Source organism: Ammospiza caudacuta, chromosome 4 (assembly GCF_027887145.1).
Source record: "Ammospiza caudacuta isolate bAmmCau1 chromosome 4, bAmmCau1.pri, whole genome shotgun sequence".
Classification (NCBI taxonomy): Eukaryota; Metazoa; Chordata; class Aves; order Passeriformes; family Passerellidae; genus Ammospiza; species Ammospiza caudacuta.
This window is the reverse complement of record NC_080596.1, coordinates 77,469,689-77,758,046: the sequence shown is the minus strand read 5'-3', so window position 1 is coordinate 77,758,046 and position 288,358 is coordinate 77,469,689. Positions and strand designations below refer to the sequence as shown.

The following is a 288,358-nucleotide window of genomic DNA, read 5'->3' as shown; positions in this document are numbered from 1 at the left end:
GTTGATCAAGTCATGTGTGTATTTGTCCTAGACACTTATTTGCAACAGGTTTTGTTTACATGTAATCTCTTAATGGTCCTTTCTGATAATACAGTAGCTAGTTTAATGTCACACAGATACTCTGTGGATACAGGTTATGTGCTCAGACTGTATCTGCCTTTAAACTGGAGGGGTTTTGGTGAAGCTCTGTCAGACGCGAGTAGCCAGAGCTAAAGGGGTTGCTTGATGGAACAGATGGCCAAGCAACCATCATGTCAGAGAAAACAGCATGCACTCGTGTATTCTTAGTTTAACACAAGAGGGAGCATGTCTAATCTTTAACCTTTAAATATTGCGACTTCAGAGAGAAAGCTTCAAGTGTTGAGTGTCAACTAATTTGTGTTCAAGGCTCCATGTGCAAATATTGATACAACCTATGTATATTGCTGGCATGTTCTCAGCTTTGGGCTGCAGCTGTGGGTTTATAGTGTAAATGTTGGCATGATAAATGTGGGGGTGAGAGCTAAGCTAATGATCTTTTGATGTTGTTAAAATGTGTGGTTTCCTGCTAAATTAAACACAATATTTATGGCTATTGTTATTCCTGGGTATGGTCATTAATATACTAAAGTTGTACTTTTTTTCTTAAATATTAGGTTAATATATGTCTTCTGCTTAACCTACCATACAAACTTATAAAGTCGAGTCTTAATTTAATTAAATTTAGTTTAACTGCCTATATACCTTTGCATTTAGAGTTCTTATAAATCCTACTACTTTATTCTTCAATAGGAAGTATGAAGTTGGATCTACTAAGAAGTTTTGTACTGTATCTTCTTTATTTTTGACTTGTCCCCTGGTGTCATAAAAGGAAGATGAAAAATCAGCTTCCATTTTGTGTTGCTTCCTTGTCCAGTTGAATCATAATGTGTTAATGTTTGTCCTCGTTCAGTGTCTTGTTATTGTGAATTAGCAATTGGTTTAACTTAAGCAGCGTGCAGAGAATATTCCAAACCTTTAGGAGAACTTCACTCATTTGTTTCCAGTAGCCTTCCACTTTGCTCCAGATTAACGATCAGAGAAAAACATCAGCCTGCCATTGAACACTGCATGCAAATGATGTATCTTTCAGGAGCATAAACACTCTGTGTGTTAGTTGGTGGAGCAGAGCAGAACCCTCAGTGCTCTGCTTTCATACACTGAAGAAAACTGCTGTGGATGGAGATTTCCCCACACTTGCTTCTCTTTCCTCTCCGTGGCCATCGTAACCCCAGTGCCAGGTGGCAGAACTGGGTGTGTGTGTGTCACCATCACTTGTGGTATTTGCAGACCAGACTGGCCTGAGGCAGGAATGTGCAGCCTGTGCCGGTTCAGGGGGGAAGGAGCACAGGTTGTACCACTGTTATAGAGTTCTCTTCCTCCGAGCAGGTGGGTGTGGTGGTATTGTCCATTATCGTGGATTCTCCACGTTTCTTGGCTATTCCATATCAACCAAGACTTATGCTTTGGTTTTCCTGCCCAGCAGGCTTAGGCTGCTGCCCAGACTTTACGATAAAGCTGTATTTTTACTTTAAAAGAAAGTAGCAATATGCCTGTATAGTTCATGGTTTGAGTTTTTTTCCTTCATTTTGTTATTGTAACTTTAAACATAACTGAAAAGTGTCAGTGTAAATGGGTTGTGTAAAAAGTGTTATTTCTGTATCTGAGTAAAAACCCAACAAACAAAAGAAAAAGCCCCCACCACCAAAACCCTGCTATTAACAACACCAGCAGCTGTTGCCCTGATGTGTCACTGTTTAGAGTGTAGTTGTAAAGTAGTAAATACAGATCAAACACTTTGTTTCCTTATTTTAACATGATTATAAGGACCCTTTCCTTATCCAGGGAAAATGCACATGGCCTCAGCAGTTTGGGTTACCAAGTTCCCATAATGAATTGGGGTTGAGACCTCAGTAGAGGCTGTGCTGGGTCATCTGTGGGAGCATTTTCATATCTCTGCTAAGTCTGGCACCTTTCAGGCAATGTGTGTGCAGAACTTAGAAATTATCCCATGTTTATGCAAACCGGGTTTCGATGTTAAGGTATGTTTTATATTGCTTTTATTAAAAAAAAAAAGGAGGGGGCATTCACAATGTAGGTCAAATTCTTGTGAAACCTCTTTAAAAACAAAAGACTTGTATTTGCATAAAAAAAGGCATGTGGGACTGCCTGAGAAGTGCACAGAGTCCTGTAACTTTCTGAATGGTTTAAATGGGTGATTTAAAATGCAAAGAGAAAGGGGTTTACCTGCGATATTTTTGGCCATAAGCATTTTTTCTTTTTTTTTTTTTCCTTTCTGAATTGCAGCCCCCTGAAAATGGGGGGGTTTAGAAAGAAAGTGCTGACACAGCCTTGACTACAGAGCAGTGCCCTGCTTGGTGCTGCAATAATTGTCCAGGCAGTGTTTTCTGCTTCCCTGCCATTTTGCTTTACATTGCTCCAACCCATTCCATTTTTAACTTTCCCAAAGTTTGGTATTATTGCGAGCCCCCGGCGTGCGTGCAGCCGCCGGAGCAGCGAGGCTGGCAGAGTAGCATGGACTTGTTAATCTCAGCCTGATCTTGTCAGCAACAGCAGAGCAGAGGGAGAGAGAGACGCACACAACTCCGGCTGGGGCAGCGCTCCTAAGGTTCGTCTCGTGTTTTTCATGCCTCAATCGCGTTTCCCTGGGCGAGTGGCGGCGGCGCGGAGCGCGGCGGGGCCGGGGCTCGGCCGCGGTGTTCGTGAGGGGAGGCTCCGGCTGCGAGCCGGCCGCCGTGTGTGTGTCTGTGTGTGTGTCTGTCTGTGTGCGTGTGCTACGGCCGCCGAAGGAGAGCAAACCCTGTTGGTTCTCCATGCAAATGACCGCTTTGCTTGTAACAAAAGCCTTGATGTTGGGCTTGGAAAAATGATCTGACAGTGTAACAACCCCAGGCCACTTTCGCCATGTTTTTGTTTATTCATGTTTCATTCCGTTTTCCGTAGCTATCTCGCAGATGTTTCCAATTTCACTGTTTGTTGTCGGCTTGTTTTCTTTTTTTTTTTTTTTTCCCCTCTCTCTCTGTTTTACACCGTCGAGCCTTTTTGGAGTTAGCAAGAAAACGCGTGAAAGAATGTTAAGAAAACAGAGAGGTGTTGCAGATGTTTATACTTTAGTTCTTGCGTTGCGCCTGGCCATTCTGGCACAGGCATTCGGTGCATATGAAGGAACGTAAGCAGCATCTGTTTTACCCACCGAGCTGCTGCTTCCGAAATGTGCCCATTGTAACTTGAATATTTACATAAACACATGAAGCGAGCACGTTCCCGGTGCAGTGTGGCAGGTCGAGATTCTCATTTGTTTGCTACTGCTTTTGAAGGGGGCAGGAAGGGGGGAATCCAAAAGAGCAAGGAAAGGAATATCTGTGACACATCATGTATGCTCCGAGATAAACTCCTGCCATCTCGGAGTGCCTTTAAATATTTGAACAGCTTCCGTGAAGTCAAATAAAATTGGTTACCATGAGAAACAAAAAAGTCTAATAGAATAGTTGAGCATACTAATGAAAATCTGAATGTATCATTGTTTTAGAATCATTCAAAGAACTGGATTAGACAGAAAGCCTTGTCAATAACGTAACATTTAAACATTTTTGCTTCTGAGATCCTGGAAAACAGCAGTACACAGTACAGAAATAGCAGAGGTGGATGGTATGTTATCTTACAGCCGCATAAATTGAAATGTAATCGTCTACTAACGATATTAAAATCAGTCTGGTTGTAGAATTTTATGCTTGATGAACGTATCGAGGCATACACAAATAAAATCTGAAATCCTAAAGGACAATGATTCAATGTCCAGAGCCAGTGGTTAAATCAGATGTGGTAACTATGGTGAGAGGTAAAGTTACTTAGCTTCCCACAGACCATGCATATGTGGGTTTCTTTTCGTATAATGGAGATTAAGGAGAAAAGGATTAGAAAATCTAAAGAGAAATTTTGAGTAGGAGACCTGTAGCCTTGCTCTGGGAATTAACACTGTGGAGGCTTTTAAAAGAGAGGCAGGGTAGAAGTAAACACTCTCTTGTAATATATATTGATGATAATTCTAGAAAGGAGTCTTTCTGCTTGGGAATATCAACAGCTCATGCATACAGGAACAAAATCAATCCTCTGCATATTAAAATAATCCTCCTACTCCAACAAAACAAAAGCAGAACCCTGCATAGATTTTCACATTATGAAGTGACAGCACAAAATCAGGTAAAGAGTGAATGAATTTTAGGTTTTTGTAGAATGAAGCAGTATTGATTTATTTGGATTGCTTCGCATTCCTATTTTTAAGCATGTCTATGATATGTGTTTAGGATTTTTTTTTAAACTTCAAAAATGGTGGTCATAGGAAATAAAATCAGAGCTTAATGTTCTAGCTGGTAAATATTGGGGGAGTTTGGACTGCAGCCAGAGAGACTTGGACCACATTTCTGATTTTCCTTGAGTTGGGAGGCTTCAGTGTTATCCTGAGCTTCTCTGGGAAGAACTTGAGATTATGCTGATCAGCTCCAAGGGGCATGGGAAGGATTGCCATGCTTGCACATAAAACTCTGGTGTTCTGAGAGAGCCACCAGAGATGCTAATTAGTGATTAGCAATTTGAAAGCTTAGGAAACAGGGGAGAGGTCAGGTTCAATTTCCAGCATAGAGGGAACAGTTCCCTCTAACAGGGAAAAGTACATTTGCTGTGGGAGTGCAGAGACATCTGGGGAACATGAGGTGTGTTCAGCTTTCTAGGAATAGGTGCTGAAGTGTACTGGGGTTTTGGCAATGCATTACACACATCTTTAATGAAATCCTGTAAAGTTTTGGGTTTCCACTCCTGCCTGCCCCCACTGAGGCTGTAAAACACTTGTTTTATGAGAAGCTGGCAGGGGAACTGCTGGTTGAACACAGCCTAGAAGCGCAGTGTTACGAGTTTTAAGGTGTTTTTGGATTTGCTAGGAAATACTTTGAGCTTTTTGTGGGTCATAATCCCTCAGTTTCCCTTATCAGCTGCTGTGAGAGGGTGTTATCAGGTACCTGTTCAGGAGACTGGCTTCACTGTCACTGAGAAACACTGCTGGTTAAACCCATGAATGGAATGTGTGCTTCTGGACTTCAGGCCAAATCATAAAAAATAGACCCAACAACAGTGAAATTCGTATATGTTACAAATTGTTTTCACTATAGGAATGGTCAACAAATTTTATTCATTTTTCTGTTTAAATTGTCACTTCTTCAAAAGTATTAAAAGTTCACTAATTGTATCCTCTGCTAATAAGGAGCAAGAGGAGGAAAAAGTATTGAATTGCTGTTATCAGTGGACAATATTTTGCTTTTTTCTTCATGTTGGAGTTGACATTTATGGAATGGTACATCGTTATTGTATTAATAATGGATTATTATTTCTCAGGGAAATTTTTATTTATGTAGAGATTGCTATTTTAGATTGAAGCAGAAAGCTTCCATATCTAGAGCAAAACTCAGATATAGCTATTGATGTGTAACAATTAATTTCCTTTTCAGTGTGTTCTGAAATTGTTTTATCATCTTCCTTTATTAGGATGTTTTATATTTAAGAACAACCAACCTAAAACTTCAGGCACAGGATGCTGTATAACCTAATGGATAGGAATAGTGCAATTGGAAGAAATAGTATTTTTCTTTCTTTGCTATTGGATTAGGGCAGATCAATTCACCTTTCTGTTTCTGTTTTCCATCTACAAAACAGGTGTAATGGTAATTCCTTCAATACCTACTGATGAAATTTTCAGATAAGCAATATTTTTTCTTACAGCAGCACACATGTTGGATACTGACATATTTGCATCAAAAGCCCTAAAACATTAAAAAATAATTAAAATACCAGTGATTTGATAATAAAATGTTGCCAGAAAAAAGTCATAGTGCTGATGAGGCTTTTTCAGACACTTGTGACTAAGTGTTTTGTAGGGTAGCTGAATATCTGGCTGGTCAGTGCCTTGAGAGTGAGAATTGACAGATTATACATCTCGTTTAAATCTTGAACAAAAGGCAGCACTGACAGAAGCAGAGGACAGTGTCTCAGGCTGCATCAAGGGAAATGCAGGTTGGGTATTAGGAGGAAGTGTTTTCCACAAAGAGTGATAAGGTTCTGGGATGGGGAGGCGGTGCAGTCCCCGTGCCTGGTGTGTTTAACAAAGCCGGGATGTGGCACTGGGGGCCAGGCTTTGGCTGAGCTGCTGCGGCTGGCCTGGGCTCGATGCTCTTTAGGTTCTCTGCCAGCCCAGGGATTCTGGGGTTCTGTGAAAAGATGGGCTGCTATTTCTCTAATCTGATCAGTTTAATCAATTGACAGAGAAGAGCATTTACATCTAAAACTTGACAAAATTTAGGGGATTATAGTTTGAAGTGCACCTTAAGTTTCCACAATTTCCTTCACGTGTGTCCCTGCTTCAGTTATCTACTCATATCTTTGTCTTTGTAGACAGCAGAGTCAGTATTTTGTTACTGAAAATGATCACTTGCTGCGGTTTGGTTTGGGGTACTGGGGTTTTTTTATATAATTGCAATAGTCCCTAACACTAAGTATATTTAAAAAATATACTTCTATTTTTCTGTTTACAGGACAGAATTTTTTTCTAAAAAGAACTCTAATATTAAAAGCCAATTTTTCCAACAGTACTCCCTTTGAAAGGAGTATTTTTCTTCATGTGCAGAACAAGACAATATAGCTTAGTTTGTAAAATTTGTTTATACAATGGTATTTTCTGAGTACACAGTGCCTGGAATATGTCTTAGCACATAAAAAATAGAATAAATAAAAGCTTTTGTATCCAAACAGCTTCTGTTTATATTTCTCAGTAAGAGGTGTGTGTGTGGAGAAGGATCCTTGTAGCTTTGAGAAACTGAGTGTATGCTTTGTCTTGTAAATTATGTCATTTGTTATCTTGGTAAATCTTAGAGCAGCAACTACATGACAGTTTCCCTTTAGAACAGTAAAGATCAGGTGGTGATTCTGTGGAAATTATTCCAACTTATGCTGTGTTCTTGAGCAATTTCTCTACCTTTCTCAGGTATCTGTAGAGGAAGGTTAACCAGGGATAATGTTGTGATCTGGTAATGCCTGTGCAAACTGAATCCCATTGTTTTGCAAGGAGATAATGACGGTTTGAAAGCTTTTGCATGCCTTTATTTTTGGTAGATCTTTCATAAATTCCATGCTTTGCTTACTGATATGCCTCCAGAAAGAGTATGGTGTGACATTTTCTCATATCCTCTTTTAAACTGTAAAATGTATGTGTATCTTTTGTGGTGCTTTGTTTATGCTGTGCTGTGACAGACGAGTAGAGATAAAAACATGCTATACTTAAGAACACTTAGAATAATATATTCTTTAAATAACAACTTCTAAGATTGTTTTTTCTTTCATCCTTAATCTCTGCAGTGAGGGAGTGGTATCAGGGAGTGATTGTCATTCTGACTTTTTCATATTAGTGATGTCAGTTTGATCTAATGCAGTTCCTCTGTCATTCCTCAAGCCCTCTAGTACAAATAGATACAAAAACCATCCATGATATTGTGAGTTGAGAGGTGACCAGTGGAGTCCAGACTGTGAGAAGCAGGCAAAGAGATGTGTTACATTTAAATTGTTGTGCACAGGTTGATGTGTTTCCTCAATGTTGGCACAGAAATGAAAGAAAAGATCCTGTTTACTTTTAAGGTCAAAGTGTCTGGGAAGGATTCACTCGAGAAACAATTGCCATTTCCTATTTTACTCTATGACTGTGGGACAGGAAATGGATTTTGCAGATTTTTGCCTCCTGGGAAGGCAGCTTAAATAAAGTAAAGATTATGGTAGAGTCATTGGGCCATAAAAGTTAAGCAGATAAAATTATTTAATCTGTTGGGGATAGAATGTATTACTTTCAGCCCTATATTGTTAGACTGCTGAAGATGTCAAAACCAGGATGTGTTCATCCCTGTTGGAGCAATTAAAAATGTAACTTTTCTGATCCTTGTAGGACTATATCAAAATCAACACCCTTGCATCCTGCCCGTGTGTCAAGGTTTCTGCACCTTATTGATACTTAATTTGAATCAGACTGAATTAAATCTATGTCACACTGCTTTTAATTTGAACATCTCTGCCCACCGAATTAAGGGAGAACTTAACCTGTGGAAATGCTTAAAGCTTTTTAGAAAGGATTGTCTGCTCCTGCTTGGCTGGGGGCAGCAGTATAAACCTAGAGAGGACAAGAAGTTAGCAGCAGAGTGCACAAGTTGAAGGCATAGACGGTTTCAAGTTTCTAATTAGCATTGCACACCCAGGTGAGTAGATGCATAGATAAGTATGGCAGGTATTTCCAGCAGTCTCTAATGTCATTCTGAGTTTTGTATACTTGCACTTGGTTTTGTTCTGGATTTGACTACATCTTTACTCTGTTCCGCATTGTTGTTTCAGTGTTTGTAGTTGATTGATAGTGTTTTGTCTTGCAGTAATGTGTCCTAAATGCATATACATAATTTTCTTTTTCTGATTTAGAGCCCATTGCCAGTTTCTCTGCCAAGTGCTAGTCACAAATTTCTTAGAACTGCCAGTAAGATTTTCTGTTCTTTTGGATGTGTTTCTAGATAGAGCAATGACAGAATTGGGTGAGGAAAGGCACAGCAGTCTGGTCTTGAGCTGGTTTGTAGGTTGAGGTTGTTCAGATCCTCTTGGGAGAGAGGGCCAGTCTGTTAGCAAGCCTGAAGATGTAAGTGGGTGTTTTCTGTAGAGGTCTACAGGATAAAAAGCCAGACTGACCCTTCTCCTGACATATGGGCAGCATGTTCTAATGAGAATGATGAGTACAGTCTGGGAAGTTCCTCAGTGTGTTTATGATTGCTTCTGCCTCAATAAACAACTCCTTGCCAGCTCTTTTCTGTCCCGGGGCTTTGACTTTGTGGGCAATTTCCGTCTGCATAATATCCATGAGTCAGAGTATTGTCAGCTGGAGTACCTCAAATTATATGAAAGGACATAGAGTACAAAATATTTTCTAGTGTTTTGAGAAGAGATGATGACATTCTGACAATTGGAAGATAAGGCTGAAATGTGCAGGGCACCATGCTGTGCATTTCTGATGGATGTTTTGGGAGCAATATCCTCAGCTGGAGACATTTTTGGGAAGCCACTTCTCTGGTTGATACCATTTTCACAATGCTATTTACAGGGAATTCTGACAATGTCATAATTGGAAATTAATGTTTGATAAGAAGTCATTTGCACCTGGAACAGTAACTTTTTTAATACCTGATGTCAATATTCCAATGCTTCCTTAGAGTACCTCTCCTTCATGATCTGTTTAATAGCTTTGTGTTATAAAAAGTGAAGGCTTTTGTGTAGAATCTCAACTGTTGACTTTCAGATTAAGATGACTTTGTATCCTGAAAGGGGTTGTCATAATTTGGCTTTAAATTGTAATTCCTAAAACACGTTACCATTTACCATCCAGTAGTTGCACTTTGATGATCTTTGTGGGTCTCTTCCAGCTCCGGATATTGAATAATTCTGTTATCTTTCTTATCACAAATGTTCACAGTGGGCTTTTTTTAGGGTGCAGGCAGTAATTTCTACAAGTGTGCTCACTGTAGTTTCAATCTTCTTTCCTAAATTCATAATTGGTGTAAAATTGGTCACAGTTTGCAGTGACCAGGTTTGTATAGCTCTGGAAGAAATCTGTCTGTGTTGCAGTTTAGGAAGCCAATGTATATCTGAAGATGCTCAGAGGGCTTTCTGTGCACCCATGGTTACTTATTGTGACTATAGAAAGTCTTTTATGTTAGTAGGCTGTTACCCAATGCTAATTAAAAATGACAGTCACTGTTGTTGCAAATCGTAACCATTGACTATGCAGTAAAAACATGTGAAAAAGCCTATTAACTGCAAAATGGCTAAAAAATATGCAGTGTGGATATTAATTTGCCCCATCATCCTGAGAAGTTTGCCTACAGTAAAGAATCTATCCAGTATTTTTCTCTTAAATTAGGGTTTTTTTTGTTATAATCAGTCTTTGCATGTGTTTTAGAGCCTTGAAATTAAAGATGTGATATAAACACTAGGTATTAAAAGGATCAGATAATTTTAATGTGATTTTTAAGAGGTATTTGTAGAGTTCTAGCTTTGACTTGCTGCACTTTGATAGCAAAAATGTTACATATTTCATCAGCTTGAGACTGCAGTAAAATTTTAATTTAGAAATAGTGTTATGCCCAGCTACTTGTTAAAATAATCCTGTGGTTTCAGTGCCATGAAAGTTTTACACAGTTTGCAGTGTGGTTCAGTATTTTTTCAGATTGGTGTTCACATTGATGTCAGGACTGACAGTAAAATTGGGTCTCATAAAAAGTAGGATAAGACAGCAGATTATATTCAGTATTATGTTTTTTTTAGTTGTTCAGCATTGATACATGCCTCTGGATAGGACAGTTAACTTGAGATTAAATTAAAACTAAATTCAGTTCAAATTTTAAGTGAAATAAAATACTGGCACATTAGCTATCACTGTGTAAGAAAGAAATTGTCTTTTATTATGTGTGTGCTGAGTCTCTAAGGAAGAATATTGTTCTTTCATAAAGCCATTATGAGTAATGGAACTGGTGTCTGTACAAAATGAGTCTATATGGGGTTTTAACAAAGCAGTGATGTATCAAAGAAGGTGCTTTCCAGCAGTATTTTCTTGTCAAATGCAGTGCATCTCTTAGGCTTTATGGGTGCAGCTTGTCAGCAGAATAAACAAACATCCTGTCACTGTTTCGTTATGCTACCAAAATAAATAACATGACATTCAGCCAAAAGTCTCTTGCACTGTCCAAGCCAAACATGCACAGCAGTTGGCAGTCTCATGTCCCAGAGCACTCTGTGATGGAGGTTTCCCTCCTCAGCACTGACCCTAAAGTGCTGGGGAAGGTTGTGCTGAACAAACCTCAGGGGGAATTCCTGCTGCAGTTCTATGGGAAGAGAATTTGTCATGTTGCCAATTGCAAAACACAGATCCAACAAGAATCTGAATTTTGAACTGACAAGCCAAAAGCTTCCATTGTTTGAATTTTCAGAGATCCTGGTACAATCCAAAAAAAGGGTCTTGAAAGTTTTCTGTGTTCAGAAATGTGTGGTGGAACTCTGTGGGAGATTAGGCAGCCTGGTTATAGTCCCTTACTAAACCAAGTTATAGACCAGTTTCATATTGGACACTGTGTCAGTATAGAGTAGAAAAAAAGTGTATCCTGAGGATTGTGCCAGAGCATGAGACAGGAAACACAAGATGGATCACACTGGCAGTAGTTACAGAACTGGGAGAGTGACCAGAAAGTTCTCTGCAAGCCTGACCTGCGGTGCTGGTGGATGCTGGTGCTGCTTGAGCAAACAGTAAAATTGCAGTGATGTGCTGAGCTGGTTGTAGCGAAAGGATTTTGTGGGCTCTGAGGGACTAAGAGGCTGCAGGTAAGGTGATAATACACAGTGGTCTCAGAAATATCTACCATTCTTTCTGTCATACTGATGGGAAAGAAGGCTCAGATTCATCAATGTCTCTGTATCCTGCTCAAAAAAATCCAGCTGAAATGGATTTTTCTTTTCCTTCAGAGAAAAAGTGTCCTACAGCAAGTTCTGTAGTCACCTGATGATCTAGATAGGAGTTTTCTTCTTTTCCAGAGAAAATATCTGGGATCTTTTCACCAAGTGCACTTAATGCTTAAACCACAAAATTTACAGTCTTCATCTTCTCCTTTGTGTGGTGTGAGGATGGATTATTTGCCAAGACCTAATACCTATTCCAGCAGAGCAAAAAATTCACTGAACTTGGAAATAAAATCATGCATTCAAATAGCTAGAGTTGACACAACCCACATCCTCTCCAGTGAGAAGCCTTCCCTATTCATTCTTTGCCTTGCTTTTCCCTTAATAGTGATGGTTCCTTGGTACCTTGTAAATCCCTTACCTGGGGAGGATTTGACAGAGTGAACTCAGATTGCAAGAGGGAGTGTGAAATTGCCACCTTATTTTTGTGGCTGCTGTTTGTCAAAGCAGGTATGATTCCATGTAACTGTTCTTTTTGACTGGGGATTTGCTATTGCAAGATCTGAAATAAACTACTAATCATTTGTATTTGCTCATTTTTGCTTTTCAAACTCAAGGTACTGTATGTCACAGGGTACTGTTTCTCTAAACACAGAAATGCTTCCTGATGTAGGCTGTTTGGAGATGTGTGTATTATAAGATCAATAAGGTCATAAAGCATTTTAGACACATTTAGGTCATGTAATGAGAGATGTTACAACAGGTGTGTCACAATCAGGTGTTTAAAAAAATTGGAGTTGACTCAAACTTCTTAAAAAATATTCATTTGGGATGTGTGGGGTGAGGTGATAGCAAGAAGACTGAACATAAGTATCTTCGTTACTTCATATATGAAAGTATATAAAAGAGAGGTGCTGTCAGATTTCAGTTCTCTGTGTTTCAAAGTGTGGCACTTCATTGTAGGCTTGTGCATCCTTGAGAGTCAGGTTAAGAGTTATGCTGTGATATTCAAATTATTAAGCAACTTTCTGCTTCAAGTGTTTGAATGAGCTCAGGAGAAAGAATTTGTTCCCTCCTCTACCTCGTTTTGGGGGATAAGGCTCACATGTGATTTTATAACATTTGAACAGCTGTTACATTTAGTTCCAAGTCCAGATAATTTTTAGGAAGATTGGTTATGGGCATGCACTTTAGGCAGAGGTATACTTCTGTGGGAGGTGTGCTTTTTTGGTGAGGAATTGATTCTGGAAATACTTAGATTTTTCTTTGGTTACTAAAAAGAAAAGAAATCAGATGAACCCTAGGGTGTTCCAGAAATTTTTGTTAAAACAAGACTCTGATATCTCAGGGCTTGTGTCTCCTGGGTGAAGTGGCTGCTGCTTTTATGAGTTACAGATCTCCATACTTCAAGGCAGCAGAAAGAAAATGTGTGATTTAAAGACAGCACAGAAACTTTTATTGCTCTAGATTCAATTTTTCGTATAAAACTATTGTTGTATCTGATGCTGATCAAGTCATAGGTTAAGGTGATGGTCACATTCATCCAGTGATTGTAGCTCTGAGAGTTTGATGTGGCTTTAATGGATTTGGATTATGGTTGATAAGCTGCAAAGATGACGTGGACCTGAAAGGTAAGGCAATAACCAGCACCTCTGTCTTGTGTCTTAGTCAGCTTTACAGCACAGCCAAACCCTGCCAAGCAATGTAAAACCTTGTTAACATCTGTTGGGTATTAAAACAAATCACTGCTACTGTAATGCCTTGTTCCTCCTAAAGCTGAATATTGTTTCCTCCTTCCACTTCCATTGGAATCACCAGGGATAATCTTGGCGATACAGAAATGTGCTGCCACTCATGGTATGGCCAAGCAATTAGCAGGACAAGATTAGGATAATGCCTTTAGGATTCCTTTGTATGCCTTTTTGGTTTGTGTGCTAGATTTTTTGTTCATTGCTTCTTGTTCTTTGTATAAGTTGCATTCTGAAATTGTCTGTTAGTGTTTAAAAATAAGAGATTGAATATTTGTGAGAAATCAACAAATAATAGTCTGTCTGACATAAAGTCCTTTTCTGAGCTAGAACAAGCAGTAATGTTATTTAGAGACTGAATTTTCAATGTTGAAGACCTAAAGTTTGGAAATAATCTAAAACCAAAAAATTTCGCTTTTGCTCTAAAGAAGCTTTGTGACTTTTTCTATTTCTCTGTGATGGATTGCTGGAAGAATCATCTTGGAAAAACAACAGCTGCTTTCAGTTTTTATTTGGGTCAGATGCTTTTGTAATGTAGCGTGTTTAATATTGAGACAGAAATGAATGTGTAATTATAGAAATGCCTTTCTGTGAAGTGCCACGAAGCGATAGAGGCAGCGAGGGCAATGTGTGAGCTGCACACCAGTCATGTGTTGTGGTCCTGGAGCAGCAGAGGTGGTGACAAAACTGTTCCTGGCTATTTGTTTTCCATCAATGTGAGAGCTGTAGGAAAAGGGAAGGCAGACAATCCAATAAGAAGGTATGTGCCAGTGTGATACTCAAATGAGAAAAAGCATCTGGTTTGTCAGTTTGCTCATGATTTTATCTGAGAAAGTTACTGATAAAATTGTGATGTGTTGCTTCTCCTGTAGTGGTACTGAGGTTGGCTACAATATTGAGACCAAAGAAACCCTTTAATTTCTCACATTCAGCTTTTTAAAATGTTTGTTTGATGTGAGGCTGTTCTAGGATTCTTTCCAGATTTTTTTGTTTGTTTCACAGTACTTCATTTTATGGTCTATTTCATTGCAAGATATGCAATTCTACTAAATTATATTAATTTTTAAATTGTATTAAATTGTCATGTGGACTTAAGTCTTGGAAAACCCAACTTGCAATGAAGAAGGAAAGAACTAATTAAAGTTTAATCTGAAGAGAAGGTTGCTAAAGGTCAGTGTAACAGCTTTTAGGTGTGCAAGAAGTATTTGTAGGGTCATGGTGGAAGAGCACAAGAAATACTGAACTTGGATCAAAGCAAGAGTCAGGCAGGTTGAACTTTATTACCATCCTACCAGAAGATACTTCTTTTTTTAAGCATAATGGTGCAGAAACTCTGGGGTCCTCTGCCTGGAAATCCTGCCCAGTGTCTGTTACCTAATCTCCTGTTCAGACAACTCTGTGTGGATTGAGGGAAGGTGATCTGGGCCAGGGAAAGGAGCAGCCCAGGTGACCTCTTGAGCTCTCCCTCCCAGTTACCTTTTCTGTGAACCTAAGAATAGAATAGCACAACTATGAGAAGTTTCAGTACCTCTCACTTTTTTTTTTTATTGTGCTTTTTATTGAAGGGATATAACTCTGTCTGCATGTTTTATTTGTTTTTTAGCATAGGTGTTCTGGGGCAGTGAACTATTGGCAATGACTACGTATTTAACCAATTTCCAGTGTGAAGCTATGAGTGCTGTGAGTATCAGTTAAAGATTCAATCCGTCCATTAATTAAAGTGCTCTTCAGCACTTCCTAGTGTGTGCAAGGACATGGGTAGGCATTTGTTTGGGAGCACCAGTCAATGAGTTCATGTGATCTGTGCTTTGGTTTTCATCCCTTTTCTAAAAATCTCTCTTCAGAGTGTGCCAGCTTTCCCTATTTTATAGTTTGGCTTATAAGATATGAGATGCAGCTCTGGAACATTTTCATCCTGTGATTTTATTTTTTTAAAAATCTGATGTGGCCTGCTATTTTATGAACTCTCTGAGTGTGTTTGTGTAAATGCTTATTCAGCCCTCATGGGTTTATTCATGACTGTATTGCTGAAGCATTTGGGAGTTCATTATTGTCCATAGTTCCACATGAATTAAGTTGTTTTCTGAGAAAGTAGAGTTTTAAAAGAATTTTCTTCTTGATTTCCAGAGCTGTTTGGCCAGCTGTTGTGCTATTGTGCAGTTGCTGCTTGGGCAGTGCAAGCCCAGCATTTGCAGCCCTTCTCCTTCTGCCCAGGCACTGATTCAGATGCTGAGTTTCCTGAATTTCCAGCACAGGTGGGTGGGAATTGGGCTGCACTCTCATTGTTTGCACCTTCATGGAGTCCTCTTCTGGAGACCCCCTTCTCCCCTCCCATCCCTCCAAATAAGAGATTTAATGAGAAAACCTTGATGTCCTCCCAGCACAGGCTCAGTCACACCAAACAAATGAGCCTAACGAGCCTCTTGAGGAGAATGGTGTATTTACTGTTCCACCTGGAACCTGTGCCCACAAATGGGATGATTAGATTTATGTGTTTGTCCTTAAGGGCAATTCTGTCTACGATTTCAGGGCTGATGGAATTTTTTTTTGCTATCTCACATGTCTGGCCAGACAATTCAAAGTTAAGCTGGAGAAACAGTAACTTTTCTTTTATTCTCATGGCCAGAGTGTTTAGTGAGATTTAATTAATCTGGATCTTGAGAGTTCCACCTGGAGAAACAGTGGGATAAAATTGGTCAAATGAATTCTTAATTAGAGCACATACCCACTAATGACTGTATTTTTTAATTTAAGGTTTTATCTACTGCAAATTTGTACTCAAAGGACCTTAATTTTTTTTTTTTCTTTTACAGCTGATTTGTTTTAGTAGTGTCTGCATGGAACTGCATCCCCTTGCTATTTTAAGGGAAAAAAAATCAAACTTTTGATGTGGAAATACTTAAATGTTGTTAGACTGTGCAATTTGAACTGTTCATTAATCCACAGGTTTAAGAAGACTGTTTCCCAGACTGTTTTCAATGGCTGATTGACAGATAAATTCTTGAGCTTTACCATAGGACTGAATATTTTTTATACTTTCAAACCTGATTCTTTTTGTCTGCCTCTTTCTCAGTGTAAAATTCTTGAAACTTCCTTTTGGATGATTTAAGAAGTGTCTGCTTTGTGCTGCTGAAGCAGCCCATGGAAACATGGCAGTGCTTCGTGTGGTTCTGAAACCAAGAGCAAGGCTGTTGGAATGTGCCATGAGGGCCCAGCAAGGACTGAGATTTGTTTGGTTGGTCCTAAATTAAACCTGATTTATGCCCACAGAGGCTACCAAAGCTTCTCTCTTTACCCCCTTCTTATTTTCAAATGTCTGTAGAAGAAAGTATGCTTCTGGATATTGAGACAGGTGGAACCACTTAGCCAAGGAACCATAAAAAATAAATTAATAGAATATCTGGTATCTTCCCCTAGAATCATGTGGGTTTTCATTGCTGGAAAAGTCTGGTCAAGTTCAGAAATGAATCTGGGCTTTTAATCCTGTGTTGTGTTGAGGGTGAGTGTGTCCTATTGTTCTCTGGATTGCCTTGAGTGGTGCTGTTGCTTGAAAAGGGAGTTTTCATTGACCCCTCTGTACAATGCTGTACATTTCTTTTGGGCCTGTTCCAGAAAATGGCTCTATGCTGTAGTAGTAAATTTGTGATATTTATTAAAAAATTAGAAAATAAAGCATGTAAATAACACTGTATCTGTCTATGCAGAAATTCTCATGCTACTTTTGAAGTTGTTTGATTCACAAGAAGATTCATGTTCAGCTATCAGAATGATTTCTGAAAATATCCCCTGTAGAAAGAATTGATATTAACTTTAACCATCATGGGCAGGTGATATTACACTGTTGTTCACTTTTCTGTTACTTTTTATGCTGCAGCTGAACCTCTCTAGTATGCCAAAAATAAACAACTAATATCTATGTAACACCTCAGTCTTAAATTATAGCTTATATGGTTTTACTTTTATTCTAGAGAAGTTGGAACAGAATTTGCAGACTGTTCTGTAAATGTGCTTGCACATTGTAATTTAAAATAATGAGTATCTCCTTGTGCTATTAACATTACTTAAAAATTTACATTTCTTGTTTTTCATTCTCAGTGTGTACATTGATACAGGAAAATTGCAGGGCCAGGGATGCTGATTCTCAGAAAAGTTTATTAAGTTTTCCTTTCGGCAATTAAAATTTCTCTAATTCCCGAGAGCTCTAAATTCAGGTTTGAAAATACATTTTAGTAAATATATTTTCATGGGGTTTTTGAGTAAATCAGGAGTATTTTAAAGAGTATACTAGAACTTTTTTGTAGTTTTAAGTATTTGTAGTGTGCAAGTATTTGACACTAGGAACCCTAAGAATTAGTTGTTTTTAAAGACAAAAGGAAAGCAGGAAGGTAACAAAATGCTTTAATTTGTCTTGAACTTTTCTCTCACTTTGAAATATTTCGAAATGGTGACGCTTCTCTATGAGAATTACACATTTTTTTTGCTAAAAATGAATTGAGAAAATAAACTTCAGGTATTTGAAAATGAGAAATAGATTTGCAGAACCTCTGATCTTTTAATCTTTCAGTTGGGAGTCAGCTCAGCACAACCAGGATGGAGAAGTTAAATAAACCAACTTGTCAAACTTTGCAGTACACTTGCTGCTTTCTGGAAATACCTAGAGTATATGAAAAGCACTTGGGTGTTTAGTTCTGTAAAAGCTGGCTAACAAGTTGTGTGTTTCACAATTGATTTTATTTGCAATACTTAAGTTACTGTTTGATTGCTCGTTATTTTAATTACAGCCAGTAAAGCGACAACAAACTGCCAAAAATGATACAGACTTGAATAGTGTTTATTGATTGCCAGGCATGAGCAGAGGAGCTGATCTGATTTGCAATACCAAAGGTGGAACAAAGAGATGGAAAGAGCAGAATAGAATTCTTTCCAGTATTTCAAACAAACATCTTTTGTTTGTAATATAGCTCAGTCAGGGATTTAGCTGTTTAAAAAAAGTACATGAAAAAGGCTCAATTTGATTTAAAAAGAAGCTTTGCAATTTTCTCATTAATGTCATTTTAATATTGTTGGAACATGCAGTTTGTGACTAACAAATCCATCAAATGTATTAGCCAAGTGTTAATTTTATACTAGTGTGGGATGTTGCAAATAGAAAAATAAAGGAAAGATGGAAAATAAAGGCAACGTAAAAATTGGCATTAAAATGAAATTGCATGTAGCATTAAAAATCTCTACAATATTTTCAAGAATTCCATAGAGAAAGTTTTACTCCACCTCAGAAAAGGGTAAGAAGAATGAAGTGCATCTCCAGCTGAGGAAGATTTGAAAAAGGAGGACAGTTATTCATGCTTTCCAATGGTTCTTGGAAATTTGGGAAGATTGCACTTGGAATTTTTTCTGGTTATTAGTTTATTGGAATTTGCCCCAAGTGTTTTCATCAAAACCTGAAAATAATCTCTGGATTCAAGTTAGGAACCTCAGAAAGTCACTCAAAGAGGTTCTGGCAATGAACCTGTATCCATTATGATGACACTGCTGTCAAAGTAAGAACAGGGGAGTTGAAAATTAAAATAATTGCACTATTGAATTATTTGGTTCTTTAACCCTTCCCATGCCCAATGAGGAGACCACAGATGAATTGAGACCAGGGGAAATGAATCACATGGTGGCAGGACAGATGAAACTGTTCTGTGTGTCATATGTGACAACACAGTTTGATGTTCCCTCCTCCCTTATCCTCTATTGAAGTCTGATTCCTTTTGGCTCTATAAACTTTACTAATGACGTAAACTGTGCTTAAAAGGTGGTTGGGAATTTTTGTGGTCTTTTGTTTGACTGTTTGTTTTCTCTTTGACTACAAAAACACAAACATTTCAGCGTTGTGTTGCACTGTGCATTCCTGGGAACAGTTGCATCAGCACAGCTGGGAGTGTTTATGGAGTGAAGCCCTAAGGCCTGCTCTTGTTGCCCAGAGACAATTTATATCTGTTTGTTTTGTAGTCTCTGTCCATCACTGTCACTGCCCATGTGGCACAGCTACTGTGGCAAGTATGAAACTTTTCACTATCAGTAATGTTCCATGTGACAGAATTTTTATTCCTTCCATTTAAAAAAGGGTGCTGGAGGGCTCAGCGAATGCATGGTGCATACTGAAATAAGTGATGAGGTTTCCAGAGTAAAGCCCTCAGAATGTGGGAAATGGATATGCTGTTCACTATGATGACATCTTTTATTATTTATCTATATATTCTGTTGTCAGCAGTGTTTCTGCTTGATTCAGTGTGCCGGAGGTGTCATTTCTTGTTTGTGTCAACTTCTGTGCAGCCTTTTTGTGCAGCCCAGCACTCTGCTGTGGGGATGGGTCAGTGCAGAGCTATGGCAGGAGAAGTCATTGCTTAGGAGCTCTTTTACCTTGTGTTGAAAACCAGGAATGTGTTTTCAGGAAGTGGGTATTTTCTTGGCTAGATCTGTTCTTAGTGGTGGGTATCTGTTAAAGTCAGAAAAGCTGTTTTCTGGGGACATGAGACAGATGTTTCTTCTGTTCTTGCACTGCTAGAAAGGTTTGTGATGCCTGTTTCGGTTTGTTTTCCTGGGGTAGTTGCCAGCTTTGGCAATCTGTTCTTGAGCCAGTCGTTCAGCTGGGCACCATGTGTAACCTGATCCAGCAAACAATTGCCTCCAAGAGGGGAAATCCCATTCCCTCTTCTGGAGCTGTCACTGTCCTTCCTTTACATCAAATCTCCTGCTTGCCAAAATGGTTTAGCTCACTAAGTCAGCAGAAGTCAGTAATTTTGTGGTTACCTTAGTATTATTCTTGTTCTTTGGGATATATTGACTTGCTGGATAATCAAATACTGAGCTGTACAAGTGAAGAATGAACTCTCTTTTCTGGGAGAATTGAAGGGAGACACTTGAAGATGACCTTCCTTCAGCAGCTGTGACTGCCCATGCCTTTGGGATGTACCTTAAGACCTTGCATATTTGGCTGTGTGAACTATGCCCTTTGACAAGTCAGGTCCAACAATCTTATATTGGCTGTCTGACTCCTTTAATACCTCTGACCCTAACCCTCTTGTGCCTTAGTTTCATTATTTTGCAGATTGCAAAAGGTGTTTTCTTCACGATACATATTCTAGGAAAATAAAGGAATGTATGAGAATTCAGGTATTACAGTTGTAAGTGCCACAGAAGAACGCATTAGGATTTTTGGTTTTGGGAGCAGGATTTGAATAGTGTACAATAAACAAATTCTTGAGGAATCAGGTGGGATAATAGGTTATCATAAGGTACCTATGATAACCTTATATCATAAGGTTTCTTCATATTTGGAAAAATGCAGAGCATGTTACTTCATATTTGGTTTCTTTATATTTGGAAAAATGCAGAGCATGTTACTTTCTAATTTTAGTGTTTCCTAACTTTGACATGCCTGATTTTGCACCCTTAATCATGTTGATTTAATCTGATTTAATTGTGTCAATTAAAGTTTCTGTACACTGAAATGTAACTGATAAGGCACTAAGAACAAGCCTTAAGAAGAAAATTTGGGATGCATGTACTAACCATGTTTTTTCACTAGTCAGTAAGTTTAGCATTGATTTTAATATAAGTTACAGAAAATACTGCTGGTTCTTTGACTGAATATTAAGTGTTTATTGAGTCTTTAAACACCTTATTCCCCTAATATATAGCTGCTATATGAGAGTTTTCAAAAAAACGAACCAATATAAAACTAGAATTAATATAACTTAATATTTTTGCTATAACCAGTGGTAAAGTGATTTTAACTAGAAGTTTCATTATCAGGGAGCTATCTCCTGATTGCTTACCAAAATTTTTAAGAAGTTTTTACAGGATTTTGTAATTGATGACAAAACTGTGACACTAAGTAGGAGAGCGTAACCACAATCAAGTTTTGTGCTCACTCTCATTCTTTTAGCCCACGTTTCCTGTTTCCTCTCTGTAATTTTGATTTCTCATGCTCTTAAACCTGGCACTTTTGCCTCTCTTCAGTTTGGGGTGTGCAAAGCTCAAGGCTGAAAGCACAGCCTGGGATGTTGATCCCTGACCTGGCTGGTGTGCAAGTGGCAGGCCTTGCATTTCCAGTAATCTGAAAGTCAGAGATAATCAGAGCTGTTGCTGCTGACCAGATGTGTGCCAGCCTCTGAATGTTCTCTGGACAAGGAGTTGTCAGGAGCCGACCCAGCTGCTGCTTTGGAAAGTGACCCTGAACTGCTTTATTGGGGGCTGAACTGCCTAGAATATATTTGAGCAACTTCAAGTCTGTCAATACAAGTTGTAACTTCTACTTAGAATTGACTGAAGACATTTCCTGTTGTAAACAAGAAGTTTAAAGAAAAATGAATTTCAGCTCTTGACTTTCTGTGGTGTGTAATTAACTGCTGTAACTGGAGACTACCAAGGGACATTGTAATAAAGAGAGGATTACAGCCAGGGAAAGCAAATGCTCCTTCTTAATGCCGCTTTTTCTGTAATTTATAAAGTGTTTTGAAGAGAAATCTGTGTTTTCAGAGCCCACATATCTGGACAGTGGGAGGATGTTTGATCATGCTGAGAGTTGAAATTTCATCTTTATTCACTGGAGAAACTGTAATTCATCTTTGAGACTTGACAAAGTAAGAAATTTATATTGCTGGAAAGCATAACAGATAGATTGACACAGCAATTCAGGCATAACAGATGGCTGAGTTTCAGGAATGGGATGAAAGTTGAAGTGAGATTATAAGCTAGGTATAAAGTACATCCAAAGACCTGATGCAACAGAAAATACCAAGAACTGCTTCAAGGATCACTATTGGGCACATTTAAGAGTTTGTTTTTTCAAGCTCTTTATAGTCATGTGATGATTATTCTGTACTTGTATTCTGTGAGTTTAAACTGTATTGTTTTGTGCTGTGATCCTGGCTGGGATAAAACAGATAATTTGTGAGAGGCTGGAGCACTGGTAGGCTCCCCTGCAAGGAGAAAAAAGATTTTCTGCCTTCAACTCTAATAACATTGATGAGTTACAATATCATACCATACATAGAAATACAATAATGAATTGTAGAGTAGAACAACAAAAAACATGTTTACATGGGGAATACTTTGAAATAGAAGTCCTTGACTAGCAATCCCAATTATTTTTTGCACAGCTGCTCACATTCCAGCAAACGAATGTCTTGTTTTGAATTAGCTTTGTGTAGTTCGACAGGGAGTCTTATTTATAGATCAAAAATATTCACATGGATCCAATCAGGAATGATATAAATTAATGTCTCATCATAAACAAGTGCAGAGACTTGTAAAGTTTCCCTGATATTCTCTTTGCCAAGTCAGACAAGTAGTTTACAGCTTCTGCACATGGCACAAGCAGATTTGCACTGCTCTCTGCACAGGGCTGGGAACAGTTGTCTCCTGTTTCTAGCAGGTGGCAACATGTATTTGTTTACTGCCTTAGTGGGATACTTTTATGAGAAATATTTCTGTAGCCTGAGAATAAGGCAGTAGGAATGCTGGCTTGACAGTAATTGTTGGTGTGAAGCTGGGAAACGAGCACTGCCTCCTTACCTTTAGCAGTGTCATCAGCTTGAATAACCTGCTCTGGAAGTTGAGCTGACAAATTTTCTTTTTAAAAAAAAATATCTTTAGTGCTTTTTACTAAATGTTGAAATTAATTTCAAATGCAGATACCAGGCCTGAGGTCTCTGCCTCAGCTAGATGTCCTTTTTTCTTACAGAGTAGCCTCTTGTACTTTCTGTCTCCCCTTTCAGCTTTGAATTCTCCCTGTGCCTCAGATGTAACTAGATGGGTAGAAAACAGCCTATTCTAGATGTGCTTTGCCCTAAACACTTCTGGTGGGAGAGAGGTGTGGGTTTTAATCCTTCAGATAAAGTAAAGCACTTTGGGATGCTGTATAAAAAACGTGGATGGTGCTAAAGCATTCTCTACCTTTTTTCTTGTGGAGCATCTGCTTTTATAGTTGATCTCTGAGGTGCCTACTTGGGCATTTGAGGTGCTCTAGAGTTTGTTTGAATTGGTACAAAGTTCTGAACCACTGTTGCTAAATGAATTTGCTGATGTTTGTGTGGGAACTTATCTCAAGTGTGAGGGAGACATCTCCCAGCAGAAGGCTCAAGGGTGCTTGCTTGAAAATGCCAGAGGTGTTTTGGTAGAGTCTGGCTTCATAGGTCTGGGAAAACATTATTTAATTCCTTTCTGTTGAGTGAGAGACAGGAGTTGTCATTGGGAAGTTTTACAGAGGTGTTCAGAGTACAGACTAATAATTTGTGTTCAGTGGAGTGGAGAAGTGGGGGCAAAAAGGGGTGAAATAGTCAAAAGTTAAGCCAACTTTATGGTAGCTGTAATAGAGGCTGTGAGAAGGGAATTTTTCAGATCAGAAAAACCCTCACAATGAAATAATGGAAGTGTCTGTTCTAGCTGGGACTAGATTTTTAGTTACCCAGAATTCCAAACCTTGGAATCAGCATTGTTTAGACCTTGCTTGAATGTGGGCACCTGAAGAAGCCTGAGCCTAAAATTGGCTCCAGCATCACAAATGTGATGTTGATGGTGTCTGCTGTGACCAAGACTTCATTTTGTCTTTCATATCAGATAATGTTATGTTCAGCTAAAAAAACCCCAAACACAACCAGTCCTGCAGCCAAGGTTTGTCCTCAGGAGACTGAGATACTTTGCTGTGCCACAAGCCAATAAATCAATTAGTCTAAGGTCAGCCCTTCAGTTAATGCTGAAAATTTCTCACAGACAGAAGCTTTAGGGGAGGATAAGGAAAATTTGCAGCTCCTCTTTTTTTGCTTGGGCATAGCAACTATCCTAGACATTTCTTTCACCCAACAGCAATATTGGTTTGGATTAGTGAGACCAATTTCTTAACTGCTGAAACCTGGAGGCATTTTTCACAATAACACTTTGAAATAGTTAACAAGTTTAGTTTTAGCAGAGGTTGATTGTACTTGCATGAGAAAATCTCTTACTCTAGATAAATTAGATGTGAAAATAGACTTCTCTTGGCTAATACAGAGAACCTTGCTGAGGGAAAATGTCTTAAGATATGGAAGAATGTTTGTAAAGGGTTTTGTGGATTAGAATCACAAACCTGTGGGGTTTCAGGGACTCCTGCAGGACATCTTGTCCTGCCTCTCCATCAGAGCACGAGGTTGTGCCAGCTCTGGCTTTGTCTGCCTCATTTTGGAGATCTCCAGGCTTCAGCTTCTCCCATCCCTTTGGACAGCCCATTCCACTGCTGCACTGCCTGTGCCCTGAGGAAAAGGTCTCAGGCCAATGTGAGCTCAAAGCTGCGGCTTCGCTTTTGAGCTCTGTTCTTCTCTCTGCTGCTGAGCTAAGTTTGGCTCTGTGAGAGTTTTTCCCTGAGCTGGCTCTTTGCAGCAGGGCTGCAGTCTGTCCCAGTCTGTACTGAGGTGTGGGGTCTCTCTGCTCCAGGTGTGCAATTTTCTACTTCTAATTGATACCATTTTTCTGGCCCAGCCCTCTGGTTTATCAAGGTTCCTTTGGGCTGAATCTTTTATATCAATCCTCCCCTTTGCAAGCTTGATACTGTGCTGGGTTTGCTGTATGTGCATGGATTCTCCTCTGGTTTGCTGGAAAGGGTTTCAAACATTGATAACTGCTTGGATTATTATGTGCCAGCAGCCAAGGCACTGATTTAATCTCTTTGGGCTGAGTGGTTCACAAGTTTGCAGCCTCTGCTCCCTCCCCTCCCAGCTGAGACTGCTGCGAGGTGTGGGGCTTTGTCCTTAATTTGGCTTTTGCATTTGGGCTGGCCAAGCACGGTGTGTCTGTGCTCAGTCCATGTCCATGGTGCATAAATACCTTCTTCTCCTTCTGTTTTTGAGCTTCTGTGTGAGATGGTTTCATATCATAGAATCACTAAGTTGGAACAGACCTTTAAGATCATCAAGTCCAACCCATGCCCTAACACCTGAACTAAACCATGGCACTGAGTGCCACATCCAATCTTTGGAAATGCTGAAATAACCACTGTGTGTATGTGTGTAAGATCTCTGCCATATTAAATTCCTTCTTGCACCAGTTCCCCTTCAGTGTAAGTGTTTTGCTTGATTTTCTAGGAGAATTTAGAAAAACAACTAGAACTTTTCTTCTTTGTTTTGATAATAAAGCATTTATATGAACTAAACTGTAACTGAAGCAGAATTCATAAAGTAATTCAAAATTCTTATGCAGAAAACTGCATGGTAGTATTGAGTAGCTTCAGTACTGTAGTGGCGCAGTTTGTGATGGTTTGTAAAAGCTTTCCCTGAAAAAAAACCCAAAAACACACCAAACCCAAGAATTGACTCAAACTTTGCATTCTCAGGAGCTGGAAGAAGATTTGTGTGTATAAAATATGTATTACTGTGTGGGGAAACATTTTGGTAAAAGTTAAACTCCAGTGCTATCAGGCTTGCCTGCCTATTGTTTTATTCCCACTAAAGCAACCTTGAAAATTAGAGAAAGGCAGGAATTACATGAAAAGAGAAAGAACAGAGTTTGCCTCTAGCAAAACATGTTTACAGTAACAGCTGCTCTCAGAGGAACTGCAGAATGCTCACAAAATAGTTTATTTTTGTGTTTATCTACATTGCTGGTAAAGAATCAAATCAATTGACTTAGATATATAGAAATGTAGTATTAATGTTCTGAAAAACAGCGACATTTTCCCACATGAGGGTTTTTTGAATAGTTTATGAATACTTTTGAAGCAGAAAATGTAGCAATAGCTAACAGAAGTCATCAGGATGATATTTTCTACATAGTTACAGGGAAGAAGATTAATTTTGATGCATCATAGGCAGGCACTTCCTTTTGGAGGCATTTGCATGATCCATCTTATTTCGGTGACCTTTATTCTGTCTTATAGGACAAAAGGTGATGTGCCAATGATTCAAAGTCTTGAAAGTTTACTGATTTGGATTTTTTTTAAGGCCCTGCTTTTCTTTGCTGCACAACTTGTCTGTTGTACCTGTCCCATATAAATGCCATCAGCAAAAAGCTTAATCACAGGCAAAGATCTAAAGCTTTATGAGTAATGGATCTAGAAATGGTTAGTATTGTGCTTCAGAATGAGCAGAGAAAAATAAAACAAACAGAATTAAGTCCAGTTCTTTGAACTATACTAACTATTGCAGTTCAGTTAAAGGCATGTATAGTATAAAAAAACCCCAAACCAAACAAAAAATGTTCATGCGAAAACCTCCTGGATGCAGCAGTTGATTCATGACCATCCTTGTGGTTATGTTGGTCTCTTGAATTTCTGTTCCAGCCCTTACACTGCTGCTAAGTTCATAGAGGCTGCTGTATTGCATTAATCTTTGCTATTTTAAACTCAATAAAGCTGCACTGCTTGGTCGTGGCACAATCTAATATCTCTGAGAAGTAAGAAAAAGCTCCCAAAGATGCAACAGTCCAGTGGCAGCTTGAGTTGTTGTTGTTTTTCCTTTTTTTCTAGTTTGTGTGATCTGATTTTGCTTGGTTTTGTTGTGTTTCTTTGTTGTTAGAGGTTAAATTTGTGAATCCCAAGCCTCTTGTCAGCTACTGAATATGGGAAAAGCCAGTGTTTGAATATACATTAAAAGTTCTTGTTCATGATACTTATTTACTTCATTTATTTTCAAGAGGTTTCAGCCTAACAGATATTTGGAGGGTTTGCACTTTCAGTTCTTGGTAGCCTTGCATCTTTGTTTCCAGAGTTGCATTTAAGGGTGGCTTCTTCTGTCCATCACTGTGTGAGAGTGCCTTTCGTGGACAAAATTTATCTCTGTTTAGAAGTTTGAGGTGCATTCTTCACAAAGATGTAGTACTAAGTTTGTTTTTTGACAGAATTTCTCTAATGCATGTGGGGTTTTTTGGGCAAAGTCCCATTCACTCTGTCAGCATTGAACAACTAATTTGGCATTAATTTTTTTTTTAGTCTCCTGCCATGGACAGAATGTTCCAGGGGTGTGTTTATCTTATCAACTTACAAAAAAGAAACATTTCTCAACATCACTCTGTGCTCTTCGTACTGAACACTGAATCTGGTGCTTTCCACAAATGTTATTACACTTTACTGTAATATATTCCAATGATATGTACTGGCTGCTGTCTTAAAATCTTTATGTTTTTAGGTATGTATGCAGAAAAACAACTTAGATGTTCTGAGTGCTGTACTTCTTGAATGTGATGTAAAAGCATATAATGGGTTTAGGACCAGATTAACAGTTATTTAACAGCTATTTAAATGAAGTTGTGACAAATTGCATATGAAATAGAAATAAGAACATTCTGAGGAGGAGAAATAAGATGGAGCTCTCATGCATCACTGGCAGAGCCCCATGCTGGGTGTAAAATAGCTTAATGTACTGTGCCTTAAAATATTCCTAAAACATATAATAAAAGTAAGGTATAGAGGTATTTATTGTGTTTTATGCTGTATTTAATGGTGTATTAGGTTTTGGTGCTGCAATGCTTTCAATTTTCTCTAATAAATCCAGAATGTACGTTCAGTGCTGCACTGCATATTTGTTGCTGCTGCTGCTGACCCTTTTACTATCAGAGTCAATGAAATGGATCCCTGGCAGAAGACACCCCAGGGACAAGCTCTCCATTAAGGTGACTTAACAGGTCTTTCATGTCTCCTGGTGGTACACTAAGAACAAGTCTAAAGTCATCTTGGCTGGGAGCTCTGGATGCAAAGGGGGTCTGAAAACATCTTTGGTAATTTCTTTTCTTTTGAATTTCACGATTTAGTGTGTTCTAACTATGAGAGAGAATAATACTTGGAATGATTCTAATAAACACTTAAGGAATTGATGCCTAGAACAGAGATATGTGGATTAAATTACTTTTTACTTCAGGTTGGTAGTGCTTACTAGGTGCATATACACAACTACATGTCTCCAGAACTGATTTTTTTTTGTTCATCCATCGAAAATTGTGTTTATATGAAATAGATGCTATTAATCCATTAATGTTTTTATCAGTGATGTACAGCTATAATCAGTTTTTACTAACTGCACTGCTCCATAAATTTTCTAAATACAGGAATATGTCACTTTCCCTGAAAAGTGTAATGACTTAATATGTGCAGCATTCCCTCCTGGGAGTAATCCATTCTCACCAAGTGATTTAATTGGACTTGATTGAACAAGTCACAGAAGTAAAACATTATTTTTAAAGGCCTTTGCTATTTTAGAATAGCCCTGCAATGTCTTGATTTTTTGCAGTACACACCAAATAGAAATTATATGTGGAAAAGGAGGACACTGTAAATGTGCTAGAAATGCTTGAATCAATAACTGTTATAGCTAGGTTTTTGTTTTGTTTTAATTAAGTAAAACATCTATTAATGTAGAGGTGCAGTTTCCTTTGACAAAAAGGAAGTACTACAGGCATTTTTGGAGCGCAGTGTGAGCAATATTCAGTGTACTTTATAATGGGAAGTAATGAAGAAAATCCCATTTTAGTGTTTCACAGTTACAAATGATGCTTTCATTTGTTTGTAGCTGACAATGGGACCGAGGAGAAGGAAGCTATAACAAAAGGTAAAAATGAAATGTGGCTAACCTTTTTTTCTGAAAGGGAGGAAAAAAAATCACTGAAAATATTCCAAATACATTTCTGAGGTCTTTTCTGAGGGGAAAACCCTGTTCTAGCAGGCACAAGTCTGACATGTTTTTCAGTAGAAGACAGCTGAGTTAGTGTGGCTGTCACTAGAGAGAAGACAATCTCTATTTTGTCTTCAAGAAGAAACACTGTCCTTTGGAACAACTCTGAGAGAATCAATATCAAACTGGAAGGGCCTTTTTTTACTGCTTTACTTGCTTTTTTCCTTTTTGTACACTGAGACAATTTATGCTGTGGGGAAGCACAGTTCTAATCATTGCAGGATAATCATTGAACTGGTGACCTCCAAAGTTTTTCATGCCTTGCAGATTCAGTTTCCCTTGTTGACAGTATGAGTATTATCACACTAATATTTGAACATAAATGCTTCTTTAAGGGTTTTTAATGCATCTTATATAGGTGGCTGAAGCTCAGTTTCACCATCTTAAAAAAAATAACTTGAACTCTCTCTCCAGGGATAAATATATAAATAAAATGTCTTTGCTCTTATGTAGAAGCATTTAAAGCAAAGAAGTAAAAAATTAATATTTGGCTTTGCTCAATTAAAATAAACTTAAATCAATGCTAGTAGATATTGATACAATGGGTTTTTATTATATATTTGAGGTCTTAGGTCTTTACAAAGGGACTGATTTTATTTTCATTTGTATTAATGACTTTAGTGTCAGACTCAAGGGCTGGGAAAAAGGTATCATCTTCATCTTGTGACTGAAACTGAAGTGCTTTGGGAGGAGAGCTCAAGGAATCACAGATCAGAGGACTGGCTGTCACATCCTTCGGAGCTCTTTTGCTGGATGGTGTGAAACCAGGGAGTCCTGTGGTGCCTGTATCATGTCTTTTTGGAGTCCTTTTTCCCTCTGATTTCTTCTTCAGACAAAAATCTTTAAAACAGTTGGAAAGTAAAATGACTGTAAATTATTCTGAATCAGAAGCATACAGGCAGAATCACTTGAATCTCATTTTGTTAGGTATGGTGCTCTGCTTTAAGCTTGTGTAATCAATGTGAGATCACCTGAAAATCCACTCTACTGAACATTTCTAGAGTGCATTTCTGCCTCATTGCTGGTAGGAAAAAAGAGGGGAGGTTCTCTGAGTTGTGATTTTTCATAAATGAGTAAAGCTGTTTTTCCTCTGAAATTTTGTGAGGTTTTATGTAGATTTTAATCCTGAAAACTAGATATAATACTGCAAGTAATTTGAGCCTCATGGTGTTTAGGGTGAGGTTTTTTGGTCGTTTTTAGGTTTGTTTTTTGTCCCAAAGGTGGGAATACCTGATCTCTTGAATTAGAATTCTGACCTCCAGGGAAAGAAGCCTTTGTGGTGTTTCTGGAAGAGTTTGCAGTTTGCCCAGTGACCTCTCTACATTTGTACCTTCATTTTGAGAATGCAGATGTTCGGCTGCTTTACATTTTTGGCAGCGGGTTGGCAGAAGACATTACACAAATTTTCCATGAAATCATACTATTGCAGTATTGTTGTCAAAGCTGATGTTTGCTATAAACATAGGACCAGGCCTTGTAGGTCTGTCAGGGGTCAGCAAACTGCAGATGTCACCTTTTTCTTAACCTCTTGCCAGGAATGAGATGCAGGAACACAGGCAGGTGTATTGAGATGCAGATGCTGAGAGGAAATGGCCTGAAGTTGTGTCAGGAAAGGTTTAGGTTATTAGAATTATTAGAAGGTTATTAGGTTGGATATTAGAAAGGTTTTTCACCCAGAGGGGGTGAGGCACAGAGAAGCTGTGGCTGCCCCATCCCTGGAAGTGTCCAAGGCCAGGTTGGATGGAGCTCTGAACAACCTGGTGTAGCTGAAGGTGTCCCTGCCCACAGCAGGAGGGTTGGAACGAGATGATTTTGAAATCCAAATCTCCTGTGGTTCTATGACAGTGGGTTTCTGAATTTCATTGGAACATTCCCAGAGGAGTAGCCTAAAGAGCTTCACTTAGATTATATTTGGAGCTGTACAAACGTGCTTGAGATTTGAAGATCAAATAAATGTCAAAAATGAAGAGTTCCAGAAGGATTCCATGCCTCTTGGGAAGACAGACCTGACCCGAAGTAATAGTTCACTTTGGGCATACAAAACTCCATAGGTTATTTTATGACATTAAATCCAATTGCTTGGATGGCCTTCCTGAGTTTTCCCTGCAGCTGCCAGAATGTTCAGGGTGCAGTTCTAGACATTGCCTAAGCCAGCAGTGGTTGTATAAAATGACTTTATTCTGGGCTGGAGTCCTGCAGCCTCTGCTTGGCCAGCAGACCTTTGGCCAAACCTGTAGTAGATGGGCAATGGTGTAATAGATAAAAACTTGGTTCTCTTTCATGGAAATGATAGCAGTGTGTCACAGAGCAGGGTTTGGAGCCATTTTGCCTTATTAATCTGCTTATTCATTCTTACATTTCTTCCCAGGTTATCTCAGGTGCAACCTCAGAGCAATAAAGCTGCTCTGCTTCTGTTTTAATTTTTATTGGACGGACTACAGTAAGATCATTCCAGACAGAAATTGATTGCCAAGCTTATTTTAGGTCTTAAAACCATGCAAGATGCTCTCTTGGACATTTGTCATTATATATTGGCGAATTAAAACATAAAATGTGTGGAGGAAGGATGGTTTCTATTTTGTAGCTATAGAAATTCCTTTCTGATTTCTGGTACATGTGCTTATTTAGAATCTAGACAGTATATTTTTTTATTTCTGTTTTTACAACACAGACATTGGTGTAACTTTGTTCTACTGCTTCAGTAAAAGGGTTGGAACAGATAAATTAAATGAATGCCAACATTCTCTTACTGTAATTTTATAGCTGGTTATTCCAAGTTATTTTGGAATTATGACTGGTTCATTCTAATTTAACTTTCACAGTAAGCAGCAGGTATGATAAATTCTAATCTAGTACACAGATTCTTCTTTTTATTTTCAGAGGAGAAAAGCCTTCTGTGCCTTATATTTCAATATTCACTAATGCCCAGTATATAATCTTTAAATCATTTTTCCATATTTCATAGTTTCTTCCTGAAGTTTTCTTAAGCTAGTTGTGTTTATCCTGATTATTTGTTCTTGCTATTTTCATCTTCAGAATGTTGAAAGTTTACTTTAGTTATAAGCTGTTTTGGGTAAATATCAGTTTTGCTGAGTCTCTTCAGATATGTTCCATTTTAAAGGTTTTGAGAGTGATTTCCAAAACCAGTGACAAGGACAGCTGTAGTCTTTAAAGCTTTAAACAAAAAGGATGTTTATAAGGGTCAGAGTTTGATGAAAAGCCAAGAATAATGCATAAAGTGATACTTGATGTAATACAGATGGTCTAAATTTCTCATCCTTGTAGGGCCTGGATTTCTTGTCTTTGTAGTTAATCTTTAGTGTCCACTTTCAGCTGTAAAAACTTCTGAGAAATTAATCTTCTTCATTTCATGATCCCATTTTTTAACCTCAGTAATCATTAAGTGGCATTAGAGTGAGAACTGCCTAGATGAATTACTGTACAATTCTTTTGATAACATAGGATTTTTACAGTTATATTTTATATGGAGGCTTTTTTATTTTGTCTATTTAAAAAAATTGAAAGCAATTATTAATATTGCTATAGGAAAGTCTTTTTCCAAAATTCATTATGAGTTTGCCTTTGGTTTAAATTTCAATTTTGCAATGGAATTGGAGAACTTTCCTATTAATTCTGTATTCATTATTTACATCTTTCTATTAAGGGATGTGCTACCTTAAATGCTCACTTATTTTCATTATGATTGTCCAGTGTATTTTCAGGTTAATATCTAGTTTGTGACTACACTTTCCACTACTAAAGATATTAATGTTGTTCCATAAGTAATTTCTGGAAGCTATATTTATTTTCTTGAAAACAAACTTGGTTAAAAAGTTAAGCTTTTAAGAGAATTGCTCACAGAAGGAAAACAATACTGTAAGCAGTACAAATTGAATATGGACTTGAAAAGCAAGTATTTGTTATTTGCTTTTGGTTTTAGATTTTTTTTTCCTGTCCTTTCTCTAGTGAGTTGACTCTAGAAACATGAATATGTTTGAATGAACTTATGAGTCAGCTGGTCTTACATCAACATTAGAATGACTCTGCATCTAAATAGCCAGTAAGCTTTTTTAAAGTGCCTATTGCATTAGCACAGTGCAAGTTTTTATGAAGATACTTGAAGATTTAGACTGGTATGTACACACATGTATAAAATAAATATAAAACTAGATTATTTTTGACTAAGGCAATAACAGCCTGTTTTTAGACCATGACAAACATAAGGAAGTCAAGTTAGTCAAGAATCTTATTTCCATTAGTGCTTGATATTTAATTGAGTATTCCATCATTCAGGTCCTATTTTGTCAGTTTAACTGCCTTTTTATGTGATGTTTGATTGATATGTGACAATTATCCTTGCTGCTGCCTGCGATCACTCACAAGCAGAATTTGTGCACAAGCAAGATGTGATCTGAGCAAAGACTGGGTGCAAAATTGGAATACAAGTGTTTTATTGCCCAGTAGGATTTATAGAGGATATATAGATTTTATATGTATAAAAAGTATTACCTCTAAAAATCATAGTATCATTAAGATTGTAAAAAACCTCTGAGATCACTGAGTCCAACCACAGCACAGCCGTTAATGTCTCCAGGTGCCACAGCCAAATGTCTTTTGAATGCTTCCAGGGATGGTGATTCCATCTCCTCCCTGGGCTGCCTGTTCCAGTGCTTAACCACCCTCTAAGTGAAGAAATTTTTCCTTTGTTTCTTAATGGTACAAACTCAATATACTACTTTAGTTTAAAAAGGTTCGCTACATCACAAAATTTTGCATGGGGTACTTGTTGCATCTGATGAAAGCCAAGTTTGAAAGATATTATATTTTTAAAATATACTTTTAATAATGTAAAATCTGAAGTTCACCTTTTTTTTTTATTATTTTTCCTGTGCAGTGATAAATCAATTTTGCTATTGATGTTCATTGATCAGGAACTGCAGGGACAGAACAAGGAGCAATGGGTTCAAACTGCAAGCAGGGAAATGTATGTTGGATATTAGGAAACAATTCTGTGCTGTGGGGGTGGTGAGGCCCTGGCACAGGTGCCCAGAGGAGCTGGGGATGCCCCAGCCCTGGAAATGTCCAAGGCCGGCTTGGACAGGGCTTGGAGCAGCCTGCTCTGCTGGAACCTCTCCTTACCCATGGCAGAGAGCTGGCATGAGGTGATCTTTAACGTTCCTTTCGACCCCATGCCACGATTCACTTAGAAATTGTAACAGTATGTTGCATTTAGAAATACATATTGGTGCAAAATGCTTTGATTTTTTATCACCCAGGAAGTTGAGTACTGAAGATTTATAGGGTTTTTTAAAATAAAATGTTTAAATATAAATAGCTCCTATTGCTCTTGAGATGTCAGAAAGATGCATTGAGTTCCATATTATGTATTTAATTTTGATGGAATGACAATTGAGAAGGGAATTTCTTTGTAATTGAGAGTACCAGCAATAGTTCTTATAATTGGTTTTAGGCATGGCTTTTAGTGTATAATAGGGGTCAGATATTGATCTCAGTAAAATAAAACTTTCTATGGGGATCATTAAATCATTTATTCTGTGCTGGCATTGGCCTAAGTTACTACTTAACTTGTCATTGTTATAGCCAAAATTTCCTTTGAAATCATTTACTGCTCGATGGGATTTTTAGCTGGGCTAATTAATATGATTATTGGTTACTTCCTAGTAATTAAATATCTAGGATGACTTTTGGGATCTCGTGCCTTTGTCCATTAATCTGTCATTTACTGTAATAATATCCAAGATGTCAGTATCAATTCAACCTTTACAGACTCGCTATTATTAATATATGACATTGTTCTTTCAGTCCTTGGGACCTGCAGGAAAAAAGTATCCCACCCCCTGTGATCAGAATTTGCTCACTTGAGCCATGGGCAGGCATTTGTTCTCAGGATTATAGGATGTTTTCATGATTATCAATTTTCTGTTGGTATTTTTTTCTTTAGTGTTGTCAAATTTTCTATTTTAATAAGCAGTAGAGAATGAAGATTTAGAATGGGTCGAGTGCTTCCCTTTGGGAGCAGGGGCAGATGCTTTGCTGCTCTCTGAGCCTGCCGTGTTTGTGCTGTGCCCTCTGGGGCACGCAGAGCCCGTCAGAAATGGCCATGTACCATCCAACCAAAGGCCAAGAAACAGCAGTTCTGCCCACTGCCAGGTGTGCCCGGTGTGACATCCAGAACTGCATCCTTAGCTTGTGTTAAACATCAGATAATGCTTCTCATGGATGGAAACCAAAATGAAATGTGTCACGAAGGATTTCTTTCAAAAGGGTGCGTTCTTTAAAGATTATTATTGCCATTTAAATAAAACACTTCTGTAAGTGTAACTTATAAATGAAGTGAAATACCTGTCAAGGCTTCGTTTAAAAGGTCTGAAGTTGCTATGTTTGCCTTGTACAGAAGTCAAAGATATTGCTGCTATTTAAAAGACATCTATGTTCCATGGTACTTCAGAGCAGTGTTTGGGTAGTTGTAAAGAAATTGTAAAAGTGAGATTTCTAAGCTTCATATTTCCATTTCCTTCAAATGCATCTTCTGGCTGTTAAATCTGTCATTGCATAGAAATACTTGAAAATTGCATGCTCTTAGAAAATTTCATTTCTTTCTGTTAAAAAAAAAAAGTAATTTTATCTTACATTTAAATATGTATTGTCAAGGCTGATTACTGCCTAATTGTATTTTTTTCAGGGAATGTGCATCTAATGGAAAGGGAAAGTTTATTTAGTGGTGTATCATTTTTGCTTTTAACATATGGTAATATTTTCAGAGTTTATAAATACCCAACTGTGTAATTGCCAACCCTTATGTGCTCTTGCATATAGATTCCAAAGCATCACATAACAAACTGATGCTTCAGGAGGGAAAAATTTAGTTTCAAGTTCTTTGGGGAATTTCTCCTGATGGTAACTGCTGGTGAGGGTCTCATCACCAATGTGAATGTGGACTGGCTTGGAAGTGATTTGGGGGAATGGATTTCCACACAGAGGACATGCCAGTGGAGGTTGTTGTCATTGCTATTGTTTTTGTATTATTTGCTATTTGGTTTTCCTCAGTTATAGGATAACTTTGATATAATTTAGCACGATCTTGAACTTAATGAGCACTATTGAATTTTACCTCTTCCAGGCGTTTCACTTTTCCTCAGTTGATTGCAGTTGCAGAACGTGCGCCCATTGAAGAGGTGGCGTGGCACTGCTTCCCCCTTGCTGGGACCATTCCCAAGGCAGGAGGGTGACGGGGACATTTCCCTGGTGCTAAAGCTGCCCTGAGCACCCTGGGGTGACTGGCGGTGCATCGCAAAGTCAGACAAGGTGAATGTTGTGTTTTCAGCTGCAGGAGGGAACAGGAGCCAGTGGAGCAGTGGCACACAGGCAGGGGCAGGTCCTGTGGGAAGGACAGGACAAACTCAGCCTTGTGATAGAAATGATGAGCGAACTCCTGGCAAGCTGCAGCTTGTGGAGGAGGAGGATTGACTCTGGATATTCCTCTGCAGAGCAGAACTAACGGCCTCCTGTCACCCTTCCTGTCGCTTGCTTTGCGAAGCCAGGCTGTTCAAAGAAGAGGCTGAACGTTTGCTATCTGAGCATCTTAAACTATAAAATGTATCCTCACGTGAGCTAAAGGGATAGGGCTGAGCATTTCTGCACCTGCACACTGCCAGTGTTTACTAAAAGCAAGATCTGGGTCTTATTTAAACAACTGGGAGAGGAGGTTTTTTCCCAACCTGGAATTTTATTAATGAGCCAGAATGGAAATTCTTGCACAAACAAAGAGCAAGCTTTCTAAAACCTTTAGCCATGCATTTTCTATTTTTTCTTTTTTTTGCCAATGGGCATTTTATAACAAAATAATAGTTCAAAATTCAGGTCCTTAATTAACAAGTAAAGAACTGACCCAATGCCAGCAACAACTGAATCACTAGTATTTAAGGCCATCTGTTGTAGAATTGTCAGATATTCAGAATTTGACATTTTACTCCCTTTATGCAGATAATTTTCATCTGATCTTGACACAGAGAAGCTAACAATCTCAGTCCAGATATGCAACACTCGGATAAAACAAAGGCACATGTTGTACTTTGGTCTATTTTAAGACTTGATTTTTCAGGGAACTATTTTTTATTTGCTTTTGATATAATTGCAAATATACTCATCTTGGAGTCTTGAACTTCTGATGTTATTTATTCAAGCAAAATACTTTTATGTTTTCAAATCTAATTATGTGTAGGGAGAGCTGTTATTCAAACATTCAAAAAAAGATTGCAGGGTCTTTATATTCTGGAGGCAGCCTTTGAACTACTTCTGAAGAAATAATACCAGCAACCAAAGCAAGATGAGTATTATTTGGGCCCTGGTTCTCATGTTTTTTTCCCCATATGCATATTCCTTAATTATTATATTTTACTTGGTTTAAAATTCATTTGTGTACAGTAAATTGATACATAAAAATTGAAACATAAAAATTATTTATAATAAGACCATTTAAGTTATAGTTTCCATTCTTGGTTCTCTACATATGAAAATTCTATAGTAATGTTGTAGACCACTGTTTGCTTTTTCTTTAAGTCTACTTGTTTTAAGCATTTTTTTCTGAAATCAAAGACTTTTTTTGTGGCCTCTTTGCTTGCTCTTAGAGCCAGAGCATCTCTAACAGGATTTTTTGGCATTGCTGCAGTTCTAACCATACTCCAGATATGGTTTAATAAAGTTGCTGCAACCTCTCTTCAGATTGTGGAGGAAAAGATTTTGTTTCTTAGTAAAGCAAGCATCCCCTAGTATGTGTTTTATAAAGAACACCAGGAGCGTCTCTTCTGAAGTTTGTTTTGAATTTGCTGTTTCAAAACGTGGAGTTTTTGGTTTTCTGAAGGCAGGACAATATCAGCTGGCTATTCAGGGTTTAATGTTAAGCTGTGAAACAGTTCCAAGTATTTTGGTGGAGATGCTAGTGCTGTGGAAGGAAAGGATAAGAGGCAATTGGTCCCGAGTCCCTTCCATACAGGCTCCCATATTCAAAAGGAGCCCAAGTTCCCTCGGTTCTTGTGTAACTGAGGGGATAATCCAGGCAGTCTGCTGGCTTTAGGAACTTCCCTGTCCTCACAGTGAGCTAACACCATGAAGGATCAAGGAGCAACTAGCAAATACCAGGCAGAGTTCAGGAGTCATCTCGAGGAGGTCAGGAAGCTGTAGGCAAAGAAGATAGGACAGCAGGCACTGTGATGCTCCAAAAATAAGGAAAACATGAAATACTGAGGTTTCCCAGCTATGGAACAGATTCCAAGAGCAGCAGTTTTGTACAGTGATTCCTGCATGAACAACTTGAATTACTGATAATTAAAAGTAGCACAGTGAGGTTTGCTTGGAACACTTCTGTTTTGCCTCCTGGGTGCAAGACTGCAAAACTCTGCTTTTCTCCAGGTACTCTGAGTCTAGCCAAATAGAATTCATCTGACGTTACTGGAAGAGCTCATAGTATACCAGAAATCAATGGGAAGTTGATCTACTTGATGTAAATTTTTATCTAGACCTTTTGAAAAGCCGCCACTGTAGCAGAGTGTGCCTGGGAGAGCAGCACGGCCACTGCGCAGGGACTCACTGATGGGTGCTGAGGGGATGTCTCTGCTCCTCGGTGGCAGTGTGACATTCTCACAGGCAGGAAATGCCATTTTTCTCTCTGACAGGAGATCAATACAGTCACATGGTTCAGGGCTTTCCTAAAGAAGCATATTCAGTATTTACTGACACAGTCTGACACCAGCACATCTCCTCTAGGAAGGAATAATTCTTCATTTACACTCCTCTCCCTGAGAAGGGGCTAAGAGGTTTGAGGATGTGAAGTGGTGGCTTGGGTGCTGCCCATAATGTGCAGTGCTGCTTCTCGTGGCTCACACCTCCAGCTTTCTTCCCAAATTAAGGAACACAATTCTTGAGGCATGCAAACTACTTTGTCCATGTCTAACTTCCAGTCTTTTTACAAATTTTTGGAAGTCCCTAGTTAGGTCTTGAAGGAATATTATATTCACAGCTTTGACCTTATTTTCAAGATGTTATGAACTTACAAAAGTTTAAAACTTCTTGATTAAAACTGCACTCTGCAGTAACAGAAACATTCTAAATAATCAAGAACTAACCACAAGTTAATATGTGTTGGAAATTTTATTTCCTAGTGTAGTGTAGGACTGAAATTAGTTTCCATTAAAGACTGTTATGGTCTTATCACTTTCCAGACCAGCTGCCAAGTGCATTTGCTTGATCTTTCTTCTCTAACAGATACAAACCCAGCATATATGTTCAAATAAGGAAACTAAAAATAATCTAGCTGCACACAGAGTTCTCTTCCCAGACATGAGAGAAAAGTATAAACTGTGGTAATTTATAGCTACATCTCAGAAAGATATTGAGATGCTGTGATGAATGTAGTTGCACTAAAACCCCTCTGCAATAAAACAGAAGTTTCATGCATTTGAACTGGCTTACACTGCCAGGTGTGTCCCATGTAGGGATCTTGCATCCTGACATGAGCATGGAGAAGCTTCGCCAGATTTCTCACACCTGCCTAAGGATTTCAGGGCCTGTTTGTCCCCCTCTGCAAACTTCAGAATTGCTTCACCAAGTAGTTTTGCATTGAAGTGGGTCTCAAAAACGGAGCAAGCTGCTGCTCTGTGATGTTTGAGAGCTCTTAAAGGTAACTTTTGAATGCAGGGATGAAGAACACAGGTCCCAGGTTTTTAAGGTCCTTTCTCTAGATAGTTACATACATCATATATCTCAGCACTATGTGAACAGAAGAGAGGAGAATCTAGTTCAAAAACTGTGTATCTGAAAGCAAATTTTGCAGAGCTTCAGCTAAGCAGCCTGCAGGTACTTTAACTCTGCTCTGCCTTCCTACTGCATAAAAGAATGAGTGGATGAGCTTAAATTATGAGTATAGACCAAACAAAATCAGTTTGGAAAATGAGTAGTGTTGGTTACAATATATTATATCACAGCAAACAGTTGTCAGCCAGTTTCAGATGCATGAGACTGTCTAATTGTACTTTTAATTCTTTGTTTCCCCACATTCAATTGTGCTAAAGGATTCAATATCCCAGCCACTAGCATTAATCTTCTACATAAGCAATGCCTGTAATTGCAACAAAGATTGTGTATAGAATTTAGCAAGGTGTGACAGTGCACTGTATTGCTGTGACTGAGATGGGAGTGTAGTTGGCTGGAAATTTCTTAATGAAATGTCATGTCAGGAGATGGAGATTGACACCAAAGTGTGGGGGAAAGAATTGCTAATTAAACAATTCCTTTAGTTGACTATGAAAGTTGGCTGTGGGAAGATGGTCAGTGATGCCTTTGAGGCTGGAGACCTTTGAGCTGGGTGAGGGAGCCACAGTGGGAAATAAACTGGTAATTTAACTTGTAGCTATTTTTGTAGAATTCAGAATTAGCTTCTGTTTTTCAAACAGATATTCTAATAGTTGGGGTTTTTATAGCAACAATTTATAGCACTTGCAGACTGTTTTGGATCTATAAAATGCAACATGGTGTGGTTGTGCATCCAGGGATGCTCCATCATTGGAAGTGTTGGATGAGGCTTGAGTGACCCCATGTAGTCCAAGGTGTCCCTGACCTGGAGGGGCAGGGAGTTGGACTAAATGGTCTTTAAATGTCCCTTCCAAAGCAAACTATTGTGTGGCTGATGGGACTGAGGGCAAAGGTGCAAAGCTTGGCAAAGATGGCTTAAATGAAACTGTAAGGGCTGGAAGGGGAACTTGTCACTTGTTTGGTCTCTTCTATTGCCTTTTTTGCTTAGCAAGGAGGGAAGACATTTTTTCAGTATCTACTGGGAAAATCCTTTTTAATGTAGTTATACCTGCTCATAAAGAAACGTAGGTCTTTTGACTCCACAAACTTCCAGAGGATTTATGTACCAGATATCAGTAGAATTACATTTCAGAAATGTCAAAGAAATGTAGAAATGCTATTGCTAGATGTTATCAATGATCATGTATAAATTGCATAATTTATAATGTTTTAAATACTGATTTATGGAAAATGCAGAGTAAATCCACTTGATCTGTACCATTTTGGTATGTTTAGGTGATAAAAATTATCCTCTCATCAAAGTGGCAGAAAGAAATGGTCCAGCATTTTTAATGTATTTAATAAACCCTATCAAAACAAGCCCAAGCACATGTAATTTATATGTGGCAATGGACAATTAAAAAAAAAAAAAGGCATTTTTAATTCAGGTACTACTAAAACATAGGTTTTACCCAGACACCTGAGCAAGCAAGAGATAAATACCAGACCAGGTATCTTTTATTCTGACTGGAATGAATTGCTATTGTCTGAAGAGTAGGTGCTATAGTAGCAAAGCTTTATCCTTGGTATTTTCTTTTTTCAACCATAACTGGAAACAGTCTCTGGAAGTCTAATCATGCAAAATGATCAGTTTCCTTCTTGATTTTTTCTTTCTCCTTCTAGTAACTGAGCAAAAATTATATATGTAGTAGTCAATGGGTGAAACAGTTAAACTTCCTCTCTTAAAATCTTTAATGAGTATTCTAATTAACACAAAATATTACAAAATTAATTTACACCAACTAAAAGCTTAGAGACTCCTTAGGTGAATGATGTCAGGTGTAGCCAATCTAGTGCTGCAGTACTGTACACCTTGATATCTTGAAAAGATGTCATGTTAGCTTTCCATAGGAAAAAACCAATTATATTCTAATGTTTGTGGTGTTGTGATACTGATCCTGCTGTGGTGCTATGTTGCTGCCACAGGGCAGTAATATGGCCAAACAAAAAATGTGACCAACAATTGTATTTGCCTTATCTGTAGAAAGTTATTTCACTGAAATATTTTCTAGGTATAAAAGTAATATTGAAGAAATAATGCACAATCATAACATTTAAATATTACTCAGTTTACTTTTTGAGTGGAAAGTAACGTATTCAATCTCAAAAATGTTTTCCCAGTACTTGACATTGTTTCTTACAGCAGCAGGGATGCACATATCCATAGAATAACAAAATGTTGTGGGTAGGGATGGACCTTAAAGATGCCCCAGTTCCACCCCTGGCCATGGGCAGGGACCCCTTCGCTGTCCCGGGTGCTCCAAGCCCCATCCAGCCTGGCCTGGGGCCCTGCAGGGAGGGGGCATCCACAGCTGCTCTGGGCACAGAACCCCAGAATCCCTGGGCTGGCAGAGAACCTAAAGAGCATCGAGCCCAGGCCAGCCGCAGCAGCTCAGCCAAAGCCTGGCCCCCAGTGCCACATCCCGGCTTTGTTAAACACACCAGGCACGGGGACTGCACCGCCTCCCCATCCCAGAACCTTATCACTCTTTGTGGAAAACACTTCCTCCTAATACCCAACCTGCATTTCCCTTGATGCAGCCTGAGACACTGTCCTCTGCTTCTGTCAGTGCTGCCTGGTGACAGAGACCAACCCCACCTGAGCACAGCCACCTTTCAGGGAGCTGTACAAGTGATAAGGTCACCCCTGAGTCTCCTTTTCTCCAGGCAATGTATTCCAACGTCTCACCACCCTCACAGCAAAGAATGTCTTCCCTATATCCAATCTAGCCCTGCCGTCTGTCGGTTTGAAGCCATTGCCCCTTGTCCTGTCACTCCGTGCCCTTGTAAAAGTCCCTCTCCAGCTCTCTTTAGGCACTGAATGGTGCTCCAAGGTGTCCCAGAGCCTTCTGTTCTGCAGGCAGGACACCCCAGCTGTCTCAGGCTGTCCCCACAGCAGAGGGGCCCCGAGCCCCCCAACAGCTTTGAGGCTCCCTTTGGACTCGTGGTATCCAGCATGAGGCTTTGGTGTGCAGAACAACCCACCAGGCCCACAGGTCTCTGTCTAAACTTAATTAGCCATAACTAAATCTCTAACCTAAATGTCTTTAGATGTGATTTCTTACTTACTTTCAGAACAGAGCTTTCTTTTTTGCCCACTGTTTCTTTTCCACTGCACAAGCATATGTTTATTTAACAAGGAGTTTTGAGCTGTAAAGCACAGGTTTCTGAACATCCATGGATTTTTAATAGCGGATTTGTGACAGATGAACCAGTTTCAATGTGGAGTAGGAACACAGACCGTGTGCCTGGCAGTTTGATGTGGGTTTGTGTCTTTCTTGGAGACAAAAAAAAAAGCATCAATAAATCAATAAAAGGTTAAAAGTAATCTTTTCTCCTTGCTGGTTTGAATCCTTTCTAGCAATAGAGATTCATGAAGTCCACCAGTAATTGTTTCCTTTCTTAGAGAATTCATTAACCAAGGCTTTAGCCTTTTAGTCATGAGCACTGACTAATACTTTGCATCCTCTTGTGCTTTCTCAGGTGCATTTAAATATTAAATACATATTATTCATTTGAGTTTCTGATTCAAATAATGATAATTTTCTGTTTTGAATTAGAGGCAGTTCAGTTTTACTGCTGTTGTCTCTCAAAGTCCCTGAGATTGTGTTTCATTCATTTACACAGTTGCTGTCTCTTCTATCCAAATCTCCAAAAAGGGGGAAGGCTTCCAGCTCCTCTGCCTGTTCAGAGAAAAGAAACCTGAATGGAGATTGATCTTCTTTCAGTGTAATTTTCTTTCTTTTCAGACTTTGAAAAATGCAGAAGTGATTAACATGATCTAACAACTGACTTATTTGGCATTTCTGGATGGTTTTTATTTGGGTGTTCCAAGTACTTTATAAAGCAGCAGTTGTGACAGGGCACTGGGCTGTGGATCTGTGTTGCTTTACAAACCAGAGTGGCTTTGGGTGAGGTGAAAGGTGCACCCATCAGGTTCAATTCCACAAGTAAGGAGAGTAACAGGCGAAGCCAGGAATGCAACATGTGAGTGAATCAGGTTCATGGTGTTAGACCACACCAAATTCTTCATTTTCCTTCCTTTACATCTGTTTATGACTAAGACTGAGGATTGTTACAATGCTGGTTTTCCTGAAGAATCTTGTGCTGAATACCTGAAATGAAAGTTTAGAGATCTTGTTTGATGAGAATCATAGCTGCAATATTGCTCAATGGTTGTTTTCTGACGCCAAAGATATCAGTTCAATTTTACTTAGAAATGTACATGTCTTAGGTCACTAGCCTTTAATAATTTTCTAATAGCTTGAGTTCTTCAATGAAGTTTAATTCATGACCTAGAAATCTGAGATGGCAGAGATGCTTCCCATCTGTCTGTAGTCATACACATCTGCAGAAATTAATTTTCAGCAGTGAGTAATTTTTGGCTTGTGGACAGATGTATAATTGAGAGAGAATGCTGCTAAGGGGGGGGAAAAAAAAAGCTCTGGGAAAAAAACCTTTATGGTGAAGACAAATACCTCATGAAAAGCTTGTAATGACAGAATTACTGCCACAACCTCTTCTACTGTTTTCACCATGTTCCCTGTCAAAAAGGCCATTTTACAGTCCTGTGCCATAAAAATAAGGGCTTGTGATTATCAAATTATTACACTAAATTTTGGAAGACATTTTATTTGGTGCTAAAGAAATTAAAAAGAAAGAATAGTCCAAAAGGGAATTCAAAGTATTAAAAAATAGTGGACAATATGTCAAAAGCCCATAAGCCTTGGTTTTAGTTGTGTGTTGACAAAGAGAATTCTTGGTCTTATTTTGAATATATTTATCAACAGGAAAAAACACCTCCATTCATAAATAGAGAAAAAATGCTGATGATACTGAAGTTCTCTTCCAGCTTGGATGATTCTGTGATCCTGTGAAATGGTATTCAAATTTTGGGTGATAAATACAGAAGGGGAGGCTGTTGGCTGTATTCCTGGGGCAGAGACCCCATCCTAAAAAGAACTGGCCTTGCACCAGTGATGAAAAAAAAACTGCTGGAGTGAAGGCAAAGTCTTTTTTAATCTCAGATGTAGTCCCTGTATGTATTCAAGGACCGTGAAAGAGAGTGGTTAAAAGTTCTTCTGCTTTGGATATTGATGTCACTGCTCCTACAGTTACAAGGTTTTGTCTTCTAGCACTCATTAACCAGGATTTTGGTGACTTGCTCTTGAATTTAAGGATATACAAGTTTGACACAATTTAGGATCAGAAATATGACTTCCTAGGAGGGTAACAAGGAGCTGTAGGTAGACCAAGGGATGGCTTGGTGATACCCAAGAGGTGCCTGTGCAAAGAACATGAGGGAGTCCTTCCATCTGCCAGGCAAAGCTGCAGGACAGATCTAATCCCTGGAAGTTTTAGCTAAACTGACAACAAAAGCAGCCAGTAATAAAGGACACCTACTGCTGGAAGGGCTTTCTGTGTGCTAGGGTGGAGTCTATGGCACTGGCAGGTTTCTAATTATGATGATTTTCAGATGTCTCTTAGGCTTTACATTGGAGACATGGGCAGTTTGATGATTCCAGCAGTATCTTTTGAGTCTGTGTTAGTACTAACTTGTTAGTAGTACTAGTAAGTAATAACTTACTTCAGTTTTATTTTGCACTTAGGATGTTTTTTGTGCATGCCTGTGAGCTGTGAGCCTCACTCTTCTGCATTTTGTGGTTTATCTCAGCATTCCCTGAGAATGTGAGGGGTGTCAGAAGGGGCTGCAGCCCCATCTCCCCGTGTTCTGGCTCCAGAAGTGGCACTGGTTTGTGCTTGAGGGAAGGATCCTGTTAGTTCTGCTCTTGCTCTCTTAATTCAGCACCTCGTTTCTTGGCAATGCTGGATGCTGAACTAAACAGACGTTTGGTCAGTGGAACACAGTGCAGTCATTGCTGACTGTGAGAACAAAGCATGTGCTGACATTTTCCCTGCCTTTGGCATTTACCAGCTTATGGATTTCTGACCTGGGTCGGTGCTGTGGCTGTTATTATCAGTGGCCACTGATGTGTTTTCCATAAACTTATCTTATCCCTTTTAATAACCACTTAAGGTTTTGGCATCCACAATACCTGTGACGCCAGATGTTACAATTTAATTACATACTCCATGACAAAGCTTCCTGTTGTTTTTAATATTCTGCCTTGCTATTTCACTGTGTGCTCCCCAGACACTGAGTTAAGACATGGAGTGTATTTTACATATCTTTGTGGTATTCTACCCAGTCATACTGTCTTCAGGCTGGGGGAGTTTGTCAGCAAGCTATTTCATGCTCTGGACCATGCTTACTGCCTCTTCAGGCACTCTTTCTACTCCTCCATCTTTCTGAGACAGATTCACCTTAGATGTAGGTAATGTCATTAGAATGTTTGGGGTTTCAGTCCTTTTCTGAGTAGCTAATTTGTGTTTTGGTGTCTAATTCGGTAACGGCTTCATTTTTGTGATTAATTTATTGATCTTGAAGCTCCCTGTACAATTTCTCTTAGACTGTACTGACATCTAATGGTAAGGCAAAGTGGCTTATCCATACTTAATGGCAAGATAAATTGTCTGACAGGCAAATATAATTATATATTTCCTTCTTAATTCACTATTAGGTTTCATAAGACAAGATGGAATAACTTCAATTTGTGCACAAAAAGGCTGACATATACTTTTTCTTCTGGCAATTAATCTCTTTTTGTTCTGCTCAATGTGCCACACTTATTTTTAAGTGTAACTTAAATCTTTGCAGGAATATTTTTGAGCACAGTGATAGTAATGTGATGGTTTCATACTGCAGAAGTTTTCAGTGTAAGTCACAGGATCTTCAGGAAAGGATGTGAGGACAAAATCTGTCCTGCAGAACTTGCAAAGAGGATGTTCCAGTGTTGTTGTAGCAGTCCCTGCTGCAATTTGAAGAAATACCCAAACAAAAGTCTTTGTCCTCTTTTACTCATCCTCCTATTTGAGGTTCCTCCATATCTTTAATGGGAAACTTTTCAGACACCAATGGATAAGTACTAAATAATACTTTTATAAATGGAATATAGAAAGAAAAAAACCGTTCAGATACTTCTCTTTGTTATAGTCCATGCTTAGGTGTAGTACACTGTATAATTTTGAGATGTAAGCATTACCTGTTTCATTATGAAACACCAGTCCTCTGGTCCAAAATTTCTGTTTTATACAGAACTGATACTGCTGCTACTGACATTAGAAGGGTTCAGCTACAAATTGTAGAGCTTTTTAAAGCAGATTGTTTCTTTCTTACATCATAAACTTTATTTTTCATTTTTCACAGAATTAGAGCCCAAAGCCTCAGAAAGTTGAGTAAATACATCTTTACTGAGTAAATACATCTTTAAGTTAATGTTCAAATAAAAGAAAATTCTCTTAGCATTCTTATGTCATTTTACTTTTATCTCTTGATCAACACTATTAGATCCTTCTTTTTTGCCAAACACAAAATATTTTGTTTTGTACCACAGAAATATTTTGAAATTTAGATACATTTCTATTTCTTAGTAATGATGTTGAGGTATGCTTGACATCAATATAAAGATTTTATAGTGAAGATGATGAGACATTGGAACAATTGCCTAGATAAGTGTGGAGACTTCCTCATTGGAAGTGTTCAAGGCCATGCTGGATGGGGTTTGAGCAACCTGCTCTAGTGGAAGTTGTCTCTGCCCATGGCAGGAGGGTTGGACTAAATGGTCTGTTTACTAATTGAAATAAACAGTTACTGCAAAACAAAATGTATAATTATTTAGGGAAATTAAAGTATTTCTAACATGAGGAAAACCACTATGATTATATTTATTTATTGCTTCCAGGGCTGTGCAGAATGGCACTTCAAGGCTTGTGAGGTGTGATGGAAAATAGAGATGTTGTCAGTTTGGGTGGGAAGGAAGAAGTAAAGCATTAGTCTGACTTGCCTTGGAAATTTATCAAAATTTTGATCATCAGAACTGATGGCACTTGGAATTTGGAAAGTAAACTTACAGTTTATTTTGATAGCCTTACACTATACTTTTTGATCGTTGTTAGTTGAAAGAAGAAATATTTGAAGAATTCAGTGTAGCTTCAGACAAAGGAGTGGAAGCTAGAATGGCTGAGTTAATGAAGGCTGAGATTCCCAGGGGTAACACAGATCTTCATGGCCTTATCCTCTAATAACCTGTCACTCTGTTCTGTGAATTTGATTTCTTATGCTTCATCTTGTGGTTTGGGGTGGCCTACGAATCTATGCCTGCAGCTGACAGTGGGGCAAAGGTAGAAATCAGCCTTCTGCAGTTTGTGTCCTGTGGGTGGAAGTCTGTGCTCAGGAGAGTTTATTCTCTGGATTGTGGGACTTGTTGGGTACCCAGGACAAAGGAGGAATTGAGAATCTGACTCCATGTTCTTAGAAGGCTAATTTATTATTTTATGTACTTATAATATATTAAAGAATGCTATAGTAAAAGTATACTAAAGAATAGAGAAAGGTTACAGACAGAAGGTTACAAAGAATGAGAATGAAAGCTCGTGACCCTCTCCAGAGCCCCGACACAGCTGGGCTGTGATTGGTCATTGAGGAAAAACAATTCACATGAAACCAATCAAAGAATCACCTGTAGGATAACAATCTCCAACCACATTCCAAAGCAGCAAAACACAGGAGAAGCAAATGAGATAATATTGTTTTCCTTTTCCTCTGAGGCTTCCCAGCTTCCCAGGAGAGAAATCCTGGCGAAGGGATTTTTCAGAAATTGTGACAGTGACACTGCATCCCTCTCAGAGTGAGGTAACTCATCACAGGTGATGCACTTTTTCTGTTCAGACCTAGATGAAACTGGTGCATGCCAACCTCCCCCGTTAGACTGATGCAAAGGGAATGGTCCAACACTGCATGATGCAGCATTTTGGGTTTGAGGGGAGTCCTCCTTGTGGAATTTGTCACACCCCACACGTACAAAGGGTGTGTATAATTAGCCTACTGTTTTGCCTTCTTAAAAAAAAAATTCTTAGTTTGCTTCCTTTTTATCCTTTTACTCTGGAGAAATAATGGTTTTGGAATGGGCCTTCCTTCAGATCTTCTCATTGACAGCTAATGTTTATTCCTCATTCATTACCAGTATTATCTGTTTTGGAAAGTGAATTCCAAGTTGACTTACTTGTTTATCTTTTCTGCTTTAGCCTGTAGGATTTGCCCTCTCTGCTGGAAATATGGTGGAGAATCACTTTTCCTTTTATCTTGAAGTCTCAAAGTAAAGCTTTCCCTTTCTTAAGAAAGCTAAATGCTCCAGCAATACCCCAAGACTTATTCTCTTGAAAAATACACTGAAAGAATCTGATTAACTGAAAGAAAAACTCTAATATTGTTTGCAACAGTGTGTGTTTTGATCTAAAATGTGTACTGCTCAAAAGGGCTCTGTGCATTGATGGTATCTCAGATGGCTTTGTAGATACTACTTGACGTATATGATAAGCACAATATGCTCTTAAATCCCTTGGATTCTCACTTAATCTTAAAATATTGAACTACAGACGTTTGGTCTTAAATACTATTTGGTGTTCAGGTTTTTAGATCATCAGGCACTGTGTGTGTATTTTTAGTGAATTTCTCAAGTACAATTATTCATGTTGTGGTTTAGCAATTGCAGTAACTAACACTTCCACAATTCCAAGGCTTTTGTTTTGCTGGGAAGCATTTCCCACATCATCATCTGCTCTTTCTGTTGGAACATGATGTGTAATAAAACTGTGTGAGGGTTCAACTTAGAATGGTGTTAACATGTTAATTTATTTTTTGCTCAAATATTTTTTAAACTTATGACAACTTACTATCAATAAAATAATGTTAAAACAATGCTTGAAAGCAAAAAAAATTACTTGATTTATATGGCAGACTTTGAAGCTCCCGAAGACAGATAGAAAACATCTGGTGACACTTTCAGTGGTAGGTCAATAGTTACAGATGGTCTGTTCTTCACAGCTGTCATCCAGCTTTGGATGCAGTGACTACAGTGGGAAAATCTTTTGCTGAATGAATAAAAAACACAGCACAGGGAGGCCAGCAGGCCTGTATGTTTCTACAAGATGGGAAATTAAATAAGCTATACAAATTTAAAGTAAGATTAGTGTTTAAAATGTTCATTATATTCTGGTTTTGGTTTTATGCTTTACATCTTTCTATGTTTCTATGCCTTTCTATGTTATGATCTTTTTATGCTATCATCTTTCTAATTGAAGGAAGCAGATTATAAAACAGAAATGATAAGCAAATAAATTAAAGACTAGTTTAAGGCTGATCCTGTGCACAGGTTTGGGGTGTTGGCTTAAGCCAAGGCTGGTTATATAGTTCTGTACTTACATAGTTGGCTTATAAGATTATAAAATCCATGTTAGATTTGATGTAATGCTTGTGCAGTCTTATAACACAACCGCATTTAGTATTAAAGAACACTGTATTTTAGAAGAATGCCAATGTTGAGAAATGTAAAAGTGAATTTCTAAAATGCAACAGTCTTTGTTTTTTAAAAAGTAAAAAAGTGGCATTCTGCATTCCTCATCAATTTTTCTTCTCCCTTTCATGATGGGATGTTATATTCAACTGGAATCTGTGCAAAACAGCAGATGAATCTTGAATTTGAGGATAAACAGGTGTGGGGGGAAAGTGAAGAGGACAATGAGGCAAATAAAGAGTTAAAAGCATGATGAATGTTGCACACTAACTCAATTTTAAATTTAATAAAAACCCCAAACACAAAGAAGGAACTTTATTAAAAGTACAAATGCACTGGTAAAGATAGTACAAATACAAATGTGCAGTTATTGATACTCAAAATATTTTTCTTTATAATTTCACTTGCAATTCATGAATCTTGATGATATGTTAATGAAATGTGCCTATGTTTGGTTTTAGTGCAGTTCAGCCTCTAGAAAGTAACAAGCAGATTTCTAGGTTCAGTCACTTGTCAGGCCATCTAATCCTATGCACTGATGTTGGAAACTGCTGGGCAGGAATACAGAGAATCAGGGGGGTGGAGTGTTTGGCTCATTTTAGTGTGCGCAGTGCTTGTACTCCAGCGTGCTCTGTGTTTGTTTCTCGAAGTCTACTCAGATATTGAAAGGTGAATAAAAGTGGTGCTCTGATGATGCTTTTTAGAGCATCTGTATCCACAGTTTTGCCACATCCCCTTGCTCACCTGCATTTTACATTCTCCTGCTATAATTAGGTTCTCATTGAGGGATTTTTCCTCCTCTGTCCCCATCCCCCCTTCCCACTTCTCAGTGCTTTGGCTTCAAACGCAGCCTGCTTGTTGCACTGCCCTTCTGCTGCCTTGCCCAGCTGCACAGAATCTGAAAGTGCCTGCCTGGGTCTGCTGCCAAGGAGCTGTGCCTAGTCGTGCAGAAACTGCTCCAAGTGCCATTGGCTTGATAGAGATGTTGGCGTTCCCTCGCCACCAGGATGTGTCTCTGCCCCTTGACTTGGCTTCCTTCAGCTTCCAGGCTGAAACTCTGGATTTCATTGCCATCAAGAGCCTGGATGTTAGCAGTGAAAGAAGTATTTTCTCTCACTGTGAGCTTTGTGATGCAAAGTTGTGGCTTTCCAGTTTCATCTCGGGTGAACAGGTTTCTGTCAATTTATAGGAATAAAAACATGTGCCTGCCTAAGGTGCCTGCATTTGTTGGTGGTATGCTCATTGGAAGGGCAGAAAAGTATTTGAAGTGAAAAGGCAGAGAACAGCAGCTGTCCTGGAACATTTCCACACTGCTTGGTCCGAGTTGTGCCCTGTGCTTTTGACAGGGCACAACTCGACTTAAATCATATTAGGTAAACTGATATTTATTTCACAGCTGTGAAATAAATACTAGTTTACCTAATATGATTTAAGAACTTTGTGAAGATTTTTAATTCTTTGAATTACATACAGATCATCTCCAGATCAAGTGGACAAAGGTGCCAGAAATGATGTATTTTAAAGTTTATCTTTCTGTTCACAGCTTATAAAAGACTGAGCATTTCTGCCTGGTGTGAGAAGAGCATCTCCAAGCTGTGTGGGGACGTTCTTTGAGCTTCCACTTTTGTGTCTCTCATGGACAAACACAAAGTGAAGCGGCAACGTCTGGATCGCATATTTGAAGGTTGGACATTTCAATTTCTAATGTTAACTGTGTTAGTTTTGTGGAATACTGATATTTGCTCTGGGTCATTCTGTGTATTTGTAACTGAGTTGTAGTTGCTGTTGAGGTAATATTGAATGTGCACAAATACTGGTTTTTGGGTGGAAACTGATCCAGACAAATAAGAGAAACTAGTCTGTGACCTATTCTAGAGTTGAGTTGACTTTCATCTTAGCATTTTACAACATTCTACCCAAACACTGTAAAACTTAAAATATAAAACAACAAAAATATAAAACAACAATTTCAAAAGGGCAAGATGACCACATAGTGCTCTCAGGAGTCTCTCTCTACAGGCTTGCCTCATGTAGGGTGATTTAACAGCTTGTATCTGGTCCTTGAAAGGAAGTAAAAAGTCAGATGAAAACAAAACAAAAATTGCAGGAGACACCCAAATGTTAAATGAGTATTAATAAAAATAGTGTGAATTCTAGTGGAAGGACTTGTAATCATTTGGATCTCTCATTTTACCTCAGGTCACAAATGACAAATTGCATATTCTTGCTCTTTTTTCCAAAAGGGCTTTTAGAGCTGGTATGAAAGCAGGTTGTAGAATAAGTTGTACTGTTTTTAATGAATGGTCTGGACTGAATGAATTTTTATATTAAAATGTTAATTTCTCACTAAAAGGCAAGGGAATAGTTAATTTTTTTTTGACACAATGAGAGACTGAGTACAGACTGGTGGGCACATGGTCTCTGCATCATGGCTAAGGATGTGAACTGGGGGTGAAACCTTTGCCTCCTCCACATATTGGTCTTGAGACCCTTTCCCAGCAGCTGTGTTGTGTGAGGAGTCCCTGGCAATGGATTTTTACCCTTTCTTTGTGCCAGTGTGAGTGTGACTCTACCAAGAGCTATACTGAGAAGTTGATTTGTACTAAAACTTTTCCTTGGCATATTTTCCATAGGTAAATTCCTCAGTCCAGGTCACTGCTCAGCTGACAGAGCAGTTGCCTGGAAGGGGCAGCTGGAAAAGCTCAGTGGGGTTGCTGGGGCTGTTTAGTCTAACACAGCCAGAGAAATGGACATTTCATCCAGATATCAAAGGGTGCAGCTCCACATTTGGTTTGGGTGGTCAATCTCCTTGTCAGTCTTCCAAAACTGGCCAAGCCCAGCCATGGTTACCAGGTCCAGGCTGTTAGTGCTTCCCACATAGACTGCTTGGCCAGGTGGGCAGAGCCTGCTCACCAGAGACTGATCCCTGCTCGGAGAAATGGGGAGCTGGCTGCAGAGGATGATGAAATTGGGAAGGCTGCCCCACTTTCTGTGCATCTCTGCTGTTAGATCAGCTGGAACTGACCTAGGAGTGTGCATGCTCCTCTTCTCTGCTCCCCGTCTCAGTTCCCCATCCTACAGTTTCTGTATCCAACTCTTCAAATAAAAATGGAGAATATTAGTTTTTATTTCTTTTGGCCTGTGTTAGTCAGCTGAATCAGCAAGGTGTGAAGAAGAATGACAAACCTGTCCCTTTTGATGGCAGCCAGCAGTTAGAGCAGCTAAAGCCCACTCAGTGCAATCTCAGCCTCCTAATGGGCTGATTCTGTTGAGCAACAGAACAACCTGAGAGGCCAAAAGTGTGTGATGATGTGGAAAGGAGCATTGCCAGGGACAGAGGTGACAGAGCAGCAGCCACTGGGACTGAAACAGCAGTGGCTTCCCCCAGGCTTTGTGCCCACATCCAGTGATGCTCTTTTGTCTGGCTTGTTTTCCCTGCCCTGCACAATTCACTGCATCCATCCTATGGTCAAATCTGCTTGGCCATGCCATGGAGGGAATTGATCCCTTGAAAAGTGATGTAGGAAAAAAAGGGGTTTTTAGCCACCTCTCTGCTTCCTTAATCCCATTTACCAAACAGCCAGGTTGGGAAAATAGAGTGGGAAGGCCAGGCAGAAAATGATCAGGAGGAGAGGGGGTAAAACATCAGGTATGGAAACATGGGGTGAAACATCAGGTGTGGAAACATGGGGTGAAACATCAGGTATGGAAACATGGGTTAAAACATCAGGTATGGAAACATGGGGTAAAACATCAGGTATGGAAACATGGGGTAAAACATCAGGTATGGAAACATGGGGTAAAACATCAGGTGTGGAAACATGGGGTGAAACATCAGGTATGGAAACATGGGGTAAAACATCAGGTGTGGAAACATGGGGTAAAACATCAGGTATGGAAACATGGGGTAAAACATCAGGTATGGAAACATGGGGTAAAACATCAGGTATGGAAACATGGGGTAAAACATCAGGTGTGGAAACATGGGGTGAAACATCAGGTATGGAAACATGGGGTAAAACATCAGGTGTGGAAACATGGGGTAAAACATCAGGTGTGGAAACATGGGTTAAAACATCAGGTGTGGAAACATGGGGTAAAACATCAGGTATGGAAACATGGGGTAAAACATCAGGTATGGAAACATGGGGTAAAACATCAGGTGTGGAAACATGGGGTAAAACATCAGGTATGGAAACATGGGGTGAAACATCAGGTATGGAAACATGGGGTAAAACATCAGGTATGGAAACATGGGGTAAAACATCAGGTATGGAAACATGGGGTAAAACAACAGGTATGGAAACATGGGGTAAAACATCAGGTGTGGAAACATGGGTAAAACAACAGGTAAGGAAACATGGGGTGAAACATCAGGTATGGAAACATGGGGTGAAACATCAGGTATGGAAACATGGGGTAAAACAACAGGTAAGGAAACATGGGGTAAAACATCAGGTATGGAAACATGGGGTAAAACAACAGGTATGGAAACATGCCTGACATTTTACAGCTGTGGGAACCCAGTTTGGCCCCCAAGTGTTGGAACTGTGTTCTGCTCCTGTGTGTCTGTGTGTTCAAATGTTCTTTGAGGCTTGTAAACACATTTCCCTGATGATGATTTCAAAGAATGTAAAAAGGGATAAAAACTAGGGGGTTGGTTTGTTTTATAATGGCTTTTTTTCTACATATGGTACTGCTCAGATTTAAAAATTAATTATGCAGAATTGTTCTCTGATATATGTGCTTTTCATGACACAACCTAAATATTTTATATTAGAAATATCTGTGATGTTTTACAAAGCTTAGGGAATGTAGTGAGCTGTAGAACTATTAAAGGTGGTTTATCTTCTTGGTCAGCTTTTCTGTCCATCAGTCTGTGCATTGCTTTCTTCTCTGGAACTTTCTCTTAGAAGAGAATATTTTAAAGATGCACTTTATTTCTATTGCAAATTCACTTAAAAATGGGCTGCAATAACTTGCTAACTACTACTAACTACATATTTTTTCATGAATTCTTGAATATAACAAAGCTTAATGGAGCTCAGTAAATGATTTTGTCTCTGAGGTACCCATGATTCCCTTTGATGATTTCTTATATATAGAATTGAATATTTGCTTCTAGTCCCAAAGCTGTTTGCAATCATATTTTTTGAGCACATTTCAATGTTCTGCCATTGAAGGCTGTCCCTTAAAAAATCCAGGTATTAAATTCTGGTTTCTAACTTCCACCACTAACTGTGAATTGTGCTGTTGCATCAGGACATGATTTGAGGCACTCTGAGATGCTAATATTAAACTCACTTCTCAATTTGTAAAATAACATTTAGGATTCTTCCCTTGGAGATGAATGGTACCACGACATGTGAAGGATTAATTAGTTACTGATTATATTGTTCTTTGTCCCCCTCTCCGGTGATGCTGGTGATTGCAAAGCATAATTACAGAAGTATACATTTGGCAGAACAGTTGGAAGTGTCACAGTGCAAAAATAAAATGTGTTCATTTTGTGAGTAATTTGAAAAATTCAAAATGTTTTTGGCATTTTGAAAAGTTGTTATCTCTAATTAAGGTATTATTGTGCTTTATATTGTAACAAACTGTAAACAATGCTGTTTATTTGCTTATATTCTAGAAATCCTTAATGAAATTGGTGTATGTTTTACTGACCATTGCTTGGCAGTTCCCTTGGGCTGTCTGACCCCTCCTGCATTTGCTGGGTGCTGATGGATGAAGGAACAGAAGGTGGTGCAGGCAGGGGGAATGGCTGAATTGTCTGTCAAGGGGTTTGCTCAACACTGTGAATTATTTTTAAGTACATTATTTTGGCTGCCTCAGCACTATATATTTATTATACACTGCTTTTGGTGGCTTTCCAAGCTTTAGGGAACACTGGTGGAGGAGGAAAGGGGCTTCTCTCATTTCTTCCTGCTTGTTTGCACAGGTATTAGGGATGAAAGTACAGCACAATGCTGGAAATGTTACTGGAAAATTCAGAGGACTTTCCCAATTAGGTAATTTCTTCCCAGAGCACCTCGTGTGATATTTACACAGCACAGACAGCAACATGTGCCAGGTACAAGTCTGGGAAGACCCTGTCTGTCCCCAGACAGGTGTGGATTTTTTTTGGCTTTTTGTTTTGTTTTTTTTCTTCTGTTGTTGATAAAGCAAAAAGCATCTTAGCACTCAGAATGCTCAATCATTTCCTTTTTTTTTTGCAGCACTAGTGTTAATGTTATTCTTTATATATTCATGTTGCTTCATCTTTTTAAAAGTGCCCAGAAGAAAAGTTGCAATGAGTTTTAGCTATTTTAACAGTGATGCTTTATTACCTTAGAAAAGAAGAGTTGGCCAGGATGATAAATTGGAAAAGAAAGTGCATATTGATGGGATGAATTTCTGAAATTTCAGATAAAATCTCTCGTCTTTGCTTTTATGAAGGGCAGCCTTTCTTTGGGAAGGCTTGATTAGTGATGCACTTTGAAGGACAGTAAAAGTGCATGATAAATGAATAGTTTCTTTTCAAGGATATGGCCTGGGCTTTCTTTCTTTATAAGGAAACATCTGTGTTTTTAGAGCTTCTTTTTGCTGCTTGAGATTTAATAAGATCAGTCTTCAGTTTGTAGTACATGTGGAATATGTTGATGGTTCCAGGAGGAATGCAAAGGGAAAAAAATCAGATATGAATTGAATTTGAATTTGAATTGATAGAGAAGTCTTGTAATAAAGAGTGACTTAATTAAAAGAAAAATGTATTCACTTTCCTGATTTCTTTTGCTTGTGTGTGTACTAGCTTGGCTTTTTCACTAGTGGGAAGTACCAGGTTGAGAAATACCAAATGTTTCTTCATGACCATTGGTGGATCTTATCTGGTTTGTGTAAACTGGGATTTGGCCCCTTGCAGGGGCAGTTGAGTTTTCTTCAATTAATGAGAAGATGGCTTGGTCAGGGCTTTCCCTGAATTTCAAAAAGCACTTTTACTGAACTTGGTCTGTACCATGTGAGTTGATTTGTAAATAAGAGGAAGGAGGAATAAATGTTGTTTCCAGGCAGGGGGTGCCCTTTGCTCTTTGTGTAAGTGGGAATTGCAGATGTCAAGTTCTTTGGACAACAAGAGCTTCAGTTTTCTTAACATGCAAATTTGAACATGTTCTTCATTGTTTCATTTGTAGAGATAGTGGAGAAAGACAGGAAATCATAAAATGCACAGGCAATGGTAAATCAAACAGTACTTTATAGAGTTCCTGTGTACTGATATTTGTACTGGGCACACTTAATATGCCAAATGTTTCTTAAAAAGGGATTAATGGGCTGCCTCATTTCCTGGTGTCTTGGACAGACCTCAGAAGGTGGCTTAGTGAAGGATTAGGGCAGCAGAGGGAGCTAAAAGATTCCTAATATTTTATCATTTGTTTCCTAAGTCAAAGTAGCTCCTTTATAAAAGTACCAATTAACCTTTGCAAAAATGTGATTTTCTAACCTTAAGTGCCTTCAGCAAATACATAAGCATTTGAACTGGAGTAAATTCCTTTCCTCTGTAGCAATCCAGTATAAATTAAATTAGGAATTAGATAGTTAAAGCTACAAAATCTTTCTGCAGGAACAGCCATCAAACCTTTCAAGTGTAGCAAATGAAAGTGTTTAAGCAAGCAGAGTTTTCTATGAAAAACCTATAGAAGAATATTCTATAAGTAAACCAGTTTACTTTCAGCTACAAGTGTTTTAACATAAAAATGCATTCTTTGGTGCATTGCATACAAGCATGTTTTAACCATACAATACTATTTTTCTGTGTATTGCTTGTAAAAACTTTGAAAGCATTTTTGAACATGTGGTAATACAGAGAATTAGATAAAAGTTGCCTTCAAAGAACAGGGAGCATATTCTAAGGACTAAGACAAGTTGACTTTAAAATAATAAAATAACAAATGGTGCTACCAGGAATCTCAACACAACAAGATTTTTTGCCTCTTTCCAAAGAAAATGATCTGTATATTTGGGTTATGTTTACCCTACTGCAAAAGCATCCTTTATCTCATTAGAATTAGAGTTGAAATGCTTATGCACAGGCTTGTGTTTGGTTTTTGGCTTTGTTTTTTATATCAGTATTTACAGTGCAAAGTGGTTTTTAGCTTTCCTTTGGCTTCCTGCAGCAACCTGCATCTCAGTCTTCACCTACACAGGCTTTGGATTTGCATCTACTTAAGTATTACAGTATTGCAGAGGTATTGCAAGGTATGGAAAGGGAATTGCCTTAGAAGCCCCTTTTGCTCTAAGTGATACTAAACAGTAGCTGCTAATGGAAATCATTGCTTCAGTAAGAAAATCTGTGGCGGGAAAATCTATGGAGAAAAGAATCGGAGATTTTTAAGTTTTGCTGAAATGTTCATGTCACTGATTTAAGTTATGAATGCTGTAAAGAAAAACTGCCATTTTGTGGTGTCCAGCATCATGCATTTTATCTGTGTTGTCGCATTCTGACTGGTATATTGAATAAAATACACTTAAAATACACTTGGTTACGACAGCAGCTGTGTTCAGCTGTGATCCATCCAGAAAGTTGCATCTCGGCACTGCAGTGAAGTCAAAATAGTTTCCCTGAATGCTAGTGTCAAACACAGTGTTAAATACAGAAAATAATACAGCATGACACTGGTTTTACAGGGTTGTATTAATTGTATTTGTAGTATCAGATACTTGAGTCAGAATCCAGTACATAACCACACCTCATCCTCTAATTCCTGAATAATCTCCTGAGAATTTATTCCTCCTATTCTTCTATTAATAAAAATATTTTCAGGCTAGATATTTAGCTTTTATACAGTGCAGATGCGTGGCTGGTAAAAATTTTAGAAGCTTTAGAAGTCTTAAGTACTTGATGGTGGTATGTTCTTATTTCTGCCTGGGGTCAGGGAAGATGCTCTGATGCTGCTTTGCACTGTGCTCTGGAAAACCGAACTGTACAAAGATTAAGTGTCTAGGTAAACATACTGAAAAATTTACATATTCATCTAATTAAAGCAGTCATGTTCAGCTTCACAGAGGCAGTTCCCATCCTCAGGGAAGTGCAGTCTGAGATGCAAAAAAGGATTTTATTTTGTTTCCTCCCTTAGTGCAGTCAGGATGGGGGTGCTATTATGCAAGTGGAAACAAGAAAATAAAAGTGGAGACAGTCTTTTGGTGCTGGAGGCTTCTGCACAGGGCACACAGCCTCGTGTCCTCAGTGCAGGAGGTCAGTGCTGAATCGGAGGGGGCCTCTCCTTGGACAGGAGGGATGGGATTGATGCAGGGAGTGCCCAGCAGAGAAGGACAGGTCATTTGCAGTTAGGAAATCTGTGTTTTGTCTTGCAGCTCTTCTGAAGTCAGGTACCAGGTCAGGGAGAAGAAAAGCTGCCTCTGCCTCTTCTCTTTCTGTGACAGAAAACAGTCAGAGATGTTCTGGGACAGAAATAGCAGCAGGCTGTTGTAATACTCTTGGAATCCCTTTAAAACATGAGGCTTTGCTAATTGTGAAAATGCCTGGCACTTGCTGCGGGTGAGAACACAGCCTTTGGTACCGCTGGAGATGCAGAACTCTGCAGTGGTTTGTGGCCCTGCTCAGATACCTAAATAAAAAGGTTCCTTCTTCCACCCTTTCCTATGAGAACTAAATTTAAATTGCTTGTGACTTTGAGCAGATGTATTTGGGATGTTTTTTTAAAGCCAGAAATTAGCTGTTAAAAATTATTCATGTTTCTCTTTCCCCTGATGCTTATTTTTCAAAGTATCCTCCCATGCACTGAATTTTCAAACCTTTCATTGTGCCAATTAACTGGAGACACAGCAAAAAAAGACACAAAAATTACAGGCAATGGCAGTAGGAGAGCAAATGATGAAGAGTAAAGGCTCTTTATTCTTTTGATCCTACCTGTATTTGTCAGAAAGTTTCCTTGTGTGCTAGATAATGACACTCAAACACAATTAGACTATGACTCCTGCTAATAGGTAATCAAGAATAATTATAAGTTTTAATTAAATACACGATAAATGCCTCTTTTTGTCAAGGAGTGCACATTAGAAGAAATAGTTTTATTAAGTGCTAAGAAAACTTTTTCCCAGGCAATTTTATCACCATTTCTTGTTCCCTGCTGTTCCTTTCTGTCTTGAAGATTGCATCAGTCACAGGCGTGTGGTTTTTTCCTGGGTATCAAATACCACTTAGGCAGGTGTTGCCCAATTTCCACAACATCTGCCAGTCATTTCTGGTGGCTGCTGTGAGTTTAGCTAACCTGCAGATGGTCATGTTTGCCCGTGTGTGCAGTGCCCCACAGACTGCCGTGCTTGTTCCCCGAGTGCTGCCCTTCCCTTCCGTGCAGGCATCAGCAATTTATCAAACTCAAATCATTCAGGAACAGTTACTGCTTCTTGCAGTGAACAAAAGCAGCTGCGCTCTAGCTGTCCTTATCTGCATGAATGCATAGATTGTAAAGGGCTTTGCTGACAAACAAGACAGAAGTTTAGAATTTCACACTGGAATTTAGGGCATGTAAGTCAGAATGAGTCGACAGTGATGTTTAGAAACAATATAATAATGCAGAGAATGAATTAGTTGCCATAGTAACTGCTTTGTTTTAATAATTTGGTGGGGCAATGAATAAAAGGAGCTCAGAAAGAAGTAGTATCACTCTTGATTACATGTGCAATGAGAGAGGTTTCGTTCATTAATAGTGGAAATTAATTTGATTTTATAACAGATTGAAGAATGAATGTATAAGTTTTACTTTGGAAAGGCAATAAAAATGATGTACAGATTTTTTTATTCTTATTTTTTCTACCCCCTGGGAAAAACATAATCACATTTTACGTTTTATTATGGCAATGCAGATTATTGATTTCTTAACAATAAAACATGCTCAATATATTGCATTATAAGCGTGGCCTCAATGTGTGTGCTGTGATTTGTTGCCTGGCAGTTGTTGGCAGCCTAGCAACATGCTCAGTCCAGATCTGCAAAGGGATGGAGACACCCAAAGTTAGGAGTTACAGGAAAGGCAGGTTTCTCACTACTTCAAAACCCATCCAAAATCATCAGCACCTCGAAATCCCTTTGTGCTTCATGGATGAAATTCAAGTACACTACACGCTTTAAAGATCACAGAATCCCAGGATGGCTTGGAAGGGACCCCAGTGATCCTCTCATCCCAGCCCCTCTGCCATGGGCAGGGACCCCTGCCATGAGACCAGGTTGCTCCAAGTCCTGACCTTCTGAATCTTCTTTCCTCTTGCAGATTTGAGCGGTTTGGTGTGCGTTTTGTGACAAATGCAGGGTCCTCAAACAAAGACAAGGCAGGATCCCCAAACCGAAGGAGCTTTTTGGAGGCAGATGTGGAGCCAGCAGAAGCCTCCTGTGCTCGCAGGCAGCTGCAGCCTGCTCTGCAGAAGGGGGGAGGCACAGAAGGAGGTGCTTGCTGCAGAAATTGGTGTGCAGAGCAGGTCCCAGCACCTCTCCCAGCTGCCTGTGTGCTGATGAGGCCGTGTCTGGAGACTGGCAGGTGTCGTGGAAGAAGGGATTACTGCTGATGTCCTTCTGGAGCCTTTCACAGGGCACGGCCTCTAATTTGTGTCTGCCTTCTCATCTGCTGCCCTTTTTCTCATTCTCCTTGACTACTGGCAGCTTTTGGCTGAAATTTGCTGGCGAGTTAAAGATTTAATTATGGAGAGCCCAGTGGGTAGATGGACAGGCACAATTAGGTGAGCCTGGCTTCCTTTGAAAATCTGTCTGAAAGGTGCTTAGCAATTGCAGACAGAAATAAGAAATGCCACCTCACTACTCCTTGGCCTAGGGAGAGATGTCCATCACCAGACCCAAATCCTGTTCCCCCCCTTGAAGTTGATTCTCCAAGCACTGCTCCCAACAGTGGCTCCTCAATAGCTGAAGTTGTGTTCCCAGGATCAGGGAAACTTTCTGTTCCAGGTTATCACCAATCCAAAGCTGATTGCTTTTTTGAAGAGGTTTGTTACCCTTTCTGTGTTGTTTGCTGCTGTCTGTGTAATGCAAGCTCAACTCATTGTGTCAGGGGAAAAAAAAGGGATACCTAAGCTCAGTAGTGACTCAGAAAGGGAAATGAAAGCTTCTCTGTTCCCAGTGCTTGTGTGTGTGTAGGTTTTGGAAGGAGATTTAAAACTAGGGACTGTCCTTCTCTTTGAGGTGAGTGCCCCCATCACTGGGCTGTTCATGTCCTTGACACCTCCCCTCTGGTCTCATAAGAAACTTGCCCTAAAATAAATATTTCTAAGAGCAGTGTGTCATACCTCCGGACCATGTTTTCTTCCTTCTTCCCTTATCTTTTAGCTGTATCTGAATAAAATTAAATTGTGATGTTTTTGAAAGGGACGCTAACTTGGTTTGAACTTTCCTTGGTACCTAATCCTTCATTAGAATTCTGAAATGTTTGTTAATATAATCTTAAAGTTTACCAAATCCTTTCCTGTTTAATTTTTGTGTCAGTCTTTGAAACTTCTCAAAATGTGAGATGATTGGATGAGTTTTGCCCCCATCCAAGATGTCAATGGAGGGAAGTGAAAGGAAGTTCATTCCAGAGCTGCAAACATCCAGTGAAGAATTTTTTAGTTTTTTAGTGCTTCCTTTTATCTGTGTTAACCATAAATCAGTGGTTATTTTATAGGTTCCTTGTGATTACAGTAATCAATAACAGGACTGTATCCTGAAATAGTTGGTGAAGGAAATTTCCAGCAGCTCCAGAAAGGCACTGGTGCATCTGATGTGTGTGGTCTTGCAGTCAGATGTGGTTTTAGCTGCCTTTTCCCCTGCAATTCTGAGTCTCATTTTCTTTGTTTTTCTGCTTCTCTTGGAATGAAATAATTTTTGTTTCATTCCTGGTTTTCTGATGTTTCCTAAATTATGCTTTGTGATACTTTTTTTTTTTTTTTTGCTTGGTTATACACAAGTGGATTTCCACTGAAATTCATTAGCATTAAATGTTAATTTTTAAATTTAATGTTCAACTCTGCTCCATTCACTTTGATTTTATTTGCATTAGTCTTTTATGAATGGAAGCACCTGCAAATATGTTCCTAAAAATTATAGCTCTCCACATAACTTAAAATTATTTACCAGTTTACTAAGGGACCACTCATGAAAAACACTCCTGCCCTGCCTGGAAATTGTGGATTCTTCCTTTTTGAAAGAAATACCAATGGGGTTTTCATGCCAGCTCCCCTGGTGGTGCCAAAGGCTTGTTGGACACAAGCTGTGGTCTTTCCTGAGCCATGATTGACTTGTAGCTCCTGGAAATTTCCACCTAGTTGGAAAACATATTTGCTGAATAAAGTTTGTTGGATTGTTCTAGATAAAAACTTTGCATTTTTTGCAGTTTTAAAAGCTCGCTTTTAAAATGATTTACAAGGCAGACTGGTAACTTTGCTTAAACTTGCTTTAACTTACAGGCAGGTTAATCCTTTTGCATCGATAACATTTGACATTTTTCTGATAGGAAGATAGAGTTCAAAGTTAAAGAAAGTAGCTTAGCCTCACTCTATAGAAGTCAATTATGAATGTTCAATTTAACAGGAAAGATTTGAACTAAGAATTGGTCTAATTGAGCCCAGTTGGCACATACAAGAGACCGCTATTACATTTTGGAGTACTTATTTTTAATAACTTCATGCATCTCTTAAAACTCCTTTTGAGTATATGTGACTTCACATACACAACACAGATTACTCAAAAATGTAATGAAATATTTAGTATCCAAAAATGAGGTATTTAATTTAAAAAGCATGCTCAAACAGGTAGTTAGGGCATTCCTGATCCCTCAGTCTGGAGTAGCTGTGACCTCTGATGTGCCTCATGTTGTGGCATTCTTTCTGTGTCCCTTGTGCAGTTCCTTGCTCTGGATGCAGTTAATATCTGCTCTCTCTTTTTCTTCTTGATGCCAGTGTGGCAGAGCTTGTTGTGTTATCAAAGCTGGACTCTGAATTCTTTGCCTCTTTGCAGCAATTCCATAGACCAGAACTGCCACAAGGTACAGGAATTAAAGGCTCGTCAGCATTTCTCCATGAGCACAGAGATATATTTTCTGTTGAAAATCTTTCTTTAATTTGGTGTTACAATTGAACTACATTACATCCAGCATAAAAGGAGGTTGATTTATTAGTTGCAGTTAATTTAAAAGGCTCCTGAATACTCCTCCCTTCCTTCTGCAGTAGAGGTGGCTTTCTAAATTTTTTTAAGTTTTCAAGTGTAGCTGAGGCATGGGACAGACCCTGACTTAGGCTGCCAGGTTTACAGATGCCAGTGGTTTTACAAACCTTAAACTGCATTTTAAATAAAGACTTCAAAAAACAGTAGAAGCAGAGTTTTCATGATTTGTAGAAAGTCCATAAATTTATTCTTAATGTAGCTGGGCTACTTTGCTATTGATGGAAAGGGGTTTACAAATTTGAATTGATGTAAAGGAGTTTACAAATTGATACAAACAAAGTTTTTCTGGCAGAACTGTTGGGACCTCATATTTGAAGTAATTGTACTGAAAGCTGTAAAGTTCTGGAGAAGTTATTCTCTGCAGCATTCCTTGGCTGTGGAGGACAGAGCAGGGGGAGGGAGGGAAAGCTAAAATTATACATAGAAGCACATTGAAGATATCATCATATCCTTGACATCAGAGTACAATCTGAGCTGTAGGCTGGCAGTAATGCCTAATGATTGTGCATCCAAAACCAGATGACCTTGTTCTCCCCATTGATATATGCATAATGCTTTTTGTGGTTTCTATTAATGATATATTTCCTTTTCAATCAATTACATTTCAATTAAATTATGTCCTTTCAGTAGCATTAAAGTATTGTGGGTTGAGGAAATAAAAACTAACTTGGTAAGAAAGTGTAAACTGGAAAAAAGGAGTTGATTTCAAAAAAACCCCACTCCGATATTCATCTACTGATGACCATTTAAGAAATGGTCTGTTGCCAATATTTTCTCTTTTATGACACCTAAAATACCAGGTCCTTGAACCAGTTACCTTCAAGCATTGGTTGAGTGTTCAGCTGCACCTGCTCCATCATCTCTTGTGACCTGTGGTGCTAATTTTATTGTAAAAGATATTGTTCACAACAACAGTCGAGTTCCTAGTCAAGTACAAGGAAATATCTTTTAATATTTAGCTCAGCTGAGCCACACTGATTTGGTTGCTTTACTTGCTGAAAGGTTTTCTGTAGCCTCCATAGAAGGTAAGGGTAAACTAAAGCTTTTTCTTTCTAGGTTTATTTAAGAATAATATTGGTCATATGATGTTATCAGCAAGAAGAGAATCAGCATAGCTGCTGCTAAGACAAAAATGTATCTAGACTTGAGGTTTCAGCAGTTGGTAAGGTTATTTTAAGATGCACTCACCATTTGAAGATGTTCCATTAATGCTTGAGATTAGCATATTTTTTAAATGGCAGGAAATTTGATGGAAGCATTTAGAGTAAGCTGGATGGGATGTTTTCAGAACTCAATTTCTGGGAAGCTTGGCTATAATCCTCCCCAGTTCTATGTTTTTGAAATATGACAGTGTCTTCTCTAAAAACATTTGTCTGGTTGAAAATAAAGTGGGAGAAAAGATTGCGTGGTAAACCAGGGTGTCATTCACTGAATTTGGTGTCAGTCAATTCAGAAGTGATGTGGAAAAAATGCATTTACAGAAGTTTTATTATGCTGGATAACAAACTGCAAAATACCATAAAAGCTTTGTGTAGCAACTAAACATAAGCATGGGGAGCTGTCAGCTGAATCAGGTCGTTGGGAAACTCCTCAGCTCTCATTTTCTCTGGCTACTTTATCTCCCTCTAGTTCCAATTTTCATTTTACTGTATTTCATAATAAGGGAAAAACCATTCTAACCTCATGTTTCAGGGGCTCAGTGATGTCCATGATATCATAATTAAATCATAAATCACTGGCAGCATATTGATGCCTGGTCTTGAAGCTGCAGCCAGCATTGACACTGTTGGGCTGCCTGTTGTGGCCTGCACCAGTCAAATGAGGGAAAGAAGAATTCAGGCAGCTGGTGGGGTGTGAAGATGAGAACTCCTAACCAAGTAAGCCACGCACTCAGGATTTTTGAGTTTGCTGGTGTGATGTGAAGGTGCCTTCCTCAGGGAGCCAAGCTGTGAGTGGCACGCCTGGGAGGTTGGTGAGGGCTGCTGGAGTTGAAAGCAGGTGCCTTTAGGAGGCAGCCCAGGACTTGCCTGAGGTTTGTGATCTTCCCCATGGCTCTGTGTGGATCCAGGTGGCAAGCAGGAGTGGGGAGCACTCACATTTCTCCTTGCAAAAGTCTGAATGAGCTGTGCTTGAAAGGTACCTGACTCAGAACTGCACTCCATGCTATTGATAGTCAGAACATCAAGTCCCTGTCTGGGAATAAAGAAGATTTTGACCTACTTTAATGGAAGTGTAGCACTTAAAATATTCTCTTCAGCCCTAGGATTGAGAACGGTGTCCTGCTTCCTGCACAGGAATCCAAAACCCCTCTCCTGTTACCTTAGCAAGGCTGTTTCTGTTCTCAAAGCCATAACCAGCGGGCACCATGCTGCATGCAGGTGTAGGAAACATTTCTCCACACATCAGGTGAGTTATGAAGCTCTACTGCAGGATATTTTAGGTTACTGAAGTTTCAGGAAGGCTGAAAGAGTGAATAGGTTCATGGAAGAAAAATCCACTGGGTTTGCTGAAACAATTGTGATTGATAGAGCTCTTGAATGGCAAATTGCTGGTGGCAGGGAGAGATTCTGAAATACAGTCTTGCCCTTTTTCATCTTCTTTTTCTCACTGTTCTTTCCCTGAATCTTAGCAGCAGGGGGAAAAAACCAAGACATCCACTATTTAGTAAGATAAATCTTTGGTCTGAGCCCATGGCAAGCTTTTCTTGCACCATTGGTTGTGGAAGGCTTCTGTCTTCCTTGCCTGAAATTAGCAGAACTTTGGAGGGTCCTTCAGCTCTTTGAGGCTTTCAGCCTCATTACTGGAGTCAGAAATTGGAGCTGCACTGCCCACTGTAGTGACATCCATAACCCAGCACTTCAGTGTCCACAGCCTCAGGTACCTGCTGCTGTGCTTTCTCATACCTCCCCATTAGCCCTGGCAGCACAAGAAATAATCTCAAATTCAAATATCCATTCTGTAAGTGTCGTAAAAAAGATTAATTTTACAAGTCAATGTTCAGGGGGTTTTTTGTTTAGCTCAGTACGGCTGAAGTATTCAAAGAAAGAGATATATAGGATATAAAAATTAAAAAGTAGCTCCCTGTAGTTGCAGTAATGCACAACATGGGATTGATTCATGGAACAGACGTGTGAGCAGCTCCCTCCAGGTGGTGAGGTGTGTGATTAAAGGTGCAGGAGATCAGAACAAGGAGCAGCCAGCTGTGCTCACAGTCCTTGTGGCAGCAGTTTCTCCCTGTAGTTGTTTCCCTGTGTGTGGAAGGATGATAACACTCACCTGGCTGAGGCTTAACTCACTGCTGCTTTTACAGCAAGGTGAAAAGTCTATATATGGTTTAATAAAACCCCCACGAGTTATTACAGAACAGTGTTATTACATAGTGTTTCATAATTTGCCTATTCAAGCAACTCTCTGTATTAAGGAATAATTGAAACATATTTACAGAGCAAATTTGAAAGAAAAATAATAGCATTATCAAGCTAAAAAGCTATAGCACATGATTATTATACACTTCATGATTCAGCAGCTGAGCTGGTTTTGTGCATGTAAATGATTTTTACCTAATGGATTATTGCAGCAGTGGTGAGTGAGCACACAGGACTCTCTGAAGGGTGCACCTTGAGGACACTGCAGCAGCAATATTTTGCTGTGTCACGAGATTTTATCATGCATAAAGGACAGATTCCTTCATCCTCGGGAGTTTCCAGATGGAAACCACAGATACATTTCTGCTGCCAGTGTGCAGGAATGCAAAATGGTCTTAAAAACAAACTGGTTCTGTTAGTACAGGGCTTTTTTTTTTTTAATTTAAATATTACCTCATGAACTGTCTAACTTGTAGCAGCAGTTATATGAATTACATCCAAAAAATGAAAAAACTTATGTCTAATTACAACAATTTTACGAGTGGTGTCTTTTATTTCTTATTTTTGAAGCAGGAGCAATAAAAATATAAGTGTATTTTAGTTTGCTGTTACAGTGCTCTATATTTGTCAAGTCCTGTTACTAAACAAATAGTAAAAATACTGTGTTGATTTTATTGCTTTAGTAAAACAGTTACAAGAACCACTTTACTACACTTCTCCAAGATTTCCAACATGTTTGAGAGTGAGTACATAGAAGTAATTTCTCAGGTTTGGACGGCATCCAGTACATTATGGAAGGGATCTTTGTACACAGCCAGAGATTTGGGTATGGATAAGGCAGGTACAGCTTCACTAGGATGAGATTTATCCCTTAAAAAAAAGAATTGAAAATGTAATTACCAGAAAAATGCATTGAACTGGGGATCTGCCCTGAAATAAGGGCAGCGATGCAAACATTAACTTGCAGACATTAACTAACAGGCAGCTACAAATAAAAGGGGGTGATGTGTCATTTCTAGATCACTTTAATAGTCCTGGGGATGGTCTCAATTACAACTCTGTGTCTGTGCCAAGCATTCTTTATACCCCTGAATGTGTAAATTCTACATGATGTGTCTGTAGGCTGTGCAAACACAGCATTGTGTTGACTTGTGGTTTTGTTTTTGAAGAACAACATCTTTCTACTGCACTGATAAAGGCGAGGGAAGAATGGGGAAATGTCTGGCAAACTTTGGCATTTCTGATGGAGCCTTTAATGTCAGTCCAGGAAGTAATGGAGCTACAGAGAGATGTGAAGATGCATAGAATGAAGTTGTTAAAACTGTTTGCTTTGGCCTTCCCTCAAACATCTATGTGATAACAGGAGAATTTTGTTGAACTTGAGAGTCAAATAAATGAAAACATACATTCCTACTTAAAGGAACCTCCTCCCCAGCCAGTGAGCAACTTTCTGGTTTATTGAAATGTAATCTCTCATTGAGAGATGGCATATCTCTCAATGAGAAATAATTATTGAAAAATTACATGAATACAAAATTTGTTGAAATATTGTTGTTGATAATATTACACTAATGCACATTGAAATATTACACTAATACAACATTTTGGGGTTTTCCAAGATGCTGTTTGATGTCTGTATTTCCATAGCCACGGTGCTGTTTGCACTACCCTTGGCAGAGGCTGTTTCAGTGAGGTGGCACAAGCTAAGCACCCTTGGGCACAGAATCTTTTAACTCCCATCCACAGAAGAAGGTTTAACAAATTCTGTGGAGATTTGCTGTATAAACTTTTTATTTCTGGCCGGAATTCAGAGTTCTGTGCGGGAGTTTTGCAGCAATGTGATGAGCCACAGTTAAGCCAGCGGGATCATGAGTGGAAGAAGACAGGTCATCTATAAATTAAATTCTCTAAGGTTTTACTTGAGATGACATGATCTGGAAGTTTCTATCATTTCTAGTCCATTGTAAAGGAACTTGTACTTTGGATAACACACCTCCTTTAGGTTCTTTGGGTGGTGGGAAGGATCTGAGCCTGAAGAGGACTCAGATCAACTTCCCTGGATCTGAGGTTTAGATGGGAGAGCTGTCATTTTTGAATGCTACCCTGTTGGCAATGTTTCTGTATCTTTACAATAAAAGTCACTCATTCCTGATGAGAGAGCATTTAGAAGCTGAAATGTGTCTTAGGCTGTCCACTGTGCAGTATTTTAAATATTGAGGACATTGGTTTCTGGAGCTCTGAATGCAAACTCCTAAAAAGCCATGTGGGTGTTTACTTTTCAGAGGGGGGCAAAGAAAAATATGTTGTGTTTTTATGCTCGTACTGAAGTTGTGCAGTCCTGTTGATCTCTGTGTCCACACTGCAAACAACTTTTCAAAATTTGGTGTTGAAGCTGAATTGTTTATATTTTAATTTATATCCTTGTATGTTACACATTCATTTTCTCTTGGAGCTCAGTCTCTTTTCTGGGGATAATATTGCATGTTTCAGTTATGGTTTGTATGCCCATGTGTTCCTAGATACAAGAATGTCTCCAATTGTGAAATATTTCCCTGTGTAGTCAACATAAAGCCATTCTTGTGTGTCTGCCTGCCCCTGTTCCCTTCAAATTAAGTTGTGTGTCAGATATTTTTGTTCCCATTTATGTCTGATATTTTGGTGCCCTTTCTTCCTCTGTGTATCACAATCCACTTGCATCCTCTCAGCTGATTTTGCCAACATCCTCATTACTTATTCTCCTTCACACACTAAATTAGCATTGAATTATGTGTTGCATGAATTTACTTGACAGATAAAAGGAAGAACATTTCTTGTGTCTGGAGTGAGGAAATGAGGACAGTTCAAACATGGTGAAGGCTGGCCATCTGCAAAGAGGGACAGTGTCTGTTTTCTGTGAGAAAGTGCAAAGCAAGGCAGTGTGCTTGGCCCTATCAGAGCACTCGCATCCTTTACTCAAGGCACAAAAGAAGGGCTCCCAAGTATTCCTCACTTTTTCAGATAGAGACTTCATTTATTAAATGGGCACAAATGAAGAAAACAGTGGTACAAAACAATTGCATGTTTGAAGGTACATGTGAGCAAATGTACAGAAACAATTCTCTGATGGTTCACCTTCTGCTTCGGTCCTTATCTCAGACTCCAGAGCTGTGTTCCCCTGGTCATTATTTCTTCAATTATGTCATGTTTTATATACATTTTTATCTGTGTGCATCAATGAGGCAGAATGCCTGCTCTGAGTAAGCACTTTGGATTCCATCTCCAAACTCTGCTCTAATCAATATTGTTTGCAGTGACAGAGTGCTGTGTAGAGTCTCCTTTTCTTGTCTAACCTCAGAAGGGAAATACAACAGATGGGTTTCACCGTGTGTTTTTGGCAAGGAATAGCATGAAAATAGAAATAAACCTTATTGCATATGTGCTTCTCAGCATGATGCTTGTAATCTGCAATAAATATCACTAAAAAAGTGCAAGCTTATTGCCAGTTAACCATTAATCAGGGGAAAAAAGTTTAATAGAATGAGCTTGAGAGCAAATGTATCTTAACCTTTACATTAAAAACTGGTGGTAGGGTGTTTTTTCTTGTGGTCTCAGGTGAGATGACAGTATAACTCAGTGTGCTCTCATGAGCTGAAAGAAGATGCACTTACATGTTTTTCCAGAAACAGCAAGTCCATTGTTGTGTGAGAATATAAAAAATATGTAAAATATAACAGACTAAAGGAAGGAATATAATTAGAAGACAAAACTGCATATCTTTAGTTGTGTTTTCAACAGGACATATTTCCACAAATTACCAATTAACATTTTAAGTCACCTGAATTCTACCATTATGTGCAAATCACCTAGGTTTGGTAGATACTCAATGTTTTCAAGAAAACTGTAGCATGTTTTCTGAGCTCCAGATGATCCAGCTGTTATCAGGACATTTGAGATGACAAAGTGGTTAAATCCATAAAATACCTGGAGCTGGAGTGGAGGTGACAGAGGTGTCTGTGGCTGCTGCTGTGGGTGACTCTGGGCTACCTTGGTGCCTGAGCTGAGCATCCTGGCCCAGTCCCAGCTGCCCTGGAGGCCGTTGGAGGTCATGGATGAGGATGTGTGGTTATCCAGGACTATCAGCAAGATTTAATTTTAATAATGATTCATCCAGCCTCTTGTGCAGCTCAGCTCCTAGTCTAGTTTCTGTGTGTTAGTACACTAAGTTATTTATTTTTAAAAAATAATCCTATCAACCAGGATAAATAAAAGCTTAAAAATGTTTTTAAATTCAGAGATTAATGGTTGCTTGACTTCTTTGGATAAGGCTAGATCTCTGGACTCTCTGTGAGATGCACTCTGGTTCTTTCTACTGAGGACTGGACAGAATTTTCCTAACAGTGATTTCTTCTTCATGTTCTTCTTCAAATCTTTTCTTCAAGGAGATGTTACTCTCCTACAGGCCATCTACAGGATGTCATGAAATTCTAAACCTTTCAGGTTTTTCCATTATATGTAGTAATTATATCAATATTTGGTGATGATCCTGGCCATTCTGTATTCCCCAGTGGCCAATGCAGCCTTCTGTGACCCACCACACACTCATCAGCCATGTCAGCTGTTCCCTGAAAAAACAAAATGTTCTCTTTGACTCTGAAGGAAAAATGGATATCACCTGTTCATCCTCCCCATTCAATCTTTCCATTGTTTCACTGATGTCAGTTCTGTGCTTCTACAAAAACAGGGAAGAAACAGTGAAGATTCAACTGCAGCAATTCATGTAAGCCCAGAGCAAATGAACCTTTTACTTTTTCTGTCAGTCTGCTCAAATGTGCATTTTATACACATATACAACACCTTCAATTATATATTTTGATACTGGTTGGTTGAGTAATATCAAAAGAAACGTATCTGTTCAAACCCACAGTAAATCAATAAAAGTCTAGCAGTGAAAATGAAATAAAAATGTTTTCTGCCCATGTGGGCTTTCACAGCCCTCAGCAGCTGAGGCTTCTGGGTTTCCTGGGTGTCAGAAACCTTAAAGCATTTGAGTCTGAGCTGGGTTGCAGAGGACACCTTTGATTTTCATCTCTGCCCCATCTCCCCTCGTGCTGAGGTGAGAGGTTCCTTACAGACACACCTTGCTGCTCTTGTACAGCCTTCAGGGGAACTGAAAACAGCTTTAATTAATTCAATGCAATCCCTGTTTGCTTGGACTTTTCCAATTCAGCAGCAGTGTTTTGTGTAAGTAATAGGTAATGTGAGGCAGTTTCTAATCTTCAGCTTCATTAAAACCAGAAATTGTTTTGTAAATGAGTATTTTCTTTTTTAAATCAATAAGTTCCTTCACATTACTCTGTTGACGGTCCCTTGAAGAAAAGTTTTGGCATGGCTAGATCACAATGGGCCATAGCAAGTTGGTTTACATATTTTATTGAGACCACAGATGTTATCTTAAGCACAGGCTCTGAATTCTTATTTTCCTTTTCTGACATACAATTCTCTCCCCTCTCTTTCTTCTTTTTTAAGAGCTTCAACTGCACTAAACAAAATTATAAGCAGATATTTCCATTGTAATAATATCTAGCTAATGAATAAAAAATTGCAAATCAGCATAGTAAACCTCAGATATTTTCATGTACCATTCCTGTTGCCTCATGCCATGACTATCTGCTCTTCTTCCCCCATCCCTTTTGGTTGAGTCTTCAAATATGGAAAATCTACTCCTCTGTGTCCTTGTAAAATCCCATTTCTCTGCAGTGTTACATGCTCTAGTGAGCCATTAAATGTAGATTTCAGTTGTTTTTGTTTGCTGGTGCTGTAAATTTTAGGTATTTCACTCTTCCTCACCCCAAAAGCCTAGTGGACCAAAAGGACAGTCTGATCTTTTCAGATGCAGTCACTTCTGGAGAATGAATTTACCCTTTTGGTGATGGGATTTCCTCTTGTGAGGGCTGGGGAAATGTCAGATTCAAAATGTACTGCACTCAGCAAAGGGAGGGACTGGACAATTTTAAAATGAGAACTTAAACTAGTTTGAGGAAAATGAAGGGGATGGCTTAACTTCTGAAATGTTTAGTGTCTCTTGATTTATCTGTTGCTGTATAAGCAAATGGCAGGTCTTAAATATTGGGATATAGAAATTTTCTTCTTTTTTCATTGCAACCATTTTTATTTTTTAAAAAAAGACTGAAGTCCAGTCTTTCTAGACACAATTATTTAGACACAGTACTCATAATATTTCATAATGGAAATCCATTTTTTGTATATTAACGCTATCCTGTTATCATTGATAGCAACTCTGTTACTGTTTATGGATATCTGAAGGATATCAATGGATATTTAATATTTATAGTAGGAAGAGTTAGTGCTGGACTGAAGAGAATGGAGAAGGTGCTTAGCAAGGCACTGTGGATGTCACTTTGGGAACACTGTGGTACTCTATAGTGCTCTGCAAAGATTTTTCCCAAAAAATTGTTTTCTTTTCAGTGATTAATTTTTATTCTTATATCATTATCCCTGTCATTAATCCATTCTTTACCTTTTTAATTTTGTGCATGTCTTAGTGTTAAATCTGATTTTTTTTAATGACTTCTTTGTTTTTCTGACATATCCAACACTTTATATGATTGTCTGTTTATATGACTGTGTAGGGCAGGTAGTTCTGTATACTTGGTGAAGTTTGTATGTTTGGAGACAAATTATGTGGATCTTCTCATGGGTCTAAAATTTTCTTTCTAGATTCTTCACTGCTACAAAATAGGAAACAATATTTCCTAGTGCTACCAGAAAATTCTGGGTGCCCCAGACATGCCAATGCAAGAAATGAAGAAATATTGTTGAAGATGTTTGTTTGCTTTGTTACTTTGGCTTCAAGTGTTTGGGTTATTAAAGGGATGAGGATGTTTGCTTAGTTGGTGTAGGGAATTTCTACTTCAAACAAAACGAAACTAGTTTCTCCTTGAATGGCTGTAGCTTTTCACCCATTTTTAAGGCACTGTCCATGCCCAGGACGGCTGCAGGGAACTTCGCTACCTTCTTAAATTATTCCCATTTTTTCCTTTTCTAAACTCTATTGAGTTTTTCTTCTGTGATTAACTAAAAAGTAATTTTGTTCAAATAATCTAAGCGTTGTAAGTGACACAACAGCGTTACAAGTCTGCCATGGAAGCTGTTCCTCCTCATCTGTCCTTGTGTGTTCATTGGGGTGCTGGAGGAGAGATGTGTCTGGAGCAGGGATTTACAGCCCAGATTAAATTACAACACTTGTATTTTTCCATTATGTATTATTCAATGCATTTTAGCAAAGAAATAGGATGTGCCAGGGTATCACAGAGTTCAGCCTTCACTACAGGATCAGTTGCTGCTTTTTGGAGAATTACAGAGCTTTTGTCTTCACAGAGAGAAGCCTCAAGTACAGGCAAACACTCTGGTTTGAAGCCTTAGTATATCCAGTGCTTCTAAAAATGCTTAAGCCTTTTTTTTTTTTTTTTTTTTGGCAGAGCAATTTTTTACAGAAAAATATAAAAAGAAATGTAAAGCTGTTGTTTCTGATTTAACCCTCAGAACTGCTCTATTCTTACTCCTCTTGCAAAGAGGGGCTGTGAGAAGAAGTCTCACCCTAGCAAGAATGTGGGCACAAAATGCAATGAATGATGTTAGTTAGTGTGTATTGTACCTGGTTTTTTACCTTCAGTTGTTGTCTGTATTTCAGACAGCTTTGAAAACAAACATATTCCTTTCAGTGAAAAATAGGTTTATATCATCCAAACTGAACAGTACTGTCATTCCAGGTAGGCTACATATGTTCTGTTATCTGTGATCCAAACAGTTTATGAAGGGACAGAGAAGTAGGGGAAAAGTCCATCTTCTTTTCTTAAACAAGAGGTAATTAATAAATATGTGTAAAACCTCCAAAACCCTTCCTCATGCATTCAGAGCTGTGATGAGAAGGTGGGCAGGGGAACTGAGATGTGTTGGACTCCTCGTGAGCAGGGAGGGAAGCTCAGGAGCATTTTCAATTGTGGAGTTCATGCTTAAGACAATTTAGGTTTTTTAATCAACTGGTAGTTTCTTTCTGAGTCAAAACAAAAGCTGAAACCTAACCAATGTCAGCTCTGCAGTCAGTTTATTGTGGGATTAAACAGATCTGAACTGTTATCTTTAGACTATTATTAACCGGTAATTGGCATTTAATTCCATTTAGTTTTACTAGGAACACTTTTCTGTTAGGATTTGTTTTGCAGGACAAAGGGAAAAGCACATTTGTGTACCCACAGAGAGAGAGGCAGGTTCAGTGATGTCTGATCCAGCGCAGCATCGAGGGGAAGCTGCTGTGTTTAATGAGCACAAAGTGAATGAAGCTCATAACCAGGGCTGCTTTATTGATGTTCTTGGAAGGGTTTGAGAAAACTTCTCTCCCTGCACGAGGCTCCAGAGTTCAACCACGGAGGGAGGCGGTGCCAGGAGCGGGGTTTGTGTCTCTGTGTCTGCAAAACTCCAGAGCTGGGTCGTGCAGTTCTGAGTAATTGCATAATTAAAGTGCAGCGTTTTGTGGAACACACCTCAGTCAGCAGAGAGGGAGAGAGAGGTTCTCCAGCTCCCTGGCACCTCTGAGAAACCCCACCCTGAATCCCTGCTGGCCTGCTCAAGCCAAGGAGGATCCCTTGGGAAGAGGGATTTGGGTTCTGCGCCTCCAGGGCAGTCCTGGGCCGCTCTAATACACCAAGGGATTTAACAATAGCGTTTGATTGTTCTGGGGATAGGGAGACAGGTACAGGCAAAGACTCTGGTTTGATGCCTTGGTATTGGCAGTGCTTCTGAAAATGGTGAAACCTGCTTAAGCGGGAGCAGTTTTTGGCAGGACCATTTCTTTCAGAGGTTCTGAGGGTTCCAGCGTGCCAGAGGCAGCCATGTGGTGTGCGGGGCAGCTCCTTTCACCTCTCTGGAGGAGCCTTCACCCTTCATTTCTAAACCACCACAGTGTTTTGAAATCCAGACATTATCTCTTGTTCAAAAAAACCCCAAAAGCTTCAGCACTGCCCTCAGCAGCACTTGTGTGTTTTATGGAATTCTGTGGAGCTTATTGCGAATTAATTCAAGACTCTTAAAAATTAGTATTTACTGCTACTAAGAATTACAGGCCTGTACCTTATGAGCTACCAGCAGTGAAGAAACAAGCTGAGGTTTGGGTTTGGAGGCCTCCTGAAGGCCAGTGAGACCTTGGCTGTTGGAATGCAGCATCACCAATAGGGCCGATCCCTCAGAACGTGCCCAGCGTGCCCAGGGCATCTGCTGGGGAATGATGGGCAGAGCCAGACACAGCCCTTGTGTGAGCAGCTGCAGGCACAGCTTCCCTCTGTGGAATGGGAGCTGAGTGGCTGCTGCTGGGAAATCGGGCTAAAGAACCATTTATTGCCACAGAAATTCATCACCAGGTGTTACTCAAAAAGAATTGTTTTCTGAAAGGTGTGGTGTTGCAGGAGAGGTGACCAGGGCAGTGCTGAGCTTGGCTTGCCTCACATGATGGCCTGGCATGAGTAGAGTGGCTGTGCTAATGTCTAAACTGAAAGGCATCCTAAATATAACAAGGAATCTGGATAGATGTTGCTGTAGAGATTATTTAGTTTTAACACAAGCTCACCAAATTAGTATGGGTGCTGTACTTAAAACAATAAAAATAGCAGCTCTGAAACAGGGATATTCTACTGTACAGCAAGGGGCTAGAGAGCCTTTCTTACTGTAGAAAAAATAGCTACTCAGCCCATCCACAGATATTATATAGAAATAACTGAGATTATCTTGAACACTGGGCTAATAGAAGTAGAATCAAATTCAAAACATAAAATCAGAGGTCATATCTTCTAAGTGAGTAATAGCAGAGTTTTGTAAAATGGAAACTTGCAACAAGATTCTCATTATAGATAAATAGTGCTTGGATGATCATGGGATGTGCTTTAGCAGCCTCTGTGATATGCATAAAAACAAGTGAACAGAATATTCTGCTCTATCACTATGAGTTCATCATTTCTGAACAGTTTAATGAGTAAGGTGAAGAGGCTGTCATCTCAGAGGGAGACATGAGGAATATATTCATCTTTAGATGCTGTGTGGAGCAAGAGGAAAAAACTGAAAGCCAATGGGCGCAGAAGAAAAAAATGGTGCAAACAACGGCAGAATGAATTGAGGCTGAATTCTGAAGAGGATTCCTGACGGGCAGAGCCCCCAGAGTCCACCACAGCTTTCCAAGGAGAGTGGTGGCAACAAAACAAACCAGGGGTTTTCTTAATGAGGAAATTTAAGTTCCTGAAATAAATTATTTTATATCTCTCCTATAATATCCCAAGGGAAATCTTCTCAGCCCTGTGCTTCTAAGAAATGTGTTATACTACTAGTGCTCATAATGCTTCATTCAAACTATTTTCTTTATCTGGGCAAAGTGTGGATGTTATCAACTATACTTGAGACAACCCACTCTGGAAGTAAAATTCTGTTGGGATAAATGTTGTGATACAATTACCTTGATATGTTGGCTGAATGTGTAATAGTGAGAGAAGAACATCTTTAAGTAATGTATAAAATATGTCACCACAAAGGAATGTACAAATATCCTTCAAAAGGAGCTCAAAAGTTCCAAAACAACACTCCAGGGAAGAAAATCTAGGAGAAAGTAGATTATCTACAGATACTCATTTCTGGATGTTTTTCTTAATAGTTGCTGATTTGAGCATGCTGATGGATTCTTAAAAGCCAATTTTAGATTTTAATGCAGTATCAACTGTTTTCTTAAATTCCTTATGCTCTCAAAATTGCACCCATGAAACATCATCTATGTTTACCAAAATATTTTCAAATTTAGATGAGGGTTGCAACACAGGGAGATAGTTCAAAGAAAGAAGTGTGTATCTAGTGTTGACAGTTTTGCAAAATTATGTGAATATGCATTCAGAATTTTCACTGTAACTGAAAAAAATAGATTTTTACTCTTCCAAAAAAAAAAAAAAAACCCCAAAAAATCAACCCACCCCAAACCCCAACCCTATCATTATAACATATTTTGACTTTAAAAATAGCATTTGTTCTTGTGCTTTAAAACAGAAAGTATCAAGGCTTTTTAGGGGAGCAATTTATTCTATTGCCATTGAAAACAAATGTGGAGAAAAAAACTCTATTGGGTTGCTATCTTTTGTTAAGTTTCTCTGCAAAAAAAATAGATCCTGTGAATCTGTGACTTTTAATGTCCTACAAGACTGCAAAGAAAACCTTAACCATAAAAAAATCATAATCTGAGTTCATTGTTGTATCATGGTAACTGCATAATAAATGCTGTAGATGTGACAGTTTAACAGGTGAGTAAAAGAAATGCTCAGATCACTGAGAGCACAGAGATTGCCTGGCTCCCAGCCCAGACCTGTGCCACTCCCTGCCCTCACCTCTGGGTTCCTCTGGGTCTGGATTGAAGGCACTTGGGACAGCAGTTCATGTTCACACTCAGGTGTTTATTATTTCTGATCAGTAAAACAGTCTGACTGCTGTGAGTTCTGCAGCCTTTCATTAGAAGGCACAAAATGGCCAACAATCTCTTGGTACAAGGGCTATTAAGACTAAACCATCCAATTAAGAACTGACACCTGGATTATTTTCCCTTTTAACCCAATAACTGATCCCACAGAGCCCCCAAAGCAGACTTTTCTGCCCCATTACAAAATGCCACCCAAACCCATGGAGAAGAAGGAGGAAGCAGCATGAAGAACAAACCCAGGATGACACCCTGTGCCCTCCATCTTGCTGCCATCCACAACACACTAAAAACCCCAAACCCTCAATTTCTCACCCAGTGACACACCTGCACTGCTCTCTATAATCTATTTCACACTTTTGTGCATTCCAGTCTATTCTGGAGTCTGGGAAACTTTCTCCATGGATGAGGGTCAGAGTCAGAGCTGCCCTGGGGGTCAGGGCAGCCCAGAGCAGACACAGAAATATTCCCTGTGTGCCCTGGGTTTCCACAGGTTCCAAAACAGAGACAAATGTTTTGAATTCTGTGTATTTTGGTTTTGAGGCTGTTTCTCTCATGGGACAAATGAATTAACAGCACTACAAGTGTTATACTGAGGTAAGAGGTTGTTGTAGCTCTGCATTCATCACTGCTAACTCAGCTGTAGCAGCTTAATTTTATATTGGCAAAGATTGAGCACAAACAGAGGCACTACATTGTTAATCTATAATCTATTTCACACTTTTGTGCATTCCAGTCTATTCTGGAGTCTGGGAAACTTTCTCCATGGATGAGGGTCAGAGTCAGAGCTGCCCTGGGGGTCAGGGCACCCCTGAGCAGACACAGAAACATTCCCTGTGTGCCCTGGGTTTCCACATCCACCTACCAGGAGCTGCTTGGGGAGAGGCTGGAGGTGAATCCAGAGACCCCACGGAGCTGCAGTTCCTGACTCCAGCTCTGGGGCCTCACAATAAGAGATTTGTGGATCTGTTGGAGATCCAGAGGAGGCCACGAAGATGCTCAGAGGGCTGGAGCATCTCTGCTGTGGAGGCAGCTGAGAGGGCTCCTTCCAGAGCCTACAGGGAGTGACACGGGAGCTGCAGAGAGACGAGGACATGGAGGGACAGGACGAGAGGGAAGGGTCAGGCTGGATATAAGGAAGAAACTCTTCCCTGTGAGGGTGGGGAGGCCCTGGCACAGGTTGCCCATGGAAGCTGTGGCTGCCCCATCCCTGGAAATGTTCAAGGCCAGCTTGGATGGGGTTTGGAGCAGCCTGGTCTAGTGGAGGTGTCCCTGCCCATGGCAGAGGGTTGGAGCTGGATGGTCTTTAGGATCCCTCCCAACCCAAAGCACTCTGTGATTCTGTGGTAACTGCATGTACAGACAGGATAAAAGCAGCTGTCTGAGAGGCAGCACTTCACAGCATGATAGAGATTGAGCAGAAATGCTGGTACTTTTGGAGACACCGTGGTCTGTCAAGACCTCTGACAACGTGGGAGGTGCTTGCTTTGAGTCACACTAGTAGCGCAGGAGTAGACAAATTCTAATTTGCTTTTGAGTAACCTAAGATATTCAATAATTCCACTTTCCAAGAAAAGAATGATGCAATTTAGTCTCGAAGTACTTAATGAAATGATTATTGAACTGGGTCAGACCATAAAGTGCCCTCTAGCCCAAGGTCCTGTATGAAATAGAAAGCAAAACCAGGCCAACTCTTTATGGTATTTCTAATATTTCCAGTCTTTAATATTTCCAGAGGATGGACTTCTGGCCTGACTTCCCTGACTTCTGTGTTGCCCTCAGTGATACACAGATGGATACATATCGATATATTTATTTTTCCCGCCCTGGAATCTGGTGGTCCCTTTGAGTCCTGTGGACTCAGGTCCCTGCACTCACTGGGGAAGGAGGAAGGTGTGCTAGAAGAAAATGTACCAGGATTGAGTGACTGGCACCAGACAAAACAGTAATAATGGGCATTGCTGGCCACTGCAATGGCTCACAGATGTTTACCAGAAATCTCATCTGGGTGATGACATAAAGATGCCCTGGTATGTGTGATTCTAATACTTAATATTGCACATTTTAGAGCAGATTAGGTACACATGCATGTGTGCACTCCTAATATCAGGGATAAATTTGGGTAACTATAGCTCATAATTTGTCTCGTTGCAGCTATTTTTGGAAGTTAAATAATTGCTGATAAAGGGAGTGGTAATTTATGGCAAGAGAAAATGCTCTGGCTTCATCTTCTGTGGAGGGAGGTGGGTGTAATCCTGAGGCTGGTGCTGTTTGCTGCTTCTCTAAAATATGCACTGCTGCTGTCTGTAGGCACGTTTTGGGGCCTGAAAGGATTCACAGCAATGGGGGTATTTTCTTAGTAAATGAAATGATCACCATGCAGAACCCTCGTGAAATATTTAGATAAATGGTTGTCTGTGAGTGGGGATATGTAGGTATGTTTTCTAAATATACTTAATTTTGAAAGAAAGTAACATAATAAATTTCTGGTTGCTAATAATATGCCAGAGAATAGATTATTTTTTTTAAAAACTGATCTAGATTGCCACAGCTAGGGAAGGCAGCCGCTTATTTAAGTAGTAAGCTGGTTTTGAGGAACTGTTTATTAACTTAATGATGTTCAACAAATGATTAGATTGAAATGTGGATATTGCCTTTGAGAAGATGAATGTCATGAGAAGGAGCTGATGGGATTATAACTTCGAATATGTTCCTGTTTATGTGTTTAATGCATTATTAAATGTCATTTGTTTGAGAAAGAATTAAGTTAATAACGGATCTAGTATAAACAAATATTGTTTTTGTATCACTTAGGCTCTATTTGAGCTTTGTTTCATGACAGCAGTTCAGAATTAAGATTCCATTATTTATTAGCTAGAAAGAAGGATGGGAAACAGCACATCTCATGTGTTTAGCTTGGAAATCTGTGGCAGTTGAGGAAGTGGCTGAACATTATGGATGTAAAATACTCATGGAAGTCTCCAGGAAATGCTGGATGTTTTGCAATAAAATAAATATTTGGAAGATCTGACAAGACATCAATCATATGAAGACACCCTGAAAGCACCATTTTATCTGGCATTGTAGATATTAAAACTAATTTAGGACAGCCTTCCAATGTAGTTGGTATGGTGTAGTTAGCCTGGAGAAACCAAGTATGAAGGGGTTTCAGGAACTAAGAATTGTAAACTTCAATGAACATGATCTCAGTATTTTAAATTCTTCATTTAGGAGATGATTCAGAGCTGTGTAGGAATAACCCAACACAAACAGTGGACACTGAGGATGTGCCTGAGAATGTTCTTCCCAGTAGAGAAGCCTTTGCCATAAGGGATGCTCCATCTTCCTCCCTGGGAGAGGAAAAACTCCAACTTTACAGAAGGCTGGGAAACCTCTGCTCACTGCATTCCTCAGTAGGGGAAAATATCCATGCAGGAAAACTTTATCATGTGTAAAACAAAGGACCTCCAAATTCAGCAGGATTCATTGTGTTCCTGTGTTCAGGCAAGTTCTTTAAACTAGAATTATTCAGCAGGCACGAAATTATGACCAGCAGGGTCAGTCTGTCAGGTCAGACACTTGCTTTGTGTATTTAAGTACATTTGCTGTCATCCTAAATGTGCTAAAAATCTTTGTGTTCTCCAGTAGTGACTGCTGAAGTCTGACTGGTTGAGGAATTTTAATCTGGTGTAAATACTCCCCTGTGCAGGTAATCTGGTTTTATTACTTCTAACACCAAAATCAGCATTGCATTTGAAGGAATAAATTACAAAACAAGGAGAAGTCTAGAAAGTAATTACTGTGAATATGGTAGTGAATTCTTGAGCTGCCACTTCACTATGGGGTTTGGTTGGTTTGGTTTTGTTTTGTTTTTTTGGTTACTTTGGGTTGTGCTTTATAAAACATGTTTATAGGCTATGTCAGCGATGTTCTTTCTCAGTTGCTGTTGCAAAGACTATTTTCCTAGTTTATCACAAAATGCCAGATTTGCTCAGCATGTAATTTAATCTTATGCTTGGAAGCATCCACATTACTTGGTTATCATGAAGTTATTCTTTAATAAAAATGTATGCTTTGTGATCTATATTTTATTAATGTGGTGAGTCAGTTTATCGATTGTTGCAGATGCCATGAATGTATAATTTGTCACAGTTATTGGTTGCCTGTCAGCAGTTCACAGCCACACAGTGTTCCTGGCTCTTGGGGCACCTTAGGAAAAAACCTCTCTTGATCTGCAAAAGAAAATTTCTCCTGTAAATTATCATCAGACTTGGGTTGGTATTGGGTTTATCACTTCACAGAGTGTGTTACCCTGCGTTAGCCAAACTCTGTGAATAAATTCACAACGTGGCCTGCTCAGGCAAGGGCTTTGAGCAAACACAATTTAGTGATTTTAAATGCTGGGGCTGAGGAAGAAGGAGCACAGCATCAGAAATGGGAGGTGCAGGCTTTGGGCTTTGTCACTGTTTTAGTTTGCTCGGAACTGAGGAATTATTGGGGTCACCAAACTGCAAAAACAGAAGAAAATTCTGAGTCATTTTTATCTCCCTGTTCTGCAGCAGATAGTTTTCTGCTGTAACATAAAGCAGTCATGAGCTTTGTTGATTGAAAAGTTTATTTTCAAGAACAAATGTTAACAAATTTGATTTTTTTAAAAAGGGCTGTTTATTCCCTATATTTTAGCAAAGCAGGTATTTATACCCACAATTGTTTGACTTGAATAAGAAAACTTTGCTAAGAATTTCGCAGTGGTGATACAGATGAAGCAGCTTTGCATGCTGGAGTGGAGCTGTGTGGTGGAAACATCTGCTGGTTTCGTTTTGTTATTTTTAAAGGCTGGTTCTGCATCCTGGGAGCTTGTTGAAGTCATGCACAGAGCTTGTGTGCCATGCCCAAACCAGCTCTGATTTTGGCTTGACCGGTTCTAGTGGCTTCTATCCCCTCATCTTTTTGGGTTCTCTAAAATATCAATGTCTGGTGCCTCCCGCCATCGGTGGTGATTTGGGCAAGAGCATCCTTCCACACAGAGCAGAACAACTTCCCTGGGGGCTCCCCCGGCTTTTGGTGTCTATAATTAATGTACAGTGGGGGGAGTACATCAAAAATCCGGGAAAAGACCCTGCCTAAAATAAGAAGGGCAGAGGGAAGTTAAACGAGGGGAGCGAGAGAGAGGAGAGAAATAAGAAAGAAAAACAAGGGGGAAAAAAGGGTGGGGAAAACCAAGGCGGGGTGGGGAAGGAAAAGCCAGAGGAAAAAGGGAGGAAAGAATTAATCGCGGGTGGGGAAGGAAAAGCCGGAGGAAAAAGGGAGGAAAAGAATTAATCGCGGGGGGCGGGCGAGGAGCGCCCAGAGCCGCTCCCCGCCCCCGCCGCTCCCGGCCGCCGCCGCCTAATGAGCTGCGCTCTGATTGGCCGGGCGCCGGCGGCGGGCGGCCGCCATTGGCTGCGGCCGCGGCGCTCTCCGCCCCCATTGGTCCGCCCGCCTGCCCCGTATTTCCAGCAGCGGCGGCGGCGGCGGCGGATTCCGGTGCGGAGCCGGCGGCGGGCGGGATGCAAGGTGGGCGTGAGGGCGACGCGCGGGGCGAGGGCGGCGCGGCTGGGTGGGGGCATGGATGGATCCCTGCTCGCTCGGTGCGCTGCCCCATCGCTGCGCACCGTCCTGAGCCACCATGGTTGATTCTTCCTTTCATTTGTTTAATTTTTTTTTTATTTTTCCAATAATTATTTTTGCGCCGCACCCCCGGCGGCCGCTGGGCGGGGGCCGCGCCGGGGGCAGCGCCGGCCGCGTCCCGGCCGCTGCTCGGGGGCCGCGGCTCTCTGTGGCTGCCGGGGGCAGCGGCAGAGTTTCCCCGGGAGGGGAGGGGAGGGGATGGGATGGATCGGGGGCCGCGCTCTCCCCGGTGCCTCCGGCAGCCCCGGCGCGGAGCGGGTGCGGGGCCCTGCCGCCCGTCCCGGCGCTGCCGCGAACTTGGCGGGCGCGGAGTTGGCGCTGCGGTGCCCCCGGCTGGGAAATGGAGCTTTGGCGTGCGGAATTGCGGAAAGTCAATGGCAATCGGCTGGGGGGGTTGGCACGTCCCGGAGGGAACGCCGGCATTCTTCCCATAAGTTGTTTCTGCGGATTTGCCAAATATTCAATACCTCCCCTTCGCTTAATTGGAAATCGATGTGGTTAGGTGCGGTTATCTGAACGCGCTTCGGTTTGAGTTTAAAATAACAAATATGAAGTTAAATACTCTCTATTTTTATCTTGCCTTGTAAATCTCTTATACGTTTAATGGACGAATTTAGCTCTGTTATTTTGCAACATATCTCCTTTTTCATGATCTCTTTTACAACCAACTGTATTTATTGTATTTCTTCTGTATATTTAACATCTTATAAAAACCACATCCACGTTTTTAAGTTCTGAGTTTCCTGGTGGTTTTCGTGGCAAAAGTTATTTCTGACGGAGATACGTTTTCAGAGAGAGAAATCTGCTGACAGATTTTGCAACTTTTTTCTCTGTGGCATTTTTCTCTGCATAAGGCTGCAGTTACGACTGGGTTCTGTCATTTCTGTGCCATCTAGTAGTTAGCTGGGAATTTAAATACTCTCTGAGCATCCCCAGCTGGAGATGGTACTGGAAGCTGTAGTATATTTGTACAACCATTTCTGTGATGTGTGAGAAGTGGAGAATTTGGATAGAAATAATTGATTATGGCCATTCAGCAATCAGTGCTCGAATGGTTCTTTCAACTGAAATTGCTGCTGAATCTTTAAGGTGCCTTATATAGAATTTGGGTTAAAATCAATGGTTCTGACCGTGTAGTCAGTGAGATCTACACCTGCACGTGTGATTAACCCCTTGCTGTGCATTGCGGAGGCAGCAGGATGCTTGTGGGGCCAGCTCTGTTGCTAGGCCTAAAAACTTAATTTTTTTGTTGCTAGCCTGAAGCTGTGAGAATCAATACAGGTTTTTACATGGAGTGATGGAAGAATTTCAGCCTGGCCCTACCCAGGAGCAGCCCCAGCCCCTCTGGGGTGAGGGAAGTGGCCAGAGGAGCTGCACTGCCCCAGACTGGAGTGTCCCAGCTCCTGCCCGAGCACCCACGGGCGCACAGACATCCTGACTGCCAGCAGGCACCGGGACAGGGCGTGCTTTTGGGGAAAAGGATAATGAACGGGAACAGCACCTGTTCACCACTGGGGATTTGTCATCTCCCAGGGAAAAGCTGTGCACCTGCAGTTCTGTGATCACCTACCCAAATCGTCTGAAATGAGCAACGCCCAGGGAGTTTAACATGAATTTATCAGTGTGTTATAATGAGGTGACTGTGATTACTTGAGTAGGTGACAAGGTCAGAGAGTATATATATAAATTGTAATTATTATGATTAAATAAATGCTGTTTATACAAGTGATCTGTACTTTTAAAATGAAGCCAGCAACAGTTCAGCTATTGCTGTTTGAAAGTAGAACTACCCATGTGTACGTTTTATGGCACTTTGATTTTGTTACATAATGGCATGCATAATTTTCATGCATTATATAAACTTCTTTCAGAGCATCCTGAGAAAACAGACAAAATAAGGTCTAGGTCTGTTTGATACCTAGTGAGGCTTTTTTAGCCTAAGTAGCAAATTCTGGTTTCTAATGCTGTGTAAACAAAGTGCAGCCAGGCTGGCGGCGTTGCCTGCTTGTGGTGGGAACAGGAGTATGAGAGATGATGTGAGCACTGCAGAGCTGAGTTACCTGCACGCCTCCTGCCTGCCTGCTCACCCAGCAGGTGAGGGGAGCAGCTGAAGGCTTTCCTTTCCCTTTGGCACAGTGCTGGCTTGCTTTTTGGTACCAGGTAGAGATCTTGTGACCCCATGGGGCCGCAGAAAACCTTGTTGTTTCTTACTCTAGATGTTGCTAAGGGTAGACTTAATATCCAAAGGAGATACATGTTACTAAAAACCATATTTTCCAAGTATGAATAGATAATAAACTCTTAATAAATTTAAAAAAAAGTCAGATTAGAGAAAGTGAAATCCTGTTAGTTGTTTTTTGGGGGTTATATTTTTTCCTAATTTTATGAATTTGTCAAGCATAGATTACTGGACGTTTGGCACCAATAATATGGAAAACCATTCATTCATTACAAAAGAGTGTCTGAATTTCTTGTTTTACCTACTTGTGGGTCTGAAACAATCAAAGTTTTAGCAGGTGCTGCCTAGTTGTTTTGTAGCTGGTTTTTGTTTGCTTTTTTCCTTTTACTGTGACCCTGATGAATGGAGAGGGAACATTCTCTTGGTGAAATGTGAGGGATTCTTGAGTCTTCATGGTGGCAGTTTCTGTCTTATAGTGATGTGACTTATGGTAGCACTTTTCCCTGATGGCAGCAATGTTTATTTCAGAAGTGTAATTTTCATATTTAAACACATGCAGCGCTAGATTGGAAAACTTTTAACGACAATTGCATGGCATGTTTGTTTGTAAATGGTTATGTTGAATGACGGGAGAAAAATTAATTTGTACTTTTTAAAGATCTGTGATTTTTATATCTGTTATTTAACAGAGCTGTAATGTTATCACTGAGTGCTGCCAGTTGGGTATAAAGTGCAATGTGTAACATTTCCTGGTAGTGGAGTTGCTCTAAGTGGAGAAATAATTTAAGCAGTACAAGGAATTTTATAGCCCTCTTGTCACAATTAACTGTTTTGATGAAATAGGAATTTCCACACCATCCGCCTTGCGGGACCGGAGCCCTCGCTTCCCACGGCAGCAGCAGCAGCAGCAGCAGCATCCTGCCCGGAGCCTGGAGCCCGGAGCGGGGCAGCACGGCCCGGAGCCCGCCTGCTGCCCGGCCGGCGCGGGGCTGCTTCCCTGCCGGCCTCTCCCTGGGCAGGCACTGCCGCTGCTGGGGCCGGGCAGCCTTTGGCTCCCCCTTCCCTGCCGGCCTCTCCCTGGGCAGGCGCTGCCGCTGCTGGGGCCGGGCAGCCTTTGGCTCCCCCTTCCCTGCCGGCCTCTCCCTGGGCAGGCGCTGCCGCTGCTGGGGCCGGGCAGCCTTTGGCCGCGGGCAGCTCCCTGGCCCGCAGCCCTGCTCAGCCCCTGCTCAGCCCCTGCTCAGCCCCTGCTCAGCCCCTGCTCAGCCCCTGCTCAGCCCCCGCTCAGCCCCTGCTCAGCCCCTGCTCAGCCCCCGCTTCCTGGGCACAGCGCTCGCTGTGCGTGTGGGGCTGTCGTGGGTGTGCTCTGGGGTCTGCCATTCACTGCTGGAATTGATTCTGGAGGGAGCGGCGCTCTCTACCCTGAAACTGCAGGTGAGGACTTGCGGTGGGGTGGGGAATCCAGCTGGACCAAGCAATGGTTGTCTCCTCGAGACCATTCTGCTCTACATCCCTGTAGTGGTCACCACCTTACCAGAGGGGAAGAGCTGGCATTTTGTGGTCGCTCCTATCAAATCTGGCTCTTCATGGACCACTGTGTCTCTTACTGTTTTATTTTCCTGCACCGTGGGATGGAGGGTGCTTCTCGCCGCTGCTGGCTAAGCTCAGAAATGGTCATTAATGCCTGCTTGCTACGATTTTTGTGTGCGTCCTAGGAAAAGCAGGTTCACAGGAGGGTAGAGTAGCTTCAGGAACACTGATGCTCCTGCTTGGTAAGGGCTGGCTTGGGAGGAGACATCAGGATGTGCTTTTGGAAAGATGCAGTTCCTGTCATGGACCAACTTAGGGCGCAATGAAAAATGGGCACAGCGATGAGAGACTGTGGATAAATGTTGCAAATAATTCTGTAGCACTTCTCCCCCTTTTCATACACGGCCTATATTGACCAGTAACCATTCCAGGCTGCTGCTACCCCTCAGGAAAGAAACTGTGCAAAGGTGAGGTCTCAGCCTGGCACAGCAGGATGGGCGGTATTCAGTTCACAGAAATGGCTCTGAAACATTGACCCTAAGTGCTGTTGGCACAACATCCTGCACATTTCGAGGCACCTTATTAAGAAATGAGTCCTCAAGCTAGAGGTTGTACAACTTGGGGAGTCTGGTGTGTTCTCTTGGGCTGTGTAAGAGATCTCAGTGCTCAATGCTATTTTTGCTGTCACTCAGGGCAGAATAGTCGAGGTCGCTCATCAAGCAAGCTGTGGTGTTGGGAAGGCAGCAGCAGAATGTGCCGTGTGCTACCTTTGCATCCATGTTTTAGGAGATGGAGTAAAAATAGTTCCGAGTGTCATATCTTGGTGAAACCATCCAGCAAAACCTCCTGATTCTTGCACAGATATTTAGTTCAGCCTTCTGCTGCTGCTGCTACCTGAGTATTTGCTTCTAATTGATCTCTTAATCAATAATTACAAATTATTACAATTGCTCAGTCAGAGTGAAAAATTGTGTAACAGGTTGCTGTTATAGTGGAGATCAATCATGTTACCTTAGAGCTAGTTTAATGGTGAAGGAAAGAGCCAGGACTAGTTAATTGTCTCTTCTTTGAGTTATCCTTCTATAAAATGGGGATCATCATCATTATAAAAGGTGCTTTAGGACTCACTAAATATCTTTGAAGCACTTAGGAATCATAGTTAAAAAAATAATTGCCTAGTGAATTTACTTAATAAAATGTAAAAATAAAAGATGTAGAATATATTAGGCTTCATAATAATTTAAATAGATGTATATAGTTTATTTACCTTGTCAATGAGAACTAACAACCATTGAAAGCAAATAGGTCTTTAGGAAAACTATAGTGGGAAAATGAGATTATTTAAATTAAGGTTTCCAGTTCACTAGCTTAAATGACTTTTACATTTATGATTTAGGCTCTGATTTAAATCATACTTTGTACTGTTAGTATTTAAAATTTATCATCAACATTGAAGCTGTGAACACAAAAGACGTTTTTGGCAAGATTTGCGGAATGCAATGTCAATATATTTCTCTGGAATACTAAAAATTTAGAAAACACAAACTTTCCCTTGACACTTATGACTTTTGATATATGGAGGAAAAAGAAAAACCTTAAAAAGACAAGCTCAAAGGGTTGTTTTTAGTGAACACTCCAATGGGTGCCTGTTCCAATGGCCTGGAAGGGGCCAGGGGCTGAGTGGAGGTACTGCAGGCTCTGGCTCTGTGCTCATTGGTCTTTGTGGAAGGGAAGGAATATTTACAAAGACTTTCTTGAATAAATAACATCAATCCCTTCATCAGATATGAAAGGACTGGTAATGCTTGCTGTTGTTTTTGTTGATTAAGAGAAGTACCAAGGAAAATAGTTTTGCATTACCAGCAGAAATACTACCGAGTGGAAAGGACTGCCTAGAGCTCTTTATTCATTTATTGTTCTGCTGAGCAATTAGAGGAACAAAATATCTTTACATCCTTCTTACACTTGACAGATTGGCATTTGTTTTTCTCTCTGTTTAAGAACCCCAAACAGCCAACAAGCTGAGATTTTCTTCAGTCAGGGAGGAAGTTTAGAGCAGAAGTTTGCAGAATTTGTGACTCTTGTGCTAGCACAGCTGGGACAGCCAGGGGAAGGTGTGGGCTGCAGGTGGAGGTTGCAGGAAGCGTTGCAGGGCTGTAAATCCTCACCCATGGCTCCCAGCAGTTCCCAGGGGCGCTGGGGCAGCCGCAGGTGATGCTCGGGTGGTGCCCTGAGAACAGCGTGCGTGCTCTTACCTCCCTTGCTGCGTCTCCTTTGGACGCTCAGAGGGGTGGACTGCTCACTCCTTTCACCCATGTGTGCCCAAGCTTTTTCAGAGTTAAATGCCTTTGAAATCAGGAGCAGAAATGAGTCCGTACTCTGGGCATGGACTCACTAGCCCTACACTTGCCTTTAGGAAATGTTGTAAACAGGGATCGGATTTGCATTTGTTATGAAATGGTAATTTCAGCTTTAAATAATGATGCTTTAAATTGTGATTTGCATTTGTATCTTTGAGGAGTAAATACCAGATTGCATTTGTAGTTTTGTACCTTCCTTTTTTCATTCGTCCTCAGAATATCTTAGGGTAGAATAACCTCTGAGTTCTTACTGCGGTTTATTGGCAGCTCAATAATTTTGAAATCCAAGCTCAATAATCATATTTCCTACCCTCTCAAAAAATAAAAAGGAAAGAAATCCATTACTTGCTGATTTGTTCAAAATGTTGTTTGGCTCGTTTTGTGTGTACCCACTTAAGTGACCAGAATGTCAATGGAGGCTTTGTTTAAATGTTTTTCTTTATTTTTTTCCTTCCAATCCCACCCACACATACACCTGTTCATCTAAGTCTTTTGGGCCAGATATCAGTTTATTTGGTTGGGCTTTATGGATTTTTTTCCCTCCTGCTCCATTCAGTTAACTGCTTGCTGTCAGTTCTGGCACATCCCCTCGTTTTCTGTAAGTTGCCCATGGAAAAAAGGCTGGTTTCCAAAGGCAAAGAGGTAATCTGGCTGGGAGTCGGATTAACTGGTGCAGTAGCTCATGATAAACATCTGTTGCAATACTCCCAGATGAGAACATCGCTTTCAAAACTATTTACTGCACATTTTGAACTGCTCACTTTACTTGGAGTTTTACTTTTTCCCCCTCCAATTACTAAATTCTTTTGAAAGGACATAGATCCATAGAGTCCATCTCGGAGCCTGTGTTTATTTAATGCTAGAGCCAAGGAAATGGGGTTGTTGAGTTCCTGTTCAGTGCTGGAGCCCTGAATATCTCAGAGTGGAGCACAGAAGTGTGTGCATTCCTCAGTGAAATGCACTGCAGAGCAGCCCTGGGAGTGCTGCTGTGTGTGTCCGTGCTCTCCCTGGGCTGGACCCTGTGCATGTTTCCTTTGCTCTGAATCTGGCAAGATAAGGCTGCTGGGGAGTGGAGTTGGGCTTGGATCTGAAACCCAAGGCTGGCTATGTGGTTGGGAGGGTTTGGCCAACTGGGCTTGGGACTTTGCCATTGAGGAAACCTTCTGCTGTTAGTTTGGAATGTTTTTAAAAGTGTGTTTCTTTGTTTTATGCATTTTTTAAAAAAGTTTTTAATTCTAGATTGAATGGATGAAATGATGACAGTTTGTGCTGCAGCTGGTTTTTGAAGTTAGGGCTGCCAGCAGCCACTCATGCTGTAGCTGAGGATCAGCAAACACAGCAAGCTTTGGTAGGTTTTCCCAAAACATCAACAGCCTTCTCCCCCACCCCACCCAAACCACAAAACCAAACCATTCTTGGTGTCTCTGGGAAAATAACGCTGGAAAACAGTATGGAGTACCTCAAATGGTGAGTGCTTTCCAACAAATCGTTTTTCTTTCTTATGTTAATAAGGATGATGCTCTTAACTTAATCATGTTCAAAGTAGTTTCACTCATATTTCTCAGAAGCTGAAAAGTATTTGGTGCTGAATTTCATATCTAAGTGTTTCCTATCACAATCAAAGAAATCATCTGTGTACTTTACATATGTGTTAATCTTTACCAGAATTAACTCTCTTTGCATAACAGTAACAAACATGGACAAGTAAAGGGGATTTCCAAATACCAAAGTTACTTGTGGCAAAATACAAGAGTCTGTAACTTTATTTCTTGCTGATTTTCTTAGGTCTGGCAGACCCCATGTTGTTTTAGCAATAAATCTGTAAGAACAGCTGTTCTGATTCAGAGCAAGCACTTACAGTTCAATATCCTGTCTCTGATGGTGATCAGCAGGTATCTAGGGAAGCATACAAGAGCAGTGATAAAGTGGTGGAATCTAAGGTGAGGTTTCTTAGTTTACCAGTTTAATGGTGGCATCAGGATTTTCAGAATCTGCTTTCTAATCATAATGCTGAAATGACAGGTGTGAGACACTTAACAGCCTCAGCTTTCTCTTAAAGACTCTGGTGGTGATAGGATGATAAAAAAAAGGAAAGAACCCTGAAAAGCAATGGATAGTATGTAAGAGAGAGAGAAATAATGGGATAAGCTGGGAAAAGGCAAAAAAGGGACTATTACTGAATAGTGTAAAGAAATGACAAAAATGGGTGGCTTGTTGCCCTCCTGCACTGGAGCTTACGAAGACCTTGTCCTGGTGGGCTCAGCCATCACCTGCATCACATCATTGGGGCATGGGGGAGAGAGGCAAAACCAGGACACACAGAAATAGTTGGCCTGAGCCTGCTTCAAGGCAAGAAAGACAGCAGAGGGCAGACAAATTAGGTGTGGGAGAAGAAACACGTGGGAAAGGGGAGCGTGATGATGGGAGTGTCCAAGAAACCTGTAGAAACTGAATTATTCTCTGTCTCCGAATATCTGTCCATTCAAATTGATGAATAAGAAATGTTGTCTGTGTAGAAAATTTGTTTTCCAGGTTTGTACTGACACCCTTGGAGCATTGCTGTATTTTTCCCAGGCTTCAAGACACCCAGGTTTTATTTTTAGTGCTATGAACCTGTTCCAGCTTGCTGCAGTCATTACTACTAAGACCATCTAAATAGCAACTCAAAAAAGCTATTAAAGCAATGTAAATAGTAATAAATTGTTTTGGCTTTGTGTGGGTTAAAAGGTACACTTAGGAGGGACTTGGTTTTGGGTCAGGTTTTTTAATGCTCTAGAGCAAAAGCGTGACAAGCCTTACTTACATCACTGCTGAGCAGAGGTGATGCTGCTGTACTTTAAATAAAAGACATGAGGGCGTTGTGACTGGGGTATTCACTGCAACAGTCACTTAAAAGAAGATTTTTAAGGGAAGCTTTTACAAAGGTGTGTGGAAAACTGTTATTGACTATCTAAAGCAAATTCAAGAATAATATCCAGGAGGTGTTGCAGTGGGCGAGGAGGTGTTAAAGCAAAGTGCTCACCAAAGTAAGTCACGCTGCAAGCTAGGATCAAACCTGACAAATCCAGGGTTTATTGTATGTAGCAGGATGAAGAGAAGAGGATGCATTTGAGTACAAAAGGGCAAAACCCATCCTGAATTTAAGCACAGTTTACATAATCCTGTGAGCAAGGAGGGGAGTTGGTACAAGCAGCAAAAGGGGCTGCTGCTGGTACCTTCCAGAAGGGACAGCTTCATCTGTGGGTGCAGACCCGGCAGAGGAGATTGGTTCATCAGCTCATAGACAAGGTGGGTACAAGATTAAATAAAACCCCATACTGGTCTTTAATGAGTTGATATTTTCATAATTAAATGAATAATTAAATTAATTAATAATTAAATAAATTAACAATAGTGGTGGTATTGTGTGTATATGATATTAGAACAGAGTTTCCCATAATTAAAGGAAAATAGTGCAGGAGCAGCTTCCCCAGTATGGGAACAGGAGGGACTAGGAGTCTGTGATTCAGGATTCAGCTTCATTTACCTTTTTAAGAGGATTGTAGGAAATGGATCTTTCCTCAGTTCCCAAGAACTGAAAAAGCTTTTCCCAGCCTGGCATTCTCAGATCCAAGGAGTCTGGGGCAGGTTTTCTCCAATATGTGCTGTGGAAGATGCTTTGATTTGCACCCTGTTACTGTTGCAGCTGTGGACAGGAGAACCACAGGAGTGAATTGTGCTTTCTCTTTTTGCCAGAGAATTTCACCTTTCCCACTGATTATCCATGCTCCTGAAGAACCTGAGTATTCATTTGCTTTCTGTTAGCAAATAATTTTAAATGCAACTTCCACAGTTACTACTCTCAGTAGGAAAATAGGAGCTCTAACAAGGCATATATAAAATAAGATTTTCCAAAATCTAATAATCTGGGTTATGCTTGTTGCCCTTACTATGCAGCTTTTTATTAAAAGGTTTATAAAGGTAAGATGTCAACACTGACTTTTCCCTCCCATTGCAGCAGTGTTTCTTGTGTGTTTGAGATGCTGTATAACCACCTTAGAATAAACAAACATTCTCCAGCATCAGCCTGGATGCATTTTTACAGCACACTCAGGAATTTTTTATGGATGGTTTTGTATTTTCTCTTCTGTTACATACCTCCAGGTGTGCCTACCAGATCCTTTCTAAGCATCCCAGTGATTTCATTGGCATGCACAAAGAGACGTCTCCATTATATACTGAACATAAAAAAGAATTTATTATTGAATTTCAGCCTTCACTTAAAAATGTTTGGTTGTCCTATATCCGTACAGGATTGACTTAACTTTCAAAAGGAGATTCCTCAGAATCAGGGAGGAATCTGATGGCACATTTGCACATCAGTTTACAGTGACTTTTTTACACTCAGATTTTATTTAACTTGTTTAATTCTGTTGTGGTTTCTTTACTAAACAGGAGTAACCTTACAGTTCTGTTTCACAAATGCCTCATTATGCTGAGCTGTTAATAGTTCTGTTAGTATTGTTAAAGTATTAACAGTAGAATAATAATTGCTCTGCTGTAATTGTATTGAGGCTAAAAAAGCATTCTCATAGAATATTAATGAGAGCCTGTTTCGAGGTATGAATTACTGTTCTTAGGACAGAAAATAAACAAAAAGAAAGTACTATCCTGGAAGAACATAATAATAAAAATCAATTTGGCTTCACTTTAGTCTTGAACTCCCTTGCTCCTCCTCTCCTGGCCCCGTTTGTGTTTCCTGTGGGTCCCAGGGATCTGCTCTGCACCACATCTGCTCTGGTACCTCGGCATCGCAGGGGCCTGGCAGACTTTTAACCATGAATTTTCTTTTTTTTCTGTTTATCTCAGCCTTAAATTACTTTAACCTTATTTAGTCTTAAAAACTGTGACTGTGGAGCTAATATTTTATGCAGCATGGAGAGGAACTGGAAGTGCTTTTCATTGCTATGCAAAAGGCAGCTGGGGAATAGCGCAGAATTAACGGCAGGGACTTGTGCTCTTGAGAGTGTGAGCAGTAGTTTATTTTCATTTCTGTCATTAAATATCTTATTACCATCTATTTGTTTTTTCTTTCCTCTCCCCTGCAGTGCAAAAAAGAAAAAGAAAGGGGTGATTACTAGAAGGTAGGAATTGTACAAATGCTGGAAAATACCTTAAATCAGCGACCTTCAGCTGACCTCTGCCACTGCTGGTGTGAGCCCAGCCTGTATTTCTTTTCATAGCTAAGTTAGGACCTCTGCCATCTTTTTCCTTTTATCAAATCTTACTCAATTTCATATCAGGTTTCTGATTTAAAAGCAAAATCCAAATATAGGAATAATTAAAAGAATGATCTCTTGTAAATCTGAAGAGGGCGTATCAAGACATAATAGAACACGAGTGTTTCCTGGGACTTGCTTGACCATTAAAAATTTGCAGTTTATGTTGCATAAGACAATTTTCTGACTGGTTTTGGTAGCAGTTATTTGTAAGTAGGCAACTGAGCTGCTGTTGCAACACTTGGCTTTTCCCAGACCCATTGACCTGAATGAAAAAGACAATGCAAACTTTAGCTTATTGTTTGTTTTCTGAGATTTGAAAGGGGCTTCAATTTATATTCTAAAGCATGTAATTTCTTTTTTCAGTCTCATGTACCAGCTCCTTGTCATCCTTCATTCTCCCTCGTCTGACATCAGTTTCTCTCTTGTCCATTTAAAACTGAAACTTGAAAAACTGCAGTTTTATACTTTATATTATTCTTCTACCCCGGAGCTGTTTTTAGTGTCTTTATTGCAAGTAGACAGATGGTGATATTTGGTTTCCTGTCAGTTTTAATGAATATAGATAGGAGTGATAAGAACATTTGCTTCGTTTAGCAAACTTCCTTTTCTGGCTTTTAATTAATGAAGTGCTGGCTGGTGTGCCGCTGCCTTTGTATGTGCTACAGTAAAATCTTTTATACAGCCCAACTCATAGTGTCGGCTAATGAAGAAAAAGAGGATGAAAATAACTTTTTTCTCCCAAGATCCTTTAAAGTTTGTTTACCCAGGCTTGGAGCACTGCAGGCATCAGCCATGGAGCTGCTCGGACGAGCTGCTGTAGCAGCATCCTTTGTTGCTGCAGATTTTGGTAATATTCTGTTTTGATACCAAGAACCCAAAGGAAGTGGTCTGTGTTTGGTGTTCACTTAACCTTGGGTGAAGTTCAACTCAGTCTGGGAGCAATTTGTTTCTCATGCAATTTCTTAAATAGAATATGGTCCAGAGCAGAAATTTGGTAAAATTAAAAAAAAAACCAAAACAAACAACCTTTGCTTTGCAACCTTTTCTTCCCCCTGCAGTTTGTTCTCCCTTGGAGAGAACCAAAACATTAATATGTAACATTGACTTTTCTTTTTTTTTTTTTCAAATAGTTTGATTTCTGTGTTAGCTTAGCACAGGCATTATTTTAGATTCTTGTAAACTATTTTAGAGTCCATTATTTTTAAGATCTTTCTCCAATGTTTAACACTAAGAGGTTTTCCTTTCTTTTTGTGTATATTGGAGTTTTAATACTGAGGGGGGGTCACTCCTTGTAGGTGAAGTTGTTTAAATAATTTCTGCTTTGCCCTAACAGTTTGAGTTCTTTAATGGTGAAAGTAACCCTTTCTGTGTGTGTGAAACATTGCAGTGGGTAAAGTCTGAATCCTGGCTGTGGATTTAAAATCTCTGCTTCAGCTTTGTAGCTCTAACAGTTCAAGATCTCACTCGATGGAGAGGAGTGGAATGAAGGACCAGAAGGTGATCTTTGGGAACATTATTTTCTGAAGCATATGATTATTGCTAATTCTGATTTTAAACCTGTTGTGTCTTAATATTCCTGTTTCCTGAGTTAAAAAATGGACTAGATTTTGTACTTTTTTGTGGACTTTTGTTTTGCTGTAGCCTTATAAGGGTAGGATTTGGTTCCCTGGTGGAAATCTGTTCGGAGGAAAAAAATCTTGGTTTATTTTAGCAGAGCTGTTTTAAAATACTCCAACAAGCCTGGCAGGAGGCAGAAATAGTTGTTATTTTATATTATTTCTTAGGCCTTTCTGAAAACGTCACAAAGTGCAAACCCTGTTCCTATGGAAAGCTCTTCTCCCAGTGAAAGATACCTCCATTGTAAATGAGTTAAAACCAAACAAGTTGTTTTCTCTGATGCATTTGGTGGAGGCAAATAATCAGGTGTGTGTGTAGTACGTGTATTGCATGGGTGGTATCAGCTCTGCAAACAAACGGTGACTGAGGTTTGAGGGCATCCTTCCTGCCTTCCCAGAGGTCACACGGAAGGGAACAAACCCATGGAAGGACATCTCAAGAGCAGTTTATATTTAAATAATCCCTGCGTTCCCTGTTGGTGGGTGTGCAGTTCTGGGTGGCTGTGTTGGTTTGAGGTGGGTGATGAGGAGGGATGTGTGAGCCAGTTCAGGGGACAGGGATCTCTGTGGGCAGCTGCAGCTCAGACCTGGGCACAGACACATCCAGTTCAGGGATCTCTCTGGGCAGCTGCAGCTCAGACCTGAGCACAGACACATCCAGTTCAGGGATCTCTGTGGGCAGCTGCAGCTCAGACCTGAGCACAGACACATCCAGTTCAGGGATCTCTGTGGGCAGCTGCAGCTCAGACCTGAGCACAGACACATCCAGTTCAGGGATCTCTGTGGGCAGCTGCAGCTCAGACCTGAGCACAGACACATCCAGTTCAGGGGACAGGGATCTCTCTGGGCAGCTGCAGCTCAGACCTGAGCACAGACACATCCAGTTCAGGGATCTCTGTGGGCAGCTGCAGCTCAGACCTGGGCACAGACACATCCAGTTCAGGGGACAGGGATCTCTCTGGGCAGCTGCAGCTCGGTGTGTTCTGCTTCAGGAGCTGAGCACGGACACATCCAGTTCAGGGATCTCTGTGGGCAGCTGCAGCTCAGACCTGGGCACAGACACATCCAGTTCAGGGATCTCTCTGGGCAGCTGCAGCTCAGACCTGAGCACAGACACATCCAGTTCAGGGGACAGGGATCTCTGTGGGCAGCTCCAGCTCAGACCTGGGCACAGACACATCCAGTTCAGGGATCTCTGTGGGCAGCTGCAGCTCAGACCTGGGCACAGACACATCCAGTTCAGGGATCTCTCTGGGCAGCTGCAGCTCAGACCTGAGCACAGACACATCCAGTTCAGGGATCTCTGTGGGCAGCTGCAGCTCAGACCTGAGCACAGACACATCCAGTTCAGGGGACAGGGATCTCTGTGGGCAGCTGCAGCTCAGACCTGGGCACAGACACATCCAGTTCAGGATGCTGTCTCTCTGGGCAGCTGCAGCTCGGTGCCTCCTGCTTCAGGAGCTGAGCACAGCTCACCTTCTGTGGGAGCAGCCCAGGCATGCTCATGTGCTCTGGTTCTACCATGAGGGTCCTTTCTTCTGAACCAGAAATCAGCCCTGCTGCAGACAGCAGTGCCCAATACCAGGGCCGGTTTTAAGCTATTTAAGCTATTTTCTGTGCAGAAATAAATGTAAGCAGAAAATGCATGGTGGTGCCTCCTAATGTGCAGGCAAGAACATTTGAACATTGTTAGTTGCAAGATTAAGGTTGTGCTTTCATCTCTTTCTGGTTCCTTGCCATCCTTCAGGAAACAGAACTGCGTGTCTTCTCTCTTACAATAAAAGAATGCTTTCTGATGCCTCTGAGCTGGTGCTCCTTGCTGTATTTGACATAGGTATTTGTGAATTTTATATGAAATCCAGACTTGAATTAATGGGAAAAATACACACATTTAATTCAGACTGAATAAAACATTCTCCCTCTGGAAAGAGCCCATAGCCTGTATGTGTGGGGTTTATTTTTTCTTTAGCATTTGCTTCTTATTCTCCAAATAATTGTAGTTGCATGTTCTCCTTTTCAATATTTGCCAAAATCTCCAGCAGTTCTTATTCTCTCATATCTCGTTCAGTCATGAGCCAGAAGGAAGGAAAGTCATCTGGAAAAGAAAACCCACAGGGCTTCATTCCCTTCCCACGCCCCATCATTTTCTCTCCACATATTTGAAGATGTGAAGCAGTTTAGATCAGCATTCTCCATCGTTCCTTTTTCCTAACGCAATTCCTCTTCTTGCAGAGAGAAACAAAAGGAAGATACAGAAGAGAAGTTGAAGAAGAAAGGAAAGACAGAGGAAAAAATAGTGGAGAAAATCAGAACAGAGTTGGCTTTTCTAAAAGGAGGTGTCCAGGAAGCAAAATGAGCAGCTTCCCTCTTTTTTTTTCCCCTGTTTTTAGCCCATCCCAGATACTGCAATTCTGAGATAAGTGGGTCAGGCAAAAGGACATAATTAATAGTGATTTCACAGTTGCTGTGGGTACAGGAGAGCATAGTGGGAAGAATGGATTCAAGGAGGTGTTGGCAGGCTCTCAGTGGAAAGCTCCCAGCTGAGCCCCAGGTTGCCATGCCCATCTTGTGCCGTAAGACTGTGGGCTGTGCCAGCCAGGTGGGAGCTGCATCAGAGTGGGAGTGGAGCAGATGGATGCTCCTCTGGGTGCTCTGGTGGATGGAGTGCAGCACATCTCAAGTGCCCTGAATTTAGTATGGGACAGGATGCATTTGTGAGAGCAGCTGGGGAAAGGATGGGTCCAACCTTTGTGAAGCATTGTGGGGAGACAAAGAGCTCAGTGCCCTGACCGGGGGCATAATGGAGCGTAATGTTTTTCTGTCAGACATTCTGAGTTTATTACTAAGGAACATTTCTTGTTTCCCACATCACCTCCAGTTTCTGTTACCTTGCAGTGCTTTGTTTCCTCTGCTTGGTGGTCATGCAGCATCAGCAGGGCTTGTGTGGGATGTGCTGCACATGGTCCAAGGACAGCATTCTGTGCATTTCTGATGAGAGATTACCTTGGGTTTAACCTCTGGAGAAAAGGAGAGAGCACATGCAGCAAGTTACAGTTTGAGGGTGCTGCTGCAGAGAAATTCTTCAGACAGATGTAGTGGCATTGCTGTCATGGGAGATGGAAGGACAAACCACTTGTGTTGTTCATATCTGCTTTCTGCAAAGTGTAATTTTATTTGCTTTTCTTTTCCTGATGGAGCCAAGTTGCTGTGCCCTGGTCAGGGGATGGTGCCATGATTTTGGATGCTCTTAAAGCCCTGATGGGTCTTTGTGAATTCTGGTGCCCCATCTGCTCTTGGACAGGAGGGAACCCTTGGATTAACATTCCCAACAGTCTCTGTGCTTGGATTACACATGCCCAACACCACCTGCTTGTGCTGTCACCAGAGCCTGCAAGAAAAGCTTTTCTCTTGAGGAGGAAATGCCTGAACAGGAGCTTTTTACATCCCTATGACACATTCAACTCAGCCACTTTGGAAATGTAGCTGGGAGCAGCATGTCCTGGCTGCTCATGAAGATTCTCTTCATCCAGCTGTGGCCTGTCAGGGCCAGCTGTTGGGACATCACTGACCTGCATCCCTTGCTGGGGATGAGTTGTTTGTGAGGTTGGACACTGCTTGCAGAAGAAGGGCAATGCCTGGGACGGGCTGTCCCTGATGGAGAGGGGAGTGCAACCCCTTGGCAAGATGATCTTATTTCCTTGCCTCCAGAAAAACAGGTCTGTAAAAGTGCTTGTGGGTACCAACATCGCAGAACAGTTGACTGTGTACATCTCGTGGTTTCAGCTCTTGAATGCAGAGGATGAAGCAAAAGCATCTTAGGGGTTGGATTTTTATTTTAGATCCAGTCTATGTTTCAGATTTTAGGACATATTTTGGGGTCTGAACTTTATGGTATTGAACCTTTGTCCTTTTCGTGAAAATAAAAAGACTCTTCTCTCTGTGGTTATGTCTGTGTTATTTTGGTTAAATCACTTGAGATCTTTATTCACATGATTTGAAATGTTTTGAGATTATTGCTAAAAAAAATCAACCCAACTTTCTGAAGGATTTTGAAGGAAAAAAATGAATTTTTCTGAAAGCAGTGGCTCAGTCATCAGTAGGTCTGTTCTGAGAATGAGTTTGTACAGCCCACACAGGGCACATTTGATTGTTGGATAGACATCAGTAACTGGTATTTTTCTTCACAAAAACCCCTTTTGCTTAATACTAAAGATGTATGTAGTCCATTTTTTCAAAAAGAGCATCTGAAAAACGGCTTTAGAAATGTTGGTTATTATCAAACACAAACTTTGGAACATTTTAATTTTTCTAAATTACGGTATCAGCGCAAAGACAATAAATTGGAACTGAAGGATGCTTTCCAATTTCTCCAAGCTTTAGACAAAACATTTGTGCATCTGTATCTTTTTTATGTATGTTGAAAGTGCCATATGGAGAGGTCGTTCTGTATTTCAACTGGCAGATGAAATAGGCTAGAAGTAGGAAGCAACTCTAAACCAAAGGGTTTTTCAGCAAAGGAAAAGCCCCAGATTTGCTTTTGTCCTGTGGTGGACATTTATACTGTTGACTAATAATTATGATTTGTTGTATTCTAACAAAGAGACATCAGTGGGCGATTTTTTGTGAAGGGGGAAAAAAGATGACATATGTAGGAATAATGCTTCTATAAAAGGCAGAAAGCTTGAAGGCAAATACAGTGAGCTGGAAAATGGTGATCTGTATCCTTAGTAAACAAAATGTAGGTGAGCAACTGCAATTCCATCTTTTACACACAAATGGGGAAAAAAATCCCCTTCAGTTGCGCCTGAGTCACCAAAGCCAATTAAATGCAGGGGCTTAAAGAGAGATGATGGAAAGAATAAGGGAAGAAAATACCAAGTGTTTGGTGAAAGCCTGGTGGGGGAATGTGGTTATCAAAAAGAGAAAAAGTGTGGTAGATGACTTCACGGTCATAAGAAGATGCTGTTCCTCCTCAGTTTCGTAACTTGCAGAGCAGAAGCAGCACAACTGAGATCTGTGCCAAAGGGCTCAGGGAGAGTGAGGACAAGCTTCTGTTGGTGCTCTGCTGTGAAGCAATGGCCTGATGGCATTATCTGCTGAGGGGGAAATGATACGTGGCTGAGGTCTCCAGGGAGGATGGAGAGCGAGGTGATGGTTCTGCTTTGGTCTTTAACGATGCATGCTCTGCACCTTTGCAAAATTTAGTATTGGTTTTGTCATGGAGGAACTCGGCGTGCGAGCTGTGACCGTAAGGGTGATGCTGAGATGGAGGAGCGGGATCTGCACCGGGGTGGCTGCTGCAGGAGGAGGGCTCCTTTCTGGGAAGGAAAGGCCTGTCAGAAAATAGAGCTGGCCAGCGATAGCCTTGGGAAGGTCAGAGCTGGAAAACACCAGGAGTGGTTAACACTGGCAAGGACGAGACTGTTCTGGACGCATGGGGTCAGTAGGAGTTGAGCACTGACCACAGTTTGCCCAGCAGAGGTGGTGAAAACTGGAGTAAAGGGCTGGAAATGGAAGTATTTTCTTCCTTAGAAAGGATTTCTCCTTCATGTTTTTAGACCTCTAATGGATTCTTGGTTTGAGAATAATTGTGGTTATTTTCTTGTTCTTTTTCTCCCTCTTGTTCCGGCCAAAAATAGAATTTTATGTAACAATCAAAGACACAAAGTTTATTTCTTGAAGGGGATGTTTAATGCTAACACGTCAGGACAGTGTTTTGGTTTTGTTTCCGTTCCGTTCCTCCAACCAGGAGAAATCACATGAAATTTATCATTAAATCAGGAGCACAAAAGGTTTTCTCAGCAGAGCATGGTGTCAGTACTTTGACTTAGAAAGGAGTTGTGCAATTCCACGCTGTATTTTTCCTCTTGCAATCCACTTGTCACAGTATGTTGTTCCCATTATGAGCTCATGCTTCAGGAAATTGTGCCACTTTTTTTTAATTTTAATTTTTTTTTATCACAGGATTTTCAAAGTGAGTATATCTGCTCCCTATAATTTCAAAGCAGAGAAAGAGACTTCCTAGGGCATGTTCTAGCCTTTCTATTTCTGTAACAAAGATCTGCAACTTGGTGGTAGAAGACAAACGATTCATTTTGTCAGGAAAATACCACTTTTCTAAGTGGTTGTCAGGGCATGTCTGAAGCAAACACAGAAAGATTAAAAGCAATCATCTTATGTAAACGTTCAGCAGGACTCCAGGAAGGAGATAAGGAATCAACAGTCAAGAAACTTGGGATGGGTTGCAATAAATATCTTGTTCTATACATTTCCATAGTGCTGTGGGCTTGCAAATTGTGGGGCCAATTGCAAGAGAATACTGAATGTTGTTTTATATGGGATTTGGATACCAATAAACAGATTTCTGCCTGGGTTTCATTGCTTAAAGAAGTGTTGAGTAAATGTAATGGAATTTTTTTAAGCAAACCAGGTTGCAGTGAGAGGAAATATTACCTAAAACTCCAAGTGATTTCAGGAACAGTGGAACTGCCATGGAAAGTCACTCAAGATTTATCAGCAATATATTTTGATGAATAAAATATGTGTGTTGCTTTATACTTTCATCATGAATCAGGAAAACCCCTGCAAGAGGCACAGGAAGAGCAACTGCATTTTACATCTTGTCCATTGTTCCCTTTTAGTTTGGCTCTGTGCCCTTCTAGTAAAACACTGTGTTTCTATAAATTCACATTATATACATTTGCATCACATTTATATATATGTAAATTATATCAAGATATGAAATGCCCTTGGAATTATTCATTCTTCGTGCCAAGATGTGTCCATGATAAGCTGTAGACAGCTTTTCAGAGATATATTAGATGTACTTTCATGAGCCTTTCCCCCTCAGTTTTGGTGCTTTTCCAGAAAGAAGCCATTGCCTCTTTTATTCATAATTGAGTGTGATTATGTGCCATTGTCCCAGAGGGATTGTGACAGAAGGCTGTCCCCATGTGAAAGGATTCTGGCTGGCAGTGGCAGAGGCTCCTGCTCTCCCTCAGGCTGGAGGGGAGCAGGGCACTGGGTTCCCAGTGCTCACAGCCTGACGGGAATGCCTCGGCTGTAGGTCCCCTCTCTGGAAATCACTGCTTGAACCTGCAAACTCTGCCTTTTCCCCCTGGCCCAGAGCTACCCCTTGGTGCTCATCAGCAGCTTCAGCATTGCTGGTCCCCTGGTCCCTTAGACAGTGTGAATTGTGAGTTTCATCCAAGCCATGGCACGCCAGGTAAGAGGAGAGGAAAACTGATCCGGGCTCTTCATGGTACAATTCTGCCTTTGTAGCACCAGGGACGCACAGCTCAGGATGAGTACTGTTCAGTCACCGCACTTTTTTTTGTTAGCTTTTTCACAGCACTGGTTTATTTTTGAGATGAAGATGTCAAGCCCTAGAGAGGAATTCAGCATTTTTTGCCGAACTCCTCATTTTGTTTAAGGTCTGTTTGCAAATCTGCTTTTGTCTTGATCCAGTCAGATCTCATGGTGGCCTATCAGGAGTTTGTCACCTTCTTCATCCTGTTTAATGCCAGCACTTTTTGAGTGCCTCAAGGAATCCACATGGTTTATTTAGTATTGTAAATGATTTTGCATCTCTTGACTGTTTTCATCACTCCTGTTAATAAATCTTGACCTCAACTTGGGTTTGGTCTTCTAGTTGCTTGTGTTGCAGCATCATTCCATCACCGGTGTAGCTTCACAGCATTCTCTGAACTTCTTGAGCAGTACATTTATTTCCCAAGTAATTTGCAAGTAGTACTGTACAAATTGCATTTTGGAGCCCTGTTTTGAGAAGGAGGTTGGGTTGGACCAGATGATCTTGTTCTTCTTTCCAGCCGAAGTTATTGCAAGAATTTTGCTGAGGTTTTCTCTTAATCCTTTGTTGGCTGTTTGTCCTTCCCAGGTTATTGCTGTTCCACTGCTTATCCTTGGTGGTGTGAGGATCCAAAGCCACTCTTGGTATTCAGCACTGACAATTAGTTTAGCAGACCGGCATTTGTTTATTAATCACTCTTAATGTTTACCGTGCCCTGTTACCAACCGGAGACCTTCTCTGGGTTTCTATCCCAGCCTTGACTGAAACCAGGGTTCTCCAGGGAGGTTCCTCTGCCCAGGCCCTGCAGCTCTGATCCTGCGTTCCCTCAGCTCTGATCCTGCGTTCCCTCAGCTCTGATTCTGCGTTCCCTCAGCTCTGTGCCCTTACGCATGAGATCCTTCTGGCACCTCCCTCAGAGGCTGAAGTGCTTCCTTGGTGAGCACAGGTGAACCTTGCCAGGTTCCCCTTCTCCTTGGGGCTCTCAGTCCCAGGCACCCCAGCTCCTCTCTTGCACAGCTCTCAGAGATGGACTTGGTGTTTTTCATGCACTGCAGCAGCCCCACTGCCTTCGTTCCTTTGATCTGGCTGCAGTGTTTTATCAGAGAGATGGAATTTAAATTTCAAATTTACACTTGTTTACAGAGTTTGTCTTGATAAATGTGCTTTTAGTTAGGTAAATCACTGTTCACTGAAAAGCTGGAATGGAGGAAATCTGCAAGCATGAGGATGAGTGCTGCACTACAAGGTGAAAACGTGACTTTTAACAGGGGTGGAGGTCCCTGGAGTGATTGTGTTGTCCCCCCGGTGTTAGAACGGGGATGGAGGGAGGAGAGGCTGCTGAGGGTTTGCTAAGAGCTGGGCTGGCAGTTCCTCATTTCCAAAACTGGTTCCTCAGTTTTGCTGGCAGAAGATGCTGTCCCCTCATTGTGCAGCAGTCTGGGGCAGAGGGTTTGCCTCTCACGTGGGGAGATGGGGAGGTAAATGGGTAAAGCACATCCGGGCTTAACAGACTGCTGAGGGGAACGTTATTCCTTCCCTTCATTTTCTAAATCTGTTTTATTCTTAAAAAATAAAAGTTGGCTTTGGCATCTGTTAGAAAGTAATAAATGCAAAAGAAGAGACGGCAGCTGACAGTGTCAGGTTGTTGTGTATGTCCATTTTAGTAATATGTATAGCAAACCAGAATCTTGTGTATTTTTATTCATTTTTATTCCTAAAAATTGGATAATTGGTTGCTCTTACTTTCTTAGAAATTCTCTGTTTTGCTCAGTGAGTCACTCTTTAGATTACATACAGTTTGAGTGGCTTTACTTGATGGTAAATGTAATGTCAGAGCAGTAATGCCTCCCAAGGACAGGAATAAAGCTGTGTTTAAGCAGTTACCTTATTTTTGTGGATGCTTGTTTTCAGGGAGATAGAGAAATCTGTATTTGTCTTTTTCACAAGACAGAATGTGTCTTTTTCACAAGAAAGAAATGGAAATCCTTTTAATGCTAAATTTTAAAGGAAGATGCTTTAAAAAAAAATTCAAGAAGTTGCAGATCCTTTTACTTTTGTTGGGTGTTGTGAGCTTGACCTAGTTTTGAATATATTTGTGGCTTCCTATAAGGAAAAAAAACAAACCAGGAAAAAACAAAAAACAAAAATGAAAAAAAACAACAAAGCCCAAAACAAAACAAAAAACCTCCCCAAAAAAACAAACCCAAAAACCCCCCAAAAGCGAAAAAAGGGGAAAAAAACTTCCTATTGAGAATTTAATTCTGGAGATATTCCAGCATGGGCTACTATTTCACATACATATTTAATAGTCTTAATTCATATTGAGGGCAAGAAGAGCATTGTTGTAATGGTACATATGACTTAGATTAAATATGCTATTTAAATGGAGCACTGTAAAGGGTATGAAAGTGTTTATAAGTTTATTTTTATTCTAACTTGTTAATAAGTTGGTTATGAGAGCTGAAAAACGCCTCATTTGCAACAGTTTTTGTTGCTATTGCCAAATATTGTCATTCCCCCTCTTCCTCCCCTTGCCTGCAGGTTTTGAAGGAAACCAAAATTAACATGCCTGTCCTTATTAATTATGCTTTCTATTTCCACAGTGCAATATAGTGACAAAATGAGTTTCCTATTGCACCAATATCTTTCTGTCACCACAGCTCTGGGAATATTATTGTTTATTTCTCTACCTCCATGGAGTCAAACCCTTTAAAAAATAATAATTAGTAAGGTGGAACCTGAGGAATAAAGAAGTGAAAATGTCTTTTTTGAAAATATAGGTTTTTGAAGACGAGGAATCTTGCTCCTGTTTGCAGTGACAGGAATGTGAGTGGTGCATCAGGGGATTTACTGATTGAGTGGGATGTTCTTAAAATGATTTTATTACTGCAACTCAAGACACCTGGTTTCAGTGGTGCCCAGTTTAACTCTCAGGTTTAGCTTCAAAAGGTTGTGAGTAATTTTTCTGTGTGGTGTAAATGACTTTCTGCTGATTACAACTTCTTTTTGCCTCTACTAATGGTTTGCCATAATGAAAATAATAATAAGTAACATAATAAAAATAACAACAGCGAGGGTTGAAACTGTAGAAAATTAAGTTGCCTGCACAGATTTACAGTATATAAATTGTCAAACTGCAGGATCTTTATATGGGATTATTTTTAATGAGGGTAATAGTGTTGGTTTAACAATCTAGGTTTCTCCATAACATTTGACTTGATATCATAAAACATATTAAGTGCAAAACCAGAATGATGCAAAATGAACGCTCTAAAGGTGAAGTGGATTAAAAACGGGCAGTTTATACCAGAGTCCTGTGGAGAATTTTTTCTCTTAATCCTTGCTGACATTTTTGTCCATGATGTGGAAAAAACCTGTAAAGACATCACTGATGTTTGCTGTTGAGACAAAGATGGAGATCAGTGAAGACAGGAGGTCACAGGCACAGGTAGCTCTGGATCACCTGGTTTTATGGGGTTGTTTTAAATATGATTTAATAAATTGGAGGATGAAGTCAGATGCACAGATGCTGCTGTCACACTTGCAGTGGTTGAGTCCACTCTGGATGAACACGGACATCCAGAGCTGCCACTGCAGAGCCTTGGCCAGAACGAGGGGTCACTCCCATTTCAGGCACAGGGAATTGGGAGCTGGCTCCCTCCACCAGGGGGGAAAGCTTTGGGAAAGATGCACAAGGATGATTTAAAGGCCATGTCATTTGAGACAGAAGAGAGATACTTGCCTAATCCAAGATGAAAACAAAAAAATTGTCCAAGATATGGTAATTTAGACAAATCTAAGCTAGCTAAGAGGCAATGCTGTTAAAGCCCAAGAGTAATCCCTCAGTTTATCGGGGAGGATGTGTAACACAGCCTGCAGGAAATGGGGTGAGTGTGCAGGAGTTTGGGGATGGGACCGTGTGATTTTTAGCAGTGGAAAGGAAAGGCACTGTCACCTGCAGCTCCCTGCACAGGAGCATCATCCAGTGGGTTCTGTGTGGGAACGAGGGAAAATGCTTTGAGCTGAATGTTGTCAATAAGAAACAAGAAAGATGGAAAAGAGTGAGTTAGCTGTGCAGTGGCAAGCAGGAGAAAAGGGATGCAGGGAGATTTTCTGTCATTTTCAGACTTTTTTTGAAGGACGACCTTAGTGCCTTAAGAAAGAAGAAGCAAGTGAAAGCCTACAAAAATCACATGCATTTTAAATATTGCCAATTCCTAGATGTGAGGATAAAACCCTACTGAGTTTCAGAATTTAACAATTTTAAAAAGTGAGCGGCCAAGGCATTTATCTTGTTGCTGTTGCCTGCTGTACCTAACTTTGGGAGGCCTTGTGATTTTTCCTCAAAAATCTTTAATATTCAGAAATCCCATGTAGTTTGGCTGGTCTTTTACACTGAATTGCAGCAGCTGCACACAACCTACTGTGCCAGTGCTGGGAGTACTTAATTGTGGAAAGCTACTGAATTCAGCTGCCCAGACACTGGGGTAAGGAAATCTTCATTAGAGCATCTTCAAATGTGCAGAGTTAAGAAAACACAATGGGAGCAGATGAGCAGGGTTCCCACAGCTGCTCCCTCCCCAGGGTCCACAGCAGCATGGGTGGTTTGGCATGTGAGTGAGATTATTATTTTTATTATTGCTTTAAAGCTGATATTAAATCAAAGATTGTACAGGGGCTTCTGCCAACCAAAACAAAAACATTTATAATCCAAGTGGGGCCCTTCAGGGGTGCGTCAGAAATGAAAGTTTTCAAAATTATTCAAGTATACATGAAACAGCTGGAACTGCTTTGGGTTATGTTCTTGGTGTTTTGAGGTAATGCTATGAAAAACAAATATGTTTATTAGTTTCATAAGCTTTGTGCAAGAGTTTCACTTGGACCACTCAATAAGCAGTTTACATTTGGAGATCTGTCCTTCTGTAAATGATATCTCACAGTTTTAATTTCTCTGATGTCTATCACTGTAACCAAGTCTGAAATTAGAGATGGAATCTTCTCCTGAAAATTAAACCCCAATTAATTTCAATTGGAAGGAAACAAGTACTTCAGAGAACTGTGTTTGGAGAATGAAGTGTTTATTATTGTTTGAAAGCTTGGGGATATCCTGCTTGAAAGGAGTTGGGAGTTCACTGGCACCCACCCACCTTCCATTCCCTCCTTCACACTGGGGAGTTTGCTGTTTTGTTTTTTTAATGCAGTCTTTAAAGGGATTTTTGCAAAGCAGAAGTGGTCTCAGCATTTGTGTTTATGAAATGAGTAGTGGTACCACAATGAGTGCGAGCATTGCAGGTAGGTGTAACCTCTGGTCTCCTCCAGAGAAGAGGCAGGCTGGATTTCATGGGGCCCTGCTTCACACAGCTCTCATCTAATTAGGAAAATAAAACCCCAAAGCAGATACACCACACCATCAGCATGGAGATTTTCAGTGGAAGGGCTATAAAGTTAGGAGTTAACATTTTAGAAGGCTGATCAGGACCCAGCATTCACTGCAAGTCTCTACAGCACGGGCAAAGATGATTTTTCACTCTGCGGAAGCAAACGCCATCCGTCCATTTCCTGAAAGCACCTTGTGTAGGTACATTTTAAATAATTGGACAGCAAGAAACACAGTTTTTCTCTTTCGATGCGTTTCCTAAAATACCCGTGGCGAGCTATTTCGTGTCGCGGTGAGGGAGGCAGCGGCGGGGTTGCCATGGCGATGGGTGCCGGTGCCGTGCCGTGCCGTGCCCGGTCGGTGCCGTGCCATGCCCGGCGGTGCCGTGCCATGCCCGGTCGGTGCCGTGCCGTGCCGTGCCCGGTCGGTGCCGTGCCGTGCCATGCCCGGTCGGTGCCGTGCCATGCCGTGCCCGGTCGGTGCCGTGCCGCGCCGTGCCGTGCCCGGTCGGTGCCGTGCCGTGCCATGCCCGGTCGGTGCCGTGCCATGCCGTGCCGTGCCGTGCCATGCCGTGCCCGGTCGGTGCCGTGCCGCGCCGTGCCGTGCCCGGTCGGTGCCGTGCCGTGCCGTGCCCGGTCGGTGCCGTGCCATGCCGTGCCGTGCCGTGCCATGCCCGGTCCGTGCCGTGCCGTGCCGTGCCGTGCCCGGTCGGTGCCGCAGCTCGGCCCGTGTGCCCCCCTGGTGCCCGCCGCATTCAGCCGCAGGCTCCCTCCGCGTTCACAGTGGGCTATTGAGTGACCTTTGATCGTGGGCGCCGGCCCTGCCTGGCTGGAAAATAACTTCTCTCAGACGTGGATGCTCTCTCTGTAAACGGGGAGGAAAACAGGCTTATGTTAAAATTCAAAATTAAATTTCCAAAAGCTTTTCTGATGGAATATTATTTTCGGGACTAATCTGCAGGTCCAATTCAGAATTGCAAAATGCCCATTTGAGCCCGGTGCTTGAATGAGCAAATACGTTCTGTACCACAGCACTGGTTTCACTGCCTTGCTTTTAACTAATGTTGTTTTGAAGAATGTCAAGTCACGAGGTTGGGTGGTTTCTTTAATTTTGTTTTTCTTGCTGGTGGTGCTTGTAACTAAAAACTAAAAAAAAAAAAAAAAAAAAAAAAAAAAAAAAAAAGAGTAAGGTTTTTGGCGCCAATTAAAGTCCCAACAGTAGCACCATTCATGGCTCCTGCTGTTCCCTGAGGCGTGAGCCGGGGAAGGTGAGCGGGGCGAGGGATGGAGGCGCTCGGGACGCTCAGCCCTCCCTGGCTGCAGGGAGAATCAATCAGGGCTTGCCGGGCTTGTGGAACCCTGGCCCCGTGTACATCCAGGTACTGCCTTGTGGGGACAGCCTTGTTTTCCTCTCCGCTAAAATGTCCCGTGCTCCTTGCCTCATTTCCCAGAGAGGGAATCAATGCATAGTGGGGTCTTTTTTTCCTCTCTGCATTTGATACCATCATATGGTAAATATTAAATTTCTTTGTTTTTCTGCTTCAGAAAAAAAAAGTGCTTTATTTTCTTAAACTTAGATTAGTTAGTCTGCTTAGTAGTGGCGCCATGGCAAATATCCTCCAAACAACTGGCAAAGTTTGGATCAAAGAAAATCTGAATTCAGGCAGACCTTAAAAACATTACATGTAAAATACAGAAGAGTATGGGTTTTTAAAAGCCATTCGGCTAAATGTAGGTGAAGGAAGAACCCAACATTTCCCTTTCTCCATTTTTCAGTCTCTTGCCTCTTTGTTTTCTGGCTGAAGAGGAGATTGAACCTGAGTTTCTTGGATTGCAGAACTGAGGAGAGACAGCAAGCTCTGTCTTCTGTAGGCTTGGGTTTGGAGCACAGTGGCACCTGCCCGGCAGAGGATGAGCTGGTTGCTCCTGTCAGTGTTTATGATTGTTTGGAGTAGCAATAATAACAAAAATAACATCGTGTCAGTGTGATCTGTGGGGTTCACATGTCACTGACCTTGCTCTTCCATGTGGGTGCAGGCCCCTGCTGGGTGGGCACTGACCCACTCGGCATGGGGCTGCCAGAGCAGAGTCCTGCTCCTGCTCTGTCTGGGGATGGGACTGAACAGGAGCAGTCACTCGATACAGAGCCTCAATCAGGAGCCATAAGCACTATCTCCATTTTCAATGTTCTGATTCATAATCACAGATTCTGCATAAACGGAGCGCTATTGTACAACATCCTCACTCATCTAATTGAGCTCCTGCTCGTCAAAGGTAATTAAATCCGGGCTGTGTGGCTGTAATTAATGAGTGAGGCTGGGATGCCATTGGCTGTGGATTCATAACAGTTGTGTCTGCTGTTTCCCAGTGCTCCACTGGTGTCCACCTGGAGCTGCCCAGAGGTGCTGGGCCCTGCTCTGTCCTGCCCCGTGTCCAGATGTGTGCAGCTGTTTCAGCTCCATCATTAGATGAGGGCACAGGGCAGGTGTGCTCGTGACTTTGGTTTTACCTGTCTGAGCTTTACGTCCTCACAGGATGGGGAGTCGTGGAGGCACAATTTAATTTTGTGCCTTTAGAGATTTTTTAAAGATGTATTTAAGTTACAAAAACCTTAACTTCCCCACAAAGGAAAAATCCACTAAGTCATTTTATGCTTTCCTTTGTTAATTGATTTGGAAGTCAACAACCCCCCTGGTTTCTTAGTTGGATGTGTAGTACTTTTTGTTTGTGCCTCCTTGGTTTTATCCCAGGTGAAGCAAGACTTGGCAAGAGAAGTTTGAAGTTGATTCATCTTCTAATTTAATATTTGGTACTTTCTTTTTGTTGAAAACATACATTGCCTGCACAAATCTGAGTTGTCTAAATTCTTCTAACAAACTAGTTATGTAATGACTTAGCATTAACTGCCTTTCATATTTTATATCTTTTATATTTTAAAAGCACACCTGAGTAGAGAAATGCGTCCCCTTATGTTAAGAGAGAAATGAAACTTGGTTTGTGTTCACTGCAGTGTTCACTCTGAGCTGTGTTGTGGCAGGACTGTCATTTTTTGTTAATGGTGTAGAATCTCCCCATTGCAATGGGTTTAATATTGCAGTTTCTGAGACAGTAATTGACTATTTGGTCATTGAAGAGAAGATTTTTTAAAAACTCCCCCAGCTCTGGGTGGATGATGCTAACTTCCAGTGATGTCTGTTGGTCTTAGATCTAAAATCCATTCAGTAGCTGAATCCATACTAGTAAACTAAATATTCAAAAGATATGATCTTTTTCTGTAGCACTATCAAACCTGGGTATATGGAATTTATTCTTGGTTTTTAATTATGTTGCAGTAAAAATTCCCAGTTATTATAAAGAAGTTCTGACCAGTCAAGAGGCATTTTTCTTTTTCTTCTCACAGTTCTATTAAATGAAGTTCTGGTTCCCTTAGCTTTTTCAGAAATGGATGCTGTTCAGTTTTCTGTGCTTGTATCCAGGGCCCACCCAGAATAAAACTCCACTGTGCACTGCAGTAGTGTTTGGTTCTTTTGACAGCTTGCCAGGAAAAGATTTTCTGTTTGTTCCCTTACGGTTTTAAAGTTACACTTGTCACTCTCTGTGGGCATCGGGAAGCAGCAGCAGCTAAATGCCACCCAAAAATACTCCTGCAGGCACTCAGGCACTTGCTTTTCTCGCTCTGTCTTTAAATGCCATGATTTCCTTGCAGTTGCAAGGAGAATGGGGCAGTGGGGGCATTTTCAGGAGGGAGCCGGCTGTGGAATTACACCAGAGCTCCAGCCTGTGCAGCACACGGAGCTGCTCTGCGTGGAGCCCTCCTAAAGGGACAGCTGGATGGTGAAAAGCACAGCAGCCACCCAGGGAAATGGTGTGTGTGTTACACAGCTGACAGGTGGTTCAGTGTGATTAAACGTGGACCCAGATTGCTGAGTAAGGATGAATTGTAGCAGTGAGCTGTCTGGGCATCCTTTTGAGTGTGCTTTGCATCACCCCTTGGAGCTGGTGTGCTGATATTAGCCATTCCAGGTGTTGCTTCCACTCTTGATGTGGCAGCAGTGCCTGGAAGCAACACCTGTTTGGGCTTTATCATTCCCTAGAGTGCCAACAAATACTATTTGATACCATTATTTAATGGGTGAGCAGATAAGAATTTATTATTGAAACTTACTTAAACCCCAATAATTTCTGATTTTGTGTGTTGCTGTAAAATGGGGGTTGGTCTCTTTCCCAAGTGACAAGTGATGGTACAAGAGGAGATGGCCTCAAGTTGTGCCAGGGGAAGCTGAATGGATGTTGGAGGTTGATTGGATATTAGGAAAAATTACCTTACTTGGAAGGGTCCCACAGCAGTGGCATTTAGACCACCCTAGCCTGGCAAACATTCTGGACTGGTTGCCACTGTTTGATTTAGTACTATTGATTTCCAGCTTGTTTCTCTTTAGGAAATGATAATCTGTTCAAAACATAAACCTGTTTTTTCCTTCTTCTGTCTGTGGATTCCCAACCATCCCTGACTGCTGCTCAGGCACTGTTTGCCAATGACTTCTTTGTTTTCTTCCTAGAAAAAGTCGTAGATGTAAAAATTGCTTCAGCAAAAATCAATTTCAATTAGTCTCTGCTTTGTTGCCCATTAGCACTTTCAGGAAGAGCTTCGGCAAGAGAAATTGGAGGTTTTTAGCTTTGTCACAGGATATTGGTAGAGATGTTTTTAATGGCCTCATCCAGAGGATGTGAATAGGGAAACAAACAAGACATTTCATAAACCTGAATTCTGCCCAGAGCATCTTGTATGTTTTATATATACCTGTTTACCCAGAGAGAGAAATCATCCAGCCTGGCTTCTGTGTGGGGAAAGCACATGGGAGATATTTTTCAGCTAAGTTTGTGACTTTGTGTTTCAGCTCAGATGAACTCAGTGATCTGTTGACAGCAGGACAGTGGAGATCACAAAACTATTTCTGGATGGTAGTACAGACTTTGATTCAGTTTGAAAATCAGGTTGTTGAATGGCATTACTATAGCACAGAGTTTATAAAAAATGAATTACTGATCAGATGGGGGATTATATTTGGAAAAGTGCACTTATGGTCTTGTGTGCTGTGGCAGTAAATACTTCATGAATGCAAGGATTTCACATTAAATGTCTGGTAACAGAAATGTATTTCTAGAACACCAATTCCTGCCACTGAATTCTAAGTGAGAGACTTCCAAATGCTTCTTGTTCTACACACTGTTAAGTAAAAGCAGCCTTTGTTAAGCAAGGAGACTCTAAAATAAGTCTAAGACATTGGGAGTCCTTTGTCACCCATGCTCCTTGCCACATTACAGATGGATTTTTTTACAGGTAGTTACCATAGAATTTGACAAATGGCAGGGGTGCGTTTATGAATCCCAGATTTCATGGACTTCTGTAAAATTTGTTTTAACAAGGCTCTGGATTTTGTATACTTCTCTCCAGGTAGCAAATGAGAAGTTTTTACTTGCAATTTCACCTGAATTGTTTGCCAGTGATTTCAGCTGAAAACCTGAACAGTGAGTTCCAGGGTAATAAATTTGTCTGGCTGCTGGGAACCCCCCACCTTTTGTGGCAAAGCAAGCCCAGATGCAGCTGAAGTTTGCAGAAAATCTGAATGCAGAGTTTTGTTTATCTAGCAGGAGGTGTGCAGCGCACAAGAAAACACCTCGCAGGTAGCCGGTGCTGGCAGCAGTGGGGAGAGCTCGCGGGCATCCCCGCGTGGTGTTTTTGTTGGGCATTTCACAAACACGCCCAGCTGGGTTCGCATTGGCACTGAAGGGGCGGCCCTGGCAGGGCAGGGCTGAGCTGGGTCCGGAGGAGCTGTGGCTGCTCTCACCCAGCTGCTGCTCTCAGCTGCTCTCAGCTGTGGCTGCTCTCACCCAGCTGCTCGGGGGCTCCTGCTGCCCGGCCCTGCTCCTGCTCCTCCAGGTGTGCCCACAGACCCAGGGCAGGATGGATTCCTCCTTCACTTGTGGTCAGCAGGGCAGCTGGTCTGTGAAATGAGCACCCAGGCAAACCGTACTGAGCTGTTATATACAAATATATTTTATATATGCACATCAGTGCAGACATGTATAAAAATAAATATATATGAGTATATATAGGCATTTAATACATGCATACGTATATATAATATAATATATAAATACAGCCAGTTTAGTATAGGAAACAAATTACTATGCCCCAGAGCATGGCTTGTTCCAAGTCCTCTGCAGCTGAATTGCTGCTCTGATTGTAGCTTTATGTGGAAGATAAACTTTGATTAATCAGTGTTTTTATTACTCACCTGTAGAGCATGATGAAGTTGTGTCATGCCAAATTTTAAAGGTGGGAACTGCAGTTACCTGAGTTACTTCTGTATCAAGAGATTATTTTTAAATTATGGTTAAAAGTGCTCTTTTTCCAAGTCACCTAATTTAAAGGAATAGTCATGCAATTAGTCATCTAATTGAAAAGAGAAACAGCTCAGATAATAAGAAAAACCTGCTTTTCATTTTGTGGAGTTTATAGTTAATATTGGCAAGTTTTCCCAACTTCATTGTTTTTTCTGCTTGAAATATTAGACCTGAGTGGGGAGTCGATAGCAGCAGAATATCTGAGCAGCCCCAAGGGGCTGAGTGGAGTAGTTCCAGATGCTGAAAGCATTTTTATATTTTCTTGTATTTTATAAAAGCCCAGTTGCAGTCCTATTTTTCTTTTGTGAATTTTAGGAGAACTTGTTTTATAATTATCATATGCTCATGTGAAATCTCTGCTTCTGCACCTTGAATAAAGGTGGGCTAGGGGAAGGGTTTCTTTGCTCAAAAAAAGCAATGTAAAAATGATAGCAAAAGGAGGAGAACTCTCATGTTTAAGACCTTTTTGAATCTTCATAATCTTCAAATATGAATTTCACAGATGTTATCTTGTTATATCTTATATTCTCTGTGTCAAATTTAATTCCTGACCAGATTGCTCACCCCCATACCTACTGCTTCCTTTCTCAGTCCCTGGACAGTAATCTGTTTTATGTACACCATCCTCTTCCCTCATCACAGGACTGAGCTGCTGGCTCAGAGGGCTGCAGGGAGAGTGAGGAGCAGCAGATTTCCCCCCGCTGTCCTGGCCCCTCTCACTGCCCTGTGCTCCTCTGGGGCTGCTGAGCTGGGCTGGGCACAGCTTTGCCCAGGGGCTTCTCCTCTCTTGTGCAGTCAAAGCTTTGCCCAGGGCTTCTCCTTTCTTGTGCACTGCTCGTCCCTGGCAAACACTTGGGCACTCCTGCTCTCCCACACGTGCTGGCCAGTTCTGTGTGTTGTAGCTAATTCAGGCATTATCCTATATTATATATTATTATAGGTAACTCCTCGGCAATTTGGGTCAACACAAATACAATTTTTCTTTGCTGGCTGGGAACAAATTTTTTAAAATTAATTTTTTGTAAAAAAAATTAAATATTAAATTGGTACATCCAACTGCAAACTCAGAGTGTAACTGAGGGTGCTGACACGTTTCTCAGCAGCTGGATGGTGCCTGCTTGGAGGCCAGGCAGAGGGTGGTGCTGTAAAGGCTGTTGCTCATTCCCCAGGAGGAGCAGGAAAATGCAGGAGCCAGGGGGATGCCCTGTGCTGGGCTGCCTGATGCTCTGCATTTCTCTGTCCCTGCTCAGGACTGTAGCTCAACACGCCTCCTTGCCTTGTCCCCTGGTCAAACCAGGACCCTGAGCAGAGAGAAATGCAGAGCATTTCTGTGTAGCTCAACACGCCTCCTTGCCTTGTCCCCTGGTCAAACCAGGACCCTGACTGCCTCCCTGGCTCGCTCACAGAGGTGGAAATCAGGTACAAGCATTTTATAAGCCTGTAATTAACATTTTTGACACCTATAACCTCTGAAATCTGGCTAATCAGGATCTCATCTGGTTTATTAGGTGCTTCTTGCCTTTTATTTAGGTTTCCAGCTCTGTCGTGTGAGCTGGAGCCTCTCTGATTAACCATCCTGGATGCTAATTTTGGGGGTTTAATTATCTTCCTAAAAGCCAGCATGTTGTTACCTTTTTAGAAACACATGCTCAGTTCTTACGCAGATGTTGTTCTTAAAATCTGTTTCTGTAAACATCTCCTTTTGTGGGCCAAGAGGTTTCTGATGGCTCTATATAGCTGTGTGTGATTTCCTGGGGGGAGCAGCAGTAAATCAAGCCCCATCAGTCAGGTGTGCATCCCTCCTGCAGCTCCCAGTTCTCACCAGAAAGTCGAGAGAATCATGAATTAAATTACACTTAATTGGTAATGAATTTAAATTCATTCAGTTTACTTCAATTTCTTCTGCTGCTTGGAAAGTAATTTTAAATGAAGGATGCAGATACTTGCAGAGATCACAGTGTCTCAGAAAACACTGAAATAGGGATGTTGAATGATGCATTTAGCTGGTGATTGAAAAATTTGATGTAATCCTGTGCCATGGGTGGAAGTATTTACACTTTCTCCATCTGTGGCTTACAAAGGCATGCTTGTGTTGTTTTTACATCTCAGTGTTTCACACACACAGGTCACCAGATTATAATTATTCCTACCTGCTTGTGCCTTAATATCTGTGGGAGCCAAGATATTTATTTTTTTTCTTCTGGAGATTTATTGCTTCTTACTGCTGTTCAAGAAAGCTTACACAAAACCTACTAATTTCTCTTTCTTGCTTCCTAAAGGTTGTTGTTAATTGTCTGTGCTAAGTTGTTGGTTTTCTCTAATGAATGTGTGATGCTATCAAGTGATATGGGATTTTGTAGGTGATAGCCATAATATATTTATATACCATTCAAAGAACTTATACATCTCCAAATTCCAGCTGTGTAAGAAGAGCCTGGGGGTGAATCTTACAGGCATAAAAATTCCATATCTGCAGAAATTTTCTTTACTGCACGGACAGTTGAAGGGAAGCTCCAGAAGCAAAAGGCTCCACATATAAATCTGAGCAATGAGTTGGGCATTTGGGCACCCCGTGGATGTGTTGTGAGGTAATCCCTGACTGCTCTTTAGGGATCCATGCAAGCTGTGTGGCCTTCCAAAATAGGGCAAACTTCCTAGAAGTGAAGCTTTAAAACAGTGCCAGCCAGACACTGGTGCTGCAGTGAGGATGTTTGGGGTGTTTGGGAGCTGCTCTTGTCGTGGTCCTGACTGGAGATCCTGCAGTAAAGTGAGGGCATGCCAGTCCTGTCTCCTGTGGGAGATGCTGGGCTGTTTCTTTCATTGCTTGTTTTCTACTGGAGGTGGCCCTGTGAGCTTGCACAGACAGGGGAAGCTGACTGAGCACTCTGAACTCACACTTTGCAGTACTTGCAAGCCATGCTTTTATGGTCTGGTGCTCCTCTTTCTTCTAGAGTTTGAATTTTTAAATCCATCTTTGTTTTTATTTTCAGTCACATAAAAGTCTCTGGTTTATATCGTGAAAGTTTAAAGGTTTGAAGCTTTGAATCCTGAGTTAAGGGAATATTTAACAATTTTTTTTTAACCAAACAAAACACAAAGCAGAGCCCAGCCCCTTCCCATCAGCTGTGCTCTCTGTTAGCTTCTTTAGGCTCCAACTAAAATGGAACGGGCAAATCAATAATTGCTGTTTAATAATGTGTTAGTAATAATGCAGCTGCTGGATGTGAAAGCTCACGTCAGCCTTTCTGCCCTGCTGGAACTGGGCAGCTTTTGTGCCACAGGTAACTGCTGAGGGAGTTAGCTTTTGAGATTTGCTTATTTTATATTTGATGGCCAGAATGAAAGAAAAAGCTTTGGATAAAGGATGAGGTGACAGATTGAGAGATGTGCCAAGAGTTCATCACCTCCTGCATTGTGTTATTTTATCAAACAGCTAACAAATAGTGGTACAAAGTATTCTGATATTTAGGAAAAACAAATCATCCAAGTGGCCTTGCAGCTGGATAAATAGTGCAGAGCTCCTGCAGCTACTGAATCAAGTTAATTTGGGCTTTTTAAAATATACCCGGAGACTTTGTAGTTCAGCATCAGTGCTGAAGTGAGTGGTGCTCAGTGGGGATTTATGTGCTTTTGCAGCACGATTTGGAGGAGGGTTTTGATTTTCTGTGGTGTTATTCCTGAAGGTTTTTGGTAGAAAAGCCTTTTGGACAAGGCGCTGTGCCAGGCAGAGATCAGCCTCCCTGGGAAGGGGAGGTTTTGGAGCCCTCTGGGCTGTGCTGTGTCCCTGGCTGTACAAATTGCGATTCCCGTTCCCATTCCTGGTTGGAGTCCCTAAAATAGAGTTTGGATTTCCCCTTGCAAGGCTGTTCTTCCAGATGTGCTGTTCCAGGGCAGAGCCTCAGGCCTGCAGGCATCGTGAGCACCCCGAGAACTTCCCAGGCATTGCTGTACCTGGGTTACAGACTGCAGAATGGGAGGAATCCCTGAAGTATTACAAGTGGGGAAAGGAACAGTTTCTGAGAAAATTTCCAAATAGCTTTCTAAAGGAGAGTCAGGTTTTCACAGATTTTAACACTGATTTCAGGGGATTCCAGGGGAAATGCTTTCACCTTGTGGAAAGAGCAAACCTGGGTAGTGAAGTAAACCAGTGTATTTATTAAAATATAAATGAATGTGGGTGCTCAGTTAAGGTTGAAAAGTGAAACAGGTAAACACCTGTGACATGTAATGCTACATTACATGACTAGTTAGTGTTTATATACAAGTGGGTTAAATTTTAGTGAATAAAAAAATATTGCTAAAAATGCTGAAAATACAGCATATATGAAATGAGATGGAGTTAATCAATACAGAGGGTGAAAACAGTGACTGCAAAAAGCATTACTGAAAATATAGCCTATATTAAATGAGATGGAGTCAATCTTGGTGTAAAAGTCCACTGCCAAGTGAGGTTTGTGTTTAATGTATTGTTTTGTTGAAGTATGCCAATTATAAACTCATAATTTTTTCCCTCCATTTATCCTATTTCTTCTATAAAGGTGATTCAGAGTGTACAAATGCACACTGGATGTAATTAGAAGAAAATGAGTAATTTTTACAATGGTGCCACAGAGCCATCAGCCCATGCAGCAGTAGGCTGCACTGAAGTACCTGTGCCTAGAAAATTTTCATTTCCTCTGCTGTTGCAGTTTCCCTGTGCTTATTTCCAACTTTCAGCACCTCTGTCCTGAATACACTTTAATCTTCAGCATTGTCTTCATTAAAAGAAGGGGAAATGAAAGTTAGAGGGGAAAAAAAAGCTTGTATGAAGTGTGAAACAAACGCAGTGTAATTCAACCCAGGAAGGATGGGGTAGAGGCTCCCCTGTGCTGCAGGGGCCTTTTTGTTCAAAGCACTGTGAAATACCAGGCAAAGCTGTTTTCAACTTTTAGGTGTGATCTGGCCAGTTGTCTGAAATTCTCAGCAATCATCCTTTTTTAGCAAGTTCTGAGAAAAAAGTGCAGTGTTGGTGGTTTGGGTTTTTTTGTTACGTTGAGCCAATCTCTAATTCTGCAAGCACTTCCAGTTGCAACCTTGCATTTTCATCTCTGTTACACCATTCTCTGATTTTATCTGGGGTGAGTGAAAATTGCTTTTAAAAGTAGTTGGGCCGATTTTACTGCAGCTTTCCAGAGTGTGTGCTTCAGGTGGCGCTGCCTGCCCTCATCATCCTCAGTGATGCCAGGAGGGGCTGGAGCAGTGATGGTGAAACCACAGCCACGGGAGGAGCATCCTCTGGAGGGGGAGCACAGGGCCGTGTATAAAAGCATCCTCTTCTCCTGCTCCTAGCAGGATGGAGGACACTGAAACCAAACCAATATTAGGTACCACAGCTGATTCCAAAAGGCCAATTTTCAAATAGTGGGGGAAAAAATAGTTTTCATCAAAGCCGTTGCAAAGTTGCGGCCTGTTTAATGGCAGCTTCTGCAAAAACACAGAACACGGCCTACCCACAGAGGGTGTTAGATGGGGTATTAGGAAGGAATCCTTCCCTGTGAGGGTGGTGATGCCCTGGCACAGGTGCCCAGGGCCAGGCTGTTCACTGGGGCTGGGAGCAGCCTGGTGTAGAGGAAGGTGTCCCTGGCATGGCAGGGGGTTGGAATGAGATGAGGCGCCTCCCAGCTCAAACCATTCTGTGATTTATGATACAATCTGGTGTTTGCCTAAGCCAGTGAACCTGTTTCTGCTTTCAGGTGTGTGAGGAGCAGAAGAGGCCGATGGCAAAACTCTGTTGCCACCCTCTGTGAGCCCCGGCAGTGCAGCTGGGGTGCAATCCTGCCCCTCTGCAGAGGGATTCTCTGTGGGAATTGAGGCTGGGCTGTGAGACTGAGATTATTGAGAGGAGATTCGCAGCAGAGGCAGCAGCTCTGCAGCAGCACGGGAGTCCCTTCGTTACCTTTCTGTGCAGCTGTTTCCCTGAAAGGTGCTGTTGTTTGTTTGCAGCTGTGTGAGGCACGGAGCAGGATTGGAGCAGATGACAGCAGCAGCTTGTCTGTGAGAGGTACACGGCTCAGAGCAGCGTGCTGCTGTCTGTGCTATCAGCTGTCTGCACTTACAGCTGTCATGTAAGTGGGGTAAAAAGAAGGAAAAGTGCAGTTCTTGGGCTCTGCCTGTCACTTGCAGCTGAGAGTTTGGCAAATGATTTTTTTTCTTCGCTTAAAAAGAATTTTCAACTTACTTAAAACAGTATAATTGTAAACAAGGAGTGGATGTGTCAGAGGGATTCTGGCTCCTGAGACTCCATCCTCTCCATCCTGTCTCCATCCTGCTGCCCTGCTCCATGGGGGTACGTGGCAGGATCTGGTGCTGCAGGTGCAGACAGCTCTGCTGTGAGGCTCCATGGCCAAAAGTATTCATCTCCATTATTTTTGCTGATGTTATTGCCTGTTCAGACATGGCAGAGCTTTGCCCTCACACCACCTCCTGTGTCACAACTGATTTTTTATTCCCAGTGAACATTAAAATTTCCCAAGCAGAAAGAATTGTTCTTTTTTGTTTGGATTGGTGTGGTTGGGGTTTGTTTAAGCGTTCACTCTGGAGGAATTCTAATATCCTCAAACATCACTGCCATACTCACACCATCAGGCTGACTGGAGGGGCTGGCAGGCTGAAGGCAGAAGCAGGAGCAGTGTCTGAACCTTGCGTGCCATGTCCCTGCACTTGGTGGAAGTGATGGCTTTAAGGGGCATTGCTGGGCCCCTCTGTAGCTCTGCTTGTACAAACACCCTCCTTTTTGGGATGTAGGTAAGGTGTTTTCATGAGCAGCTCATGGGAATAGCCAGCAGTGTAAAAATCAAAGGTAAATGGTCTGGAATGACAAAAAAATGAGAGTTTTCTGTGTACCAGGTGCAACTGTGTGGCTGGAGCTGTTGCAAAGATGTCAGCCTGGGGCTTACAAGTAAACAAGAGAAAATGAATTCTCTGAATTTTACTTTTCATTTTTGTTACTGTGTATTGTTATACGTGTATGTCTTCCTTATTGTCCCCCATGCCAGGCTGGTATTTCTGCAAGTATTTTAGAATTTCATTTGTTTTCCAGGCTTAAAAACCAGTTAGAAGTATATCATTTAACCCCGTGAGACAGTTGCATACAATTTATTTTCTTTTGCAAACTTCTGTCAGGTCCCAGTGCCCCTAAGAGGAGCAGCAGAGTTTCCCAAGCAAGTGCCCTTCACTGTGGCCTGGGGCCATCCCAAAGCTGCATCAGGTGAAGCTGCCATGGCTGCTGCCTGGCATGGGAGTGATGGCATGGGCAATGCATTGTGGAGCACTTCTGCAGCCAGGAAACCATGGAACAGTTCTATTGCCATGCTGAAATATGGTATTAACCACTGTGCATTACTAGTACAGAGCTTACCAGTCACCTTTTTTACTGGATTAATAGACAGGGCTTTGGCTTGACTGTTTCCAACAGCGTACCCTTGTTTGCCTCGATGACAATTGGTTTTTATCACATTGGTGCACATCTGACAAAAAAGAGGCGCTCTGGATCATTGGTGGCATTAGTCTGGCATTGTCTTGCAGTGCCTTTATTAAAACCCCCTTTGTCCTATTGTTGCTAAGTGATCTATCCATCTTAATATTTTCCTGATGTCTAAGCTACTGTCTGTTAATGGCATCCTAATGCACTCTGAATTGACATATTTCACATCATTTAAACTCTGCTTACCTATTTATCATGCAGAGGTCGTAACTTAGTGAGTGAAAGTCACTCAGAGGATTTTTCTTTGCTATTTCTCTAATTTTCTGTCACTATAAGGAAATTGCAGCTCTTGCACTCACTTATTGTACCGTTGTGATAAAGGCTGTTCCTCACTCTGCCATCCGATACACAGAGGAGCTTTGTACATTTGATTTCCTTTTCTCCCATTTGTGTCAGCCTGATGAGATATTACAAACTGGAGCAGGGATGTTGTGTGCAGCCGTTCCTGGCCCTGGGAGGAACAAAGATGACCTGGCTGGTGTGGCATCCATCCTTGCACAGGGAGGCTATCAGCTCCGTGCTTGCTGGGGCTGGGATTGCGTGTCACTCAATCTTGTCAAAAATTCTATGAATATTCAATGAGGATTTTAATGTATTGTCATCAAGGAAGCAATTTCTGTGTAGTCATATTAAGCATGTTGTCATCTCTGCAGTTTAAATACATTGTTTTGCCCATGAAGTGACCTTAGGCGATTTTAAAATGGTCTCGTTTTTTCTCCATTTGCCTTATACCAAATAAATTAGTTTTACCTAATAGGAAAGAACTTAATGTGGATCTAACACATTTGTATAGGGAAAAGCACATTTTAATAAATAATCAGGGTATTATTCTACATGTACCAGGATTTATCTTTCCCACTTACGCTTACACAGGAGGTTTGAGATATGGTCAGGTTGGCTGCAGTCAAGTTGTTCTCTAACTGAGCTTTCATAATGAGTTCAATTTTCAAAGGGGGGCCATTAATTTATCTCCCTCCTTGCACTGCTGGTGATGTTTAAATCACTGCCTGCCTCATCATTGTGTGTTTAGGTGTAGTTTCAGCTCCATTGCCCAGGCAAGGCTCTCATTTGCATAGATGGTGTATGAGTGTATTTTGTTGGATATGGATTATTGTAGGAAAACCAAATGGGTTCTAGTAAAGTTAAGATTTTGAAGTTTGTTTTCTTGTGGACTTCCTAGATTGCAGGTTTTTTGTAAGTGCATCTCTCTGTACATAGTGAGAATATGAACATTGTTTTTTTGAGAGCAATGCTGTGATGATTCCTTATTGCACATGTCCTAAAGAACGTATTTTTCTTCTGAAATCAGAAGAAACTATTTCAGGATATACAGAATGTGGCATTTGAAGCTGAAATGTGAACAGCAGGGCTTTGTTAGTCACGCCAACGGTTGTGCTGGGAACAACAGGTGTATTGTTGGGTGGACTGGAACAGGGGGATGTCTGATGTGTGCTGAAATCCAGGGAGAAAGCATTAGGGTGTGAAAGTGCTTTGGTAAAAGGCTCTTCATTAGGAAACCTGAAAATCCTGGAAAGTGCAGAAAAGTACATTTTGCTTTACAGCAGTTTGAGAAGCAGGCTGCTTATTAACTCAGCCAAAGAGTGTTTTAAGCTGGGGAGAGAATGCTGTAGTCACAGCTCCACCGTGTACCTCTGGGCCAGCACTTCCAAAATGAACTGGAAAGTTTTGGTACCTTTTATGTTTGTGTAAGAACATGAAAGTATCTGATTTTTCAGAGGATGGATTAGCATCACTTTCAGGCCCAAATAGCAGTCACTTTGAGAAATACAGACTTGTTTCTAAGGATACTGAGATGCTTCCTTAAAAGTGATGGAATTCCTGCACCAAATGGCCTAGCACTGGAGGAGAGGTTTTTGCCAATTTTGCAAGATGAGATTCACAGCCTCCAGCTTTGCAGCTAGACTTGAGAAAACTTCCCTTAGTACCTTCCAAGGATTGTTTCCTCTCTTCTATAAAAGCTATCAAAGTCACTTACTGATAAGAACCTTCCAGAAGTTTACTTTCCTTGACTTACTTCATGTGTTAGTTATGTGTGTGAGCATTACTTTGGTCGTATCCTTTGCATGGGGATAAATATGCTGGATGTATGGATAAAGCTGAACTGGGTTTATGGATGGATGCATCTGAGGACTTTAATGACAGAATGTGAGGTCTGTTTCCTTCAAGGACACAGAGATGGCATTTATAATAAACAGATAATCTTTGAAGGAAAAGGATTGATAAAACCAATCCTAACTGATTTAAATAATCGTGATAATCCCTAATTTTGTTTCTTGTTCATTGCCTGATTGACATCATTGTGATAATCTAAAATTTCTCATTCATGTTCAGACTGGAGGAGGAGGAACAGACCACCTCATGCACCTTGTGACACAAGTCAATCCATGGTGGCAGTGGTATTTTCTAGGAGTTATCTAAACCTTGACAAGCAGGAGCCTGCTCTCAGGAGTGGGGTGAGTTTGGCCAGCCAGGAAGGGCTTCCTCAGCTGAGAGCAGAAGGTGATGAGTTCCTCAAGGCTGCCAGTTGGCCCTGTGCTGTGAACATTTGAGAAGATAAGTATTTTGTGTGTGTTAGGCCAACTCCCAGATAAAGATTAGTTGTGTTGTATCTGGGACAAGAGAATTTTAGACCATGTTTGCACTAAAAACTCACATCCATGCTGCTGCAGCCATGCCTGGAGATGGGAAACGTCCAAAGCCAAGGGAGGGAGGGAATAATTCCAGCATAAATGATGCATCCAACCTTGACTCATGCATTACCCTGGCTCTGTGGGTGATGACTTTGCTCCCATAGTCCAGACATGAGAGACACAGAAAAAGGGCTGGGCTTTTGCAGTGGAAAATGCAAAGTTTCACTGGGAGCACTGGCACTGCTCATTTTCATCAGTAAGTAAAGGGTGGGATTTTCTAAAGGCATCACATCTGTACTTGATGCTGTTCCTGAGAGCAGCTTTGGGCTCATGTGCAGTAATGTGCTGGGTCCCAGGCTGTGTACAGTGATTTTCCATTGTTCTGGGGAGGCTTCTCCTCTGAGCTGTTCAGCAAATGAAAGTGGATTAAAGAAAAAGGAGAAAAATTGTTCAGATTGATCATGGCCAAACAAAATTGAAAGGACATCAAGCTTCTCCAGTTCCTGACAGGGGATATTCACAGTATAAAGCAATATGAGTTTTCTTTAAGCTTCATGTTTTCAATCTCTTCCTGTTTTTTAACATTTCAAAAGCCCCGTGGTAAAGTCAAAGCAGACTAGTGCAGAATTAACAAATCTGACTCTAGTATGCCTGCAGGGCTCTGGATATACATACAAAGTAGTAATCCTGTCTGAAGTGATTTCTACTGAGTTGCTTAGAAAGTCTTTTGACGACTTTGCGTGTTTAAAAGCATTTATTGTTGTGGTCAGAAGAAACGATATTTTTCTCTTGATTTCCACTGAGAAAAGACTTTGTGATTTTCTGCAGTTTCTAACATCTTGCAAAGTGCACAAGCAATTAGCACTGGGGCCCAGGAGAAGGAGTCGTGCTTCATGGCATTACTGCACTTCCCCTGAAACGTGTGTTAGATTTCAGTACTGCAGACATTAATTTCACATCGTTTTGCATTCTGACCATGCATTCAACTGTATTGTTTAAGCTGGCTGTATTACACAGTTGCACTTGGGTTTTAAATGAGTGCATAAATATTTGCAGGGAAGAGGTAAAAAATCTTTACTTGTAGAAATGAATTGTCTCTAATTAATATAGAATCTATATGTGTTGCTCTTCATTTAAACCTGCAGCTAATTGCTGTCTCACTGACTTCTCAAAGCCAGACATCTGTAATACCATCATCTGAAATTCCAGAGAAGGATTTTGGGGATGTGCATAAATAAAAGTATTGAATAATTAGTAAGCAGTGTATATGTAGCATTTTATAAAAAATTCTGTGAGCGTTTCTTTTGCTACATGAGAAACTGAGGAACAGAGGACAGACATGAAAGATCTTAATGAAGACTGGAATTTAACTTCTATGTCTCTGTGTTCAGTTCTGGGCCCTGCATGGAAAGAAGGACAGTGAGGTGCTGCAGCAGGCCCAGAGAGCAGCTGGGGAAGAGTCTGGACCATGGCTGTGATGAGGAGCAGCTGAGGGAGCTGGGTGTGTTTCACCTGGAGAAAAGGAGGCTCAGGGGGACCCCGCTGCTCCCTGCAGCTCCCTGACAGGACAGGAGGGTGCACAAGGCCGGGCTCTTCTCCCAGGTGACAAGTGACAGGACAAGAGGAAATGAACTCAGCTTGTGCCACGGCAGGTTCAGGTTGGATATGAAGGAAAATTTCTACCAGAAAGGGTTGGCAGGCGTTGGAGCAGGCTGCCCAGGGCAGGGGTGGTCACATCCCTGTCCACATTTAAGACATGTAGATGTGGCACTTGGGGACGTGGCTTAGTGGTGGCATTGGCAGTACTAACAGGTGGACTTGATGATCTTGGAGGCCTTTTCCAAGCTTTTCTATGGTTTTCTCTGGGTTTTAGTTTGTCTCAGTCACCCTTTGCTCACTCCCTGCCTCTCCCTGTGCAGAATTGCTGGGCTCTGGTGGGAGCACAGACCCTCTGCTGCCCTGACTGTAAAAGGACAGATCAAAGCAAACCCACACTCCCCACCCCTTCCCCACCACTCATAATTCAATTTACAGCTGGATTTGGGACCCCCTGCACGAGGAGGTGCTGTGGGAATGCTCCTCTGGATGGAGCCCATTTTGTTCTCACACAAGAGGTACCAGGAAGAGGTGAATTCTGCTGTTGTGCTGCCACATCCACACTGTTATCTTGCTGAACAACTCCACTTGGGCTGTTATTCAATGCAGTTATTCAGTGTTCCCCTGGAACATTGTTCTGTTTGCAGTGTTCTTGTGTGACCTTAGATGAATAATGTGGGAGCTGTCACCGTGTAAAATTAGGCACGTTATAAAAACATCAGTGGAAAAAAAATTTGTTGGGGTCAGATAGTATTTTCCTCAGTAATAGCTTTAAAAATAAAATTCAAGAGACTTTTGTCTCTTTAGAAATCACACTAAACTGACAACAGATACACAATTCTGGTTTCTTTAGATTTACATTCCCTGTTACTACTTGGCTGCCATAGAGACAGATATGTGATACCTTATACAGCCTGCATGTGCTTTGAGGTTTGAGTTGAGCAGTCATCTAATAGTGTAATTTGAAATACTGAATGCTTGTTTTCACTTTCCAAAAAACATCTTTACTGTTCTTTATATGTTGTTTGGCAGCTTCTGCATCTTAAACTGCTGTCTCACAGGATCTTAGAGACATTCCCACAACCACTGAGAAAAGCATTGACTTATATGATCTGAATAGAAAACCAGAAACTTAAACTTTTAGCTGTATTTGAATGTTAAAATGTTGTGAATGGCAGCACCGTGTCAAACCAAAGTACTGACTAGTTTGGCTCCTTGCCTCTGAGAGGGATCAGGTAAGGGAAGAATTTCTAAGCAGAGCAAGCATTTATTCCACAAGCTCTGAATTGTAAGGAGAACTAACTTGGAATAATACTGAGCTTGATATCACAAAAATTACTACTATCTCAGTTAAGGTCCTGTTGCAAAATGGATTTTATATTCTGGCTCTATTCCATCTCCTATTTTTTCTCTTTATCCATACTATGAAAGGAAGAAAATTTCAGCCTTACTGGAATATTTTCCCTCTGTCTCTCATTCACAAGAATACCAGAATTTCCAACCCCTACCACGCTTTTATCTAGTCACATTTAAATGTGCTTTTGACAAGTGAAAAATCAAATTGCCAGACTAAAATAAAAAGTAGCAATCCCCTACTTACTACAGCTATGCATGTGCTAAACTTTGAGCAGCCAAAAAATTATCAGCGTGGCAATTCATTCCTGCCTTCCTTTCTGCCAGAGTGAGTGGCATTGAAGGGATGAGCACGTTTCACCTGCTGGCACCCGGGCCACAAGCTGCGGGTGGCAGAGGGCAGGACAGGGGTGGCCTGTGCTCACCAGGGCTGCAGGTTGGTCCATTAATGCACCATTCATGTGCTAATGGGATGTTTCTGCTTTGCTGCAAGCCCAAGAGTTCCGTGCTCTCGGCCCCCTGAAAACGCCCCTCGTGTTTGTGTGGTGTTCCCCTCTGAGTGTGGAACACTCTTCAGCTGCAGCTTTCACATTTTTCTCTGTTCAGCAAATTTGTTTCAATGCCTGCAGGTCGATTACCTGGAGTAAGTTGCTTTAGAGCTCTACTGGCTTTTCCAAGGGGTGACTTGGGTGTTAGTCCATGTAATAGATGCACTGAGGATCCCTTTACTTCCCACTCAGTCCCAGATTTTGATTCTGTGATGAAATATGATTCCCTCTAGGGGTGTAATAACAATACCCTGGGAAGACCCTTTTTCTTAATAGAATTTGATTTATTAAATAAGCACCTGTGTCCACGTAAATCTGTAATTGGATAATCTATTTGTGCAGATTTACTATGATTTTAAGTGTAAGAAAATCCTTCCACTTCTTGTTTTTCATTATACCATGGAGAAATAAATTAATTTGAGCTCTGAAAACTCGTCATACTCAGAATAACATCTTTTTGTTGCCTAACAGTGTAATAAAATACCTCTTAGGCTTATAGCAGTGAAAATGCCCCACAAAGCTGGAGTAACTAATTAAAGACAAGACATCTAGTTATCTGTCTATAAATGCAAAGGACAACACGTGGATAAAAGTTCATGAGATTGACCCTGGTAAATATTTTTCCCTCCTTTTTTATTTGGTATTGTTATTATAATAGGTGTGGAATGCATTGCCTGCTGCAGAGCCGGCAGATGGAGCAAAAGAGCACAATAAATAGTTGGATAAAAATATCCTGAATGCACTCACTCCCAGCTGGGGGAGGGGAAGTGGCTTCAGCCCTTTTCATGCTCACTGTTTGTCCAGTGCCATGGTTTCCCATCTGTCTGATCTTGCTCCCATTCTGCCCACAGCCATCTGCATCACTTGCTCTAACTTTTCACATAATGACCATTTCACCCCAAAAGGACTCAGGTTGACTTCACTTTTTTTTGTGTAAACATTTTGCTGGTCTGCTTCTGTATGACAATGCCCATGGTAAAGGATTGGTTCAGTTTTATCTTCTAGAAGAGTTTGGCTTTCAGAAAATTTGAAGTATAAATATTGTCCTGTAAATGTCTCAGTTGATTAAATCAGTATGGTATCTTATTTTTTTATGTGATTAACAACAAACTTACGACTATTTTTAGGAGGAAAAATGCACTTTGTTCTAAGGAGAAGGTTTAATTGTAAATCTGTTCTGCTAGGTCAGTGGTAAGTGTTCAGAGTTTTTCTGACAGCTTTTCAGCCCTATGGCCACCCATTGTGTAAAGAAATGCTAATAGAAATATTACCAGAAACATTAACACCATTTTCAGTGGAATAAAAGTGTTTGCTCAGAATAAGATTATATATATATATATATCCATAAAGGGAATGGAAGCTGTCTGCCATGTCCATGAAATGGAGAACAGGAGGCTTGTTGAGATTTTTTAATGTAATTCGAGCCTATTGTTGGGGTTTATTTGAATGCACTGTGTGCTCAGACAGAGGTGTCACTGGGTGATATTTTATTGCTTAGTTCTGTGTGGGCACACGTATGTTGTGCTATAATTGCTGAAGGCAGGTGGCTGAACACAGATATGCAGAGGACTTCCCATGCATTAACCATGACAAACACTGCACTTTGCTCCCTGTCTGGGAATTCAGGTTTTATTCTCTTGCCACACAACTGAGAAATTACTGAAGCAGCCCTTGAGGTGACAGTGCTGTCTTTTAGTCACAGAATTAACATTTGTTTGGTGACATGGATCACGTATAGATGTATATATAACCTCACTACAAGTTTCACAGTCTTGACGAGCTCATCTGAGACCTCTTACTCAACCCCAGCTTGAATCACAGAATCACAGAGTGGTTTGGGTTGGAAGTGACCTTCAACACCTTCCACTAGACCTGGTTGCTTGAAGCCCCATGCAGCCTTGCCTTCAACACTTTCAGGGATGGGGCATCCCTAATTTCATTGGACAAACCTGTCCTGGTGCCTGACCACCCTCACACTAAAGAACTTCTTCCTAATATCTAATTTAAACCCACTCTCTCCCAGTTTAAAGCCACTCACCCTTGTCCTAGGTCTCATGTTGCAGCTTTTATAGTATTTATAATACCACAGTAAATTCCAGCAGGCTGAGTTAGTGTTTAGTAAGACCCTCTGAAGACAGAGAAACTTGTCAAAGCCTTGCTTTTCAGGCTCTCTCCACTACATTTTCCATGTCTGTTAATTTATCTTTGCATTTTTTCTCCTTTTTTCACACAGAACACTGCCCCTCGTTCTGTGCCATTTGACACCCAGGCAGCAGCCTCCATCCCTCCCTACCTGAACAGAGCAAAGAGTTCTTCAGGTTACACTTGAGATTTGTGGAGAACAGTTTTTGCTGTGTTGGCAGAGTGCAGGGGCAGTCCCTGCAGAAGCAGCTGTGCTGCAGCAGTGCAGGACCCTGCTGTGCAAGTATCCATCCCACCCTGGAGTTAATACTCTGGCTTCATCCTCGTTAGCGAGATAAGATTGCTGCTCCCTTGTAATTTATAACAGCAATCGTCTTGACCCTTGACTTGAGGGTCTTTCACAATCCTTTCATTTCTCCTGGCCTTTTTGACTGCACTAGAGAATATTTGTGTTGAATTTAGTTGTGTGAGGTTTTAAGCTCAGATAAAAGAGTAACTTGTTCATGTCATCTGGGCCCAGGTGCTTGGGGACGTGAATTTGGAGGTCAGGGTTGTAAACGCTGCTCGTATCTGGTGTTCCCAACCAAAGTGGAGATGGGCAGGCAGCGTTGAAAAGGAACTTGCAGGAGGGGACTGGGAATGAGCAGTCCCCATGGAATGTATAAATTGGCTAAGCAGGGAGATCAAGGGCAGATGAGGAAAGAGTGGCATGTTAGAGGTGAAGTGATTAAGAGAGAGTAACCAAAAAGGTACACTGACTTAATCTTGCAAAAGTAAATTTAAATGAAAACTAGATGATAATAGAGAAAATCTAAGTACGACTGCCTTAATCTAAAAGTGGGACTCCCTTAATCCTGGATGAAGTTGAGATTTAATTGAACTGCTTATGCCCAAGATGCCTATTTCCCTTCCCAACACACTGATTTTGGAGAAGATTGCTAATGACATTGAGGACAGAGAAACAGCAATTTCTAATTGCAAAATAACAACCACAATTTTAACAGGAGAAGCAAAGCCTATTAAAAGGACTGCTGACCTGTTAATCACACCTTGCTCACATCCTTTGGAAGAGGTTACAGGAAATAAATAGATTCTGATCTAGTAGATAGAAATGTCATAAAGTCTAGTCTTAGTTTACTAAAATAGGTAACTGATACTTCTGCTCAGTCTGGGCTTCAGTGAAGTGCTTGTTAAGCATCACTTCAGGAAATTGTTAGTGAAACTGGAGACGATTAAAATAATTTAAAGGATGGAGAGTGTGACAGAGGACTTGATGTAAAGAACTAAGGCAGAAAGAGGAGTTTTAATGATGTGTGAGTTGGTCCTGGTGTGTGTTTTATTTAATATTTTCAGTAGGGATCTTGCAGGAAGAGTGGTTGGATGTAATATACTGAGACTGTGGAGTAGGAGAGAATTACCAATGTGTAGTAAAGGATCAGAATATCTGTGAATAACATAGTGAGGATGGGTAAAATCCAAATAGTTTTCAATTTCATACCATGAACTGCAAGGATATGTGCTGAAATATCCCTGTTTGGGGTTTTTTAGCTATAAGCTTCTCAGCTCACATTATCCACTGTTGGAAGTGACATGGGAAGAGAAGATACTGGTTGTGGTAGATAGTGCAGGTTACCTGGCAGCCACTGATGAAATGCAGCCATGAGAGAGGCCAAGAGCAATGCTCTGTGGAATAAACTTCCACTGAAGAGAGGAAAATCATAATGCCACTGAATAAGGCTTTTGTGCCATTTCAGACCTGGAGTGTGTTCTCTTGTCATCACATTCACAAATGAAGAATTCATTCCAGGACAGGGCAGGGAAGATCTGCTAAGGTGATGAGGAGGATGTGTGTCCTGGGATGGTGGGATTGAGAGGCTGGCAGCGGGCAGAATGTGTGCTGAGAGCTGTGTATGTTTGCTGTCTGCAAGGATATCAGAGAATTAAAGAAGGAGGGAGTGCGAGGAGTTCCTTCAGCTGAATGCCAGCATTAGCATAAGAAATAAATTGATGTAAACTGACAATTACTGCTTTCAGGCTTGAGGCTGGGAGGCTTCTGACCATGAGTGATTGCTCTGACAGATGCAGTGGGTCTGGACACCAAGCTGGCTTTAATGTGATTTATTTTTTAAAAACTAATTGTGAATGGTACTTGAAAACTGGAGTCAGTGATTCAAAAGGCCCTCTTCAGGCTTAGGTGCCTCTAGTCCCAGTAGTATCTGGATTACATTAGAATTTAGACTGAGGTAATATAAACCTTTATGCATTTATTTATCCCATTTCTGGACTCTGCTGAACTGACAGGAACAAACAGAATAAAACCCAAGCAGCGTTTCAGAGTTCAGCTGCCCATTACTAACTCCACGTATGGTAATGTGACATTCTGAGGTGCATTTGGCAAAGGAATTGTGCTTTCATGCTTCTCTGAGCAAAGTTTCAGGTTGTCTTTGCCTTCAGGATATGGGATCTTTTTTTATTTTTTTTTATTTTACTTTTAAGCCCTAAACAAAATGGTAGCAAGGCCCAGTCGTGTTAGGGTATGTCTGCACAGCTGTGCAGAACCAGATAATGGCGTATTCAGCTTTTGGCGAAGATTCAGTACTTTTCATTTGTCATCAGAGGTTGCAGCAGTAATACAAAGTGATACTGGAAAAGCATTATTCTGCTACAGTGACAGCACCATTAAAATCAATGGAATAGGGCTTTTTCCTAATCCCTGCTACAGAAAAAGAATTAACGTGCCGTTAGTTGTGCGAAAGCAGGAAATCATCTGGCTCTGTGCTTGGGTGCAGTGAGTTTGGGTTTAGGAGGCTTTGCCTTTCTTTTAAAGAACAATATATCCTGCCCAGGGCTCTGAGTTCTTAAAAACAATAATTTAAAGATCCATCCACTTTTAGGGAAGGATGGATGATATGATTTTGGAGGTCCCTTAAACACACTGGTTATAAAGATCACTTTGACTCCAGTTCAGCACTGTATCTCCAGTCATGAGTAATCTGGAGTTAAGTCCACGGAGATGCGTGTCCTGCTGGATGGAGCTGTCACAGGGCTGCTGAGTAAGTCTTCAGCAATTGTAAGGTATCCCAGTGTGGGCTTGGTTGTATTTTAGCCAGCTCTATTTTTCACAGCTTTATTATTGAGATGTGAAAACTGGTTTAAGCTGAACATCTGACTTATAACAATGGTTTTTTCTCCCTATTTCAGAAAGAATCACATTTTTTTAGCTCTTACCTGAGCTGGATGTACATTTTCTTTATTGGCCTGTAACCTATATTACCTGCTGTGAAACTGTTTAAGGAAATAATTTATACTTGTATCATAATTTAGTTTATCAAAAATGTAGTTTTATTTAAACCAGACTTAGTAAAATCAGTGTTAGACAGGTAATTATTTTCAAAGACTGGGTTTAATTAGCTTGCTTGAGATTACAGACAAAATCTATGGCATAAAAGAGAATTGCCAACTTCTTATCTTTTCCACAAGGTTATAAATACATTTTGTTACAGTTCTTCAAACACTAGTCTGTATTGAACCAAAACAATACCACGTTTATTACCATAGTAATTCAGACTGTTGAACTGTGGTTTCCAAAGGTGAAAGGCTGATACATTAACCCACTGATCTGCAAGTGTATGACAGTTTGTGAAAAATGTTCCATATCCTTCTCCTCCAAGCAGTGTGGCAGAGAGCAGGATAAAATGGGTGGCAACAAATGCTAGAGTTAGCTGAGTCCTTTTAGCAGAAAATGTGTTTTTTTATGGCAGGAGGCATACAAAGAATCAGTTGTGGGTTTTTGGTGGTAGTGTGAGATTTTCTGAAGAACTCCTGGAGGTCTGAGTTCTCCAAACTTGTCTCACTTAGTCTGGCTTTTACTTCATAAATGTGTCAGCTTAAAGCAACTGAGGTCTGAAGAATGAATCATTGATTGCAAAGTTTCTCACTGGGCATTCTGACTGCCTTCATCGTTTCCCCAAGTTTATTTATTTAATTTTTTTAAATTTCATTTTTGATTCTCTATAGAATCAAATCTCATGCCAGGGCAGGGTGGTGACGTGCCCTGGCACTGAGAGCTGCTGTCTGTAACTGAGTGCTCACACCGGCTGTCCCTGTCTGCTGCATGCTGGCATTATTCCCACCAGCCTCAGCCCTACTTCACCTTTCCTTTATCTCCCTCCAATGCCTCGGGGCAAAACCACCATCCTTCACTTAGTTCTAATGGGAGGTGGATGGAACATCAGAGCTCATAATGGATGGACTTCTGGAACTTTGTGCAGTCCTCTTTTCGTATGGGAATACTGTAACTTCAGAAAGCTGGTTACTTGTTCATCAAAGCGTATTCTTTCATAATTTCTGGTTTCATATGGTTTGCCTCACTTTCTCTGGCATGTTTTCCTGTTGATTAGATTAGATTATAATTCTGCCTTAGATGATAACTTCTTTGGCAATGGATAAATACTCAGTAAGTCATTATGTAAGAGAAATTGCTGTTTAGAAGTCACCTCTGTGACAACCCTGCAGAAATGAGGGAAGTGAGCAGAAAAGTAGTTTTGGTCAAAAGCAAGCTGTCCTCTTTTTTCTGATTTACTAAATGTTATAGTAAAGAACTGTTTTCTCAGCATTTTGGCCTCCTTCCAAGTAACTTTTTCTACCCTTTTCTTTTTTTTATTATTTTCTTTTTTTTTTTTTTTTTTTTTTTTTTGGTTTTTTGTTTTTGGAGTTTTGGTTTGCTTTGGTGTTTTTTGTTGTTTTGTTCATTTGTGGTTTGGTTTGGTTTGGTTTAGTTTTTTAGCTGGTGGCACTGAGATGGATACTGAGCACAGTATTCCTTTTCCTGCCCCTTTTGTGCTCCTCTGTTAACACCTGGTGACCACTGCTCTTTTGAGGGCTGCTGCACCTCTTGGTGGCCAAATCAAGGTTCCCTGGTCTTTTATGTGTTGCTCAGTCTTTTCTCTACTTGGATCTTCACAGAGAGATTTTGAAGCCTGCACACAAAGTACAGTTGTTAATGACTTCATTAGTAAAATCAGATTATTTTTTTCCTGGAACAGTGCTGCTGAATGGGTGAATTTGTTGTATAAAGACACAAGATTTGGCACCTCTGATTTATGAAGGAAAGGAAGTGATTTGTATATCTCTTCAAGCTCTGAAACAGAGGAGCAAACAGCAAAGGAATGTCTTTGTTTACACTGGTACTGACAAAAGGATCTTCTAGAATATAATATTTCATATTACATAAAAAGAGCAGATGCTTGCTTTGTTCTTTGAGGGATGTGCTTATCATGAAAGATGTGACTGCTTTTGGGCTGGCACCTTAGAAAGCTTATTGGTATATCACATCTCTGCAATCTCAAAAGAGAAAAGCAATTTAGATAGTCATCTTGGCTTGGTTCTTTACCCAGAGAATACCCAGCAAGGCAGGTTTGTGCAGAAGAGCATTTTCCTTGCTTTGACTCCTGTCTGATGTTACCTCAAGGCCACATGCAGGATTCCTAGAGTTAAAAGAAATTAGACACTCTCCTTTTGCCTCAATTTCTTTTCATTCTGCATTTCTGTAGCTCCTCTCAGTGTCCTCTCACAAGAAGAAGCTAAATAAATTTTTAGCTTCAGAAATGGACAAGAAATGCTTTCACAGGATGTTAGATGCTTTATCGTCTTCCCGTGGAAAATTATGTACCCCATTTTTTCCAGATAAACTCAAGATCAGACAGTATTATAAGACAGCTTTTTTTATAAAGTTCAGGGCTGGGAGAAATTACTGATTTTCTGAATACCTGCTTCCATATAGGTGCCTGCTCTGCTTGTAGGGAACAGTTTGTAGCACCTGAAGGACAATTTCTCTAAGTGCAGGTATCTGATACTTTTATGTCAACAACACACTACAAAATTTGTTGGCAGAGAGTTTTTGCAGTGATTGGGAAAGAAGCGTCTAAATTTGATGGGTGTAAGTGCAGGTTTACTAAGGGATGGAAGGTTTGGAGCTGGTTAGTTATTAGCATCACTAAAAGCATTGATGCCAGGTCTTGAAAAGGACTGGGCTCAACATGTAGCTGCTTCATGAGTGCCCATTTAGAATATAACAGGTTAGAGTTTACAACTGAATAATTAAACAGAGTATGCAAATGAAAATTTTAGCAGTGACAAAACCCTCCAGTTTGATGGTATGAGGAGGGCTGACAGTGCAAGTCAAAAGTAAATATATTTTTTCCTTACTTGCAGAAAATTTGCTCTTCAAACATCAGGTGCTTGGATAACTTCCAGAGTCAGGATGTGGACTAGATTGACCAATTTTCAGCAGATAAATCTTCTGATTCCATTTTTACTGAGTCTTCAAAATGTTAATGATTTGCTATCTGCAGACTTCAGAGCCTTTCTCAGGGCCTGGAACACTGCCGAACTTATGCCGAGTCTGAAAAAATGACTCTTAAAGCATTTCAATTTAAAACCCCATAATTCATCTGAGTGTGAGCTGGGAGAGTAGCCCACAGCACACTGCAGATGAGAGCTCCTAGCTGTGCTGCTGGGGCTTCAATCCTCTTCTGCAGAAAAGAAATGGGGAATCTTTCCTTAAGGGTTTGACATCAGTAATGCAGATAAGAATTTAGAAAATTGGAGAGCGGGGAATTTGGTTTGCTATACTTAATGAATAGCTTTCACTCATAAGGATGTAATCCAGTTGTTTAAATGATGCATTTTGTAAGTATTTAGGTGTCTGAGGATGCATGAATCTCTCAGTGGGAGATTACAGGTGAGTTGGGAATGAGTTGGTATTGCTAAGGCAAAATATTTATTTCCAGGCTATGTTCTAAAAATAGCTAATTTGCCAATAAAGCAGCCAGGACACTTCCAGGGATGGGACATCCACAGCTTCTCTAGGCCGGATCTCAGAGTGCTTCACTGCCCTTTGAGTAAAGAATTTCTTCCTGAAAGCTAATTAAACCTGCTCTCAGTTTAGAACCATTGCCCCTTGTCCTGTCACTGTCTGCCCCTCCTTTTTATCAGCCCCCTTAAGGTAGGCTTTGATGTTCTTGTACATCTGAAATCTCATAAATCCATTCAGTTTATGACAGAGCTGTTTTGTCTGCCCAGTTTGATAAAGAGAACCTTTAGGGGTTGTATCAGGATGTGTTTTGGTGGTGTCCATTCTTGTTGTTCAGTTGTGCTTATTTATATCCTCCAGATCTATTTCCAAGGCCAAATTTTTATGAGGGGTTTTTTGTACAAGAGGTAATCAAGCCCATTGGGAGCATTTAGGTGCAGTATAAATACGGAAATGATGAAGTCCGTGGAGTTTTGTGGTCTGGAGATTTGTGCAGTCAGCTGAATGAAGAGCCTGGCAGTGAGCTGTGTGAGGCTGAGTCTGTGCCCACTCAGCTCCAAGCTGAGCAAAACCAGGGGCCAGGACTGCAGGGCAGTTACCTGGCCTGGCCACCCACAGGAGTCTGCAACATTTACACTTAGATTTTATATATATATATACACAAAACAGAATCACAGAATATGCTGAGTTGGAAGGGACCCCCAAGGACATCCAGTGCAGCTCTGGCCCTGCCCAGCCCCATCCCCAGAGTCACCCCCTGTGCCCAGAGCATTGTCCAAACACCCCCTGAGCTCTGCCAGGCTGGTGCTGTGCCCACGGCCCTGGGGAGCCTGGGCAGGGCCCAGCCACCCTCTGGGGCAGAACCTTTTCCTGATATCGCACACAAACCTCCCCTGGCACGGCTTCAGGCCGTTCCCTCAGTGCTGGCACTGTCACCACAGAGCAGGGATCAGCGTCTGTCCCTCCCGTTCCCCTCAGGAGGAATTTGTGACTGCACTGAGGTCTCCTCTCTGTCCCTCCAGGCTGAACAGCCCCAGTGCCCTCAGCCTCTCCTCACACGGCTTCCCCTCAGGGCCCTGCACCCTCCCCGTGCCCTCCTTTGGGCACTCTCTGACAGTTTGATGTTTTTGTTACCTTGTGGCACCCAGAGCTGCCCCAGCACTGGAGGTGAGGCCGCCCCAGCCCCAGCAGAGCGGGACAATCCCTGCCTTGCCCGGCCGGCCATGCTGGGCCTGATGTCCCCAGCACAGGGATGTCCCTCCTGGCTGCCAGGGCCCTGCTGGCTCACCTTCAGCTTTCCCCTGCCCAGAGCCCCAGGTCCCTTTCCCTGGCACTGCCCTCCAGCCCCGCACTCCCCAGGCTGTCCGTGCACCCAGGGCTGCTCCATCCCAGGGGCAGAATGCGGCGCTTTCCCTGCTGACCCTCACATGGTGGGTGATTGCCCAGCCCTCACATTGGCTGAGGTCTCTCTGCAGGGCCTCCCTGCCTTTGGGGGAGCCAGGATCCATCTGCAGAGAGCCCCAGCCCAGGGCTACACCTGGTGCCTCTGCAGATATTGAATATATGTTCGGAAAGAAAAGGAACATTCATGTGCACACAGAGAGATCCATTTATTTTGCTATTCTAATACTTTATTGACTTTAAATTAAAACAGATCTCCTACAATTTGAACTTTTAACGGACTAGTTATTGTCATTCTGCTGTAATTGCTCTTTAATGTCGTTTGAATAACAATCGGAAAGGGGAAAACAAAATTTATGTGCAGTTAAACAGCTGCAGCTGCACCAAACACAAATGTGTGAAAGTTTCCAAATAGGAACTTTAATTTGGCAGTGATTTTGGCAAATAATTGTCCTTTTAGTGCAGCTCAACATCTGTGTGTAGTTTAAAGTTTTGTTACCTCTTAGATAATTAGCTGCCTAGCTTTCATTGTGTTTTAATGTGGTAAGACCTCAGTATAAAATATTCCAGGTTTAAAAATAGCAAAGTGTGTTTTACTCTTGTTAAATTTACATGCCTTTCACAGCCATCACTAACAGGCATGAAAATATCTAAGCTGTGCTCCTTATAAAAGAGCATTTCAAGTAGTAGTGTAGCAGAAAATACTTGGGGGAAAAGCAATAGGCACACACCCCCTTCCCACACTTGGCTGGAAAAAGTGTGTTATTCTTTGAATTGTCATTGAATCCCAGTGTACCTGCAAATGTGCAGTTTTACTTGGACAGAATAGTGTGTGATTCTCCAGAGATGGATATTTTTGCTTGAAGAAAGCAAGCTGCAGTGATTTTGGGGTGTATGGCTCTGGGAGTCCCATGTGTGCAACAGCTCCTCTTAAAAGCATTAATTTCTACAATATGAACTTTGACTCATAATCTGCAATTTTTGTGGAGACACTTTACAATTCTCAGTAAATCCACGTCGGACCTGAGCTGCTGTTCCATCAAATCTCCCATACTGAAGCAGGGGAGCAATTGAATGAATCCAGTGGGACGCCAGTGTAAACCCTGATGATGAAATAATGAACTAATGAGTTGTGCAGCGAGTGGTGAACATGTAGACCTTGGTGCCTTGGGAAGTTGTGGAGTTAGATTATATCTGCTCTACAGACTGAAAAATGGGCAGAACAAGCTCTTGGATGTCTGATCCGTGGGCAGCAACAGCAGTAGGTGGGGACACATCCTCCAACAGCCCCAAACGCAGCAGCTGTGGGTGCTGGAGCATCCAGAGGACTGCTGCAAGCTGTGTTTTGAGCACCGAATTTCCAGCTGCCTTGGCAGCCCAGTCCTTCTGTACATTAACAATAAATGTGTTTCAGTGCTGTGTATTTGTGAGTTTTGAAACACCCAACGCCACTGATGTGACCTTTCAAATCTGTAGGAAGTGCAACAGCTGAGGTGCCAGCCCTGGAGTTTCCCACTTGACCTAATCAAACATCTCAATATTTCAATCTCTAAACCATTTTCTTTTAAATATCTGTGGCATTAATAGCTTGCTCTGAGAGCACCTGTGGCATTAACTCTGGGATTTTAGGCTTTTGAATTCGTTCATCCTTCTGGGAGGTGGACAACCTTCCCTTTGGTTTGGGAGTGCAGGGTGAGTAGGCAAAGCCTTACATGAAAAACAGGCTCAGATCCGGAGCGAAAAGTGAGTAAAAACCTCTGTCAGGTTTGAAAAAAACCACTTTTCAACCATATTAACGTCTGCCTTGTAAAGTGTTAAATCTCTTTGAGTCCTTTATAAATCAAATAAGCAACCATGCAATCTACACAGAAATCTCTAGGCAGACCTTCTTTCTCTTTGGATATTTACTGTGGTCTGGCCAGAAAATTTTGGAAGAGAATTGCCTTATTCCTTTTTTTATGTGTGTATTACTGCCAGGTGAAGAGATTGTTGTCTTGTACTGCGGTTCCTTTAAGCCCCAGAGTAGAAAATTATTAAAGTTGGCCTTTCAGGCTATGTGATTTTTATCTGTGTGGAGTCCTGCTCCAAAAATTGTTTTAAGCTCAATTAATTTCACCATTATTTAACCTCTTGTTTAAATGTGCGATAATGAAAAGAAAGAAAACACAACAGACTCTAGTGAGAGACTTGTAAGAGGTGAATAATTCAATTTTTAAAAATCTGTTATAACTTGATTTCTTGGCCTTGGTTGTGCCTCATCTGTGCAATTAAAGCACCTCCCAGTCTGTCCTCCTGATCACCAGATAATGCTTAAACTCCTTATTTCTGGCCTAACTTTACATATTTCCAGAACTAATCACTTCTTATTAGCCAAGGCAATTTATCTTTCTTAAATATTAGATATTTTTATTAAGTATCAGACTTGCTCTGCTTGAAGAACCTGGGTCACTTCTTATGTTTTAAATTAAGGTAATTGGTGCTGTGTTTTTTCCTTGTGTTTTTGATGTGTCATTGGGGTACCAGGAACGCTCAGCTCTCTGCCCCTTATTCACCTCCAAGAATAAAGTGTAAATTGTGACTGAGGATCTTTGGTGGGGCTTGAGGGTGGAGGAAGGTGCATCTTGGTGGTGACATGGAGCTCCAGACTAATCTGGCACAAGTGGGGCCAGCAGAAGTGAAATATGTTGGGTATTGTTAATCCCCCAGCCATCAGCTCTTGTTGGGAGGTGCCTGAGCACGAAGTTGTTCCACATCTGGAAAAATATTATGGTGTGGATATTGTGATCTGTGTGCTGCCGTGAGGAATCCACTTTGGCCATGGGCACCACGCTGGGCCCTGAGCCCCTGCTCTGGCCAGGACAAGACTTTGTCCGCTTTAACCACAGCAGATCCCAGCTGTAAGAAAGGAGCACGTCCGGGAACGGAGGAAGGCAAGCAACAGAGAGTTCAGGTTCAGGTCAAGAAGCACAACTGGGAAATGTTTTCCAGTATACCTTTATGCTGCTGGGTTTTTTAACAAATAATTTATCTTCCCCTTAGATGCTTTCATAGCTTCGCTTTAATTTCTCTGCTTCATGGCTTGATGGTTAATTTTCATATATTTAATTACATGTATTTTGCTGCATTTAATGTTTAGATTTATAGAGCCACAGTTTCTCAAAATTATGTAGTAATTTCATTTTAAACAATTTTACTATTCCTCAAAAGGGTAAAATTCACAATTATATGTGCACTTGACAAAGTCATTTCATGATTTCACCACACAAAGATAGTTTTTTGATGGATTTATTGTGTGGTTTGAGTAATTCTGGACAAGCTTCCCACAGATTTTTATTTGATGTGTTTTTAATTTAAGAAATATATTGGATTAAATAAAAGATGTTATTATATATTAATGCATTTTTAAAGTATTTCACTACTATTAAATCATAGCCTTTCTCACACACATATTATATAGACTTTGTAATATCAAAAATGAAAAACAGCTTATAGTCTTGAGGAGTAAAGATTGCCAGCATTTATCTGGATGTGACAGAGATAAAAATTAATTGAAGGCAGTGAAAAAAGTGACAGTACATGGTAATATTTTTATCACACTCGAAGTCAGTAGATTTTCTTCATTTAGAGCTGGAAGTGTAGCATGTTCTGGTTTTCTCATCAGTTCTAGGAAAGACTGATTTACTCAGGGCTTCCTGGTGCTGCTTTCCAGAGCCAGTATCATTTCCCATCAGCTGGAATGGGCTTTCATCAATTATGGGAGGCAGAAATGGGAGGTTTGGGCTTCTGACACCGGCTCCACTTCTCTGCCTTGTTCCACTCCTAAGCAGGCAGCAGCCCTGACATGCTTCCACTCTGATTTCCATGGAGTTTGTGCATTAAAGACACTTTCTAAATCTTTAATCTTTAATGTGCATCTCTATGTGCTGTCATCTTATTTTATTTGCACTGGTCAGGCCACAGATAAATTTGTGCTGAATAAAAGAGACTGTTTTTTTCCTTCTTATTTCTCTCTCATTGATGTAAATTATATTTTAGCAACTTAATTTTGCACTTTTCCCCTCTCCACGTGCCTAGGTCCATAATGGCAACTGAGAGAGATCCATAACATGCAGGGCTTTAGTTTTCCCAAGGTGGAAGGAGGTGCTGCGTTTTTGGGATGGTTCTCAGCTCTGCAGTTGCGTTCCTGATTCACACCTGTACCAAGATCACCTGGAAGCCAGCTCAGCTGGCTCCTTGTGCCTGCTCCTGCAGTCCTCCCCTCCCTGAGCTGCTGTGAGGAACAGCAGTGCCACGAGCAGTGCTGGTTTCTTCTGGAGCCATTTCCAGCAAAATGCAGAGGTCCCAGTGTGCCCCCTTGGGTGCCAGCATCTCTGGGGCTCTGCATGTGACTGGGCTCACAGGGGCTGCTGTGTTTCCTGCTTGTGCAGACCCACACGGCTGTGGGAGGACTGCCATGAGGATTAAAGGGTTAACAAAAGCACAGGAAATGTTATTGCTCTGTGTTTTTAAGAAAATGTTTTTTTTTTTTTTTATTTTCAGTTGAGTGGGGAAAGGAATGAAGAAAAACATAAAAAAATAGTCTTATCATTGGTTTCCAAAAACACAAATCAAGTGTTTGTCTCCTTGGTTTTTGCACAAGTGTCCTCAGGGTCTGGGGTGAGGAAGGAGGGGAATTCTGTGGACAAATAAGTGTGATGCCTGGATGTGAATTATTGTAAATACCAGTTTGAGGGCTCAGATTCCAAACTGTTCTGCTGTGGAAAGCTGACTGGCTTCACGTTGCTGGCTTGGCCAGTGATGGATTTGTTTTCATCAACCAAGTGACTTCAGCTGTCTGTGCCTTTTCTTCCTTTGCCTTATCTCCTTCATCTCTAATGGGAGACATTTGCTCATTCTGAGCTCAGGCCACGGGGCTGTGATTTCATCTGGCACATTTAGATGTTACCGGAATAGGGATCATAAAAGGTTGTTTGGAAATGTTTAAGATACCCTGTCTCTCAGCGGGTTGATTTTTCAGCAATAAACGCAGGTTTCCAAGTAATTTTGGTTCCATGCAGTGGAGGTGCATTCTGCTGCATGCAGAAGCCTCAGTTCTCTCAGATACACAGATAGATACTCCTCCCGAAAACCTCTGTGTGCACATTTTTATTGGATGAGCTCTGCCTCAGAAATGGAACCACGCCATCACTGTGTGCATGCGAGGTGTATTTAATAAATGGGAACAAACTCTATCTCAATTGGAGTTTATTTGCTGTCTCTTCTCTGTAGTGTGCAGTTAGCGGTGCTTGAGTCTTGCCTGCATTCACTGCGAGAAATTCTGCAAGCTGTTGAGTTTCACCATTACTAAATATAGCACTCACTCTAGCACTCTTCAAAATATTTAACAAAAAGGAAAGTTTGTTTTAGTAGTGTTTGGCATTTTACAGTCTCATGATAAGCAAAGGCTTTAGTTGCACCTTAATACTGGTTTGAAAGTAAAGTCTGTAATGTGATTTGTAAAATAGATTTCATTATCGTATATACAAAATTTCTCCTATTTCTTGTAAAGACAGAAGTATTTACAGAGGGTAAAACTTGATCTGCAGTTGTACTTGAAACTGTTGCTGTAAGAACATAATGTAAAAGTGAGGTAAAACTGGTATAAAAATATGTATAACTGATATAAAACTATTTTGGGATTAACCATCTGCAAATATTCCATCACTCTAAACATAATGGACCAGCATGAGGACTCACACATAATGTTAGTAATTAAATGTGTTTGAAAATACAGAAAATGTATTTTTGTATACCTGTAGCAGTTTCAACATACACATTTTTCATTTTTCATAATAAATAAAGAGAATAGCATCTGTTTTAAAAGGAGTTGTTACCAGAAAAAAAAAACAAAATAAAAAGAGGTGAAATGTGCAATAGCAGCAATATTTTACTTCTTACTGTAACTTTCCCTATAATCAAATAAGCTCCAGCTGCCAGGATATTTATCTCATTTGTCAGGATGTCCAAGTTGTTCTCATCACCCACCTCAAATAAGTCAGCCTGTCCACTGCATTATGTTCACTACTCAGTTGGCCAGAAGAAAACCTTCTTGGAACAGACAGATGGTGAAGAGATAGCAGGAACTCAATAAGTAAAACAAAATCACATGTAAACTTGTTATTTGTAAGTACAAATTGGGGTTTTTTCCAGAGGTCATCTGGCTTCTTGCAGTTGCTGACTCCATTAAAAAAAATAAAATGGATTTTGTTTTTTCCACTTAATTTGCATTAGATGCGTAGTGCCAATTTTCAGGGTGTTGTCTTTCAGGGTTTTTTTTCTTTCTTTCAATTTTTTTTTCTTTTCCATAGGAAAAAAAGCAGAATTTCAGCTGCTCTGTCATTATTAAATAACCAAAAATATTTTTTTAAAAGTCTGTAGAGAAACAGCCCCCACTCCTCCCTGAACTTGCTGATGTTAAAGTGCAAAATTATAATAACCCTTTTTGTGTCAAAGGGCTGATGAAACACCTGAAAGAATGCACTTCCATATAAATGACCAGTTAAAAATACTGCTCTCTTCCCAAGTTTTTATTTGAAAAATTCAAAGGTTTTCCAGAGTCATGCTGGCTATTGGCAGTGAGGAAATCCAGCACTGAGGGCAGGTTAAAGGGTTTTTGGAGGGAGGCTGATGTTTCCAGCCCTGCTGGGGACATGAGTGGGTCTAAAGGTGATGGTGATGTCCTGGTTTATTATTATTGGCTGGTTTATTTTATTTTATTACTATTTTATTTCTTCAGTAGGGTGTCTCAGCCTGGGCAGAGTCGTCATCTGACAGTGGCTCAAGAGCCATTTTTGTGGCTGTTCTTACAGTCACAGAGTGGTTTGGGCTGGAAGGAGCCTTCAGAGGTGGTCAGGCCTTGAGCACGCCTTCAGTGCTAATTAAAAAGATGCATTTGTCACTGGTCCTTTCCCCTAAACCTTCATGGCAGCATTCCCACTGCTGTCCTTCCCTTCCCTTCCTCTTTCCTCCCTCGGCACCTTCAGATGAACATTCCTGGGGTTTGGGAGTTTTGCTGTGTTGATAATGCTGTGTTGGGTTGGCAGCGTTCTTTGCTCCATACCCACCAAAATCTGGATGGAAGAGTTTAATGGATCTTGCACTGCACTGTAACAGTCAGCAGATTCACGAAAAGAAAATTAATGACAAACCACTTTGCACTTCCAGAACTTTTGCCTCTGGCAAGGAAACCATTGATTATTTTTTTTGTGATTGAATTGGTTTCTTTTCACATAGATACTTTATGTCAAAGTAGTCAGAAGCTTGGAATATGCACAAACTCCAGTGTCTGACTTTTATTTTCTATATAACACACAAAATCCAAATTTAAAATAATTTAGTAAAATGCAGATTCAAGATTTAATTTTGAATTTCTCATTACTCTTTTAAAATGCAGAAGTTACATTGTGTTGATGCTATTTACCCCATCTGTTTCTACTTTTTAAAAACCGTTTTGCCTTTCATCTATTTTTATTTTTATTTCATGGACTACATTTCTTCTCTGGTGCTCTCAGTGCTACTTTTCTTGAAATACTTATTATAAGCTCCTGAATTTTTGTATTGGTGGACTGATGGACCATGTAGGCCATTAGAAGAACTGAAAAGTTAAACAGTAGGAGTAGCACTGAAGACATAATTAGGCGAAGCATTTGGAGCTTTGGGTATGACCTGTAATGAGGAATTCTGTATAATTCCTATTTCCTTCAAAGAAAAACTGCTTGGTTTTGTGTGTGCAGGTCAATACTTAGCAGGTCAAATACTGCTCTGTATTTGAATATTGCTCAGAATTACTCAGCCTGTTGCCACGTTTGGATGTTGCTGATAAAAACAATATTCTAGAACCTTCTGTGCCTCCCACATTGCCCACTCAGGGAAAAACTGCCATCCTGGTCAGAGGAGATTCAGGGTTTGAATGTTTCAGATATGTATTTCAACATTTCATTGTGCTGCTTGACAGATTAATTGCATTTTTGTTTGCCACCTGCACTTTGTGTTGCATCAGGCCGTGTATCTCCAGAAGACACGTGTTGAAAGCTCTGATGAATTACAGTTTTCCAAATAACACAGCGCTGACACCCATAAGATTCCAGAGGGGAGAAGTGTGATATTTGTTTTGCAAACACTGTTTTCTTCCTTTTCTGTGTTGTCAGTTTAGCTTCTTGATTTTCCTGGGTTAAGTTAAGGAAACAAAGATTGCAGTGGCAATAATGTGGGCACATTGCCTCTCACAAGTATCTTTTGTAAATAATTCAGGAAAAGAATTACTTCCCTGCATTCAACTGGAGGACGACTTAGCAGGATTGACTATATTTTGATCATCACATTTGTGCCTTCAGTTGCTAGAAGATTTTGTTACATGGTTGTAAAGGCTGGCAATTAAACCATAATGCTTCTGCCTCACACAAAACTCACAAAATCCTCTTTAAACATCCTGGAGATGGCCTGGCTGCATCCATTGAATTTGTGTTTTGGTACCCAGACACTGAGGGGTTTTATTGACGTGTCACAGACACAAATGTATGCATGTGTATTGCTTGTAGTGTGTTCCACTTCATCTGCTCTGTGGAGTTAGTGGATGTGACCTGTAGTATCTCATCTAGTCCAATATTTCATCTTCAGAAGGAAAAGCTGCTCAAGTCCCCATGGATTTGAGAGGTAACATTTGGCCATACTTCTATTTAATGTCTGAAGCAGGAGGAACACTTCTAACTTTGCTTTATATTCCAGTTACAAAGCTTTGCCTGAAATATAAAATTCATTTAGGAATCACAGAATGAACCATAAAAGGGTTTGGGTTGGAAGGGATGTTACAGATCTCATTCCAATCCCCTTGCCATGGGCAGGGACACCTTCCCACCTTCCACTAGACCAAATGGAAGAACAAGATGCATCCAACCTGGCCTTGAATACTTCAGAGATCACTCTCCTTTCCTGCTTGCTTTCCTCAACATCCAGCACAATGTTTTATGTTCTTGTTTTGGGGAGTACTATAGTCCTGTGCCTGTTCAAAGCCACTATATAAATTATTGTTAGATGCCTGGTTATACCTTCTAAGCAGATCACTCCCTTTTAAAATCATTTTAAGCTCCAAACATGCCAGTTATTCAGCAGAGAGTAAATATTTACTTATGGGAGGTGTTGGTTTGTTGTTTTTTTTTTTTAAATCAATGACACAGCTATATTGGCCTTCCCTTTAGTTTGAACATGAAATGGCCATTCCCAGGAAGAAATCTCCTTGTTCAACACCTGACAAAAAAACTCAAGTAAGTCCGCTGACCTGAGGGTCTGTTATTTTCATACTGGTCCATGTTGACATGAAATCTGTTCATCTTCTTTGCAACCTTTGGTATCAAAATATTTGTGCTGTTCAACTGAAGGCAGAAGTGACGAAAATCCTGTTGACAAGTACATATAGTAAAAGCAGGAGTGGAAATGTACCTTACTGTTTCCCAGGAGATGAATAAAGCTCAGTTACATGGGCTTAAACGTGGTGGTGCAGACCCAAAATGCAGCAAAATGCACTCAGGATCTTCAGCTTTTCCTTGTCTGGGATGTGATGGTGCAAGAGGGGGAACAGATGTGGGCTTGTCTCCGTGCTTTCTGTGGGGAAGCAGACAAATCTCCCTCTGTAAATTTGGTTTATTCTGGGCATGGAGATGTTCTGCTGATCTCCAGGGGTGCCTGGATGAGCCTGCCCCCATCTGGGACCTAAATGTTGGGATGAGGTGCACCAGTCAGGGGTTTGGGGGTGATAAACGCTGTTAGCTGTGCAGTTCTTCCTGCAGATCTAGGGAATGGCTGGCTATGCTTAAAGACTTTGCTGTGTTACGAAGTTAAAGGTCCATTTAAACAGCCAGAGGAAGAGGGGCAGAAAAGTTTGAAGTTGGTTCCCTGGAGGAGGTTCGCTTTGAAATGTAGAAGCAGTGGTTTGTGACAGATCGGTGTGAGCAATTCCCACTGGTACCAGCAGCCACCAAAGGATGAGGAGAGAAGAGCCAGCAGGAGGTTCTGAGCTCTGGAACTTGCTCCTTTTCTGATCAGAGTCCAGATATTTTTATTCTTAGGATACGCTTCAAAACTTGAAGGGTGTTTTTGCGGAACGACTCTGGTATTTTCTTATTATGTTGAGGGAAATCTGTGTGGATTTTCCAAAGTGACTGTGCTGTCTGTGATTCCAACTCATGAATTTGTTATAGAAGTCCACATAATTTGTTGGGTTTTTGGGTTTTTTAAGTGATCAAATCACAGAGTATGTAGGAAGCATAAATCTGTGTATGGAGTTGTGAGAAATGTCATGGGAATTTTCAGTCTGATACTGCAGATCAGTACAAATGAAGCCAACTCAGTAACATCAGGGCTTAGCAGTCTTTTGCATCAGAAGTAGGACACAGAAATGTTACTTTCCACAGGATGATTTTTTTTTCCTCTTGCATCATCTCATGGAGATGTCAAAATTTGCAAAATGAGGTCATTTTACCCATGGAAGTTAAGAGGAGCAAACCATTAGAATTTCAATGTGGGAAGCAGCAGGAGGGAGTTTGAGGGCCAGCAGCGACCAGCCAGGGTTGCTCAGGGGAGGATGGCCAAGCTCTCGGACTTCTTTCCAAAGCAGCCCCAATACCCTGCCCTGCCCTGGCTGGGATGGGGGAAATCTCCTTCAAATGTTTTCCTCTGAAGAGCAATCTGCGTAAATTAATTTGTAAGTGTAGTGGTTTCAGGTACAAATCCCACCTTGGCACAGCGCCCCACTGCATTCCCCTACTCAGTTAAGGATTTAAATCTGAAACCTTACCTCTTTTGGGCTGCACTCCTGTGATGTGGTCCATGTGGTTTGAGATATGAACATCCAAATCACTGATGTTAAATGCACTTTAAAAAAATTATCTAAAATAAGTGATTAGAAATGAAATGGCCATATTTTTATGCATTATTTATGGACAAATATTTGATAACCTGACCACATTTTTCATCTCTAGGGCAGTTTAATTAAATAAAAAAAAATGTAGAAAAAATAAATTAGAACTTTATTTAACCCAAGCAAACTTTTTACTAGAACAGAAATCAGTTTGCCATCTGTTATAATTGATGGAGGGCTAAATTGTCTTTTTTTCATAGGAACATTTAGCAGACTGAGCTATATTTAAATCGCAAGGTTTGTACTTAGAACATCCAGAAATTAAGTTATTGTTTATTAAAAGACCCACTGCATTCTCATTTCAGTAGTGATGAATGCAGGAAAACTTGTTTCCATCATCTAATTTTCGAGTACAATTACTTAGCTGTGCTCATACAATTACTGTTAAAATGTCATATATAAAAATGACTCTATAATCACATTTACTAAAATGTACCACAGGATGGTATTTCTGGAAGAGAAAACTCTAGGAAATAGTGCTTAATCTGTGTTGTTGTGTTTTTTAATTGCCCAAACTGCATCTAAAATACTAAAAATGGGTATTTTTCTGAATAGTCACCTCATGGTTTGTAGTGATTAGTCCAGATAAGAATTCAAGAAGAGGCCTAGGCAACAGTTAAATTAAATTTTAGAAGCCACACTCTTCTTAAGAGCTGTAATTTTGCTCCCAGTAGGCCTTTAAATGCTACTCACATGCTGCCTTCTAAGTCCCATTAAAGATGTCAGTGCTCCTTAAGTTTGGCTTTGTTTAAAAGAAAAAAAAAACCTTCTTTTTGAATGAAACATGCAAGCAAATCATTAGATTAAACTGCTCAGGAAATGATATGTGTAAGTTGGATCTGCAGAGTCGTTACACAGCCTCCAGTAAACTTGGAAATCTTAGGGAATGGTATGGGTGGGAGAGGGGAGAGGCTGCAAAGGAGGAATTCAGAAATACTGCCCTGGCATGCAGGGACAGTGCTAGGAAAATCAAAGCTCAGGTTGAGACTTGAATGTCACGGGCAAGGCAAAGCTTCTGCAGCTGCAGGGGTGGTGTGAGGATTGGGATGTGTTTGTGGGGACGGTGCAGAGGAGGGGGACTGGGAACATCAGCATGAATTTATTCCACACAGACCCTGCTGTGTGGGCAGGTTCACTTTGTGGAAACCTGGCTGCATTTGGGGATCGGGGGACAGTGGTGGATAATGTTTTCCTCAGTTGGAACAAGGCTTTCTGTCACAGTGTTACCCAAGCTGGGGTGTGTGTTGGGATGGTTGTGTGAGGTGGGCAAGCAGGGGGTGAAGCTCTGGTTGGATGATGGGGCTCAGAGGTTGTGTTTAGTGCCATCTTTGGATGATGGGGCTCAGAGGTCGTGTTTAGTGCCATCTACTCTTTATTTTCTGGAGACAATAGCAAGTGGAGGAGGATCTGTTGTGTTAGAATATCTTGCTTGTTTACAGTAGCAGATGAAGGCAGGCAGTGATACCAGAGTGGACCTGCAGCTTTTCACTACAACCAGTATCTCCAGATTTCAAAACTTGTGTTTTTCACTTGTTTAGTTTACAGAGTAACAGAAAGTAACAGAATGGTTGGGGTTGCAAAGCCTGTAAAGATCATCTTGTTCCAGCACCCTTGCCATGGGCAGGGACACCTTCCACTAGACCAGGCCTTGACCACTGCCAGGAATGGGGCAGCCACAGCTTCTCAGAGCAACTTGTTCCAGTGTCTCACCACCCTCACAGTCAAGAATTTCATCCTTAAATCTACCTAAACCTACTCCCTGTCAGTTTGAAGCCATTCCCCCTTGTCCTGTCGCTCCATGTCCTTGTCAAAAGTCCCTCTCCAGATTTCTTTAAGGCCCTTTAGTCACCGGAAGGTGCTTCAGGGTCTCCCTGGAGCCTTCTCCAGGCAGGACACCCCCAGCTGTCCCAGCCTGTCCCCACAGCAGAGGGGCTCAGCCCCTGGTCACCTTTGCGGCCTGCTCTGGCCTTGCTCCAGCACGTCCATGTTGTGCCTGTGCTGGGGCCGAGCTGGAGGCAGCTCTGCAGGTGGGACCTCACCGGAGCAGAGCAGAGTCCCCTCCCTTGGCCTGCCCACCCTGCACGGCTGCAGCCCGGGGCACCGGCGGCTTCTGGGCTGAGAGCACATGGCCAGGGCACGTGGAGCTTCTCACCCACCAGCACCCCCAATCCTTCTCCTGGGGCTGCTCTCGGCCCACTCCCCACGGCATCATGGTGAGAGGCCTTCACTGAGAGCAGGTCTGCACTGAGCCTGCTGAAGGAGAGGCAGAGCTGTGTGACAAAGCCAGTGGAGATTTTATTCTCCCCGTTAAACTGACTAACACCCTTGTCTTGGAAGCTCTGTCAGCATGCAGGGAAACAGAGAGATTTTATTAATCAATGATTAGTTAAGGACTGAAATACAAGCAGGGTATCGGGTTCTGCTAAGCCCTTGTGGAAGGATGGGACAGATCCACACGACTGTGCTGCCCTCGCCTGACCATGGGCAAATGGGTAAATCCTGGTGGGAGGATGGCTGCACGAGCAGCCAGCTCTGCACTTTGGAAGGATTTTCCTAGGAAAGAATATTCCATGGCAGAAATCATCCCCTTCTGCTTTCTGAGACTGATGTCAGCAAAGAGGCCATTTTTTCATCTTATAAATACCTGTTTATAGTTCACTTTTTTCCCCCTTACCATCTTGCCTATAGCTAATTTGTAATGGGAGAGAGAATTTAGCCAAGAGAATGTGTGGTAAAAGGTTGTTCTTATTATCTGTATTTTGCTAAAAATCAGAAGGAGTTACCAAGACAATTGATTTTTAAGGCAGGCATTATCCAGGGCAGGGTACAGCACTGATTTAAACATTTGTTTTATGATGGCATATGTTATTCCAATACTTGTAGCAAGCATTTTAATAAAATATGGATTTATTTTACTGAAAATCTTTCAAAGTTTTAGTACAGCTGTGAGCGGAGGTTTATTTTGGCACACTCAACTGTCCTGTCTACATTAAATGTTTAATTGAATCCCTCTAGTCTTTCAGTTTAACATGCTGAAAACTATTGTCTGAATAACAGTGATGTTGTTCTTTCGTGTTCATAACTATTTTAAGAGCTATGAAAAACAAAAATTAGCTTGTGTTAAGGTTATTTTATGTAGTAAATAATTAAAGATTTAATTGGAAAATTCAGTCTTAGCATATGCAGGTCTCGCATACTTGGATGGCAAATCTTCATTGAGTTCAGGAACATCAAGGAAGGGAAAAAAGACTTTTCAATTTTCCTAATAGATTGGAAAACAGAAAAATTGATTATGGAAACTGTAGACCTATACACAGTTGACAGACCTATACTTAGTTCATGTACCATAACTGTTGCAGAAGTGGTAAGTGTGTGTTGTGCTTCTCAGGTCCCAGGAAAATATTTGATTATTTTTTTAATCCAAGAAGTATTTTGTGCAATTAATAGTAGCCCAGTGGGGAAGGATGAGGAGTCGATTTTGTGGCAGATTTTGGTTTAATTTTGGATGCAGAGGATCCGTGTGTCTGGACCTGAGGGGTGGGGTGTCCGTGGCACAGGCATGGTGAGTTAAACACGTGCAGGTCTGTGCTGGGTAAAAATGAAGGATGAGAGGAGAGCACAGGCAGATGGAGGCACTGCCATCCATTATTGATGGCTGTGGTTGTGATTGGAGTACAGTTACACAGATTGCTAAAAGCTGAGATAGCCATCTCACAGGCAGCAGGATTGTCTTACACCCACTGTGTTTAGTTCTTCTGTACAGCATAGGATATCTGGCTTTAAAAAAGAAATGTATAAACCACACTGGGGTTGGCAGTCTTTTCTTGATTCCAACAACAATAGTTTATTTGGTGGTGTAAATGCTTTAGCAACACATGAATACAATTTTTATTGACTTTAATTTCTCCTTTACGTATGCCATGATTAATTTATTACTGTTTTGGTGATCTTTCAGGTTTTGCCCAACAGAATTCTTATCACAATTTTTACAGTTTAACTTCCTAATTGGATTTTTCTTTTAAAATGAAAGTAAGGTTTTTTTTCTTAATCTTGACCTGCCAGGTTTATCTACCTTTGAAAGGACCACTCCTCTCTCATCAGCTCTGTTCTTTGTGTAATAGTAACTAAGATTCAGCTCTAGCAGAAGTCAACAAAAAATTTGTTATACTATGATTCAGTGGGAGGCTGATGTGACACTTTTTAAAACACACAGTTGTATTAAAACAAACGTAATTTTACAGACCTTCAGGTTTATATTGTATTTTTATTAGCAGTAGGAACTTACTGGCCATAAGGGGACCTGTGTGCGTGGACACGAGACAGATCAGGGCAGTGCAAACTGCAGGTCAGACAGTCAGCCTGTCAGATGCTGCAGGCTGTTCCTTTACAGGGAAGCACTGTGGTCTTTGGCATATCCACTGTGAGCCCAGAATGATGGCCCACTGCTGACACTTATGAGATCAGCACCGTGCATGAACGTGTGCCTGCCTTTCTCCTCAGTCACAGGGAGCACGACTCCTCACTTGTGGTGGGACATCGAAATGTTTTATGGACTTGCTCTGACAGCAAGCATGAGTGTTCAATAGGCAAATATTATACATACTTTAAAGGTGAGGAACCTGGATACATGGAAGGGAAGTGGTTTAGCATCACAAGGCTGGTAGAAGGCTGGTGGCAGAATCAGGGACTAACTGATTGTATGCTTCCCAAATCTTGGTTGGTGCACTAATCCTTCTAATTTCTCCCAGTTTTGAGGTGCCCCTGTTCCCTTCCAAAAGCGACTGCCAGCAGAATTTCTCCAGGCTCTCTCTTGTGCAACTTTTTGCAGACTGGAGTGGAAAAGTCTGAGCTGTGTCATCAGTTAGGATGTCAGCAAGTTAAATACCAAAAATTGATGGACAGCAAACAGTTCTGCTTGACAGAATACAAGAATAGTCTTGCAGTGCTGAGAGACAACGTGTTTAGAAAAGCACTGACTGAGCTAAATCTGAGCAAGGCAGCAGTGCTGGTCCCTCAGGACTCATTGCCGTTATTGCTGGAGGACATTCCTGCCAGCAGCATCCCTGTGTGAGGTGATGAAGGTGCCACAAACTCCATCTCATTGCAGACTGCTCTTGGAGCACCCAGCACTGTGATCTGTTCATTCATCCCTGCTTTCCAGACATCCCATTTTGGTGCACTTGGATGCCCAAGTGCATGAGCCCCAGACTGTGTCAGTTATTGCATGGCAGTATAAAGAACTTGTTATTAATTTACAGCTAAAGTCCCCAAGGTCAGCGTTTGCCATGCTGTGTGGGGTTTCCCTCTGAAGCCCTGTGGAAAGGTCTCTCCCCTTGTCGGTGGTGCTCTCAGTGGGATCACATTGGCTCCGTCCTGGAAATCAGCTGGTTTGTGGTAACACATCTCTCTTCATCTCAACAACTCAGTGGCAATTGCTTTCTGTTAATGGATGTCAGGAGCAGGGGAGACTGACACAGGAGATGATGCTGTGTGAGAGACCGCTCATCTGTTCTCATTCCTGGAGGGAGTGAGGCAGTGACCAACCATTAGTCAGCCTCAAGGTTTTGGAGCTGTAACTCCCCAAAGTGCAGGATCAGGAAGGAATTACCAGGTTAACTCAAACCCTCTTTGTGTCATGTACATATCTGATACAGTTCAGCCCCAGATGTTTTATTAGACTGATCTTTCAGAAGATTTGAAGTATTCAGGAGATAAAGATACGACCATAACCTTTGCAGTATAGTCAATAACATCCACTTGAACAACAACAACAAAATAAGCTAGAAAATACAGATTTTGAATGAGGTTCTAAGCTGCTCAGTGTTATGATGTCTTCCTTTAAGGTCAGGCAGGCTTTTAGTGTCCGGTATTTCCCCCTGCAAAGTGTAATCATGTTATCTCTCTCAGGGATTTTTTGGCAATCTCAGTACATTGTGTTCTTTGAGGCTTTTTTTACTCCAGCACTGAGTTTTTCTTTTTGCAGACTTTCACCCATACAGAATATGGATGCCAGAGCTGGCAGCAACAGTTCACTATTTATAATGTTGGTAATCCTGTCCACAATAGCAAAAATTTCCTCCTTACTTGAATGTAAGGATTTTCTCAAGGAAACGTGACTTCCTCATGCCGAGGTGTGGTTCTGGGAGCCGCACCTCCCTGTCAAGGCTCTCGTTCCCTACCCTGTCAGCGTGGCAGGAGCCTTTCCTAATGGCACAGCTTTCCACCTTGGATTTCTTAAAGCATGTTTTGTTTCTTTATTTATCTGTGATCCAAAATGACTGCATGATTGCACTTTTGCTATTATTTTTTAGTCAGTTATTATTGTTTTTATGATGTTCCTAGTAATTTTTGCAAAGATTTTCTATTTATGTCCACATTGTTGGTGAAGATGATGACAAATACCCATTAGAAATATCCTTACTGAGAGAGCTTTTCACTGACAAATGTGTCCTAAGATAATTGATCATAATCCTTTAAATATGTGTTAGTTTTATCAGCCTTGTAGAGCACTAACTTCTTAAACCAGAATGTCAGTAGTGTGCTAACTTGGACATCCTGCAAAGCTCTCATTTGTTGCATCGTCATGGTTGCCTTAAATGAATTTGTTAAATATTTATGAATCCTGGTGATGAATGTAGTATAAGAATTAAGACTATTAATTTCTAATGAAAATAATTTGCTATTTAGAAGAAATAATCAATAGTGCGTAAGTACACAGTGTCTGGATTTCATTAGTTGTTCATTCTTGTTGGCCAGATCGAGTTTAGAAATAAATTTTCATACCAGACGTGCCAAATGGCCCAAGAATTTCAACAATTGTTGAAATTTAATGTTTATAATGTTTATTAATTAATTGAGACCATAATCTAGTATTGGGAAAAGGATATTAAAAAAATAATTTAGTGAAACCCCCATAAAGTAGCCTTCCAGTAGAGCAAATGGACTCGCAGTGTATTTATTAGCATTTGGCTCACTTGTTTGAATCTGAATGTGCATGCCCAACTGCTCACAATTGGAATTATTTTTTCTAATGCATCTATGTGGGTGAGCTTGGTTTCTGGAGAGAGGGATGTTGCATTTAACCATGTAGTGAGTCACATATATATATATATATATATATATATATATAGTACAACTTGTTTGGGTCAGAAAGAAGTAGTATACTGTGATATTCTTACATTTCTGGTAGTGTAAGCTGCTCAAAAATCTGTTTGGCAATTATCTTGATTATTTAAGTTCTTTGGATGTCCTTGTGAGAGCAATAGACTGTTCTTTCCAGCTGAAATTATTTAGCTGTTTCTTTCCTCAGTTAATGTAGGGAGAGAAAATCAATATAGAAGATAATATTTTAGCATTAGTTGATCCTAGGGTCTTATTTGATTCCAGCATAGCAGGCTAAGTAGCAAATGCTCTTAGCAATTGTTTCTGTTAGTGGAATTTTGAAAGCACTAAGAGAAATCTTGATCCATGGAGACAGTACAGTAATTCACATTGACATATTTTCCCCATTTGCCACAGGGCAAGTGGAACTATTAATGCTCCTGTGCAAAACCTCTTTTCTCCTTTCCTCTGTTTGTTTTTTTTTTAAGAGCAGAACAGAAACAGTGTTGATCCTAACAGTGGATTATATGTAAAAATTTAGACTACCCTGCAGCCATCAGAGGGAAAAAGATTCAGAAAATTTGCCATCAGTGAATCTTTGCTTTTTTCCTAAATAGACCCCTGTTCCATGAGTATATATATTTATTTATTTACATGGTGGATTTCTGCAGTGTTTTGGAGGTTTGATGGTTGTTTTAAGCAAGAAGGCATCTCTGGGGTCAGGGAGCAGGTAGCAGCAATTGTAAAATAAACTGTTTGAATACTGCATGTCCACATGAACTGACTGTAACAATAAAATATTCTCTGAATCCATTCTGTGCTCCACAATGTACAGTCAGTGCCCAATGGAGACAGCCGTTCCAACCATGTATACACAAGGAATATTTGTTATCCATTGTAGTATTTTGCCTGCAGCTTTGAGAGACCCAATTTTATCTTCCCTTAAGCAGCCAAAATGATGTCAGCATCAGCATGGCACTTTTTTTTTTTCTTTGAGTGTTTCAAGAACCAAGAAATTGAGCTGTTTGTTGATAAATGAAGGTTTATGTAAAATACATATAAATTTAAGCAATTTAACTCAGTGCAGTAAAATGGCCTTTGAAATGAGATTTAAATGTGAGTTCTTGAAAATCTGGTTGGTTAGATGTGCAGAAAATAACAGACAGTTGACTGGTAATAATGCCATAAACAATAATTAGGCTGTGAGGAGCAGTGTATGATAGATGACCAAGAATATATTATATATCTTCTCAATGTGCATCATCTTGGCTTTATGTTACCGAACTCTGTGTGTGCTATTCGATTAAAAGTTAACCAGAAAAAATTCCTAGATAAATTGGAAAACAATTTCTTTGGTGTTCTTTCCCTTCCATCATTTCCCTTCCCCTTATATATATTTTTTTTTTAAGAGAGCCGAGGGACCGAGCTTAGGTCACAAATGAGATGAGTTTGATGACCTCAGCCTGTGGCCTCTCAGACATCTGTCTACGTCTGAAAACATCCACAGATTTTAGTGGAGTTGGAAATCTCTTGTCAGGAAAGATTCAGGAATAGAGTGGGAACACTTAATTCTGCTTGTGATTGTAAAACCTCAAAAAACAAATAAATCATCTCCTTCGGTGCTTGGTATTGAGTAAAAGTTACAGTTATGATGCATAAAAGGAAAAACTTCCAAAATACTCACTGAACCAAAGTAGGGTTGTTGTTCTTTTTCTCCTTAGACTATTTATTATCTGCATGAATTATTGTTCATTCCTCTGTTGTGATAGTTCTTTCTGATGCGGGCTTCTGTGTGATGTTAATCACAGAGGTGCAGCCTCTGGGAAAGACACCAACTTTAACCTTTCTGGGTCACGGGGCTGGAAGCCACTTCAGTGAGAATCAGCACACACAGCCATACACAGCCCGTTCCCACTGCTTTCCAGGTCTTTCAGGAAAGGAGAATTAATTATTTATACCTTATCTATGTACATTTACTTATTATTACAGCTCAGTTGTCTTTAGCTGCCAGTAGTTAATTTAAAGTACATTTTTCCTAAGGTAACTTCATCATCTGTGATATAACTTGCACTGTTCATAAGGCGTATCAAATCATTTTAATTAAGAACCCAATCTGTTTGTATGGAAGTATTTTCCTTTTTGTCTATGTCTGCTGAACTTTCTTCTTCCTGTGGTGATGTACAAGCCTGTACTGTGATCATTCTTCCAGATACATAAAATAATACAAATTAATAAGAGAGTATTCTGATATCAGTGACTCTTCAGCTGTTCATGGAATTATTCAGGACCAAAGAAACCATAATAATTTGAAGGAAAAAATAGGCTTTATGTACCTTAAGATCTTCCTTGGGATTATGTGATAAAAATGAAAATTTAAAAATTGTCGATTGCAGATTTTTAATGTTTATTGTGTTACTTGTGATCTTGTAATTCAGATGGCACATCAGTGTAGTGAAAAATAATAGTTTGTTACATAAAAGCAGTATAAGATACCCTGCTTCTTGAAAAAGACAGCATATGTTAGGAAACCAAGTAATTGTCTTGATGAAATAAATGAGGAAAAAAAAAAAGCAGCAAGATATTCAACATGGTCTGCATTAATTGAAAGTGCTTTCAAAAGGAACATAATGTTCCAAGTCCTCTTCTATTCAATAGTCAGTTCCAGGAAATTTACCTTTCAAAACTGTCCCAGAATTAATTTTAATGCGGTTAGTTTTGCTCTGCAAGGCCTTTCTGTCCCTTGCCAGCAGTCCTGGCTCTGGGGAGGTCCCTGGGGCTGGAGGTTTGCAGACACAGCGCCCGTCCAGCAGCAGGGCCTGGGGGGGATCTGGCAGCTGAGGCCGTGGGTGTGGGCTCGGAAAGGCAGGGCTGCTGCACCAGCCCCATCTCCTCCTGGGACAGGGCAAGGGAGGTGGCCTCAGGTTGTGCCAGGCAGGCTTAGATTGCGTATTTGGAACGATTTCTTCATGGAATGGGTGCCCAGGCATTGGAACAGCTGCCCAGGCTGTGGTTGAGTCGCTGTCCCTGGAGGTGTTTAACAGACACGCAGAGGGGACATGGAGCGATGGTGGCCTTGGCAGTGCTGCTTAATGGCTGCAGGTTGTGATCTCACACAATTCTGTTTACAGCTCAGGGTGAAGTCTCTGTGGGCTTTCCACAGTGAATCACAAATGCTGCAGATGTGTCAGCCCAGCCGCCCTGGCAGTGCCTGCCTGGCACAACAGGAGCTGCGTGTAAAATTGCACCGGTGATCCTGCCGTGTCGGAGCAATGGCTGTTGTGAGAGGATGCAGTTCCCAGAAGACACTTGTAGGACCAGAGTTGTGCTGTGCTGTGATACAAATTCAACAAAACATCCCTGTCAGATGGTGTTTTCCTGTGTAGAGGAATTGAACCGTTAAAAAGACAATGATTTAGCAAACATTTCCATGAGATGTGTTCTCTCTGCAGTATCTTCTTCATGTAATATGATAAGGCCTTTGGAAAGTTTATCCATTAATCTTTAAATAATGCCATCCTATCATAATGCTCAGTGCTGCCTCAGTCTGTAAGTCAGGGTATTTGGCAGCACAGATCAGCTCGAGCAGCAGTAAATCTGTTGATACTGATTATCACCTCTCTGAATCGCCTTTGCTTTTGTACTGAAATTCTGTGTTACATGAGTATGAGTAGTGTGATCTTTCTGCCAGGAGAACTCGCTGCTCTCTCATTATTCAGCTATACAAAGGGAGTGTTTTCAATATCTTTAACCTTTTTTCCACATCACTCTGTAAATCACATAAATTGATGTCCCTTACGGATGGGAATTATATCTTGGGGAGTCTTGCATAGGGATAAGTTGCAGTTTCCTTTTCAGCTATTCAGTTTTAAGTCTTGAGAACAGGAAGTAAAAGAGCTGCACAAGAGTATTTTGGTTTAATAAAAGCAAAAAGGTGGCCTTCTCAATAACCTCCTACAGATGTTTGTTAGGAGAAAATAAATGTATTAGGAGAAGGTTAAAATATTACTGTGTTGCCAGATATATGGAGGCAGAGAACATGGAATATGTTTCTTTGGCTGCTGGGGTATGTGCTGTACACATGAAACCTTGCTAGTATCTTTTACTGGTCTGAAACCATCGACCATTCACTGTAATGGATTGCCTGGCCTGTATATTGTTCCTATGTTGTAAATATGAAATTGATTTTCACTGCCCAGCTCTTTGCTTACTGTGATTCTCTACTCTAGTTTTCCTGTTTTCTTAGAGTTCAAAGATCACTGACTGAAAATAATATTGGTATTTTTTTGCATATTTAATAGGATGCCTTTCTCATTTTGTTTACAAATTTCTGGATATACTACTTTTTAAATTAAATTAAATAATTCTAATCTCCAGGTAGAGCTTGCATGTTTTATCGTTGCCCATTAAGTTATCTAGCAGTTACCAGTGGGCAGGTTTTACCGTGTTGAGGCAAATGTGTTCAGGCTTTTTCAATGTACCAGTCAATGTTTTCTGTTGCTTGTTCCAGCTGCTGTGCACACCGTGGGTGACTGCAGGCACCTGGCGTGCTCCACTGATGGGGTACAGCTGCTGACTGCTGTTGGGGTGCAGCACGATGGGATTTTCATGGCAGGGGGTGTGATCAGCCAGGGACAGCCAGGGAGGTGCTGTGTGTCTCTGGAGCTGGTGTGGGGATTCACCAGAGGTCACTTCTGGCTCACTAATGAACCACTCTCTTATCTTAGCAGCAGGTGATAGTGGAATGCTGGTAGTGCAGTATTTCATGGTGATACAAAGCAGTACTCACTTTGGAACAGGATGAAATTCAAGCCTGGTAACTTGTCATCATCCTGAGAAAATCTGACAAAGCAGGAGAGTTCATTTCAATGTCATAAATGTCCATAATCCCAGTGTGTGGTTGTGCCTAAGGTCCTTTGCAGCAAATGGACAGTTTCACTGTTCTGCTTTTTTCATCCTTTAGTATCCTTGCTGGTTTTTCAGATGGCTAAGACTTGTGCTGAGTTTCAGAGCAAAGTCTCTACCTTAGTGAGATGTGGCTTTGATTTCATATGTGTTTAGTTTTTCTTGAGGGCGTCCTCAGTCTTGTGGAGTGTGTTTGAAACAAGGAAGAAACAAGCAAGTATGATGCTTTCTGTGCCACCTAGTGAATGAATGACAGTCACAAATGCAAATAGAATTGTTTGGGAACTTGAGAACTATCTCTGATACAACTTTTGCTTTTTCCCTGGCTACTTGTTGTACAACTTTGATAAAAATAAGATGCCAAGTGTGTTAGAACTCAAGAGGAGGTAGAGGACAGTAGAGTGCAAATGACACTGCAGCTCACTAACACACTCCCAGCGGCGAGTTCACTCAGGACATCCACTGGTTCTGCTTAGGCCATGGGATGGTTCATTATTCTCCATATTACCTGTGAAATTGCCACCACCAAGCAGGTTATTGAATCTACTACAGACTTGTGGGTTTTGATCCCTTCAGTTGGCCTTAATATGTAGATCTCTTCTTTTTTTGCATGCAGAATGCAGCATCATAAAGAGTATCTGGTTCTCATTATAATTCTAAAGAGAGAGTCAGATTTCATAACTATTCTGCAAAGGCCAGAGCCTACTTCCCTTAATCATCTAAAAAATAGCACTTTGCTTCATGGCCAGGCCCAGACTGATTTAAAACTTGAGAAGTAAATTACTACTCAATAATCCAGTTGTATAAAAGTAAATGCAGAATGTTGTTACACTGGTTCATTATGTTGAAAGCATAGTGCATTATAATTTTTAATGGAATGTGAGTGTAATATATTCTAAATGCCTTCTTTAACACTTTGGAGACAACTGGATCTGTGGTCTCACCAACTGAGGGATTCCCACTGTCCACAGAATTTTGTTAGTAGCTAAATGTAAAATTTTAAGATTTCATTAATAGCAGGACCCTCGGCTATGCCAGTTACACAGTTTGAATGAGCAAGATTTCAGGTGAGGAGGAGAAAACCTTCCCTGGGTCACTAACCCATTTTTTGTCCTTTCATGTTAATTGGCTGCTCATTTCTGGGAACACAGATTGTGCTGCTTCTCCTTTACCTCATCCAATGTCAAATCCCCAAAGAAGCCCTGCCAGCGCAGAAGGGAGGGAGCCATATGGGGCAGGTTGCGATTGTTCCTTCAGGTCTGGATTTATTCCACTGTGAACAGATGGACAATGGCTGACATCCACTCATGGTTCTTGATAGGTTTCTTCTGCTGTTCATCTCTGTCTTCTTTTTCTCTTCGGCCACAACACAGACCATCCTGGAGATGGTCTGGTAACTCCCCCTAACTAGATGGAAAATAATATGTCTTGTTTCACGACAACAAGAAAATGCAGAGGATTTAATTTGACCCTGGGTTCTTATGTTTTTAGCACTTGTATGGGGAGGGTGAGAACAAGAAGAATATCCCTTAGTCACTTAATACAGATAACATCAGAAGAGAGAGGTTTTTTGTGTTCAGTGGCTTGAAGGGAATTTATTCTTCCATTCATTCAGCTCACTATAAGCTTCTTCACTTTGTATTTCCAGCATAGACCTAGTAGAGCTGTTCCAGTCTGAGAAAGGAGCAATGCACATTTGGCATTTCAAAAATGACTTTGAGTGTTTGACACAGCTGAACTTCTTGTTCATTAAGTGGAACTTTAATCTACTACTTTCATCCTTCACCTTCTTTCTAACAGTAGATGAAGGTCCTCTATTTTATTTCATGCTTGCAATGACTGCAATTTCTTAAAGATCAGGTGGTTCTCTTTAGTCAGTTATTCTTTTTTTCCCATTTTCCCCTCAAAACCTGTGGATTTTTCTCCAAAATGACTTTTCACATGAACCAGAAAGCATTAACTTCCTGCAGTGGGAAGTTGCACACAGGGGAAGTTATAACTAAAAAAAAAAAGAAGCTGTAATTGAAATACGCAATTGCAAAATGAAAGGAGGCTGATCTCTCTGTGTGTTATATAAACAAATGCTCCTCAGGATCTAAGTGAAAGAATTAAGGAAATATTTAAATCCAAACAAAGTTTTCTTTCCAGGTTTTAAATAAATTGAATGGACTTAGCTTGATTATACATTTAAACAATCTATTTTAGGATAAAGGTTAAGTGTTGGGCCCTCTTTATCCAACCATTCTTTTCTTCTGACATAAATCTCTCCTAGGATCTCATAATAGCATCTGCAAGATTTACTGTTGACAGAAGTTAAGATATTCCATTGAAACATAATCTTGCATTTTGATTAAAAATGCATAACGGTTTTAAATTTATGGCTTTAAAAACTTTTACAATGAATGATGTCTGTTTGATAACAAAGCAAAATCATGCATGAAAGAACCAGCACACATGGCTGTGACAAACCAAAGAAAATCTGTAAGCACACAATAGCAGTATCTTTGTGTAAGAAAATTGTCAAAGCTCACTCTACACTTCAGAAAACATTCAACATGTATCTTAGGGGTAAAACAGCAAAACTTCCTCTTTCGCTATCTTCAAAGTCCCATCTGCTAAAGACAGTGAGCCCTAATGCCCTGAATTTGTGACAGCCCAAGGTCATGCCCTTATGGTTGCCCATTCTGAGGGGAATAAAACTTGCACCTAAATTATACATGTGGCTGTTAAGAGATACACTTAAAACAATGTGTTTGCTGTGCAGCACATGTGCTGCTCCAGCTGACTCGTGAGAAGCCAAGGAACAGTTTGGGGGTTTGACAAACGCCATAATTCTTAGTGCAGGGCACAGAAGACGTTCAGCTGTGTTACGCTGCTAGTGAAAGAAGAGATTGCAGTAAGAGGATGGGGATTGTTAGGCTTTGTGAAAGATGCATTGTAGCCCTGTGAGCCGTGGTGTAAAAGTTGTGAAGATGACTGATTTGAGGTGATCCAGAGGCGAGCTGCTGGAGAAAGCAGGCAGCAGAATGGACGAGGCTTGGCTGGAGTCAGCTCTTCTGCTCCTGGATTTCCTCATGTCCAGTCCAGAACTAGGCCACTGACAGACATGCAAGGGAGGGGGGCTGAATTTGGGGGAAAATGAGCTGCATTTTCTGAAGCAGAAAGAGCAATGCATTGTGTTCTGAAGGGAAACTTCAATTTTGCTTGAGTTATTTAATGTTTTTTTCCATCCTGGGAGTCTGCATAGTTCATTCTGTGGAGCAGGTGCCTTGTGGCAGCTGTGGAGCAGCGTGCCGAGACCTTTTGGCTGGGGACACGGGGTCAGACAAGCCCTTCCCTTCAGCAGGTGCAGCTGGGCTTGCTGCTGCTGCTCCAGTCAGCATCAGCTGAGGATGCAGCCCAGGATGTTTTCCCAGGAAGCATGAACTAGTGATGGGTGTGCCAGGAGGAACCCGAGTCCCGTGGTACCTACAGTGTGTGTATTTGTTAGGTCTGCGTACAATCAGAAGAGGAAAAAGAGCAAGCATATGAATCCCTTCACGAAGCAGCGTAGAGAATACCAAACTGCAGTATTAATAACCTCCTGTTATTGAATCCTCCATCTGTTCATCATGCCAACTTATCCTCACTTAGAGCACTCCCCTTGTCATAATATTTTGCGCCACACTCCCCTCCCTCCCCGAAGCAGCAGTTCCAGTTTAGATCTAAACATTTGCCCAGTCATGTAACCCCACCGAGGACATGGTCTCAGTGCCTGGATCTGTTTATGTCTCTCTATGAAAAAATGCAACTGAATTCTTAATTTCATTTTTGATTTTTTCCTTTTCCTCTGGTAATTTCTTTTTTTTCTGGAGATTTTCATATCCATATTGGTATTCACAGATATTTCTCTTGTGGTTTAAGTGTGTTTGACCCCCTAATGTTCATTCCTGATACTTTGCCACATGGCAACTGAAGCAGTGAGGGAGAAAAAAATAATTATTTTCTCCTTAGAGCTTTGATATGTATGTGTTTTTATATTTTGCTAACATTTATAAATGGCAATAAAGTGGTTAGCCACTTTAAAGTGATTAAACCCAAATTTATTTATACAAACCCCACATGAGGCGCTTGGCTAGATGCTGCCCTAGTGATGCACAGTGAGAATTTAGGGAAGCTGTTCTTTGAGGGATGTCTGAGACGTCTGTGCTGAGCCACAAAAGGCTTTCCCAGGAATACAGGAGGAAAATGAAGATAAATCAGAGGCTGCATAAACTTGTCCTGGGAGCTACCTTCCAATCCCGGTGGATAATCCCATGAAAGGGACGCACTACCTGGGAAATGATGGGGAAAAACAAGTTTTTAGGGAGCTGGAGCCAAGCTGCTGAAGGCTGCCTGTTATGCTAAAATCCTTGAGTTGTGCCCTGAGCGGATTCCTGAAATCCACACAATTCAGAGGCTGAAACCACCCTTCATAACCTCTGGGTTCAAATATTCCCCTCATAGGTAAACCAATCCCAAAAAACCCCGGGGAAAAATCTACAGCCCTGTCCGTTCTCCCAGTGAATTTCTCTTGTTTGCTACCCAGGAGTGTCTGTCTTTATCCGAGCGGGTCCGGGTCCCTGGGGGATGCCGGGGCCGGTTGCTGACAGGAAACGATCGTTTTATTTCTGGAAAAACCCAGAGAAGGGATGTTCGCTGCCGGACTGGGCTGGGCTGTGGGTGGGGACGGACGAGCGAACGGCCGCAGCTCCGCTTCCCGCCCGCGGCTGGCAAGGAGGAAGGGGCAGCTGTGGCAGTAGAGCGAAAGTTTCTGGGAGGGCTGGAGCGGAGCTCCGGGCGCTCTGGAGAAAAAAAGCCTCGGGCCAGGAGGCGGCGGGGCCATGGCGGCCGCCGCTCCCTCACCGCGCCCGGGCGGGGCCGCCGTCAGCCGACCCAGCGGCCGCGGGGCCGCCGCCACCACTTTGGTTCGCGTCGGCCGCCGCCGCCGCTGTTGGGGCGGGGAGGGCATGGCGGGCGCGGGGTGACCCCGAGGGACCGCGGCCACGTGGGCGCGATGGGAGCGTTCCCGTGGGGAAGAAACGGGCCTTGGATTCGTCGGCTTTGGGCAATTCGCTGCTCTTAGAATTTCTTAGAATATCTTTCTCTTAGAATTTTCACCGCTCGCGGCGGTGCCGACCCCGCGGAGACCGCGGGGTTAGTTCTGGGGCACTTCAGGGCGGATCGTGGGTGCTGCAGGAGGCACTGACCCTCACCGAGAGCAAAATTACAGCGTTACGGCTTGATTTGTTCTCATTCCTGTTAGTTCATGAGAGAAAAGCCTTAGCCAGATCACAAATACAGCGAAACACCAGAAGTGCTGGTGTTTGTGATGGCAGGAACGGGCAGTAAGTGATGGGCAGAAGTTCCACCTGAACGTGCGGGGAACTTCTTTGCTTTCAGTGACTGCACACGGAATACATTGTCCGGAGAGGGTGTGGAGTCTCCTTCCCTGGAGATCTTCCAGACCCGTCTGGACGCAATCCTGAGCCGTGGGCTCTGGGAAAACCTTGTTTGAGCGGGGAGGTTGGACCCGATGACCCGCTGTGGTCTCTTACAAAATGACCCATTCCGTGACTCTGTGAACGCAGCCGGCGTTAACTTTGCCGAAGTTTGAACAGACCAAAACAAAGCAAAGCAAAGCACTGGCGACATCGCGTCCCAGGGCAGGTCCCGGTTTCGCTGCGCGCGGCCGAGCCAGGCTCGCCCGCCCCGCTGTCTCGTTCGTCTCGGCGCCCGCCTAGAACCAGGAGATCGAGCCTGGGGGGCGCGGCGGCGGCGGCGGCCGCTCCCCCCCACGCCCCCCCTCCGCCCCACCCCGCCCCTCCCTCCCTCCCTCCCTCCCTCCCTCCCGCGGGGGCGGGTGGGCGCGCGTGCGCGCGGCGGCGGCGGGGACGCGCCCGGCGGCGGGGGCGCGCACCGAGGCGCCGCTCAGTTCGGGGGCGCCCACGGAGCGGCCGCCATATGCCGCGGCTGCCGCGGCGGCTCCGAGCGGCGCTGCCCCCCGGCATCCTCCTCGTCCTCACCGTCCTCCTCCTCCCCGCGGCGGGCGCGGACGGAGCGCGGCGCCTCCATGGGAAGTTCGCACCTCCTGAACAAGGGCTTGCCTCTAGGTAACCATCCGGCCTGCTCGCCGCGGTGCGGGGCGGGCGGGGAGCGGGGCGGAGGGGGGGACACACACGAGCGGCCGCCGCCGCCGCCGCCGCCGCCGCGCTTTGTGTGCCCGTCACCGCCGCTCCGGGCCCCGCCGCGGGCTGCCGGGCTGCTGGGCGGCCGCAGCGCCGACGCAACTTTGCCCGGTGGCTGCTTTTTGAGGTTGGGTGAAAACATAAAGGGAAATAAAAACGAGAGGCGGAGGGGCGGGGGTGCGAGTCGTCCCGAAGTACCGAACTGAAAGGGCGCTGAAGCTGCGCCCCGGAGGGCTCTGGGGTGCTGGGTCCATTAGGGGAGCTTTGGGGTGCTGGGTCCGCCAGCGGAGCTTTGGGGTGCTGGGTCCATTAGGGGAGGTTTGAGGTGTTGGGTCCATTAGGGGAGATTTGGGGTGTTGGGTCCATTAGGGGAGATTTGGGGTGTTGGGTCCGCCAGGGGAGGTTTGGGGTGTTGTGTCCATCAGGGCACCTTTGGGGTGCTGGGTCCATCAGGGCACCTTTGGGGTGCTGGGTCCATCAGGGCACCTTTGGGGTGTTGGGTTCCCCAGCGGAGCTTTGGGGTGTTGGGTTCCCCGTGTGTCGCTCGTGGGGTGAGCGGTGCCGGCTCCGAGCTGCGGGAAAGCTGGGCCGGTGTTTGGATAAACAGGAAGTTTAAAAGCGGCGTTTTTATTGCTGTAAAAAAGTGCTTGAGGCCTGCCTGGTGGATGGTTTTGGCAGAGCTGCCGACGGGTTGTGTGTCAGAGGTAAGGCTCTTCACCCTAAATCTCAATTTCTCTGTTTCTTCCTTTCCCTTACTTTTATTTTTTTTTAAGCGTGCGTTTATGGTGTTGTTTTTAAGGTAACATGAATAATATGCACAGGGTGATGCCTCCAGAATTGCCGGGCATAAATTGTCATGTTAATCTGAAGGTGATTTTTTTTTTTCTTGCCCCCAGACATAAGGAGACAGAATGTCGATTCTGTTTATAAACATTATCATTTTGTAAGTAAATGTTACCAAAAGAAGGCTGCAAAGCATAGAATCAGCCTGTTTACAGTGTAGATATGAGTCAGACTGCTATGCTGCTTTGTTTTCCTCTAAAAATTAATTTCAAAAGTCAGGATTTAAGTCATAGAACCGAGCTGGACAGAATAATGGTAGAAAATGTTGTTAGCAGTGCTGATTTTTAAAATTTTACCTGTTGTAAGTTAAATTGAACAGTTTCACAGTGTTTTAGTACAAATTCACATATTTCAGTAAGTGTTGTCCTTATGAGGAAGACTGTTTGCTCTTAGGCCACGTTAGAGCAGCTAATCATCCCTTTAGCCTCATTGAGAATAATGAGGCCTAATAAACTGAAGTGAGTGTGTACTTTCTTTTCCAGTAAATTAAAATTAACTGTCATATTTGTGATGTGTGTACGTGTTTCAAGAGCTTTGCACTGATTCCTCCTCCAGGGTCTTAAAACATGTAAATATTCTTACTTAGTATTCGAGCCCCTTGGCAAATAGCCTGATGCCCTTATTAAAATATTTTAAATCTCATTTTTCTGTCCCACTAGGACAGGAGCAAGGAAATACTAAGAAAAATAAAACATTCTTTAATAATTTTATATTGAGATTGCATTAAATAATACTTTGGAAATCTGTTTCTTTTATAATAAAGAAGGGTTAAAAAGCTGAGTATAAATTAGACTGCCAGCAGAAAGATAATTGTCCAGTGCATCTCTTTGTTCCGTGCTCTTATCTGTTTTATCTATTTTTAGCTGTGCGCTGGTGAAGCAGGCATGTAAAATTAGCAGCCCAAACTGCTAACTTTAGTGCCTTTTGTAATGTTGCTCTTTATTGACCCCCAAAGGCAGCAAGATTTCAATATTGGAATTCCTTAATGTTTGACAGATAGCATCCTCTTCAGTTTATTATTATGTCAGCCATCCCCAGAGTGAGGTAGTGACAGAATATTTTGCCCATTGGCAATTCATCGGAGTGTTTCAAACCACAAGGAATCAAACAGCCCTCTCTCTGCCCCCCACCTGCCTGTTTTCCAGCCTGGACAAGAAATGGGTGTTTATGAGGTGGCTGCAACTGATAAACAGATGAGAGAAAGTGGGGGAGTTAAATTCTTCCCTCGTTTTTGTTATTGTTTATATAGAATAGTACTTGGGACATGAATTTAGCTTCTCTGTGTTTGTTTGATGGCATTGAGGGGGTAAGTTGATGCAGAGTCAGGGGTGTGTTCTCTGTCACACACCCCCATTCCCCCCAAAATAACAGAGATTCTGTATTTCTCCATCAGGGAATGTGTTATTTCTTACTGAACTGGCAAATTAAATAGTAATAATCCCGAGATATGCTGTAGTCATGCTCAGTAGAGGAGTTTAGTCAATGAAGCTGCTATTCTGAAATGAAACTCCTCCAGTCACCTTTGTGAATTTTGCATTACAGTGCTGTCATACGTAGTTACGGAGTAGCTGGAGCATGCAGCTCTGAGCACACAGTACACTACGTGTAGAAATGTAAATATTGTATATGCTGTGATACTCTGTCATCCTGTGGAGTTCTGATAGCATGATAAAACAAATTACAGGTGCCCTTATGCTTGTCAGTTTGGTTACCTCTTGCCTGTCCTTCTGCATCATAAAGATAAAATAGTGTCTGCCCTTTGTTAGAAATGTGTGATCCTTCAATTTATTAATCTCTCAGTTTCTGAGAGCCATTGTTTTGTTTGCAGTGCAGACAGAGTGGGTTGCAGCTCTTAGCCAAAGTGTGATCCCAGAGATTGGGACTGGGCTGCACACTGTGGAGTGCTATCATGCACACACAGCAGTGCACTTGCCAGCCTTTAGAAACATAAAGTCAGTCCCTCGTTATTAAATAGGAACATCTACTGCAGATCACTGGCTAGGCTGGGCCATCCCTTTTGGGGAGAAAACTGACATTCTCCCAGAGTGTTTTACTGTATATACTGTAAATATGATAAAAAAAGTAAAAAAGCCTATTTTCCTAGAAAGCAGCTTGAACAGCAGTGAGTGTGTACAAAGGCATAGATTTCAATGTGTTTGTAGCAAAGATGCTGAAAAGCAACACGATCCTTAATTCTCTTATCTGAAATACAGCGGAAGAGAATTAAAATTTGAAACGGTGCTGATGTTTTGGACTAAAAGTTCTTGTTGCCGTTTTGTTTTGACTTATGTACCGTGCATTTGTAATTACTGTATTTCTTGCAGCTTGTCTGGAGCACTGGGCTGCTGGTGTGTGAGACCTGCCTTTAAGAGCAGCAGTCGGGTTTTTGCCTCCCCAGGCAGCTGGGAGCATTGATGAGGTGATGCCCCAGCATGTGTCAAGCTTTCACATCCCAGAGCAGTTGGCAGTGCAGCAGCCTCCTCTGAGGCTCCCTCACCTCCTGCCCCATCATTATTTATTTAGTGGGAGAGTAGGGATGAAGTTACGCTTTTAATACGTATCCTAAAACTTAAGGTGAGGATAAAAGCTGTAGTACAGAGCCCTTTAGCCTTAGTTCCTCAGCTGCACGTGCTTTCTCACTCCCAGACAGAGAAGCAATGGATTTACAGCTCAGGAAAACAAATTCCCAGCTGTGGTTTTGGGTCTCTTTCTCCCCTGTTGCCTCAAGAGCAAAGATGATGATTCATTTTAGTCTATGAATTGATCAGGAGGAAAACATGCGTTGCAGATAAATCTAAAATTAACATTTCCTGCTGAAATGTAACCCTTTGCTCCCTCACCAGTGTTCCTCTGGGAGAGCTGGAGAAACTCAGCAGCGCTTCCAGTTTTGGTTTAGGGTCTCTGAGCTGTGACTGGGACAGGATCTTTGCCAGTCCAGGTTAGGGGCTGGGACTGGGACAGGATCTTTGCCAGTCCAGGTTAGGGGCTGGGACAGGATCTTTGCCAGTCCAGGTTAGGAGCTGTGACTGGGACAGGATCTTTGCCAGTCCAGGTTAGGGGCTGGGACAGGATCTTTGCCAGTCCAGGTTAGGGGCTGGGACAGGATCTTTGCCAGTCCAGGTTAGGGGCTGGGACAGGATCTTTGCCAGTCCAGGTTAGGGGCTGGGACAGGATCTTTGCCAGTCCAGGTTAGGAGCTGTGACTGGGACAGGATCTTTGCCAGTCCAGGTTAGGGGCTGGGACAGGATCTTTGCCAGTCCAGGTTAGGAGCTGTGACTGGGACAGGATCTTTGCCAGTCCAGGTTAGGGGCTGTGGTTGGGACAGGATCTTTGCCAGTCCAGGTTAGGGGCTGTGGTTGGGACAGGATCTTTGCCAGTCCAGGTTAGGGGCTGTGGTTGGGACAGGATCTTTGCCAGTCCAGGTTAGGGACTGGGACAGGATCTTTGCCAGTCCAGGTTAGGGGCTGTGACTGGGACAGGATCTTTGCCAGTCCAGGTTAGGGACTGGGACAGGATCTTTGCCAGTCCAGGTTAGGGGCTGGGACTGGGACAGGATCTTTGCCAGTCCAGGTTAGGGACTGGGACAGGATCTTTGCCAGTCCAGGTTAGGGGCTGTGGTTGGGACAGGATCTTTGCCAGTGCACAGCAATCCTCAGCCCATCTCCCCAAATGATTAATGTGGTCAGGGGAAATGGAGTAAGAATCCAAATCCTTCATGCCACAAAAAAGGTGCTGAGAGTCCCCAGATTAGACTTGGTTTTGGTGCCTTTGGTGTTCACCTTTGGTTTGGTGGTTGGAGTGGGCAGAAACTTCAGATTGTTTTGGAACATGAGCCAAGACTCTCAGGTTCCTCGAGGAACAGGAGACAGTCCTGGGCTCCTGATCTGTGCCACCCAGTAGCTGCAGTCTGTGGTGTGTCAGGATGGGAGGATCTGATCTGGATTCCCCAGCCCTACCCTCAGGCTCTGCCTGCTGCAAACAGCCCAGGGGTGCCTGCCTGCCTTAACCTGGGTCTTTACCCTATGGGTGCTCCAGCAGTAAGGAAATAATAATTTAAAAAAAATAAATCACAAGGTAAAATTTAAATGCCAAATAAAAAAAAAAAATTGCTCAAAAAAACCTTTCCTGAAAAAATCTGTGCCTTAGATGAATAGGTTAATTGTTTTTTGATGTGCAACAAAATAGTGTTTATGTTTGCTCTAGCAGAATGAGAAATTAATTTTTGAGGAAGATTATAAATTAGCTTGTTCTCTCTTCTGGAATATTTTTGTCACTTCATTTCAAACATATCATGTTTCCTATATTATTATTCTATTTACTAATTATCCAGTTTGTTTCTAATCAGCATAATTGAAAATTGACATTGTTTGATTTTTTTATTTTTTTTCTTTGAATTAAGTATAGCTAATACAATAGCATGTTTCGTGCTGTTATTTATTTTGGATGACTTTTGCTTATCCTTGCATTTTCATCTCTTTTTTTTATACCTGCATTTTTCAAGGGGCTTTTAGAGGAACTTCTTTGCAGTATACCTTCCAGGGTAGTCAGCCAGAAGGGATCCTCTGCAGAAAGCAGAAAAAGCTGGCCCTGGGGACTGGGGACAATTGTTCAGCTAATTCTCTAATTCTGAAGTTGAGGTATTAATAGAAAGCTTTCATTTCTGTTGCGTATGAATCCTTTGTTGTTTCAGTATTAAAGCAGGAGGCAATGTGATTATATAATTTTGCTTTACGTGAGGTATTTCAAGGCATATTTTAATAGTTCTATTTACAGGTCAGTGGATGTCCCTTATCGTGCCTAAAGCACCCTTGAGCGAGTTGTGTCACCAGCAGCAAAGTTACATAAGTCTGCAGTGCAAGTTGTTCACGCTTTCTGCCTGTGTGCCAGAGCTCCCCACGTTACCCCTCCTCTCCTTTTGCTCTATTTAGGGGAGCTCTGATGCCAACTCACAATGAAAAAAAAAAGGAAGGAAGCAGGGAAACATTTCTTACTTGACTTGAGTCGCAGTTCCAGATTGCTGTGTGCACTCCAGCTCTGTATTGTTGGATGTGCTCTAATGGTCTTCCTGAACAGCACCGGTGTTTTTAGACAGATTCCATCTTCTGCTGTGGGACACAGGCACACCCTGTGATGAGAGGGATGGGAGTTCTGTCCTGGCAGGATGTGCTGAAAGCTTTAATAGCAATGAATTCTCACAGTGCCGTGCAGAACATGACAAGGGCACAACTTCTGCTGCCTTTCAGAGCAGGCCTTGCTTTGGCACCTTCTGTGCTTGGCTCACGTGTGACCTCCCGAGACAAGGAGTGTGTGCGGTGGGGGAAGCCTCAGTGGGCAGCCCAGGGTGGTGCACAGTTACCTGAATGTGTCTGGGCTTGTGCAGAAGGGACTAGGCCCTCACCCACGGCTTGTTGGGCAGTCAGGGCAGGGTCTAACCGCAGCAGATAGTGATTTAGGAAAGCTGAGCTCTTGGGGCAGCAGAGGAGAGCTGTCCTGCTTTCACTTTTGCCTCTGGAAGCTGGGCTCGCTGCTGTTGTGCTGCCATGTGGCAGATTGTTCTTCTCTCCCACCCTCCAAACATGATCAGTAGGAAAATGAGCCCGTGGCTGCCATGTGGAATGGCAAGTGGGAGTCTCTGAGGCTGTCCCTGCTGCAGTCCCACCAGGCTGGGTTCTGTCCCTGCTGCAGTCCCACCAGGCTGGGATCTGTCCCTGCTGCAGTCCCACCAGGCTGGGTTCTGTCCCTGCTGCATTCCCACCACGCTGGGTTCTGTCCCTGCTGCATTCCCACCAGGCTGGGATCTGTCCCTGCTGCAGTCCCACCAGGCTGGGTTCCTGTCCCTGCTGCATTCCCACCAGGCTGGGATCTGTCCCTGCTGCATTCCCACCAGGCTGTGTTCCTGTCCCTGCTGCATTCCCACCAGGCTGGGTTCTGTCCCTGCTGCAGTCCCACCAGGCTGTGTTCCTGTCCCTGCTGCATTCCCACCAGGCTGTGTTCCTGTCCCTGCTGCAGTCCCACCAAGCTGTGTTCCTGTCCCTGCTGCAGTCCCACCAGGCTGGGTTCTGTCCCTGCTGCAGTCCCACCAGGCTGGGGTCCTGTCCCTGCTGCAGTCCCACCAGGCTGGGTTCTGTCCCTGCTGCATTCCCACCAAGCTGTGTTCCTGTCCCTGCTGCAGTCCCACCAGGCTGGGTTCTGTCCCTGCTGCAGTCCCACCAGGCTGGGTTCTGTCCCTGCTGCAGTCCCACCAGGCTGGGTTCCTGTCCCTGCTGCATTCCCACCAGGCTGGGTTCTGTCCCTGCTGCATTCCCACCAGGCTGGGTTCTGTCCCTGCTGCAGTCCCACCAGGCTGGATTCCTGTCCCTGCTGCAGTCCCACCAGGCTGGATTCCTGTCCCTGCTGCAGTCCCACCAGGCTGGGTTCTGTCCCTGCTGCAGTCCCACCAGGCTGGGTCCTGTCCTCTGGCACTCCTCTGCCCACCCTGTGCCTGGCCAGGCAGGGGAATGGCCAGGGGGCTGTCCTGCAGCGTGCTCAGACAGTGCCCTGGCCAGGCAGGGCTCAGAAAAGAGCCAGGAGAGAAGCAGCACTGCAGGGGATTTTCATCATCTGCTGCTACACATAGATCTTTTCACTCTGCAAAATGTCATCATAGCACTTGGGTGAGTCAGGAGTTGGGAGAATGAGCCAGAAAGGAGCTGTACCAGGATGTGTGTGCTCTCCAGTTGGATTGGGCTGATGTGCAGGAGGGTTTGTAGGAAGAGAGAACTGCCCCAGGCAGCTCTTAGTCAGACTTAGAGTCAGCGAGAGGTGCTGCTGGGGGCTGACAGACGGTGATGACTGTGCCATTGATGCAGATCCCTGTGCCTTTAATTTGTAATTGCAAAGTTTCCATCGGCTTCTGTGGTATTTTTACCTGAATATGGATTCTCAGAATTAACCTTCTATTTTAAGCCAAACAGTCCAAAATTGATGTTGCTTTTTGCATATTTGCAGCACTCTCAATCCTGCAAGGAAAAATGTATGGCTTAGCAGAAACAGTGGTGTGGAGCAGTTCCTCAGAATTCCCAGATGAGTCAAATTTCATTAGATGGTTGCAGCCAGTTTGTCTCTTGCTGAGTGCATCGGTTCAGTCTGTGCAGAGTCATGCAGGACAAAAGTGTTTAGCAGAGATAACCACAAGCCAGTCTCCAAACTCTTAAACTGATGCTTAAATATTTTTTCACTTTAATGTGTTGTACCAGATATGTTAAACTGTTTATTTTCAACCGGGTAATGAGCGTTTTCGCATTTGTGGTCTACCAACCATCTTAATGTGTGTCTGGTGCTTCAGTGAGCAGCATTAATGTGTATCACAGCCTTTCTCATGTCGTTGATTTTCCCATTCATATAATCAGGGTTCCTGAGAAGTGATCTTGAGTAATTCAGTATTCTGTGTGTGTTCCCATGCTGACTGGAACTGGGCAGCTAATTCCATTTTAACACATTATTTTTTGACTAAGAAGGTCATTAAGGTGCTGATCAAAGCCAGTGCAGCATTTTAGGTTTTATTTTGTGTCCCCGCCAAATTCTCTCCTGCATACTTTGTCTGCTTACTGTGTCTGCATACTGTCTGTGCTGGTTGTTTTTTCTCAGCCTGTCCTGTGCCAGGATTATTGTCTTTCATTTCTGCTACCAGCAGAAGGTCTTGTTCATTTTGGTTGGCTTGTGTTAGCTTTCAGGATCCTTTAAGATAAAAAGTATGCAATATCAATTTTTAATACCTCCATAAACTAGTTACTTGCACCTAAAGCACTTACTACCTTCACTCTCAATCAAGATTTGCAGTGAATACTGCAGTTTCTTTATCCCATGAATTCTGTCAAATTTTCATTATTTTTTTCAGCTCCTGTGAGACTCTCCAAGCTGATTTGAATTATGTTGAATTTGCAGAGTTCTCAGTGTGGAACCTTCTCTTGTTACCCTCAAACTGAAGTGGTTTCCTTCGTGTGCCCTGCCTGAGATGTGTGGTCAGCAGTTCAGCCAGCACAGCACTGCTCCTTTGTGAACTTTACACTCAGCACCACCAGGCAGCACATTTTTATTTTGCAGTTTTATGAACAGAAGCAGCGTCTAAAACGACCTTTTATCTGTGTAGAGCTCAATGTATTTTGGCCACGCCAGGGTAGATAAAAAGAATGTCTTGCATTTTTGAGAAGCTTGTGGGAGGAGGCCCACAATAGAGGCTCCATTGTGCTGTCAGTACTGAGCGTACAGGAAATCACAAATTAGCTATGACTGAGAGTATTGCAGGGGAGTTTGCAGTTTACTTAATTCCTATAGTATTGTATGCTTTTGAAAGGTTTCACAATACATTGCCTTTTGGGTCTGCGTATGTGTGTTGTTTGTATTTGGCAGACTTGTGTTCAAGGCTTTGTCTTACCATGTCTTTGTTTCATGTGTTTTGAATCCAGATGATTTTCCTTCTTACTGTAAATAGAGAGGTGTGCAAATATTCTTGGCATTTGTCTTGTGACCACCCTGCAGCCATCTAAAATTTAAAACCAGCATTGTGTATTCAGCAGTGAGAACCATCTCCTTAGAGAAAGAAACAGAAAAGGTTTTTAGTAGGAATTAGGAGAACAGCAAGCTGCAGGCACAACTTTTCCTGCCTTAACAGATTTGGATCCTGCAGGACATGGAAGTATTCAGCTGCTGGTTGGTATTGATGGGAGCTGGAGTGGGCTCACAGATCGACAGGATTCTGGCTGCATCCTGCGCACTAAACCCGAGTTACTGCAGGATAACACTTCTACCAAAGTGGTGTTCAAAGATGGGTTTGTTTCCTTACTTGCAGTTGAGGAACGAGTTCTGCCGCTCGGCTGAAAGACTCAGGATTATGGGAACTCTCCAAAATCATGAGTCTTATTTTCTTAGTCCTCTGAATTAAGAAAGTACAAAAGAGTGTCTTGCATGGAGCCAGTAATTGAGAACTTGAAGTACTGGGAATATTGCAGTTTTGCATTGATTTTCATAACTTTGCTACCATCTTCCATCTGAACTGTTTTTTAAGTCTGTTAAATTCTGTTAGTGATTTTTCTGAGCTTTGTGGCTTTGTTTAAAAAAATACATTAAAAAATATGTTAACAAATACAGAAATAGAAACTATTATCTTACACTCACAGTCAGAGGAAAAAAAACTCCCAAGGAATTGAAAATTCAATTTGGGGTTTTTTGCTGTCCTGGGGATATTCTCTCATAGAAATGATGAATATTCTGAAGTATTTACACAATTCCAGCAGCTATTGAAGTGCCCTAAAGATTTATTGGCGGAAGGGAATTTTTCTTTTTTTGTGCAGGAAAAAATGATGTCAAAATCATCTACTTCTCTCTCAGATTTTCAAAGAGAATGAATCAAAATTAGTTTTCATTTTAGAAGACTAATTCTAAAAAGAATACTAAACAGTGGTTGTTTTTATAAATAGTAAATAACCTCACCTGTTACATCTGAGATGTGTTTGATCACAGGAGTGCATAGTGAAAGGAGTGAATAAGCCATATAATACCTGGGAAACAGCTTGCATTTACTTAAGTATGATTTTAAATCGAGTTAGTTAAGGCAGTGCAAGCCTGTTTGAACTCTTTTTTAAGTAAGTAAAGTGGGACTGAGTGTTCTAAGCTTATTTCACATTTGCATTAAGATATTTAGGAATCAGGAAAACCAAATTACTTTGTACTTTGCAATGACATTGTTAGACATGTGTGTTCTAGTTTTGAAGCACACTTGAGCATAAATACAGCTGCTTTGTGTGGGATTTGTGCCTCTATAAAAGGCATCACTGAAGGACCTGTGTTAGGAATTTAATGTCCTACATGAGAACTGAATCACTTTCCTGAAGTTTTTGTTTGTTTGGGGTTGCTTTTGGTTGGTTTTTGATTTTTGTTTGTTTGGTTCTTTTTTTTTTTTTTTTGTTTGGTTTTTTTTGGGGTCTTTTTTTTGTTGTTGTTGTGTTTTTTTTTGTTTGTTTTTTTTTTTTTTTTTTGTAGAAGAAGTTTCTGGTTACTAAAAATCTTAGTTGACTACTGAAGTCAAATGTAGGTACTGGCTTTCAGGGCAAATGTGGTCTAATTATTGCCAGGGGAATTGGAAGAGAAAGGGCAGCAGAGATGGCAGTGGTAGCAGATGTCCCAAGTTGCTGTGGAATGTTCCAGATGCTCATGGTGGTTCTGTCACGTTTGTGAGAAGCCTCAGAAGTGACCTGGCATAATTCATTTATTTTTTCTGTGCCCCATCCCACCCTGCATCCTGTGCATGCAAATGATGAGCTTACCTGGGAAAGCACTCTGGGATCTGTTGGAAATGGCACCAATTTAGAATAGGATTCTTTAGTTAATGGTGCTCCTGAGGAGATGTGTGGTCAATCTTTTTGTGTTTTGTTTTACCACACAGAAATAGTTTGGGAGGCAGTGAGCTTTCATTTGTGAACTGGCTTAAGGTAAATGCACTTATTAAAAACACAACCTGTGGCTTGACTGAACACAATGCTGTGCAAAACATTCCACTGTGACTGAAGGGCTTGCTTGCTCCAAATTGAAAATGTAATTTCCACCATTAAAGCTCGTCCTCTTCAAACAGCAAAAACCCCTCACACACGCAAATGAACCAGCAGAGTTCTGGTGAGTGAGGAGGCTGCAGCTCCATGGCTGGCACATGGCGATGGGGTGTCAGCACTGGGTACCCTTGCTCCTGCTGGGATGCAAAGCAGACACGTGATTGGGAGCTGGTTTTACTCACCAGTCGAACTTTGGAAGAGAAGAAGTAAGGGATAATTTCTTTCAGTTTGAGTTTGCACATTGTACGACTTATTAAAAACTTCAAGATGACTGTGAAGTAAAGACAGCTACTTGAAGTGCCAGATGGAAAAGAGCAAGAAAAATGCCTTCTGTTTAAAACAGAAAGGGGATTTTTGCTCATTTTTTGTTGGGGTCTTGTCAAGTCCAGAGTGCTTTGGTTCTCTCCAGTTCCATTTAATATTCTTATTGATGGGTGAGGGGATTGAGGGCACGCGACAGATGACACTGAGTTGGGTGGGAGTGTTGACCTGCTGGGGGACATGAGGGACCTGCAGAGGGATCCGGGCAGGATGGATCAGTGAGTCTGAGGTTCAAGAGGGCCAAGTGCCAGGTCCTCCCCTTGGGTCACAGCAGCCCCTGCAGCCCCAGGCTGGGAGCAGAGGGTGGAAAGGACCTGGGGGTTCTGGTCAGGGGGGGCTGAACATGAGCCACAGCATGGCCAGGAAGGCCAGTGGCATCCTGGGCTGTGCCAGCAGGACCAGGGCACTGGTTGTCCCTCTGTGCTCAGCCCTGTGAGGCCACACCTTGAACCCTGTGTTTCTGTGAGCCCCTCACCGCAAAATAGACATTGAGGTGCTGAAGTGTGTCCAGTTGTTTATCCTGGAGAAAAGGAGGCTGAGGTGGGACCTTACTTACCTTTACACCTACAATTATAAGGTTTAGACTGGATATTGGAAAAAATTTCTTCACAGAAAAGGTTGTCAAGCATTTAAACAGGCTGCCCAGGGCAGTGGTGGAGGCACTGTCCTTGGAGATGCTTAAAAAACCTCTAGATGTGGCACTTGGGACATTGTTCAGTGATGGCCTTGGCAGTGTCAGGTTGCACTGCACGATCTTGGAGGTATTTTCCAGTCTAAATGATTCTGTGGTTGTTCTGTGTTGCAGTTTCTGTCGTGGTTCCCATGCAGATATTAGATGCATGGCAAGATGCACCTGTCTGACAGAATGCAGGGTTCAAACAGCATACTGGTCACACATTGCTGGCTCAGCTTCACAGCATCAGGCTGCATTCCTGAAATTGGGATGGCACTTTTTTTTAGTTCCTGCTCTCATTGTCCAGCAAGTGCTCTTATGGACATTGCAAACATTTGTGCTGTTCTAGAAATGTACCTGCTTTCAGCGAAGCTGCTGTGGTTTGAGTAATGCAGTACTGGCTGTTTGATTTGGCTCTGAGACCCCTCAATTCCTTCTTTTGCACAGCAGTCTATCATCTTACTACGACCATTTTATATGGATTTAGTTCAAGGCCTATGTTAGCTTATACATAACTTGGAATAATTGTAAAATGTGAAAAATGTCAAGTATTTTTCAGCTGACTAAAATTTTAAAAGGGTGTTTTTTCTGCCAGCATCTGGAAGTTAGCCAGGTAAAAGCTAACATTCCCACAATGCCTTTTCTGTGGGATAATGGGCAAGTTCAGGGCAGCATTCTTTCTTTCAGTTATATAAACAGACAGTGCTGGCCAAGGCTAAGAAGTGCTGCCGAACATGAACTTGTTGCTGTTTGCCCTTCCAGTTGTTGCTGTTGAAAATGATTTATTTTTTTCTTTATTTCATTATTGTTCATCTCTTCATATTTAAATCACATAGAGTCTTCTGCTCTGTTGCCTTTTAAGATCTTGCCCAAGGCAGTGCTGTGTGAAAAATCCGTGCGCTCTGTGGATGATTTCATCCATGGTAGTGGAACGATGTCATCAGTATAAAACTGACTTTCAGAAGGCTCCAAAAAATAGAAAGGTGTTTGTAGAACAGAAGAGATTCTCTGACAATAGATAAAAAGAGGGGAAGGTGTGAGAAGCTGAAGTGACCTTTCATCTTCCTCAGCTTTGTCACTCCTAGTCCTTCCAAAACATAGCAGGAGTTAATTGTGAGGGCAGCGTGGAGCTGGGAGTGCAGGTGCTGTCAGCCAGCCCCAGCGCAGGCAGCTTTCGGTTGCTGCTGGTTTTGTAACTTCTGTAATACTGCACATTGATTGGGATTTATTAAAATACATTTTTCCCTGTTGGAATTCATATCTTTGTACTTCAGGAGTTCCTGAAGAGTTGGCAGGCCACAAGGGTAATTGTGATGTACATGACTTAACACATGGAGTTTAATCAGTTGGGAAAGTCAGTGTCTTGGGCCTGCGTGGAAATTTTTCTTTTTATTATTTTTTTCTATAAGGATCCCACACAGGAATTTACTATATAAGCCTAAAAGCAGTAGTTTTAGGCTTTATACATGTTTATACATGAAGCAAGGTGCAGAAATCCTGGCCCCTCCACACGGCTGAATTGTCATTTTTCAGCTTGTACAAGAGCAGCAGAAATGCAGTCAGTTGGCTATGGCCAGCCTTGGGGAAAGTTTGGAGAAAGGTAGTGAGACCTGAAAAATTTCAGGGATGCTGAATGCTTGCTGTATAATTTTCTGAGCTGTGATGGGAGCATGGGTTTTATTAAAAAAAAAATAAATCTTGGTGACTTAAAAACTTTTCAGCTTAGATCTTTTCTACTAGAATACATACACTTATTGCCCTTGAAGGGCAAAGCTTTTCCTAGAAAAATCAATGCCTGTTTAAAAGGGCAGCAAGCAACACACGTCTAAAAATTCAGTTCTTAGTAAATTCTGAACAGACAGAAGAAGAAAGTCTGTGAAACCCTTAATCTTTCATGCTATCTGGATAAGCTGGAACATGGCTGTAGAATTATTTTCTTTCATCTGCTGATGTCATTGAAGTCCCTATGCAGACTGAGGCTCGTAAATGAAACTAAAGTTCATTTTCTGTGAACTTTGCATTTTTCCATGCTGTCTTTAGGCCCATTGTCATGTAACAACCTCTGTGTTTACAGAAATATGAAGTCAGTTGGGTGGATACAAGCACTTGTAATTTTCTATTCTCTACTTATGCAGAAAGTGACAAAACAGTAAAATTCAAATGGACTGAAATGCATCAGTGGTGGTTTTTCCAACTTCCAGTTCTGTAACCATAATTTATATCTGTTTTAAACCTCTAATGACTTTTAATATGTTTTTAAGTGCTAAATAGGAAGAAAAGCACTGTTGCCTGATAAAATAAAGATGTACTTAGAAACAGCAATTTATTGTCCTGCCTTCAGTTTGTATTCATTTAGAACACGGGGTTTATGGACCTTTTAGTTGGGGTTATTTATTTCTTGAGGTTTAAAGAACATGTACTCAAACTGCTGGTTTTATTGAATGTAAATGTCAGTATCTTGGAGCTGGTTATATTTAGATCAGCAGCATTTTTGTCAATTCAGTATTTCTAAGTTTCCTCGCTTAAATTTTAAGTAGAAATTGGCATGTGTGGACTGTATATCCCATGATTTTATTGATGAACTTTATGAACTTCTAGTTTGCTGTAATACTGTTGGTGGTAGCACAGTTTTATCAGCTGTGAAGCTGAATTTTGCTCATACACATGGAAAAATTTAATTACATCAGATAAATACATGCACATGGCCATGTGAGCTGCTTGTGTGCAGATCCGTATCTGCTCATTTCTCATCATGTCCCCGATTTTGCAATGAGCACTCAGGTAGCAGCAGCTCTGCTGACTGATTGCAGGACCCCAAGTCTGTGAGTGAGGTGCCAAGCGAGGCCTTAAGGACAAAAAATTAAAATCCTTATGAAAGATGTGCACTGAAAGGAACTTGGTGCTTTCACAGGAATTGTACAAATGTTCCCTCCTCCTTAATAGAAGTGTTCTGGATCCTGTTTTTCTTCACTAGAGACTGACAGCTTTTAGAAGTATTGTAATGATGAAGTGCCATTAGCTGCACACCATTCATGTCTTAAATTGCAATTTAATTGTTCTTTGCTATTCTTGTAAAATAGTTGGGTATGGTCAGAATCTTGATTTCCAGCACTTCTCCTTGCTCTTTATTTTCTTGTTGTGTAGGTTATTCATTTTTTTGTTGAATTATATGTCTTTCTGTTATCAGTTGGCATGGAAACAGGGCTCCTTTATAGGCCAGTTGCTTTTAGCATTAATTTGCAGGTACTTGTTTTTGAATGTGAAAATGGAAACTATTTATGTTCCTCATCATTCCCCATCATTAATACATGCATGCTTTCCAATGCAATGTAAATTATCTTGCCTTATGTCTTACAGGGAAAAATGTACCCTTAAAGGAAGAAAAAAAATACTGCATCATGTGCACTGTATTAGAAAGACTGTACTTCATATAAGGGTTTTTATATGTAAACTTGGCAGAATCAGTGAGACAAAGACTGACACCAAACCTTAGTTTAAGCTCAGAAAGTACCCAACACTTAATAAGACAAAATGACACCACCTAATTTTCATTTCATTAATGTGTTTATTGACATTGCTCTTTATTTTTTTATTATTATTGGCAGAGTGTCCTGTTTGCTTTAAGAGTTCACTGCATTTCACTAGGAAAAAAGTTAAGCAATTTGCTTTGATCAGGACTGACAAAAGTAAGGGAATAATTGCATTGCTATTTTGTGATTTTAGTCAATGGAGTTTGAAGTTCCTGAAATACCTCGATACTGGCAAAAGTCACATTCTGGGGCTCTTTTATATTTATTGGAGCAGTGTTCATGGTGCTGTGATGGTGTCCTGCAGCAGCTGCTGCTTGGAGAAAAAGCAGGTCTGTCACACATCTTCTCAGAGAGCAGTTAGGCTATTAGTGTTTGCTCACATTTCTAGAGATTTGGAGCTATCTAAATAAGTACTGTTAACTATTGGTAACTATCTAATTTCACATCTGCTACAAGCAGTTGCAGAATTTCGGTTTCCAGTGTAGTTGCTTTCAAGTTCTTTAGGATGAGATTTAATCTCATTGCTAACAGCTCCAGACCTTTGTCTGAAGAGCTTTGTACAGATTGGATATGCAGAATAAAAATGAGATTTGAATTCATGCACTTTGGCTCATTCTTCTCCATCCTGTTCCAGGCTTCAGACACTTTGTTTCACTACCCATTTATTAGGGAGTGTGCAAAACAAATAAATTCAATTGGTACTGCTCATAACTCCATTTTACATGTTTAATAAACAGTCAGTTCATCTGGCCTGTTTGGGTGTAGTTCTGAACTGCTTTTGCTTTATTCTGTGAGTTGAAGTACACGCTGTCCCATTTCAAAGCCATAAGTCTGTGCAGCATTTAACAAATTTCAGTGAAAGCACTGCAGACCTACAGGTCAGAAATGCTTTGTTCATGCCACTTGTCCTGTGTTACAAGTGTCATGGCATTACTCAGCAACCATATTGTTCATTCCCTCTGGACAGTTTAAAAAATATAACTGTGAAACCAAGCAAACCAATCCCTCTAGGTGCAATCCCCTTATTTTTGCATTTCATATTTTCTTTAGATAACTTTGGTGGAAAAGAAAGATTTAGATTCATGCCAAACTCTTTCACCAAAACTGTTCTTGCAGTTACTTGTCAGTGGTTTTCTTGGAGTTGAGTACAGCAGATGAGGGCTTTTCCCAGCAGTTTACAGAGCAGATTTTTCACTAACCATAATGCAGCTGTGAAAAGAAGTGTCACACTGGGCCTTGGTGCTTCCTGTGTGACAGTGTCTCATCCTGCAGAGCAAAACCATTCCTTCCTCCCTTCAAGCCCCCACCCTCATTCTCCCAAGACATCTGTTCAAAAAGCAAATGGGTCCCACACCAGTCCTGGTGTGCTGCAGAGGAACTGGTGACAGGATGTACTAAACTGATTTTCCCCTCGCCATCCTCCCTGCAATGGCACTGCTGGTGCAGGAGGGGCTGCAGAGACCCACACTGAGGACAGAGCTCCCACTGCTCATTCACTTAATCCCTGGGCTGAATTGTAGTGTTTCTGGTGTAGATTGAGCTCTTCTTTCATATTCTTTCTGGAACCAAACTCTCAGGAACCAGCACAGCCTCTTAGATGTTTTCATTCTTTAACCAGATGTTGAGTGTGGCTGGTGTCCCTTCTCAAATTCATCTATCCAGAGGTGGGTAGACTACTCACTGAAATCTCACATTCTGCTGTGGGTCCTTGTCAGACCTCCCAGAGAATTAAGCTACTAGTTATGTTGTCCTTTAAATATTTTTAACGTAAAAGTTTAATTATCTTTGTGTGAACCGTTTAACATAAGCTTTAAGGGATGTATAGCTCTGATTAAATTGAGGATTTTATCTCAGCCCGAGGGTCACATTTCACAATGTATTGTGGTGGTGTAGACTTCCTAAGGAAGTAAGGCTAATTCATTATTCAAAAAACAAAGAGCACAGGTGGAGTTTCTTCTTAAAGCATTAACTTCATTGACCAGCACCTGTTTAATCACTGCTTGAGTGTACCTTATTTCAATCTGGTTTACAGTGCAGATGAAATAAATGGCTCTCACCTGGGCTACTCATGGATGTACAATTTTCATCACAAAGAGTTATTTTTCACATTTCATTTGTTATTCTCAGCACTTGTTTTTCATCTTCCTTTTGTAACTGAGTTAACAATCCCAACCCAGAGGAACAGAATGAATTAAAAGATTGATGAAAATGTTTTAAAAGCTACAGTTTCTTCTGAAATAATTGTTGTGCTGTCAAAACACCTGCTAAGCAAAAGGAGCATGGCTGTAACCAAAGTTTGGGAGCAGAAGTAGTAACTGCTGGTTTTTTGCTTTTGCAGTGGTATACCTGCATGAATTTGGTTTGCTTTATATCCAGAAAATAGGGAAAATAACGTGTTATGAAGACCTTTTACTCTGCATCAATCCCAAGTTCAAGGATTCAAGCTTCGTATTCTTCTGTGATGTTCTGGAAAATAGTCATAATGGTTTCTTGGTTTCTGGGAGGTATCTGATAGCTGTTGTATTGCACTGAGTAAGCTCTCAGCTGTCATTTTCTCCCAATTTTTCAGAAATCACAGTCAGTAGGAAGCAGTTAAACTCGTTTTCCAGCATCTTTCCCTATGCCTTGTCCACTTTCTGAGCAACCAAATGAGTTTCCAGTTTACTTTGCATGAACTCAGTGATGATTATCTTTGATAAAATTCAAAGTAATGTGTTTCCTGTTGGCTTGCAGAAATAGAGTGTTCCTGCAGCCTTTCAGCATGGTGCTGTTTATCCTGCTACTGCCATCCCTCCTGTTTCTGGTTTCAAAAACCTAGAAAAATCAGAGTAAGCTTTCTTATTTTGGGATTTTTTTTCTACATCCGATGGAATGGAAACCAGACCAATTTAATTGCTTCTCCAACTGTTGTCAGTCTGTATTTTGTTTCAGAAGAGGTCCATTTTTTATAATTGCCTGTTTCTCACCAAGTGTGTCACTGCAGAAGTCTGGGCTGTCCCTGGGAGAGGGGGAGATGACATTTGTGTGACGCACAGATGTGCCGTGGGCACGTTTGGAAATGTCTCTGCCTGCACATTGGCGGCCGCACGAGCTGCAGCAGGTTTGTTTTTGTGCCAAACCACACGGGCTAGAATAAAGCTATGAACTGTCATGTTCACTGTATTTACAGAGAAATGTGATAGTGAATGCGTTTTCCAAAATACAAGTGCTTGATCACACCAAAAATCCAGAGTCAGAGAGAGACCGTGGCAAGAAATCATGTCGAGAGTGATGAGTGCCCTTTCGCCTTAACATTCTCTAACTCTTAATAATGGATTCAGTAACTCCTTTTATAATCCTTCCCCTGTTACTGATGCTTTTTAGCACTGATAAATGTTTTATGCAATTTACAGAGACAGAACATGATTTGTGCTCTGAAAAATTTATTATTATCTGCAAAGCATTTTAGTGCATGTGAATGGACCGTTTTCAAGTTGAAAATGGTTAAACTGCAGAGACTAAAAGAAACTATAAACCCTAGTAAAAAAAATGCAAATGTAGGTCATTTTTAACCACTTCTGACTTTTCACCATCAGAAAGATCTTTAAATGTTCAAAAACCTTCCATAAACCCCTTCAGTATGTGGTATGTGTGGGAAGAAGTATTTTGCTTCACTCATCAAGTCATGGAAATAGCTCCCAATTTGAACTGTTTTTCTGTGCAGCTTTAACTGTCATGTTGAGACCAGAGCCTTTGTAATTGAAACTCAGATTTGTACTTGAAGAACAGCTCAGTAGAACAGCTCTCTTACATCATTGCTTTGGTTATATTATGATTAAATGTAACATGATAACATAAACCCGGCTTTGGCCTTAAACTGCCTGTTTTATTTGGCACTTGGACTGTTGTTACGGGCTGGTTCTCAGTGAGCTTGTCGTTTTTTATACATCCTGTTTGCTTACCTTCAAAATGAGTATCTTTTCAGAAAAAGCTATTTATTTAACTTTGATTATTTAAGCTGCAGAGGACCCTGGATGGGAGGTGCAGGATTTTGATTTCGCTATAGTCCAAATTTTCTCAGTTTTACTACTTCACTGTTCTCTAGTTTGTAATCATCATCAGCCATTTTCATAATATTGGCAGAGGACAGCAGAGGTCAGGGGCTGTGGGAGGATCCAGAAAGGGAGAGAGAAAAAAGCTTCAAGGAGCCCTTTGCAAAGGTTCAGCGTTTGTTAGAGTTGCTTTGCTTTTCAGAGGAACATAATGGAGTGTAACTGGAGGGATTTTATTATCCCTATTTACCAGAATCCTTACTACTGTGTTAAATTGTCCTGTTTTAAATATGCTCATTTTAGCAGTCTGGACTATGTATTTGTGTGTATATATATATATGTATATTTGTTTTTTAAAGTTTTTAGCTGTCTGCCTTAAAGTTTCCAGCTTTCCTCCCTTCTCCCATCCCTAAACAAGTCACAGTATTTTTTTTGTTGTTGTGGTTGTTGTTTCACTGTAAAGATTGCTGACACACAGCATCATGATGTTCAGCTGAGAGGATAAGGTATCACGTTTGATGCTTTCCCAAAATAAAAAACAAAAGTTAAGGAGTTACAGGGAACTTGGCCAGTGTTCAATATGTAAAACATTTCCATACTGTTATTTTTAGTGTCATCTGAGTGTGTTCTCCTGACCTTAAGAAAGAAATAAACCTTGTGAAAATGATTTGGTTATCCAAGGCCCCACGCTTGCTTATCTTCATACTTTTTGATAAGGAAAATAAGGAGTGTCTCAGGTAATAGTTTAACGTTCTTGGGTCAAAGTACAGTTGTGCTGTTGGAGAAATTGCTTTTGGTGTTTGGGATCAGAATAAAGGAAGCCTTTGATGTTGGCTCCACTTGGATTATTTGGTTTCTTTCCCAGAGACAGACTCCTGTACAGCATTTAAAATATGAGAAAAACACAGAGTGTAGCCATTAATACAGGCTACATTTAGAAATTTTATGTTGTAATAAATTCTTGGCAGTGTCTTTAAAACATAATGTGAAATTAATACTCTGAAAGCAGTTGTAATGACAAAGCTAAAAAGCGGTGTTTTCTCTCAAAGAATATTTCCAGCTCAGGCAGTGGTGTAAAGCAAAACAAACAAAAACCCAAACCTGCTGGAATAAAATAACTTGCTAGAAGAGTAACATTATTGATGAGAAGAAAAAAATTAATTCTCTTCTTTTTTCCTTCATAGTTCAAATGCATATGTCATGGGCACATCTAAACTCATTCCTTGAGGGAATTACATTTTAAATCAACACTGTGTGGCTGTTGAACTTTTATCAAAACTACAGCCCAGATGCTAGTTCTGATAACTTGATTTAAAATGGAAAGGCATGGTTCCATGCTGTCCATTGAGTACATGGGCAGAGGAGTGAGGATGAGGGCCACTGATGCACTTCATGTGCAGCACAGCCCTCCTCTGCCAGCCTGGTCTGGTCTGCTGTTGTTTATCCTCAGGATCGCTCTGAAAATCTCCAGGGCCGCTTCTTCCGTGGGAAGGGCTTCAGTAAGTCTTGGCACGGTCTGTATTGTTACTGGAAAGGCTCAGGGAGTTAATCATTCTGCTCCTAGTGCAATTGTTGAAACAGATTGTTTTTCCAGTTTCTGCCAGCAGGAATTTTCTGCCTTTTTTTTTTTAAAGTCACACCCACCCACCAATAAAATTTATGGTCTGAAATATAAGCCCAGTTGTATTTTAAACCAGGCTTTGGGAGCTCGTTAGGGTGGGTTAACCTCCAGATGCCATAATCAGCCAGCTCCATGGTCACTGTCCTGGGGAAGGGCAAAGGGGAGGTATATTCTGATATAAACCCAGCATATGGTGCTTTGTGGGGATGTCTGTAATGCAGGCTGGGCTCATGCCCTCAGCTCTGCCTTTTGGACAGGCTGCCCCATCAGTAACTGGAGATTGATGTCCATAGGTGTGGGCACATGTGGCTGCTGGGAGTTACAATTCTCAAGTTCGTTGGGTCTTAATTTGCAGGTCCCATCCCCAAGTTCACTGCAGCGATTCCTGTAAGTGACCAAGCAGTTTTTTGTAGCTTTTGTCACAGTGTGTGTGGACTGTAAAACCTGTGGGATAACTAACAGGAGCTGGCAGCCTTAGCCAGCATTTCTCAGAAGCTGAGATTGATGTGGGTGAACTCAGCTAGCACAGCTCCACTGTTGCCAATTTATTTATCCCCCCCTTCTTTCACTTATTACTTAATAAAGCTGGAAATATTTGAAACAGATAAAGACTCACTGTGCACAGGCACTGAGATGTTGCACATCCAAGGAGAGCTCAGTCCTTGATGATGTTTTGCCTTTCTCTGGAGTTTGCTTTCATGTATCTGTTACTTGAAAACAACACTGCTGCAACGTTGCTTTTAATGTGTGTTTTATTGCAGATACTTAGACTTTCTGTGTTTGGTACTTGATATAGTTGTTACTGAATATTGTCATTTGTTTTGCGTTTTAAATGGTGATGGGAAATTAAAACATTTTACCATAGTACATAGTGCTGTTAGTGCTTGTTTATTTTACATTAAATAGGTGTGATTCATACTGTTTTCAGTCTTATTTTGAAGAGTATTAGTTAAGATTAGGCATATCTTTACAGCATACTCCAAATATGTAATTTGAGTAATTTTTTGACAGATGTGAAATACTTCCAGTCTGAAGTACATGTGTAATATAAAATGTTGCCGGATTATTTTGTTTCTCCTTAATTGAACATTATTTCTGATCAAAGGCTTTCAAGATGTGCCTTGTGGGATGTTCGTGTTTTTGTACCCTGACAGGCACTTAAGATTTTGTGTGCGCACTGACAGATATTAGACAAATAAGAGCAAAATTACTAGATAAAAACAAAACCAAAAACCACTGGTTAGGGATCGCTATTAAAAACCACAGCTAAGCCCCATGTCCTCATGACTGTCAGAATAATATCATGAGAATGGCAAGTTTACCTGCAGTGCGAGTATGGAACAGGAATGAGGAGTCATGATTCAGGCTCTAGTAGCAGCAGGGAAATGCAGAACGTTCTAAACAGAAGTCATTGGCTTGTGTTGTTTTGATTGTACCAAAAGGGCAGATCAGGCAGGAGAGTTGTCTCAGTGCTTTGTGCTGAGGCTGTTGTGTGTGTGCTGGAGCGATTGCCCGGGTGCCAGGCAATGAAATAACGCAGGCCGTGAAATAGCGAGGTGCAGTGTGCCCAGGTGGGTGCCAGGCTGCTTTCTCGCAGGCAGTGAAATAGCGAGGTGCAGTGTGCCCAGGTGGGTGCCAGGCAATGAAATAACGCAGGCCGTGAAATAGCGAGGTGCAGTGTGCCCAGGTGGGTGCCAGGCTGCTTTCTCGCAGGCAGTGAAATAGCGAGGTGCAGTGTGCCCAGGTGCCCCCGTGCAGGGCTGTGGGCTGGCTGTGATTACACAGTGCTGGTGTTGGTGTAGGTTCGGTGTCAGGGAGGGAGCTGGGAGCGTCTGCAGAGCTCTGGGTGCTTTTCAACCCTCACACTTAACAGGAGGGTGCAGCTGGGTGTGACTGCTCTGCACATCGCCGGCTCAACACAGCACAGGAAACCGCTTGTGTTTTTCTTGGTCTCCTGCAAATTAAAAGAAAAGAGGGAAGATGACTTGTTCTTACTGAGTTCAGGTAAATGAAAAGCATAGATAGCAGCAGAATTCATCCCCTGTGTGCTTCCAGTAAAGTGCCAGTGTGCTCAGCATTAACCCCTGAGCCCTGGGGACTTCCCCAGGGGCTGCACATGAGCTTTCAGCGCAGCTCCTGCTCACTTTGCTTTTGCATGTGCACTGCGAGGTCCATCTTGTTACTTTCAAAATCAGTTTGGGGTTGTTCCTCTCAATTTTAATATGCCTTGCAGCAGGTTCCTAAATTCTTAACAAATATACTTAGAAGCATTAAATGAGATGAGAAAAGAAGGAAATTAAATTTAATCTGCTACATAATTCAGTCTTCTGAGGGTGGCTGTCACTGTTCTGTCCCTTGTTGTGTTCTTTATTTTAAAGTATTCTCCCCTGTGCCTCCCTCCAATCCTGCATTCATAGGAAATTGCATCCTGCTCATCTTGAAGGCAGCAGCAAAAAGTGTTGGCTCAGATTCTGGTGGAATCATGAAATTTTTGTGTTGCATATTCAGCATCTCAATATGCTGAATATCACAACACTGAAGGATGATAAATGTTCTTTTTTTTTTTCTTTGCATCCTTTTCTCTGATCCTTGTACCTGAGTTGTATTTTAAACTTCTAATTGACTGCTCTTAGAGTTTTGCTATACCTTGAATCTCAATATCTTGAACTTGAGTTCATGGTGCACAAAACAATGAGCCTGCCAAAAGAGTCCAAGATGTAAAAATGCATGATAGGTCAGAAACCTTAAAATACGGTTTTTAAGTATGGGGTTTCTAGGAATTTTAATGGTGCATATTGGCAAATGTAATTCATAACAGCTTCTGTGTTCATGTTATGAGGAGGATATTTTTTGTTTGTTTTGACAATTCATTCTTTCCTTGAATTAATATTAGCATTTATTTTTGAAAATAATGCAAATTTTTTGTGAGGGTTTATGGTAAATAAGTGACAGCTCTCACTGAATTTACACCTAGGTAAGAATATAAAATAAAGGTAAATGCCAAAGGGGTTAGTCTCATTATACATGTGCAAGACTATAAATTAGTTGAATGTCCAACCTGTCATTTTCAGGTCTTGTTTCTGTAAATATTGATGAGGTTTTTCAGTAGTTTGCATTTTGTAAAAAAAGTAAATCATTTTGATGTTTTACAATGTATAAAGGAAGCTTTTTTAACACAAATTCTTTGAAAAGGAGGATATTGTCAAGGGATTTTTCTTCCTTATTTAATCTTTGCACTTGTAAGAATCCCCAGTGACAGGAAAACTCTCTTGCCAGGCTGCTGTCCTCCATTTCGTGTTCCTGTTGGTTTGTGATTATAGGGTTATTGATAAGTGTTGTGCTTTTTGGCATTGATGTATTTTTCAGAAAAAAAGAATTGAAGCATTTGTTTTGAAAAAAGAAAAACACATTTAAAGAATTACATGGACTTTGCAAACAGATTTAAAGAAATGAAAGGTAGGTCAAGTTTTGGGCCTACAAATCTGACAGTGTCCTTTACTTTTAACATGTGCGCCTCATATGAGACACTCCTCAGCCTAATGATGTCAAGTTAATCAGCAGTAGAAAAATGTGAAAATTACATTGTTATTAATCTTGATAGCTTTGCATTGTAGTACATTTTCTGATGTCAGTAAACCATGGCAGACTACTTTGAGATCTCTGGTATTTGGGCAAAGTGATTGCTTCAATTACTGTCAGTTTGTACCATAAAAAGTTGTTTTTATGAGAAGTTTGGAACACATTTTAGCAGCCTGGATTATGTCAGGGAGAGCTTTCTTACCCCGCAGTGCTGAGTGTGCCAATGGCATTGGCCTCTCGCCCTTGGAGGGCAGCACAAACAATGCTTGAGGAGCAGGAGATGCTGGTTGGGTTCGGGAGGGAGGAGGACACTGCCCTGCTTAGGTGGCTTCCTCCCAGTTTAAGAAAATACATCTTGTGCTGAGGTTGGGCTGATCACCTTTAAGTCCCCAGGCTCTCAAATGTGTGGAGGTAAAATAATTCCCAGCCCTCCCACTCCTGTTTGGTTCCAGAGCTGCATGGTGAGCTCGTTAATCCCCTGTTTCTGGGACCCACAGTCAGTTGTGCACATGGCTGGCCTCCTCTCAGGTTCTGCAGCTGAAAACTGGTTTTTCAATTCCCCAGTTTATTTCCATAAGAGCTGGACTAGAATCAGGTTTTGATAGGTTTTTTCCAGGCTGCAGCTGTGCAGAGGCACTGTGCTGTGAGCCACATGTGGATAGCTGCTGCCTGAGGACAGCTGCTCCGTCTGTCCCTGCACCTTATACCTGGAATGAATTTAGAAAAACTCAGCAGCCCCTGGCACAGTAGCTGTTAGTGGGATAAGAGCTTCCCCACCAGATTTGTTCCACATGGGGGCAGGGCAGAAACCCCAGACTGACAGCTGCATTAGAGCTGTTGGGAAAGGGCTAGGTTTGTTCTTTAATACATTTAGATAACCTTAAGGGCCTGACTTACACCCAGCTAAACCATCAAGTTCAGAGTTAAGGCTTCTCACTCCATCTCTGGTGCCCACTGGAGGGCTTGGCCCTCCAGCAGGGGGATTTTGGAGATGACACACTGTCCCTGGATCCCTGCCCACCCGGGCAAAGCCTTGGCCATGGGAGTGGTGCCCACCATTGCAGGTAGGTGTATGTACAGTACACCTGCTGTCCTGAGCAAGGTGCAGTGTGTAACACTCCACTGCTTTCCCTGCAATGTTCGTGGCCAGTGGCAGCGCAGCAGGTGTGGTGGAACGCCAGCAGCCATAGGGGGAAGGGTACAGATGCAGTGAGAAGCTTTAATTTTGAGTTTCCTGCCTTCTGTGAGCACGAGTCAGACCCTTAACGTTGTTTTAATGTATTGTTTGTGTTTAATTTTTAGTAAAAATTTGAACACCATCCAGGCTACAGAGGTTGCAGTGGATAAGAAGTATAAAAGCTTTGGTTCAAGATTACAGGAGGCTTCAAGAAAAATTAAAGACATGGAAATGAGGATGGAATGACAGGCTGCTATTTTGCCTCAGAATACTGAAGATTGTAAAGCATTGAGAAATCGAATTCATGATCCTGGAAATCAAGCTCAGATTAAGAAATGTCAGGTTGGTAGGGGTTCCTGAAAGTCTTGAGTTAGGATAAACTAAGATTGTTTTCCCATAACAAAGGTCATAGGATGTGGGGGTGGTGGTATAATTTGTGTTATCTGTGTAATGTAAAGTGCTATACCATAATACTTTTAAATAAGCCAGCTAAGTGAAATTATTTTTTTAAATCAGTTTTACATTTGTCGTGTTGAATGTCACTTCTGACCACTTTGCAGTTACTTCTCTCTGGCACAGAGCTGCATTATTCACTGTAAATGCAGGCATGGAAAACACTGCCCTTAAATCCACATTGCTCTTAAATCCACATTGCTCTTAAATCCACATTGCTTTCTGCTGCCTCTTCAAGGTCTCCTGAAAAGCCAAAGGCACAGTGCAGTGTGACATTCCCAGATAAAAAACAGGCAGAATGTATCCAGATGCTGGAAGAGGAACCTTTTTGTTCCAGAGGTTCTGATTCATAGCGAAGCCTTGTCTTCCCAAATGGGGACTTTACGTAGGCACTGCCGCTGGGATGAAGCTCCTGGAAGTTAGCTGAAGTGGGAATTACTGCCTGCCATTCAGGGGCAGGAGGTTTAGGCACAAAGATTGTGCAACAGGAAGTCTGTGCTGAAGTTCAGAAAGGATTTTAGCAAGCAAAGGTTTGTAGGGTTTTTGTGGTCAGGGTCACTGGATGTATTTGAGTTCTGGGGATTCTTAACAAAGCCTTGAAATTTCTCAGGGAGGGTTCCTCCTTCTGGGGTTTTTCTGACTCTGTTCCTGTGCTTTGGGGCTTGCCCTGGCATTCCCCTTAGCACCAGCGTTGCACAAGTAACTTGGTGGAAATCTTAGATATACTGGTGTGAGGGGAAAACCAGACCACACCTTATGTGTTTTAGAGAAATCATTATCTGAAAGGGCTCTGTTTAGTGCTTTTGCATGTGCACTGAGAAGTCCACATGCAAAAGCACTAAAGTTAGTGCTGTAGCATTTCATGATTTTTTGAGCTAGCCCTGGTCAGAAAAGTGTTTCTTTGAAGTGAGAGTTTTTAATCTCACCTACCTTTTAAAGTTTGGACTCTGTGCTCTGACAAAGGTGCTTTGGTTGTAGCTCTGAGGGAATCACCTGTGCCATATTTTTCCTCATTCATCTGCAACAAATTTAGTATCAAAGTTCTTAGCTTTTAAAATTTTATTTTAGCTAGCATTCAGACTTGTTATTGAATTTCTGGCTTTGCTGTACTGACAAGATCGTGACATTTCAGTTCTTGAGTAAGCACAGTCACTAAGCAAAATGAAGAGGTCTTGCAATGTAATTTTTGCATTTGTTTCTAGACATAATTGCATTTTATTAATGCTGTTATATATACTGTTTTTTAAAAAATGTGAGCAAGTCTATAACATGCTTTATCCTAGGATGTATTTAAGTATATTTAATGTGGAGTTTTGTAATTAAATGCCCATTAAAGGATAGAATTGTTCCATTAATACCTTAAGTATTTTTATGTTGTCTCCTGTACCCCATTACTGGTATGTAGTTTATTTACTAAAAATGTCTGTATGAGGGTTATGTGGCCATTTTTGGCTCAAACAAGTATCAATAATAAGCTATCAAGCTGCACAGTTTTTTTTTAAAAATTACGTATTAATGTCTCCCATTTAGTTTTGGTGGCTGAATATTACTGAAATAATGTGTACCAGAAGCATTTCTAAGCTCACCTATCATAGTACAGGTTAGGAGTGGGTGTTTTTGCACCAGTGTAATTGCCATAACAAACTCTGTTTGTTCCCATCTGAAAAATGGTGATAGCACTGCAGAGTCAGTCAGTCCATGCTATCATCAGGGGTGGGGAGGTGCTGGAAGTAGAGCAGAAAAGAGCCAAATGTAGCGACTGCTTTTCTCATGTCTTCAGGTATAAAAACTGAACAGGTGAAGAGCTGCAGTGCCAGACTGCAGTGGTGCTGGGCTGTCTGAGCTGTTGGGCTCGGGCCAGGCAGTGAGGGAGCTGTCCCAGGGGAAGTCATACGCTCCTTTTGTTGGCTTGTGAGAATCTCTCTTCCCAGCAGCTGGTTTTCTTCATCACATACTTGTATGGCTGGGATTCTGCTGATTTTCCATCCACTTGAAATGCAGATACTAGTCTTTCAGGACTTGCTTTCTGACACAGGCTGGGACTTAAGATGCAGGGATTGCTTGTGGAAGTTAACTGGGACACCTCAGTCATCTGCATTGCTGTTGGACCAACTCGGATTAACAAGAAAATAAGCAATGTTTTAAAATTGACACTGCAACAAAAATATCTGTTGAAATTTGTATACAAGAAATAACTAGCCTGATTCACTTTGCAGTGCTTAAAACTTCTTATTCTAAAAGAGGAAAAAATGTACTTTATTCTTCGTTTTGTTTTTCATTATCTCTTCAGGAAGTCTTTTTTCCCACCCATGCTTAACTACTTTCTGTAAATGCAATGGTTTAATATTATTCCCTTGAGTACTTCTATGTATTTATAGCATCTGTATTGTTAAAGAGATGCTCTCTAAATATCTTACGGATTATTTTTCATTTCCAGACTCTGTAAGGAGGATGTAAATTAAATCTTCAGTTTGGACTGATTGTCCTTCTCCCAGATACTTGACATGAATTTGTTTGTCACTCCACGGTGTTCAGAGTGTGACATTGATTTAGGGAGGGACATTTTTTTCCTGTTTTGTAAGAGTTTTCAGTGGTGGATTAAGTATGACATGTTTGACCAAGCTATATAGAACTGTTTGGTAAAACTTTTTAAGCCTAAGCAGACCTACGTAGATCAGCAATTCTGCCTGTGAACTTGGACACTGGATCCTCAGTAAATGGAAAATTTTGCTGCTGTAGGCTTTTTAAAGTTAAATTTTAGTCTCAGCAGAATCATCATTATATATGTAAATTGAATACTCAAATCCTCGCTGAGTTGCTTATTATATTCCATAAGCTCCACTCTTCATGCAAGCCTGGGCAAGATATTTCTCACTCTTTCTAGAGCTCACAAAGGTGTGGAATCCAGTCAAAACCTAAAGGTTGAACAAGGTTGCAGAGACACTGATTAGTACAGTGAGAAGTATCTTTAAAAAACAAGTATTCCCTCAGTGATTTTGTCCATCTCTCAAAGTTCAGCCTTCTGAACCTCCATGGAATTTCCTCATAAGGTCTTCTACGCTTGGTTGACAGCTGAGTATAAACTCGTTCCTGTTTTATTAGCTTCAGTCCTTGAAATCTTTTTCTGCCATCAGAGTAAAGCAGAGTAGCTGTAACCTATTTGTAATGCCATTTGCACGGCCTGACTAACAGGATTTTGTGTTTCTCCTCAGGCATTCGACCTCCGATCATGAACGGGCCCATGCACCCGCGGCCCTTGGTAGCGCTGCTGGACGGCAGGGACTGCACCGTGGAAATGCCTATTCTGAAGGATGTGGCCACAGTGGCGTTTTGTGATGCTCAGTCCACACAAGAGATTCACGAAAAGGTAATGTTGAGGAGGCACAGCTGAGGTGTTTTAGGAAATGCAGGTATTGCAGTGATTTGGAACAGCGTGTGTCAGCTGTGATGTGTTACTGCAGTGTCTGTGGTGAGCTGTGCTTTGGGGGGTTGGATGTTGTCCCTCTGCCTCCCTACTGAATTAAATTCATGGACAGAGTTACTTCTGGGCAAAATACTACTACATGGTACCTTGAAATGCTCCTTGGAAACATTTCTGTTGCTCAGCCTTTTCCTGGAAAGACAGACCACAAGTATTGGATTGTCTGTGTGGGTAACTTTGGTTTCTGTGTCTAGCCAAGGAATTGTGCAGGTTGGGTTAGGCAGCCTTGTGCACTGAGAAATGTCACTGGAAGAGAGTTTCAAAACAAATACTAACCCAAAATTTGCATGGAAAATGCGGTGAATGTTAACCTAACTTGAGAACATATGCAAGGAATTGAAAAATTCTGTCTTCATTTATAATGGATCTGCAGAGATAATGGTTGTTGAGATTTTTAATAAAATAAAACTTAATTTATAAAGTTCAAAGACAATGTATATTTTTTTAATTTAGAGGAAACTCGAACTTTTTTCCCAATTCTTTTTATTTTACTCTATATCAAGAATTCAAGAATTAAAATGTGATAGAATGCCTTTTTTTCTGTGATTTCTGTATAATCATGTTGAGAAGTTGCTTTTGTTTTTTCTGTTTTCCTCTCTCACACCACTGTTAGGAGTTAATACATGGATTCCATTTACAAAAACTAAATGACACATGAAGAATAAGTAATATAAATGCTGTTCTGTTAGTAGCGAAGAGCAGTCTGCTCTTGAGGTGAACACTGTACCATTGGCTGCTCCACCACCTGTATAGTTTTATGATTAGCTTACTAAAGTCAACATCATTTACTCTGGTGCATCAAAACTGGGTAATTCCTGTGTGCCATGAGTGCCTTGCAAAAATCCAGTGGATATTTTCTGTTAGCAGTGGTGTGTAATAAATGAACTTTTCACATCCTGAGATTGTGTCTCTCTCAAATTGCAGGTTTGGAAAAGTATTTGAATAACTCATAAGTGACATAGGTAATCTGTTGCTGATCTTCACAAAACTGCTGAATTGAGGGGATTATACTAAAGCTTGCATCTTTTGATTTTTATGATACAAAAATAATTAATTCTCAATGATCTCAGTAATACATCAGGAAAAAATACTTTCACTACCTATCACTACAATGCCATAATACAGATTTTCACTTGCCTAAAGGATGAGACAGTCCTAAAACATTTGGACCTGCGAGGTAATAAATTTCTACAACAAAAGTCACAAACCAGAATTCATTATCATACAGTTGTTTTCCTTTAACATAGGCTGAAAGAGCAGTTTTATGGAGTGTTAAGCACTGTTCACTTATGTGGGAAAAGTGTTCACTGTTCATGTGCAGTGGAAAATGACTACTTTTCACCTATCTTTAGAGGAATATTTGTATTTTAGTACTGTTTGCATAATACATTATTTGGGAATGGTGCTTTGCTAAATACAAAATTGTTTTCACAAAAGGTTTTAAAATTAAGAGTTGCATATTTAAAGCAGGATCAAAACTGTTAATGTATTTGTGAATGCACATTTGTGGCCATACTAATGATGTTGCCCTGTTAGCTGAAATACAGGTTTTGATAAGATAGATGCTGAATCCATAGGCTAGCAGATACAGATATATTTAATGTGAAGTTGCAGGGAGCAAGCCAGAGGCTGGGAAGTTCAGAGCGGGGTCAGAAGGGTGATTGACATTGTTTGATACTCTGGGGTGGGTGACTGTAATGGGATGGGGCAGAGACAGGAGCCGAGCATCAGACTGGGAGGGAAGCAGTGAAAGGCAGCAGAAGGATCTCTAGGAAAGGAGGAACCCGTGGTAACTCAGCTTGCACACTTGTGGAGCCTTGATCACGGTGGTGCGAGGGGTCACACTTTGAGAAATGAACATTTTGGAACGTGCAGAAGCCATTTCTGCTGGTCATGAGAGTTTCAGGGACAAGACCTGCTTTAAAATACTGTGATTTCAGTTTTTCAAGGAAACAGAGTAGAAAGGAGAATTTATAGCTTGTGAGACAGCAAAGCTTGAGACTAGAGGCTAGCTAGTTTTTCATAGAGGAGCAAGCAGGCTGAGAAATTTTAACACAAAAAGAAAGGTGGAAAAGAAGCAAGGATTTCAATGCCCTTTCTGTGCAGGGTCAGGAGCAGGATTTTAGCAAATACCTTTCTGTGTGTGCTCGTTCAAGAAAGTTTTCTCCATCTGGGTAACTGAGTTGCAGTTCTGTAGCAACTCCCTTCTGCCGAGAGTTGATTTGCCAATCACTTCTTATAGCTGAGGAGATTAACTGTGGAAAACGAGTAACAAGTTGTAAAGTTGCAAATAAGTAATAACATGTAGTAGAACTGTGCTTCATCTCAGGTCGAGGCATTTGTTCCCCATTCCAGTGCTTTGGAAAACAACTTGGATGATGAAGATGCATTTCCCTCCTTCTGAAAAATCGGGCTGCCAGTGCTTAAATGAATACTGACATTTACTGAGAGTGACCCAGTGTTTTGAAATAACTTTGTAGTTAGGGTCATTTATTATGCTTCAGAAATTTACTCATGTCTAAGGTTTGACTGGTATTTGGTTCCACTCCTTGTTTCCCATTCTGCCTAGAAAAAGCAGTTTATTTTTGAGCCAGTCTGCAGGGCTGCAATAGATGTTTTTATCCCTTAACCCCTGAGTTCTGTTTTATTGTAGATGTTGCATGTGGCTGTGTGAAGTTGAGCATTACATTTGTCAAACTTATGGCAAAACTGGGAGTTCGGTTCATTGCATCCTATCAGAAAACTTCTGTCATTTAGGGTAAAAATATTTAAGATTTCAGTGTTCAAATTTCTTACTGGAGATTGCATTACTGTCTATAAAAGTTACTCACTGCTGTTAAATTGGCTTTTATTTTACAATTAATGATATGTAAATAAGTTCTCTCAGCAACTATCTAAGACTGCTTCCAAGTGTACACAGTGTTTTGGTTTGTTCTGCCAAAAATACAGTTGTTCATCCAAAAAAATTATTTAAAAACACTTAGCTCGCTTCCATCCTCATTCCAGGTCAACTTTCTTTTTTCCCTACCTCATGCTCCGTTGTCTGTTTGCCTCTTTTTCCCAATCCCTCTTAGTTTCAGTGCCATTCACAGTTTGCTGCTTTTGCTGGCTCCTTGGCAGCCTACCCAGCACTCTGATTCCTGCAGTATTGCTGCTCTTTTCCACTTCTCTACCTTTAAAGGCATAACAGACTCAAGCATTGAGGTCTTTGTGTTGCCCAGGATTTTTTTGAGTTCATGTTCTTTGCTTTTTGGGCTTTGCTGTGTCCTCTGTAACAGGGAAGTGCTGTGTAGATCAAGAGGGATAAATATAAACAATCTGCAAGGGCTGGTAATAGGCATTTCAACCAAGGAGAGAGAAAATAGTGATTCTTGCAAACCCAGATGAAAAGACAGGAAGCACAACTGATTAGGAATGGTCTTTAAAACAAAATGTACAGGCTGGAAAGAAGTCAAGAGTTTATTTGAGGCTGATACATTTTTCCATTTTCTTTTTTCTGTAAGTATGTACTTTGCTACGTCTTGTTGCAAATCAGGTAGAAGAAAAAAGTGTGTGGTTGACGGGGTTTACAGCTTCAAGCATTTACCCAGAATGCTGACCAGAACACTGATGGAAGCAGTGAGGAGTCCTTGGAACAGTCTGTTGGGTAAACCCTGGCCTTAGCAGAGATTGGGGTACAATGTGTCAGATCCTCTGACTCCTGTTTTCTGAGCCCAACATGGAATCATTTTCAAAAGGATATACTGCATTTCCATATTTGTAGTTCTAAGTTTAAAAAACTTTAAATCTGAACTTCCTGTTTAACAGAACTTGAAATTTTTCAGTCACACTTTGACATAGGAATTAAATATAGAAACAGTTCTAGTGATGGCAGTTTTATCAAAGAGCATTTCAAAGAGGAGCTGAAAAGTGACAAATATTTTGAAACTGATGCAGACAAATTCAGGATGGTGCTGTTGTTCACCTCTTTGATTTGTCCCTGTTACAGCAATGGTTAAGTGAGATAATTTTTCAAGCTTCCAATTCTTTGTTTAGCAATAAAGCTTGTGTTTACACCATCAGTGCTGTTTATATTCATGATGCAGATGAAGCATTTAAGTTTTCCATCAGATTTAAATTCTCAAAGAACACAGATTGAAAGGAAGCAGCCTTGTTCTAAACAGTAAGGTCTGGTTGGGAGTAAGTTGTCACCTCGGGGCTGATCCAAAACCTTGTAAATGTCCCAAAACTGAATGAGCTTTGGATCAGACTCCTTATGAAGGACTTGGGAAAAAACTGGGTGGAGTTGTCACCAGTGACTTCCATAAGTCCATAATATCCTTTGGTATGGATGTTCAATCCATTCTAGTGTCTGATAGATGACCTGAATTCAGCCTTATGAATAGACACAATCCAGCCCTATTAATAGACAAACTAACACACAGAACTCCTGTTAAAGATTTTTCATTGAAGCCTTTTATTCAGTAAAAATGTTTTCAGAGTCTATATTCTCAAATTGACTTCTGTCATTGAAACTGCATGTAATGGTCAGTAAATCCTGCCTTGGAAAGACTGGCTTCAATATAGTATTTAAAAGCAAGTTGTGTGTAGATTATACAGGTTATTTATGCAGTTGTGTGTACGTATTTATATGTATATATATTTTTAATGTTAATTTTTAGAAGACTAGAAATACACTATCATATATATATGTCACGTGTATATATATGTAGTTTATATAGTGTATGGATATATAGGCTTTTAGAGAGTGCCTTTTCAGGAGCCTGCAAGTAAGTTTTGTTTATGTTTGTGTAAAATATTTATACTTGTATTTATGGACAGCATAAACTCAAGTATTAATGTTTAGGGTCCTCACTAGAGAGTATCCTGGCTGAGTAAAGTTTATATGAAATAAGTGGGTTACTGACAGCACCATGGATCATAGGAACCTAACAGGGAGCTGAGAGCTTGTAAAGAGAAGCAAGAACTTGTAAAAAGCAATACAATATAACAGAGCTTTGGAGAGCCACTAAATACCACTTGAGCACACTGGCTTTTCCTTTTAGCTTTAGTGGTGCTGGTTTCACACGGATCCTTTGCAGTGCTGTAGCTCTGAGTCTCTGCAGCCTTCCCCATGTGACAGACTATTGGTTACAAATTCAACATGCAGCTGCTTTTTGCAAGTTAAATAAGGCAAGGCTTACTCCGTTTTGGTGAAGTACATTTGTTCCACCCAAATGTGCAAAATATTTCAAGTCTGTTGGTGACACTGGAACATAATTCTTTTAGAGATGACACATGTAATTTCAAGTCCAAGAAATGCAACACTTTGTAGTTTCTAGAACTGGATTCAATACAGCACTTTCTAGTGATGATTTTTGTTTTTAAGATGAAGAGTTTGTCATATTCATCTTGTAATTTATAATTTGTTTTTGTCTCTGCACTGAAGTAGTTTGGCATTTCATTTACTGTGTTATGTTTCTGTGCTCTGGATTTGATCCATGAGTGTCTGGGATCAGCCTCTCATAGTCAAATCTAGAAGTGTCTTGAGATGCTCCAAGAAGAGAAGGCCTTGCTGTTTAGTTCTTAGCATGTGATTTGTTTTTCTAAAAGTAAGCAAGATGTTCAGAGTTCTTCCCCAGATAATGAGATGTGTATGTAACAGTGGTGACTTTGTGATGTTCAGCATGATGGTTAAAATAGTGTGGTACTGAAAGAAGAAAGAAAAAAGTGTAGATGGGGAAAACATGCAGAACGATTTAAACCTTGGATAATCAGTACTCATGATTTGTAAAATTCTTGGAAATAGAAGTGTCTCCTACTACTGTCATCTGTTCCCTGAGAGCCTTGGTGACCTGGCATGTTGTGAAAGCAGAGTAGTCATGTTGAGCTTGAAGAACAGCAGAAAGACCTGTCCAGGCTGCTGTGATGGGAAAAGCTGTCAGCCATGGAACAGGGAGTGAAAAAAGGCTTTCAGCAGTGAGCTCTGGCGTCAGCTGGAAAGGAAGTCTGAAGGAATAGAAATCAGGCAGGTGAGCTCCATAATAATTGGGTAACAGAAGGAACCCAGCTCATGTCCCCCGTTTCAGCCTTTGCCTCGGATCCTCCCTTCCCACAGGGCTCAGCTGTGGTGTGATGGAAGCAGGAGTGCCTCTTGGAGGAGCACAGCTGGCTCTGCTCATTTTCTCTCAGGTTTTTCCATTGCCTTTCCTTGCAAGAAATCATCAGAGAGCGTGGTCTGACTGCCACAGACTCAGGCTGGTCTGGAATTTCTGCCTTGCCTGCTATCTCACTCACAAGTTGGATCTCCTTGTAAAAAATTGTTCTTGAATTCGTTAAAAATTATGTTCATTATGGAAAATGATGGAGAAAAATTACTTATTCTCCCTGATTTTCTCAATGCATCCATCCCTTTTGTTAAATCATCGGTGAATTACTTTTCTGCACAGTTATTTTTTTCTAAAGATCACTTCATTTTGTGGAATTGTTGATATTTATGCTGGATATCAGTTTCATGTGTTATATTTTACTCATTGAAAGACTTGTCAGACTTCTTGTGTGCATATAATATATGTAATGACTGAGAACATAATTTATGCAAATAATTCCAAAATACAGAAAGTTTCACTGTTTTTTTTAAATCTAAGCGGCATTATTAACATTCACCAGTACTGGATGTTTCTAACTTCAGGTTTTCCGCTACTATTTTTTGCCTTTTTGGCAGATTTCTATCACATGTCCAGTAGCAAAAGGCAGTAACATAATTAAATTATCAAATTAATGTGATAAAACACACTTGCAGGGTATTACAATTTTAGCAGTGGATTTCCTTGCTAACTAGCCCATAATCCTAGGAGAGGCTCAGTCACTAAAAAGAAATTCTGAGAGATTTGTCACTTGCATTTGCTTGTTCCATATCCCTTGTGATGGGTAAATAACTGCCTGTGGAAATGGCTAGTGTCAGCATTAAGCTATAGCTAGGAAATATTTTCCCTTGTATTGAACACATTCCCAAGCTTTCCAGTACTTTTCTGTCTCCTCCTAGTGCCAAGCCATAACCCAGATGGGCCCAAAAACTGTGTCATAATGGGTCCACACCAGTGCTCCTGGAGTCCAAATGCCAGTCTAGACTGGCTGGGTTAATAAAATATGCATGGTTATGAAATGAAAATCTGCCTCCCAGAGTGAATCACTGATTGTAAAACAAATGTGTGAGGCAGTTCAGCTGTGCTTTAGCCCTGCTGGATGCAGCCCTTGATGCAGTGGCCGATCTGCAGCCCCAGAGTTCACCACCGGGGCTGGGAGAGAGGCTCTGGCTGTCACAGCCTCAGGGTGTGTCCTTGTCGTTCTGAGCTTCGCTTTCTGCCTATCTGACAGCTGCACAGGGGATGGCTTCTGCTGCAGCACAGGCGTCCACAGCAGCCCTTGGGGGAAAGTAAGCGATACAGCCCAGGGCAGGGGACATGGCTTGTTGGAGATAGCCAGGGTATCTAAACTTGACCTTGAGGCTTGAAGCAACAAGTGCTGCAACTGAATTGGAAGAAATTTCCACACACTGAGGCTGGGAGATCCTTGAACAATTTTATTTCAGCCTCTAGTGGGAGCAGAAATAACCTGAGGGCATTGAGGGGGGCTTTCCTTTCCTAAGAGGGATGGTTCTTGTGTGGGATACCCCGGGCTTGGTCGTGCCAGCTGTAATGTGACTGGAAAAGCAAACCCAAAGCTGTGTTGGGTTTTTATTGGCCCTGTGTAACAGCTCAAGGTGACACATCCTGTGAGTGCAGTCTTTCTGATTGGGAGCTGCTGCATGTCATCTCCAAGGGACTTGTTTGCACCATTAAAATCAAGGAGTTTTGTGTGTGTAATCATTTTATAAGATCTGAGCCTACAGCTGGTCTTTGAATTATGTTGTAGCTGAATTCTTGAAGGATGTGTAATTTGTAATTTTTTTTGCAGTTCTTACTAGTAAATGCAAATTCTGCTCAAAGGAATCTTGTCTTTATCTGAGTTAGAACTGAAGTTCTCAGTCCAGAAACAATGTTGAAATAGCATAAATAATTTTGTGAAGTATTCAGTAATAAGTGCTTTTCTTTCATTGTTTATGGGGTTTGATTTTATTTTCTTTTAATTTTTTCTTTATGTATTTTTAAACGCTGTTGCAAATCCTTGGTTCCAGCAATTGTAATCCTCTGTGTGCAAGACTCTGATTTGCTGCAATGGTTTTTTTAAAAATTATACATGTTGATTATTTTTACTGACCTTGCACTGCGCTAGGAAATGCTCATATGAGCAGAAGTAATTCAGATGACAGAATCTGTGCATGTACCAGACTCTAAAATCTGGACAAGAAATTTAGAGCCTCTGCAGAACTTTTATGTGAAGTGTGTCATAGGAATCTCGTGAATTCATTACAGCTGGCTTAGCTGCTGAAATGATGTGTGCATGTTTTGTGTCTTGTAGAACCATTAGGATATTAGCTAGAGCATTGAAGGTGCAAGCACAGGGAAGTGTTTTGAAGAAGTAAAATCGTGCAGTTTGCAGATAAAGAGGAAAATAGTCTCTGCTGTGTGAAAAATAAATTGATATCACCTGTGTGGGGTGCAGTGTCACTGCTGGGTAGCAGAATTCAAAACTGCTGGGGCAGGTCTGGATCCATTCTCCACAGCCCTTCTCCCTCTCCTTACTCCACACCTCTTGGTTTTAAATGCTGTTGTGTAGGTTGGATGCACTCTAACATAATTTTATTTGTCAGGGGCTTCTGACTGTCTTTTATTTTTGCTTTTTTGGTGCTCTCACAAGTTTGGGGTTTTTTTCTGCAGCATTTTTACTTTCATGCAATTTCTTATTTCTCAGAGGCTTTGGATTTTCCTGGATAATGTCACGTTCGGCATCTCAGTTAATACCAATTTATGTGACATCCAGTTTTCTGTCAGTGAGAGCTTATTTGCAGTGTCAGTGAACTGAGGGGCAGACGCTTTTGGTTTTGTGTGTGAAGTGACCAATTTCAGTGTCTGTTGTCAGAGGGGTTTGTGATCACTGAATGTTTTCTGTTCAGGTATCCAGTGGTTTCATAGGGCAGTGGTGCCTGTATAGAGATTCTGCTCTGTTACTCCATTCAGAGCTGAATATCAGCTGCCTAAACATAAAATACTCACTGTTTGTGGGAGTGTTTGCTCTGTGTGTGCAGATGCAGTCCAGTGGCACTTGGACTGGGGTCAGCATTGCAGAGCATTTCCTGGAGAATGAGGAGAGCTTTCCCTCTTACTGAGAACACAAGGACAGATCATGTACTTCTTTGGAAGCTGATCCCATCATGCTAAAATGGAGACTTAAATGAAGAAGACTTACCAAGAGATATTTAGAAAAGTAACCTTTAAAAAAAACCCTGAATCTGTATTTAATGCTTTTACTGTCTTTTATACTTGAGAATATGTGTATGAGATTAAGCTGAGATTCTGTAAAAACAAAAGAACCAATTGTTTTTTCTTCATTTACTTTCTAGGTACTAAATGAAGCAGTGGGTGCCCTGATGTATCACACTATAACTTTAACTCGAGAAGACCTGGAGAAATTTAAAGCACTTCGAATAATTGTCCGAATTGGCAGTGGTTTTGATAATATTGACATCAAATCTGCTGGAGATTTAGGTATGGCTATTACAGACTTTATTTTGCATCTTATACTTGCCTCTAGAAATCTGATAGCATCTAAATCTTTGTATTAATGTGTTCTGTGTATTTTATACTAGTATCATATGTAAGCTGTATAATTTTCCCATCAGAGTATAAAACTCATTATGGAGATACTAGCATTAGTTAATTAAGTGATAATATTAACAGCTTTGTGGCAGGATGACAATCTGCCTGCTCAATATAAACCTAAGGAGAAAGGCCATAATTTTTCATCTCTTTCTTTTTTACCCCAATTGTATATTTTAACTACTTCTGCTGTAATCTAATTACAAAATATAATTCCAACATTTTGGCATACTACTTCTGTTTGAATAAAAAATGAGATCATTATCAACTGTCTGAGACTTATTTATGATGCATGAGATTTAGTACTAAACCAGTCCATAAAATAGAAATACCAGTTTTATAGGAGAATCAGTTGTTGCTTCTTCAGAATAAATTCAGCTACTGGAACTATGAAGAGATGGTGCTTGATGTTTGACTGTAAGAAAAGCAACTATCTCATCTGTACTTTTCTTACTTTAGGTTAAACTACCTCCTATCTGTAATCTAGAGGTCAGGTCAGACCACTTGGAGTAAAGATTTTCTTTTCCAAGATTGTGTAGACCAAGTATGTTTTCCATTCTGCTCTGGAAAGATCTTGGAAACATTTATTTCGGTGTGGCAGTGCTTAGTCGTAGCAGTAGCCCCAGTGCTGTAGTGAGGAGCTGTAGTGTGATCTGTTTATCAGCTGATGGTAAAAGAACATTCACCTGTTGGAATGGTGGCATTAACCACTCCTTGCTGAGTTTATAAAGGCCAGGTCAGGGCTGAAAGGGGGCAAGGCTGTGTTTTGCCTGCTTTAACTGGTGCACAGTCAGACGTGTGTTGTGAGCCTCAGAAAACCTGTGTGTGTGGAGAGAGTGGCCTGGGGTAAAATCCTAGATCAAAAGCCAAAATGTAGGTGCAGATCAAAGGCTCAGACCAGTCAGGAGCCCAGTTAGTGCAGAAAATCCCTGATAAGAGGAAGATCTTTGAAGGTTTGCTGGCTGTCTCTTCTGCAGGTCTCTGTGCTGGCTTGTAACCCAGGTTACAACCTAAATGCAGCCACATAATTCCTCAAGCTAGAGTACACAGCAAATTTGGGAAATTCTTGTTCATATGAAATGCTAAATGGCCACCTTCCTCATCATTCGGTTCCTGTCTTGTGATCAGACTGACTTATAAAGTTGAGGGTCCAACCTGGTTGTGTATCTTTTAATTTAAAAATATTGTTGTCCACTCTGTCAAAAGCCAGTAAATGGTGGAAAGATTCCAGTAAAATCTCTGATTTTAATATTAAGTTTGGGTGAAATGGCTGGGCTGAAACACTACTGAGACAGAGAGCCTTCCATTTGTTGAACTGGTGTTAGTAATGCAAATCTTAAGGAGGTAATGTGAGAGTGATTTGCTCTTTATAAAAGGCTTTGATTTGCTTTTGAAATGTAGATTTAGACCAGAGTCCAATGTATTCCTGAACTCCTGTAGTAACTTCTTATTTTTCGTAGAGCTGGCACATGGGGTTGTTACCAGCTTTTCCTACTTAGCATTATTTTATATTAGCACTTTTAATCTTCTTACAAAGCATGAAAATATGTGTTTCTTGGATAAAATATGCTTTTTCTGCACTTTATTAATAGTTGACTAGAAAATACGTACAAGTAGTGGGTGTAGCTGGATGCCAGTGAAGTGGGAGCCAGGTAATGCCTGTTACCACCTGCATTTTTCAGCATTGGACCTGTGCACAACATCACTGAAAGCAGTGGGAAAGGAAAGGGAGCACTGATCAGGGGATGAGATGAGAGTGTGCTGTCTTTTCCCATGTGAAATGTCTCTTCATTTCCTTGCCTCTCTCTTGCTGCTTTTTGTGGTTTGCTATGTCTCTGCCTCTCAAAAATGAGTGCTTTTAGAGTTGAAGAAAAATTGAGAAAAATAAATTCCTGCTGTTCAGGAGAGAATTTATCTGACTTTTGTTCCCTCAGTTTCCTAAGGAAACCTATTAGGGAAGAAGGTATATTGCTCTTCTTCCGAAATACATAATACAATTCTTTAAGCTCCTTTTAAAGCATAATTTTGTTGAATGGCAGCTATTAGGAGACACATTTATTTAATTTACATTGCCATCTAAAACCTGCATCGTTGCTCCATGAAAGACTTTTTTTGTATAAACAAATGCAAGTGTTTAATGTGAGGTACTTAGAGGGATGTTATTTTTCAGTCTTTCACCTCTCCCTCCCAGTCAAGCTTTTTTCCCCATTTTAAAAATGGTGAATTTCCTTCTCCCATTGGTGTTAGCAGGATGCCAAGATGAATATTCCAGCAAATGATGCTGGTATATCTTCTTGTAAGTCTTAGGGGCAGTGACTCAGCAGACAGGCTTATCTCTGCAGCAGAGGAAAGAAAAATAGTGCTGTAAGTTCCTTGTGCAGGTTTTTAGTGATGTAGAGAAAGCTGTAAAAGAGTACTGGGCAGCAGAATAAAAGCATTTGAATGTAAAACATAGATAAATATAGCATGAGCTTATTATTTGTCATATTACTATTGGTGCTGTTTTTGAAGAGAATGTTTATTCTTCTTCTTTGCTTCTAAGATACTCAGGTATTAGCTGAGGACTTACTGAATATCTAGTTATGTAAAATCCCAAACAGTAAAAACAGTTCTTGGGTGCTTTTAGATACAAAACACTTTTTTTCTTCTCCACCATGAAATTATACTGCGTGCTGTTTGTTGTCTCAGTCAGCAGAACTGAGAAACAAACATTTGTGGGAGCTGGTGATTAGAGAGAGAACATGCAGTACATGGAAAGACTGAAGAGAGACAAGTCCAAAAGGACACAAAGTTTTTCAAGCATTTTGCTTAACTACTGTCTGTTGAGTACTGGAAGGTAAAAAGCAGAATGGGATAGTTTGCATGTAATTGAAATAAATTGTTGCTTCTGTTTTTGAAGTAAAATAGGCTTATTGTGAGTCTTGAATCAATGATCCACCTTCCAAACTTTTCTGTGGTTGTAACAATTTAGGCTGCTTGATGTTATGCTAGTTTCAGCTGGTGACTTTTCAGCTGTTAGGAACATGGACTTATTTGTCATTACCTTTGCATGCCATGGAGAAGCAGATTTTGCATTTTCCTATTGATGATTAGATGGGTTCCCTTAATGTGGGGGACCAGGAAAGGACTGGGATCTGGTTTGTTGTAATTCTAAAAACCTCTGTGCAATGTGTAACAGATTGTCCTTCCCTGTATCATGATTACCTACACATGATGTGGAATTACTAACAGTCATCCTGTGAAGGCTGTATAAATTATTTTATCCTTTTTTAATTTGCACAGATAGCTTTTGGGAGGGTATTTATCCAGTGGTGGAAGGCTAACTCACAATTAAACCTAAACTCTGATCATTGACTACACTGTTGAGAGCAAGGCAGGTTTCTCTTGGTTATTCAAAGCACCAAGCTCAGTGGAAATGTAAAATGCTTACCATGTTCTAAACTATCAGACATCTTCAGTGCTTTCCTTCTGTGATTCAGTGTTTTAGTTTGCAATACATAAAAGCATGATAATTAGTAATAAAAAATCAGAGAAATAAGTTGGCACATAGTTGTCAACTATTATGTCAGGTACTCTGCCTGCCATTACAGTCAGAAGCTCACTATTTGTGCAAGACATGTTGAAATAGGTGTTGACTTCAAACATCGTGCTCCTGTATTGCTGTTAAATGGAAGAAATGAACTTTGTTTGGCAACTGGCCTCCTGTGCTTGCTGCCTGCAGGGATCGCCGTGTGCAACGTGCCAGCCGCCTCCGTGGAGGAGACCGCGGATTCCACCATGTGCCACATCCTGAACCTGTACAGGAGAACCACCTGGCTGCACCAGGCCCTGCGCGAGGGCACGCGGGTGCAGAGCGTGGAGCAGATCCGGGAGGTGGCCTCGGGGGCTGCCCGCATCCGAGGGGAGACCCTGGGCATCATTGGACTGGGTACGTTCTCCTCACGGCTGCTGTCGTGCTCCTTGCTGCCCATCGCTTTAAAAAAGTGAGGAATGGAGCTGTAGAAATGGAACGTTTGTTCGCTCCATGGCAAGCGGTTATTCCTGTAGATTACGTAACTCAAATGTTCTCCCTCTTCCTCAGAAAACTTATTTTAATGTTCTCTTATTTCTTTGAGTTTCTGTATGTCGTTCTGTAGAGGGAGAGAATATAAGAAAATAACGAGAGTCTAGAAAATAATCTTACCCCTAAGGAGTTGCAGCTGGGCCAATTATCAGAGATTAGGAACAGGCCTGACTTTAACAGGCCACAGCTGTAAGCAATGAGAAGAAGATGCTATAAAAGAGTGGGGTGGCTGGTTTGGAAGGGAACTGGAGTCAGTTGGGTGCTTTGTGAAAGAGTAAGAGTCAATGCTTGGAGGAGTTGCCCATGAGAAGCACTAAGAAGGTGTGAAGCTTTTGCAATAAGGAGACAACAGTGTGGAACTCCTACGTACAATAAGATGGCAGCATCTTTCTGTTGCCATGTTGCCTACTCGTAAGAGGAGACACCATCACTTCCCTTTTCCAGGACAAGAATCCTCCTACTTCAGCCCTGTTACTTGTATGTTTTATCCCTTTTCCATTTCATATCTGATTTTGTTTGGACTTTCTTCCTTTTTCAGTTTTTTACATAACTAAAAAGTCTTTTCTTCAGTAACACCCTGCAGAGCAGTTCTTGTGTGCATTTGATTGAGGTGGATGTGAAATTGTATTTCAACTCTAATGAGAGGAAGAATATATGCAAGAAATTTTGAAATGCTTCCAGACCTAATAAAATCACCTACTTACCTCTCTGAGTGACCCTAAATGTTTTTCAGCATCCAACAGATGGACAGGCTTGCTAGAGATGAATTAATTACTGTCTGTTACAGAAGTAGAGAAGAAAAACAAGCAAGTCAGTTTCTATATAAAAATTATTCAGTCATGTGCTTGTCTTACACAGATCTGATAGACTGTGGATGTAATTGCTGTGCTGTTCATCCACAGGAATTAGTAATATGATTTTGACAACAAAGCATCATATTTAAATGACTGCTCCAGTTACACATTGCTGTCAAGTAACTCCAGCCTCGAACTCTTACTTTTGGAAGCTGAAAATAGCCTGGTGTTACATAGTGCTCATTTAAATGAGCATGCAGTACATCAGAACCATCTTTACAACCAAAGAATTGCCTTTAAAATAGGATTTTCAAGAAGTTAGTCATGACGTGAAGCTGCTCTCTCAAATCTATACTAATGTAATTATGCATCTGATTAAAACACACAATGATTATTGTGCTCACAGTCACAGCATCTGTACCTAAGTCATAGACAGTTGCCTACAGTGTTTCCAAAATGGAAATTCATACCTGGTTTTTGAAACTTAAGCTTTGGCTCACATGCAATGTGCATGTTTGTTGGAGATATCTGTACTGCTGTAACTCAGTTTGGTGTTTTTACTGAATAAATTCAGATTTGAGATTAGAAAGAAAAACTCTTTCATCATTGACTTCCTTAAGTGAGTTTTGCTGGTTTTGTTCTCAGTGACTGAAAAGTATAGAGGAATAAATGGATAATCAGATTGCCAGTATGCTTATAAAGCTTTACCAAATGCTAGGTTTTAGTTTTGAAAAGCAAGCCTTTTGTGTGCATGTTACACTAAAAAGTAGTAAAAGCTGATTTTTAAGGGCATGCTTCTGTTAGTTTTTGACCAGTCATTATCTCTAGCCTTATGTTGTTCCTATCTATTTCCTACCATAGAATATTCAAAGAATACTAAATTGTAAAGTCACTTTTGAAAACTTCCCCTCTTCCTTCTTGTGCATGTGTGTGAATAGGCACAACAGTTTGAATCAGACCTGTTCTAACAAACTCCTCTGAATCTATGTATTAGTGAAGAGTAAAATTGTAGACTTAGAAGATGTACCAGAATTCCTGTGTGAGCACTTCAGGCACATAGGCTATGATGTGCACCCTTTTCTAGTCCAGCTCACTGCTAGAGGTTAGCTGTCTTGAGTTTCAGACTCCAACCTGCCTTTACAACCAGAGACTGTTGTCCTTAGGTGGTGTTTCTTCACCAGTGTCCTCTCCCTACATCTGGAGTTTTGCCTCAGTTTATTATTTAGACATGTCAGTGTCAGAAGGGATCCACCCAGATGCTATGAAGTGGATGTATTGCACACAAAATAAACAGTTCTCATCATCTGTTGCTCAGCCCTTTCCTCTGTTTCTGTCGTGTCTCAGTTTCTGTCCTTTGTCCTCAATGTGTGTCTGAGATCATCTTCTCTCAGCCACCACTGTGTTTGTCTATTCTTGTCTTCAAACTTGTGCTCTCTTCAGCAGTGGGTTGCTTAAATTTATCACTGCTGCTGCAACAGCTAACTGCAGACCTTCTCAACATCTGCTCCTGGGCTTTACTCTTTGCCAAAGAGAAACACCCTAGCTCCTGCCTATCTCTGTGCTGGGGAATGACTGTGTCTCCAAAGTTTCAGCTACTCACTTCCTTATCCACTGATCTAGCCAAGTTTCGTGACTCACTTGCCTTCCTTCCATCACCCACTCTCTCTCCCTCCTCTCATGCATATTCCTGCTTTGACACTTGGTCTGTCCTGCTTAATCCTGTTACTCTGTGTTCCTCCTTTAAAGTTAACCCCATCTCTCATCCTCTGCTTGTATTGAGCTTGAAGATAAGCAGGGACTCAAGAGCATAATGCCTCCTTCGTGTGCTTATTGGGGCCCATCCGTCATTGTCGTGTTGTTTGGTTAGCCCCTGAGCTCCTCAGGGCACAGCCCTTGCCTCTTTCTGTCTTTGTGAATGTCTGACTCTTTGAGCTTTACATAAATAATAATATCACATCATTTAACAGCTGTCTTTGTCACTTTTAATCTTTATTACTGTCCAGTGTCCTACATTTTAAATGTTGCATCACAAGTGTGGATAGTAAGTCCCACATTTAGAAAAGAAATTTAAAAAGCTGCCTTTTCACCTTGTATCTAGAAATATGGGGGTTTGTGGGTTTTTTTAAGGAGGAATATTTAGCAGCAGCAGCATGTAAGTACTTGGCTGAATAGACATCTGGGCCTGGTTCTGCTCTAATGATATTTTTACAGCAGTGAAGTTGCACTCCCTTTCCCTTCCTTCTCAGTGAGAAATGCTGATGACTAATGCATTTCCTCACCCAAGAAAGGTGAAATTCTTTTAAATAAATTTGTCTCCACATCACAGTGAATGTCATCACTCCGTTTGTCTTTCCTCACCTGCTCTATTCTCTCAGCAGTCCCACTGCCCTACCTAGATGCTTGGCCAAGTTACTAACCTGTGTTATAAGTAAATAAGGCCTAAGAGTTGGGTGGTGTTACTCTGCAGTAAATGATCTACTCTTAGCAGTCCTACTGGCTCTCTTAATGTGCTCAGCAGGAAGTGTAACAGAGCAGCACTCTCCACATTTCAGAGTTCTCCAAGGAGGAGGAAATATTACCCATATTCTCCACTGCTGTTGCACAGGCAGGGGACAGCTGCTAAGTGAAAGCACTTTTTCTTTCCATGCAAGTCTTCAGGCAGGTCAACATCATCATTTCCATGGAACCAGGGTCATTTTATAAAACTCTGCAATACCAGCAGAGGATGAGTGTGCATTGGCCAGGGGCTGAGCAGGGTCCTTGACCTGCAGCTGCTGCCCTGTCACACTCAGGTCAGGTCATTGGCAGGGTCAAGGTCAGTCACACCTACAAATTGGGGTATTTGGGTTGAGGAGAGTTGGGAGACTTGTGGGGGAGTTGAATGGATGAGGCTGTAACAGGAGATCTTCTGAAATGATGAATGGACTTTGCTAGAACTTTGATTTCCTTGAAAATACACTTTTGCTGCTTTCTGCTTTTTTTTGCAATTGTATGCAAGATTTATTTTCTGCATTTTTCTCACACTGCCAACTAGTAAATTAATTTAAAGTTTTGAGCTTAAGATTTTGCCCTGCCTGGAAGCAGCCATGAATATTCATAACAATTTGATATGCTCTTACCATAGAGTTGTCCCAAAGGTGGGATGCTTTGTGTGCTGTTTTGTCCTCAGTGTGTTGAGGTAGGTTTTGAACCACCCCTCATGCCCAGGAGAGTCTTATATAATAGAGAGTTTTCAGGAAAGAAAAAAAGAAAGTCATAGTTTTGTGGTTGTTCTTTATGTCAGATGGTAATTGAAAAAGAAATTGGCAAATTCCTTACGTCCAGTTGTGTGTAGTTGTTTAATAACTAAGACTAAATATGAATTGTCAATTGCAGAAGAGTTTTATCCCATGAAATATTTGTAATAGGGTAATTCTAGGTTAGAAATAGAGATGTGATTCCCTGGTGTTTCTGAAGGAAACTTCTGTGCCCATTGAAGAAGGCTTTGGTTTATTAGCCTGGTGGGGTGAATGAAGTGTAGCTTTAACTGGAGAGGCTGTTGTAAGAGATTTTGCTGTTGTGAATCCCCTCAGGTATTAGTGTTGTAAAGAGTGTAAAAAAAAAAAGAACAGATGACAGAATGTTGCATGTGAAAATGAATGGAGCTGGAGTAACAGTTATATGCTTTGTTAAAAAAATGAAAAATATTTACAGTTGTGTGACTGATTCCTTGAGCTGTGAACATGCCAAAATTTGGAAACAATACAGTGTTTGTGTTGAAAATTTTCTAATTCAAATTTATAAAAACAGCCTGGCGAGCAAACAAATAACATGCATGCAAGTGTTGACATGAAAGATTTTGAGGAGGATTCTAACCTGGTGTCCCCAAAGAAAAGCAGACAGCCCCTGTCACATTGATATACTGTTTAATATTCCAAGCACATCTGTCACTGAGCACTGCAGAATTGCTGTGTTCACATTAAGTGATCAGCAAAAACCTTTCTTCCTGTGGCTTCTGAAGTTTATTCAAAGAGGAACTGAAAAGCAGAGGTAAATCCCTTCAAGCACAATTGGAAAGAGATGGGATTTCCCTGGGTTGATTTGATGCTTAGACATTACAAAGGAAAATTTGTTGACTTTTTTGGGGTTTGTTTTTCAAATTAGGCATTTTTATTACGGTGTGTCAAGTGATGCTTTTGAAACATCTTTATCCAACATTTGCAGTACTCGAATGTGAATGTCTGGTCTGTAAATTTCTAACTTGGAAAGTGTGTTAGTTCTCACTCTTCAAAATGCCTGTAACTCATTAGATGTGCTCAGAGGGTTTTTCCCTCTCTGTGTGACTGGTAGTGTGTCAAAGGCAAGTACACACCTCCTGGTACGTGTGGTGTGGAGTCTTGCCCATACAGCTCTGAAATCTGACAGTAAGGGAAGTGGAACAAAAAAGCAAAGTTCAGTGTCAATTCCCAGTGGGACTGCAGTCCTCTTAGCTAGATGCTATATGACCAACTTTATTTGTTTATCATTCAGGTAGCTGAATAGAATTTATTTTAAAGCCTTACACGACAGAATTCTTGTAGGCATTTTAATGCTGGGAGGATGTTACTCAAAATGAAAAAAAATACCAGAAAGGAGATTCCATGTATTGAGAATGGTTGCGCTTCAGATTAAACAAATTATCTGTTATTGCACCCATTTTTGAGGATTAATTTTATGGCTTTTTATTAAAGCCAGCTGGTTTGACATGGGTAGGGATAAGCCCTCGGCAGGATGTGCTCACAGGCAGCGGTGTTTTGCCATAACCAGGCCCAGCAGGCAAGCCTTGCATTACAGATTATTGCAGATTACGTGACATCTTCTGGCATTTCACACAGCTGGTGACAAAAGGTGCAAAGCTCCTGCTTTGTTCCAAGGCAGTGTCAAACAGCCCAGGTGTGCCATTTCTGACCGCAGTGATGATCTGGGCGCGATGGGGAGACGCCTCCCTTTCCTGCAGTCGCTGTACAGAGTGTTAGGGTTTGGTACAAGGTTCCCGTTGGGCAGGAGAGGCCACCTTACCCACCAGCTGCCTCACACCTGCTCTCACGGCGTGTCTCTCGTTGCAGGGCGTGTTGGGCAAGCAGTGGCCCTCCGTGCCAAAGCCTTTGGCTTCAGTGTGATTTTCTACGACCCGTACCTGTCGGACGGCATGGAGCGGGCGCTGGGGCTGCAGCGCGTGAGCACTCTGCAGGACCTGCTGTTCCACAGCGACTGCGTCACCCTGCACTGCAACCTGAACGAGCACAACCACCATCTGATCAACGACTTCACCATAAAGCAGGTAATCATCTCTGAGGGTGCCTCCGCACCAGGGCTGCCTCCCAGCTCTGTATCGCCTTTATTTCTGTAAACACGTAGATTCTCATTTGATAGAAATATTTCTCTTCTGCTGCTCTGAGATCAAACAGGCCTATAACTGATTAGGAACTAGCTGGTTGTTTATGTATTGTTGCTTTTACTGTCTTTTTGGCTCGGTAACATTGCATTTGTGGAAATAATTTGCTCTTCTAAATATTACTGAGATTTAATGAAGTGGCATTGATGTAAAAGCACTTTTTCTGTGTCTTGTAGTAGCTCCTTCCTTTACATGTGTATTTTCAGGTGGCAATTCTGCCTTTCACCGTTGTCCCTCAGTTTGAGTTCCTTTGAAGCAATTTAAGGATTATGACTAAATGGCTCCCCCCTGTGCTCAGTCCTGATGCTCACAGAGCACTTAATGGATGGAGCTCATTTACAGCATTGCATTATTGGGAAAAATAATGTTTCTTGGAATCAGTACTAACTTCTCCATAAAGTTATAGGTAATACACAAAATAATAAAATAATTTCAAAATCTGGGTGTAGTACTGCTCCATTGTTGAAAAATTTGATAATAGAAGCCAAACATTTAATGAAAATGTTTGACTCCAGCTTTAGTGTAGGTAACAGCCAGAAGTAAAACTCTGAGACATAAGAATGGAGTCAATGTAAAGAAACCCTAAGACAGCATAGTTGATTTGGCTGTTCTTTATATATAGTGGGTTTATATGATGGTAACAATGACAGTAGCACTCTTTTGCAGTAAAATCATTGCTTGTCTTCTGAGAAATAGTTTGTACCCACTAGTCCTGAACTTCAGAACTTACTGAGCATGTTCCACAATCATGTAGGACCATGGCACAAAACTGACAGTACAGCACACTTCTTGATTTGAGAGTTTAGGGATTTTGCAAATCCATCACAACATAAAATCAGGATTTGGAATTTAAAACTCTAAAAAATTAAGAAGCTTAAAATGAAACCAAAGCTCTGTCACCCTGCCTTGAATATTGTCTTCTGTTGTATGGCTGGGTACATTCAGTGGTTATTACATAGTGAGATGTCTTTTCAAGCAGACATCAAACCAAAAAGTATCACACTGAATTCCATGGGACCACTGAGCATTGGTCACTTTATTACACAGCAGTTGTGAACTTTGGGCCAACTCACCACAGAAAGTTTTTGAGTGGAGGCAGAGAAATGTGTTGAGCTTTGGAGAAGGCACAGCACATTAATCACAGAAACAAACAAAGGAAAACATGTTGTTAAAACTGAGTAATGCCATCTGAAATGAAATGCCTGTAATAAACTCTGTACTGGAAAGTATCTTAAGTAAGCATTTATCTTCTTATTTGTTATCCTTCATGATCAAAGCAAGGATTAATTAAAGTGTTAGATGATAGTTCTTGCTTTGGGTAGGAGTTTGGGTGAGGCAGTCTGGATAGTAAAGTGGATGTGAAACCCATGAAATTGTAACCCTCTGACTGCATAGTTTGTGTAGAGCATATTCTGATTTAGGCTGACAGATGCTGGAGTTGGCCTGGAATTTCTAGAGAGCATTGCATACCCTTCTTGTCCAATACTGCATGCTCATGTCATGCTCAGCTTTTAAACAAAGTACAGAGAAGTATGGTGCATCTCATTTCACAGAAATCTCACCCTGAACTTTGTGGAGTCTGAACTGACATACACTTCAAGTGTCTTTGAAAATTTGGTGTCTGTCTTCTCTTTAACTTTTCTAGTGAATTTATCATTATTCTGTAAAGCCATCCTGCTTGTCCTTGGAGTCCCAGAGTAGCTCAGAGAAGTGTTTCAATGAACTTGTGCTCTTAAGAGACTGAGGTCATCTTTAGTTATACAGATTGGAGAAAAAACTGCGGTTTAAACACAATACTTTCATAAAGCAGCTCTGCAGGTTCAGTGTAGGTGAATTTACCAGACGTCAGCAGTTCCAGCTGTGAAGCTCTTTCAAGCTTCCACCCATTGTTAAGGATCATCTCCAGCTGCATCCACCCTGACAGTTTATCATGAGTCACACAATTCATTCCCTCTAGAATGCATGTATGCAGTCATGTTCTGTTTGATTTGAAAGTGTCTTAGTGCTAGTTCTGGAGTTTTGTAAATAGTCCTAAAATGAAAACTCAAGCAAGGTTGTTGGACAGATTGGACAGAAGATTTTAGCAGGGTTCACTTTAAGTAAAATGCTCATGTCCTTCAGAGGGCCTGTAAATACACCAAGCTGTACTTACAACTGCAGCTGGGAGTTTGCCCAGAAATGGGAAGGGTGTATGAGCTCCCACAAACCTTTATGGTGTGTCTGCACAGCTGTGAGGGGCTCTTGGGTGAGCCCTCCTGTGCTGGTTTTGGTGCAGTTCCTACAACTGATCCAGAAACTGGAGGGGCACTGATTGTTCCCATAAGGAATCTCTTGTTACCAGAGCAGCTTAAGATCCTGCCCCAGTTTTTGTGCTGTTCTCATTCCCAAATTAATCACATAAAGCTGAGAGAAGCATCCTTTAGTTCTGCCCCTGTAACTGGAGTTGGGTTTTGCTGTGCGGATGGATCTCCTGTAGGCCCAGGAGCCTGCAGATGGACAGAGGCAGGGCCACATTAACCCTTGAGAGCTGGCCAGTAAAATATGGTGAGTTCTTTCTTTATAAAACACTGCAGGCATGTGCACATTAGTATTCTGTATGACCTCATTAAAAAAAACAACCACAACTGACTTATTCAAACCTCCTTGTTGGTGGTGAAATTGGCATTTTGAATCAGTATTTGAGTGTAAGGATCCATTTACCTAAGGTTTAGTTTGACGTGTAGGTTTCATGAAGCTGAGTTGGTGTCAGAATGTTGGGGTTTGCGTATTTTTCTCTTGAGAGATGGAGTTGGTACAAAATGAGATTTCCATTATTCATATTCTCCATGGTTCCTGCCCTTCACGTGCTTTCCTTCATGCACAGAAGTGTTGAGACATCTGTCAAAGATGAAATACCAGGGTGGCTGGAAGCAGGATGTTGTAATTTATGTTTATTTCAGTACCATTTCTCTTATTTAAACTGCCACTTTGTTTTCAAGTTGTGGATGTATTATGGTGTAAATTGTTGTAGTTCTCCCCATACTGACGGTAGTGTCATCTGCAATGCTAATCTGCACAATGCACAGCACAGCTTCTCTCCTGGGCACACGGCGTTCTCAACCAAATTCATTTTCATGCCTTTTAATTGAATAATAGAAGGATTCTTTAGACCTTTATTTGAAAAGTCTCACAGGGGAGGAGGAAGCTGAAGTAACAAAAATAAATAATGCATACATCTACTGTGTTTTGGCAACTAAAGGGAAAAGTGTTTGAAAATCCAAAAGCATTGATTTTTCTGAAAAATTCATGTAGGCTTTTATTTGTGTGAAAGTTGAAAGCCACAAAATATGAATTTGTTTAAGAATGTGCTGTAGTTTCTGTCTCATGCAATTTCACAGTGAAATAAAAAGGCATAAAATGATCTGTCACTTTCATATGCACAGTTGTACCTTTTGATCATGTTACTGCTCAATATCTGAAACAAGGCTTCTATTAAGAGACACTACTTACAAGAAACAAAAGGTTATTAAGTGCTGTGAAATAGCATTTTATGTTAGAAGCATCACATTTGATGGTACTTTCCAATGGAAAGGGAAGACAACTGTTACAGTTTAAACCAGCTGAATAGCCTTTGTTGTAATGGATGCTTCTTTTGAGTAAAAAACTAATGCCACAACGATTTTATTTCATTTATTTTTATTTCATCATTCTTGTTTTTAACTTTCCCTAGATGAGACAAGGGGCTTTCCTGGTCAACACAGCTCGAGGTGGGTTAGTAGACGAAAAAGCACTTGCACAGGCCCTGAAGGAAGGAAGGATACGAGGGGCAGCCTTAGATGTACATGAGTCAGAACCATTCAGGTGCTTTTCCTTTTCTTTTCTTTTTATTTTGTTCACTTTCTTATTTTTAAGTCTTAGTGCATGATACAATCAACAGCAACAAGTAAATTGAGTTTTCTGTTTTATTTGGTAGCTAAATATTCCTTAGCAAAGCAACGTGAATCTGTGCAGCACTGGATTAATGCAAATCTAGAGAGAGTTTGTGTATGTGGTTAGAAGTGAAAAAAGTGACATCCAAGATTTAATTCCTTAAAAAGAAAACTAAAACAAATCCAGTGGGTTTATTTAGTAGAAATATCAGGAACCTGAGTTCAAATCCTGGCCATGGCTTTGAGGAGAGTGCCCCTCTGCCACTGATGCAGCTCTGGAGGCAAATGATGCCTGAACAGGCTCTTCCAAAGGCAAAGAGTTGAGATGTGGTGTGGGAAGTGCTTTGTGACACCTTTCTGAAGGAAAATACATTTGTCCAGATATTGCCTCTGCAGGAAAGCCATAAGTGTGTGAGAGGTTGCAAAAAAAGGTTCAGGAAGGCTGTCAGAGTGCAGGTTTTATTTTGTTTTACCCTTCCTAAGGGGAGTAGTCACTCTGCTGTCAGCAGCAGGGCTGGTAGCACAAGACTGAGTTTCTGAATGACTAAGTGCAGTGTTTCAGGCAGAAATGCACCACGGCCCTCAGTGGCATTGCCATTGACATATCAGCACTCCTCATCAAAATGAGCCCATTTCTTATGTCCTTGAGGCTTGAGAACAGACTGCTGGGGCTTAGTCCTTGCATGTGACAAGCCTTTTTCAGGCTGGGCAGGGAAAATTGTTATTTTTAACTGGAACAATCCACATAAGTTTTTGAAGAAGAACAGATTCAGGGCAGGTTGCAAAGACTGGAGAGAGGACAGTATCTCTCATTCCAGCTTGAGGGGGAAATAGAACCTTTGAAAAAATTGAATAATATCCTTTTTGTCAGAAATTTTATATCTGCTGAGGCATGATGCCACATCAGAAAAACTTAATTTTATTTATGCATACCCTGGGTTCATTTACTCCTCAAGGTGGTCATTGCAATGCCGTGGTGCTGTGCAAAGCCAGAGTGTAGCAGCTCAGGGGACTTGCAGCTCCTTACTCCCAGTTCTATCTGGGATGTGCACAAGCAGCCCAGTGCCCCTCTAGAATCCCCATTTCCTGCATGGAGATGCCACGTGCAGAGATCCAGCTGCAGGATTGCAGCCACAGTTTCCTTTGGCTGCAGTGCTGCATGTCCATCTGATTGCAGCACGCACTCTATTCAAGAGTTTTGCCAGATATTTTGATGTTTATTGAACTACAGATGAAATCTATCCTTTTATGAATTATGACCAACCCTGAAAGCACGCTTTTGTCTTAAAATATTTGCTCTCCTGTTACAGTCGACTGCAAGATTATTAAAACTGGAAATGACTAGGAGGAGCAAGTTTCCATTATTTTCAGTTTCTCTGCTTTGTATCTGTGATATCTTTTGTATCTGTGTATCTTTTACACAGATTCATTGCTTTCCCTAAAAAACAATCTGTAAATTTCCTTCTTTCTGTGGAGTTTCTATAAAGGAATGGGAAAGAAAAAACAGCTAAAAATTAAAAAAAAAAAACAAACAAAAAAAACCAAAAACTTGAATTATCCAAAAAGAATTGAGGCTGCTGATGGACACACCTCTGATTTGGAAATAATTGTAAGATTTTTTTCTTTAAATGATTAGATGTCATACTGACAGAAAGAGAAGAGCTTTTTTATTTAATGCAATAAAAGTAAAATTGTGATGACCTAGACAAATGGAATGGCATCCTAAATTAATTTGGGTTTTCCTTTATGCATTTCTGCCCCAGAACTGGAGTGGCAGTGACTGTAGTTACAGTAAGTGCATTGGACAGAAGCTAATGTTGCTGCTATACTGAAGTTCCACCCTTTGAGTCTATAAAAAGTGATTGTTGCTTATTTATACCCTAAATAATACATTAAGTTAACAGAATTATAAACAAACTCAATAAGGAATAGAAATGCAATTATTTTGTGTTGTAGAAATTAATCTGTGTATGTACAAATCCATCAGGATTGCCCACCTTGCTTTTCCCTTTGCCCCCCAGTATTTTTTTGTCATTTGATCTTGTTTTAAATTTTCATTTAGCTTTAGTCAGGGCCCCTTGAAGGATGCACCAAACCTGATCTGTACCCCACACGCAGCCTGGTACAGCGAGCAAGCCTCCATTGAGATGCGGGAGGAAGCAGCGCGAGAGATCCGAAGGGCGATCACAGGTACTGGCTCACACTGCTCTTGTCGTCAGCTCCCTCACTGTGTGCTTCTGGCTAAGAAACCTATTGCTTCAGTCTTGAAAGGTGCCTAGAAGCAGCAGCCTTGGGTTTTGTTTCTAGTACTTGGAACACAGAAATCAGCAAATGCTCACTAAGTCTATTCTGAGAATTGGAACAAGTAATTTTGGAGGTTCTTTGCAATTATATAGGGAAGGCAGGCATTGCAGAATATATCCTTTTTTCATGTATAGGAAATGTATTTTTATGTGGAAAATCGTCTGCTTTTTCCTTTGTTGCATATAACTATTACCCATTGATGGATTTGCAAGCCCTCCTGGTATTGCTGGTATCTTCCTTAGCTTTCCTAGGCACTCCTTTATACTTGTCATGAGCAGTTCTCTGTGTAAAGTTTTCAGTATTTTGTTGGGAGGTTATTCTATTTTAGATGTTCCCCTCTTTAAAGCCCTGCTAAAGAAGTCTGGCATTTTAAAGGGCAGAGTGTCTTTGTTATATAACTGCCATGTAATTGTAAACTGCTCACATAAGAGAAAACAGCTACGTCTCAAACATGCACTGCTAATAAATAAAATGAGAGGACCGAGCCATTTGGCATGGGTTTGAATCCCTTGTAGCCTAAAATAAAAGGAAGGATTTTCATACTGGAAAATGATTCATTAAGCACTAATGTTTTCCCTTTAGTTGGACTTTGCTGTGTCCCCCTTGGCAATAGTGTCTGAATGCTCTGCAGACATGCGGGGCCATCTGTGTCACCTTGAGAGCAGTTCAGTGCCAGCACATTGCTCTGCTACACAAAAAGCACTGGCAGTAGCCTTCCCTCTGCCTTGTGCCTGGAGAGGCCAGGCAATTTAGTTTCGTTTATAGCCTGTGCAGAAAGAAGATTCTCTTCTGGATGCTAATTAAAGACTCTTAAACTCCTGAGCTGAATTGTCCTTTACTGGACGATTTCACTCTGTTTTAGAGGTGACCTGAAGAGCCTGACCATCCTTTTCCTGGAATTGGTGCTTGTGGCTGTACTCCAGAGCTGCAGTGGTACATTTGTTTGTTTGTCAGGGTGGTCAGTAACTGCTGCCTGCTCCCAGACAGCTCTGGGAGAGATTGCACAAGCCAGCATCCGATACCTGTGATTGATGTGCAAACCAGCATTAATAGGCTATTGTCTGAAAATAGAGAAGAGCCAGCTATCCAGAGCCAGTTTCATGTTAAATTTGTGCAGTAGCCAAGCATATGTGCCTAGAAAGGCAGACACAGTTCCTTCAAGTGTGATGGTGCTCTCAGCGATCTGGATCATTGATTTGTATCAAAGCTGTCAGCACTTCAGTGTTTGCATATGGTTTTTAGTAAAATCAAACTGAGACCAGCATTAAGGAGGTGAGAATGACATTGAATTGCAGTGAAACAAATGTAGGAAAGATACAGGAAATGTGGGATAAAGCTGGATATATGAAAACCATAGGGGAGCACAAAGAAGAGAGGGTGTAGAGAGGGAGAATAATTGGAAAAAGGTGTGAAGTATAGGAATGAAGGCTATGACTACCATCTGACAATAAAAATGTTAAGTGTTTTTGCTGTTGCTTAAAAGTCAATGATGTTGTGATGTGTAAAACAGAAATAATCAGCAGAGATTAAATACCTTGAAATATATTTTTAAACTCTGAAGCATTCCAAGTATGAAATAAGGAGGACCACTGGAATGGATGTAAGAGATAGGCAAGCATGGCAAGTGAAAAGATAATTAGAAGTTTAAAATAAAAAAAAAACAAAACTCGTGGGTTCTGGGGGGTTTCCATGTCCAGTTGCCTACAGAAGTTAGCAAAATGAAGAACGAGGTGGGCAAAGAAGAAGACAGGATTGAGAAGGATAAACATCAGAAGAAGAAAGATGGTGTTTAAATTTGTGGACAGTTCTGGCAGAAGTTTATATGGATGCATATTTCAGCTACATTTTGAAGATGATTTCTAGGTGGTTCACCTGTAATGGAGCATGAACCTCACCTTGTTCAGTCCGGAGCTAAAGGCACAGGAGATGTGCCAGCTTCAGGGACATAGCTGAAGGCAGGAGTAACCCTATTTGGTGCTATCCGTTGCACAAAAAGCAGTTCTGTGAAAAGGCTTTTTTACAGCCCCATTGTGACCAGGCTGATGGATAGAAAGAGCAGGCAGAGATAGTCAAGTCCTTAATCAGATTTCCAGCAGGAAGCTGGAGACAAAAGGCTGAGTTCTTTAATGATGGAGCATGGTCAGTTTTTGTAAGGGTTTCTGGAGTCCCATTGCCAGCAGTGGCAGGGGTGGACTCAAAATTACCTCTTTCTGCCCCTCTGTGCAAATGCACTGTAAGAGTGAACTTCAGTGAAGGCACATTAAAACAGATGCCAGAAAAAAGACATGCTCCAATTGATCTCTCTCCATTTAAAATAGGTGGGAACTTTCCTATTGCTGTGAAGAAAATCTGTGTTGGATCTGCTCATGTCATTTGTAGCAGGGCTGAAGATAGTTCTGCAGATGACAGTCACAGGCTTGTCCAGTGCTGAATTGAGGATTCAGGTTCACAGATTTTCCAGTCTTAAAACTTCAGTTATACTTCAGGGGTTAAGGGAGAGTTTAATGAAGTGAAGAAAGGAAATTCTGGTGTATTTTCATTTTATGTAGGAATGAAAGGCATGGCTGAGGATTTATACATTGCAGTAAATAAAAGTGAAGAGCAATTTAGATAAAGATGGGAAAGTTCGGGAGGACAGGGAATAAGTGTTGGTCATATTCAAGTTTATGGCACAATTCCATTCAGAATTCTGTATTTTTCATAAAGTGTTTTTAGTTGCTGTTACAGGTGGAAGGAAAAGGAGGAAAGTGATGTTAAGGACAGAAAGCAGGGGGCTAGATTACTGAATCTGATTGGTAGCTATGCTCTATATCCTAATTACAGCTTCTTGGAAAGATAACTCCAACTGATTTTGGTTCTCCTGAGACCCTGTATGCAAGAGATAGACAGGAAAATCAAAATTAAGCAGAGCATTTCAGCCATTATTGCCTAAGTCCCAGGCAAAAGGCTACAGCTAGGATCAGAAACAAGCTCTTAGTATAATTTTATGTATTGATTTAAATACACAAATATTTGTAAGTATTTTTAACATAGACATACTAAGAGTATAAGGCACACAATTTGAATACATTTTTATTTCCTCTTCCTTGCTTCATCTTAGGTCGTATTCCAGACAGTCTGAAAAACTGTGTTAACAAAGACCACTTGACTGCAGCTACACATTGGGCCAGTATGGACCCTGGAGTTGTTCATCCAGAGCTTAATGGTGCTGCATACAGGTAAGTGTGCTGAAGAGATAGAGGAAATACCTCCATAATTCAGTGTAGGTATTCAGGAATAGATAAAAGAGTTTGCTATTAATGATAGAAGTGCTTTAGCATTACACACCAGCTGTATTGGTTTTGTAATCGTTGTGTTCAGGAGAATAATCCTGTTTTGCTAGTTGATACCAGTCATGCTGTGTCTGGCTATAAATGCTCTTACAGTCTTTTTTCTGTGGGGTTAGTATGTGAGCAATATTTGTATATTCAAGGAAAACAGTTCTGGTCTTCTCCAGTGTTGCAGTGGAAGTGTTTTGGTTTTTTGCTGAAGGTAATGATGCAGCTGTAGGTTACACAAAGACTTTCAGTAATCAACTTGCATTGTTTTGTGGCCTCCAGACACAAGAGAGAGCAAGTAACCCAGTATTGAAAACAGTGCAACAGCCTGTGGTGATTATGAAAATATGTTTAAAATAGCTTTTTCTAAATTATATGTTTAATTTTTAAGCAGAAGCATTTGAGAGACTTGATCTATGTATTCTCAGTCAACTGTGAAAGCAGGTCTTAATAATTAATAGAAAGGGGCAATTTTTTACATCTAATATGCACATTCCTTAGTTGTGAGAATGACTTTGTTTGCTCCAGAGTCATTCTCTGTCCCTTTACCCCTAGCAGCTATTCTAGCAGCAGATTCTTCCCAGTAGCCAGCTTCAGACAGTTTTTATTTATGAAAAACACCTGCAGTTTTTGTGTTTTCCAGCATGATATTTACACATAAGTAGGATGAAGGTGGCAGAAAGCTCCAAATGCCAGATTCCCTCAATGCCTTGAGGAAAGGGGCAGTGAAGTCCTGTCACTGTTTTGTCATAGCTCACTATCCTCATCCTCATCCTTCCGCTGTCCTTCCTCAGGCATCTGCTTTACCTTTGTTGTTGTTTAGGAGGACTCCCCACACTTTTAGTAGAGGGGGATTCCTGATTTTGTGTTACTCCACGTGGGAACCCAGCTGAGAAGTGAAGCAAAATTATCCTGTGCCAGTGCCTTGGAACAGTCTCAGCAGAAAGGGATGGAGGGTGGCAGGGATGAGTGTCACCCCCTCTGCCTCATCAGGAGCCACAGGTGCACCAAGGGAGAGAATACCTTGGATTTGGTGATCACAGCACTTGATGGTTATTTCTGGCAGTATGCCCATAGCCCTAAATATCCAAGAAGGGTGGTTTTATTTGCTTAAATGAGAAGCTCAAGCACACATGTTCTCCTCCACACAGCATCTGGTTTCAGGGACTGCAGTTTGGGGTAGTGAGGACATGGCTGAATGTAATTGGGGCTTAAAGGCAGGTGTTGCTGGACAGGAGGTAATAACTCCAACCCTGTCGTGGCAGTTGAGAACAGGGGTCCATGCCCAAATAAAATGCAGCTTTTTGTTCTCATTTTGGGGGTCACAAGTCCAGCAGCAGCAGGCTTTGCAGCCAGAAATTAATTTTAACTTAGGAATGTTTGGGGGAGTTAATGATTTACAAGGTAAAGACCATATGTATTCAATTTAAGCAGGGTAAACACAGAACTGAGTGGCCTTTTAAGACATTGTTTCAGTCCATTTTTTGATAAAGAAAATTTATTGTAAAATTCTGATTTCATTATTTTCAAATGTAAAATAAAAGTAATTTTAGGAATTTTGAGGCAGGAGTTGATAGTTATACAATAAATGTTAAAAGCTTTTTGGAAGGGCAATAGAATAGTGTTAGAATGTGGGTAAAGGCAGTTACTACTGTGTGAAGTGCAAAATATGCATCACTTGAAGCCCAGGTTTTATGAAGGAATTGGTTTCAATAGCAGTATTTGCTGATGCTTAATTCCTACCTGGATTAAGTACAGCATTTAAACTGATTGTTCAAACCAAGTTTTTCCATCTTTTCTTTGCAATCCAAGATGATGTTTAGCTAAGTGAGTTCTGGAGTCTTTCACAGACAGTACAATGTTTCAGATGTGCTATAACTGTATCATACTCATGTAATTGCATTAGAAGATAAGACCTGGGATAATAATCAATATGTTAAAAAATGCAGATATCTCTTTTGGCTGTTTTATTTTGGATATATAATTCACTTGTATTTTGATGTAGGACAGTAATCTCAAATTGCAGCTATTATCACAAGCTAAGAACATTGAGCATTAGTCAGCAGATTGTAATCTAGATCATCTGAATGTCATCATATTCTGGGGAAAACAAAACCATTTACTGTGTGAAATGCAAGACACCCTATCAACACTAAAGGTCATGCAAACAGGACCTATCCCATGAGTAAAGATCAACAATACTCCTGAGAAGGAATTGTTTGTAGTGGTCAGGCATAGCATACCCTGATCTTGTGTTATCCCTGTGTATTTGTTATTGAGCTGTGAAATAACTCCCTGCCACTTCCTGTCACAGGCACAGGGAAATTCAGCAGCCAGGAACAGTGGTTGTACCATTTATAGACATTTCCACACATCTTCCTGCCTCCTGGCAGGTGGAGGATAAGGCTGGAAATGGCTCTCAGCAGCCTGGGCTAGTGGGAGGTGTCCCTGCCCATGGCAGGGACTTGGAACAAGTTGATCTTTAAGTCCCTTTTATCCCAAACCATTCCATGATTATGTGAATACCTAAGTACTGAAGAGGTACTTGGATGGGCATGGCTGGATGTTGGTAATTCAGGAGTTAATTCGTGTTGAGGTGCTTCACTGGTGGTTTTCAGATTCAGTGCCTGATATCAGAGTGCACTTAAAAATTGCAACTCTTCTGGGACAGACTCAGTTACTTTAACAGAGCTTGATATAGTGAATTCAAGGTGCTTCTGCCATTTAAAAGATAGATGAGAGTAAAGTAGAAATTAAAGTTACCTATCTGTTGTAATTAAGAGGGCTAGTGTGGTTTTCCTCCTAAATTAAGACTACATAGGGGAAGGGGATGGAAGAGTATGAATTAATTAAGAAGTGTAACTGATTGCTCACTTCTGCTTTCACAGAAATTTAGTTCAGTGGACATTCTACCTGGAAAACATTTCAACTTAGTGCTGCCAGAGGAGGAACATAGAGGGGAACTTCGTGAAGTGCTGGAGAGGATGTATTTGCTGGTTAAGAATAGAAAAAATGGAAAGACTGGAAAAGCAATAAATAGCAGAAAAAGGGGAAGTTATATAGAATACATGTGCTCATGGATAGAGGCTGGAGTTTCTGTGCCCTTTCAGAGACAGGATTTGAGCAACACTGATGATTAAAAAGGGACAAAAATTACAGAAAGAGGATTGCAAAGCAGGGTTAGGAGTGGTCAAGTTCAGTGCAGTTTCTGTGGAACAGTATGGTATCTGTATATTGGCTGCTGCCACTGTGTGGCTTTAGGACAAGAAAAAACAAATATAGGGCCTCTGGATGTTACTAAAAGTCTGTAGGAAACCTGTACCTGAGGTGAGGTGCTGGCAGGTAGGATCCTGGTGGTTATGACTTGGTGTCCATGGGAATGTCCTTATATTCAGCAAGGATATTTGGAGTCAGTAGAATTACAGATGTGCAGTTTGAAATGTTTAATGTGCTCATAGGGTAACTCTTAGTGCTCCTGATCCAGCACTGTCCATTTTCACAAGGGGAGGCTCTGACTTTTCTTCCTGAGGAAAACACAGTTGCAGAAGTTGCTCTCTCCTTGACTTTTTTCCAGCTTTGGTGTGTTGATTCTGAGGGAATGTGTTGTTAGAGAGTAGAGATTGTGTTGAGATCAGCTGCCGTGTTGGACTTTTAAATGGAAATTTGTGTCGCGTTGTGTGTCTTGCACAGCACCTAGAATAACAGAAAAGCTGTTTCAAAATTAAATTTAGGTAAAACAATACTGTCTGACAGTTTTTATAGGCATTGAAGCAAATTTGATTAATAAGATTCAAATGGAGTTACTGAAACAAGCAACTAATTCCATTAGCAAGTGCAAATGAATTCCAAGGATCCTCTGTGGAGAGGGAATTAGCATAGGAAGCCCTGTAAATAAATATGTGTACAGCTGGGAGCAGAGTTACCTGGCCTGCAGGAGGTGTGATCGGTCGCAGCCTCGTTACCCATCCCAGATGCAGAGTTGGCTGTGCAGGGGGCTCTGCCAGCATGACCAGGGCCCTGTCCCTGTCCCTGTGTGCTGGCCCTGTGCCATGTCAGCCCTGCTGAGCCCCTCTGGCTCTGGTTCCAATCCAAAAGTGCTTCCCACGATGTTTCTGTGGTGGAGGCAAGAAAACAGCTCCGAGTGCTTGCATTTTCTCCTGAGTCTTGCCTAGGTTCTGCACTAATTTTCTGCCAGTTTGAGGGAACTTGGGATGAGCAGCACAAACAGATATTACCATGGAGAAGATGCACAAAAGGGGTGGAATTCCCAGGTGCACTGAGCTGTGATGAGGAGAAGATCAACAGCAGAATAATGAACTTGAAAAAAGCTTGACAAGTGCCTTTTGTCCCAGGTAGTCCTGGGTAAGTCCTTGGGCAGCAAAAGCTGCAGTGAGTGGTGGTTTTTGTGTTCAGGATTTCAAATGGATAATGCTCTCACCAGGATGCTTGGGTGGGCAGAGGAGAGCAGGAGAGAATGAGGGACGTGAGGGATGAGTGGGCAACTTTATGATGAGCAGGGGAGGCAAAGGGTCAGTGCTGGTGGCCAGTGTGACATAACTTGCAAATAGGTATTGAGATAAAAAATAGGTATTGACTAAAAAAACCCCACATATTTGTATTAAATCCATGCGTAGCTGTTTTTATACAGCACTGTGAAGTACCAGTGTTCATCAGTTACATCTGAAGTTTGTGATTGGAACAGTAGATTTGCAAGATTTTTAGCCTGATAACATCAGAACCATCATAAAATCAAGCTGAATCAGAGGGTGATTCTTTTGTTGAATGTACAAAATATTTAAGCCTCAGTGTTTGTCCAGATAGAGGAAGAAATCTTTAAAACCATCCATAAATATTGTGTTTGCATTTCTCTTTCTTGTAGTCTGCCTAAAGCACTTGTCCTTGTGTAACTGGCACTGGTTCTCATTCAGACAAGTGCAGTGGCAAGTTTGCTGCTGAAAAAGTTACTCAGGTGCAATAGTTTGTCATCTTATTAGTGTGGGGGTGTCTTGGCTTTTTGGGGGAGCTGTTTCTAAGCTAAGACTGCAAAAATAGTGTAAACAATTATTTTTCAAATCACAACAATGAAAGTTTAAAATTCCTACATGAGAATGAGAGAGGAAGAAAAGGAAAAGTCGTAGAGAACATATTGCACAGACCCAGCTGGAATTACTTCTTGTTGAGGTTATGCTTTGAGAGGGGCAAACATTGAAGGTGGTTTCCTTTGCTGTGCTGTTACTCCTGCTCTTAAATCAGAAGAAACAATCTGGCAAACTTTCATGTCTCATTTGGTTAAAATACAATGCATGATTTGCTTTATGTAGCAGCATCTGCATGTGGCATCTAGCCTGGAGCTGAACTCTGTGTCTCTAGCTGGTCTGAAAGCACAAGAAGCATCTCTGTAGCTCTGGAAGGAGGCAGGGTGGATGTGGAAACCCAGGCACTGGGAATATTTCTGTGTCTGCTCTGGGGTGCCCTGGCCCCCAGGGCAGCTCTGACTCTGACCCTCATCCATGGAGAAAGTTTCCCAGACTTCAAGATAGACTGGAATCCACAAAGTGTGAAATAGATTATAGTGTAGGTGTATCATGTGGTGAGAAATTTATGTTTTGGGATTTTTAGTGTGCTGTGGATGGCAGCAAGATGGAGGGCACAGGGTCTCATTTCTTCATGCTTCTTCTTCCTCCTTCTCCATGGGTTTGGGTGGCATTTTGTAATTGGGCAGACCAGTCTGCATTGTGGGCTCTGTGGGATCAGTTATTGGGTTAAAAGGGAAAATAATCCAGGTGTCAGTTCTTAATCGGATGGTTTAGTGTTAAAAGCCCTTGTAACAAGAGATTGTTGGCCATTTTGTGCCTTCTAATGAAAAGCTGCAGAGCTCACAGCAGTGAGACTGTTTTACTGATAAGAACTGATGAACACCTGAGTGTGAACATGAACTGCTGTCCCAAGTGCCTTCAGTGCAGACCCAGAGAAAGCACAGCAGGTACAGGCACAGGTGTCCCTGCTCAGCCCCTGTGCTTTAATGCTGCTCTGCTGTTCTCCTCCCAGCAGCACAGCAGGTACAGGCACAGGTGTCTCTGCTCTGCCCCTGGTTTAATCCTGCTCTGCTGTTCTCCTCCCAGCAGGTACAGGCACAGGTGTCTCTGCTCTGCTGTTCTCCCAGCAGCACAGCAGGTACAGGCACAGGTGTCCCTGCTCAGCCCCTCTGGTTTAATGCTGCTCTGCTGTTCTCCTCCCAGCAGCACAGCAGGTGCAGGCACAGGTGTCTCTGCTCAGCCCCTCTGGTTTAATGCTGCTCTGTTCTCCCCCCAGCAGGTACAGGCACAGGTGTCTCTGCTCAGCCCCTCTGGTTTAATGCTGCTCTGCTGTTCTCCCCCCAGCAGGTACAGGCACAGGTGTCTCTGCTCAGCCCCTCTGGTTTAATGCTGCTCTGCTGTTCTCCTCCCAGCAGGTACAGGCACAGGTGTCCCTGCTCAGCCCCTGTGCTTTAATGCTGCTCTGCTGTTCTCCTCCCAGCAGGTACAGGCACAGGTGTCCCTGCTCAGCCCCTGGTTTAATCCTGCTCTGTTCTCCCCCCAGCAGGTACAGGCACAGGTGTCCCTGCTCAGCCCCTCTGGTTTAATGCTGCTCTGTTCTCCTCCCAGCAGGTACAGGCACAGGTGTCTCTGCTCTGCCCCTGGTTTAATGCTGCTCTGTTGTTCTCCTCCCAGCAGGTACAGGCACAGGTGTCTCTGCTCTGCTGTTCTCCCAGCAGCACAGCAGGTACAGGCACAGGTGTCTCTGCTCAGCCCCTCTGGTTTAATGCTGCTCTGTTCTCCTCCCAGCAGCACAGCAGGTGCAGGCACAGGTGTCTCTGCTCAGCCCCTGGTTTAATGCTGCTCTGTTCTCCTCCCAGCAGGTACAGGCACAGGTGTCTCTGCTCAGCCCCTGGTTTAATGCTGCTCTGTTCTCCTCCCAGCAGGTACAGGCACAGGTGTCCCTGCTCAGCCCCTGGTTTAATCCTGCTCTGCTGTTCTCCTCCCAGCAGGTACAGGCACAGGTGTCTCTGCTCAGCCCCTCTGGTTTAATGCTGCTCTGTTCTCCCCCCAGCAGGTACAGGCACAGGTGTCTCTGCTCAGCCCCTGGTTTAATCCTGCTCTGCTGTTCTCCTCCCAGCAGGTACAGGCACAGGTGTCTCTGCTCAGCCCCTCTGGTTTAATGCTGCTCTGTTCTCCCCCCAGCAGGTATCCCCCGGGCGTGGTCAGCGTGGCCTCCACGGGCATTCCTGCGGCAGTGGAAGGCATCGTCCCCAACCCCATGTCTCTATCACACGGGCTGCCTGCCGTGGCCCACCCGCCCCACGCTCCCTCGCCCGGCCAAACTGTCAAACCAGAGGCTGATAGAGAGCACCCCAGCGACCAATTGTAGCCAACAGCGGCGTTCCTGCGCGGAGAGCCCGGCCGCAGCGCGGAAAACAGCTCCGCTCGAAGCGAAACCCTGCATTTGGATTAAAGGCAAAACCGCGAACTGACGGGAGGAGACGATTATTGCTTTAGAAACTGGTCCAATATACGGTGTAAAAGGAAAAGGTGGGAGACAAAAAGAAGATTCGGAAACATTTTTTTCCTCCGTATAAATTGTAGTTTGTCCCTGTCCAGTGGACTGATTCACTGTTTCTGTGTCCTATGGGTTCTTTGTTAAGCAAGAGAAGTTAGTAGTTAATTATATCATGAATGTACTTGTCTGTGTACAGTTTCTAGAACATTAAAAAGGGTTTGTTTGCTTAGCTGTCAACAATGAAAACCATAAGGGAGGCGTTCAGCAAACCAGTTTTGAGATTAAAAATCCTTTCTTTTATATTTTCAAACATGCCCAAAAATGAGGCAGTTGGCAAACTTCTCAGGACAATGAATTTTTCCCATTTTTCTTTCTACGCCACACAGTGCATTGTTTTTTCTACCTGCTTGTCTTATTTTTTAGAATAATTTAGTAAACAAAAGAAAAACAGTTTCTCCTAATTTTGGCATGAATTCCCTTATTTCAAAATGAAGACGACCTTGCAAAGAGATTTTGAGGAAAACAAAAAGGTTTTGTATAAACGAGCATTGTGCTTTTTGTCACCAGTTAAAGTATATATTATTGGTGGTATCTGGAAAAGGCACTAGACTACTGAAAAGTAGGAGCATTTCATTGCCTACATTGATTCCTTCCTGGTAATGTGGTAGGCTAGCAATATTTTTGGTTAAAATCATGTTTGTGACTGTAACCATTTGTATGAATTATTTTAAAGAAATAAAAATCCCAGACAAATATCAAATGTGTAAAAATTTTTATTTCTGGTAACTGTTTATTCAACTTTTATTAGGTTTCTTAGCTGTAATTTTTAAACAGATGCTGTCAAGTATTTCATTTCTAGCTTTACTTTGCTCTCTGTTGTTTGTAATACCGTCTTGGAAGCTTGAAAAATAAAAACAAAATAATTCTTTCCATACCATTTTTCCCTTTACATTTCGTAAATGTTGATCTTTTTTCCTGTGTTTCTAATGGAGTTTGAAATTAAGATGGATTTTGATTTGTACACCGGCATCATCAGCTGCAATGTGGTAACAGCATTTATGCCACCACTGTGGGCAGAGCAGAGGAGGTACAACAGCAACACGACAACAGCAGTAATAATAATAATAATAATAAATGTCTTTTGCCGAAGTCCAACATGAGAAGTGTCCATTGTTTTATTTGGTTCTGTGATGATGGAAGGCTGCAGCAGGATCTAATTGTATTTGCTTTATTGGAGGAGTTTGTTTCTTTGAGCACAGGCAGAAGTGTGTTCCAGGCAGGTTAAATTCCAGCTGGATGCTGTTCCTGTGCTCCTGGGTAAGGCATCCTTCATCTCTAAAAGTTTGTTAAAAAATCAGAAGTTCAGCTGCTTCGGGAGGGAAGGCCATGGTTGGCAGAACTGACCTGGGCATGAACCTCCTTGGTGCTCTGTTGTCTCTTTTTTCACCGGTGGTCTGTCCAGAGCATCCACCTGAACTCGGCGAGCTGCTTTTATGGATCTGGGGGGAGTTTTGGCCCCATCCCTGCAGGGCTGCAGAGCAGCCTCCAGCTCAGTTCAGGAAAGGGTAAGAGGCTGTAAATCACAAAACTGGAATTTGTGGGTCTCTATGCAGGGAGCACAATGTACAGTGAAATTTTATCTATGGAAGAGGAAGTTTTTTGCCTTGAACATTTAGAGCTAAAAATGTTGTCTATTATAATTTATTTGATGGTAAAACTGTTCCTGTTCCCTCTGTGAAACAAAACAGAAAACAGCCCTAAAGCTGCAAGTTATCCCAGCAAAGACTTCTAAGAGCTTTGAGGCCAAAAACTTGCAAAAAACCAAATGCAATCTCCTTCTGTTGAAGTGGGATTTCATATTTCTTGGGTAATTCATCTTTTAAGATGCTGCTTTGTCAGACTGAACTTGCTTCTTTAACATATGTAAAACAAACATTTAACATCTGGCTGCCAAGAGTTGCTGACAGCCGCATTTGCAGCCCCATTTCCCAAGGAAAAACCAGGAGTGTTCTTGCATCGTTTGGACATGGCTTGTGTAAGTACCTTTTGTTCCTAGTGGATTGATAATTGAACTAGAAATGGTATTTATTGTGTGCACTAATTGGGCTCAGTTCAGAAGCACAAAATCTTTCCAGGATTTGAGCCTGAAATGCACATTCAATGTTTTTGTGTTGGTTTGAGGTTATCTCTGTCTGAGTGCAGCAGAGTAATCCAGTTTCCTGCTTCAGAAAGGAAAAAACATCTGGGCAGGGACAAGACTGATGGACCCTGACTTCGGGCTATGGTCTGAAAATCTGAGAGGTACTGAAAAACCAAAGTTGGCTTAAATGACTGATTGGAAAAGTGGCCCATAATAAACAAAATACTGCTAAGCCAGAGCAACCTTCTCTGTTTTATGACTGCTTTTATTGGGTGGTGATGAGATTTTCCTCTCTTGGGTGAAGGATGTGCTAAATAAGTGTAGACAGCAGAGGATGCAGTTAGTGGGAAAATACAGAGTGGAGAAGGTGATGGCAGCAGAGGCTACAGGTGACCTGAGGCAGTGCTGAAAGAGGAGTTTGATAAATGTGCCTGCCTTGAACATGATCTGCTTTTGGTGGCTTTATTTGAATTGTGGGTCTTGATGGAGAATGAGGCCAAACATGTCAACAGCAGGGTGACACGAGGCTCTGGGGCTGCCCAAGAATTTGGTGCTGTCCAAGAATCAGCAGAAAGGTGCCAGTTGTGCAGGTGCAAAGCCAGGTGGTGGCAAATCCAACAAAAACTTGGCAGGAAAAGGACCCAGGGTGGGCCTGGTGGATTGGTGCTGTGGGAAGGAGCAGTGTGGTGGCAGATTGATCTGGCACAGGGTTTGGTAGGACTGAGAATGGATCAGAGGTGTCACACAGGTCCTGTTACGTTTGCTGAGTAATTCTGGTCGGGCATTTTCAAAAGGCTGAGCTGGAGCTGAAGTCATAGGAGAGATGGGCTCTCAAATTCACTGATGGTGTGCAGGACTCACAGGAGAGGAAATCTGAGTAACTGGATATTTTCAGTTTTAACTGAAGGCTGAGTTGGGGAAATGGCTGTAAGTAATAAATGCTGTGGAGGAAGGAGAAATGTTAAAGCAATGATGGTACGTGACAGTTTAAGTGGGGTTAGGAAAAGTTCTCTCAACAGGGAGGTCCTGGGACCCAGTCCTGAAGTCTCTGCAGCTTGGGTTGGGGTTTTTGTTTTGTGTTTGGGTCCTTTTGGTTTTTTATGTAACTTTGTCTTTATAATCCAGAATGTGAGAATGTTGTTTAAAGGTTGTACAAGATTGCAACCAAACCAACAACTAGAGGCTTTTTTTCCATTCAGGATAAAACACTTTAACTTCTTTTTTAACAAGCTTCAAGGCTTTTTCCCTTATTACAGGATTTTGGGGGTTTTTTGTTTTTTTTTTTTTTTTTTTTTTTTGCAAAAATGCCTTATTTTCTTGTCCAGTTTCCATCTCAGGTTATTAAGGCTGGCTTTCCAAATGACCTTGACTGCTGCAGTTTACCTGTTCCCAGCTTGCTCCTCAGACCGAAGGGTTTTCTCCTCTCATTTCAGTGGATGCACAGTCTTGGTTGTTCTGCTTGAAGGAGAAGGCAGCACTACCTGTATTTCCTTTATTCAGTTCACTCCAACCTTTCTATTTTGTGAATTGAAAACAAAGAAGTCATTAGTTTTAAGGGCAGAGTGTAGTATTAGATCATTTGTCTGACCACCTAGTAAAGCTGTCCAGTGTGATATGTGATATGAGTCTTCCTTAAACCTGATACCATGTTTTGAATTCAGTAAATCTTTCAGAAATATTTCTAGTATTTATATGAAAATGTCAAGTGATGGGTGTTTTTTTGCTGTTTCCTTTAGTAGCTTGTTTAAACAAGGGATGACCGTCACTGTAATTTTTAAATGGCTTTATTTAATTTGGCTTTCCCTGCCTCTAAATTCCAGTTATTGTTTCATGTTAAACATGAGGTCATGTAGGCTGGCTTGGATTTAGTGAGCATGTCACATTTTAGCCATTTTGCCTTTGTGCTGAGGTCAGTGACACATCTTCCAGGAGGAACAAACTGTGTTATTCATCTGTTTTCTTTTCCAGTTGCTTCCATTGCCCTATCCATCCTTTCTTTGTGGCTCTGTATTTCTGCCCTTTGGAATGGCATAGTCCAATATGGTTATCTTCTGCAGGAATTTCAGAGTTTCTGATCTCAGTCTTTCGGCTGTTTTCTTCTTCCCTCCATCAGCTTTCCAATTTCCTTGGTAAAGTTTCCTTCAAAAATTTTCCTTCAAAGTCACAGGTGCTCAAGGAAATTAATCATTCCTTTTCTTTGTCCTTCTTTGCCCAGGTAGCACCTCATTAGCAGCCAGAGCTCCTCATTGAGTGGTCCTGCTCCTTTCATGCACCATCTGCACACTTTGTGTGTCTGCCTCTTGCAGGATGGACCTTTGCTGGGTCCCACGCTTCAGATCAGCCCCTCAACATCTGCCTCCTGTCCTTCCTCGTCTCCTTCCAGCCTTTGGGAGCCCTGGAATGTTACCCAAGCATTCTTCCCTTTTCTGGAAGGCAGTTCCAGTTTCCGTCTGTGAGTTCCAGCTTGACACAGGCTCAGCTCTCCTTGGCTGACCTCCTCGCACAGCACCTCACCAAACCCATGTCATATATCACATTTTTTGTATCCGGTTTGGGGTTTGGGATCACCCAGCTGCTCTTCTTTCTTTTAACGCAGATCCTCATCTGGAGTTTCCTTCCCTCATTTTCTGTACCACAAAACCAAACAAACCTCTTCATATCTCAGCACTTTCCTTTGCCCTTACCCTCGTGCTCAGAGCCACACTGGGGTGGTTTTATGAAGCAGCACTGTTGGTTTGGGGGGTCAGGGTGGTCACCACAAACAGACTGAAGAGTGTCCTTGGATGGTCAGAGGCATCTGGGACATGCCCAAGATGACGCAGAGAATTCTCTGAGCGTGCCAGTCCCTTGAAGATATTTGTTACTTACACACTCTTTACCTACACATCCACCCCCCTTCTTTCATATGCTGCCTAAAAAGGATAAGGAGTTGCTGGCTCAAGAAATGAAGTAAGGAAGTTTAGGAAGAACCCCAAAATCAAATGTCTCAAAGGTCAAAGATTTAAAGCAATGAAGTGGAGCAAGATCATAGCTTAAATTGCCACAATAACCTTTTGTTATGTGTCACATTTGATGCATTAGAAGCAGACAATTATGTGTCAGTTTGACAGTGCTATTTATTTCTGCTGTGCAAACAGAGACCTTTTAGAGTTTGGGGAAAGCTTACAGAGCTGGCTCCCCAGATACACTCTAGGAGTTAGGGCAGCAAATCAGCATCTAAAAATAAATCTCCTGAGGAGCTGACATCCCAGACTTGTGTTTCCAAACCCCTCCAGCCATTTCCAAAGTGTCCCACCCAATGGAATATGTTGCATTCTCAAGCCAGTTGCCTCCAACACAGCTGTCAGCTCCCATCCCCATCCCTGGGACCTCAGGAAGTACAAACTTCCTCCTCAGCACACCTAAAAGCACCAGAGGAAATCCCATTTAAGTCCCTGCTGCTGTTCAGTAGGATTTTAGTTAAGCCCTCATGTAAAGCTAAGTCCATGCTGTATTTTACTGCTCTTAAACCACAACAGAAAGAAAATCTGCTCGTGGTATTTTCCAGTAACACATTTGCAGTTATCAGCACCAGTGGTTTCCATGTGAAAATGGGGTCAGGGGATTTCCAGCCTCTTTTTGATACAAGTTTTAATTCATTTTGCTGTTTGCTTGCTCATGTTCTTTCAAGGCCTAGTGTATGTGAAATGTGTTTATTGTGTAAGAAGTTCTGGTGATAGATTTTTGTCTCTTAGGTTGCAGCACTGTGTCATTAGCTCCAAGGCCATCACTTCCCATTCCCAGCATGGAGTGCCTGTCCTTTGAAACTGATGGCTGAAACGAGGTTTTCAAGTACACGTATTCTGAAGAGCTGTAGTTTTCTTTTTCTTTTTTCTCTTCCTCCTGCAGACCAGCCATTTTCAGAGCAGGACACAGCCCTCATATTGCAAGAAGCACAGGTAAGAGTGAAAACCTCCACTGTGACTCAGAGCTCATTTCAGAGGTTTTCAGCCTCTGTGAATTGAAAGAAAAAAGGCATGGTTCTGCATCATGTAACTAGTGGGTAAGTTCTTATCCTATTTTACAGAAAAATAGAATCTTGATTCTGTTCAAAGAGCAGTATTAAGTTGTTCCCCCTTGGATTGTGGCACATACACCACTTGGATTTTTAGATGTGTCCTGGAGCAAAATGTGTCACTCCAGTGAATGCCTTTCCAAGCGACACGGGGTCTGGGCTGAGCCTCGTCACTTGGAGAACTCTCTTTATGTGTTACATCCAAATTTGCTGGGAGTAGGATAAGGTTTCTGATGTCACAGTGATCCCCAAAGCTCTGTAGTTTTCATTTGCAGTTAATTGTCAGTGGAGCTGCAGTGGCCCCCAGCAGTTTGTGATGTCTGTGTGACACAGCAGAGTTCAGAATTAAGGGGACACCAGAGTTTCCCTTTGAAAAAGGCTGTCGAGCCATTAGATGGTGCCTGCTCTTAAATCTTGATTCATCTGTCTGGGCTCTTTCTTCTGCTTGTCCTCAGTGACCTAAGTGAGATCCTGAGAGGAATGGCTCCTCGTGCATGGAGTTTTTCCAGTTAAGTGCTTGAGATTACAGTGGAGCAAACCAGGGAGAGTCTCTGCAGATCTGAGTGTGTCAGAGTAAACCTCTCATTGTAATTCTTTAATTTTCTAGTTTCGAAGTGGATTTGCTACTTAGGAGATGCACAGAGCAGAAATAAAATATCATCCAGAAGAGGTACCTCTGTGTGCTGCTCTCTCTCCAGATACATTTAGCCCCATCAAAACTCTCCCCAGAGGAACAGAAGGATGAAACTTCTCCAAGCTGCAGAGCTATGTTTGAAAAACTGCTTTGATAACTCACATCTGATAATTCACCCCCAAAATCTATTGTTGTGAGGTTTAAAACTCCAGATGTTGGAAGCACTCCCGAACAGCTGCTTAGGCTCAGCTCCATCGGCCTCTGGAATCCCTTTGGGGATGCAGATTCCTGGGTGGAAACTTTTGTTTGGGATATCTTGGGGGTTTTTAATGCTTTTTCAGTGTGATCATTCCAGGGACTTTCAGAATTGCAGTGCCTCTTGGCAAAACATGTCAGGGGGCAGAAATTGCTGCCTGACCTTCTCAGCAAGTTAAAACCTGAAAATCCAGGAGAAGAACGATGGGATCGATGTCCGTCCGTCCGTCCGTCCGTGCCCAGGGCAGCCCAGGGCTGGTGCAGCGGCGGCTGCTGCGGTGCCAACCCAAACCCTTGGCACAGTCAGGGATGATCTCGGCTCCGATATCCCGTGCCAGGCCCTGCATTTCCAGCAGGAGCGAGGGCGGAGCTGAGCTCTTGTTCCCCAATTTCCCCTCTCAGGATTCCTTGGCGCTCGCCGGGATCGCGCCCTGGCTCCGCGTCCCCCGGGTTTCCTCCCGATTCCTTTCACACCTCTGGGGGATCTGCTTGTGCCCGTCATAAATGCTTCATTTCATTTTACCTTCCGCTGTCCCTTCCGCCGCTTCCCGCGCAAGGGCCGGAGGGGCCCCCGCGGCATCCGCTGGGTGCCAAGGGCACTTTGTGCATGGAGAGGAGCCCCGGGAGCCCGGGCCGGGCTTTGCCCGCCGCTGCTCTCAGCCCCTCCATCGATGTCATTTTTATACGGAATTTGGGAGTGTTTGGGTACTGCCCATGGAGCATCTTTCCCTTCGAAAGTGTGTAAATGCCCCTGTTCTTGTTTGTGGGTTGGTCATTCGAGCTTGGCAACACATTCTGCCATGGTGTCCCGGAGTTTGGAGAGGATCAGGTATTCACCAGCCTGGTGGGGCTGATAAATTCACAGAATTCGCTGTTTAAAAGCTGTGCCTGTACTGGCTTCCCTGTTAATCACAAATCAGGTGTCATTTCCATTCTTAAATTACAGATGGGATCTGTTCAGGACAGGAGTCTGTAAATTATTTCTTTTATTTATAAACAAATAAATGAATATTGGATAATTCATTTGCCAAAAATTTTAGAGGCACAATTATGGAGGAAAAAATGAAACAAAGAAATCAGAGGAGAAACATAGACACCCTTAGCATTTTGCAAAGCTGGGGCATGGATTATGCTGTTTGTTGTCCTGACTTTATGAGATTTTGTCCTCTGTGGAATACACCCTTGTGCTTTTGCCTACTGGAAATGTCTCAAGTTACAGACTTCCGTCAGAGTCTGGAGGGTTTTTCTGTTTTCCCAGCAGCTTCCAGGGGCCCTCGCAGGGAAGTTCCCAGTTCCCTGTCAGTGGTGACAGCAGCGCTTTTGGCTGCTCCTTTCTGACACCTGTCACACATCCCAGCCCTGCTGTCCCATCCCTGACAACATCCCGGCAGCCCTGCTGAGCCTGGATGTGGCTGGTGGTGCCGGTTCTTCAGAGCTGCTGGACATGAAATTCACCCCCTGCACGCCTGGGCCCTGCAGTGCCTTCAGCGGCGCCTCCACTGCCTCCGCTCTGGTTTTGCTTGGAAAGGCAAGCCCCAAAATGATGATCTGATGTGTTGTGTTTTGGAATGTGGTGGGAATCTCCTGGTCTGGAACTTGGAGAAACATGGGCAGTGTTTGATTTATTTTCTTTCTCTGTGTCACTGGCAGACTGGACATTAAAATCTTAAAATAAGCCACGATAATAATGCCAATAGATTGGGTCTAGAAAAAAGCAGTAGATGTGCAACAGCTTTTTGACCAGTCATTTATTAATGGAGCATTGGTTTTCTGATGGAAGGCTCTGGACAGTGCTATGGAAAATGCAGCATGGTGCTGTCACTTCAGCATCGTAATGTTCATGTGGCCACGCTGATGTTCTCAAAATATCACAGATTTGGATTTGCTAGTTTCTGAGTACTCGCCTTCAGAATCTTAGTGCTGATATTTTAAGATTTGTATTCATGAATTCACCTTTAGTTCTCGTGGCTTCAAAGAGTTCTGGCTGTTTTAATAGTGTGATTGATCAGGTAAGATGACAGTTTTCAGCTGACTTCCTGGGATGCCCTTCAGTTTGCAATAATTTCCTTGAGGCAAAAGCAAAAAAAAAAGAAAGAAAACAAAAAACCTCCTAATGGACTAAAACCAGATTTTCCAAGAATGCTAAATATAAAAATATATCTATTTTGCTGGAATTAAAATAGATTGACAACGCATATTTGTCTTCGATGGACATGAGAATCATGAAGAGCCATGCAAAAGAACCTGATGGTCCCAGTTTACAGCAAGGGTAATGTATTTGTTATTTGTAAAGGGTTAATCAATGATTAACAGGCATTGCAATCAATAGTTAATTGATTGTTGTAAGCTTGGTTCCCACATGGCTTGTAGCTATCTGCAGCATTGCATTCACACTGTAATGTATTTATTAGTTATTAATCACACACTAGTGGTTTTTAAATGTTTTAAATGTTTTAAATTCACTTTATTAGGGGTAACTAAATTTTCAGTAGCACATCAGTGAACTTGAGTTCTGCCTTCACATTAGCAAAAGGGAATATATGAGAAAGCAGCTAATTTGGCTGCTTTCTTTAATTTGAGGAACTCAGCTGCATACATGGAGGAGCTATCACATTATAAAAGCAATTTTAAGTAAAACATGCCATTTATGGAAGAAGAACTCTTAAAGATTTTTGTAATTACAAATATTTGTACTGTTAAGTGAATTGCATTGAAGTATTTGTTGTTGTTGTTGCTTTATTTCCCTGGAGGACCCTTGTGTAGTGGGAGCTTTGTTATGTTGATAAATGTGCCTGAAAGCTTTATAATGTACTGATGCATTGTAATGATAAATAGAGCTGGTTAAGTAGTAAAGATCAAACACACAATTAAACAAACTGTAATATACATCTTGCTGAGCAAGGGAAAACAATAGTGGAATCAGTAGAGATGAATACAAATGGCTTTATTGAACTAAGCAAAAAATATATTCCTGTGCCTACAGAATGAGGAAATTTGGCCTGATACTTGCAAGAACAGAACTTATAAAGTGCTTAATCAGATCTAAAATGTCTTTAAGCTGTTCAGCATTTGCAATCAGCAGGCAGGGCTCTCTCTGAGTAATGGAGATGTGCAAGAACTGAGTGAACAGAGCAATAGAAATGTGCAAGAACTGAGTGAATAGAGCAACAGAGATGTGCAAGAACTGAGTGAATAGAGCAATAGAAATGTGCAAGAACTGAGTGAATAGAGCAACAGAGATGTGCAAGAACTGAGTGAATAGAGCAACAGAGATGTGCAAGAACTGAGTGAATAGAGCAACAGAGATGTGCAAGAACTGAGTGAATAGAGCAATAGAAATGTGCAAGAACTGAGTGAACAGAGCAACAGAGATGTGCAAGACTCCAGGGGCTGAGGGAACCAGTGCAAGGTGGATGGCCAGGAGGGGAGCCTGGCACAGCAGGCAGGGCTCACAGGTCTGGCCCAGCAGGAGAATTAACAAAAACACATCACACCCAGGGACTGGAGCAGAACGTTGCCTGCTCCTATTGTCCAGCAGGGCCTTTCCTAGAACCTCCCCAGCAGGGAAGGGAGCCTGGCTCTCACTTGGCAGGGCCACAGAGGTTTCACACTTGTTATTGCTGTCTGCTCCTCCGCATGCCAGCAGGAAATGTGATTCAGAGGGAGCACTCTGGAAAGGGGAAACATGGCCATGCATTATTGCAGAGGCACAAAAAGGAAGATTTAACATGAGGCATCGACAGGGGCTCTCATTCCCCTCTCAGAGCAGTAACCACCCAACCTGCTTGCAGATTGATCTTGTCCATTCCAACCTTGAATTTCTGTGAAGGGTGTTGTGAGTGAATTTCCCTTGCAGGGGTACCCATGGCCAAGGCAGCACAATAGGAATTTCACAGCTCATTTTACAGATGCTGTGGTGGAATAACTCCTTGAGGAGTTAGGCAGGATGCAGCAGCCAGAAGAAATAATAATTCTCTTGGATTGTGAGCTCCTACCCTACACAGTGCTTTGCCCACCTGGAATATCATAAGCCATTAGGATTCCTTTGCATATCTGGGTATTAACAAGACTCAGGGGGAGCAGCCAAATCCTGCTTCACTGGTGCCAGCAGCCAGACTCCTAAGCCTTGTGCACACTGGCCAATTATTGTGTAAAATCCCCATGGTGCTCACCAAGCTCTGCTCTGCCACCAGGAGGTACCCAGCAGACAAAAAGCATCTGCTGGTGTGGTGTGGGCTGCTGGAAATGTCCTTTCCCAAGGATGCAGAGTGTGAAATGTTCCAGCAGACCTGTTCGCTCCGATTTGCCGAGTGCTGCTGATGCTGAAAGCTCTGCGCGGCCTCCAGGAAGTCAGGCTTGTTTAATGAGAAGCAGGAGAGTAATAAATGCATCCAGCTTCTGGAGATTAAGAGAGAAAGGAGTGGCCAGGGAAGGCACTGCGGCCCCCCTGCCTCTGGCTCCCCACAACCCGAGCTACAGGCGTTGCTCAGCGTGGAGTTGTGAGGGAGTTCCCAGCAATATCCATGGGAATAGAGGGGGCTTCTCCTCTGTAAAAAAACCTGCCTCTGTCCCAAGAGCTGCATGTCACTCCACAGAGATATTTACATGTCCAGCTGGCACCTGAATACCTTTATGGATGTGGCCTTTGGTCCTGATTGTGCTGCTGCACTCTGTAGTGTCACTGGTTGTCACAGCAGGCCCCAGATCAGAATGGACTGAGGAGAGAAGCACAGCCCAGCAGCCACAGGGTTTGATTTCATTGGGTTGGGCTGCTTTATGGTCCCTTGATAAACCTAGTTTTTTCCTTGTTGAAACACAATGTGTCTGCCAAGGCCCGCAGGAAAGTGGGAACTGTCTGGAGGAGAAATTGCAGACTGACAGGGATAGCCCTGCTCGATGGGAAAGAGACTCCAAAGGGTTTTGTGATGTCTGTCGCTTTATGCCATCTCTTCCTCACTGAGTTTGCAGCCCAAAGATTATTTTGGATGCTTGCCTGTTCCCAGAAGCTCCATGTGCTCAGAACAATTCCAGCTCTGCGTTAAGACAATAATTATAATCAAATCTCACGCTCTGCTGCCTCGGCCAGTCACCTCCATGGAGCAGGTGGGCAGGGGTCTCACATCAGTGAGGGCCTTCCCTCCCAGTGTACAACTGGCCTGGTGTCTTCAGAAAGGGCTTTTTTGTTTTTTCCTTTGGCTCCCCCCTATTTCTCCCATGGCATCAGGGACAGGCTTCAGCTGGAGAATTGTGGGCAGGGTTGGAAGTGCAAGGAAGGAGAAAGATGTTCTGTCTGCTGCCTGCCTGCTGCTCCTTGCTCACACCCAGGCTGGGAGCAGGCAGGCAAAGGAAAATGTGGTTTTGGTGGCCCCTCTGCCCCCGCTGATGTCCTGTGTCAGCGCTGGGACCTGCCCTGGGCCCAGCCTGGCTGTGGGTCCAAGTCCTGCTGTCCCAGAATCCCAGAACGGGCTGGGATGGAAGGGACCCCAGCGATCACCAGGTCCAGCCCTCCTGCTCAGGCAGAGGCTGAAGGGCAGCCCCGGCCCTGCCAGGGGTGCTGTGCTCTCCTGTCGTGGCACACCTGGCCAGGGGCACACACACAGGTTGCTGTCGGTGTTGGCAGTGCCACTCTGAGCTTATTGGTGACCTTGAACAGCAAAAACGCAGGGGCAGACACAGGCTGGGTTTGCTTTGGAAGGCTGTCCCTCAACACATCCATCCCTCCAGCTCCCCTGCAAGTCAGGCTCAAGGCCAGATGTGAGCAAGTCTCTTCTGCTGGATGGCCCCTCTGTGCTCTGTCACCTCAGTCAGAAAAGCAGAAAGGTCCCTGCTCAGCTCTGGTGTCATTTTGACCCCCAGATGATGTGTTCAGTCTTTAGAAAATTATAAATTGAGGAGAAAGGTGCCTTTGGGGAAATGTTCCCAAAGCTGCAGAACTGACTGGGTGTTTGTTTTAAAACCAACAATTCCACCATCTGTTGGGGGGCTCTCCCCCACAGCCCAGCCCGTGCTGCACCACTGGTGGCTGAGATGCTGGAGATGGGAGAGCATCTCCTCACTTCCCCTGTGTTGTTTCCACACAGAGCTCCTAAGGCAGGCTGGCAGTGAGGACCCTGTGGTTTCCAGTGCTGGTCAGACTCAAATGGGTAATCAGAGCTCATTTGCCTGGAGCTGGGGGTGTGACACTGCGAGGTGCTTTCAGGGAAGTTGCAACACAGCCTTAGGACTGGCACACTCCCTTCACTCACCCCCTTGATGGAAAGTCCTAGGGATCTGATGTTTTATTTTATTTTCAGCAATGGTTGATGATATCTCCCTGGTACCGTAGCTCTTCTATTTTTTTTTTTTTTTCATTTTGGCTTATTAGAATAGGAAATTGCCTATAAATGTTAAGTGGAATAGCTGCTGAACGTTTAAATTTTTACTGCTCTCTCATGCTGCATCTTTAGTGCTCACTGATATTTCCCCCCCTCCCCACATATTTTTTTCTTTTTGCCAATGAAGCTGTTTGTGGCTTTCTGCATTACAGTACTTGCTGAGGTTGTTACTGCATCCCATGACAGCTATTAATGAGATGTTTGTTCTCCCAAAGGTGATTGCAATGATTGATGTTTAAATACAAAAACAAGCTGTGTGCAGACTCTTTTCCCAGATTTGGGATTTTCACCAAATGTATGGGGGTGTTTTAGACGTGGATCCTTGCATTGTTCACGTGGCTGTCTGATTCACAAAAATCTCCTCTGGGGAGTGCTTAAGGAAGCCTTTACCTTCACAGGAAAGGGTCAGGCACCATCCACATGACAGCAGGGAACTGTGGTTTTCCAGTCACCAAAAAGCCCTGACTTGGCAAAACCTTTGCAGATTGTACAAGACCTTCAGTGTGGAGCTTCCCTTTCAGGAACCCAGAGAACCTCCTGCCCACCTCAATGGTGATGTCCTCACTGCTGGCTGCTTTCACATCAGCCAGGTTACACCCTGCAATCCCAGAGGGGTGGCCAGCAAGCCTCAGGGATCACAGAATGGGTCAGGTTGGAAAGGACCTTGGAAAGGACCTGCAGTGAGCAGGGGCATCCTCACCAAGGTCAGGTGGCTCGGAGCATCAGGACTCACTTGATGCCAGCACCTCCAAAGGCTGTCAAAGCTCCACAGGGCTCTGTGAACCTCCAGCACTGATGGCTCTCCTGGCTCCATGGGCCAGGCAGAGCCTGTGGGATCTCGTGGTTGTTCCAGCAAGGAGGGGAAATGATGACAGCGGGGAGGAATGCAGCTCCCAGCCAGGACAGTGGGCACATTTCACACTGCTCCCTCACTCTGGGCTGCCAGAGCCTCCTCCTGCCCCAAACTCCCTGTTCCCTCTGTGTTCCTATTTTTCCCAGCTCCACAGGTGTGTTTGCTTGGGGTGCTGCTGCAGGAATGTGGGCAGAGGGCTGGGGCTGGTGTAGCTGCTGCCTTTGGGGAGGAGCAGAGGAGGAGAGCAGCTCCTTCTTGCTCTTCCCTTTCCTGGTGTGCAGCAGGCTCACACCCACTCACAGGAGCAGCTGCCTCGATGAATATTTGCCCAAATCATTATGCTTTCCAGCAGCTAGCCTGCAAAAGGCCCAGCACCATTTGTATGGTAATGGAAGGCTTTCTCAGAAATGTTTTGGAAGCAATCAGCTAAACTAATAGGATTTTATGTAAACCAATCTCTTTCTTTAGATCAGGGTGGTTGTTCTTTTTTTTATTTTTTTTTTTTCCTGGAGAGGAGGGTAAGAGCTTTTTAATAAATGCAAATTGATATTTCAATGAAAATGGAAATGAGAGGAAAAGTTCATCAGCAGGGTAAAATGCTGCGACTTTGCTCCAGCAGCAGCTTCGTGTCTGATTCTCTGCACATCCCCAGCCACGATGAGTTTCTGAGGAGCTGAGGCAAGGGAAAAGAGCTTTCTTCCACCTTCACACTGGAGTGAGACATCAGCCAGGCTGGGCTTTCCATCACCCATCAAAGCTGTGGTTTCTCCCGTCCTGGGTCAGAATGGTCGTGGAGAGGGGGCTGTGGCTGGAGGGGCTCAGGCAGTGGTTATTGCTCATTCCTGCTGTGCATCAGCAGCTCTGGGGCTCTGTAACTGGAGCTTTCTGTGCCCCTCCAGCAGGATTTGAGAAAAGTGAGGGATGAGAAGCGCTCAGAATTCTGATTTATGTTGTGTGCTCAAAGCTGTGCTTTTAAGGTAAGTGCTTTGCACTGGGAATTGTTCTCTGCATTCACCCAGGAGCAAGAGCTTTTGCTGCAAGCCCCGGATGCTTTCTCACTTGGGACACAGCTGGGGCAGCTTCCTTGGCCCTGCTCCTGCTTGTCCCTCTGTTAAAAGGGCCTGGGACATGACAGCAGATTGCTTGTGTGGAGCTTGAGCTGGCTAGGACTGCTGCAGTCAATCATTTAGCTGTTTTCTTGTTTATATGTATGTAAATAAACATGAAATGAAATGAAACCCTGATGTGTAGATGTGGTGGCACTGCTGGAAGTGCTGCTCGTGGAGACTCAGGCAGTGAGGGTATCAGGCATCCAGCAGGGTTTCAGGTGAGAAGTTCTCACCCTGTGGGGCTGAATTTGGAGCAGTGGTGTTTTGGCTTGTCCATCCTGGGTAGCAGGACAGGGAATGTCCTGTCCTACCTGTCTACATGGTAGAGAGGCAGGATGTGTCCCCAAGGCCTTGGACAGCAAACCTCAGCAGCACATGGGCAGAATGGACACGCTGAGCATGGAAACCTGGTTTTTAGAAATACCTTCCTCCCTCCAGCTGCTTTTTCTGACCCTTCATTCATGCCAAGACAGCTGCTGATGGTGCAGTCATGTAATGGGATTGCTGAAATGATTTGGGGTAAAAATAATTAAAATAGATAAATTTGAGGATTTATTTGTAGGATGTACCACGTCAGTGTCAGAGGCTGACACAGAACTCCACCACAGTAATTCCTCCTTTGAGGTAAGTTCTCTCAGGACAGAAAGACCTTGCTCAAGCTTTGGTCATGGGCAAGAAGAGAAGGTCTATTCAGAGCCTCAGGATGGGAAGACAAAATCTGACCTACAAATAAGCCTGGTGAGTTGTTATTTGGCTTGCCTGAACATATTCAAGCTTAATTCTACAATAGAATCCAACTGTACGACTGGAAGAGTAAAAGCTGAGATATTAAGTAAGCATTTATTTGAATATATTTTCATATTTGGAACCATGTGGAGCAGTATCAGCAACATCAGAAGAAAGAATGTGTGTTTTTACAGGCTGTGATCCCTTTCAAACTCCCTATCTGAAAACTGTCCCAAAGAGCAAGAGAAGGGTGCAGTGCTTTGGTGTGCCACATTCCTGCTGAGATGCTTTCCAAACACAAAACTGCATTTCCAGGCATTGCAGCTAACACCATCTAGAGTGTTCAACTGAATATTCAAACTCTTACATGGTTTAAATGCTTTGTGAGTTTGTCCGGGCTACATTCAGTTTATATGAGTAAAAATTCCTTCTTGAATTACAAAATTGACGATTTTTTGCTCCTCTGAGATCTCAATCCACTCCTGGAGATGCATTCACTGGGGCCTTGGAAAGTTTGTTTAAACAATTCAGACTCTGGAGTCTATAATCTGTTTGTTTTTTTTTTTATTTACACCATGTATTGAGTGTTATAACCACAGTGTTTAATCAAAGTGCTACTGAATTTTCAAACTGCATCAGAATTTATATCTTTAAGAGAGAAAGGAAAGTAAACTGAGTCTATCCAGAAACCTCTCCTGACAGTCACAAAAGTACTAAAAAACAATTTTAAAAACTGTCATAAATGTTCAGTTGAAAATTTCTTCGATGGAAAAAGCAGTACCTGCAAAAAATAATATTCCAGCTTTGATTTGTAAAATTGAAATAAAATCTTTCGCTGTAGTTTGGATCTACAAAAATTTCTTTTCACAAATGAATCCAAGCTCTTCCAGGAGTGGCTGCCTGTTTGAGCTGTTGGGCTCCAGTTCTCTCCTGGTAGCTGTGGATCAATGCCACTCACAGATGGGGTGTGCCCACCAGATGTGAAACAACAAGATCTGAAAATGCTCCTTCCCACAGCTTTCTCCTCAAGAATCCGATTTCCTCCTCTTGGGCTCTCTCTGCTGTGTGAGTGGCAGATCTGGGAGGGGATTTTCAGTGAGTTACTGATGGAAACACCTGAGCAGGCAGAGCTTGTGCTTTTCACCATGGCAGGGATTCCGGAGGAAAAGCAGCAATCCCAAGAGTTCCCATTGGAAGGGAGTAGCAAGGAGGGGTGATGTTCTTCAGGTACCACAAAGTGCTGATGTGCTAGTGAGGTTCTGTATTTCACAGCAAGTTTTGAAGCCTGAACCCAGATATGGCTGTGCTAAAGATCCCCAGCAATGGGAATGTGTGCGCTCTGTGCTGCTCAGAACATCTCTCTTTGCAATGTTGAGATCTTTTCCTTGATTCAGCATCCCTTTGTGTCCCTTTGAGTTGTTCAATTGTCCCTTGTCTAGTTTGCTGAGTGCCCCAGACAGAAGCTGCCTCTCCTGGAGCAGGATGGTCCCAGAAGGTCCTGAGGTTTTTCCTCCATCTGGAGGAACCTGTCAGTGCTGCCAGGCCCCCACAAGGACAGGGACCCTGCCCCAGCCCCAGCTGGGGATGTGCAGCAGCCCCTCCTTGCTCCTGCCTGCAGGGGGAAGGCTTCTGTCACAGGTCAGATGGAAAAGAGACAAGATGCAGGATGGAGAGCCTGATTTTTAATGAAGGAATAACTCAAAGCAGCAAATCCTCCAGACCACGAAACAAGCCCCTCTTCCTTGCTTGCGTCATGAGCTGTTGAAGCATTTTGGTATGTGAAAAGGCAACTCCAAAGGCTGCCATTGTAAAATCTTTCCATCCATTTAACTTCTACCCACCTTTCTTTTGCCCCAATCTGAAGCTGCTTACACTTGTGGTGGCTGCAGCTCTCAGGAATTCACACTCCCTTTATGATCAAGGAGATGAAAGCCATGTCAGAGCTCATCATCCCACTGTTAGTGGGTGCCTGGGGTGTCCTCTTTGGCCAGACACCTGCACTGCAGATATTGGTGTCTGCTGATGGAGACATTCTGAAACTAATTACAAGAGGAATGAATGGGTCTTTTAAATTGTCTACCCAAAACCTACCAAGTAAAGTTGCACATTTCATCACACTTTTGTGCCTTTCCTCTTGTAAAGCAATTTCCCCCTCTTAGTGAAGCTGTCACAGACTCCAAGGTGTGTCAATAGCTGTTTTTCAGGCTGACATTCATGCTCTAACCATCAATTACTTTCTCAGATGTCTGCACTGAAGAATTTGCCTCTTTCAAATATTTTGGAATCCATCCACTTTGGCTTTTCTCTAGATTTTTCATGGCATTGGAAAGTGCATTTGCACCTTTATCCTGCTCAGTTACTTCCACCAGTGCTTGTGGGATTGTTCACTTGCCCTAAGAAATTATTATGGAATGGATCCTCTGAATTTGGTGAAAATCTATGTAAGAGTTTGATCACAGTTTCAAAATCTCTCTTTTAGGGGTTGTTTGTTTGGTTTTTTTTTTTTCAGGAGCACAGTTGATCACAGTTTCAAAATCTCTTTAGGGGTGGTGGGATTTGTTGTTGTTGGGTTTTGTTTGTTTGTTTGTTTTTCTTTTTTTTGTGTTTTTTTTTTTTTTTTTCAGGAGCACAAAGTTTCATTTGAACTGTGTTCAATTAAGTTATGCATAATAGACTTTTGCTGGTTGTTCACTGGGCAGCTCCAGCAGGAGGGACCTGCACTTGGCCCCATTTCCCGCAGAAGGTCGGGAAAAAACTCTTCCACTTTCTCTCCTCCAAGCCACCACACCAGAAATATACATGCAGGCAGCACAGCATTGACAGGAATTGTTCCTGGGACTGGTTCATCCACCCAAGGCCAGCCCTGACCACTGAGTGTGTGCAGAGCTGTACAATGCCACGTGTCACCTTAGGTGAGTATGAAGTTCTGATATACATGTTGCACTTACAATGGTCCCTTAGTCTTAATCTGTATTTAAATGTCTTCTATCTTACTGGTTTTGATACTGGTGTTTCAGGATGTTGGGATTTAGGGGTGTTTTAGAGCCTTTAATAGAAAAAAGAGTAATGTGCAGATCACTGATAAAGCGAGCTGCATTTAAGTAGGGAAAACTGTGATGTCTGTCTAATCTCAAGTGCTTATATGACTATTAACACTCAAGGCCATCTCTAATTGCTATTTTAAGTACACCAGGAGCTGTAGACAGTGGGGACAGAGCAAGGCCTGACTTAAAAGTTTTCTGGAAAAATCCGTTTGCCCAGGATTTTTCTCCTGGGAAGCTGAGAGGACTCAGAGAAAAGGAAAACAATTCTTATCTCATTTGCTTCTCCTGTGCTGTGCTCATGTGGAATGTGTTTGGAGATTGTTCACCCACAGGTCATTGTTCCATTGGATTCTGCTGTGAGTTGTTTTCACTCTTTGGCCAGTCAGGGCCAAGCTGTGTTGGGACTCTGGAGAGAGTCAGGAGTTTTCATTATTATCTTTTTAGCATTCATTAAGTATCCTTTCTGTGCTCTTTAGTAGGCTTAATTTAGTATTTGTTTCATATATTATAGTTTCATAAAATAATAAATTAGGCTTCTAGAACATGGAGTCAGATTCATCATTCCTGCCTTGGTCTGGGGGCAATGCAAATACAACACTTAGGCTGGCTGCTCTGTATCCCATGGTGTCATGTCCATGAACCAGCCTTGGCTCCTTCCCAAGGGCTTTGGCACAGTGAGCAGAGATGTGGGATGTCCCTAGGGCTGCTGGTGACACAAGGACACGGTGTGGGCTGTGCTTTATGCAGCCTGTTGGGGTCTTCTCAAGTCAGCAGGAGCACCAGAACCCCAGGAGTGCCGGTCCCCATTCAGTGCACCTCACACTTCAGCCATGACCTGCATTGGGCCTCTGGAGATGGTCTGAGAGGGTTTCATTGGCAGCTGTGGTGCCATAATCCATCAGGGCTCGGTTGTGTTTGCAAGGCTTTACACAAGATGTCTCTTCTGCAGCTTTATTGGCTTTTACTGCATCCACACACCCCATTTGTTATTTTTCCTCAAGAGGAAACTCGCATGAATCATCTGCTGAGCATTTTAGAAAGGCTTGGCCGTGGGACACTGCAGCTTGCAGAGCAGGGCCGTGCTGCAGGGGTAGATCCCATCAGAGTGGTGTCAGCATTTCACACAGCTGCAGCCCTCAGAGGAGCAATGCAGTGCTCTGGCATTCCCACGGACTTCCAGGCAGAATCCCAAATGCCAGACACTGAAATCCACCCTTTGTGCTATTGGCATCTGCAGTGCAAGCTCCCATCCCACTGAACTGCAAGCCTAAATTTCAGAGGGGCTGGTTAAATTGAGCAGGCATTGAGATGTGTGTGTGAAAAATGCCAATCACTTGTTTTTAAAATTTCAAAAGTTTAAGAGTAATAAGATGCTTATAAAAATAGTAATCCAATTAGAGTAATAATAATTTGGACAATTTGAATTAGGACAATATGAGACAATAGAGACAAAGAATTATGGACAGTCCGGGTACCTTTTCTGGGCAGCACGAGCCCGAAAAAGGACCCACATTAACAAAGGATTAACCCTTAAAAGCAACAGCCTGTTGCATATTCACACACATACACATATACATGATGCATAAATTCCGTTCAAACACAGGTGGTCATTGTCAACTTCTTCCTCTGAATCCTGACAGCGCCTTCGAGGTGGGAAGAAGTTCATTTCTCCTGATAATGGAGCAATAAATTCTCTTTCTCTGAAAGATTCAGGTGTCCTGTGGCTGCTATCCCGCTGTGAGTCCTTCCTTTAAAGAAAATATCCTACATAGCATAGTTTCTATTTTAACATTTTTTATAACCTAAAACTATATTTAACACACTACTTAAGAGAATTAATACAGCATCACTTTCTAACACAACACATATAACATTCATTTTAATATTTGTGAAAAGCAATCATAAAATACATGCATTTTCCACAAGTGGATGGGGAGTGGCAGGCAGAAGTTCTCTGGGGTGTTGCAAATTGCCCACAGTGGTTCCTCGAGCGTGGGATGCTGTTGTGTGCTGGATCCAGGGCGAGCAGCTCCAGCTGGGCAGCAGGTGTGCACAGCACTGACCTGGTTTGGGAGCAACCTCTGCTAACCCCCCCTGCACGCCAAGACAAAGATTGGCCATATGCTCCCATGGACGCTTCTGTGCCAAGAGCTTGGCTTCCACGTGCTTTTAGAGAGAGGCTGCAGTCCTGTAGGAAAACATCTTGAGATATCCCAGGAAAAGAGGAAAACACTCTTCACTATGGACAGATAATGTAATACAAAGCTGTTTAAATACCAGGGGTCACTGAGTTCTGCTTGATTCCTTGCTCTGCAAGGGAAAAGCATTTGGATGCAAAGGGAGGATGATGAAGCCACAGCTGAAGGTCCCTGTGCTGCTGAATAAACCAAGAGACAAGACATCCTGTTGCCTTGCAGGCCTGCTTGAAGAACCATTCTGGAGTTCCAGGGCACTGAGATGTGACTCCTGAGAGGCTGTTGAAAAACTCTGTGGTACAGGTGGGAAGGTGAGTTTGCAGAGCCCATAGTGATGCTTTGGGGCTCTGTTTATAGAAACCAGTTTTGGATCTTTAGGACCAAATTTGAAGAGCATTGGTCCTTAGACTCCTAAACCCTGGTGCAGAAAGATTCTTGGTATCTTCTTTTTCCTCTCTAACAATCCCACTTTAATTTTCATGGGTATTGGTGAAAACTGAATGCATTACCACAAGTTAACTCCCAAAACACTGTGGATTGAGAGTTAAATCATAACTGAAAAGGAAAACATTCCTACCTGACTTACATTCCTTTGGAAGTGTTGCTATCATCTGAACAGTGAAATGTCTTACAGGCACTTGAAAATTGCACTTGGAAGAGGACCTAATATTGTATTACTCCCAATTTCTGCATAGCTGAAAGAGACACCAGCTGATCCCTAACTGCAGCTGGAAATAAAAACTACATGATTAAAAAGGCAGCTAGACACTTTTCTGCCCACTCTTTGGAAGCAGGGCCATCTCTTCAGTGCTGCCATTCATTCTTTCTTATCACATTTCCATCAATAAAACTCCCAGTCAACTCCTTATCTTCCTCTTATAGAGAGAGCACTATTCTCTGCCTCACCTTTCCTGTGTGAGGAATCTGCAAACAGCCTGAAAACATTTTTGTAGGCTTCCTGCCTATTCATGGGGCTACTTACACCACTCTGAGCAATTTGATCATTCTCTCTGTGATTTTGTGCTTGTGGAGCTGGGGCTGAGCAGACACAGAGGTTTTGCTGTGCTCACATCAGCCCTTGGCACAGGGCTTGCTGCAGTCCTTTCCCCACAGGAACCTCAGCAGGGTCCGGGGCACAGGGCCCTGAAGCCGTGGCCGACTGCTGGCATCAGTGTGTGCATGCTTCTTGCATACCCAGCCTGCTTGAAAACGGCTCTGGATTGCTCAAAATTCTCAAGTGGTAATTTGTATTTAGCAATCTTCGTCATCCTGAAAGAGAAAAACCCCTGCGAGGCTCTGCAGTGGCAGAAATCTCCCCCTTTGCTCTGACAGAGGGAGGATGAATTGGAGGGAGCAGCTGAGCTTGATTTGCCTCTCAGGTGGCCCCTCAGGCCTCCTCTGGTGGGGCTGCAGCAGAGAGGGGAGCTGGGGCTGTGAAGAGGGGTGAGGAGCTCTCCTGCACTCCTGCCTGATGGCTGCCCTGTGGGGGAGCCACAACAAAGGGGAGACTTCAGCAAAAGGCATTTCTGGATTGTGTTCCCCTGTTGGTGGAACTGGGTGCGTCATTCTGGTGGTAACAAACTGCAGGTTCTGGCCTTGCCTTGTGCCAAAGGCAGGCAGAGCACAGGGAAGGAGCTCTGAGTGAACCACTTGGTGAGTTATACTGTAATACCTCAAAACTAACCCACAAAGTGACCTTGCTTTGAGCTCCACAAAGGGAGCAGGACCCAGCACCATCTCCTGGCCCATATTTGCTGGGCCTGAGGTTTCATTCATGGACTCTGGACACATCAGTGCACCACAGCCCCTCCACAAACAGATAATTCAAGCTTGTTTTAGCCAAAGTGCAGTGCTGGATGTGTGAAACTGAGCTAAAAGCCAGCAGTGGGTATCACAGGGGCCTTCTTGACATGCAGCGTGTGATTTTAAAATTTTAGGTTTGTGTCCCTCTTGGCCCCTGGCATTATACTTTGTGGTGCCATGGAGGCCTGGAATAAAATTGCTGAAAGTCCACATATATCTGTAGTTTTTGTAACTGATTCTCCTCTGTGGACTCAAGTACCTGATCTGAAGGTGTCTATAAATGCATCTGAACAGCTTCAGGCCAGGTAAAATGAGCCTCATTTTGCTCCTGTATGGAATCATCTTGTGCTCCCAGCTTAAGTGCTTCCTGCTGAGCTGGCCACACTCTCTGAGGAGAACCAAGCAGAACTGGAAAAGGTCCAGGGACTGGAAATGGCTGTGGAAGAACAAGGGCCTTCTCCAAGGCCCTCTCAGGGGTTATGGCTTGGTCAGCCAAGAGATAATTTTGACTCATTGCTGTTTTACACGAGGCAAGAAGCAGTAGCATCAAAATGCCTGGGCTGCAGTGGTTTTAACCCAAAATATGGGTCAGCTGAGGCCACATGAGCATCCTGGCTCAGGCTGTTGGAAAAACAAAGGTGGATTCAGAAAGGTCTTTGGCAAAGGGTGAGGAGATCAGCACATGGTGACAATCAGAAAAAGAGGGGTCCAGATGCCACATCCTGCTCCAGCTGCTGCTCTTCTCCTGCCTTGGCCAGGAATTGCATTCTGTCCTCCTCGTGCAAGTCACAAGGTGCTGGGTTCTGAATGGACCTTTGCTCTGAATAATGCTCTCCAGGCCTTGGAGTTACCTGGCAGCAAGTCCCAATGATGTCAGTGAAAACTGAAGTGCCAGCACTTGTCAGGGATGTGACATTTGTTTGGATTGTCCTGCTTAGTGCAATTTTTCTTCTGTATATTGAATTATGCACCCTGGTATTGTTCCTGCAGTAAAACAGTCACACCCTGCTAGCATTTTTGTGGGCTATGGATCTTCTGTTTCCTTTCTTCTTGCTCATTAAGGTCATGAGACTAAGCAGTGACAGCTGGGGATTAAAAAAGCAAATTATGATATTTTTGTGTGTGTGTGTGTGTGTGTGTGTGTGTGTGTGTGTGTGTGCAGGAAGAGAACTTCAGCAAAGTTTCAGTTTCAGAAAGTGCTGACCTTTAAAGCCTTTTTAAGATTGGGTTGGTCCAGATAGCTCAGAACAGAAGGGTCCAAAATCACTTGAAAATTGGTGCTAAAGCCACCAGAAATAAATCAACCCTTGCATAAAATCTGCAGGTAATTATTACCTCTGTAAGTATGTGATTCACAAGTTTGTTTTAATCATTGTGCAAATGAAAGGTAAGGCCTCACTCACAGTGATAGATTTGATGGCATTTATCCTCTAAGACAAAACCGATGCATTAAAGTTTCCTGGTATTTGGCAATCAGCAAAAGCCTGATTTTGCCTCTGTGATGAAAAAACTCAGGGCATGAACAGAGCGTTTCTTGGTGTGGGTGACGATGCTGGTGCACAGTTTGTGTTTACAAATATTCTTCTAAGTGGAGAGAAGCAAAGAACAGAAACTTGTCATAAGCTTCACAACTTTCTTGTTGAAGATCACAAAATGATAGAGTGGTTTGAGCTGGAAGGGACCTTGGAGCCATCCCATTCCAAGCCCCTGCCATGGGCAGGGACACTCCACTGGCCCAGGCTGCTCAGAGCCCATCCAGCCTGGCCTGGGACACCTCCAGGGATGGGAAGGTCAGAAGGAACCTCTGCCAAACGCACGGGTGGGCTGCTGGTGCCCTGTCTGCAGGGCTGTGAGGGCTGCCTGGGGGTATTGACAGCAGTGAGCTTTGCAAACCTAAGTTGGACACCTAAAATGAGAGCTTCGAGTCCTTCCAGGTGCTTGGTGTGCACATCCCTCCATTGCAGGAGAGGTTTCCCTGCCCTGTACGTCCATGTGGCTCTGGCAGAGCAGCCTGGAGCCTCCTGGAGAGCAGCAGCATGGGCTGGATGCTCACCCACAGCTGAAACCCCAGAGTGGGTGGGAGCACGGGCAGCACCTCCCAGGGCAGTTCCAGCAGCTCTGGCAGAATGCCCTGCCCACACTGGACAGTCCTGCAGCCACATTTCTCTTCACAGAGAAAAGCAAGGCACAGTTCTTCCCAAGAGTATTTCTGAGATTCTCTGAACCTCAGGGAAAGAAAAAACAAATCTTACCTCATTTGCTGTGCCTGTGCTAGTGCCAAAGTAGAATGCAACATGGAGATTGTTCACCCAAAGTGATGGAGTTTTGTTTCCTTGGCTTATCAGGGCCAAGGGTGTGTCTGAGTGTGTCAGGACTGTCAGCTGACAGTCACAAGATTCTGTGCAGTGCAGTTGAGTGCTTGGCAGATTCAGTTAAGATGTAATGTAATATAGTGTAATAAAGTATAGAATAATATAGTATAATAAAGTAATTAATTAGCCTTCTGATAAGATGGAATCCTTTTCATCATTCCTCCTGGACGTTGGGGGCAAAAATATCCACAATGCAGTCTCATTTCCAGCCCTGGGCTGGTGCAGCTCCATCCTGCTGCAATCCCAGCAGCTCCATCCCGTGACAGTGTTCACAGGGGTTTTCAGGTGAGGGAAGAGACGAGGCTCTGACTCCATGTTTCAGAAGGATTGATTTATTATTTTATGATATATATTACATTAAAACTATACTAAAATAATAGAAGAAAAGGTTTCATCAGAAGGCTAGCTAAGCTAAGAATAGAAAGGAATGAATAACAAAGGTTTGTGGCTTGGACAGAGTCTGAGCCAGCTGACTGTGATTGGCCATTAATTCCAAACATCCACGAGACCGATCACAGACCCACCTGCTGCACTGCACAGCAGCAGATAACCATTGTTTACATCTTGTCCCTGAGGCCTCACAGTTTCTCAGGAGGAAAAAAATCCCAAGGAAAGGATTTTCATGAAAAGATGTCTGTGACACCGTCCAGCTGCAATCCCAGCAGCTCCATCCAGCTGCAATCCCAGCATTTCCATCCAGCTGCAATCCCAGCAGCTCCATCCAGCTGCAATCCCAGCATTTCCATCCAGCTGCAATCCCAGCATTTCCATCCTGCTGCAATCCCAGCAGCTCCATCCAGCTCCAATCCCAGCAGCTCCATCCTGCTGCAATCCCAGCATTTCCATCCAGCTGCAATCCCAGCATTTCCATCCAGCTGCAATCCCAGCATTTCCATCCAGCTCCAATCCCAGCAGCTCCATCCTGCTGCAATCCCAGCAGCTCCATCCAGCTGCAATCCCAGCATTTCCATCCTGCTGCAATCCCAGCAGCACTCAGAGCTCTCTGGCTGATTCTCCCTGTGCTGTTTGTTTGAGCAGGGAGCTCCTTGGTTGCTCCACCAAAGCCTTGCTGACATAGCCTGCAGCTATGAACAAATGTTGTGTGGCTGCAAGCAGAGCGTTGGAGAGACAGGAAGCGTGTGCAATATTGATAAAGAGCAGAACAGGGGCTTGTTTAAACTGTGCACAGACAACTTTTCCATAATTAAGGGAGCAGCAGGCACGATCCCTTGCCTACAAATGAAATGAGGAACGAGAGCAGGAGACACAGAGCACATGCAGCCTGGCACACACCTGTGAGCAGAAGTGATGGTGAAAAGCACCTGAGATGATTTCCAAGGATGGGCTGCACATGCCTGTCATTCCTTGTTTTCCAGCTGGTAGCATGGGTGTATGGAAAACTCGTGCTGTGTTCTCAGCAATTTGAATGTGCCATAAGTCCTGTCTGGGAATGGAGCCCCTCAAATGAGCCCCAGTTCTCTTTTGAGAGCCCCTCTTCATGCTGGAGTGATTCAGCCTGCAAATGGGTGCAGAAAGGGGTCAAACAGACCTGTTTGCTCAGTCCTATTCACAGGGGCTAATGGGATTGTTTCCTTCCTATCTGCAGCTTTATCCTGTTTTTCTTGGGAATGTGTGCCACCCTTGTGCCTTAATACTTTAAAAAAATGGGAGCTTCTGCTAGGCAGCAAAAATGGGATTGGGACAACTGCTGGGAGAGGAAGTTTGGATGTTGTTGGAGTGGTGTGTGAGCTTTACCTCCAATACCTGTGGGTGCCTGATGCACATAGGTTACAATTGCAGCATGCGGGCACTGGCACAGGTTGTCCTGAGGAGTTGTGGATGCCCCATCCCTGGAAATGTCCAAGGCCAGGGTGGATGGAGCTTTGTGCAGCCTGGTCCAGTGGAAATTGTTCCTGCCTGTGGCAGAGGGGTTGGAACTAGATGATATTTAATGTCCCTTCCAACTCAAACCATTCTGAATTTATGATCCTATCATTAGAAATGTGCCCACCAACGAGTCATCCTCTTCCAGGTGCCACTCACTCTGCATTCCCTTCTTCCTAAGGTTTGGGCGCCTTTCCCAGGCAGAAACTCCAAGAAGAATCTCCAGACCCTCCTAACCGCACTCACACTGTTGTGAGTCATGATCCCCGGGTCCTGGCCATGCCGATGAACAGTTGTCACATCCTCATGTCCCAGTGAAGCCTTTGGGGGTTTTGCTTCCACGTTCTCCTTGGTTTTTTCTCCTAACCAAAGCCCAATCTATTTTCAAGCCACCAGACTCACAGAGGGTTCAAGGCTGCTGATGTGCTCACAGGACAAGGGCCAGCCTGGGCAGCCTGAGCTCTGCACAGCCCTCACCCAGCACTGTCTGAAACAGGCATCCAGGGCTGTGCCAATGGTCAATTTAGCAGCTGGCACATTTAAATGCTTCCAAGTGGGATCAATCTTTTTTTAATCATTTATGCTTAGTTATTGTTTCCAGACAGATCTCTTAAGCTTGAGCTGAAAAGCCTAACACCACCCAGCAAGAGAGAGCTTCACTGAGGAGACTTCTGCCATGCTTGGGGCTCTTGGGAAGGTCAGGGGTTGAATTCCCTGAAATATTTTGTTTGGGAGATATCTGATCTGACTTCTGCTTACAGCTGGGCCATCCTCAAAAGAGGCTGAGGTTGCTCAATCCTTGCCCAGTGAAATTTTGGTTATTTCCAAAGATTTCAGAGCCCTAGGTACAGCTGTATGCTGTACAGGGTTATCCCATCCCAGGTGCAGAACTGGGTATTTGCTGTGCTGAGCTCCTCAAGGTTCCCATCAGCCTTTTCCTCCAGGCCCTTCTGAATAAATGTGCTTTATCACAAGTGTTGTACTTGCTCGTGGTGCAGATATGCCCAGCGCATCTGCAGGCCTCCCCATGTCACTACAAGACACGAAATAACACGATGTGGAGCTGCTGCTGTTTTCAAGGTAAAAAGGGGAAGTTTATTTTCTGACTCCAATATTTATAGATTTCCAAAAGTGTCAGTGGATTGGAGGGTGACAGTGCCACCTCTCCAACGACACTGGACAAACCAGCAGCCCACCGAATTTCTCCTATTCTATAAAAAAATGCAAAACAACAAGTTGTTTACAGAAAGTGTGTGAGAAAGTTTGTTATAAGAATGTAAACATCAGAAGGCTTAGAGAATCTTTAAAAATCAGGCCTCCCCACACACCCCCCCACTTTGCAGGGATGCAAAGATGGAGCAGGATCCCTGCTCTCACCCCAGGGGTGGTGCAAGGTGGCATTTTATTCAATGATGACTTTGGGCATCAGTGCTTGGCTGCAACACACGCTGCTGTATCAGCGTCTGTCTACTGAGAAATGAAAAATTATGGATGGCAACCCTCCCTTCTCTATTCAGAGCATGAAGGAAGATGATGCTGGTAATTGGGTGTTTGCTGTCTAAAGGAGGAAGTTTGTAATCCATTGCTGCTGCTGACATGATGCCTCTGCAAACCCCCAAGCCACGATTCATCTCAGCCATTTAATATCTGTGCGGAGAGACAGAATGGCATATTCAGGGTGAGCCATTATGACCTGTCTGTTTGGGAATACAGAGTGTTTTATAATCTTCTGTGGACATTTTTTACTTTAAATGAAGGAAATTAATGGCTGATATCTGCAGAGGAGTAATGCCTGATGGGAAGCACTGTTTGAAGGACAGTGCTACATGAAAGCTGGAATTGTATTTCTCTTTCAGCATGATATCTGTTTTCTTTTAATCACAGGTATGAAGGTTTCAGTTTCAGCCTTAACTGTTAATTTCCTGTCTATCGTCTATTCAAACAAGATCCTGCTGTGTCATTTCTGACAAATACATTCAGAGACAGGGCTGGAACCTGGGCCTGCCCTTCTCCAATTCCTGCAGTCTGGGCCACCCTTTCCATGCAGTGCAAGGACCAGAGCAGCCTGCTGAGTACTGGAAAATGGGGCTGAAGCACTGAGGAAAGGGCAACAGAGAATGAAAATGGGCAGCAGAGAACAGAAATGGCTGATAGAGCCATGCAAAAATTCAGGTGTGAGAAAGATCACAGAATCACAGAATGGTTTGGGGTGGAAGGAGCATTAAAGCTGATCTCACTGCCATGGGCAGGGACGCCTTCAGCTAGCCCAGGCTGCTCAGAGCCCCGTCCAGCCTGGAGCTGAGCACTTCCAGGGATGGGGGATCCAGGATTTCTCTCTGCCCAGACGCATTTGCCAAGTGGCCTGAGGAGAGGACAACAGTGAGGGGCAGCTTGGATGGTGCCAGCACTGCAGAGCCCTGGGCACTGCCACTGCAATAAGAGTTTTGGCACAGCTCCCACACAGGCTGCATTCAAAGAGGAATTGAGTGAGATTGTTTAAAAAGGGTATTTATAGTAGCCAGAAGGTGCCCAAGGCTAGCCCAGCATTCTGCTCTTCTGCCAGACAAAAATATTTAGGACAAGTTTGGAAATTGAAAAATAAAACAAAAATTAAGGGTGATGCCTGTTTTTTATTTCTCATTGAATGAGAATGATCTGCTGCCTTGTGGTTCACAGATATTTTAGAAAACTTTAGCTTAAAGCAGGACTGGTTTTGGCCTGACACACCTACATGTACTCTTACAAATCACAGGGAACTACAAGGAACATAAAGTTTTTTTAAGATGAGCTAAATATATGTACAAGGACTGAGGCAATTTTTTTTTTCTTTTTAAGCTTACAATTCTGGAAAAAAAACCCCAGTGATCTTGTAGGAATCCAAATCTGTGATGCTGAAGCTCTTGAATTATTCATATGATCTTATTCATTGCACTGTGATTATTTCTGATGCTTTAAACTCCTGGATAGCTTTTGATGCCTGTATTATTTCTATGTAAATCCCAGCCATTAGTTGGTTTTATCAATAACTTTCAGATTAAATCATGCCTCCTCTGCAAATTAATGCAAGACTTAGACAAATGCAAGAGAAGATTCAAACTATGAAATCACAGACTGTTAGACGTGGGTTTGGAACAAAAACATGGATATGTTATTTCTAGCTTTAGAAGGTGGTAACTGAAAATATTAGCACATGCAGGGGCATTTGGCAGGTTGGTACCCATGGAAGAGTTGGGAGGCTTCTGGGATGCAGAGACAGGCTGAGTCTGCTCAGACTCAGTCCTTCATGGACTGGAGACCAGGAGATGTTACACTGGCTATTGATTCATTGGCACCCTGGATAATTAAACCACAACATTTGTTTTCAAACAGACTTAAAGACCAGATTTAAACTCATAAAAGCAGGAAGCCCAGGCTAGGGCTGCAACAGCCTCCCTAATTGCCAGTGACATGCCTTTGGGCTGTGTTTGGCAGAAATGCCATGTGCCACTGATTAGAGCTGCCCAGTGCGGGGCAGCCTGGGAATGCTGTGGCCCCTGAGTGCTCAGTTCTCATGCCCTTCTGCACGACACTCTGCCTCAGATATCATTTCATTTCATATTGCAGTGTTAGTTTCTCTCAGATTACTATTTTTTTTTAATTGCCCTTTATTTTTTTCAGCAAAGGAGGGGAAAAGATACGATCAGCTCTAATGGATGGGATTTTTTCTTGGTGGAGCACAGTCAGTGCAGGGACCGATTCAAGCCTGCAGGCACCCAGAGTTGTACCTGCAAGCCTGGTCAATCAATTTGTTCCCCTAAAGCAGTGATGAAACTGTTTTAATAACAAAAAAAAACTGGTTTACTAATAGAAGTTTACATCTCTCTGGCCCAGTAAACTGTGAGAAATGCAGTTATGGAAAGCAAAGAAAATCTCATTTCCCCTGGTATTGACTCTTAAAGTGTCTCAAAAATAAGTAGCTGATAATTTAAAAGGAAAGCTGGTGCAGCAGAGGCCACTCTGGGTTGACAGGAGGGGCAGTTTGACCTCTGAAAATAGAGGACAATGTAAAGATCCAGGCAGAATCTGGTCTCTAACACAGAGGATGTGTTTAGATCCATTCTGCAGAGACAGGTTACACCTAGCAGAGCCAGAGGAATCCTTAGAATATCCTTAAAACCTCCTTCTCCCTCATCTCCCTCCATCTACTTCTCTTTTAATGAGATATTTAATTTTTCAGCACACTCACTCCCCCGCTGGACCAAGAGCTGCAGTGGGGAGCAAAGAGATGAACAAGTTTGTGAAATTTGGGTGCAGTGGGGATCCCTCAGAGGCAGGTCTCCCAGGCTCCCTGCAGGATCCCCCTGCATTGCACGGGACTGCACTGAGGGCAAGAACAATTAAAAAAGGGGGTGGCATAGGGAAAGTTGCTTCCAAGTAATTGCTTATGCTGTTTTTCACAGATTTTACAGTGTCCCACATGAAATACCCCACCGTTTGTGGAAGACAGGGCTGAAGTTATCCCAGCTTAGTTTAGGGTTTATACCTGAGTCCCAGGTGAGTAATTTGTCCAGAGGTGACAGAGTACAGGGAGTCACCACCTCTTCTAGCTGGGCTTTGTTCAAGAGAGACCATTTGGTGTCTGGGCTCTGGGCAGAGTTGCTGGATTCAGTGCGGAAGGAGGGACAGGGGCTTAGCCCAGTTCCTCCCTGCTCATTCTCCCATGGTCCGAGCAGGCAGCTCTCCCTGACACATCTCAGGCTGTCCTTTAACACCTGGTCCTTCTTGCCATCCCCTCCTCAGGAAACATCCCAGTCTGATGCTGCTGGACTGTGGGATCTCAGCACCTCAGGATGGAGGTGCAGAGAGGCCGAGACCACCCTTGGGGGGCTCGGGAGTCCTGGAATGTTGTCAGAAGTGTCTGGTGGCTGGACTTTGATCCTACACAGGAGACCACACCTGTATGAGGACTGGGAGGAATTCACTGGGGTAAATGGTGAAGGGATAAGTTAGTTAAAGTGTAAAACACAGGGTTTAGGATTTCTGTACAGGGGGGTCTAAAGAAGTAAGATGGAGGAATTGGGGCGTGTCCTGTTCTTCTTCTTCTTCTTCTTGGCCTCCATCTTCTGTGGTGATGGTGGCACTTGGGGATTGGTTATTACTAGAAGTGCACCGGTTAATAAGGGTAGAAGGTATTGGGGAGAAATGATAAATATTGTACACGTAACTTCGGGTATAAAGATAAGTGACCGCCCCGGGGGCTCGCAGTGTGCCCATGGCTGACTTGCTGTGCAGACCTCTGTCGGGCTGAAAGAAAATCTTTTAGATAAACAATTAATAAACACCAAGACCGAGACAAGATCAGAAGTCTCTCCTCGTCCTTTGAAGCGCCGGGCTCTTCGAGGCCATCCCTGGGCCTTTCCAGGTCACCTAAACAGCACAGAAAACCTTACACTGGACCACACAGCAGACAGGGAATGCAGAATATCACCTTACATTCTCCTGCTGTGCACTGGCTGGGCTCATCTCATCCCATGCACTTTTTTTTCCTGCTTGCTGCTGCTTGGAAATGGCTTCCTGCCTTTCTTTGGTCCAGCAGGGAAAATTCTTGGCTGCAGAGATGAATCTCACAATTGAGGGTCTGCAGGCCAGCAACCCTGGCCAGCTCCAAGGAACAGGATCTTTCTGATGTGGGGATTTTCCACCCAGGGTATCCTGCTGCCTCTTCAAATGCTGAGAGAATTGCCTTGTGAGAGTGGCTCTCTGCTGATAATGCCCCCAAAAGCCAGAGGAACAAAATGCATGCAGGGCTGAGCACAGGGGCTGCTCCCAAGCCCTGCCTAGGCTGGGGACAGAGGGCAGCCCCTGGATGCCTTCCCAGAAATGACTGGACATGGGTGTTTTGGGGCTTGTCTGTCCACCCAAAAGGGCAGCTATTGCCTCTACTTCCACAGGCCAGAGACTAAAATGTCTAACTGCAAAAAAAAAGCCAATTAAGAAAAAAAAAAAAAAAAAAAAGAAGAGAGAGAGAGAGAAGAGAGAGGTATTTTCTCCTAATATGTTTTATGTGTTTTATGTTTTTTGGTACATTTAAAAGGCTGATGCTGTTTTGCTCTTCATAACACAGTTATAGTTTTACAGGCATCTGAAACACCCCACCAGTGTGTCTCTCTCTTTCTCAAATGTCAGGAGCCTTGTGTTCTAAGGTCTGCAGCAGGTGTCCATCTCCTGCAGTGCTGAGGGCACCCCCACACCTGTCCCCAGGTGTGTGCAGAGTGTTGTTGAGCACTCTCCATGCCCTGTCAGCTCTTCTGGCAGGCCCCACCTCCCTGAGCGTCAGCTGCAGGCTGTGCCCATCCCCAGCAGCCCAAGGGTCTCTGAGCAGCACCAGGAGGGGACACGGCCACATTTAAACAGTCAGGGTCAATCCCAGCTGCAGAGGGGAATATACAGAACAGCCACAGGGTTGTTGGGATGTGTCTCTCTAGGAATGAAAGCTCAGTGAGAAGATGCAAAGCTCCTTGTGAAGGTGACCAACCTCTTTCACCTTCCATCCACGGCAGCTGGAAGGGAAGGCTGGTATGGAGTAAGTAGTGTACAGGGGTTGGTGTCAGTGCTGATTTCCAGGATTCTAGGTCTTGCTGGGTTATTTTAGGTATTGGGAGGATGCTGTTCCAAACTCACAGTTGTTCAAATGTCTACTTCCAGGCAATGATTAAATTCTTTTGAGTGAATGGATGATTTGGATTAATTGCCAATTGCTGAATTTATTCCATTTGGGGTTAATTGCCCCATCAGGGGACACTGTGTCTTGAAACAAGTGCTTAAAATCCAATGTGCTAATGGTGAATAGCACCTTAAAAGAGACCTGGATAAGCTCCTTTTCTGTGCTGGGGTACAGAGGAGAAGCTCAAGATTAAAACTTAAGCTTTGTCCTCAGAAGAAATTGAAAGCTGTTGATGCAAATACACAGAGAGATTGTGCTGAAATATGGTGCCACTGCTCAAAGAGTGTGTCATGATTTCACTTCCTGTTTTGGTTTTGGTTTTAGTTGAATTATTGAGATTATTAGGGTTTTTTGGGAGGGTCATCAGGAGCACAGAACTTCAGGACTGAGAGAGTATGGCTCGCTGAGTCAAGGATCAGAACATTTCTCATTATTTTGGATGGAGACTGTCACAAATCCTCTGAAACGCTCACACTACATTAGCACATGATCCTAGATTCTCCTTTCCATAAAGCTTTCCCTCCTAACTCCTGTTTTGTCCTGTTTGGCAGCTGAAGAGCTACACCTTGTTCCTCTGCATATCCAACTTTACTGTCATTAACTGATGACTGTAATACCTGCTGGATGATTTCTTGGATTTTTTCTTTAATTGCCTAGAGACTTCTGTGTCAGAAGAGGAAGGTGGGAGAGATCATGATAAAAGCAGTGGGTTTGAAGAAGACAGATACCAATGAACCCAAATGGGATACATAAGAACTCCTAAGAGGTGAGACTAACAGAGGGTAAAGTTGTCAGGTTTTCAGAGTAAGCTGAGGGCTGAATTCAGACTGCCCAAATGCAAGAATGCAGGAAATTGAGTAGGTGCTGAGCTGGGTACATGATGAAGGGTTTTTTTGTTGCTTCAACACCAGACAGAAACACACAGGAAAAAAAAGAAGAGGTCAAATTTCTGAGAATAAATCTGAAAAAACAGTACAAGCATTCAGGGATGAAACCAGAAAGGCCAAGGCACAAAATGGGACCTCAAAGATAACCAGAAATAATTCTGTAAGATCCAGTAATAGAATGAGGAAGATCAAAGGGAGGATTGGTCTGCTACTCAATGGAGAATGAAAGCTGTCTGCAGATAATTAAAATAAACTTGAAGAATACTGGAGAAGGGGAGAAATTTTTTTTTTCCCAAAGTAGCTTGGGAATTACAGTCCAGTCAGATTAACAGTTCTAGAAGAAAATAAAATCAACCATAACAAATTTTCTGTGACTTTTGAAAAAACAGTTGGAAGACAAGTAGCAGTCAAAATGGGTTGGTCAAAAATAAGTTGTATTAAACTATTTTAATTTCTCTTACTTTGCAAAAACCCTTGTGGGTTGGTTTGGGGAAGCATAAAGTTTGCATAGCTTGATTTGCAAAAAATTTCAGGTTTGCTTGCTAAGTTCATGGCAGGCATAAAACTAGGAAGGACTGGAAGCACATTGGAGGAATAGGTTATATTTGTATGATACATGAGACAAATTTCTGAAGAAACGGGGCTAAATTCAGTGCAGGACAAATGAAAATTATTCTTAACTGGGTATATTTTGCTAAGAAAATAGGCTGGGAAAGAACTGGCTAAAAACAGTTCTCTAGAAAATGATCTTTTGGTAAACAGATGAAAAATCAGCTGTGAGTAGGCAAAGGCTTGGTGTTGTGAGCACGACAAACATCCCACCATCAGGGTCAGACAGGAGGGCTCTCTGCTCCGCTCAGCAGGGGAAACCAATGGCCAGCTCTCATTAATGAATTTTTAAGGGAATTGTGGATGTACAGGGCAGAGTTTAATGTCCTCTTCTGATAAAGGGTGTGAGGGGTTTGCCTATTTTATTTCTTTAATCTCTGATCTGTGAGTAAAAGTTGGAAGGCCTGGAGTTATGTAGTGCCCCAGAAAGAGCCATTTCAAAGAGGACAGGAACATTTTCTGCGTTCATAATAGTCAGGACAAACAGTAGTGTTTGTAAAAATAACACAAGGGACACTCAAATTGAGTGTTGGGAAAAGCTCTGGAAGGACAAGGGCAGTGAGGCTGTGGAATAGGTTTCTTGCAGAGATTGTGAAGTTCCTGTGATTGTAGGGTCATTAAGTACAGATTGGGAAACCCTTGGCCAGGAATGACATATGCTGATATGCCTTCAAGTAAAGACATCTTTTATTCCTCCCAGGGCCATTGTTTGATAACTCTGTCCAAATCTAGGGATGGAAGTGATTTACCGAGAGAAATTCTCCTGGCTGTGTCATTATTTCCATCCTGAGAGGGTTCTGCTTTGCATAATTCGGTTCATTTATTGCTGTTCTCCTATGTGTAATGAAACACCTGAGGTGGGCAGGGAGAGGGCAGCTGTCAGACACTGCTGGGGGAGGGCTTGGCTCCAAGTGATCAAAGATGCCATCCTTTGGATGGTAGACATCCTGTTAAGGCAACACGATGCTGCTCGTCACTCTTGCTTGCTGCTCCCCTCTCTAAATATGTTGTCTTTATCTGAGAGAGCCTGGGGAACTGTAAATCTTTGAAGAAATTCTCCATATGCTGGTGATTTTCAGGGAACTCTGCCATACATAATTTCTGATAGCAATGTTTGAACAGAGAATTAATTTACTTTGGGTCCCTGGTTAATCTGTCTTGCAGTAAGAAGAGTATTGGCACCAGGCTGGAAGTTAAGCAAGGTGCTAGTTTCCCTTTTTCTCCCTCTCTCTCTGAGCTTCACATTCTCAGCAGTGTTGGAGTCAGGAAGCAATGCAGGATAGCATGTTCAATTATCACAAAAAATCAGTTCTGTGTAGCTGAAGTAATCTTTTTATTGCAGGAGCTTTTAATGAGAGCATGTTTTATATAACTCCTGTTAACATGGCAACATATGAGCATGCATCCATCCACGAGGAGAGGCTTTAATAGCACACCAGTAAATAACCCCACACATTTCTCTGGGAAACAGCAGACTTAGGGCAGATGAAAGGATCAGACAAGGGTCCTGCAGATTGATAAACAGCCTCATAAAGAGGGGAGGGATGACATAATCAAAATCATGACACTTGAAATTATTTAGGTTCATGGAAGTTCACTTCAAAACATATAATGAAATTCTAACAGATCACAACCCTGGCCACCGACCATCACCCAGTGAATCCTTTCTCCATAACTTCTGCTTCAGTTCTGACCAATATCTCTCTTCACTGGAAGAAGCAGAGTTCACCATCACTGGGAAGATTCTCCCAGCTGTTGGAAGACCTGTTTATAGTGAAGATAATTATTTTTATTTGCCTTGTCTCCAGTTTCTAAGCAGTGAATCTTTCTTTCTCCCTTTTGTTTCTCTCTCTTTTAAAGCAAACAGCTTGGTTAAATTCTCTGCTCACCTTTTTCTTAGGTGATTTGGAATACTGCAGGAATAAATATTTTCTGGGCTTCTCTTATGAGAAGCTCTGCAGTCTCTGAAGTGGGAATATAGTGTCACCTCTCAATCTGTCACATTTGATTTAGCTTCAGGCTCTCAGGGTAGCAGATGAAATACAACCACATGTAGATGAACCATAGGTATTATCCACATCTGGAGTTTAAACACATGAAGCAAAATGTATTCAAAGGTGGGGGATATCAGTTTTTGCCATAATTTGGCAAGCAATTTGGCCAATTATATTCAGCAAGAACTACAGCACGTTTAAACACAATCCAGCCCATAGATTGCTTTCAAAGGCAATACAGATTTTGTAAGTACTCCAAAATAGATCAGAGTGACCTCTTAGCTATGTTAGAAAATATTTAGATATAATTTTAAAGGAGCTGCTGAATTTGGCTATTCCATGAATGTGTAAATCCATGTGATCTGTCTTTGCCCATCTGGAGACTGCAATGTTAATGAGTTAACTGCTGAACACAGTCTCTGTAGAGTCACTTGGGTAATTTGAAGCAGCGTCGTTTCACACCAAGGATAAATACAGCTTTGTAAAAAATGGGTTCTTGTCCCAGCAATAATTGCATGTGTGCTTCATAAGATGGTCTTGAATCACCCCATCAGACCCATTCCCAGAGCAGTGAGTGATGCAGGCATCCATAAAGGGGCAGTGCATCCACCAGTAGATTCACTAATTTTGGGGGGGAGTTGGCACATGGAATCAATTTGCTTTAGCAGTCAGAGACTCTTTTTATGGCAGAGAAAGCAGTTAGCAGAAAAGGAAAATGTACACGATTTATATTGCACTTCCACGTTTAGGGACCAGCAAAGCACATTTCCCAGCACAGCTAAGGTAATCTGTGGTTATTTTCATACCATTGTCAATGACAACCCTTCACAAGAAATAATTTTTTCCTATTGAAATGAACTGTTTCATACTGTGGCTCTCATTTCTTCATGCTTGTAGCAGGTCTGTTTTTATAATCCTCAAGATTTATCCAGATCCACCAAGGATTAAGCTGACCAAACCCAGACATCTCCACTCCTGGTGCTGTTTGTGTACATCTCACTATCAAATGAAATATGGGTACTTTAGAGGTTAAGGTATCTGATTTGTGTGTGGATGACCAAGGAAAATATTAATATTTGAGTTTTAAAGCAATGTATTGAGAAATTAATAATTTTAAGGTAGTACTATTAAGAAAATATCTGAATTGAGAAAGACCTAACTAATTAATCATTAGTTGGCATTTAAATCTCATCAGGTTAATTGAGTTACCCCACTTAAGCTGTAAAGAATAACACCTGTGCTTCAAAATGCTTGTATGGAGGAATCCTGTATTTAGGGGGTTTGATAGAGTAGGATGTGGCAGCTCAGACAAAAGTAAACTCTTCCCAGAAAATAGGGAGAAACTGGAAGATCTTCCTTGGTAGAAGGGCTCTCTGCTTCATAATAAAGTCAAATATATTCTGGGGATGAGGTCTGGCATTAGAACTTCCAAGGTAAGATCAGATAAATTCCCCCTTCCCAGTCTAATCAGTGTTGTTCCAGCTGGGTGAACCTCTGTCCTGATACAATCCTGGGCAACTGGGGAGTAAGAAGGTTTTTCCTCCATATTGTTTCTTCATCCCTTCTTTAAATTATGATCAGTTACAAAAATCAAAGAAGGAAATGCTCACCTGCAAGAAATGGGGTTAGAAGTATCTGTTTTTCAAGGTAAACATTGCAAAATACCACGAGAAGTCAAGGAAGACAAAACACAAATGGGGACTAATGCTCCTCCAGGTTGGAATCTCTCCAGAAAACTTGAAATCAAAGCTCATTGTTAGTCAGGGCATGTTATGGCAAAATGCAACTAATAAGTGAAGGAGACAACCAATGCATTTCATGTGACAGCACCAGCAGGGCCTTTGCATCATCTTAAGAAAGTTCAGTTGAATTTGGATTGAGCATTTAAATGCCAGGCAAACCTGTGTGAAACATTTCCGTGAACTGACAGAATAACCCTTTTGTCTCCAGCTAAAACCACCCCCCCTTTACTGAGCCAAAAGTGAATTGAGCAGAACCATTTTCCGTCAAAAGTAACCATGACGCAAATGGTTTTATCTGCTTGTAACCAAGGCAAGAAAACATTAACCAGCTGGTCCCCATTCAGAGGCATCTGTAACCATCTGGAGGGAGCCCCCAAGTGCAGTGCAGAGGCTCGGTGTGGGATTGAGCTTGGCTCAGTCTGTGCCTGCCAGAATCAACACTCAGCGACTGGAACGTGTTCGGAGCCTCCTTGTAACCATTCTCCAAATGGCCTTTACCAGGCATTGGCCTCGTTTCCCTGAGCCACGTGGGAGTTGTGTGGTTCTGGCTGGCAGAGCTGGCCTTGGGTGGTCCTGGGATGTTGGTGGTCGTGGGTTTCAGTCCTGGGAAGAACTGGTCTGGAGCTCCATTTGGCTGGGGTTGGGTGGTACTGACATTACGGGGTCAGAAACGAGAGAATTGCCTGGGTGTATTTGCACTTGTCCACTTCCACACTCATATTTTCATTTCTGATATTTCAGGATAGGTCTGTGGTTGAGCCAAGTGGATCCTGTTACCTCTGAGTTAATTAGGATGCTGAGGGGATGTTGCTTTGGCTTTACTGCTTGGTAAGGGTTTTCTTGTTTCTTTTTGGATACGGAGTTTGTTCACCAAATTAGTTAAAATGGCATTCAGACATTAGCAGACACGGTGAAGCTGACCTAAATGTGTCAAATGATTCAGTTCCAGTACTGTGTGACCTCTGCCTGTTGTCCCATGTGAGAGCAAGAAGCCTTGGAGATACTGTGGTAGCCATCAAGCACTCAAAGGGATTTTAATGCATCTTCCCATCACAGAGAAGCCAAGACAATATTGACTTCTGCAGTGCTCCAAATCACCTCAGAAAAAGGTCAGCATAGAATTTAACCAAGCTGTTTGCTTTAAAAAGTAAGAAAAAAAAAATGAACAAAAGGGAGAAAGATTTATTCAATACAGATCAGAAAATATAGATCATAATAGGAGTATTAAAACACAAATGTTGGAGTCTTCATTGCTTGGAAATCCAGCATCTTACCATTTATCCTATGGGTCTTTTACCTCTAATTAAACTGTGAATAGAAAAAAGGTGACAAAAGGCACAACTTGGTTCATAGAATCATATAATGGCTTGGGTTGGAAGGGACCCTAAAGATCATTTCATTCCAACCCTCTGCCATGGGCTGGGACAAGTTTCACTAGAGAAACTTTCACACAGAGCCCCTTCCAGCCTGGCCTTGAGCACTTCAGGGGTGAGGTATCCACAGTTTCTCTGTTTATCTTCTGCTAACTCCATTCTGATTTAAATGAAGAATGTTGAAAAGATTATGCACTAAACAGCCATGGAAAATGGTAGAATACAGTTTTTTTCAATAACAAAACCCTGCGGTCGGGTCAGTCTTCTCTAAAAGAGCTGAATGAATCATAAATTGTGGGCTTTTAATCATTAAATATCCTGTGTACCTCCTTTCACATTCAATTATTCAAGACCTCTGTGTGAAGGACTGCATAGAAGCTTGTTATATTAATGTTCTTTTCATCATGCCATGGAGTTTAAACAGCAAAATGATTGACTCTAAACTGTTTGTTTCCTGTTGGATTTTTGAGTCATAAACTTGAATTTTCTCTGCTTTTGCATGAGTCTGAAATAATATAGCCCAATTTATCTGTTGCTTAGAAGGGCTTTTGTAAACCTGGACACACTTGGTAAACACTGGACCTCGTACAAAAAATTGCAAAAATCATGCTGCAACCTGTAATCATAGAAGAATTCATATTAGAGTAGGATTAATAATGCATGTAATTATAATATACAATTTTCTTTAGGCTTTTCTAATTATAAAAAAATTACAGATAACATCAACAGTGTGATTCTGAAATGCCTCTCATTTATTATGTAGCTCTCTTAATCAGTGCTCTGCCACTGGAAATCAAGTCAGAATGTTATTATGGTCTCTCCTTCTGGATTTAATTACAGCAGTAACTCATGGCTCAAAGTCTGAGCAAACACACCGTGCAGTTTATAGCTTTGAAGAACAGCCATTAATCCTGCCATCTACCACCCTGTGCCGGCCAATGAAGGCTTTTAAAAAACTTTATGCCTGAAGATAAACACGCACTTGCACAAGGTGGGGGAGTCGAGAGCCCAGCCCCTGTCAGCTCTGCACACACAGAACTGAGCATCCTCTCCCGGGAGATGATCTAAGGGCGCACACATTTGTGAACTTTTTGCTACCAGACTCAAGTTGCACCTTTAGCGTTTTTAGGAATGATTTCAGGATGTCAGCTCCTGTCTGATGGAGCCTGGAACCAGGACAGGGCTTTCAATGGGGTGTGTCAAGCACAGCACCATGAGATGGTGGAGGGAGGAGATTTTGTGCCCTGCTCTGCTCTGGGATGGACTTGGGTTCTGGGGGGCGTCCTGAGCCCGCAACATAAGAAAGACATTAAACTATTAGAGAACATCCAAAGGAGGGCTCGGGGAGGGTGCAGGGCCCTGAGGGGAAGCCGTGTGAGGAGAGGCTGAGGGCACTGGGGCTGTTCAGCCTGGAGGGACAGAGAGGAGACCTCAGTGCAGTCACAAATTCCTCCTGAGGGGAACGGGAGGGACAGACGCTGATCCCTGCTCTGTGGTGACAGTGCCAGCACTGAGGGAACGGCCTGAAGCCGTGCCAGGGGAGGTTTGTGTGCGATATCAGGAAAAGGTTCTGCCCCAGAGGGTGGCTGGGCCCTGCCCAGGCTCCCCAGGGCCGTGGGCACAGCACCAGCCTGGCAGAGCTCAGGGGGTGTTTGGACAATGCTCTGGGCACAGGGGGTGACTCTGGGGATGGGGCTGGGCAGGGCCAGAGCTGCACTGGATGTCCTTGGGGGTCCCTTCCAAGTCAGGGTAGTCTGTGATTCCATTCTATGGTTTTGCTGTATAAATGGCCTTGCTGAAGATGAGCATCTGAGACCTTTGTATTGTTCTGGAATCAGTTCCCATGAGCAAGCATCCATGCTAATGTTCTAACTCATTTTTTAAAAAGAAAATAATATCATCCAAAGACAAAACAGTTAAAATACCACAGATTAATATCTGCCAGTGCATGTCTTCCAAAAAACAATATAATCCCTGATTAAAGATTCACTGTCCTCTCAAGCCACCATCTTCAGCACCAGCTTTCTATATGCTCAATGCGTAGTGAAAAGTAAGTTGAAGAATGACCCTCCTGGTTATTTTAGTGAGTGGTTTATTTGGACTCAGCAGGGATGCAGGGATCCCAGGTCATCTGCTCACTTCCAGGGCTGGGTGAAGGGACAAGCAGCCATTGGGTGTGTGTCATTTGGGAAGCTGTGGGAAAGAACCAAGGCAATATTTGCACTTGATTGATGCAGCTCACATTTATGCTGCAGTGTGCTCTGCAAGGTTTTCAGAACTTGTAAGAAACACTTTTTTTTTTTTTTTACCTAAATATTTTTTCCTCAGGACCTGCCAATTGTTTGAAATGAGAAGCACTGGCAGAAAAGGCTAAGCCTCACTGTTTGAAAGACAGTGACATTTCAAAATTGATATTCTGAAATTGCCACATCCCTTCTGGAAACAAAAAGCAATAAAAGATTGGTATTTCAGTGAACTTCTCAGAAACATAGAGATGAAGTGCTGTGACTGACCAGCCTGAGTTTTGCGTGTTTTCGGTTTGTACATTGCAACATTTTCTTCCTCATGGAACAAGTCTGTTCCTTGGGTTTTTTTAAATTTCTGAGAGTTGTCCTGGGCAGCAGTTTTTTCCCCAACCAGGGTTTCCAGCTTATGTTCCAGCAGAACCTGTGGTCCTTCTCACCCCAGTAAATCAGACAGGAAGGGCTGCAGGCACAGCAGGACTGGGTACAAGATGTTTCGTGTCAAACAGGAGAGATGAGTAGGAAGAGTACTGGGGTAGGAGCTCAGACTAAATTCTTTGTAAAACCATCCCTTTACTTTCATCTCATCTTAGATTAGCCTTCCAAAAGCAGGATCTCTGGTCAAACATCTGGAGAGGTGATGGAAGCTTCACTGCACTGCCCAGGGATCTTGGCTGCCCCTTCCCAGAGGTGGATTCTATGCTGCCCTTTTAGGCAGCAGACTGGGCTCTAGGGAGACTAAATCTCAAGGATGATCAAATGCCATGAATGTGGTGGTATGAGCACATTTATGTTCTTTCTTTTTGGCAGTCTATTAATCTAAGTGAAAAGCTTGAGAAAATAAGGCTAATTAATCCTGACTACTGTTCACAGTGTAAATTAATTTTTTTTGAAGACTGATAATGCTTGGTCTGAAATTCCTCAGAACCCTCTCAGCTTCCATCCCCAACACAAGAGTATTTCATATTTTTTAAAGCCAATTGTATTTTCTAAATTTGCTTTCAAATGCATCACAGGAAATAGGCCTTACAGGAAAGAGAGGTAATCAATAACTTTGCCATATTCCAGGAAAGGATGTGGAAAGAGCCTCTTGCCTTATGGATTGAATTAACTCTGCTTTCTAGCACCAGGACTATGGAAAATCCCCTCGACATCCCCTTCCAGTGTTCAGGCTGCTGCTGTAGGGAGCTGTGTCCTTGATGTCAGCTTGGACCAGGAGAAACTGGGCTGGAGGGAGGAGGAGAAGGATCCTGGCTGGAGCAGGGTGACAGTGACACATGAGGCTTTAATTTCAAGGGAGGAAGTGGAGCAAAAAGGATTGCGAAATCTGGTTCCATGACGGTGTGGGATTCTGCTTGCTGTGCTTGCTCTCATATTTGTGGTCTCAGAGGAAACATCAGCTGGTCCTGCTTGGTTCAAAGTGAGATTGAAGGGGAGGTGGGTGGGTGCAGCCTTAATGTGAGAATGGGGGAAAGGGGGGATCCTGCATGTATCAGCAGGGATGTGAAGTCTTTTCCTCTCATCCTGATAAAGTGTAAAGCATTTCTTTGCATTTATTTTTATTTTTATTTTTAAGGCTGCTCTGCATTTGCCTGTGAATACAGAAAACTTTTGACATTTATTTTGCAATATGCACACAATGACTTACACACACCCTGGGTTGGACATCTCCAGGGTCCCAGCAGACCTCAGCCTTGAGCCATTTTGTTTCAGGATATCCCAAAAACATCACATGGAACAGCTGGGAGAGGCAATTTGCTCAGGGAACTGAGAGGAGATCAATCCATACAGCAATCCAAAGAGCAAAGCAGCCCAAAGAGAAACTATTGCAGAGCAATTACTCTTTCATAATCCTCCAGGCTTGCCTTGACACAGCACTGTGCATGAGATCTGAGCAAATTTGGAGGCGTCTGTAATTCCCATTGCCACTCTCCAGTGTAGAGGGGAAGGTTGTTTTCATGCAAAGGCAATCACTTACCCTTTATTTACTGTGAAGGATGAGGATGGGGGACTCTGACTCCCAAAGCTTTCCACAGTTGGGTTTGTTGTCTAATTATTGCATGGAAGAGCTTTTCCTCTGCAGCAGAGCCTGGGGGACTCCTGCCCTTGCAGAAGGTCTCTGAGAAACCCAGTGTTCTGTGGTGGAATAATACTGCAGCCCACGTGCCTTTGTCACTTGGTTAGTTTATTTATTTTTAATGGCATCATATGAATAAAGAAATGTGCCTTCCTCATTGTCTTTTGAAGGCAGATAATTGTGTCGCTGCTGTGCTTGCTATCACCTTGTCGTGACCAAATGAATTCACATTTATCCATCTTTCTCTTCAAAAAGCAGCCCTGCTGAGTTTTCCCAGTTGTTCAGTCAGTCACAAGCCACTGTTGTACAGCAAGCATTGCTTTGTGCTGTCTAAATAGATGTGGCTCTTCTCTTGTTCCCGTTGTCAGTCTTATTGTTAAATTGCTTTGAATTTGCAGTGAATTGAAACTGTCCATTCCAAGGAGAAAGACATTATTACTTGTAATTAGGATTAGGATTATTGGATGGTAGCACTTTTCAGTCCAGAGTTAATGAGTAATGATAAGAACACATCCTTTCATTAGTTTAAAATATTCCCATCATTATTCTGATATTGTGATCTAGGGAAAAAAAAAAGCTTAAATAGCAGTTCACTAAAAACAGCAAAACACACACATCACTTCACAGGCTGCATAGAGTTATGCATGGCTAAACATGACTCTGTCACCACTCTGGCTGAGAAGGAGTCCCACTGTTATGGGATGGATCAAGGTAAAAAATACACCATAAGATCAATTATCACTGATGCTCGATTGCCCAGAGAGGTTGTGGGCTCCCCATCCCAGAAGGTCAAGGCCAGGCTGGATGGGGCTTGGAGCAAACTGGTCCAGTGGCAGTGCCCCTGCCCATGGCAAGGGGTGAAATGAGGTGGTGGTGTTTGAGGTCCTTTCCAACTCCAACCATTCCATGATTCTGTGATCCTGCAGGATGTCTGCAACCAAGCTTCACTGGAGAATTCCTTCTGCAGTTGACACTAAGTGGGCAATCAATGTGGCAAACTGAATTTCCTGCTCTCCACCTACAACCTGGAGGTACTCTTCTCTCCCTCTCTTGTTTTTGCATTGTGGAGTGCCAGCCCAGACTGAGCAGAGGGACAGGCACCACATTTAAAATGCATTTAATCAATGGTGATATTAAGGTTGGCACTGGGCTCGTGTGGTCAGGAAGAGAAGCTTATAAAGGTATCACAGGAAGCCAGGATGTTGAAGAAAAAGTCTTCCAACTCTTTCTAATTTGGGAAGTAGATTTTTAAAGTGGTGAACTTCAAAGACTAGGAATTATTCTTTGATCTTACAAAGCCTGCAAATGACAGCAGTGTCTGCAGGACACAGCATATGTCAAAACAGTCACAAGAAATCTAAATGGGGATTTAAGGCAGCAAAACTCTTAAAATAAGAAAGGAAAAGGGACATAATTCAGACAGGCAGCCCAAAAAACAGCATGGTTGCTCAATGTAGGCATTGTACAATCACTTAATAGCTAAAAAACCAAAAAGTAATTTGAATTTCCAGATGAATTCCTGAAAAATTAGGGAAGTGATTTAAAAAATAGAAAAAGAAATGTGACCTAGAATGAGAAAGATTTTAGTGTCTGAATGTTTCTGAGAAGGAAGATTGCAGCCTCAAAAACAGAGGAACATTTTTAGGTGGAAGGAAGTAATGAAAACACTCTGAAATGTTATTTGTTGTGGTTTTCTGACCTTTAACCAAACACTCCAGGCCTGCATAAAATGTCAAACTATGTTTGTTTGTGTGAGTGTATTTGTTTGCACTTAGGTGTAGCCTGCTCAGAGAACATCTCCATGACCACAGCTGTGGTCAGACATTGCTTTGAGTCCTGAGGTCCATGGCCAGCCTTGGGAAGGCTCTTCAGGATGACCCTGGGCTTGTACAAATCCAGGCTCAGCAGTGATGCTCAGATGCCTGGCTCCCAATGGAACAGAGATAAAAAGTTACACACCTCAGTAGCTTTGGGCCTGAATTGATGAGAATGCTGGGCAGGGAGTACAGAAGAGCAGAATGCACATCTTCTTTCCAGAGATGTTTTTGGTGCATCCAAACCAAATTACTGAATTAATTTTAGTATCTGCTTATCTCAGAGTGCTGTACATGATTGGAGGATATTTCCTAGTCTGCGGTGCCTTTCGCCTTTCCTTTCCTTTCCTTTCCTTTCCTTTCCTTTCCTTTCCTTTCCTTTCCTTTCCTTTCCTTTCCTTTCCTTTCCTTTCCTTTCCTTTCCTTTCCTTTCCTTTCCTTTCCTTTCCTTTCCTTTCCCTTTCCCTTTCCCTTTCCCTTTCCCTTTCCCTTTCCCTTTCCCTTTCCCTTTCCCTTTCCCTTTCCCTTTCCCTTTCCCTTTCCCTTTCCCTTTCCCTTTCCTCCCATCCCCTCAATTACATCATTAGTTAACTACATTTTCTATTTCTAAAAACATCTGGGACTTTGTTGTTAATTATTCATTGAGATTGAGACTCATAGTTTAACAGTGCTTCTGAATGGGCTCTTAAAAATCTTGGAGCCAACCTGTGACAGCCAGATGAAAAACAGGACAGGACAAGAAGTCTGTGGTGTCAAGGCAGCAGTGAAGAGAAATAAGATTTAGTGTTTGCTTCTAATGTGCTGTCTTGGGGTGTCCTATTGGAATTTCGCAAGAGAATTGCTTTTTATAAACAGGTTGTGACAAGCAATTGCACATCTCTCCACACAACTTAAGAAAGGAAGAACGGAATAATTGAAAATAGGGCTGGGCAAGCTCTTGGGAGGTCCCGCAGTCCATTGCCTCACCCAGGTGGGGTTGGCTTCACACTAACTACTCCTGGCATATGTTTGCTTCACGTGTTTTCAAAAACCTGCAGTGACAGAGGTCCCACGGCCTTCCTAGGAAATGTTTTTAAGGCTTATCACTGGTTAATGTTACAAATTTCTTTCCTACTGCCCGGGGGCCAGTGTGACACCATTGCTTCTTTTCAGGCTCCCAGGGATCACAGGAGATGGTAATTTCCTTTCTTACACAGCTACAAGTCCCTCTGTTTGGAGACTGCTATCCTGATTCCTCTTAATTGTCTCCTTTCTAGACTAAACAAATCCCATCATTTTAATCATCCTTCATAATTTATGGTGTTTAAACCTTCCCTCATTCTTGCCTGGACTCAGACTAATTGGCCTGGGTCCTTCCTGAGAGCACTGGCCCAAACCTACATTTCAGTGGCTTTATTTTCTCATCCTGATATTTATTTTCCAAGTCTCATTGCGGTGAGGATTTCCATGATTTTACTTAAAGCACCCCTGGGCAAATGCCCAGTCTTGGATCTGACCTGGAGTTTGGGTTGGCAGTACCCTCTAAGGGAGCTTCCATGTCTTTGTTGAACCCTGATACCCTAAGGAGTTCTGGATTTTAAGAAGAAAGATGGTGAAAATACATAGTGGTACCATTGTCGAAGTTGTCTAACTCTTAAAAATACTTTTTACTGACCTATATTTGTTTCCAGCTGTTTATAACAGCTGAAATTTCTCAAGTAGTACAAATTCTGGATGCTCAGCCTGCTGAAGAAGGAATTGTAGATGCAGATGCTTGAATATGTATTTAAAGTGAAATTTGGACTTCCTGTTGTTGCTGTGTTTTTGGGGTTTTTCTGTGTTTAGTTTTGTTTTTCAATAAGTTGACCCATATATAATTTCCCTGGATTCATAACATCTTTTCTAACATAACACCTCTACATAACACAATTCTGTTCTGTGAATCTGTCAGAGGGGCCACTGTTCAATTATTACTTCTTATGTAATTTTCTATAATTAAGTGTTAGACTTTCATAAGATACATAATCTCTAAACTGATGGTGTTACTCAGAAGTTTCATTTTATGTTTTTTTTTTTAATTACCTTTTGCTGTTAATATGTTGGCTTATATTTTAGTGGGCTTGGCAGGGCTGTGTTAACACTTGGAGTTGGTGATCTTTAAGATCTTTTCTAACATAAAGGATTTTATGGTTCTATCTGCAGAAGCGACTTCCCAGTGTGAGCCTCTGGGCATGAGAGGGGTCAGGAGAAGCAGATATGATGCAAACTTCTTCTGTTTACTCCTTCAGGATTTGTGGTCTATGTATTATGGGGTTGGTCAAGAGGATTGGCCCCTCCTGGGAGAAGTACTGACAATTTTGGCTGGTATTAGGCTACTTTAATCCTGAAACCCTCATGGCTGGTGACAAAACACTGACTAGGGGTCACGGCCAGGGTGTCACAGAGGTTTCTATCCCAGCTGAGTAGGGTTAGTAGGGAAAAGGATTTCTCTTTCCAAAGCAGCCGAAGGACTGGGTGACTTTTCCAGGCATCCCAAAAAGCATCCAAAGCCATTGGGGTTGGGTAGCACAAAGGTCATTTTCTGAGTGGGTTTTTTGGAAAAAGATGTCAGCAAGAATGCTGATTGGGTACAGACTTTATCAATTTGAGAAGAAAAAGAAAACATTGTTCTTGGCTATTCTTTCCACTGATAATATGAACTGGGAGATAGAGAGCCCATAAAAACGAAGCCATTATAATTGTATGAATATAATTTTTTAGGTTCTCAGAGCTTATGCTGGGAACTGAGCTGACACCGCAGCTCATGGTGGATATCTGGAAAACAAAATGTAGGAAATTTTGTTTTCCAGATATAGACTTGCTTTGAGTATGTGAGGTTAAACTTGTTGCTACTTCTCTCAGTGAGGAAATTCTGTACCCAGTAGATTGACATGCTTTAAGTAATCAGAGTTCCAGTGTTTTCTGCAAGATAGAGTAATACCACATAAAGCAAGAGAAAGAAAAAGGAAGCTGGACTATGCTGGAATTGTTCTGGTGTTTTCTTCTACAACAGAATGGTAAATTGTTTGCTTTGGCTTTCTGGAAAATACCTGACCTTGATACTTCATATTCAATTTATGTAAACAATTACAAAAGCATCTGAGCCAAATAGAAAAGGCTATTTCTTGAAAACCTGCAGGGAATTCACATGGGAATTTCCCACATGCTGTGGCAATCTCAAAAATACCTCCTTGTAACCCCACAATATTAATGATTAACTCCGGAACTGCGAGTTTTTCCAGACTTCAGTGAACTCAGTGATTTGTACGTTCAGCTGCATGTATCAGGAGAGGTAGTAAAAAAGATTCATTTACCACTTTTAGTAGCTTGCATTCAACAAACAATCTGTCACATTTTCCCCTTGAAACTCAGGGATTTTTGCAGATTGCTCGGCTGACAAATATCACAGGACGGGAAATGTTTTGCGGCTAAGTTCTGTGCTGAGATGCTCTTGCAAGAATGAGCTGGAACCAGCTTTGTTCTTCACGAATCACCCGGAGCTGCTTTGCTCAGGACACCCCACGCACACACCGCAGCGTGAACCTTCAGAGGGTGTGCTCAGCATGGCTGAGCCCTTGCTGATTTACCTCTGGCACTCAGCGTCAGTGTCAGCTGGGCGGATTGTTCCCTCTCATTTGCTGAAGAAGGGAGAGCAGCAGAGGGCCCTGGGGAGGTGATTTCCCAGAGCAAGCAGGGCTTCTGTGTGAGGGGATTCACATCACCTGTGCCTTGGTGTGGCGGGCAGCAGCGCAAGCTGGTGCGGGAATCCTTCCAAACACTCCAGTACCTTAAGGTGGCTCATAAAAAGGAGGAGAGAGTATTTATACAGGCAGCAACAGGACAAGGGACAATGGCTTTAACCTGCAAAAGGGCAGAT

General features: G+C 41.8%; 1 protein-coding gene across 7 annotated transcripts; it reads left to right on the top strand.

The window, feature by feature from the left end:
• Positions 1-51,845: 51,845 nt before the first annotated feature.
• On the top strand, positions 51,846-238,735 carry CTBP1 (C-terminal binding protein 1). Of its 7 annotated transcripts, XM_058803022.1 has the most exons (11): positions 169,960-170,139; positions 195,183-195,272; positions 196,698-196,914; positions 200,238-200,392; positions 209,988-210,132; positions 213,965-214,171; positions 220,185-220,399; positions 224,223-224,353; positions 226,484-226,611; positions 229,826-229,943; positions 237,263-238,735. In XM_058803022.1, exons 3-11 carry the CDS (start codon positions 196,908-196,910, stop codon positions 237,447-237,449), a joined length of 1,293 nt encoding a protein of 430 aa, XP_058659005.1. In that variant the 5' UTR covers positions 169,960-170,139; positions 195,183-195,272; positions 196,698-196,907; the 3' UTR covers positions 237,450-238,735. The 7 variants fall into 7 exon arrangements, with proteins under 7 accessions (XP_058659003.1, XP_058659002.1, XP_058659007.1 ...); XM_058803023.1 differs by lacking the exon at positions 195,183-195,272 and having other exon boundaries at positions 169,996-170,139; XM_058803020.1 differs by lacking the exons at positions 169,960-170,139; positions 195,183-195,272; positions 196,698-196,914 and adding an exon at positions 51,846-51,943 and having other exon boundaries at positions 237,266-238,735.
• Positions 238,736-288,358: the final 49,623 nt, after the last annotated feature.

Excerpts from the sequence above, each read along its gene's own strand:
- CTBP1 (XM_058803019.1), top strand. The coding sequence starts at position 51,895 with ATGGACAAACACAAAGTGAAGCGGCAACGTCTGGATCGCATATTTGAA. Across the intron at positions 210,133-213,964 it reads CAAATCTGCTGGAGATTTAG|GGATCGCCGTGTGCAACGTG; the intron begins GTATGGCTATTA and ends TGCTGCCTGCAG. Across the intron at positions 226,612-229,825 it reads GATCCGAAGGGCGATCACAG|GTCGTATTCCAGACAGTCTG; the intron begins GTACTGGCTCAC and ends GCTTCATCTTAG.